Raw genomic sequence first — 288,358 nt, 5'->3', positions numbered from 1 at the left:
CTATTTCAGCAAAGACAGTGAGTCTATATGACTTACTGACATTACTTAAATATGGGTTTGATTGTTTCTAGAGCACACAATGGCTTCATTAAAGTCTCATTAAAGTCTTTGCTTGGCAATACCAACATCTGGACTCTCCCACAGGAAATTTTTCCTCTCTCTTTTCCTTTTATTCTCTTCAGTGTTTTGTTTATGTTTTGAGTGTATTATAATTTTATTCTTTTATTGAAAAGCAGGACTTTACATAGAATCTATTAGAGCCATGTTGGATAAGGATTTCTCCCTGAAGCTTGTAGACAATTCCTTATACCCCAATCCTGATGGGATTGGGGCCACATGGCTCTGGAAACAGTGCAGGAAATAATCAATACCAAGCTGGAGAGATGAAACATGTCTTGGGTTCATTCTACCACAAGAAATGGAGACCCAGAGCCACAGTCTTTATTGGGAAGAATAGGACCACCCTTATGGGTGGAAAACAGGTTAAAATGGAGAGCCTATACAAATATTCTTTCTATCAAGGTGGGATAAATATATGGAAAGAAGAAGCCATTTTTTTTATTAGAACCAAGACCAGTTAATCCAATAGAAGCTTACTTACTGCTTATTTCTCCTATTTGTATTTGCATCTTCAGAGGATAGCTGGGTTAATTCAATGGTGATTTTCCCCCAGAGCTGTCACTCAGAGCACTTAGGCACTGTCTTTGTGACTCTATCTGTGGTCTCTATTCAGCATCTTTTTTTACTGGAGGGTCTTCCACATACTTGTTGGGAACTTAAGGGTCAGCCCCAAGAGTACCTGGCAACTGGGCTAATGTATCAATGTGAGTGCTCGAGAATGTGTTTTATCTTAGAACCTGAGGTGACAGGAATCACCAGAATCAACCACAAGTGATGTGTGGATCCTCCAGGTCTGTACCCAGCAATATTTGGAGGCCATGTAGTGCCCGGGATCAAATCCAGGTCAGAGCCAAGATATAGGCCAAGTATTATGTCTTGGCCTCTGTTCTTCCTCAATACTCATCATTCTTGAATAGCTCCTTACCTGATTGCATTAAATGTTGTTGTGCATGATTCTATTGGCAATATTCTAAATACATATGCCTCCACTAATTTCCCTCTATTTTCAACACTCTCCCACAGAATCAATTGCTCTACTATCCAAAGTAGTAAGATCTAATATCTATGAGACACAGACCATATGCTAATGCTCTCTCAGAAACTTGGAAGGTTTTTACTGCTGATCTTTCTTGTGCTTGGTTAAACTTTTAGCTGGTCTATGGTTCTCTCTTAGCAGGAACTGGAATCAAAGATATCTCTCATGTACTCTCATGGCTCTATGATCTCAAAGCTAAGCATAAAAGACCAATCATGTCTTTTCATGATTGGCCTCTCTTTGCACTGGACTTAGAATGAGTGGTCAGGGTCAAAGTTGCTGACAGCTCACACTGTATTGAAACTTATGTCCTACAAGTTGGGGCTGGTGCCAGGAGATCCTTCAGACTCCACACAGGTGCATCCACCAAGAGTACATATTAGAAGTCCTGAAACTACAGATGTAGAGATAATTACATCTTCTTTTCCCATATGCAGTTTCAAAATAAAGGTCTGACTCTCAACTGGAATCTTCTATGAGATGGTTAGCCCAATTTTCTTGATCATAAGCACCTGGAGTACAATTTGCAATACGAAGAGCTGAAAGTGGAGTTTGGATAGAGATGTGCTTCTCCAATGCTGCCAACTGTCACTATTCTTATTGAGATATGGGAGTTTTTATCCAGTAATTTTTACATCTGCCCTATGCCTTTAGGACAATTTAATTATTTTTGTCATAATTGTCACCAGTTAAGTAAATCTTTTACTGGTGAGAAGGACATTTCCTTTAGTTCCTCTCACTCTAATTCTAGAAGTTGCTAACCTCATCTCTCTCTTTTTTTTGAAAGGATGAATTGAATTTAAAAGACCCACATAAGAACAGCTTTGTATAATTCCAGCATTTGTGCAGTACAACTATTATAAAAGCCCCAGATGTTCACTGCATATTTTTCATAAGCTATAACCCCAAGAGAACAGTTTTATGGTAGAATGAATTTATGGAGGCTGATTTCTGCCTCCCTCAAAGAAACTACAGATTATGAAAACCCAGGTTATTGTGCCCTGGGTGAGTTATCACCCTCATGGACCCGTGATTAGAAAAGGTGAACACGTCACAAACCTAATGTACCCAAAACCAGCTCTTGCTCCCTCACACATGGGCTCTAGGCTCTTGTCTTTCTTATTGCAGGAATAGAAATCCCGCCCATTATTCATATCAAACTTAATGGAATTGTCTCTTATATTCTTTTGCTTCATGCATCAACAAATCTCATCAGCTCCAGTCTGCAGCCACACACACACACACACACACACACACATACACACACACACACACACACACACACACACACACACCACAAACACACATGACTACACTCTATCTCTAGAGATTCCTATAAGCCCATTAGATTTTTCTTATATGGACCACACTAAGAAAAGATATTTATAGAGAAGTTGTGTTGTTTTTGTCTGGTTGCTGTTATCATTCTTTGTTGCTAGAGTAGGCCTGGTACTTGGCCTTTGGGGTGCCCAGGATGTATGTTGGGGCTCAAACCCAGGGCCTAACACATGGAAGTCAAGTACTTTAGCTCTTGAGACATCACCCCAGCCATAGACTTTGCTCTTTTTAAATTTCTGGTTTTATATTTTTAAAGAAAGTAGTGATGGAAATTGTGGATATGGTGCAAACTAAAGCATATGTTGCATGGCTCTTAACAGAAATTTGTGATCTTCATCCAAATTCTCTTGTTCCAAAACTAATCATTTCCCATACCTTCCCATTTTCACCCTGGTCTGCCCATTTCCTCCTACAATCTGCATTCTTTCCACATAGAAACAAAAGTAAGTTCCTGAAAGTTGTTTCATTTTTATAGGCCTAAATCTCCAACAACTGAGCATTCTCAATAAAAATGGTAGATGTTCTTCAACCAAATAAAAGTCTCACTAAATAAATATAACACTCACAAAAATTAACTTTGAATGCTTGAAAGTGCAATGTATACATTATCCAAAACCTTGAAAGCTCTTGAAAAAAAAATGATGAGAGAATATCTCTTTGACTTTGGACTTGACAGTAATGTTTGGATAAGATACCAGAAGCTGAAGTAACATAGGCAAAGCCTAAGTTGATGGGACTTATCAAAAAAAAAATTTTTTTAAAAAGCTCCTCAGTTCCAAAAGAAGCAATCAGCAATATAAAAAAGGCAGCCTGCAGAACAGGATCAAACATTTGCAAATCGCTTATCTGATAAGGGGTTAATATCCAAAATATGTGAGGAATACAGGCAACTCATAGTAACAGGAACTTTTTTTTTTTAGAAATCTGATTTCAAATGAGCCAGAGGAAGCAGGTAGACATTTTTCCAATTGGGTTCAAAGAGACAACATGTAAATGAAAAGATGCTGAGCATCACTCATCCCTAGGGAAATGCAAATCAATAAGGTACAGGCAGCAGTTACCAAATCCTTCATGGTGACATTCTTCACCTCTGGCAAGGAGTAATTGCCTTACTTTTTTAGCATTCCCACAAGACTTTTAATTAACTCTCTCTAGTGGTCACCAACTTCAAGCACAGTCAACACCATTGACAGAGCCTGGACTTCTGGGACTTTCTGGTGAACAGCTCCTGGAAATGGAACACACCAGTGGTCAGTTCTTACTGGACCCAGAGGCATGTTGATGGTTCCCAGGACTTCTCCTCCATCTCTTCTCTCTCTCTTTCTCTCTCTCTCCCTCTCACTCTTTCTGTCTTTCTGCAGTAATAAGATTATCTCTTCCTCTCTTCTTACTCTCTCCCTCTTCTCTCTCCCTCCCTCTCTCCTCTCCCTCTTTTCTCTCTCCTCTTGCCCTCTCCTCTCCCTCTTACTCCCTCTCCTATCTCTCTACCTCCCCCCTTCTCTCCTCTCTCCCTCTTCTCTCCCCCTTTTCTCGCTCCTTTTTCTCTCCCTTTCCTCTCTTTTCTCTCTCCCTCTTCTCTTTCTCTCCCTCTCAGTCTCCTCTCTCTATCCTTCTGTTTCTCCTCTCCCTCCCTCCTTCCCTCCGTCTCTCCCTCTCTCTCTTCTCTTTTTCATTTGCTTCCAGAATCCACTCTGATGGATGCAGGTGCAAGAGTGAATCTGCCATCTGAAGCATCATTATGCACGGAGAGCAGGCATCAGGCACCCTGTGCGTGACTTCCTCTAGCTTAAGATCTGGGCTCCTTTCATGTCCTTGACCTTTGAAGGGAAGCGCTGCCTGCAGGTTCTCAGCTGGTTGGTTGGGAGGTAATGGGCATAGGAAAGCTCCCACTCCTAGGACTTTTGAAACAGGTCACCATTGTTTAAAAGGGGCCGCCTTGCACTTGACTTCTCTGGAAATTCTTTTGCTAACAAAGAATGTCATTGAGCCCGGAGGGGCTGGGCTCTGCCACTTCAGAAGATTTGCTGTTCACTTCCTATGATTTACAATAAAAAAACAAACACCCAGAGGGACTCAACTGGGGGTGCAAGCGGAGGGGGCAGCACTTCAGTATTAAGAGCCACAAAATAGGGAAGGTGGGTCTGATTTGGGGGTGGGTGGGCAGTGAAAATGTTTCTGACAATTGCTTCCAGCTTTCAGATTAGGTGGCCACAATTGGGGGCTTCCCATTGAGGAAGGAAGGAGGGTGAGGACATTGGCAGCTTCCCCGCCCCCCTTGAAGTACTATTTGCTTGTTTATTTTTCACACGTGAGCCTCATCCTTCCTGACACTGGAGGAAACCCCGCCACAGAAAGGTGAGCCTGCTTGCCCGCAATAACACAGATGCCGTCTGCGATGGAATTTGAATTCAATCTCTGGCTTGCCAGCTCCCGCTCGAACCCTCAGGCTATACTGCTTCCCTGCTGCTCCCCGAGATTTAGCTGCCTAGTTAGTTCATTCCGGTTCATTCCAGCCAGGTTTTCTGGGGACCAGCACAGTGGTAATAATAAGGGCTCTCAAGCCAAATTGCTTCTCCAACCAAATTCCTGTTTGTCTAAACTCACAGGGACAGAGTACTGACCACTTTCTCCATAGACTCCTCTCTTACCACCCTCTTCCCTCCCTCCCTTCCTTCCTCCCTCCCTCCCTCCCTCCTTCCCTTCCTTCCTTCCTTCCTTCCTTCCTTCCTTCCTTCCTTCCTTCCTTCCTTCCAACAATCTTACAAAGCTGTAACCAAAGCTCAGACCCAAATATTGCTGCAAGTTTTATATAATGGGAAAAACTCAAAGTATTACTTCTAAAATGTTCCTATGGTGGGATTACAAGATTTATAACATGTCCTCTATAACCTTGAATAAAGTCATGCCACCCCTTTGCTTGAAGGGAGGCTCCCCAGCTTCCTTCTGGGGAAGAACAGAGCTTTCACGGGGCCTTTTCATTATCTTCTCCTTGAAGGGCTAGCAATAAAAGCTCCAGCATGCAGCAGCAGCATGTGAGTACATGAGTGTGCATTAGTACACACATGTTCTGTGTATGCCAGTGTGTGCTGCTGTGTGTGCTTATGTTCCTGCACTTGTATGACATGTGTGTCCATGCATGTATACGCTGTATCTGTGTGTGCAGATCTGTAAGAGGGTGTGAAAATACTTCCTGGTTTAATGTTTCATACTTATAATTGCAAATATCAAGGAAAGGGTCCCTGTGTTATTCAATGAGTTCAGGAACACAGTAAGGACAAGCACTATCCTTGGAAAGTCCTACTAGAAGGGTACCCATCCCTGAAGCAGGACCAAAGTCATGGTGCCCAAAGGGGCAGCACTTCCCTGCATGATTAGCTATACTACCTTAATGCCTTGGCTCTCCTAAATAAGCCCTACTTGTTCTATAGACCAGGTCCCCTCGTATCTCCTTTGGAAGCCACTGGGAAAGAAAAAAATTTGTTATTTTTGATTATTTATAAGTTTTGGCATGTTTCAATATTGTTGGTTTCAAAAGGTAGATGAGTTGACCACCACCTTTTAAAGTAAGGTCATCTATGAACTTTTAAGCTCTAGTGCTAGCATTCACTTGTTAAAAATGACTTCAGCTAACTGAGAAAACATCCTTATTTACAACCAGAGAAATGTGACTTGGTCCTTTTGATGGAAATGTTGTTGATATTAATGGTAGTTGGATGCATAACTCCAACACTGCATCAACCACCCAGTGTTCCCCAAAGTATTTCATCCTAAACATCAGGCTCTGTTCTCCTTCTTTTCTAAAGAGCTTCTAGAAGGGGTTCTGATGTAAATTCTTGGGCCCTTAGAAAGTATTCCTTAATATTTTAATTTAAAGAAATACATTTATTTCTGTGCTTATTTTCCATTAGAATAACGTTTGGAAATGCTAGCAAAACTTGAAAACTCCAAGAGAATGCTATAAAAGCCTTTAGTTTGACACAGTGGAAGGGCTATTGCCTTGCACATGGCAGATCCAGGATGAACCTTGTTTTGATCCCCGACATACCATATGGTCCCCTGAGCCAGGAGTGATTTCTGAGCACATAGCCAGGAGTAACCCCTGAGAGTCTGACCCAAAAAGCAAAAAACAAAAATAAAACAAAAAAACAAAGACAAAAACCAAAAAAAAAAAAAAAGGCATTTAGTTTGGTTTGCTAGCTTTATTCTCAAAAATAACTAGGAAGATAAAGAGTTTATTTTGGTTTCTTATTTGTGATTCTCTTCTTTTAGCCTATGGGTCTTTGGAATTATTTTGATGAAGGTTGTTTGTGGTGAAATAGCAGCAATAGACTATAATTACATTGATATACCAAAATAAGTATCTATGCAAGATATATCACTTCTGTGTAACTTGTGGATGTATTTTTTCAAAGCATCAGCTATACCTGTGGGTTTGGATTAGTCCAAATGTTTTTCTATGGGGGTAGAACTTCAGGTTTAATTGGTTGAGTTGGAGTTCAACTTGGACCTCAGACTTTGATGATGGGTCTATAGGGCTTGGGTAAGGGTCAAGCCACAGGATTTGGGCCTGGCCTGGCATTATCTATCAGATTAGATCCTACAAGAAAATGGGGCTTTGATCAGAGTGGATTGGGCCACAGCAGCCTGTATATAAAGTTCTAATATATTTTCCCAAAGTTCTTCTCCTCTAAGGCTTCCTGAACCCTGACAGAGTCTCCCTGGGTCCAGTAATCCTGCCCAGCTTAGTAGTTCATTGTGTCTTTGGTTGTTCAGAGAAAGCTCTGTCCTCTGACTTTCAGAGAACCGCCATCTTCCAGAGAACCACCATCTTCCAGTCTTCATTTGGTTGGACTCAGTTCCACATATGGTAACCAAGTATAGCTACCATGCACTTTTGTTAATCATATACTGTTAGATTTTCCTCAAATGGTGAGTGAGATAGGATCCCTTAAGAGGAGTACAAATGAAGGTTCAAGCAAGTCACCATCAGAGACTGGACAAGAGTCACACTGTAGGAAATTCATCAATAAGTATGTGTCTCTATTACTCACAATAGGGAAGAAGGAAGCATAGATGGGTGAAACAAAGAAGGAACAGTAGAGAGGAAGGAAGGAAACAAGAGGGAGAAATGGAAGAAGGAAGAAGTCAGGAAGAATGGAAGGGAGAAGGATAAATGCAAGGAAGAAGATGATAGAAAGAGGGAAGAAGGGAGGCAAGGATGGAAAGAAGGAAGGGGGGAGGGTGGGAAGAGAAAAAAGGGGGAGAGGAAGGTGGGAGAGATTCTAACTGAAGCCAAAGTGCTGAGACAAGTATCTCTCACTGCCCAATTACCCCACTCCAGCCTAGTGATTTTCTACACCCATTGGGCATTACCCTGAGAGATGAGTCAAAGTGACCCTGATTGTCTACACTCCTTCCATGTACAGGTCCACATCCCTGTCTGCACACTGGAAATGCAGAGAGAGGGAAAAATTGTATGTGGGGAACCTTCCAGGAGCGCATGAATGGGGAATGGGAAAGTAAGATTTAACTTGAAAAGGAAATTTTTTAAAGCTCACTCTTTTATTATCTACTTTAGGACTCTTTAAAAAAAAAAAAAAACTACGTTGGCAGGAGCCCTGAGAAGTATATCCACATTACGGCAAATTCCACTCGGATCGCGAGGGGGATTAGTGCAAATCAAAAGCAAACCCCCATCCAGGGCGGAGGGCCGGCACTCACCGCCGCTGCATTTCCACTAATCTAGGGCTGCTGAGCGATCTTTGATCACACCAAGTATTACAGATGGAAAAGTCCTCTTTTCAAATCCCCAATGTGTTTCCAACTGTCAATAAAATCCTTTTTAAGTGTCAGAAGCAATTGCAGTGGTTTGCTCTTAGACTGCCTGCCATCGTCACAGAACGAGGGCTGAGAGGGCTGGCAGGGCAGGGCCACGCTTCCAGTCTCTGAAGGGCTGCAGGGCCATCTAACTCTAAACCCCCTTTTACACAAACATCTCCTGAAAAGCAAGACCAGGCCTTTTCCTGAGAACCACCTTATGGGGAGACCAAAGAGCACACTCCGGTGTCGCCCTGAATGATAGAAACAAATCCCAGCAGCAGTTCTGTGCCTGGCCAGATGCTGCAAAGTCACAGGGACCCTCCAGCATGTCCTCCCACTGCAGTGTGGCAGCACCTGAACAAAGGACATGCTCCGTGTGCACAAAAGGCTCCCAGCGAATTGGATCTTTCCCATCAATTATACAGAAGACGCCACTTTGCTATCATTGATGCCCTAAAACAGCAGAGAGGAGCGGCCCATTTCCCTCACCGGGATACAGTGAGCAAGTGTCCCTCCCAGCTCTTCAGGAAAGGGCTCTGCAGAGGAGACAGGGTGTGAGGCAGGACCCCCTGAACCCCCAGGGCCTCGAAGCTACTGAGACCCTGGCCTGGCTTTGGGTAGCAAGAAGTGCATGTCTAATAAGTCTCTCCACAAACGGAGGGAGGGGATGTTTCTGGCAAAATGAAAAATGGAGATAAACTATGTCCAGATGATTAATTCACGGCGCCTCTCCATCACACACTGTGACACAGGCCTATCCCTCTGTTGTCCCCGTGGAGGCTTCCCTACTAAACGTATGTGCATATTTTTCATGGCCACTGATATTTGAATTGCAGCCGGCTCCCATGCAGAACATGAAACACTTCAAACTGCATAAAGCTGACTAAATTACCGGGTCTCCAGTGGCCTGGGGTGGCAATAGCCATAATAATGAGTGTGCTTAAGTGGCTTGTGTAGACTTCCCCACCCTGGAACGTTAATGCCTTGACTTATCAGGCTGGGTTGCTTGCTCGGTTTTTTTTTTTTTCTTCTCCCCTCCCCTCTTTGGCTGCTGGAGATTGTCTCAAATAACATTAGTGGCTGCTCTGAACCCAGAGAAAGCAAAGGGCCTCTCCTGTCAATGAACAAGAAGGCCAGACACACGATGGCCAATCGTTAATCGTGGCAACTCAACGAATGAGGTGGTCTTTGGGCGTGTTTTCATCTGTCATCATTCCACTTTGTTTCAATTTAGGCTCTGCAAGGACATTGGTGCTTCAAAGTAGGGAGCCTGGCAGTTTGAAATGAGGCACAACCAGCAGGTCTAGTTTTGCTGTAACTACCTTTGAGGTTGTATTGCTATGTGAGATCATTGGCGTGTATCGTTTGGGAAGAGAAAGACAACAAACAAACCCAACAATAACTAAAAACAAAAAGACCCAAAGAGAAAGCTGAGCATGGACATTTCCTGGCTTGGTTACTAAAGGGATATTTAAAGGAATACCTGATGGACCCAAGTCTTGTGGCCGGGAAAGAGCCATGAAGGCTCCATTTCCTCTGAGCAGGGCTAGATAGAGGCTCTTTGCTTTCTTGATTTGCCAGATACTTTCTGGAAACTCAAACTCAGTCTTCTTGGCTTGAGAAGGAAAAATCCAGCAGCATCTAAGAATGGGGAGAGGCTGGGCCAAAGCCACTGAATGCTCTCCTTCAGGCCTTCATAGAGGGAACCCTTTGGAGCACTACTCAGGGAGTCACAGCTCAGAAATTTTGTTCAGGAAAAAGGCCACAAGTCCTTGTGGGATTTTCAAGATGGTGCCAATGGAGCTCAGGGCCAAAGAAACCATATTGCTTTTCAGCATGAAGAGGATCATGCTGAGAGAGAAGCAAGAGAGACCAGGAGTGGGCACAGCGTGGTGATCTGGAGGATATCTGCCTGGGATATGACTTTTACCTTGGACCACTTGAAGATTATTTTCTCCCAATCAGCCCAAGACCTGCTGGTGATAACAGGCTTTGCCCTTCCTGAGTCCCAGGGGACCAGGTGTTGTTCAGGAATCTCAATGGCCTTAAAAGACTAGAAAGCTCTGGGAAACAGAACTATGCCAAGAATGCACTTCTCTCTGGTGTTGGGACAGGAAATGGCAGGACGAAGCCTCTGAAGACTTTGAATGTCAAACAGGAGACTTTGATGAACCAGTGGGATGAAGAAATGCTTCAAGATTAGCCCCAGATACGTGTAGTTTTTCTTAACCAAAGTAAAGGTTTTGGCCTTTCATCCAAGTCTCTACAAGTGGTATTTAAGGATTCACTCACAAAGTGGTGTTGGCATTTATTCATGACATAGCAGGAAAAGCCCAACCCATCTGCTTCATAGAAGCCCACATTGAAGGGAGCAGAAGGGGATGAGGGGATGCTTCAGTCCAGTCTGCTGAACACAGGAGATTCCTCAGGGAGAATCAAGAAAGGAAATTCCAAGTTCTGCAGGCTTGGTCTTTGGCATATGTCAGGAGAAGGTGAATGGGCTTATTTCAAAGGGCACCAGTGTGGGTGGCAGCATTGCTCACCACCACAGAAACCTGGAATCCACCTGGATGCCCAAGCACAGATGGCTGGGCAGAGTAGTTGTGCTTTCTTCTCAGCTGAATACTGCTCTGCCCTTAGAAATAGGAAAGTGTTGGCTGAAGAGAAAGCACAGTGGTTAGGGCCAACCTAAGTTTGAGCCCCACATATGGCCAAATAAGCACCAGGAGCAATCCATGACCATAATGCAGGAGCCATTTCTGCACACCACTGGTTGAGGCATCCTCTCTCTAAAATGAAGTAGTAAAAAGCCTCTCAGAACAAAAGAGGTAGAGTTTGAGCAATCTGTGGAATGAAGGAAGAAAGTAGAAGGCAAGGACCAAATGCTTCGATGAAAGGTGTGGAGCACAAATGACAAAATCCAATAAACTGCCAATACCACCACCACCAAGAACCCAACTCCTTCACCCAGAGAGACTCAACCAAGGGTGAGCAGGTGGAAAATATGAACAGAGGGTACTTCTGTCCAGGTGAAGATGAAGTAGGGGGTGATATGCAGAGGGAGGACAAAAGCTGATCCCTCAAAATTCCAGAAGATTGGGACCTGAGCATAGAGGATAGGGCATGTACCTTGCATATGGCCAATCAGGGTTTGATCTCTGGCATCCCTATGGTCCTCCAAACACCACCACGAGTAATTCCTGAGTGCAGAGCCAGAAGTAACCCCTGAGTATTGCAGGGTGTGGCCCAAAACTAAAACAAAAACCATAATATTATAACCCTCTGATAAATTAAAAGATCTCTCTCAAATGAGGACTAAAATAGGCCTTTAAGGGGAACAACAACAAATAGCACAAAAATAGTAGCATCTGAAGGCAGGTCTAAGAATGGAGCTCACCTGAGCAGTGAGATGTGGGGAGTAGGGTGGTGTTGAGGTGGAAGGATGTAGGGGTTCTTGAGACAATGACAGAAGGAAGTCAGCAGCATGCTGGTAAATTGTAAATTGTGGTGGCTAAAATCATTATTAAAGCTAAAACTAAAATCTTCAGAGAACCCACTAGCAAATCTGGTCTTTCTTAGACCCCCCCCCTCAGCATCATGTAGCAGCCATATTTTTGTGGTAGAAAACTGAATCTCTCATCTCCAAACTAGAAACATTAGGAATTCTGCTGGTTTAAGCATCATAAGCCTTTTGAGCTACAAAATTATTCTCTGTAGCTTTACCTCTCACTGGGGTTTCTAAGATTCTGCAGACAAACAATGAACTATTTTTGTCCACACTGTGCCATGGGATAGGCACTCCTGGTACTAGTTTCCTCTGCCACAGTTGATCTATAAATCATTGGGCAGGTGAATCGCACGAGTAGTGCCATCTCAGTCACCATGAACTGAGAAGCTTTCCTTTCATATCTTGGTTTTCCTAACTCCTAGAAAGCTGGCCTCTTGACTAGCCATTGCATCTCTATAGTTCATATTTCATATAGTGTTGCAATGAAAGGGCATCATTGATTATTGAGCTTGGTGAGATACACACAGGCACACATGAATAATTCTTTGTGTCTCACGACTGAAATTTTAATAGGAAAATCAGAGCATGCTTAAGGCCCTTTTATTCTCATCCAAGGCAGGTAAACTTAATGCAAACCTTTGAATACATCACGGATACAGACAGAAAGAAGGTTGTTGAACTCTGCCCTTTTACCTTTCACACAGCTGGGCTTCTCCACATTAACAGTCCTTTGTCCAGCCCTGTATGAAGGAACACACAGTGGCCAACGTGGTGGGATGTGATCACCATGGTGTCCTCGCCGCTCATTTCTGATTCTCTTGCTGATCGGGATGCATTTCATGTCTCCACTCCTGCTCTTCACAAGGTGAATCTGTTAAAAAAAATAGCAGCAGGAATAACATTTTTCAAATCTATTTGATAATTCCAAGTCTTCTGAGACTCACCCTTTTCTGCGCCATAATTAGGTCATCCTTCTATTTGGTTGTGGTTGATAACATGCCCACAGAAGGGCACTTTCTTGTGACTTCTTGTGCAGATTTTCACTCACGTTTCCACAAAGCTGAGTGTGCCTGCTTTCTGTGCCAGGGCCATGAAGCTAAAGCCAAAACAGCGACAGGCTTTTTGGAGATAGTTTCCCACCAATCTCCAGGTCCCTGAGTCTAGGCAGCCACAGTCACCGTCTGACCTTATCTAAGGATAGCCCGAGTAGTAGATCATATAATAAATATAAGCAAAACGTAAAGCCTACACTGATTTATCTGTTAAAAGAAATGTAACTAAGTTCTCTTGTGTTTTCCTTCTGTATCCTATTGAATTATTTAAGATGTGCAGAACCCACTTTGAAATCATAAACCCAACGTTTTTCAATACTCAGCTTACAGTCTTAGATTTTACTATCCTCCACTTCTGGGAAATAGATATAGAAGAAGGTTTTTGTTTGTTTGTTTTTACTTCTTAATTTTTTTTGGCCACACACAGATCTATTCATGGTTTACTCTCAGCTCTGTGCTCAGGGATTACTCCTGACTATCTCAGGGACACTGTGCAGTTCTAGAATTGGACCCAGCTGGGTTGCTTGCAAGGCATGTACCATAACTCCTGCACTCTTTCCCTGGCCTCACTTCTTAGTTCTTAAGTTTAAAAGTCTCCACATACATATACACTAACCTGAAAATCCTGGTATTAACAAGTATCAGGTACCTAATGTTAGATAAAGCTCAGATCACACACACACCATACTGCCCTTGGAAAGTATTGAGACACCTTTGAAATATTTTGCAAACTATCATAGTTCTTTTTCAATACTAGTTTAGCTTTTTTTTCTTCTTTCTCTTCAACTCTATTTCTTTTATCCAATGCTTTGAAGAAACAGATTTTATTGAGTCTTACATTTTCCCACCAGAATATCCCTGAATTTTAATGAAACAAACAAGCAAAACAAAACATATATTAACAAGTATAGGATGGAAAAGAGAGAGTTTTCTAAGCATCTTTTTAATGAGATGTGAATAGGAAAGAACAACAACAACAAAGAAGCTGCCTCCAATATAAAAGCAAACCAATAGTGAGACCTTCAGAGTGAAGGAAAAGTATACAGGGTCAAGAGTGTGAGTGTCTCAGCATCCCCAGATCATGCTGGGCTCCAAGGAAAAGCACACAGATCAGATCAGCACTGCTGATGGACTCACCAACTCCACAAGATGGATAGTGTGTTCAGGCTTTATGGACTTGTTATGACAGCTAATTTCGTATCGGCTGACATAGTATCTGAGCGAATGTACAGATGTTCATTCATTTCCCTCCTACTATAGATACTGTAAATTGAGTACCTCTGAAAACCCGGTCACCACAGCTGACAACCACCCCCACTACCCCCAGAATGAAAGTTGTAAGTCATCAGGCTCCAAGGTAGGAAGTTAACAGAGAACTAGGGGCCCATGGATCTTCTTAATGGCTCGAGGGCAGAGATCTTGGGTGGCCTCCCTACTAGCACTAACCTGGGGGCTCGGAGGACACCTCCAGCATTATCCATAACTTTAATTTAGATGACATTAGACCTGAGAAATGGGGGACTCCGGGTTTGACTTTGACTCAATCACTCTCTTGAAATCAGTCAGGGTAACTGGAGCCTTTCTTCATTTTCTCCCAGCCCATGATTTGTGCCTATTTATAAAGGGATCCAACCCTCTTGGGGTACACAGGAGCACAAGTCCCTTCCAGGGTACTGTACACCTGTCCCCATATCAGCTCTGCTGATATGAACCAACCCACCTCACAGCATCTCTGCCTCCTGCTCTCTTCTCCAGGGACACCAATGCTGATTGGAGTTGTGAGCACTGGAGACTATTATGAAACTTCATTTGTGGCTGGAAGTAGATCAAAACATAAAACCTCAAGATAAAATATTTAAATCTTGTAAATGTATTAGAGAGCACTCGATATTACATAAGTGTTATACACCAATATCCCATGGGGGCTATTTTAACTGCATTAAATTTCTTGACCATTATTTCATGACATTTGATTTCTCAAGGGTGCATTAGAATGAAGCCTTCATTGAAAACTAAGACTTTTCTCAGTAGGTCATGGACAGAGTTGATCCCATGATATATTTATTGCTAAGTAGAGTTTCATTCACTCGGAATAGGAACAATCAAAAATCCTTATCACATTAGAGAGGGAAATAGATACATCTCTAGCCTTCAACCATCAACTCTCTTCAAGACAGCTTGCCAAGTTGCACACCATATTGGTATGATGGATACTTCTGGAAAACCTTGCAACCTTGTAAGTCTGCAATCATTTATAGCCATATAAGAAATTTCCCTATAATTGATTCAATTAATGTTTAAAGACCTTTGTTTTGTTGCAAGATCCTTGCAATGGTGGGTGGTGTAAAGAAGAGGAACTTTCAATAAAGAACTCTTAACTGAAGGTTTTAAGATTTTGCATTTCTGTGAAAAGTATATGATCCAATATTTATTCATATATCTGAACAAAATTCTCCCAAATCAGAAGAGAAGAGTATCCTGGAAAGGATCATATTGATGCAGTGAACAAAGGGTTTTTTTTCCCTAATGGTGGGACTTGTGGAGCAATGGATAATGTGTGCAGTAGTAGAATAAAAGAGTCACACTGAACTATTTCATTTGATCTTTTTTCCTTTTTTTTTTTCTTTTGGTTTATGGGTCACACCCAGCAGTGCTCAGGGGTTTCTCCTGGCTCTACATTCATAAATCGCTTCTGGTAGACTTGGGGGATCATATGGGATGCCAGGATTTGAACCACTGTCCTTCTGCATGCAAGGCAAATGCCCTACCTCCATGCTATCTCTCCGGCTCCTATCTCATTTAATCTTGCTGGAACTCGGTTATTGGGATCTGAAGCTCTACCCACCTGTGTGTTAGCTGAAGAAACACCAGCCAATGAGCTCTCCAGAAAGCCCTGATGGCTGCTCAGCATTCTCAGACTTCCTTGGTGATCATTTAAGCTTGGGGAGATGGGGCTGCCACATTTTGAATGATGTAGCCCCAGAAGGAAGCTTAAATGTTGACAATAAAAGAGTGTGGCAAGGAACTAAGGATGGAAATGGAACCTCCTCCGCATAGAGTCACAGGGATAATGCAAAGTAACCCACGTCCAAGCCCTGGGGTTCACCCACCATGAGATCAACCAGCAATACTGAAATCAAAGCTGGTAGTCTAATGTCGGGAATAAGCTATGGCACAGAAGACAAAGAAAACAAAAGACAGGAAGCGACTTTTATAACTAGGAAGATTAGTAAGGGGCATAGATGCCAAAATGTACTAAAAAAAAAAGTAAACCATGAGGGTACTTGGAAACATTGACATTGAAGAGATAGAATTTCCATTGCAAATATCAGAGATTGGCTTGACCCTTAACTTTGGGTCCATATAAAAAGAATTAAGAACATTTTCTATCAGAAAAATCCTTCCATTTTTAGTTTCGTCAAACTAAAAATATTTAACTAATATTTTGTCAAACAAAATATTGTCAAACATGAGGAGACTAGGAAGCACTAACACAATATATAATTTTCATTGCAAATATCAGAGATATGCTTGTCCCTTAACTCTAGGTCCATATACAAAGAACCAGGAACATTTTGTATCAGAAATCTATTTTTAGTTTTACTTAACTTGCTTATGTAAAGCCCTTCATAGCTCTGACCTGTGTGTTCTTTCTCATATTTTCAATGCCCCAGGAGCTATTTATATAGTGAAAATTGGAGGGTGACAGGGACCCATGTAGCATGCTAGAGGGATCAGAGGGGATTTTTTCATGGAGAAAGGCATCAGCAGACATAACTCTAAGAAACTCTGGCAGATGAGGGTGGTGAGGGCAGTGACAGAGATGATGACAGTGGTGGTAGTGATGGAGGTTGTGATAATGGCCAAATCAGTCCTTTTCTTTGGAAAAGATTCAGCAAACTGAATGGGAAAAATGGGATCAGATGTGTCCAAGTAGCAAATTTCCCTTTGAAGTCAAGGGTCTGAGTTCCAGCCATGTAAGAATCAACTCTAGCACGTTCCATGACTCCCCCACCCCACACACACACACAGAATTCTGGCAATTAGGAAATGACGTAAGAATTCGGTCTGGCTTTGTGGATAGGAAGAAAACATAAAAACCACATATGACCTTCCCACAGATCAGCTGTCAATGCTATGATTCATGTCAGAACTTTTTCCTCAGCCCAAACAAGATACATCAACAGGGGATTTAAGTGAGCTTAATCAAAGGAGAATTAATCTTAACCTTAATCTTCAGGATAAAGAAAATCACAATGAAGATGGGGGAAAGAGGCAAAGTAGGGAGAGCAGGAAAATGTGAAATAGGAAGTGTCCTAAAATGCCAATCCCTAGAAGTCCTCAAACCGTGCTTAGAGGACAATCACAGATGCTCCCATGAAGTCTTTCACTTTATGTCTGGGCAAAGGCTGTAGGGAACAGGTACTTGGAAATGTGAGCCTGGAGTGACAGTGCAGAGGTTTAGACTTATGCTTGCCAGTGCTCAACCCCAGTTCTATTTTCAACATCACATGACCTCTAAGCATCTTGCAAGTAGTCCTGATGTCTCCTGAGCATTGTTAGATGCAACCCTGGTGGTCCTAAACATCACCAGACTGTCCCTGGAGGTCCCCAGTAATGTGGACACAGACAGTTCCACATCCTTTACCCCTGAATCCCTGGTCAAGTTGACTGTGAATCACTGGGAATGGACCCTCAAAGCCCCTGAGCAACTTTGAGGGGTTATTTGTCCCAAAGGACAAATCATGAAAATCTATTATTGAGTCAGGCCCACATTGTTCTTGTTGATGTAAAAGCATTCTGAAAACATGGGTTGAGCTTTCCATTAATACATAATGTATTTTATGAAAATATTAGGTAGAGATGCCTGAAATTTTGGCTTTAACATGCTCTCTCCTCTTCATTTTCTGACCTTTTTCACCTATGCTCCTTCCTCTCGATTTCATATTTAACACTCCAACCATTTGTCCTGTGACTACCACCTGCATTATTATTTCCTCCTTGAAGTCTTATCTGTGCATTCATCGGTCTATTGGATCTATTTCTTTATATTCAATGCCTGATGGAAGAGCCTTGAGCTGTTTTTTCAAAGTTTAGAAACATGGCACTTGGGCTCCTGCCTGTGTGTTGTGAATTTGAGCAGACACGCAGCCCTGTGCATCATTCTCGAGTTGCTTCTCCCTGAGGAGTTACACGTCTCTGTCGCTTTCTGCAACTCAGAGTTGCATAGAAAAGACAAAAAAAATCAGACTGCACCAACCCCCCAATAGAGAACGGGTGACCTAGTTCTTACGCAGCAAACCAAACCTGAGTTTATCTGTCTGTCTCCCTTCCTCCCAAGACACTCTGCAAAGCTTCTGTCCAGAGCCTGCCTTTCTTCCCAGATACCAGTTTGGTCCTCATGTCCACATCATGTTTTACCCCAGGAAAGTGCTCTTTTTTGACCCTATTCTGGGGCCTCCCCTGGGCTTCTCTCCATACATGTTGGGTTTGTTCTGTGTGTCGTGGATCCTTTTCTCTCTAGTTACTTAAAAATCCTCCACTCAGCTGCAAAAATAAATCAGCCACCAAGGCTCTTGCTTCGCAATGCAGGCAACCCAGGGTTCTATTCCAAGCACTGCCAGGAATGATCCCCGAGCACTGCTGGTTGTGCTGTCCTTCCCAAATAAATAAATAAATAAGCCAGCCACACTGTCCCCCCCTTCTTTTTCTTCAGACATGACTGCGTTCCTCTGCCAACATCTCTGCCCCTTCCCGGGACTATTCGGTGTGTTACCTACTGTGGGGCTAAGTGTGTGGACTGTGCTCCCCTTTGCAATGCTATTAGTAGTTATTGATGCTGTGTGACTTTTTATGGTCACATGTGTCCTTGGATCTCCTCATCACTGATATGTGAGTTCCTGTTTCTGCCCTATCTCTTGGCTGTTCATTCATTACTTCTGGATCATAGCTGGATCTGTGGTTCAGAACAGAAAATAAGCAGCTTGCTTCAGACATGTGATTATCAGAATTTCTACAAACTCATTACTTGGCAAATGTTGCGTCAGAGATATTTGGAGAATTAAAAGTGGGTTTATTTATTTACCTTATTCATTTTTATAAGTTTATTTTTATTTTTAGTTTATATAAATTTTACATTTTAAATAAATTTATTTTTATAAATAAAATAAATATTTTGGTTTTTTTTTTTCTAGATTATACCTAAAATACCAAATCTGAGAATTCTTTGCTTTCCCTGGATTACAAAGGTTCTCTGATATTTTCTTCTCATTTAAATCTGTTTTGGATTCATTTTGTGTAAGGTACAAGATTTAGGATGACTTTCTGTTTTTATTTTATGATACTTTTTCTTGCCTACAGATTTCTGATTGTTTCTGTACTGCTAGGGGAAAATCTTTCCTTCCCCTCGGCTTCTGCTTTTGCCTCTACCCAAACCTCTTGGTTCCCAAGGCTCTGGACTCTGTTCTGCTCATCTAAGTGGAGGCCTCAGCCAATGCCCCACTGTCAGGATTAGGGCAGCTGCTGAATGAACCCCAATATTCCTTGGATTCTTGGAGGGTGCATCTCACAAGTTTATTGGGGGCCTGGGAGTTGGTTCTTCAGGCAGCACTCAGGAAGCCCCTGTGGGCAATTCTTGCTTCAGTTTATGGACTCCGGGACCATTCCAAAATTGTATAAGCAGTTTCGGATTTTTGTTTCCATTTAGCTTTTGTTTTGTACTGTTTTTAGTAGGGGCACACCTGGTGATGCTCAGGGGTTACTCCTGACTTTGCACTCAGCAATCACATCTGGCAGTGCTTGCTCTAGAGACCCTATGGGATGCCGGGGGGGATTGAACCCAGGTCTGCCTCATGTAAGACAAATGCCTTCCCCACTGTGCTATGACTTCAGTCCCTGTTTTGAATTCTTCGCCTCTCCAGTCTTTATTTTAGGATGCGTTCATTGAGCTTGACCACACCAAACAAAGAGAAAATACAGCTCAGAAGCCAAACATGTGGTCTGCCTGCCTGATGCCTAGTTCACTCTTAAGCACTGCACAGAACAAGGAGAGGAGTAACACGACAAAAGAGAACCAAAACAAAAGTTTTGCTGGATCATAGGGATAGTGATCTTGGGGCCTGGAGGCCGAGGAGGTGGGTCTCAGGGTCCTGTGAAGCCACAGATGCCCCTGGGCCCTGCTGGTCCATCCAATTCACATTCAGGTTCCATCTTCAGCCTTCAGTGCTCACAGGCCTGGAGCTGAGTCCAGCTGCCTTCCCTAGGGTGTGTGTGTGGGGGGTGTTTCTCAGTATCTTGACTCCCCAGAGGAAAGTTCACCTCTTGAGGGCTCCATTCTAGCACCACTGTGATCAGGAGAAAGAAACTGCCCATAGGGCTGTACCTATGATGTTTTCTTCCTCATTTGTCTCAGAATATAATTTTTAATAGTCAAGGGTAAAAATGTAGTCACATACATTTTTACACAATGGTGAAAATAATCTTAAGTGAAGTCACTTAAAAATTATTTTGAATTTGGGACCAAAGTGATAGCACAGCGGTAGAGTGTTTGCCTTGCATACGGCTGACCCGGGACAGACCTGGGTTTGATTCCTGGCATCCCACCTGGTCCCCCAAGCTTGCCAGGAGCGATTTCTAATCACAGACCCAGGAGTAACCCCGGAGCACTGCCAGGTGTGGCCCCAAAACAAACACAAATTATTTTAATTAAAATTATTTTAATTTAAAGCACTGTGATTTATATAGTTATTTAGATTTTAGTTTCAAATGTACAATGTTCCAGCACCAATACCACTACCTGTGTCACCTCCCTCTGCCCATGTCCCTGGAGTCCACACCACATCCCACCCCAGCCTGCCAGCATCACAGGCACCTTTTCAAGTTCGGCTGTTCAAGTTTTGGTCTTCTCTTTTCAGTGGTGGTTGTCAACTTTGGTTTGGGTATTTTGTTCTGTACTTTCGTAACACCAACAATGCACCCGAGTCCCCTTGGTTTCTGCCCCCAGTTATTTCTCATCGTTCTCCCACTCTCCTCTCTTTCCTTCTCCCTATACTCTGAGGCCTAGGAGGATCTAGGCCACTCCTACAGAACCCCCAGCACTGATTCTAAGTCCCACATAAGAGTGAAATTGTTCTGTTGAACACAGACTGCTGATGCCGCCTATCCTTAGGCAGCTCTGGAAGGGAGGCATCTACAGAGAAAATGCCTTGTCTGTAGGCACTGTGCCAGAGGCTGCAGAAGGGCAGTGGATCCTGAATTCAGATGCCTGGACCCTCTTCAGAATTGCCTCAGGTTCCCCTACCTCCTCCCACCTTGGAGAACTTCTTCCTCCCCTTGATCCACAGAAATAGGATCTTGGAGCAATGTCTGGGCCATTGAACTTGATTCTTCCATGGTCTCTGGGCTCTGGAAGGAGGTTGGCTTGAGAGAGAAAGAGCCTACTACAGAAACCTGACAGCAACAACTGTGATTGTGGAAAGCTTTTACTGAGACCACAAAGAAAGACTTTGGGGTTGGACAACCTAGTATGCCTGGAGCCTGGAGTTGGTCTTATGCCACAATACTTCATGGGTAAGGTCTCCCTGATTTTAGGCCAAAGGTTTTTCCTTTATATTTCCCCCATATTTTTCTGTGCCCATTCAAAAAACAACTGCCCCCACACACTGTTTTTACTGTACTTTTAATCTCTTATCTTTAATAAAAGAGCTTACTAAACCTTCTACTGTTGTATTAATGGCTTTATTGGAGATATAATAATTTTTGCAAATATACTTGCTACTGAAATTTTTCTTCTTTCTTTTTTCTACTCTTCCAGTTTATTTTTTTAGGGATTTTTTTCTATTTTCTTTTTATTTTTTCAATAACTTTGCTTGTCCTTATCTTGAAACAAATGTATTATGATCAGATATGTCAACTATATGATGCATTTTCTTTAAATAAAAAAATTTAAAACATATGAGAGAGAGAGTGAGAGAGAGAGAGAAAGAGAGAAAGTCAAAGTCATGCTGGGATGAGGGCTGGGACCAGACTTAGCACATTGGCTGTGGGATAAAAGGAGGGCAGTTTCTGCCCTCATCCATGCCACAGAAACGTGCATGGTCTCCTGCAGCCTCATTTCCTCAACTACAGTGTTTTCTGAACACAATCGAGAGTGTACAGATCTTTGAGTGGCTGCAGGTGGTGGGTGGGTGAATTGAAGGAGAAGAGAGAGAGCAAACACTTTCAGTGAAGAAGCTTTCGTGGAAATAGCAAAGGTTGGGACAAGAGCATAGCCACCACTTTCCACAAAGGGGGAAGAAGGTGGCACAGAGAGCACGTGTCTACACAGAGTGACCCGGGCGCCCTCTGTGTAGACAGGCTCAAGCCCACATCTCAGGCCCTGCAGTGTGGTCTGAAGCAGAATCCAGAGCACTCACGAGGCCCCTCTGCCATCCCGTCATTTATTTCTCTGCCCTCAACCCCATCTCCCTCCCATAATAGCTGCCTCGTTTTCTAAGATCCAAGGGAATATTTATTTTTAATCAATGTGAAGCTCAAGGACAAACTTGTCCCCTGAACTATGCTAAAGATCCACGATTGTCAGGATGAAATATTTAAAACCCTGGATACCTTTGCTCCCTCAAAAGATTGCCATTTTCCCCTCTCAAATACAATTAGGAAAACATGTTGGTACCGACTTCATAGTTTGGAGAGAGAAAATGAGTTTTAGTGCCAGGTGGGCGTGCACCTCCTCTAGTTAAATGTTTAATACAATTAAATTGAAGAATGATTTGCCGACTTCAGGAGATCTTCTCCTGGACCAACCGGCTTGGATTCTTGGGAAAGACATGACTGAAAAGCATGAATCTATTCAAAAGAACACCAGTAAGTGATCTGTTTTCTAGAAAGATCTCAGCTGGGCTGATTCAGATTCAACAGCTTCCCAAATGTGAGCAGATCTAGCAAATAAAAGTCCCTTTATCCTACAGTCAACCTGGGATGGACCTGGGTTCAATGTCCAGCATCCTATATGGTCCCTCGAGCCTGCCAAGAATGATTTCTGAGACAAAAACAGGAGTGACTCCTGAGTGAAGCCAGGTGTGGCCCCAAAACAAAACATAACAAAACAAAAATCCTTTTAGCCCCAGTATCTGGGGCTGGAGCAATAGCACAGCAGTAGGGCATTTACCTTGCACATGGCAGACCCAGGATGGACCTGGGTTTGATCCCGGCATCCTACATGGTCCCCAGAGCCTGCGATTTCTGAAGTGCAGAAGCGATTTCTCAGTGCAGATCCAGGAGTAACTCCTGAGTGCCGCCGGGTGTGACCACCCCCCAAAAAAATAAACAAAAAAGCACAGGTAAGCAAATAGATAAGTAAAAACAAAAAAAAAGGAGCAGTATTCGTGGGAATATTCTGGTCCAGGCCACTGATTCACAGATGCAAGCTGCAAATTCGCATTCCTGGCAACCTATGGGCCATGGTCCAGCCCCACCCCTCGCCCCCAGGAAATCGCGAATGAATAGAAGCAATTCGTTGGGGTCAATGCCAGTTGCTTAAAGGTTGGGGACTAGCCCTTCCCCAGAGTCCAAATTGGGCTCACTGGTCCCTAGAGTTTCTGTCTACAAAGTCAGGCAGCTCCTAGGAAGAGTCAGTCGTTGGCTCTGCAGCACCTTCCAATGAAGAAACAAGGCCGCTGGGCAGAAGACGCGCGCGCTGGGTGTTTATTTGTTTGAGGTGATGAGAGCAAAGGTCCCAGACGTTGACCAAGAACAGAGTTGAGGCTGCAAAAGCTGTCAGCTGTTTCTCATTGAGAACAACCAGCGCATCCCAACGGCAAGCCTGGAGCGCCCTCTGCTGCCCCCGCGAGGAAAATGCGGCTGCAATCTCACGAAAACATATTTTTTAAAATATATTTTTTATTGTGACCAATGTGAATTACAAGTCTTTCACAGTTATATTTAAGATACATAGTGACAGTGAATTAGGGACATTACCAACACCAGTGTTGTCCTCCCTTCAGCCCTGTTCCGAGCTTGCATCCCATACCTCCCCCTTGGCCCCCTGGAGTGCTAGTGTAACAGGTCCCCTCTGTATATAGCTTGTTGTAGATTGGGTATCTTGATTCTGTTGTCGTTGACTTTGGGTTTGATGTTTAGGTCTGATCATTTTCATTTCCACTCAATATTCATGCAACTGTTTGCTCCTGGTACCATCCACCCTTTCCCTCCCCCCCCCCACCCCAATTTATGAGGCAGAACAAGATGATTCAAGTTCTGTGGTTCTGTTAGAAAAAAAGAAAGAAAAGAAGCTGGGAGGAGCTTATCTAGAAGCTATAAATATAAATTTAAAAGAAGAAAGAAAAAGAAAAAAACAAACAAAACAAGCAATGACAAAAACAACAATAACAACAGCAACAACAAAAAAGAAAAAGAAGAAAAGGGTGCTGGTGTGGCAAGGTTTTGTGGTTGTTGTTTTTTTCATAAGCACAGTAAGTATTGGGGGAATAAAACATATTTTTTAAAAGGAAGGTTTTGGTGCTTACTGAGTGCTTACTGAGGCCAAGAATAGTTTACAGGCATTTCCAGACTTTGCCAAACCAATAATAATAATAATAATAATAAATAATAATACTAACAAGAAGAAGGAATAAAGAAGAAGAAGAAGAAGAAAAGAAGAAGGAAGAAGAAGAAGAAGAAGGAAGAAGAGAAGAAGAAGAAGAAGAAGAAGAAGAAGAAGAAGAAGAAGAAGAAGAGAAGAAGAAGAAGAAGAAGTAAGAAGAAGAAGGAAGAAGAAGAAGAAGAAGAAGAAGAAGAAGAAGAAGAAGAAGAAGAAGAAGAGAAGAAGAAGAAGAAGAAGAAGCAAGAAGAAGAAGAAGAAGAAGAAGAAGAAGAAGAAGAAGAAGAAGCAAAGTTTGTGTTTTGGACTCGAGGAAAGACTTCTAATTATATCCTTGTTTTTAAGCAATTTTGTTTTTCAGTTCCCAGTCATTTTCAGGACCATCATTCTGAAAGAAGATGGAAAGCAAAGGCCAAAGTGAAAGGAAATTCAATGCACAAGAATCTTCCACCTTCTGAGAGGACAATGAATCCTAAAATCATTAGAAAACTCTTACAAATCTAAGGATCAAAAACAGAGAGATCCTGGGGTCAGCGAGATAGTACAGCAGATAGGGCACTTGCTTTGCGTGCAGCTCAACTTTCCTGCTCCAGGTTGACTAGATGTGGAAAGGACCTTAGTATTAAAGGTGCGTGGGACTGAACTCTGCTGGATCTCAGATGCCAGCACCCCTATCTGCCTCTCTTTTGTGCTGTCCTGCATTTTCGGCCTGATTTTATCCTGTGTGCGGCTCATCTGCGGACAGCCTGCCTTCCCATGAGCCCTCCATGGAGGTGACTCGACACCCCCAGAAAGGGAGGAGCCAGAGGAGCACCGCTGCTCCGCTCCCCTTCGCGACCATGCACATCATTTAGCCAATGAATACAACCACAACACGTAGAAAAACCCACAATACAAGTGTGACAATGGGGAAACAACACAGGCCAGCGCCAGACATAGAGAATGAAGATGGCAACTCTGATGACTTGAGCATGACCAACCAACAAGTCAGTCTCTCAGATAAGGAGTTTAGAGTTGCAATATGGAAGATGTTCGAAGAACTCAAACAAAGTATAGAAGAGAACACTAATAAGAATCAAGAGAATATGAAGATAGAAATGAGGAAACTCCAAACTGAAATTTCAGGTCAAATAACAGGTCTGAAAAACTCAGTAGATGAATTGAAGAAAAACATGGTTGAGCTTTCCCACAGGTTAACAGCAGCGGAGGATAGAATTAGTACACTGGAAGATGAGATGAATAACAACTCCATACAGCAGAAGAAATTGGAAAAAAAGCCTCAAAGCAAATGATCAAACAATGGAAAAATTACTCAAAGAATGGGAACAGATGAAAATAAAAGTCTATGATAAGCTCAACAGAAACAACTTAAGAATCATGGGAGTCCCAGAGACTCAGGAAGAAAATCTCCAGGAAGAATTAACAGTCAAGAACATTCATTAAAGAGAAACTACCAGAGCTAATGAATACATGTGATCAAATCCTGCATGCCCGAGAGTACCAACTAAAAGAGACCCCAGAAAAAAAACCCAAGACACATCCTAGTCACAATGACGAATCCCATAGATAGAGACAGATTTCTGAAAGCAGCAAGATCGAAAAGAGAAATTACATTCAAGGAAACATTCTTGAGATTTACTGCAGACCTGTCACCGGAAACACTCAAGGCCAGAAGGCAGTGGTGGGACATAGTGACAAAACTCAATGAAATAAATGCTTTGCCTAGAAAACTGCACCCAGCAAAACTCACTTTCAGGTTTGAAGGAACAATACATAGTTTTCACAGACAAAAACAGCTCAGAAACTTTACAGACTCAAAACCATTCTTAAAAGAAAAACTGAACGGCATACTTTAAGACAAGACTTACCAACAGACAGACCAAACTTCGATATAAAGATGGCACTAACTCCCAGGACAATTCTTTCCTTCAATGTCAATGGACTAAATGCACCAGTTAAGAGACACAAAGTGGCTAAATGGATCAAAAAACTCAATCCAACTTTCTGCTGTCTACAAGAAACACACCTGAATAGTCAGAACAAACATAGACTCAAAATAAAAGGCTGGAGGAAAATCATCCAAGCAAACAACACCCATAAAAAAGCAGGAGTGGCCATACTAATATCAGAGATGTTGTAAGAAAAGTTGTAAGGGACAAAGATGTACATTTTGTATTAATCAAGGGATACGTACAGCAGGAAGAAATTACTCTCCTAAACATATATGCATTGAATGAGGGGCCAGCAAAATATTTAATACAACTGTTGACAAATCTGAAAAATAATATCAATAACAACACAATAATTGTGGGAGACCTCAATACGGCATTGTCAACACTTGACAGGTCAACCAGTCTGAAACCCAACAAGAATATACTAGACCTGAACAGAGAAATGAAAGAAAGAGGCCTAGTAGATATATACAGGACACTCCACCCCCAGAAGCCTGGATACACATTTTTCTCTAATGTACATGGGACATTCTCCAGGATAGACTACATGCTAGCACATAAAACTACCTCCATAATATCAAGAGGATAGAAATTTTGCAGGCTGCCTTTGCTGACCACAAAGCCCTGAAATTATATGTGAACTACAAAGGGACACAGAAGAAAAACTTTAACACCTGGAAGTTAAACAGCCTCATACTGAATAACCAGTGGGTCCAAGATGAAATCAAAGAGGAAATCAAAACCTTCCTGAGAACAAATGACAATGGAGACACAAACTATCAGAACCTATGGGACACAGCAAAAGCAGTACTGAGAGGAAAATTTATACTTTGCAAGCACATATCAGGAAAGAAGAGGCATATCTGAATAGCTTAATGACGCAGCTCATAGAATTAGAAAGTGCTCAACAAAAGGACCCAAAAATAGGGAGGCAGAAGTAAATAACAAAGCTGAGAGCAGAAATCAATGAAGTGGAAACCCAAAAAAAAAACAATCCAAAAGATAAACGAAAGCTGAAGTTGGTTCTTTGAAAAAATAAACAAGATTGATAGACCACTGGCAAAACTAACAAAGAAAGAGAGAGAGAGAAACTTGATAACTCATATTAGGAATGAAAAAGAAGAGATCACTACTGATATAGCAGAGATTCAAAGGGTAATCAGAAACTACTTTGAGAAACTCTATGCCACTAAAAATGAAAACCTGGAAGAAATGGATAAATTCTTGGACTCTTATAATCTTCCAAGGTTGAATGAAGAAGATGTAGCATATCTAAACACACCCATTACTATTGAGGAAATTAAGACAGTAATCAAATGTCTGCCCAAAAACAAAAGCCCAGGCCCAGAAGGATTTACTAATGAATTCTTTCAAACCTTTCAAGAGGAACTACTACCAATCCTGGCAAGACTCTTCCATGAAATTGAAAAAACAAGAAAACTTCCAAATAGCTTTTCTGAAGCCAACATCACCTTGATACCCAAACCAGACAGATATGCTACCAAAAAAGAAAATTAAAGACCAATATCGCTGATGAATACAGATGCAAAGATCCTCAACAAAATCCTGGCAAATAGGATTCAATGCCTCATTAAGAAGATCATCCACTACGATCAAGTAGGTTTCATCCCAGGAATGCAAGGCTGGTTTAACATCCATAAATCTATCAACATAATACATAACATCAACAACAAGAAAAATAAAAATCACATGATCATATCAATAGATGCAGAGAAAGCATTTGACAAGGTCCAACACCCATTCTTGATCAAAACTCTCAACAAGATGGGAATGAAAGGAACCTTTCTCAATATAGTTAAGGCCATCACCACAAGCCAGAGGCAAATATTGTCCTCAATGAGAAAAACTGAAAGTCTTTCCTCTAAATTCTGGCACAAGACAAGGCTGTCCTCTCTCACCACTCCTATTCAACATAGCACTGGAACTACTCGCTATAGCGATTAGGCAAGAAAAAGATATCAAGAAAATCCAGATAGGAAAGGAAGAAGTCAAGCTATCATTGTTTGCAGATAACATGATACTCTACTTAGAAAACCCTAAAGACTCTACCAAAAAGCTTCTAGAAACAATAGACTCATATAGCAAGGTGGCAGGCTACAAAATTAACACACAAAAATCAATGGCCTTTCTATACACCAATAGTAATAAGGAAGAAATGGACATTAAGAAAACAACCCCATTCACAATAGTGCCACACAAACTCAAATATCTTGGAATCAACTTGACTAAAAATGTGAAGGACCTATACAAAGAAAACTATAAAACTCTGCTCCAAGAAATATGAGAGGACACGCGGAAATGGAAGCACATACCCTGCTCATGGATTGGCAGGATTAACATCATTAAAATGGCAATACTCCCCAAAGCATTGTACAGATTTAATGTGATCCCTCTAAAGATACCCATGGCATTATTCAAAGAAGTGAATCAGGCACTTTTGAAATTCATTTGGAACAATAAACACCCTCGAATAGCTAAAGCAATCATTGGGAAAAAGAATATGAGAGGAAGTACTTTCCCCAACTTTAAACTGTACTACAAAGCAATAGTTATCAAAACAGCATGGTATTGGAATAAAGACAGGCCCTCAGATCAGTGGAATAGGCTTGAATACTCAGAGAATGTTCCCCAGACATACAATTACCTAATTTTTGATAAAGGAGCAAGAAATCCTAAATGGAGCAAAGAAAGCCTCTTCAACAAGTGGTGTTGGCACAACTGGCTAGCCACTTGCAAAAAATTGAACTTAGACCCCCAGCTAACATTATGTATGAAGCTTAAATCCAAATGGATGAAAGACCTCGATATCAGACCCAAAACCATAAGATATATAGAATAACACGTAGGTAAAACACTCCAGGACATTGAGACTAAAGGCATCTTCAAGGAGGAAACTGCACTCTCCAAGCAAGTGAAAGCAGAAGTTAACAGATGGGAATATATTCAACTGAGAAGCTTCTGCACCTTAAAAGAAATAGCACCCAGGATACAAGAGCCCCCCATTGAGTGGGAGAAACTATTCACCCAATACCCATCATATAAGGGGCTAATCTCCAAAATATACAAGGCACTGACAGAACTTTACAAGAAAAAAAACATCTAATTCCATCAAAAAATGGGGAGAAGAAATGGACAGACACTTTGACAAAGAAGAAATACATATGGCCAAAAGACACATGAAAAAATGCTCCACATCACTAATCATCAGGGAGATGCAAATTAAAACAACTATGAGGTACCACCTCACACCCCAGAGATTGGCACACATCACAAAGAATGAGAACAAGCAGTGTTGGCGGGGATGTGGAGAGAAAGGAACTCTTATCCACTGCTGGTGGGAATGCCGTCTAGTTCAACCTTTATGGAAAGCGATATGGAGATTCCTCCAAAAACTGGAAATCAAGCTCCCATACGACCCAGCTATACCACTCCTAGGAATATACCCTAGGAACACAAAAATACAACACAAAAACCCTTTCCTTACAGCCAAGATACCCTTCAACAGATGAATGGGTAAAGAAACTGTGGTACATATACACAATGGAATATTATGCAGCTGTCAGGAGAGATGAAGTCATAAAATTTTCCTATACATGGATGTACATGGAATCTATTATGCTGAGTGAAATAAGTCAGAGAGAGAGAAAAAAACACAGAATGGTCTCACTCATCTTTGGGTTTTAAGAAAAATGAAAGACATTTTTGCAATAATAATTTTCAGGCACAAAAGAGAAAAAAGCTGGAAGTTACAGCTCACCTCATGAAGCTCACCGCAAACAGGGATGAGTTTAGAGAAATAACTACGTTTTGAACTATCCTAATAATGAGAATGTATGAGGGAAATAGAAAGCCTGTCTAGAATACAGGCGGGGGTTGGGTGGGGAGGAGGGAGATTTGGGACATTGGTGACGGGAATGTTGCACTGGTGCTGGGTGGTGTTCTTTACATGACTGAAACCCAAATACAATCATGTATGTAATAAAGTTGGTTTAAAAAAAATAAATTTCAACATCACCAATGGGGGAAAAAAAAGGTGCGTGGATCACCCTGCACTTTAAGACCTTCAGAACTATAAACAGGAGTTTTCTCTGTGCTTCTCTTTAAAGTTTGGCCTAATCAGGATATAGATTAGGTGACAAAAAAGTTATTCCAGCAGGTTCAAACTCACAGTTGGAGGAAGGGAGGTGATGTTTGGGGTGCTGTGCTAAGCGTATTACAGTAATGTGTTATTGGTGGGACTGTGTGCATCTGAGATTTGCCCATGGGTGCGTGGACCCCAGATATCAAGGTATAGCCTTCCTTGGAGCTGCTGTTGGCCTGAGACTGAATCCACAGAAAAGAGGAGAGAGCACCTGGGTGAGTGCATGAAAGGCAGAGCAGTGCGCCAGATCATGGAGAAATGCATGGTGCTTCTCAGGTTCTGGGAGCATTTAGGAGCATGTGCAGCAGAGCTCAGAAGGCAGAATAGGGACCCGTAACAGAAGTTCCTTCATTTCCTGGGGAGGATCCCCTCACCCGCTGTGCCTGAGGTCACGAACAGTCTCCATAATTCGAGACTGGAACACTCTAGGACTGAGAGGAGAGTAGCAGCTGCTCACAACAGAGACTGCACTTGGGAGGGTACAGTCACCCCCAGGGCTCAGATCAGCACTTGGCTCAGGAGAGGAGGCAGAAGACGAAGGAGGAGGAGAAGGATAAGAAGGAGGAAGAGGAGGAGGAGAATGAGAATGAGAAGAAGAAGAAGAAGAAGAAGAAGAAGAAGAAGAAGAAGAAGAAGAAGAAGAAGAAGAAGAAGAAGAAGAAGAAGAAGAAGAAGAAGAAGAAGAAAGATTGTCACCTTGAGTGCATGTTTTTCATTGTGTGTGAATGCACACCAGTATGAGCAGCCTTGCACATGTGATACAGTGTGCCCACATGCATGTCACATGTAATATCATATGTACACACATACATGAAGCTGCAGGCACACATTATGTGGACTTACATGCCATGCATGATATGTGTGTTCATAGGCACACCTATGTTATATTATAGGTGCCCACATGTGTGCAATCACAGACACAAGGCACATGTGTGCGCAGGTCACAGATGTCATGTGTGCATATAGACATATGCATGCATGATGACTTATGTACCTGAATACACACAAGTCATGTGTGTGAGATCATTGCTTGATGCAAGGATAGTCACACATGTGTCATCACATGTAATGATATGTCTGCACATAGGATGGCATGCCTGGCTTCAGATTGCAACAGCATGTATGCGCGATACAACCATGTGTATACAAGCATGTGCTAACATATGACCACATGCCTGGTAGTACATTTGCGACCACAGACACATGTTCCACACAAGTCTAATTATAATGTGGCCATGTGTTGGATTACTGGTTTCTACCCTACTCAGTATTTGTTCTCTGTGACCCTTGCCCCACTCACCCAACTCGTGGGCTTTATACTTCATATTTTATATTTTTATTCTATAGTTCTCCACCCTAGGGTCTGGTCTGGCTCTTGCTCATAAAATTCCGGGTGTCAGGAAGGCAGGGCATTCGTTCTCCCGTCTTCTTCCTCCACTAAGCTGCCTTCCTTCTTAGAAGTGGAAGACTTGTGTGGTGGGATTCCTGGACTTGTTCTTGCCCTCTTTTACTGTGTGAATTATTTCCTGCACCAACATTTGCATCTCTCCAAGTCCTGGTTTTGAAGCCGGAAGCTTCCTTCACAATCATGTACACGCAATTACAAGAACGCCTTTGTATGGGCTGGAGTGATAGCACAATGGTAAGAGCGGGTTTGTGCCTTGGCACCCATATGGTTCCATGAGGCTTCCATGAATGATTCCTGAGTGTAGAGCCGGGAGTAAACCCTGAGCACTGCTAAGAGCTCTTAGCGCTAAGAGCACTGCTAAGTGTAGAGCCAGGAGTAACCATGAGTGCTACCACATGTGGCCCCAAACCAAAAACAGAATGCACAGATGTTTAATCACATGTACACATGATGGCATGTGGGTATATGTGTGTAATCATGTCTCATAAAATGTTCACTTCTCATTATGTATACATGGTAGCACACAGATCAACATGTACATGTGTATATAATATATTGGTCACCACATGCACATATCCATGTTAACATGTGTGCAGGCACATGCATCGCACTTCATGCTGGCACAATATATGTGTGCACTCATACACATGTAATCATATGTAAAATAAAATCTACACACATTGTAAAATCACCCCATGCACCGTATCTCTAACCCCATGAGGCTAGGTTTGAAGAAGCAAGGTATTGGCGAAGGATTAATAAACCAAGCTGGTGAGGAAAGGAGGGTCATGGAGTTCATGGCTTTTCCCTTTGTCATCTCTGCCTGAGCCAAAAGCCAGAACTGTGTCTTTCTTTATTAAACCAAATACCCTCCCACCAGGAGGGGGGAGGTTAAAAGGAATCCAGGTGGGCTTTTACATATCAAAAGAGAGATTTATGGGAAAGAGGAAGATGGGGGAACACCTTTGTTTTGGGTTAATAGCTAGGCATCATCTTATATTGTATACAAATGATTGTGCCCATACATCATACTCAGAGGATGTGCGTAAACTTCATGCAAACACCAGCATATATACATAATCCTGTGTTTTCACACATGTTCAGTGTATGTGCACTGGGAAGGCTTACATAAACACACACATGCAAGCACTCCAGGACCATACACAAGGTGCTCATGGTAGAAGCTCAGTCCAGAGTACAAACAGGCCCATGTCTTCCCTTGTTTCCAGAATCTGAGGCCTCAGTTGCCTGTACTTGATTCATGCAGGGATGGCATCAGGTCCCACTGATGCTCACCTCTCACCTCCTGTCTCCCAGTCCCTACCCTGTCCTCTCCTTCTCCTCCCTTCCACTCTTTTCTCTCTGCTTCACTCCTTTCCCCTCTTATCTCCTTATCTCCTTTCCATGCCTCTCTGCTTCTCTCCTGCCTCTACCCTTCTCCTCTACCCTTCCCACAACACTCTTCTTCTCCTGTCTCACCCCTTCCCTCCTCTATCTCCTCTCTTCTCTCCCCACTTCTTTTTCCCTTCTCTTCTCAGTTTTCCCAATACCTCCTCCCATCTTAAGTCATACAGTATACAGCATCCTTCAGTAGGGCACATCTGCCACCAATGTCCCGTTTCCCCCCCCTCCCACCCTCTGCCCTGCTTGCCTCAATGGAATTTTATTTTCCTTGCTCTGTATCCAAAACTCAGAAATCACACGCACCTATACCAATTCCCCAGCCTGTATTCTTGAGGGCTGGGAGCATATTTATACTCACTCAAGCATGCAAGCATGCTCACACTCACACACCTACTCACCCAGGCCTCAATCTCCCAGCCAAGAGTTAGCTTCCCTTGCTGGTCCCCAGAGACTGAGAGGAGCTCAGATCAAACACTGGTAACATTTTTAGGGTCTATTTTATCTTTTGGGAGCCACATCTGGGCATGCTCAGGGCTCACGCAGACTTTGCACTCAGGCTCACCCCTGATGGTGCTCAGAAGACCATCCGGGTGTTGAAGACTCAGGATGCTTCGTGCAAGGCAAGCATCCTCCCTGCAGTAGAATTTCTTCTGCTCCAGATGGGGACTGGTACAGGCATTACAAGTATTCAAAGACTCACTGGTTCCCCAGAAGCCAACCTAATTATGTGCCAAACCCTGACTTTGAATCTCTGAGTCAGTCTCACCTCCACGCTTTGCCCATGAACCTGTCTTTGTTCAGAATCCCCTCACATGGAGGCCCACAGATTTTGCCCTCTCTGCAGGTGGGTTCCACCTCCTAGGACACAAACACTAGGTTGGAACTTCTGGACACCAAGAACTCATGCACACAGCAACCATCCACCTCTGGAATTCTCCCAGCTTGTCCTTAGTGGCTCCTCTGTGGGCCCAATTGGCCACCTATGGTCAATTTCCATCTTAATGGTGTGTTTGAAACAGAGAACCTTTTCTCCAGCACATGATGGGAAAGAACAGGTCCCAGGCAGATAACCAGAGGCCCATTATTCCATTCCACCCAACGCTTCTATAGGGTAAGAGAGATGGGGATACATCCAGGGTGGCAGGACATAACAGAAGCATGGCCAGTGGGAAGGGAGGTACAGGTAGAAGATAAGCATGAAAATTGGGGTTTAGGAATATATCAGGAGCATCAGGAGCATCACTGAAGGCAAAAAAGTGGCCTATTATCTTCCATAACCAGAACTCTCTGTGAGAGAGGAAGGATGGCCTGGAGTCAAGCCTGAGAGTGAGTACTCATCATGGGGAGATGACACCCCTCTTTATGCTGTTTCTTCCCCCTGCTCACGAGAGGTGTCTCTAAAGCTTTCATCTCAAGGAGAATCCCCAGAATAGTTGCTCTATGGGTCCCATCTTCCAGGTGGTTCAGGTACAGCATAACGGGGGTACCAACAGTATCTGGTTGAACTGTCCCCATCCTCTCATCTGATTCTGCCAATGGCAGAGACTCTTGCTTGTTGGTGTCCATAGTTCTGGTTGGCACCTGGCTCTGCCTTCACAGGTCCACGACTCATCTCTAGGCCAACATCCATCCTTGTTTTTTTATCTTTGTGGTCACCTTGTAGAGATCTGTGGGGACATTTTTTCTATATTGGAAAAATTCCTGTTGAAAAAGACCCTGGTGCCCTGAACTTCCTTTATCAGGAACAGTAAGTTCTCCCCAAGGCCAGCTGTGTTAACTGGGTTATCCAGGTACTTGTGGAGTCTCTCCAAGGTCTTAGAGCTGCCTAGGACATAGGCCCAGTACAGGGTGTCTGAACTGGGGGCCCTAGGGCTCATGTGTCTTCTGGAACTCCCCGCCTAGGCTCTCTGCTGGGGCAGATTAGCAGCTGGCCTCTATCCCACATCCCCTCACCACCAAGGCTTCCTTCTCTGCCCTCCTGGACTTTGTCCTGAGCACTGTTACCAATAATTTGTTGTCTCTTGGACTATTGGGCCATAACACAGCAAGGAATAGAGTTTTGAGGTCTTTGGGGGGTAAATGTCAAGAAGTGGGAAGAGAAGGGACCACTATAACAATGAGAGTTGGGAATGATCAGTCTGGACAAGAACTGGGTACTGAAAGGAGGGAGTTAGGCAGATCACCCCTTCAGTAACAATACTTCAAATCACAGTATCTGAAAGGAAAAAAAAGAAGAAAAGAAATAGAGGAAGAAAGAGAAGAAAAATGTCTGACCCAGAGCAGGCAGGGTAGAGGGCAGGGTAAAAGGCAGAAGGGAAACTGTGGATATTGGTGGCAGGAAGTATGCCCCTTGTGAAGAGGGTTGAGCACTGTGACTGAAACACAATCAGGAGCAACTTTATAACTGTATCTTATGGTTAGGGTTACTATAAATTAAAGCATTTATTTATTAAATAGAAAGAAGTAAAAATAAATACATAAAACCTAAAAACAAACCAAAAAGGAAGTAGAGTTGTTGGATGATGAGAAAACTTTGCTCCTAGTTGTGCACTCCCAAAAGTGCCCATGTGGCACTGGACCAGTCTACAGCAGCAGTGGCAGAGGGTTCCTTCCAGCACACCCCTGCCCAGGCAGGCTGCTTTTCGTCCTTTGCAGTGTGTGCCAGTCTCCCTGGAACGAGTCGAGTAGATGTGTCAATGGACGGATTTGCACCTCCCTGGGGATCAATGATACGGGGCATGTTTTTCCATAGACTTCGTGGTCATCTGGGTATGTCTTTGAGAAAGTTAATGAGTTAAATGAAGTTTTTCCTCTTCAGTTGTACAGTTGCTTTATATATTTTGTATATGGACCCTTTATTTCTGGTCCCCGCACTCCAAATGCACCTAAACTTTCGTAGATAAGCATCCCTCGCTCCAAACAAGCCTCACCCCACTCTCAGCCCTGCTGTCCTGACAGCTGCCACCAGAGGACAGTGGAGCACCGTGGCGGTGAGGACTTACTTAGCGCCAAGGGAGCCCCAGACCAGGAGTTTGAAATGATTTTATCAGAAGCTGCACCACTACACTGTAGAATAGGGGTCTCAAACTCAATTTACCTGGGGGCCGTAGGAGGCAAAGTTGGGGTGATCCTTGAGTGCAAAGTCAGTAGTAAGCCTTGAACATTGGGGAGTGTGACCCAAACAACTAAACCAAAATAAAACAAAACAAAACAAAAAAAAGATTCCTCTAGGGAGGGCCGCAAACGGCCCATGGGCTGCGAGTTTGAGACCTCTGCATGGACTTCCCTCACGTTAGCAGCACCCAGGAACTGAACGTTGGGGTTTTAAGCAGGCATTGTCTGAAGCGTGTTAAGAGTTTTTAGAAACTACAGTGTTTGGGTTACAAAAACACAGTGAGTCACAAATTGCTTCAGATCATGAAAATGATCCAAGCATGTGGCTCTGGTCATTCATGTGCTTGTGAGTGATGGAGAAATTCTTACCTGCTGTCAAGGGATGTTCTTATTGCTAGTGTGTCACCTTGCACTTCTCCCTCTGACAACTTTTGCAGGGGGCTTTATGTATCAAATTAGCCATCTTTTGGGAGTGGGTGGGTCAAACTTGGCAGTGCTCAGGGGTTACTCCTCGCTCTGTGCTCAGAGTCACACCTGGCATGCTTGGGGACGGTATGGGATGCTGGGAATCAAATGTGGGTCCATCCTGAGTCAGCAGCTTGCAAGGTAAATGCCCTACTGCTGTGCTAATGCTCTGGCCACAGATTACCCATCTTTGAGTTAGGACAGCATATGATTTATTGCTCTTTGGCTTGGAGGCTGCACCCAGAAGTGATCAGAGATTATTTCTGGGTCAATAATCAGGAGTTGCTCCTGGAGGTGCTCAGGGGACCCTGTAGTGATGGGGACCCAGAACAGGTCCCCTGCATGCAAAGCAAATGTTCCAATTTGTAAAACTTTTCACCCTGCCCTTGTTTTTCTTAATGTATTAGTTGATTCACAAACACTGATTCATCCTTTTGATAAATAGCTGTTTTCTATAAGGTGTGTTTATATAAGGTGTGTTTTATATAAGGTGTGTGTAGGACAGTGGTGAGGAAGGTGCTAACAGTGTCAGGCTCCAGTCATAATCACTTTCCTCAACACATGCAAGCAACCAGCATCTCAGCATTTGGATGTTCAAAATCTATTATGAATCATGAAGACAATGGAAAGAAGAAGGAATTACCATATTTTCTGAAGTATAAGACAACCAGGTATATAAGATGACCCCCTAATTTTGCAGTTAAAACATGGGTTTAGGCCTATATTCTCTGTATAAGACTAACAACCCCCCACTTCTGAGGCAACACCAGTTCTTTTATGGTACCTTTTAGCTCACTGGGGGTACTCTAATACTGTCCATTCAGTTACTATGCATGTGTCCTGATACAGCAGCTTTGGCTATGCTACACAGAACATTGCTGTGCTACAACTGTATGTACCACAGTGAGCAAATCACAACAAGCAAAAGTTCAAAGGTTATACTGTAATAGACTTCCTCTCTGCCTCTGGCCAATCTGAGCAGGCTTTTTACAGTGTAGATTCGGGTCCAGAACATTGTCTAATTTGCATGCATAAAAAGCCTGCTTGGATTGGCTGAGTTAGAGAGGCGGACCCGAGCAGTCTTGCAGTGATTGGTGCAGGATCGAGCTGGAAAATTTGTTTCCTGGCAATATCCATACGATTTTCATTTAGCGGCATATCGAAAAGTTGTTCGGGATATACTAGGCATATAAGACGACCCCTGATTTTTGGTTGAGTTTTTTTCGTTTCAAAAGTCGTCTTATACTCAGGAAAATATGGTATGTTGTTTTGTCTCCCATGACAAATTCTCAGGAGGACCTATATCTCTATTATGAGCCATCTCTATAGATCCTACATTCTTGCAGGAACCATCCCTACATCCTGCATGTTTCTTCAAAGATAAATTCTCAATAGGCTCCACATCTCTCCATGATCTATCTCTACAGAACCATCTTTCCTAATAATCATCTCTACAGTTCCTATGAGTCTCCATTCAATCAACACTACAGACCCAACATCCCTCCATGAACCATCTCTACTGTTTACATATCTCTCATAATTCATCTCTACAGACCCTACATCTCTCCCATGAATCATCTATTAGACCCCACATATGTCCCATGAACCATCTCTACAGAATCCACATCTCTCTCATGAACCATCTCTATAAATATCACATTTATCCTATAAATTTTATCTCTATAGATCCCTTATCTCTCCCATAAATCATATCTACAGCACCTGTATCTTTCCCATGAACCATCTCTACAGATCCAACATCTCTCCCATGAACTGCCTCCATTGAATTCTGCTTTTCTCTCACAGAATCATCTAGTGCATTTCTGCCTAGTGGAAGTATCAAATGGATCCAATTTCTTTTGCTTCTTTGCATTATCTAATTTCCCGCAGAGTCCAGAGTGTTCCGTGCATGTTTTCCATCCTGCTATTATCAATGAGGGAAAGGGAAGACTTCCAAGTATTTCCTAAGCTCTCCACCTTTTCAACCCACAGAGCCCAACTTGAAGCATCGCTAAAATGTTGGCCGTTGAAGCCAGTATATGCGAAGACAGAAATGATGATTGTCCAACAACTCTCAGTGCAATTTCAAAACTCAGCACGAATCTCATGAAGCCCAACAAGCAGTGATCCCTGGACCCCATGGGATGGTCTTCAAGCCAAGTGCTCCATTATGCAAATGTGGGTGCTTCTCAGGGGCTCTATGGAGGACAGCAGTGGCGTCTTAGCCAAATTGTCCCCAGCCCCTGACAGCGAGGCTGTTCTGTAGAGTTGAGAGGCATCTAAAGGGAACAATGAAGAGCAGAACCAAAGGTAAGGAAGTGTTCATTTTCCTCCTGGTGATGACCTTTGCCCTGCTAACCTGCTGGCTGAACCCAGTGAGGACCCTCACTCTGAAGCTGTCAAGCAGGGAGGAGTTTCCAGGAATGCTTAGAGTGAAGTCAGGGCCCTACGTAGCAAAACCCAGTCATTTTGAAGGAAGCGGGACTACAAAACCCATTGTGGCTGTCTGATATCTCCTTGTAACAAGAGGGGATGAAGAGCCTCATGGGCTTGTATTTGGGCAATGGTCAGGCTCACTTCAAGGTATTTTAAATATAAATTTACAAGTTTTAGTTGTGGGTTTTCTAATGAGTGAATCCCCAAGATGGGTTCAGAGACTTTTGATCCTGAACACCCATTAACACTCACTCCTTAAAAAATTTTGGGGGGCTGGAGTGATGTTTTAGTAGGTAAGGTACTCGTTTTGCAAGTGGTCAGACAGGGTTTCATCCTTGGCACTGCATACAATCCCCTGAGCTTCAAGAGTGACCCCTAAGCATTGACCTAAAAGAAGCTTTCAAGCACCACCAAATGTGACTCAATATCCCCAAATACAACACTTTCCCTACATCCTCTCACTCTAGGCTCAGCCTGCATCATGCTGTCTTCTCTCATCATTTCCTCAGCAGCCCTGTGCTGAGCTTTGGGGGACCCTTCTCATGGGCTAGGGGACTCACACACTCACCACTACCCTTATTGTTCCCTTCTGAGAAGATCATTCTGCCACTGCCAGTGGGTGGAGCCATACAGGAAGGAGCCAGCAGAGCCCAGAAAAAGTGGTCTCTGATTCTCTAGGAAAGAATATAGGGGCTCAGAGGGTGAGAGAAATGGGGGACTGATAAAGAATGTATGCAAGACCCATAAATGTAGAAACATCGTTACAGATTCCTAACTTAAGAAGCAACTCTGTTAGATGCATGACTTAACAGGCTCTGACAGAACATGGAAGCTCCCAGGATGGCTCTAGAGAAGGGAACTGCTTTCACACATTACACCTTTAAGAGCTACAATACAGCTTGATAGTGGGTCTTTGTGAAATTCACCCTCCTTTGAAACTCATTAATATCATCCAAAGCAGACAGAATCTTTAGCAGTGCCCTGAAGCATCCATGTGCAGGTTGTGTGCAGGTTAAACAGGCATTTGACACACCCATTCTGTAGAGTGTGTTTGTTTTCAATACCCCACACAGGGGACCTCGGAGGTGTCCAGCACTCACAGGGATGAGTGAAAACCAGACATTCTCCACCCTTGGCATCTCTTCATCACTGCACATTGACTCTCTTCTGATTAGGGGGACCCAGGACCCAACCCCCAGGGATAAAATATTCTCAGCAGGGGGCCTATTCTTTGTCTCCCAGAGGGATCTCAAAAGCTTTGCTTTTGTCTCACTCACAGCTCCAAGTTTAATGTTTCAACCAGACGAGAAGACTCTAGTGACCCGTGAAAGTGGCATGGGGTGTGATTTCATGGTTGGTGAAGACTCAGCCAGACACGCCCCTCTTCCCCAGTGAGCTCATTGGCAACTCCCCCGAAACCCTCAACTGCATGGAATAGCAGACCTGGGCTGAGCAGAGGCAGCAGTCAAGTGCCTGCTCACCCTCCCTGAGCCCTGTCTCATCAGCTGCATCTGCTTACCTGAATTCCTGTGTCTCTGATGCCTTTTCCTATGTCAACTGCCCTCAGTCCTAGTGTGATGAGATGGTACCAAGACCAGCAGTGTGGCTGGCCAGTGCTCACCAGCTCAAAGTCGGCCAGCTTCTCCCAGACCTGACCAAACCATGTACAGAAATATTTCCACAGCTCCAAGGAGATCCTGGGTCAAATCAGCATTTTTCCTTTGATGGATCATTTTTTCTTAAGAAAGGAGTCAAATTTTCTATTTAACATACAATTTAATGAAGGAATCGATTTTTCTAATTAATGTGTAATCTGAAAATTCTAACACAGGTCAAGTTTCCTTGAAAATGTGCCAAGTCAAGAGATGGAATTTCAAAAAAAAATGTAGACAAATCTGCATTCTAGTGGGTGACTTTAACATCCTCAGAAGCTAGGAGTGTATATAGGTACATATTTGAGTCAACTCATCACTAAGTTGTGTCTGTAAAATTAGAGACACTTAGAGACAAGCCATCCAATGATAACAGCATATACACTATTTCTAAAGGGATCACTGAGGAATTTAACTCAACAGGCCTCAAGAAATAAAGAAGGGATCAAAGAGATAGACAGCAGAAAGGGCACTCGCTTTGTATGTGACCAACCTGGGTTTGATCCCTAGCACCCTATAAAGTTCTTAAAGCCCCTCTAGGAGTGATACCTGAGCACTGATTTAAAAGTGATTTCTAAGAAAAACCAGGTGTGCTTCCCTCCCCAAAATAGAAATGTAGAAAGACTAAAGTTAGCTTAGACTCAGACCATACTTTGGTAAAGTAAAATGTCAGTTTAATTATTGTACTATTATGTCTAAAAATCCCTAAATACTTTAAAATAAAATGGTGCCTATATCAACAAGCCATGAAGCACTTCTGAGAAAATACTTTCAGCTAAATGCATATATGTGTGTATACACATGTAGATATACCCAACAACTTTTGCAAGGGCTCCTGATATTTGAATTTAATATTGAATTATTTAATTCAATCAGATTGAATTAATGAAGAATGGCTAAAAATCAATTGGGCTGGAATCTGTGGAGAGGAAAAGAATTGGATCCCAAATAAGTACAATCAAATACATATAAATATGAAAAAAGAAATGAAAGAAGGACCAAAGTAATAGAGAAGACAAAATTTAGAAAGCATAAACAAATTTGGGTTTTTTTTGTCAGTGAAACAGAAGCCAGGGCTGGTGAGGAAAAAAAAAAGGCTACTCATGCCTCATAAATAAGCAAATGATAATACAAAGGAACACTGGAAGGCTTTGCACTGCAAGTAGATGTGGACCCCAGGAAGGATCTGGAAAAACAGCCCTTCAGTTCCTGGAAGCTTGGAGAACAGAGATGCATCAAATCCAGGGCTGGCAGTTCCCAGGACTCTAGCTAAGGGGGTAAAAGTGGCACTGGGGGAGATAGTTGCACATCCCACTCATTGCAGCAGTGGCCTCCATTTACAGAAGGAAGCCATGCATGCAGTCACCATGCTGAGTGGATCCTGTGATCTACACTGACTATAGAGCTGGATTCTTATTAGACTTTGTAAAATAAAAATATCTAGGAATACTGAGATTGCCCCAGGTACCGTGTTTCTAACCCCTTAGGCAAATGGGTCTGATGAAGTGTAGTGGTCGAGAAATAATATCAAGCCAGTCAAAAAATTAACTAGAATTATTCTGCTTTTTCCTCATGGCCTTTCTGCTTCATGGCCTCTCTTTGCCAACTGTTGCCTCTGCTGAGCCCAAAGCCAGAACTCCATTCTTTATTCAAACCAATTCCCCCAAACTCTGGAAGGGAAAGGTCTAGTAATCTAGGTGGGCTTTTACATATCAAAAGAAGAGGTTACTGGGAAGAGGAAACCAGGGAAACATTTGTTTAGGTTTTTAACTAGGTTCACCTTACAGCCATTCACAAAAAGATGGTAAAGTCACTGCAGACTGGTTGAGCCTGGAGTCAACTGGTCCTATCTGGGATTCCCTAATTCGAGAGGTATGTAGGGGCATGGGAGAAAACAGATGCCAGGGGCTGCCAGGTGGGGTAAAGGGACAAAGAAGTCATTGTTGCTGTATAGAAACCTTAGTGTTGCAAATCCAAGCATTCTTGTGATTGGACATGGAACTCAATGAATATACTTAGCACTACTCAACTCTGTGGTTAAGCAGGGCCCATTTCAAGGCATTTGTATTTTACCACACTGAATTATTTTTAAAGATAATAAAGGCTTGTTATGGAAAAACTTTAGTAGGAGGGAGGGAAGGAATGGGGGAAAAAAAACCTTAAGTCATTAAATTGGTAACTTGCAGAACAAGTTCCCAGAAAGATAGAAACGACTGAAAGCCAGTCAAGAAGAACTGAAACTTGACTCAGTCTCAAGTCTATTAAATTCCTGAAAGTGTGAGCAAACTCTTCCTGCAAAGGGACATCAGAAAATGATGCTTCAAAGGAAGATCTGCCAACATGCCAAGAGGTCATTTGTCAGCACCACAGAAACTCAGCTAGACGATAAAGAGGAGGCAACGTTCTCCAACTCACAAGGACACCACAGAGAAGTCAAGAGTGTTATAGAAGGGAAAGCTGGGCTGGATAACTAGGAACTCTCTCATCTCACAAGTAGCCAGCCTGGGTTTAATCTCGGAACTACATCCATGCCCCATATAACTCTGGATTGAGGCCCCATAGAGGGTACCTGAATGAGAGCCCAGCAGATTCCTGCACACTCTAGAATCAATGTGTGGGGACTGGGGTGAAAATGCAAAGGTTGGGGGAGTTCTTGTATTGTATGAAGTAAACCCCAGATCCGTTCTGGGCACCAAGTATGGCAACTGCCAGGAGTATTTGCCCAAAACTATGGGTACTGCCAGGAGTACCCCCTGAACACAGAGTAATAAGTCAGTTCTAAAGCCCAGTTCTGACCCTCAAAAAACACTCATAAAAGGCAATGAATGCACAGGTACATAGATCGGAAATTGTCAGCATAAAGTGGAGCCTTCTTCCAGAATGGTCACCTCACTCTTCAGTGTGGGTTTATCAGGATTGGGCAGATCATGGAGGGTAAACAACATCATTGCCTTCTTGGGGGACCTCAATCGTGGCTATAGCTGATATCACTGCAACAGAGCTCACTGGGGGAAACTGTTTAAATCAGAAAGTTTCATGGGGCACAAAACTGTAAATATTGGGAGAAAGAGGTCATGAACAAGGTTTGGTGCCAATCATTAAAATTGGTGTCACAGGGAGAAAGTAAGGTGAAAGGGGCCAGGGGAGAAAGTCTGGGAAACTCTGGTCTAGGCATATAATAAGGATGGAGAAATTGTCCAACGGAATTGTTGGATCCTGAGTCTTGTGGAATTCAGAGTTGACTCCACCTATTCAATGCCTCCCAGGTGATGAAGTGCAGCATCATTGGGCTTTATCTTACAAGAGGACCCACTCAGGAGACTAATGTGAGAAAGTTTCTGGAGATGCTGATAACTTGCTCCAAACGCCAGCTGCACAGTGAGATGACTGAGAGCTCAAAGGGTCTTCTGAGTGTGTGTTCTTAGGCAAAGCAAGCCTGGCACCCTTTGTAAAGGCCGGAAGAGGGTCAAAGGGCTGGACAGGGCAGTGGGCTAGTGGGATGCCGCAGCTGGACTCTGGGCAGAGGCAGAACCTCTAGAATCCAGAAAAGGGATCCCTTCCTTGCCTGTGAGAACAGAAACGGTAAACCTGTACTCCCAAAGGTTTGTCTCATGTGCTCATGATTAGCCCCAGCTTCCCACACTCAGAGTTGGTGACAAGTCCATCTGTTGTGGATGGTGGTACATGACTGAGAATCACCCACAGCTCCTTAGATGAATCGTAGTGCTCCTCTCCCTGGAACTATCTTACACAGACCTCAAAGCAGCCAGACACAGCATAGAGTCACTTTTGGGCAGCATGATCAAACTCACATTTGCATCATCAAGTTGGGATGGTCATCCTGTGTGGGGTTGCTGACACTGACAACCTAAGCAAACACATCCTCTATATGAGCTGTTTCCTGTCACTGTTTGATTGTCCAGATCAGCATCAAAAATGGTGACTATGCCCAGAGTGACCCAGGCAGGGACCTGCAGTCACTGTTTCCTACCCTGGGACATCACTCAAGACCCAAAGAGGACACACAGAACAAGATGGTGAGGTGCCCAGGGGAAGCACAGCCCTGGGCCAGGTTCATCATATGGACTCAGGAGGCAACAGCTCTGTGTGTGACTCACAGATGTTCCATGTTGTGTCCAGGATCCCATGCCATGCAAATGGGAATAATGTTTCTATCATTAACTTTTTCAAAAAATATTCCTAACATCCCAGCTCACTCAGCCATCAGCATTCCCAATGGCTATTTTCAACATTTTCACCCCCTGTGCTGTCTGCATCCCTGGCCTGGCCAGCCAAGATATCCTCTCCTGGTGATATTTCTGCTAGCTTCTTGGCAGTGTGGCATGTGGCTCTGGACCTAGAAAACAGGGCCTGGACAAAAGAGGGTGGGACACATTCCAATGTGGGTAGGCAGCCTGGGAACAGTGCCCAAAGGAGCAAAGAGCCTGTGGAAGTCCTGAGAGAAGGGGATGCCCTGACTGTGTCATGGTCACTGCAGAGAGATGGTGATTCCTTGAGAGCAAAAGGGTGTTGGCTGTGAATCATGGCAGAGCAGTGGCATGTGGAGATGCCAGTCTGGCACTGATCCCTGGGTGAAGCCAGAGCAGTTGGCACAGAAGAGTTGATTCTACAGGTGGGCAGGGTGGGTCTTCAAGGAAGCAGTTCTGACATCCACAGGCACGGAATCAGCTGCCTCAGTCCATCCTTTGGCCATGGCAAGGTGGGTTCTGTGGGTCACAGTGGCATGTGTGCCCCATTTTTTAGGCCCTCACTGTTGGCTGCATGTCTTCTGCACTAATTCCTTCCAGCATCATTTCATGGTGCTTATGCATGAGACATCAGCTGTGCTGGGGAGGTGGCATCAGGGACACAAATTCTCACCATGAAGCTGTGGCCATGGCATGAGTCCAGGAAACTACAGGAGGCCACTGCTGTCATTTTGACCCCTTTTCCAGCCATTCCCCAGGCGTTGACAGAAACAAGATCATGGAGATATTGCTCACACATGATATGTGTCCACAGTGCTTGGAGATCCCCACCTGCTCCACATGCTGCTGGAACGTTCTCTGGGAGACACAGGTTCTGAGCACTCATGGGCCAGTTGAAGAGTGAACTGGAAGATGTAGCTGGATTTTTCTTGCCTAATGGCAGAACTTCCCCTTGATGTCCACATTCTGGGTTGGAACTTGAGAAAAGGGAGAAGCTGTGCTCACAGTGAGTCACCCACCTTAATGGTGGGGTGGGAACCTTGAAGTTCCAGGCCCCAAGATCTAGGCTTCCCCACTCAAGGAAGGGGAAAGAATGTTCTAGAAGCCATGCCCTCTGAGTGAGTGGCTTTCTCATCGCATGTTTTCTTGTCCATCTTTTAGTTCATGAGAACAGATTTCTTCAACCAACAGTACCCACTGGCCTTCCCAGCTTGTGACTGTCCCCTGCAGACAGGCCCTGTGCCTCAGGTACCTTGGACAGCCCTGGCCATGCCTAGAGTTGCCTGTGATGCTCTTCCTACCTGCAAAGATTGAAGTGCACATCCAGAAATGGCAAATGTTTCTCTCTGAGCTCCATGGCCTGCTGATAAGACCCTAAGAAAACAGAGAATTAGTTCCTGAGTGAGAACACAGTGGGGAGGGCCTTTGCTTTGCATGCAGTTGACTCAGCATCTTATAGGGTCCCCAAGCCAGCCAGGGATGATTCCTGAGTGCAGAGCCAGTAGTACCCCTGAGCACCTCTGGTGTGACCCAAAACAAAGAAACCAACAAAATGAAGAGAATCGGGGCCACATGTTTCCTTTCCTTTTGGTCTCCTTCTGTGCCTTCCACATCTGCCCTTTATTTCATTACAGCAACTCAGTAATGAGACCACTATTGTCCCAGTTTTACACGGGGAACACTGAGGCACAATGCACCACATGACTCAGGCAAGATCACAGGATCCTCCCTCGGATCTCTGGCCTTAGGTCCCTAAACCTATCATCAGTCTAGGTAGATGAATGGGCCCAGTTCCTGGACATGAAAGGGATCCCTGGTCTGGGGAACAGTGCTGGACAGTTGCATCTCTGAGTATGCGGGTGTGAAATTTTAGGGAAGAGCAAATGACTGAAAGCATAAACTATTGCCTGAACATGGTTATATATGGCAGCCCCTGAAACTAAAAAAAATAACAAGATGAAAAGTGCATCTGGAGTTGACTTTTCTGGATTTGCTAAGGCTGTGTCTTTCTGCAGACTTCATATCCCAATATCTGCCCACAGTGCCATATTCTGACCCTCTCGGGCCTCCGTGGACAGCTGTGAGTCCTCCTGGGCCCCATGTTTGTTCCTCATGATGCTACGACTCTCATCTCTCTGCTCCTAGGTGTGTGTCCTCACGCCCTGTTCAGTGTCCATGCATGGTTTTTGGACAGCTGTGAAGTGTGAGATGCCATTGAATCAGGATACTGCAGGGAAGGTTGAGCACCTGAGCCTGAGCACCCCCAGGTTAACCCTGCACCAGCCCCTGGATCCAGGCCCACATCTGGGAAGCATCGAGAACAATCAGAGCAGGGTGGGGTGCAGTGGGGAGCAGAGGCCGGGATGACTGCTCCACGGGGATCTCCTTACGCCAGGCCAGCCGGAGAAGCGCTGACCTCACCGGCCATGTCCCTGCCAGCAGCTGGCTGTGCCCAGTTCCCACCAGCTTCTAATCTGTGGGGGCACTTTGGGATGAGGAGCAGGATGAAGCAGGGCTTCACGGAGGGCAAAGGGGAGATGGCGGGGGTGACCAAGTCTGGAACAACCTCTCTCTCATACAAACTGTCACACATACACTGTCTTTCACACAAACACACACACAGTGTCACACAATCACACACACTGTCACACAATCACATACTCACCCACTGTTATACAAACTTAGCTTACACACACAGTCACAGAGGCCAGGATGACTGTTCGTGGACATTATATTTATATAGAATATAATATATATTTAAATATTTTAAATATTTTATAATAAAATACTAGAAATTTTAAATAATTTTATATATTTATAAAATATATAAAATATTTATATAAGATATATAAAATATTTTATTTATATAAAATAAAGATTTTATATATTTTATATATATTAGGACAGCTCACAAACATACTCATACAATTTTGCTTATACACACAGTCACACATACACACCCTGTCACACATATAAACTTACACACTGTCAATATGTACTTACACAATCACACACTTACAACTCAGACACACAGTAGCAAGACATACTCACGCACACTGTCACACATACTCATAACTCACATACATTCACACACTTTCACACACATGCTCACACATACGCACATGCAACTCACGCATGCTCCCACACACTCACAACTCATCCATGCGCAGACTCTTACACTGCCTCACACTCATACACAGACTCTTGGGTGTTCAAAGCATGACCTCATTCATGCAATGAGACAGTCTCTCACACACACTCACACATACTCACAAACATGCATACATACACATACCTCGCACTCCCTTACACACACTCACACATACACAGGCTACTGTGACTCTGGCTCAAAGCTTCCAGTCCCCTCCAAGACACGGCTGTCAGGGGACCCTCTCATGAGAGCCGTGACCAGAGATCTCTGGACATGTTCAGCAAGATCAAGAACCAATAGAAACAAAGCTGCAGGGCTAGAGAGAGATAAAGACAGAGAGAGAAAGAGAAACAGAGAACTAGGTAGAGACAGAAAGAGAGGAAGAGAGAGAGGCCAGTTCAGAGTTGTAGCTGCCGCATAGTCATGTGAATAGAGATTTAGAACATGAGATACAGGTGCAAACAAACACAGGTATGAACACAGGCACAGACACGGATGCCAGCACTGGTGGAGGCCCACGTGAGGCACATACCATTTAGAAAGAGTCACAGATATAGATAAAATAGAGAAATTAAGGAGGCTTGGGCACAGCTAGAGGGTTGGGGGGGACATTTTCCTTACAACACTCACAAGAGCACAGGGACCTGCAGGCCAAGCCCAGAGCCTGAGTGAAGGGGTTCAGGGAGAGCTGACAGAGATTGTCACTCAGTTTGGGGGACCAGAAACCCAGAAACAAGCTGCCGGGCATGAGCTAAAGACCAAATAAATTTCTGTCTTTTGGAGACAGAATCAGGTGTGTTGTTATGCTTGGGGACACATCTGACAGCACTAGGGACTCACTCCTGGCTCTACTCAGGGCTCACTCTGGCTCTGTGCTCAGGGCTCACTCCTGGGGTTACCAGGACCTTTTGGGGTGATGCTGGAAATGAAACCTGGGTCATCTACATGCATGACAAGTGCTTTTCCTGATCTCCCATCTCTCCTCTCTGCGACCCCCCCCCCACACTCACAATGACTCATCATCAAACCTAGGTGGTGGTGACTTCCATACAAGGCCCTTTGGGCGCCTGGGCCAGGGGCGCTGCCTCCCTGCTAAACCACACCCAGAGGTGCCTCTTCCTAACCATGATGCAGAGGGTGAGGTTTGGGCTAAGGGAGCAGGTAGGCACCAGCCCTGAGAGAGTTAGGATGGGTGATAGGACTCAGCCTGAAGAGAAGAAGACTATCTAGACTTGCCCCACCTCCTACACAGCTCTGCACAAAACTCATGGCCAGGACTACAGGGTGTCTGGGGGAGAGTGAATGCAGAGTCCCTCTGGGACAATGGTTGGCTCAGCTATCATACTCATGAAAAAGGATCCATCCCAGATATTCGGGGCTCCTGAGCAGGACCTGAAAGTCATAAGGCCAGTGTCCCCCAGATGGACATGGCTTCAGGAAGAAGGAGACAAGCTCTAGTGCAGTAGGCTAGGATATGATCAGCAAGTCTCTTGTGAGGACATGGATACAGTGACCCCAGAATTCCACCTGGTCAGGCCAACACTAAGTGGATATTTTTTTTTATTTTTTATTGTTTTGTTTTATGAGTTTGGGGACCCCATCAGGCAGGGATCAGGGCTGACTCCTGCTCAGAAATCAACTTTGCGAGGTGCTTGTGGAGGCATATGTGGTTCTGTGAATCAAACCTGGGTGGCCACATGCAAGGCAAACCCCTATCCCCTGAACTGCCTGTGAGATGAGACAAGCACTTGGAGAAGGAATTAGGACACACATATGTATGCAGTTTGTGTGTTGAGTCTTGGACATGAAGAAGTATGTGCAGTGCTACAAGAATCGGGGCCCAGGTCTAGTACATACCAGTGAACCTCTCTACCCCATGAAGGGTTGTTTCCCTGCCCCCTGGGGTCCTTGAACCCTCTGGGGGAGGAAGCGTTAAAGCTGGTGAGGAGGCAGGTTTGTGGCTCTGCCCTTGAGATAAAGAGCAGCACAAAGAGACCCAACTGGTGCCCGGCTGATGGTGCCTACTTGCCCAAGAGAAGCAGGAAGCCTCACTGCTGAGCCTGGAGCCTCGTCTCTGCCTCTGCCTGCACCAAACACAGCCCACCACTAGAGCATCTGAATGGGAGTGCTCAGCAAGTGTCCCCCAGAAGGAGCTGGCCACACAATATGAAGTTCACTACAAAGAGTAGTGATGCAGTTAGGAAAATAACTACACTAATAACTATCATGACAATCTTAATGAATGAGAGAAGTAGAACACCTGTCTCAAAAACAGGTAGGGGTTGGGAATGAGTGGGGGCATTGGTGGAGGGAATGTTGCACTGGTGAAGGGGGGTGTTTTGTTTATGACTGAAACCCAACTACAATCATGCTTGTAATCATGGTGCTTAAATAAAGATTTTATATATATTATATTATGATATTATATAATATATAGCTATATATATAAAGAAGGAGTTGGCCAGATGCTCACCTGCTTGCAAACTGGACTATGTTCACAGCTTGTTCTCACTGTGCTGTAACCCAGCTGTACTTGGGCACTGAAAGACAGGTGACCTGTTCTGGGCCCCACCCAGCCTTGAAAGGTCCCAGGATTCCATGGGAGGAGCCCTGCATGCCTGGCTTGTTCTATGTGTCAGGCATATTCTCTGTCTCATGTATATTCTCAATGCCATGCATGTTCCATTGTCAGATATGTTCTGTGTATGAGTCATATTCTCTATGCCATATATGTTCCATGCACCATATAGGTTCTTGTGTATTATATGTGTGTTCTTGGTGGCTGCCATGTTTTATGTTAGACATGCTCTACATAGCAGTCATGTTCTATGTGCTAGATATATTTGATGTCTCAGGCATGTTGTGTATATTAGACATACTCTACTTAGCAGGCATGTTCTGCATGTAACGCATGTTGTGTGTTAGACATACTCTGGCTTATTTTGTGCATCATGTATGTTTTGTGTATTCTGTGTGCCAGGCATGTTTTGTGTGTCTGGCATGCTCTATGAGCCATGTATGACCTGCACATCTATCACAGTCAAGAACATGTGCATCCTGGCATGTCCTATGTGGCAGACAGAATAGCCCTGCTGAGTCTTGTTGGCTCAGGGCTCCCTCCCTGGGGGGGCTCTGGGACTGCATAAGGTGCCAAGATTCAACTGATTCAGAGGCCAGAAAATTTAATGCCTTCCACTGTTCTATTGGTAGAATGTCATGGTTGGCATCCCATGTTGCTCCTGGTGGCGAGCTTTCTAGTTTTGGTGTACAAAGTCACCTCACCTTCCACCACACAAGAGCCCCAAGCCCTTCCAATGCCTGTGTGACTTCTTTTTTTTAATTAATATTTTTATTTAAGTATAATGATTACAAACATGACTTCTTAAAATCAAAATAAAGGGCAACAGAAATGAGTCTGTAGTGGGAAGCTTGTCATTGAAGGGGGGATAAGTTAGGGAAGGAAACATCAGGACAATGGGAAGAGGAAAAGGGCCTCCCACAGAGCTGGCTGGGCCAGAGGGAAACTGAGGCCACTGGTGAAAGGGTGGGCATAGGACAATGTATACTTGAAACTTCATCACAAATATCCTTATCACTTTGTTTGCCATGGTGACTCCAATAAATCAAATTAAAATAAATCAAAGTCTGACCTCTTTACCGAGTCTTCAGCAGAGAAGGAGCAGACAGCCAGGGAGGGCCACTGTCTCCTTGGTCTCTTTTGTCCCCACTAAAGTCAGTAAAAATGCCTTCTTGGGGCTTATGTGCATATAATCTACTGACATCCCAAAGGCTGGCACAAGAGAGAGAAGAGCAGCACCCCTAAACCTCTGCATAAGGATGCCCATGGGTGTGTGCTGCTGGCATCTGTACTCTGTAGACTTGGAAACAAGCTTGGGCAGCTGCAGGTCCTGGAGCCCTGCTTGGAGCATTGGAAGAATTGTTGCTCTCCATGGTCCCTCTAGGATAGGATCCCTACCTAAGATACCCTCAAGCTTTCTCTCCCACTGCCTGTGTGTCAGCAGAAATAACAGCTGTGTGCTGTTGTACAGGAACTGTTGTACAGGAACTGCAGCCAGGTAAAGCCAATTCATCACATCCCCATGGGACAGACACTACCCATTATGTCCAGCTCTGATGCCTCTTGTGTTGACAAGCACATGATTTTCAAAGCCCCTTGGTTTCAAGACTAGCATGAGCAACTCACATTCACCATCTCTCCACTGATGTGAAGATGACAAGAAAACTGCCACCAGGACCATCAGTGGTCTAAGACGACTTAAAACCTCTTAAAGTCTTAAAATATTTAACTACTCTTAAAATTCCATGTCTTCTTGAAGAACTCGAAGTGAGAGTGGGGCTAGAAAATAGCAGAGCAGAAAAGGTATTTGCCTTGCATGCTGCCAACTCAGGTTCAATCTTCACCATCTTATACAGTCCCCCGAGCACCAACAGGAGTGATTCTTGAGCACAGAGCCAAGAGTAACCGCTGAGTACCACTGGGTGTGACCCCCAGACAAAACAAATTAAACAAACAAAAATAATTCAAATCAAGAGAGCCTTTCAGGGGCCTGGAAGGTGGCGCTAAAGATAAGGTGTCTGCCTTGCAAGCACTAGCCTAGGATGGACTGCGGTTTGATCCCCTGGCATACCATATGGTCCCCTGAAGCCAGGGGCGATTTCTGAGCACATAATCAGGAGTAATCTGTGGGCATCAAACGGGTGTGCCCCCCCCCCCCGAAAAAAAAACCAGAGCCTTTCAGAAAGCAGGTGCTATGCCAGGCAAGATGGAGGGAAATTCTTTGAAAATGCTTTGCTCATGGAGACACGGCACCCAGAGTTCTGGTTCAGCACACTCCCAAAACCATCTGCGGTGGCTTCACTGCTTTATGAGTAAATCATGGGTAAGACTAATGGCCTGTGGGCCCTGCTACCTGATCTATCCAGCGTCCATTCCAGCCACCCTGACTCACCAGGGAGCCTGCATGAGGCTCAAATCCCTCTAATTACCCAACTGGAACATAGTTGCTGGTTAAGCATCACGAGTGTATTTGATTTATCGAAAGCGTTTGTCCCACAAAGAAAGCCCCTGAGGTGGGGCTGGCATGAACTAATATGATAAAGCACGGCTGATGATTCCAAGGAACGTCCAGCCGCAGCAAGCGCTCAAAGCGTTCCTGAGCCCTCTCCAAATCCCTCCTCACTGGCTTCCTCATCGAAGGGCGGTGATGACCCCGTCGCCAGATGAGACCAAACATAAATCACAATAGAGTTGGTGGGGTGAATGTTGCAGGAGATACTGTCTAAGGCAGAGAAGGAACAGTGGCTGCAAACATGGGACGTTTCAAGGAAAATCTACCCCAGGAGAGTTCCAATGACCAGATTCAATCTGAGTGTGGTCAATGCCTCCTAGACAACCAGGTCCTTTGGCAGCATATCTGAAGAGGTTCAAGGTGCCTGAGCAAAGTTCTCCAGGGAAAACCACAGAGGAGTGAGCTTTGGTGATTGGAGTGATCAGTGATGTCCAGGAAGTGACCAGAGCCCCTTGTTTGCTCCCAGCTTCTTGGAACATCTCAAGGGCCCTTCCAGAGTCTGAGCTCCCAGAGGCAACAGAGAGAGAGAGAGAGAGAGAGAGAGAGAGAGAGAGAGAGAGAGAGAGAGAGAGGGGGAGAGAGAGAGAAACAGACAAACAGATGGACAGAGAGACAGACAGAGAGAGAGAGCCAATGAGAGAGAGAGATATTTTCTTGGGAGATCAGAAAGGTTCTGCCAGCTCCAGGCTGAGAATTAATGTCTTCTCTGGGCCAGAAAGCAACCTTGTATGCCTGCAGAGCCCAGCACATGAGGTCTTATGCCTGGGATAACCGAAGTTCTCCTTCTCCCTCTGCTGAGGGCATACAGCATCTGGCTGACATGGACATGGGGTCCTTGCTGTGTCTGGGGACCCCACATAGTGTGCACAGCTCACTGACCCTGGTGGACAACAGCGTTTTGCACTAGCACTAATCAGAGCTTTTCCTGTCACCAGGACAGCTTGGACAGGCCCTATCAGGGCAAGGAGAAGGCTCACAGAAGAGAATTTTCCTGCAACTGTAATAAGAGGGGAGAGAGAAGAACCAGAACTTGGCTATGCTAAAGCAAAGGGCAGCACAGCATAGTTTACTATTGCACAGGGGTCATGCTTAGTGGCTGAGCATGCAGGGCCAAGGTCAAACCCAAGGCCTCTCACTGTAGGGAAGGTTCTCCACCCTCTGTGCCATGAATCCAAGGTCCAAAAGGGTCTGCTCTGCAGGAGGTGAGGGGAAATTGGGGAGAGGCTAACTGGAGGGTGTGTCTGGCACACTGAGTTACTTCTGAGCCAAGAGAAGCTTTTCTTCTTTTATAATTAAATTTTTAAAATTTAGTTTATATTCTATTTTTTATTAAAACACAGATTTACATAGCTATTTATTTATGGTTGAGTTTTAGGCCTGCTATGTTTCACCACCAGTGTCGATTTCCCACCACCAGTGTCCCCAAATTTCTTCTCACCACCACATCCACTGCCTGTCTCCTTAAGAGAAAAAATTTTTAAGTTTAGTTCTTGTAATCCAGGTCTCTTTTGAGTGCTGTTGGCACTGCCACTGGGTGCATCACTATAGCTCTGCTCTATATCACTGATGTCCTTGACCTCTGCCCCAAGCATTCTCAGCTTATTCTTTTGGCTACTTCCTTTGATTTCTTTCCCTCTCTCTCCTCCTTCCTATACTCTGGTGTCAAGATCAATCAAGTTATCTCCCCTTCAATATCTTGCACTTTCTTGTGCAGTTATTCTATAACCACAGGTAAGTGTGATCTTCCTGTGTTGGTCTTTCTTCTTTTGAGTTACTCCACTTAATATTATATCTACTAGATCCATCCAAGTTCCAGAAAATTGCATGATTTTGTTATTACTTGCAACTTCATAGTATTTCATTGCATATATATTGCATATATGTGTGTCTATTTAATTATGTGTATACATGCCACATCTTCATCTAGGTTGGTTCCATAATTGAGCTATTGTCATGAGTGCTGCAGTGAATAATGGTGTACATACATCCTGTCTAATCAATTGTTTTGTATCCTGGGTGTACATGCCCAGAAGTGGAATTGGTCTCTTTTCCATCCAGGCTGAACCAGACAACATTCCCACCAGCTACGAATGAGGACTCCTTTTTCATCACAATTCTGCCAACACAGTTTGTTCATGGTATTTCTGATATGGATATCATTTCTCTGTCATGAGATGATATCTCACTGTCATCTTGATTTGGATTTCTTACTTAATAAGTGAGAAATACCTTCTCATGTGGCTTCCAGCCATCCACCTGACTTCTTCAGACAAATGACTTCATTTTCTTTTCCCATTTTTAACAGGGTTTGGGAATTTGTTGCTTTTGTTATTGATCATTGAGAGTAAGTTATAGATTCTTATATAAATCTTTTATCTAATATGTTGAGTCTGAATATTGCCTCCCATCTAGTCAGCTGTCTCTTAAAGTGAGCTCTATTTCTTATGCAGAATCTCTTTCATTTGACATAGACTGATTTATTTATACTTTATTCTGTTGTCTTTGCCAATATCAGTAGAGGCCCCTTTGAGGTCCATATCCTAGAGCAATTCTGCCCAGAGTTTCCTCAATATATACTATAGATACTGGCCTGATCTCAAAGTCTTTGATTTCCTTTGAATTGACTTTTGTGTAATGTGTGAGATATGGATCCTGCTTTAAGTTTTTCCATGTGTTCACCCAGTTTTCCCCACAGCATTTGTGGAATAGGCTGTCTTTACTCTATTTTGAGTTCTCAGCTCCTTTGTTAAAAATTAGCTGGCCAGAGCAATGGCAAATTGTCCTTCAGCATTTGATTCAGACCTATTGGCCAGAGAGCCTATTTTTATTCTCGTATTATGCTGTTTTATTACTTTTCTTAGATTATAAGACCATCTGTGTTTGCAAATTGTCACCCAGGAATAGTCAGGGGTCTACCCTGCCTGAGATTATTATCTGGGTAAATACAAAGGAATGAAGTGTTGGGGTGATACCTGGTGGGAGAGGGTATAGCTGAGGTTCAGTTGCATGACCACAACAGTGTCAGTCACGTGACCAGAGGCTGCACTCACAGGTGAGCCAACCAAGCACTGCTGCAGTTTCCTTGAGAAGGTGCTTCACCGGAGGCAAGGACGATGAAGCCATCGCATCTCTCATTGACCCAATGAGCCAGTAAAATCATCCTGGAAAAGCCCCGGAAATGAACACTTAAATGATTCTTCAAATGACTGAAAAGTATGACAGGAAAATACACATTGAAGAGGGAAGAAGCCTAAAAACCATCACAAGCAGCTAAAAACACAATCCAGGTGTCCTTCCTGGTCAAAAGTTCTGGGGAAGTTTCACACTGGAACCCAGGGCAGCTCCCACAATATTACAGTTCACGATGGTTCTACATGTGCTATTTCCTGGCATGTGGACCACATGGAGTTCCTCTGTTCCTGTCAACACTCAGCTGCAAAAGGATGATGGGTGACACTAGCTAAAGACAGCTCTCTAGGTTTGGGGGTGCAGTGGAGATAGAGACAGTGACCTTCAGTCCTCAGGGCCTTGCCTATAGTAAACCTGTAGAGACCAGATACCCAGAAGTGCAATTTCTTCTTCTGCTTGATATCTCCAACTTCCCTGACATCCCTTCACTCCAAGTCTTTGAAAAATGCCTTTAGGCTCATATTTTAGTTTGGGAGTATTGGGGGTACAGGACTAGACAGGTCACTTCCTTTTTATAACATTAACTAACTATAGTCACAATGGCTCATCTGTGCAAGACTGAGAGGAACAGGGTGCCCCTTTGCAAAGACACCCCAAGGAGGCCTAAGCAGCCAGAGTGCTCAAGCCAGTGCCAATAAGAGTGTTCTGGGGAAGAGAGGTAGATGTGCAGAGTCCTGGGCTGGAGACTTCAAACATCCCATTACTGAGGAATAGCACCACCTGGGGAGGTTGGAGTGGGACTCAAGGGGGAGGATCCATGAACAAGCTGTCAATACCTTGACCTCATTTTAGAGATCAGGAGACCCACGCAGCAAGAGCTCTGCTTGTGTTTCCAGAATGAATGTCACTCACCATCCAGCACAGTGGCCACCATAAAACACAACTTAACAGATGAGAAGCAAAAGTCATACCAAGTACATTGTCAGAATGTGTTAGGGGGCTGGAGAGATATCACAGCCATAGGGCATTTGCCTTGCATGTGGCTGGCCCGAGAAGGACCCTGTTTGATTCCCGGCATCCCATATGGTCCCCCAGCCTGCCAGGGGCGATTTCTGAGTGCAGAGTCAGGAGTGACCCCTGAGCACTGCTGGATGTGGCCCAACAACTGACCAATCAATAAATAAATAAAGTTTTAAAAAAAAAAAGAAATATGGGTGTTAAAGCTTGAAATCAATAGCAGAAAGAGAGCTGCAAATACAGCCTAGTTAATTAGGAAAGAAAATCATGCCTTTCTAAATAGCATGTGACTCATAATGAAACTCAAGGGACAGAAGAGATAGCTTCATGGGTAAAGTGAAGCTTTACACAAGGCTGACCTGGGCTCAATTCACAGAACCACAACTGGTTCCCTGAGCAACGTCAAGAGTTTGTTACCACCTAGTCAGGAATAGGCCCTGAACATAGCCAAGTGAGTCCTCACCCCACCTCACCCCATTTTGATTTTACTGGCTTATTTTGTCGATAACAGATATGATTGGTCCATCATCCTTGCCTCTAGTGAAGTACCTTCTCAAGAAAACTGCAGTGGTGCTTGGTTGGCTCACCTGTGAATGTAGCCTGTGATCACATGACTGATACTGTGTAATGTGACTGACATTCAGCTGTACCCCCTCCTACCAGGTATCACATCAACACTTGGCTTGCTGAAAACACAAAAAAATAGTATGAATGATCTTGCTTCGATTAAAAAATAAAGGACAAGAGAAATTTAAAATACTTTGGAATAAGTGAAAATAAAACAGAACTATCAAACTGTGTGGCATTTAGAAAAAGTGGTGCTTAGAAAAAAATTCGTAGACTCAAATATAGCTACTCAATTTTTTTCATTATAAAGTCCACATAACTTTCTACCCAAGGAAGCATGGTGGGGAAGATTACAATAAGCCTAAAGTAAGCAGAGAAGAAAGCAAACAATAAAAAATCCCAGCATTAACTAATGAAAGTAAAGTCAGGAAGACAGGGGGGAAGAAATCCTTGCAACAGAAAGAAATCAAGATTTCTTTATATGGAGAAATAAAATGGACAAATTCTATAAAGGTTAAAAATAGAGAAAGAATATTCATGCTAATGTCATCATCTCTCCTGTTTGCATTAAGAGGGGACAGCATAATATAAGTAATCTGTTTCCACAAAACTGATGTTTAGAGGACAACAATCTGAAAGACAAAGTCACAAAACTTAAAAACAATTTATGATCAATAAAATATAGTATCAATTATACCATTGAAGAAATTCAGTTGGTAATAAATTTTTGAAGGAAAGCACCAAAATTGTTTCCAAAGCATATTTGGTTATATATACATATATATTAATTATGCTATTGGTTTAAATCTCTTCTAAAAAAAATAGAAGCACTTCTGACCTATTTGATAAGGCCACTCTTACCCCACTAACAAAAGAAAACAAAAATTTTGGAAGAAAGAAACAACCAGGGGTATTAACTCAGTCTAGTGAACACAGACATCTCTAATAAATATTCCACATTAAATCTGTTGCTTTAGAGAAAAAAAATTCACCAATACTTTTTATTCTTGTTGTGTAAGTCTTTTACAGCATTTTAAACATGAATCAACTTGATCCTCCGTATCAACAGACTAATGCAAAGTGTTGTCTGCCCTTGTCAGAGGGGAAATATAAACCAGGTGCGAGAAAACAAACCCACTTCTGACAGAAATGCTGTGAGAAGGAAAGAATGAGCTTTTCCTAACGTGATCAGGAATTTTCACAAACAAGCTGTGAGTGGCATCATATTTAATGAGAAAGTAAACGCTTTCTCCCAAGATTGTGTGCAATCAGGGGCTGTCTTTCCTATTTGCTCATCACACTGGATGTCTCTGCTAATGCAGGAAGAGAAGAAAAGGAAGTGAAAGAGTTATGCATGGGTTAGGGGATGCAAGCTGCCTCCAGTTGATTTTATAGGGAGAAAAATCCCAAAGAAATGAGAAAAGAGGCTCCTGGAACTAAGAGAATACAGAAAGCTTATGATATGCAAGATGAAATTAATTCCACAATAGCAGTCCTATGTGTTCATGACAAATAGAAGGAATCATACATTTAAAATATATTTATAGATATACATATACATTTTAATAGCACCAAAAATACTTAAGAGTAAAATATAACCGAAATGTACAGGATCCAATGAGTAAAGCAATGTTTGTGATCAAAGTAATTAAAGGAGGTCCCAAGAACCTGTGTTCTTGGATCAAAAGATTTCTTCTTTCTCTCTGTCTCTCTCTTTCTTTCTTTCTTTCTTTCTTTCTTTCTTTCTTTCTTTCTTTCTTTCTTTCTTTCTTTCTTTCTTTCTTTCTTTCTTTCTTTCTTTCTTTCTTTCTTCTTTCTTTCTTTCTTTCTTTCTTCTTTCTTTCTTCTTTTTTTCTTTCTTTCTTCTTTCTCTCTTCCTCCCTCCCTCCCTCCCTCCCTTCCTTCCTTGCTTCCATCCTTCCTTCCTTCCTTCCTTCCTTCCTTCCTTCCTTCCTTCCTTCCTTCCTTCCTTCCTTCCTTCCTTCCTTCCTTCCTTCCTCCTTTTTTTCTTCTTTTGGTTTTTGGGTTTTTGGTCCACACCCAGTGATGATCAAGGGTAACTCCTAGCTCTGTGCTCAGAAATTACTCCTGGCTTGGGGGACCATATGGAACACCGGGAATTGATCTGCAGTCCTTCCTGGATCAGCTGCGTGGAAGGCAAGTGACCCACCACTGTGCTATGACTCTGGCCCCAAGATTTTATAGTTTTTAAGGTGTTCATGGTTTTCTCAACTTGATTTCTTGATGCCACAAAATTCTCATCAAATCCTCCACATGTTTTCATGCCAGACAAATTGGTCCTTGGGGTTATGGGCTGGGAATAGACCTGGAAAATAACACTAAAAAATGTTTAGAAAACTCATGGGTCAGGATAAAACCCTGCTTTGAGAGGAAGCAATAAGAGGGGGAGACGTTGGTGAAGTGAACACAGTTCAGTTACCCTAAAGAGAGGCTCACACAAACTGATAAACTAATTATCTGAAGGAGTTTAGCATCACAAAGGCAGACAAAAGGGTCTTTCAAAGAAGCTTCTGGAGTACTTAGATTAGAACATTGTAATTTTCAAATGAGGTTAGACATCTCTATCCCAAATCAACTTGATGTCTATCTTTTTTCACCCAAGAGAATAAGTGCAAAGCTCTAACACTTCTGAAAGAAACAGAGAAGATCTGTGTTTCTTTGGGTTTTCTGGGGAGATGTTAGATTGAACACCAGATGCATGATCCCTGAGAATGATCTATGAAGCTGATCCAGGCTGAGGCTAAGGACAGTGAAAGCTTTTCTTCTTGGGCTAGGAATATGGCTTCATACTAGAACATTTTTTTTGCACATGGAAGGCCTCACCACAAAATAAAAGCCACACATACAAAGAGATAAAGCCTCTTTCTCTATAAAATTTACTCTGAAGGGCACTGATAAGCAAAGCACAGATTGGACTAGGTTATTTTCAAATCACATTTTCCAACAAAAAAGAAACATGTGTCCACAATATACAAAGCAAACTTAGGGGTCAACAATGTGAAAAACAGGAAAATAAAAACATGCTTTTTAATGATCTGAACAAAAATCTCACTGAAAAGCTAAGTATCTGGTATATAACCCAATGAAGACAACTTCAATATCCTTGGACACTAGGTAATTTCAAAAGAAAACAACCTTATTCTTGAATCCTATTAGAATAGTCATAAAAGTCCCACCTTTCGGGAACCTTGTCCCCTGCCAGTGTCTCTTTTGATTGGTAATTTTGTGGCAACAGGGAACTGCCCTTTGGAAAGGGGCATGGTGAGTTATTATCAAGCTAAGCAGAGTCAAATCATACAAGTCTCCAATCATTTCTCCAGGATCACATCCAGTTGCTCAGAAAATCTATGTCCACACAAATACTAAGAGGACAAGATTTAGAGTAGCTTTTGGGGATATCATCCAGCTAAAACTGGAGGCAGGCAGACCCTTCATCCTTGGTAGGTGGACAAGCAATCCAAGGTGTACCCATGTGCCCTCATGTGTTAGTTAACAACACTGAGAATGTGTCTTATGAACCTGAAATCTGTACTTCACACATGAAGGAAACCAGTCACAGCAGGAAACTGCTGTTTGAGTTCCAATGCATGATGTGCTAAAAAGACTTAGCACAGAGGCTTGAGACTTTCTTGTTCCTGAGGAGAGTGGGAAGCTGTTGGTTGGTCAATGCCTTGAAAATTAACAGAGTGAAGCTGATCTGTGTCCTCTATGTGTGGTTCTTAGTCCTGAACATGCATCCCAACTATAGGGTTTCAGCACATCAACCATGTGCCTTATTTTTGTTTGTTTTGATTTTTGAGCCACTCCCAGTGATGCTCAGGGGTTACTCCTGGCTATGCACTCAGAAATCGCTCCTGGCTTGAGGGACTATATGGACGCTGAGGAATGGAAGCGTGGTCCATCTTAGGTCAGCTATTCGCAAGGCAAGCGCCTTATCGCTGTGCCACTGCTCTGAACCCAACCATATGCCTTAAAGTATGATAAGAGGTGAATTCATTCTGGATCTCAAAGGGTCCTAAGGGGAATAATAATATGTTAAAAATCAAACTGACTGGTGGTGGGAATGTTGCACTGGTGAAGAGGGGGTGTGTTCTTTTTTATATCTGAAACTTAACTACAAACATGTGTTTGTAGTTAATCATGTTGCTTAAATAAATAAATAAATATATGGGGGAAAAGAAAGGAAGAAAGGAGGGTCATGGTAGCAAAGGAGGGAAACAAGTTCTGCTCTGATCATTTTTAGGTATTAGTGGAATCTTCTATGTAAAGGCAACAGGCATCCCCCAGAGCATTACACTACAGGTGATTGAGATGTTCTGGTGGAGTCTAGAGAAACAGATTGGTTGTTGCCACCTGTGAGCAGGAGGGCTGTAAATTCAAGGAATGGTGCCAGGTGTTGTGAGCACAAAGTGAAAAGGGCAGAGATGATACATGAGGTGATGAATGTGAATTCGAATCCTCACATGCATCCATCTTCAGCACATCAAGGCAGCAGATGGCTGTGTGTAAACATGTTTATAGATGCTTTACTGTGCAGCAGTCAAGACACACACATTGATTTCCAGATCATGTCAGCCAAGAGTCCAAACCAACAGCAGCTGAGTATCTGCTAGTTCTAGCCATCTGGAACCCAGAGCCTGGCTCCTAGAAGATCCTGGCCAAGGATGCAGGACTTGGTGGGGAGTGGTGGAGTTCTTCTAAGGTCTGAACTAGGAAAATAGAAGTGTGTTTAAGGCTGGTTACAGGGAAATTGTGGAATTTCTCAGGAACAGGTAACAGTGTTCCAGAGAGAGAGAGAGAGAGAGAGAGAGAGAGAGAGAGAGAGAAAGTATAGAGGTCAAGGTACTTGCCTTGCATCTTGCATGTGGTTGTCCCTAAGTGCTACTCAGGGACACTCCTGAACAAGGAATGAGGTGTAAAAAAAAAGAAAGAAAAAGAAGCAAAGGAGGAAGGAAGGATGAAATGAAGAAACGAAGAAAGGAAGGTGGTAAAGAAGGAGGAAAGGAAGAAAGAAATGAAGGAAGGAAGCAAGGAAGGGAGAAAGGGAGGGAGGTAGGAAGAAAATGAGGAAGGAAAGGTGGTAGGAAGGGAGAAAAAAAGGAAGTAAAGAGGGAGTAAAAGAAGGAGAAAATGGAGAAAGAAGAAAGAAAAAAGTAACAAAGACCAAATAACACAAAGCATGATGACAGAGGTAAGTCCAAAGGATACCAGAGCCAAGTTAGAGATGCCCATGGCTAAAACTGAGCCTGTTGTACTGAACCGTGGCAGATGTGTTTATGAGGAAACTGAGGCACGAATGATCATGTTGTTTCCAGCTGGTGGAAGAGCTGACATAGTGTTGGAGCTAAAATCCATTTCCAGCTCTATTCTCCCAGCTGTCATTCCCATCCTCTCCTGCCCACCAGTTCACCTACTGGCCAGTGGCCACCTCTCCCTTCTGGGTGACAGGGTCCCGCTTAGGGAGGGAAGGCTCTGGACTTTATGAGAACAATTTGTGAGAGACTTTTATGAGAGACTTTATGGTAGAGCCATGGAGGAAAATCCTCCTCAGACCATGATCACTCTGGTCCTGGTCCCTGAAAGGGCAGGGAGGACTGGCATTCTTTACATGTGCCTAAATGCAACCTCTCTGATGAGTGCCACAGCCTGGGCATGCAGCAAGCTGGCTTGCTCCTCCCAGCGACTTGGTCACCCAGAAACATGTGCTCAGCAGATGGGGGGATGTGTGAGTTCAAAGGAAATAACAGCAGGGGGAGAAGGCCGGTGAACCCACTCACTCCATTATTTACTTCTAACATATGTTAAATAAATGTAATATGTTTGCTTTTGTGTTTCGTTACTAGGAGATTTTTTTTAACCTTATCTCTTGGGGACAAAAGCTGCCAAGCCCCCAAGCCAGCTTCCCTCTATAAATTCATCATCTTCGAAGAAGCAGTGAAAGCTGAGGCTGACGGTAGGAGCATCCTAGTTAGAAGACATGCCTTCTAGACACAACAGTTGTCAGGTCTGTGTGAGGGCGCGCACCTGTCAGCTGGGGGCAGCACCCCATCCTCCCAGCAGTACACTTGGACCTGACAGGGAGTTTCTCCCCACACTTGATTCTGACAAGCTCTTAGCCAATGTTGACAGAACCAACAGTCCTGTAGACCTACGAGGTCACTCACCATGGGGCCCTTTTATGCTCCCGAGGATGAGACTGGGTGGAGAGAACAGCTGGGCTCTGGACTGAGGGAGGAAACTGTGACTCCAGCTCTGGCCTGATCACTACGGGACTAATTATTTCAACTCTACAATAACTCAATCATTTTCTTTCCAAACTTTGGGAAGATAAACTCTGCTCCCAGGGGTACTGAGAGATTTAAGCTAGATAGGGGTGGACAGGCTCATTTCTGGTGACCCCACATTCCCTGTGTTTGTATTTGTACACCATACTCTGTGCCCCATGTACATGTACATAAACTCTTACCAGCTGAGATGCAACCAAGAAGAGTCCATGGAGTAGAATTTTTTATGGCTGCTTGACAGGGAGTTAGTCAGAAGTGCTGGGAGGACAGTGCATTTGCCTGACAGAAGCCAGTTAAGTCTCATGAAGAGGTTCATCGTGGCCCTAAATAGACCTTACTGGTTGGTCTCCATAGTCACCTGCTTTGTATTTATTCCTTTCTCATTCTTTTTTTGTACCAGGGCCTCCTCAGACCACCTCTGGTCAGTGAATTTCCATCTATCTCTCCCTCTCTCTCAGAAACCCCTGGGCAGAAGTGGCAGACTTCAGACTTCAGGAGGAATAAAAAGTGGGCCCCATTGGACCCTGTAAGTCTTGCAGCACCAGGCCCTGGTAGCCTTGGTCCTCTGGGGCCTGCAGCCTTGCAGCTCTCACTGCCTTTGGCCTATGCAGTCTTGGGCCTCTGCAGCCTTCTAGCAACCAAGCAATAGATGGATTTGCAGCTTACTGCAATAACCTGCATGATAATGGTGAATTTCTTTTCTTTTTTTTTTTTTTGGTTTTTGGGCCACACCCGGCAGTGCTCAGGGGTTACTCCTGGCTGTCTGCTCAGAAATAGCTCCTGCTTCCTGGGAGCCGGGAGTCTAGCAGGAGGAGGTTTGGTTGGCCCACGCCATGCCGGAGGCCTGCTTGGCCAGGCCTAGGGGGGGTGCGGGATTTGGGTAACCCCAGCACCCCTCGGCCACCTTGCTCCAGATCTCCAGGGCTTCCCCGGGCCACACGCCTGGGCAAGCCGGTGAGTTGGGTCCCTTGGTGGAGCTTGAAGGTACCCTAGGCCTTCCCCCACTATCCATGCGGCTCCTTAGGGAGGGTCTGGGTGGGGCTCTGAACTTCTGTTCTCCCAGCTTCTTGAAGGATCTCTCCTTCCTGGGAGCCGGGAGTCTAGCAGGAGGAGGTTTGGTAGGCCCACGCCATGCCGGAGGCCTGCTTGGCCAGGCCTAGGGGGGCTGCGGGATTTGGGTAACCCCAGCACCCCTCGGCCACCTTGCTCCAGATCTCCAGGGCTTCCCCGGGCCACACGCCTGGGCAAGCCGGTGAGTTGGGTCCCTTGGTGGAGCTTGAAGGTACCCTAGGCCTTCCCCCACTATCCATGCAGCTCCTTAGGGAGGTCTGGGTGGGGCTCTGAACTTCTGTTCTCCCAGCTTCTTGAAGGATCTCTCCTTCCTGGGAGCCAGGAGTCTAGCAGGAGGAGGTTTGGTAGGCCCACGCCATGCCGGAGGCCTGCTTGGCCAGGCCTAGGGGGGGTGCGGGATTTGGGTAACCCCAGCACCCCTCGGCCACCTTGCTCCAGATCTCCAGGGCTTCCCCGGGCCACACGCCTGGGCAAGCCGGTGAGTTGGGTCCCTTGGTGGAGCTTGAAGGTACCCTAGGCCTTCCCCCACTATCCATGCAGCTCCTTAGGGAGGGTCTGGGTGGGGCTCTGAACTTCTGTTCTCCCAGCTTCTTGAAGGATCTCTCCTTCCTGGGAGCTGGGAGTCTAGCAGGAGGAGGTTTGGCTGGCACTGGTAATCTCTGTCCAGTCTACATTTTCAAAATCGCTCGGGGGCTATTGCCCCCGCGCGCACAAGAAACATTAATAGTACTCTCACAAGAAACATTAATAGTACTCACTATCATTGAATTATGTTTTTATGTATGCAGAATGTCCATTTTGTACTCTGCCCTTTTGCATACCCCTTCATAAGTTCATACTTCTCTTTAACTTCTTTAACTCCTATCATCATTACTCCTTTTTTACCCTTTCTAACTTAAGTACTGTTGAGTCCTAATTCACAGACCAAAGTGGTGCCCTAGAGTTAACACCCACCCAACTATTTTAAAAGGCATAAAAAGGACACATATCTTTTCAACATTTTATGGGTGTTTTCTTTGATGGCTATAACTTTTGCTAAATACTTTCTTATACATGATGATCCCCCCCCCCATGTTTTTTATCTTCTCTTTGTGAACTGCTCAATATGGAATTTGGTGTGAAAGAATCCCTCAGTTTAATACTTATGTTTGAACCAAGTCATGGGTCTTGTTGGAAATGTTCTTATGCCCCCATATATCTGATAGCACCATGTGGCTTTATATCTTGTTTGTGTAGGCACACTAACATGGGAAAATACTATACATACCAATAAGTTCTTATCTAATAGAAATGGGAACACACAAATCTTGTAGTGCAATGAGACCTTACACCCTGAACATTGACATAAAGACCTGGCACAGGCCTCAGAAGAATGGGCATTCTCCATTTACCCCTTGATCTACAGAAGACATTTACAAAACATCCAAGGTTGTATATAACATCACCCGGAGGCATTCCTGTACCAGGGACAATCCTACAGCTGCTCTGACATCGATCTACTCAAAAGAGACATCCCTTAACACTGAGAAGACAACAAGAACAATAACCTGCTTACTGGACAGGGCTTGCTGTATTGCCCCTTTATGGTGAGGTTTGTCTATAACATCACCTGGAAGCAATCCTCTACCACGGAAGACCCTACCACTGCTCAGACATCGTCCTGCTCAAAAGAGACTTCCCTTAACACTGAGAAGACTTAACAACAACAACAACCTGCTTACAGAACAGGGCTTCCTGCATTCCCCTTTCATGGTGAGGTGAAATGAGAAGGCACTCCACATCATGACTTCAATGTAGGACATGCAGATTCCAGAATCTTTAATACAGAAACATGAGACCAACAACGGAGACTGTGTGATAAGTGTGTTGGCGCTACAGACAATGTCTTGGAGCGAACGATAACTTTCCTGAGGCCTAGAGCTGGTCTTATGCCAGGAAACTTCAGGGGTAGGATCTCTTTGTATTTAGGTCAAGGCTATTCCTTTCCATGCCTCTCATATTTTGGTGGGCCTATGCAAACAACAATTGCCACTCTAACACCGTTTTTACTGTGCTCCTTTGACTCTAATCCTTAAAACACACCCACTTAAAATTTGAGGTTAACTTAAGCTAATATGCATGTACATGGAAATGTAAAAAATACTATGCCTCTAATGTTTAAGGAGTTACGTAAGTTTGATGGCTTTAGATTGCCTTGTGTGCTGTTAAGAAATATTATAATGTGCTACAATCTGGGGACTTGAGGGAAAAAGTAATTGCACATGGATTCTGTTTTATTTATCTTAACTTTCTTTGGTGAAAGTTCAAAGTTAAGATATCAGCAAGGGGACTTCTTCAGATAATTATGTTATGGGTGATTGTCCTTCCACTGTAACTTTACCTTATCCTCTTTCTTTGCATCTTTTGTTCTCATAATTCATAATAAAAAAAAAGTGAAAAAAAAAGAAATAGCTCCTGGCAGGCATGGGGGACCATATGGGACACCGGGATTTGAACCAACCACCTTTGGTCCTGGATCGGCTGCTTGCAAGGCAAACGCCACTGTGCTATCTCTCCGGGCCCCGATAATGGTGAATTTCTACAACCTGCAACCATCTGCCTCTCTTGAGAGACATCTCAGTTGAGATGCTCTTTGTAACATCTGATGCTTAGTGTTGGTGTCCAGAAGCCACCCACAGTCTAGACTAGAGAGCACATCCATCCAAGAGTGGAAATGTGCATGTCCACTCACCCATGCAACTCACTCTAATCATGTGCCTATGGCATGCCTCAATGCTGGAACAAAGTGGGCATCTTTCTCTTTCAAAGCATCTATTTGTGGGCCAGAGAGATAGAACAGCAGTAGGGCATTTGCCTTGCATGCAGTCAATCCAAGATGGACCTGGATTTGATTCCCGGCATTCCATATGGTCCCCTGAGCCTACCAAGAGTGATTTCTGAGACCAGAGCTAAGAGTAACGCCTGAGCATCACCAGGTGTGACCAAACACCCAAAACCAAATCATCCACTTGGGGGTATTAAAGAGACAGTATAGTGAGTAGTGCGTTGCCCTACAAGTTTGATCTTGGGCACCCCAACATGGGATTTTTTGAGCCCTATCGGTAGTGATTTCTGACTGCTGAGCAAGGAGTAAGCTCTAAGTATTACTGGATGTAACTCCAAACTCAAAAACAAATAGAGTATATGATGGAAATCTTCATTTTGGAGGGAATAACAGCAAAGGAGCCTCCATGGTCATGTGCCATTTTACTGTGTGAGAAAGGGAAGCCCCAGTGTAGAACCTACAGACCTATCTAAGGCCTCCCCAGCCTCCTGCTAAGCCAGATTCTGCTCTTCAGTTAAAGTCTTAAGTCAGCCCCAAAGGCACCTGTTCTAGAAGTGATACAGTGTCCCTGGGACTTTCATAGGCTTCTACTAATGCCAGGAGAGACTAGAATCTTCCTCCCTTATGACTCACTACTTGCTCAGATTATATGGCAAATCTGATCCCAGAAAGATTTCTAGGACATTCCAGTACCCATTCCACTAGGATGTTTCCATTCTTCTCTGCCATGACGCCTGTGTAATATGGTCAACTACTTTGAGGGTGAAAGTTTTATTTTTCAATAATTTTAATGAAGTCACTCCTAGAAAAAAAAACTCAGTCCAATATAGTTTCTGGGGATGGTGGTGTACTGAGGTTAAAATTGACTTGCTTGGCAGGGGGAAGAGTGGGGAGCCATGAAATGGTGGCAAATCTCAGGGCTTGTGTTCTACCACTGAGATGTTTCTCTGCTGCAAGGTCAGGGTCTTACTGCTTTCACTGTGATTGGACATAAGGATTTGTAAGTTGAAGGCAGGAGTGGAGAGGAAAGGAGAGGAGCAGAGAGGAGAAATAGAAGTCAGATAGTAAGACAATAGGAAAGGAAGGAAGGAAGCAAGGAAGAAAGGAAGGGAGGAAGGGTGGAAGGAAGGAAGGACGGAAAGGAGGGAGGAAAGGAAGGAGGAAGGAAGGGAGGAAGGAAGGAAGGACGGAAAGGAGGGAGGAAAGGAAGGAGGAAGGGAGGGAGGAAGGAAGGAAGGATGGAAGGGAGGGAGGAAAGGAGGAAGGAAGGGAGGGAGGAAGGAAGGGAGGAAGGAAGGAAGAAAGAAAGGACGGAAGGGAGGGAGGAAGGGAGGAAGGATGGAAGGGAAGGAGGGAGGGAGGGAAGGAGGGAGGAAGGGAGGGAGAGAAGAAGGGAGGGAGGAAGAGAGGATGGGAGGGAGGGAGGAAGGGAAGAAGGGAAGAGGGAGGAAAGAAGAAAGGAATGAAGGAGGAAAGGAAGACAGAAGTTGGGAAGAAAGGAGGAAAGACAGAAGGAAGGAGGGAAGGAAGGACATAAAGAAGGAAGGAAGAAAGGAGGAAAGGAAGGGAGGGAGAGAGAGAGGAAAGGGAAGGAAAGGAAAGAAGGAAGGGAAGGAAGAAAAATGGAGGAAAGAAGGAAGGAAGGAGGAAAGGCAAAAAGGAAGGAGGGAAGGAAGAAAGGATGGAAGGAAGACAAAAGGAAGGAAGGAAGGAAGAAAAGAAGACAGAAGGAGGAGGGAAGGATGGAAGAAAGACTAAAGGAAGGAGGAAAGGAAAGACAGAAGGAAAAAGGGAAGACAGTGGAAGGAGGAAAGAAAGAAAGAAAGAAAGAAAGAAAGAAAGAAAGAAAGAAAGAAAGAAAGAAAGAAAGAAAGAAAGAAAGAAAGAAAGAAAGGAAGGAAGGAAGGAAGGAAGGAAGGAAGGAAGGAAGGAAGGAAGGAAGGAAGGAAGGAAGGAAGGAGGAAGGAAGGAAGGAAGGAAGGAAGGAAGGGAAGGAGAGAGGAAGAGAGGAAAGGGAAAAAGGAAAGGAAATGAAGGGAGGAGGAAGGAAAGGAAGGAAAAGGAAGGAAAGAAGGAAGAAGAGAAGGGAGAAAACGAAGGAAGGAGAGAAAGAATGGAGGGATGGAGGAAGAGGGGAAGAAAAAAAGAATAAAAGGAAGAAAGGGGGAAGGAAGGAAAGAGGGAAGGAAGGAGAAAAGACAGAAGGCAGGAAATAAAAATGGAAGGAAGGAGGGAAGAAAGGAAGAAGGGAAGGATGGAAGGAACAAGGGAAGTATGGAAAGAAGACAAAAGGAAGGAGGGAAGGAAGAAAGGAAGAAGGGAAGGCAGAAGGAAGGAGGGAAGCAAGGAAGGAAAGAAGGTAGGAAGGAAAGAGGGAAGGGAGGGAAGGAGGAAGGGAGGGAAGGAAGAAGGGAGGAAGAGAGAACAGGGATGGAAAGAGAAGGAAGGAAAGGAAAGGAAGGAGGAAGAGAAGGAAGAAAATAAAGGAAGAAAGAAAAGAAGGAAGAAAGGGAAAGAAAGAAGGAAGGAGGGAGGAAGGAAGGAAAGGAGAGGAAGGAATGGGGAGGAAAGAAGGAAAATGAAGGAAGAAAGAAAAAGGAAGGAAGGAGGGAGGAAAGAAAGAAGGAAGAAAGGAAGGGGAAAAGAAAAAGAAGCAAGGAGGGAGAAAGGAAGGAAGAAGGAAGGAGAGAGGGATAAAAGAAGGAAGGAAGGAAGGAAGGAAGGAAGGAAGGAAGGAAGGAAGGAAGGAAGGAAGGAAGGAAGGAAGGAAGGAAGGAGGGAGGGAGGGAGGGCTGGGGAGGAAAGGGGAGGGGGAGAAAAGAAGGGGAGGAAGGAATGGGGAGGAAAGAAGGAAAATGAAGGAAGAAAGAAAAAGGAAGGAAGGAGGGAGGAAAGAAAGAAGGAAGAAAGGAAGGGGAAAAGAAAAAGAAGCAAGGAGGGAGAAAGGAAGGAAGAAGGAAGGAGAGAGGGATAAAAGAAGAAAGGAAGGAAGGAAGGAAGGAAGGAGGGAGGGAGGGAGGGAGGGAGGGCTGGGGAGGGGAGGGAAGGGGGAGAAAAGAAGGGGAGGAAGGAATGGGGAGGAAAGAAGGAAAATGAAGGAAGAAAGAAAAAGGAAGGAAGGAGGGAGGAAAGAAAGAAGGAAGAAAGGAAGGGGAAAAGAAAAAGAAGCAAGGAGGGAGAAAGGAAGGAAGAAGGAAGGAGAGAGGGATAAAGGAAGGAAGGAAGGAAGGAAGGAAGGAAGGAAGGAAGGAAGGAAGGAAGGAAGGAAGGAAGGAAGGAAGGAAGGAAGGAAGGAAAAAAAGGCCCTCACAGATTCCTTCTGCTCCACCTACCTGGGATGCACTTGCTTTCTCATTTATATGAACTTGGACCTTCAGAACACACTGCAGTGTACAGCTTTCAAAATGTTTGGCAGTGTTGTGTGGCATTAGTGGAAACTCTGGGAAATTCATTTACAAACTTCTCATTCTCCCTCCCACAGTTATTGAGTTGCTACTGCAGGCTGGTCTATTGCTTTGGATCTGAGAAGCTGAAGGAGAAAAAAAAAGATGACAACATGAACCAAAATAAGGGTCAAGTTGAAGGATACAACAGCCTAATGAGCTGTCAATTTTCAAGAAAAATCTGAGTGTATCTGAAAAGTTACTCTTGACTAGTGTGTCTGTTTGACCCATTCCAGTATGTCAGCTCATCATTATCCATGGTGCTGCCTTGAGCGATTCTGAATCTATCATCTCCCCAAACAGAACCATATATTCTGGCCCAGGTTTCTTGCAATTCTGTAGCTATCATTTTCCAAAACAGCTCCTTATTTTTCAGCTCAGGTCTTCAAGTTGTGCACTAATTACTCTCCTCTGCTTGGCTTATTCCTTATGCTGTGTTCTCCTTCCATGGTACTGAGCAATTTCTAGATGTTGGTTTGTAGTCCATTGCCACAAACCTTGGAATCCTCTCATTCCCTTTTCTCATTAATCATCCAACCCCTTGGGCTTGATTTTCCTAGTGCTTCTCACACCATTTACATTTCTGTCCAGCTTGAACTTATTTACCTGCAACTCTTATGAAACAAATGTTACATTCATTGTACTGCACTATCACCACATTTCTGCATGACCCTTGCTCATCCAATCCCATGAGTTCATATGTCCATGAGAACTCTGCCTTATGGTGAGTGTATAGGAGACAACCAAGAATTGCCCCATCCAGTAAGGAACTTCTGAGTTTCCTATCCATGCCATTCTTCTCTGTATTGGTCAGAATCCTCAGGAGTTTTCTCTGCAAAGTCTCACTCCCTGGTGTTGCAACATATTCTTCCAGTTATTTCACAAAACTCTAATCTAGATAGTGCTGAGGTTTGTTCACACATAATTAAATTCCCAACCCAGTAATGTTAGAAGACAGAGATTAGCTTTGTCAGTGTGAACAAAATCAGCTGAACTCATTGTAAGGAACTGTGATCTTCCTGGCAGAAGAGATTTCAAAGACCGAGAGGAATTTGGCAAGACGGGAACTCCATGTGAAGGTGGAGGGCCAAGTGCCAAGACATAATATTGACTTCAAGAAGCTAAGAGTGGACTCATAGACAACCAATTAGCAACCCACCAGTCAGGAAAAGAAACCTCAGTCCTATGACCACACTGATCTGTATCCTGCTGATTATCTGAATTCTTTATTTTTGACTTTTGAACCACACCCCCATGGTGCTCAGGGCTTACTCCTGGCTCTGTCCAGGCATCACTCCTGGACATGCTTATGATGGGACATCTGTAGTGTAGGGATCAAAATAGGTTCATCTCATGCAAGGCAAATCCCTCACCTCTGTACTGTCTCAGTTCCCCACCTCCCCTAAGCTTCTTCTAACCCCTGTTGCTGATGATTTGAATAAGCTTGCAAGTGAATTCTTCTCCAATGATTCTAGCAAGGGACACAATACATTTGATCCCCTCATTTCAGCTTTTTAGGACCCCAGGGAGAGAGCACAGACACATACTCCCAGATCTAGAAAAGTGTGAGCTGATAAAGGGTGTGTTTCTAAGCAGCTGTGCATCTAGTAATTCATTATGTAGCAAAGGAAAATGAATGAGCCTTCCTAAATGCGTAATGTTGGCTTTGGATAGTGCTCATCCTTGGAGATGTCAACGTGAGCCTTAGACTTAAGTACAGATTTCACTGGCCGACCCTGCAGCTTTCCAGAGAGATGCTCAATGCAATTGCAAATGTTGGTTTGCGGTACTCATAATTTATAACCAATGAAAAGCATTCAACTGAATACACACCAAAAAATGCATGCTCACTCCACCCAATTCTACTGAAAATAGTATGGAATATGCCATTACATTTACTTTAGGCATTCAGGGATCTGAGTTCTGATGACTTCTACCACCCACAAAAGTAGTAACTTTCTTTTCTATGCACTGCTTTGCTCAGACATTCCACATAAAGATAACTCACAAGTTATGTACCTTCAATCAGCCCAGTTTCACCTCAGAAATTATAAGGCATTTGTCAAACACATTTGCACGTGCATTAAAGGTTACAGGTGAGGGGGTCAGAGTGACAAGATAGCAAGTGAATTATTTGTCTTGCACATGACTGAGCAACAGGGCTTGATCCTTGGCACCCCATATGGTCCTGAGAACCCCACCAGGAATGATCTCTGAGTACAGAGCCAGTAGCCATCCCTGAGCACTCATTGAGGTGGCTCAGAAAACAAAACAAACAAGCAAAAGGAAATAAATAAAGGTCACAGGTAAGAGAAATAACATGTCCATTTGGCTTCTAGTCTACAAGCTGGCAGAAAAATGAATATCTTCTATCAGACTCTTCTGTACTGGCCCGCATCAAACAAGGACAACCCAGAGCTTCCATGAATTTCTGGCAAATAAAAAAGAGAATAAGGGTTGCTGAAGCAGTGGTGCAAGGGGTAAGGCATATGCCTTGCCTGTGCTAACCTAGGACAGACAGTAGTTTGATCCCCTGGAGTCCCATATGGTCCCCCAAGCCAGGAACAATTTCTGAGCGCATAGCCAGGAATAATGCCTTAGTGTCACTGGGTGTGGCCCAACCCTCCCCCCAGAGAGAGAGAGAAAGAAAGAGAGAGAGAGACAGAGAGAGATAGAGAATAAGGGGACTGGAGTGGTGTCACAATGGTAGGGAGTTTGCCTTACACGTGGCTGACCTAGGACGGACAATGGTTTGATCCCCTATCATTCCATATGGTCCCTCAAGCCAGGAACGATTTCTGAGTGCATAGCCAGGAGTAACCCCTGAGCATCACTGGGTGTGCCCCCCTTCAAATTATTTTGTAAAAAAGAGAGAATAAGATGCTACCAAGGACATGCTGGGTTTTTTCAGCTACTCCAAGTGACTCCATTTCCTACAAACATTTATGTGTCACCACTGTTTCCAGAAAGACATTGAAGGACATAGTACTCAGGTAGAAGCTTTAATCCTCTGTGCGGGATCAATCCTCAGTGTTTCCGTCTTTCCCACATTTCATGACTGTTTCTGGCTGGTGGCTAATGGCCCTAGATAGGTCCTTCCCATGTGCATTGTCATGGATAACTTTCTTAGGCAAGTTGGGTCAAGCAGGTACTTTGACTCTAAGAACATTTTAGTGGAACAGCCCCATTCAGCTAGAGTTTAAATTCAATTCTTTGCACTCTGGGGTTTTCTGAAATGAAGTGACTCCAGCCAGGTCTGTGGGACTGCTGCTATTAAGTTGCTTACTATTGCCATTTCTGATGCAATGGTCTATTTGGAATTAAACAAAGGTGTAGGAAAAATTGTACATAAAGTCTGTGAGATTAATGAGGTGCAAGTGAATGTTTAATAACTTCTCCTGGTTTGCACGAAAAGAATCGGCTTTCCTTCTGAATAAATCTAATATTACATAGATGAGAGCAATTATTTTCCTTATAAATTTGCTTATTGCTGGACTCAGATCCCTGGTGATTCCAGAATTAGTTCCATTATAGATCATGTGCACAAAGGGGTCTATTAAAATGTGGCTCCATTCTTCCCTCTTTCTTTACACATCTATTCAAAGGAGGTTTGAATAAAGAGCACATTGCTGAGGCTAAGCATTCAATGTTTCCATCTTCTTACATTTCCTTGGCTTAGACCTTCTGTACAACTGTGGTCAGTTCATGACTGAGCTATGTTCCCTGAGTACTCATAAACCTGAGTAAAAATAGCCAACTAATTGGAACTTTCTTTCAGATATTTTCTTGATATTTTAAGCATGTTTGGTGTTTGTACCAAATGATATACAGGCTGTTAAGGTCACCACAACAACAAAGGCTCAGTTTCTTCTGCCATTAGCTTTCAACACAGAGACATAGAAAAGGATATATGGATGAATGGATGGATGGATGGATGGATGGATGGATGGATAAATGGATGGGTGGATGGATGGACGGATGATGGATGGATGGGTGGGTGGGTGGGTGATTGGTGGATTGATGGATGTATGGATGGGTAGGTGGGTGGATGGATGGGCAGGTGGAAGGACACTTTATGAATGGACAGATGGATAGATGATGGACAAATAAATAGATGGAAGGACTGATGGATGGAAGGAATAATAGATGGATGGACAAATAAATTGATGAATGATGGGTGAATGGATGGATGTGTGGATTGATGATGGATGGATGGACTGGGAGATGGTGCATTGTTCCTCACACATTCTCTCCATACTCACAAGACTAGGCTTGGCACTGTGTTGTCTTTAGACAAGAATAACATTTCAAAATTGTCTATTAGAAGGAATAAACCTTCTGTTTATGTTCTTTAGATGCTTCTTTTGAGAAGCTTAATTATTTAGAACCCTAAACTCTGTGATCTGCCATGAACTAGATACTAGAAAAGTGCTGAAATGAAAAGTCAACCTAAGGGCCAGAGCAATAGCTCTTGATTGAGTGGGGAGGGCATTTGCCTTGCATGCAGCCAACCCAGATTTGAACCTCAGTATCCCATATGATTCCCCAAGGCTGCCAGGAGTCATTTCTGAGCACAAAGTCTGGAGAAAACCCTGAGTACTGCCTTGTGTGACCACAAAACTAGGGAAAAAAGGAAAATCAACCTAGAAGAAAGGCACATCAGAGGGTCAACAGTGTAAAAACAATGATGGGTGGATTAATGGACAGATTGATGAGTGACAAGCAAATGGCAAATGTTTAGACCCATCTATATCTTGGAGCTCAAAAAAGATAAGGGCACCAAAAATTCATACAATTATTTGTTTTCTCTCATCTTTTTTTCTTTTGGAAATAAGACAATGTCCAGCATAAAAATTTTGGAGTGGTTTGCAAGTTTATTCCTCAGAGAAAAAGTGTGGGACAATCTCTGTGTTATATCACCAATTACTATCTGATGCTACGTTTAATAAAACAGACTGTTATCACTTCAGACTTTTCCAAATGTTCCACAACTGTTATCTCACTTGAGAAAGAGTGAGATAAAGAAAATGTGTTCCACGTCTCCTCTGATTAACAGATTAACTGAATAACTGTCAAGAACTGTCTATTTTGCTTCTGTTGCATTTGTTTGTTTATATATATATATATAATGCCCCTTTATTTAGAATAAATGCAAAAACCACCATCTATAATGCAAAGTTCTGTGGCAGATTGTATTTATTCTGATGGTGTTTTTAAAACCCACACTCTCCTCACTCAGAAGCTGGATGGGGGACAGCATTGCTTCCACACCCAAACTCCTGCCCTAGGAACCAAAGAGATGCAATGAGGGAAAGGGTCATCTTGACACCAAAGTCTCAACCAAACCCAGAGAGACAGGCTCATTATTATACCCAGCTGGTTTTTCCTGCATCGGCAGCAGATGTGTGATGTAAACTGCCCAGGCAAGCTAGAATGCTGCGTACACGTCCCTGAGAAGGATTTGAGTTTAAATAAAGGTCTCACACTTAAGACTGAAACTAGAGTAGCATTTCCTCCTAATGGGTGCTCCTCTTGGTAGAGTATACTTAGAATAACCTCCCATGAAATGTTCCTTGAGCACCTTATTGAGTTCCCCATCTTTGATCATGGGAGGGTAGAATTTCATGGCTGAAAGGAATTGGAATTGTAAGGTCACCTCTTGGGATACCCTTCTAACCCCTGCAGAATTATCTCTCTAGTCCTACCCAGCCATAACGAATAATGACTTCAGACCAGGAGTTTCATTACCTCCTGATACTCTATGTGAATGGTCAGGGAACAAAGATAGCATTTGGCTCCTGGAAGGTAAAATTATTCCACATGACCTTTGAAATTGTGGGCACCCCCACCCCCACTCTCTTCACCTCTCTCAAGTTCTCTCTGCAAAGGTGACCCATGTCCAGGGCTCCGGTCAATCCATGAACCTCATACCTCCTTTGTGTGTGTTTTTGAGGATTCAGAAGAACAGTGCCAGAGGGACTGGGAGTGAGGAGTGAACACTGACTCACCCAGATAGACACTGTCTCTGCTGCCTGCAATCCCAGTCCAGAACCTTTTGGAACTCTACAAGCTTTGAGCTGGGCCAAGTGTAGGACTCGGGGTAGCTGCAAGCTTTAAAACTGCCCACATTAGCCTCTTAAACTCTGAAAACATTGTCCCACCCTGGATAATTTTACCTGAATATCTTGGTCCTGTTCTTGGGCTTTGAGAGGTCCTGAGAATTGCTATCTGCTGTCTTGACTCTCCCTGCCAGCTCCAAGTGCAGTGAAAATTCTCTAAGCATGACTGCCATGTCTTGATTCAAGTCACTAACCAGAACAAGCACATGAGAAAGAGCAGGACCCTATGGTAGATATAAGGTCTTCCACTTCCATGAGCACTGAGGGGTTGTCTGTGATGCTGGATGGAATGCTCAGAAGGTCTGACCTGTTGGACCAATCAAAGACCCTTAAAGGAAGCCCATTGTCTCAGAGGTTGGGTCCACGAAACTATTAAACCAGTTCCTTCCACCCAAGTATTTTGCATCTTGGACAGCAGTACTGGAAAGTAACCAATCAAGCACAGACACATCACACTGTGCTCTGTGGACAGGAAAGGTGGAGCCATGTCACTGGTCCTTCTTATGAGCCTGTCAACAATTCCTTCTGAGCTGTGGCCAGTGGTCAGGGTTGAACACATTTACCCCTTCTCTCTGGAATTTTTCCTGGTTCCAGTTTTGGACTTGGAAAACTGTTTGCCTCCTCCACCCTGTCACTCTCCTCTGCCAGGCCAGCACTTTTCTCCTCTATGGAGTCTGCTCAGCCCCTTGGCTGAGTTGAAGGTAGCTTGTGTTGAGCTGGAGTGTTGCACATCTTGAGATGTCAGGTCATTTCCTTTTTTGCTCACCCTGTGCAGGGCACACCTTGCTACTTCAGTCTCTTGGGGCCATCCAGCCTGGGATATGTCCTTTGGTCAAAGGGAGGGAAAGAAAGCCACACAGGGGAGGGGATAGAACCCCTACTCTCTTGGCCTCACATCTCCCATCTTTTGGTCAGTATTGGTTCCTCCCATGGTCTTCTTCAGGTGAGCAGCAGAGTGAAAAGTTCCTCATGCAAGAAAAGATGGAGAGAACTTTCCAGGAAATTGTCTTCCTGACTTGTCTGCTATGAAGCCAGCAAAGAAGGGAGGACTAAATGCTTTGAAGGGGGTAGAATTTTAGTATAAATAAAACCACAACACTGAGTCTCTACATTACCATCTTCAAACAATGAGCCCTCAATGAATCTCAAAGTAAGTCAATGGAAAATGAGTTAATATCAAAGATTCTGTGAGTAGTGATGACTCCAGTAACTCAGCAACTCTTGAAACAATCAAATAAGAACATTTCTGGGTTTTCTCTATGAAAGACATAAAAAATACATACCCAATTAATTTGAATATTATTCACCTTTGTGTATTCAAAAAGAGAGAGCTGAAAACTCGTCTTTCACTCTGTAAAGGAAGCCATGAGGATACATAAGGGAAGCAGAACTTCCCTTATTCTCTGTGCATTCCTCCAAAAACTTGAGTTGGAAGAGACTCCCATGCCCACCACTCTTCCCGATGTTCAACTGTAAGTGAGTCCTGAACCTCTGGCTCACCACCTGCCAGCTGAAACAGAAGCTCAGGAGGAGTGTGATGGGTGGGGTCAGCTGTGTTCTTAATGTGACCTCACTCCAGTGCAATGCAAGCACTTAGCTCCTGAGTCCACACATTTTTTTGGAGAGGGTGTAAGGACATTTTATTAATGCCATTCAGGTCAAACAATCAGAAATATTTTTCATAAAATGTAAGAGGAAACTCACTCAAGCAAATTGAATTTTGGATAGCCATATTTTGGACATTAATCTAATTTAATATAAGTCAATTAAAGTTGGTAATATCAGGTGAGAATTTGTTGGATTGAGAAAGGTTTGCCTACAGATGAACACAATTTTTTATTACACTGGTGTTATCTAGGTAATTCCAAGATACTTTGGGTTATTTTCATTGAAACCACTTTGCTTTATCAAATAATATAGGTTTGGGGATACAGCATTATAAATCAGGTCACTTAATTGTTCTCTGTGGAAATAGCATGATCTATTGCAATATGCTTACCATAGATATGCTCTCCACCCATCACTGTACAGTTGACCTATTGTCTCTGTTTTTCTCATTCCCTTCCTGTCTCCTGGATCTTTCTTCTTGTATCAAATATTTTGTTCCTATAATCTGAAAATGTTTTCATTCAGTTCATTTGGGGGTTTCCTTGCCACATAGAGGTGACAATATGACACCATCCTCTGATTTTTTTCACTAGCATGAAACCTTCTAGGTCCATGACAGCTCTTCTTTACCTTCTCCTCTCTTGCTTTCAAATCTTGGCTATTGAGAATAACACTGATATGAGTATGGGAAGTTTATCTGTCTTCTTTGAGTGTTTTTGTCCTTTATCTTGATTTAAAACTTCAAATTGACTATAAGAAAAGGTAACAATTTTTAATGCATTGGCAATTTCTACAACCATCCTTTGTTTCTCTCTGAGCCATGAAATCCTCTAATCCTTCAGCAGAGAGTGGAGCAGTAGGTTCCTTCCAGATCTCCCGGTATCAGGCTGAGTTAACTGGGATTTGGTCTAGACCCATTTTATTTTGATTTTGATTTTTTTTAAATAAATATTTAAGCACCATGGTTACAAGCATGTTTATAATTGGGTTTCAGTCATAAACAGAATACCTCCCTTCACCAGTGCAACATTTCTACCACCAATGCCGGCCCCCACTACCTCTGCCTGTATTTGAGACAGGCATTCTACTTCTCTCATTCTTTAACATTGTCATGCTAGTTGTTAGTGAAGTTATTTCCCTACCAGCATTCACCACTCTTTGTGGTGAGCTGCATATTGTGAGCTGGTCCTTCTGGCCCTTAACTCTATTGTCTCTGGGCCTTATTACAATAATATCTTTACTTTAAAAAAAATGAGTGAGACTATTCTGTGTCTATTTCTCTCCCTCTTACGTATTTCACTCAGCATAAAAGATTCCATGTGCATCCATGTGTTGCAAATCGGCCCCTGATGAGGTTGACTGATGGAGGGATGGAGGATGAGGCCTTTCTCCTCCAGCTCGGACCACACGTCTGTTACCCTGTTCAGCCGGTGGTTCTGAGGTGAATGCAGCGGGAAGAAAGCCAACAGGCAGTCAGGCTTTCAAAGAAAACAGCTCTTTATTCCGTGAAGAGGCTGAAGCCAAAAGGCCTAAGAATAGGCCCCAGGAAAAAAAATCCTCACCTTCTACAGACCCTTGCTTTTATGCCCCAGAATCATGTATCACCCAATGGTGGAATCAGATACCACCCAATGGTGGGAGCAGAATCAGGTACCACCCTAGGGTGGGAGCAGAATGCCAGGTCACACCCTAGGGTAGGGCATAATCACTGATCAGGGTAGGGTCAGTAACATAATAATCCCATAAAAATGTTTACATACACAACATCCATGTACAGGGAATTTTTATGACTTCATCTCTCCTGAGGCTCCATAATTTTTCATTGTGTATATGTACCACAGTTTCTTTAGCCATTCCTCTGTAGAAGGGCATCTTGGCTGTTTCCAGAGTCTGGCTATTGTAAACAGCGCTACAATGAATATAGGTGTGAGGAAGGGATTTTTGTACTGTATTTTTATGTTCCTAGGGTATATCCCTAGGAGTGGTATAGCTGGATCTTATGGGAGCTCAATTTCCAGTTTTTGAAGGAATCTCCATATCGCTTTCCATAAAAGTTGGACTAGACAGCATTCCCACCAGCAGTGAGAGTTCCTTTCTCTCCACATTCCACCAGCTCTGCTTGTTCTCATTTTTTGTGATGTGTGCTAATCTCTGTGATGTGAGATGGTACCTCATAGTTGTTTTTATTTGCATCTCCCTGATGACTAGTGTTGTGGAGCATTTTTCATGTGCCTATTGGCCATTTGTATTTCTTCCTTGAGGAAATGTCTCTTTATTTCTTCTCCCCATTTTTTTATGGGATTAGATGTTTTTCTTGTAAAGTTCTGTCAGTGCCTTGTATATTTTGGATATTAGCCCCTTGTCTGATGAGTGTTATGTGAATAATTTCTCCCATTCAGTTGGTGGCTCTTGTATCCTAGGCACTATTTCCTTTGAAGTGCAGAAGCTTCTCAGCTTAATATATTCCCATCTATTTATCTCTGCTTCCACTTGTTTGGGGAGTGCTGTTTCCTCCTTGAAGATGCTTAATTTCAATGTCATATAGTGTTTTACCTACGTGTTGTTCTATATACCTATGGTTTCAGGTCTGATATTAGGTCTTTAATCCATTTGATTTTACCTTTGTACATGATGTACAAAGGTGGGGGTCTGAGTTCACTTTTTTGCAAGTGGATAACCAGTTGTGCCAACACCACTTGTTGAAGAGGCTTTCCTTGCTCCATTTAGGATTTATTGCCCCCTTATCAAATACTAAGTGATTGTATGACTGGGGAACATTCTCTGAGTACTCAAGCCTATTCCACTAATCTGAGGATCTGTCTTTATTTCAATATCATGCTGTTTTGATAACGATTGATTTGTAATACAGTTTAAAATTGGGGAAAGTAATGCCTCCCATATTCCTTTTCCCAAGGATTGCTTTAGCTATCCGTGACTGTTTATTGTTCCAATAAATTTCAAAAGTGTTTGATCCACTTCTTTGAAGAATGTCATGGGTATCTTTGGATAATAACATTAATTCTGTACAATGCTTTGGGGAGTATTGCCATTTTAATCATATTAATCCTGCCAATCCATGAGCAGGGTATGTATTTTCATTTCTGTGTGCCCTCTCTTATTTCTTGAAGCAGGCCTTTGTAGTTTTCTTTGTATAGGTCCTTTACCTCTTTAGTTAAGTTGATCCCAAGATATCTGAGTTTGTGGGGCACTAATGTGAATAGGGCTGTTTACTTAATGTCCGTTTCTTTTCTATCATTATTAGTGTATAAAAAGGCCATTGATTTTTATGTGTTAATTTTGTAGTCTGCCACATTGCTATATGAATCTATCGTTTCTAAAAGGTTTTTGGTAGAGTCTTTAAGGTTTTCTAAATATAGTATCATGTCATCTGCAAAGAGTAAGTGCTTGACTCCTTCCTTACTTATCTGGATGCCATTGATATCTTTTTCTTGCTTAATTGCTATCGCAATTACTTCCAATACTATGTTGAATAGGAGTGGTGAGAAAGGATAGCCTTGTCTTGTACCAGAATTTAGAGGAAAGGTTTTTAGTTTTTCTCCATTGAAGATAATATGAGATCAAAACTTTCCTGGAGGGGCCAGTGAGGTGGCGCTAGAGGTAAGGTGTCTGCCTTGCAAGCACTAGCCAAGGAAGGACTGCAGTTTGATCCCCCGGCGTCCCATATGGTCCCCCCAAGCCAGGGGCAATTTCTGAGTGCTTAGCCAGGTGTAACCCCTGAGCATCAAATGGGTGTGACCTGAAAAACCAAAAATTAAAAAAAAGAAAAGAAATAAGAGAGGACACAAGGAAATAGAGACACATACACTGCTCATGGATTGGCAGTACTAACATCATTAAAATGACAATACTCTTCAAAGCATTGTACAGATTTAATGCATTCCCTCTAAAGATGCCCATGACATTATTCAAAGAAGTGGATCAAACACTCCTAAATTTTATTTGGAACAATAAACATCCATGAATAGCTAAAGCAATCTTTGGAAAAAGGAATATGGGAGGCATTAGTTTCCCCAATTTTAAACTGGTCTAGACCTGTGTCTCTCAATGTGTGGCCCCAAGGCTTCTAGTTTCAGCACCACCTAGATATGAGAATATACCCTAAACCTAATCTCAGTCTCTGAGAGTGGGGGTCCAAGTTTTGTTTTTAGGAATACCACATGTGGTTCTGTTCTAAGCTAAAGTATGAGGACCATTGATTTAGACTTGATTTAGCTCCTAGTTAATTGAAGTGGTTTTTTGGAAACAACTTAGTAAAATACCAACAAAGAAAATACTCATGTGAAACACCAAGTAAAACCAGAAACAATGGCACCTTCATATACCAAGGACACAGATTGACTCCAGAACATGTAATAGTCACTCAAGTCCAGAAAATAATTGATTACAGATTATAGTTCTGCTTGGGGAAATAATAGTTGTATGTGAAGGATGTTAAGGATGTTATTTTTTTATCTTTATTTAAGCACCATGACTACAAGCATGATTGTAGTTGAGGTTCAGTCATAAACAGATCACCTTCCTTCACCATTGCAACATTTCCACCACCAATGCCCCTTTCCCTCCTTCCCAACCCCTGCCTGTATTTGAGACATGCATTCTACTTCTTTCACTCATTAGGATTTTGTCATGATAGTTGTTAGTGTAGTTATTTTCCTAACTGCACTCATCACTCTTTTTAACAAGCATGGAATCTATTATGCTGACTGAAATAAGTCAGAGGGAGAGAGATAGACACAGAATAGTCTCATTAATCTATGGGTTTTAAGAAAACTTAAGGAGGGGCCGGGCGGTGGCGCAAGAGGTAAGGTGCCTGCCTTGCCTGCGCTAGCCTTGGACGGACCGCGGTTCGATCCCCCGGTGTCCCATATGGTCCCCCGAGCCAGGAGCGACTTCTGAGCGCATAGCCAGGAGTAACCCCTGACCGTTACTGGGTGTGGCCCAAAAACCAAAAAAAAAAAAAAAAAAAAAAGAAAACTTAAGGACATTATTGTAATAATGCTCAGAGACAATAGAAAGAGGGTTAGCTTTTCTCCTCCCCCCCCCTCCCCAGAAGACTGCTTGGCCTGGTGTCTGTGTCAAGGTGCAAGACGTTGTTCTCTGTTCCCACAGGATAGGGTTTGTCAAAGTCATCAAGAATAAGGCATACTTCAAGAGATACCAAGTGAAATTTAGAAGATGGCAAGAGGACAAAACAGATTACTATGCTCAAAAACTTTTGGTGATCTAGGATAAAAATAAATACAATAGGGCCCGGAGAGATAGCACAGCAGCGTTTGCCTTGCAAGCAGCCGATCCAGGACCAAAGGTGATTGGTTCGAATCCCGGTGTCCCATATGGTCCCACGTGCCTGCCAGGAGCTATTTCTGAGCAGACAGCCAGGAGTAACCCCTGAGCAATGCCGGGTGTGGCCCAAAAACAATAAATAAATAAATAAATAAATAAATAAATAAATAAATAAATAAATAAATAAATAATAAATACAATACACCCAAATACAGGATGATAGTTCAGGTAACCAACAGAGACATCATTTGTCAGATTGCTTATGCCCATATAGAAGGAGATATTATAGTTTGTGAAGCATATGCTCATGAACTTCCAAAGTATGGTGTGAAGGTTGTTGGCCTGACAAACTATGCTGTAGTCTATTGTACTGGCCTGCTGCTGGCTCGCAGGCTTCTCAATAGATTTGGCCTGATAAGATTTATGAAGGCCAAGTGGAGGTCACTGGAGATGAATATAATATGGAAAGCATTGATAGAAAACCTGGTGCCTTCATCTGCTATTTGGATGCAGGACTTGCCAGAACTACTACTGGAAACAAAGTTTTTGGTTCCCTGAAAGGAGCTGTGGATGGAGGCTTATCTATCCCTCACAGTACCAAATGATTCCCTGATTATGGTTTGGAAAGTAAGGAGTTCAGTGTTGAAGTATATCGGAAACACATTATGGGGCAGAACATGACAGACTATATGCATTACCTAATGGAAGAAGAGGAAGATGCCTACAAGAAACAGTTTTCTCAGTACAGAAAGAACAACATAACTCCAGACATGATGGAGCAGATGTATAAGAAAGATCATGCAGCTATAAGGACAAACCCTGTCTATGAGAAAAAGCCTAAGAGAAAAGTTAAAAAGAAGAGGTGGAACTGTCCCAAAATGTCTCTTGCCCAGAAGAAAGATTGGGTAGCCCAGAAGAAAGCAAGTTTCCTCAGAACTCAGGAGAGGGCTGCTGAGAGCTAAAATCACCATGGTTTTTTTTATGGGAAATTTTCAAAGACAACAATAAACTTATTGACCTAGAAAAAAAAAAAAGAAATGAGGGCTAGAAGGACCAGCTCACAATATGAAGCTTATCACAAGGATGTTAATGTCATTCAACAGTTCATGGTCTTTGGGGGCAACAAACAGAATTAGATGTTTCTAAGTATTTCAAAGCAGTCATATCTTCTGACCTCCTAGCAATGCTTCCTTGGCTCACACATTCCACCTTTAGGTAATATCTTCAGGCAACATGATGCCTCAGATGCTGGTGTACTAGTGCCCAGTCAAGAATGGTGGCTGGCAAGTGAAAGATGGAAAGATGTAACCTCTTTACTGGGATTTCAAATGCTCCTTCATGCCCATGAAGCCATCTCTATAATAACAACATAAATAAAATCATCCTGCATTTTTATTGGAAAATTTTTTAGGCATCCAATATAAATACCAAATTGTATTGGGCCACTTGGGATCTGCACTGTTCAATACATGTGCTATGGAGTGGCCAATTAATTTACACTATCTTCAAACCATATCTTCTTCCCACTCTCAAGAGTTTATTAGGGTAAATTGGTGAAATATGGGTTACTTATATTACTCAAATGGCCTGGTTATGCTCCTTTTTGCATGTCTGAATATTAAAGACATTCAAAGAGAAGTGGAAATCATACTAGAAAAAATAGTACCTTCTTACCCAGCCCTGATATTTGGTCCAAAATAACTTAGGTAGTAAGTGGTGCAGTTTCCTTGAATTCATAAGCCAGTGCTATCCTGGTCTCACATTGTTTAGAAATGATGCTAGAGAAGTAGCAGAAGACAACATTCACATTCATTATCAATCTTGGAATTCTTTGATCACCTACCTCTGTTTTTCTGGGATTATATACCTTGGGACATTCTATAAACATACAATACCAGCAGTTGTGATTTTGGGGAAGAAAAACTCTATAAACACAATAACAGCAGTTATAATTATGAGGAAGAAATTTTTTCTATTTATATTTTATTGTCTTTTCCAACATAGCATAAAGTCCAGGAAAACAAGATTGCACATTGTATATCCTCTTCTGGATCACCTATACTCGCATTGCATCTAGCATTTTGCAAATACTTTCTATTTCTGATGATCTGATGGATACATTGATACATAATTGATACATTAACTGAGACTGCGCTTTTCATTAAAGCTCACACTTGGATCTTTTGCTGAACCAAATCTGTGCTTCATGTAGTGCTTTGTTCCTCAGAGATCTCACACTGTTTTATTATTAAATAAATGACTCTTGGGATCTAGGATTGAGTAAATGTGACCTTTATTTTCACTTTCATTGCTGACCAGAGACTTTTAAATGATGCATTCTAAGTTCCCGTTTTCTCATCCATTATCTATACATAATTATATCTGTCGTTATTTCCCTTGGATGCTCTAAAGCTGCACAAGAAAAATAGCAGAGCAGCAGGATTGTTCATGCAGACAAGAGATTCTTCCCTCCCTGATGATATTACATGCCACCAGCACTGTGATTCTGCTCTTTTTCCTCCCAACTGCCCATCTGAGGCTAGGAGCTAAAACAAAGTCTTTAGACAAGGGTCATCTAGCCTCTTGCTTATTGTATACTCTAGCTAGTGTTTTCCATTGGATGAGCCACTGTCCACAGAGGCATCTTACATTTCTTTTCAGGCTACTTTCCAGGGTGTGGAGGAGTTAGTGGTAGAACAGAGAATCAACCCTCACCTTTCCTATGAGTCCTGTGTCTTGGTCCTGTGCCTAATGTTTATTTTATCTAATTAAAAGCACACCTGAACTTTGGGATAAAAAAAGATGGGTTCCACAGCAAGGGATAAAGACAGAACCCAGATAGATTTGAGACAAATATTAGGTCCAACCACACACACACATTATCATCATGAGCAATGAGCTAAAATTGGGAAAAGATTTTGGGGGTGAGGGCAGGTGTGCCAATGCCCAGCTTTGGCCTTAAACTCAAGAATCTCAGAGACAGATCAGGATACTCTGTACTGAAAGCAGTGGGAAGCCAGTTCAGGAGAGTTCAGAAGCACACAGATGAACATCCTAGCTTATGATTGGCCTGTGAATACATACATGCATGCACCCTGGGACCCAAAGCAGTAATATCTGAACAATGTACTGCCCAAATAAGGGTTGGTCAAAGGTCCCATATTTATAGCATAGGAGACAAGGAGCTCCAGGAACTAAGCAGGATTGGAGTCAGAGTTTGTGCTCACAAACTAAAATGGAGATGAAAGAAGCATCCATCAACAGAGGGAAAGATCACTTCTGACATCATAGTCAGTGGAGGAGAAGCACTAAAAGAGCTTTCTCTAAATCAAGTATAAGAAAGTTCAAGTTATCCAGGGTTACTATTATCTTTCAACAGGATATTGTAAGTTCAAGCCAAAATGATTAGTCCACAAAAAGCAATGTAAGAAATCAAAGTTTATTAAGAAGAAAAATGCTAACATAGCTTGCAGATCATATGATAATTATACATAGAACATTCTAGGATAAAAATTAAATAATAATATATAAATATAAAATGTAAAATATATTATAAAATTATATAAAATATATTATACATAGAAAATTATATTAAAATTCATTAAAAACTATTAGAAATGACAATACTATCAAGAACAGACCACACCATCAACTTACCAGAATGTATTTTATTTGGGGTGGCCACATTCAGCAGTGACCATGCAGTTTCAAGGGTCACACTGAGGACTCAAACTCACAAAGCATGTACATAAGGCTTTTGATATCTCACTGGGCCCAAGAGATTAATTTATATGTGTAAGTGATTAATTTATATGTATAAACACCAAACTAGAAAAATCAAAAGAGAAATCCCACATATAATTGAATCAAAGAAATTAAGTGCTTAATAATTATCATTAAAAATAGATGCATGGCTTGTACATGAACAACTATAAAGCCTTGTTTTAAAAAATACCAAACAAAAGTCACAACAACATGTAAAAAATTTTTACATTCATCAAGTGGAGAGAATGAACCCTGTTAAACTGCCCATCCTTCTTAAAACAACTTACAGATTTAATGTGAACTGTATTGAATTCTGAGTGGCATTATTTTTTAAGGAAATAGAATAAATCCTACTGAAATGTATATGGAATCATGAAAGAATGCACATAGTCAAAGAAATTCTGAGAAGAAAAAAGGAGGAATGGAGGCATCATACACTTTCAATTCAAGCTCTACTACAAAGTTATTGTGGCACAAAACAGTAAATGGTACAATTAAAAATAAATGCTTAATCAATGCAATAGAACTAGAACAGAGGAATGAAATATCACATAATGGTACAAAATATACAACGTAAGGGCCAAAGAACATTGATTAAGAAAAGTCTCTTTAATGAATAATGCTATGAAAATTAGAGAGCCATATGCAAAATAATAAAATTGTTACAGACATTCTCTTGGATAAGGCACAAAGGTGAACTCAAGAAGAATTTGAAACTTTGAGACTTTACCCACTAAAAAATCATAAAAGACAATAAGCAACACAATAGTTTGACTAATATCTTTAGAGTTTCTGCTGCAATGACAGACAAATGAAACAAAAACAAAAGTAAGTGAGAGAATATCAAATTAAAGAAATTCTGCACAATGGAGGGAAAAAAATGTCATTAAAATACAAATACATCCTGGGGCCAGTGCTATAACACAATGGGCAGGGTGTTATCTTTGCATGAGGATAACCAGATTTGTTTCCCCAATATCCTATAGGGTTCCTGAGCCTGCCAGAAGTAATCTCTGAGCACAGAGCCAGGAGTAATCCCTGAGCACAACAACAGCAACAACAAAATAATGTGGATGAATGGGAGAAAATATTTGCACATCATATATTTGACAAAGCTTAATATCCAGAATAGATCTAGAGAGAAAAAGTCTATTACAAATTTTAAAATGAGGGTGATAAACTGAATAGCAAATATTCCATGTATTCCTCTTGAAGATGATCATAGACATGTGGAAGAATGTTTCTTATTACCTGTTACAGATGAAATCAAAGATTTCTTGAGATATCACTTCTCTCCTATGAGAAAACCTGTATCACAGTGTCTGTTTACAAGTGCTGCTGAGGTATGTGAAGTAAAGGTGACTGTCATTCATCATTGGTAGAAATGAACCAGTGTGTCTTCCATGGAAAACAGTGGAGAGTGATCCAAAAATTTAAAAATAGAACTACTATCAGATCCAGAAATTGCACTACAAGGTTAATAAGTAATATTTAAAAAAACACTAATTTGAAACAATTGAAAAAAAAAAGATATACCTGTTCACCTATGTTCATTGAATTATTCAAGGTTTAGAAACAACCCAAATACCCAATACCAAATGCCCAATGACAGATGTATGAATAAAGAAGATAGGTTCTATCATGACACGCTTGAAATATGCATCATTTGTTAAGATGAAACCTTGTATTTTGCAACAACATAGGGGGAACTGGAGCGAGTCATGTTAAGTAAAATGACTTAGAAAGAGAAAGACAAATGCCATGTGATATCACTCTAATGTAGAGTATAGGAACTCAAATCAAGGGAATAAAGAAAGCAAACAAACCAAAACAAGCTCTTGAGTGTCCATCCAAAACTAAGGTGACCAGAGAGTGAAGGAAAGTTTTAGGAGAGGGTTTTCAATGGACTATGGTGAAGAGATTTGCTATTTTGTTTGTGGAAATATGTAGCAGCATGCATTTTGAAGAATATAAAACTATACCCCTAAATGGAGACTCTTACAAATTGACCTGAATCAATGAAATATTAATTTAATAAAAAGTGTTTTAATCTCCCAAACTCAGAGAAATTGTCTAGTTAGCATGCATAATCCTTCTGAAATGAAAACTATTATTTTAGTGCCATTAAAATATCACAGAGGCAGGGCTGGTGAGGGGCTGGTGATGTTATTTACTATAGAACTTCATGTGAAAATTTGCATCACTGAATCCTCTCAGGGACCCTGGTCTACCCACATGTCTAGTGCTAGCTTGGAGGCTTCTCCCACTGTGGAATCCAACAAGTAGTCCTCAGTGGCATCCAACAAGTGATAAGCAAGCATTAAATTTCAATGAGTAGAAAACAAATAAAATCCATTTGCATCACAGAATGTGAATTATGTTCACAACCACTGATTAAAAAGCATTATTTTCCAGGGACTAGAGAGATGGTACAGTGATTAGGACACTTTGGGGTCAATCTCAGCACTCCCTTAGGTACTGTCAGGAGTGATCCCTAAACACAGAGTCAAGAGTAAGCCCTTGAACAACACTAGTTGTATCTCCTCTCCCCTATCCCCCAAAAATGAAAATACCCAATTCCTAAAATGCAGAAAATTGTATCAGAAGAGGCAAAAACAGAGGGTGCCTTTCTCAGAAAATTCATCTTTTAAACAGAATGGGGGAGGGCCTGGAGGCTGTTGTCTTGAAGAAAGCACAAAGCTTTACGTGCTTTTTAGAAGAGCAGTGATAGGTCCTGCCTGTCCTACCTGCCAACACTACCAAGCCTCCCAGCACTTTCAGATCAGAAGCTCTCTGAGGTGTGACTTTCTCTCAAACTCTGTCCTGAATTGAATTGCTGAGAATAACATGGCAGTTCTCCAGCTAGGCTGGTACAGAGAATCATAGCATTCCAAGAACTAAAACTACCATCAATGTGTGAGCTTTTGTGTCCATGGACCCATTCTTCTCGAACCTAGGGTCTGGTCTCACTGCTGACCATCATTGCAGATGGGTACAGAACTGCAACTTCTATGGATTTCTGCTGAGGCTGGGCATGGGAAATGGCTCCAGACTTACCTGGGATGTTGCCCTGCAACTTCTTCCCCTTCAGTCCTCTACCTTGAGCCTTTTCTGTAAAAAAATGTGACTGTGAGCTCAGTGGTAGTTTCTATGTAACGGTGGGCCTGGAGTGACCTCTGAGAATAGAACATAGGGATGCAACTTTCAGCAGATACAGGAATCAAGCAGAGGAAGGATACCAATACAAAGAGGAAAGGGAGCCCTGGGGATTCCTGGCAGAGGAACAGGATCCCCCCAGGAAAAGGAGGAACTGTGATGCAAAAGGAAGGCAAGACAAGACTCCTTCAAGGGGAAGTGTGGCTAGAAATCATGGCTGCTTTCCCTTCTATTGGTCTCTTTTCTTTTTTTTCATCAACTTTTAACAATTGTATTAAATATTTTGCAGGCTCCTCATTGGGTGTATATATGTTTAAGAGAGTGATTTCTTCCTGCTGTATATATCCCTTGATTAGTACAAAATGTCCATATTTGTCCCTTACAACTTTTCTGAGTATAAAGTTTGTGTCATCTGATATTAGTATGGCCACTCCAGCTTTTCTATGGGTGTTGTTTGCTTGGATAATTTTCCTCCAGCCTTTGATTTTGAGTCTATGCTTGTTCTGACTATTCAGATGTTTTTCTGAATCCAACAGAAGGTTGGACTAAGTTTTTTGATCCATTTCACCACTCTGGGTCTCTTAACTGGCCCAGTTAGTCCATTGACATTGAGAAAAATAATTGTCATGGGATTTAGTGCCATCTTTATGTAGAAGTTTGGTGTGTCTGTTGGTCAGTCTTGTCTTAAAGTAGATCTTTCAGTTTTTCTTTTATACTAGTTTGAGTCTCTAAAGTTTTTGAGCTGTTGTTTATCTGTGAAGTCATGTATACTTCCTTCAAACCTGAGAGTTTTGCTGGGTGCAGTATTCTAGAAGAAGCATTTATTTCATTGAGTTTTGTCACTATGTCCTACCACTGCCTTCTGGCCTTAAATGTTTCTTGTGACAGGTCTGCTGTAAATCTCAAGGATGCTCCCTTGAATGTAATTTCCCTTTTTGATATTGCTGCTTTCAGTATTCTGTCTCTACCTGTAGGATTCATCACTGTGACTAGGATGTGTCTGGGGGTGTTTTTCCTGGGGTCTCTTTTAGTTGGTACTCTTCGGGCATGCAGTATTTGGTTGTATGTATTCTTTAGCTCTAATAGTTTCTCTTTAATGATGTTCTTGACCAATGATTCTTCTTGGAGATCTTTTCCTGGGTCTCTTGAACTCCAATGATTCTTAAGTTGTTTCTGTAAAGCCTATCAAAGACTTCTATTTTCATCTGTTCATATTCTTTGAGTAATTTTTCCATTGTCTGATCATTTGCTTTAAGGTTTTTTTCCAATCTCTTCTGCTATATGGAGTAGTTATGCATCGCATCTTACATCTCACTAATTCTATCCTCAGCTGTTGTTACCCTGTTGGAGAGGTTTTCCATTGAGTTTTTCAATTCGTCTACTGAGTTTTTCAGACCTGTTATTTGACCTGTTATTTCAGTTTGAAATTTTCTGATTTTTGTCTTCATATTTTTTTGGTTCTTATTAGTGTTCTGTTCAACTTGATCTATGCTTTCTTTGAGTTTTATGAACATCCTCCATTTTTCTTCTCTAAACGCCATATCTGAGAGACTAACTAGGTGGTTGGCCGTTTTCAGGTCATCAGAGTTGTCATCTTTATTCTCTATGTCTGGTGTTGGTCTGTGTTGTTTCCCCATTGTCACACTTGTATAGTGGGTTTTTCTACATGTTGTGGTGGTATTCATTAGCTAAATGATGTGCACGGCCACACAGCAAAGCAAGCACAATTCAGCTGGCCCTACCTTTCGTGGGTGGGTTGACTCACCTCCGAGGAAGGGTAGCCCTCAGGAGAGGAAGCCACCCAGCATCAAGTTTTAGACCCAAGCAGGTAGAAAAGAAAGTCCAGAGGTCTGCTGTGCTTCAGAGACACAGCACAATTCCTTTCATCAACTTTTAATGCAATCTTCTCTTGCTCTATTTAAAGCATCTTTCTTGTTTAGGTCAAATGATAATTATAAAACAGTTGCAATTAAACCAGCTCATTCATTGCTGTATAACCAGCTTTATAGTAGTCCTGTTCACTCAGAATCCTAACACAGTGACCAAAGGCCACAGACTTCCAAGAATCTGGAAAAATTGACTTTGATGAGAAGATGCTCAGTCAAACCTTTGCAGTTCCTTTGTCTCCATTTTGAAAGGGATTTGGAGTTTCACTCACATGCTTATGTTCCTGCTGGTGATATGATTGGGCCCATCTGACTCATTTGGCCCTTTGTGTTCATTCCCATAACACCAGAACAGGAGATGTAGGGACTAGATCTAGATCTAGATCTAGACCCAGAGATCTAGGGACTGCATTTGTTTACAGACCTTCTGCCTCTGTTTTTCAAGTACCTAGCACAACGAGGGGCAGGAGAGGCTTTGTCAACTTTGATCCCACGTGATCAGGTTTGTGCTCCATGAATCATTACCTTAAAATCGTCCTAGTGTGTCATTTTGCTGTTTTGTAAGTTGGTAACCCTAAGACAATGTTTATGTTCCTTAGCAGACCTGTGTTTTGTGGGCTATGCTGAGCACACTGTTTAGTCTGAGACTTCACAGGCTCTCACTGTTAAACAGGGTGGCAGTTGCTTAAAACCTGGCCCAGGACCGGGCAATGCCTCCTCACTGCTGACTCATTGATGTGGCCTATTAATGATTAGACAGTCTTGCAGATGGAGAGTGGGTGTTGGGCCTAGCCTAGTCTCTGCTTTCTAGACACCTCTCAGTACAAAAACATTGCACATCCCATCAGTTAAGGACCACATTTTGGTGGCTCCTCATGAGAAGTCAAAGGCACACGTGACCACCATGGTCTCAATGAGGCTCAAAGGAAGAATAAACCTATGTGAAGAAATCCCAGAAAAGCAAGGTCACCATAACTGACACAGACTTGTTTACTAATCCATTCCAGAAAAATACTGGCTTAAATTTGCCCCATGTGAAGTTTATTTTTCAATTGAATGCTTCCAGAACTTCACCAGTCCTTGCTCACCTAAGCCAAAGCAAACATGACAGGTGCCACACAGCCCCACAACTCAAGGTAGACTCTATATATCTGTTCTCCTGGAGTGGCTGTGGAGAACATTTCTAGAATATGACAGTAATGGGTGAGTCCCTTTTATGTTACGTGCTCTGGCAACAGAGCCTGAGTGACAGTCACTGCACTGATGAGACTGAATCAGGCTCATCACACCTGTGACTCTGATTCAGACTGGGAAAAACTGAAGCAGAGGGGAAGAGGGTTCACCATATTAAATGCTGGTGAGGATGGGACTCAAATTAGAGTCAGGCTGTGAGGCCAAAAGGCTGGCCACCAAACCTGCTCCATTCTGTCTTGCACAAGCATTGGCACGAGGACACAGACTTTCCCAGAGTGGGCACAGAGCTGCAGCTGCACCACTGAGTGATTCAGTTCTGAAGACGTGACTGACGTGCTTCACAGTCTATGTAAGTCTGACTGAGGCCACCAGCCTTGTTTGTATTTCATCGCTGACTTCACACAGACATGCTTACCTCCTTGGGGATGGTAAGTCCTCCAAAAACAGGAAGGGACTTTACATACAGTGACAACTAAACATCTACATGCAGGGCCCTTAGTGTTATTAACATTGCCTTGCAGGACTAGGCTGGGTCTTGGCTTTATGTGTGTGTTTATGTGTGTGTCCCAACACCAGCCTTTTCAGAATCACAGTTATTGAGGTAACCAACAAAGCATAGTGAAAAGGCAGCACTGAAATAAGAAAGACATGCACATGTGAGCACAGCACATGTCTTAGACATGTGTTGTCAGCACATGGGTGAGTTCTAAGCAGCCTATGAACATTCTAGAATGAGTAAGAGTTTAGTTCCCAATGCTGTTGTGTGAAGGTTATTTGGAAATAATATTAATGCCTGCTATTACCAGGTCTTTTGGTGAAAGTAATTTGTTGTTGAAAGTCTGAACATTAAGTAAAAACCAAATACAAATGCTCTCAAGGCATCTGATTAGTAGGAACATTGCTCATGTAGACACTCAGATGCTCTTCATTTGATCATTTGATAGGCATTAACTAATGCCTCAGAATCAAAATCCTGAGCAGCACAGGGCATGGATTGCAATGTAAAAATGGCACCACACAGTGGACCAGGACTTAGTGATCCACCCTGATCTTTTTCCTGTGCATCAGGCACACCAATATAATCGGTGACTGGTTTCCTTGAGCAAGTCTCATCAAGTCTATATTTCTTGAGGAAGAAACATGCCACTTTAGGGCCTCCCTTATGCATAACTTGTGGAGCTGATGTGGGAATTTTTCCAATGAAATTGCATATTCATGTTATTTCATATCAGTGCTGAAAAAGAGCCCTCATTCATTCTTATTAAGAATCAGGATTATTGGATTGGAGAAAGAATTTAGTAGGAACAGGTAGAGTGCTTGCCTCACACACTCCCAATCTGGTTTCTGCCCCTTCCACAGACGTATTGATTTGGCACCTGAGCACCCACCAGAGTTAGCCTTGAGCACCACCAAGTAGGTCCCAGATGAAAAACAAAGAGAAAAGGGAGTAATTTATGATTTTCAAATCTGCTTCGAATAGTGCTAGAGGAATAGTATCAGGATTATGATGGACTCCAGTTTGCTTATGACAGGACTCCAGTTTGATCCCTGGCAGCACATGTAGTCCTTTGAGCCCTGTCAAGAGTGATCATAGAGTATGGAGCCATCAATCATCATCATCATCACTATCTTCATCATCATTCTCGCTCTAACCATCTATAATCATCATTGTTGTCATCTTCGTCATCCTTGCTGTCATTCTCATCATCATCATTCTCATCATTCTCATTATTCTGCCTTTCTGTCTCTGTCTCTTGCTGTCTCTCTCTCTCACTCTCTTTCTCTCTCTCTCTCCTTTGCCTTCTGCCTTCTCTCTCAAAGCTGTAGACTTTGTGCAACTGGCTAGAAATGACCTTGGATACTGAGGGAACAGAGTTACAGGTAAGAAGAAGGGTGGCTGAGAGAAAGCAACGTTGTCTCTCTCCTGTCTGTTTTCTCTGTCAATTAGCACCTCAACACCCTTAGAGAGGTCCACTGGGGAAAACATCACCTCAGGCATATACCCCCCATCTATCCACCAGCCAGCCACAAAGCTTTCTGCTGTTGCCTGGGATTTAGTGCTCTCTGGACTTCTGGTTTTTGCAATGATTCCCTGCTCCAAGTTCTTTCTTATTGTGCATTTTCTGCATTTCTTGCTGAAATCCTGTGTCAATGACTCTGTGTGACCTTCCTTCTGCTCCCTGGCTATTCTGGGTGCTGTCAATTGCCCTCCCTAGGCTCATTCCTGCGGTGGTAAGGGACTTCCTTATGATCACCAGGGGACTTGGGCGAATCATCACCATTTCTAGGCAATGAACTTGGGCTTTCTAAGATATCCAGCCATATCGGGAAGTGGCATCTTGTTTAACAGTGAAGCTCCTTCTCTTTGATTCTGAGCAGCAGTTGGACTTCCCTTCCACTCAGTGGTTTAGGGCTCTTCTTTGCATGCAAGTGAACCAGTTCCATCCTCAGCATTACATAGGGTTCCCAGAATACTATAAGGAGTAGGCCTTCAGTATTGTTGAGTGTAGCCAAAATCCCCACCAAAATATAAATACATCTTTGAGGTTGTGGAAATAGGACATCAGGTAGGGTGTTTGCCCTGCAAGCAGCCAACCAGGGTTTAAGGCCCATCATCCCAGATGGTCACCTGAGTCCACTTGGAATAATTCCAAAGTGCAGAGCCAGGAGTAATTCCTGAACATCTCTGGGTGTGCCCCCACCCCCAAAAAAGCCCCCAAACAAATAAATAAAACTAAAATTAATAAAAATTTTAAAATGAATAAGGGAAAGAATTCAACTATGGTGAGCTTTACAGTGTCCATCTCCCCATACACACACACACACACACACACACACACACACTCACACACATACACACACACTTTCTGCCCTCAGATCCAGGAGATATAGCTCACATGACAGCAAGAGTTCTCTGAGACTAAGACTGAGTTAAATATTTGAGGTGAGGTGACCATCTCTTACTATTTGGCAGCCTAACAATGCAGTCACATGAATCTTTCTGCAGTGACAGCCACATGCAGAAGGACCCATAGCACCAAGACTGAAGGAGGCTAATATGGCACACAGGCACAAGAGCCAAAGCTGGCAGCAGCCTCCAGAGAGGGCACCACCCTGCCCTCTGCTCCTTCCTGGACTCCAGAATAGAGAGAAAATCCAGCCAGGGTCTTTCAACCACCACATCTGTGGCAATTGTTAAAACAGAAAGAGGAAACCAGGACTCAAGCCCGAAAGCCTGTTAGCTTACTAGGATAGTGGATGCCCCAGACTTGAAACATTGTAGGTTAGTTCACCATTGGTGATAAAAGTGAGTCCTTTAATGGCTTCCTCAGGGGGCCATAGAGATAGCAGAGTAGGTAGGACATTTACCTTGCATGTGGCTAACCCAGGTTTGATTCCCAGCATCCCACATTGTACCCTGAACCTGCCAGGAATAATTTCTGAGTGCAGAGGCAAGAGTAACCCCTGAGCACTGTTGTGTGTGACCCAAAAACCAAAAAATAAATAAAATAAAGCAACTTCAAAAAGTCCAATAATTATGTGCAGAGCATGGGATATTTCTAGTACATTTGTTGATAAAAAATCTCTATATTTGGAGAGGTTTACAGTCAGAGTTTTTTGTTTCTCAAGGACAACCAATAAGAAATCAACTTTTTAAAACATCAATCTAATCATAACCAAAATAGAAATGACACCGAGTTGTGTCTGCTTATTAATCTGTAATATTTTGGAATTTGAGAACTATAAAAGCTAAGGGCTTAAATTTACTCAGGAGATTGTTTGATTTTAAGGTTCTAATCTTATCTCATCTGCATACTTGTCTAACAGAAAACAGACAACTGTTGGCTTCCCCAGAAAACTCCCAAACTTGCACTAAAACAAATATTCCTATGTCTGCAAATTGCTAACTCATGTGCTCAGTTCTCCAAAATTAGAGCTTTAAATTTTTTAGCATAAGGATTTTTAATGTTAAGATGGAAAAAAATAGTTTTCTGGAACTTTATTTATGGAAATGCCATTTCCCCCTTTGTGTTACAGAGAGGACTTTTGCTAATCTGCTGTTAATCATCTACAAATTCTCCTCCTACCACTAGACACAATCACATGTCTTAGATGTCTGAAAGTTTAAGAGCGACAGTGGGGAGCACTTACTTGCCTTGCATGCTGGTGATCAGGTTGAATCCCTGCCACCCCATAAAGTCCCCTGATCACTAAGAGTGATCCTAAGTGCAGAACTAGGAGTATCACTAGATTTGACACCCCATCCCTCATCCCCTTGTGAAAAACAAGGCAAATCACTTACTTCCTTTTAACTGCAAGTGATTTGGTCACCTGCCTCTCAGAAAAGCCACTGTTATATTCTATGTTCTATGTTCCAAACATCTGTGAGGCCATCTTCAGAGGACGCATATGTCACTGTCACTCATGTCAATCCAGGGTCCTATCTGCTTCCAAGGAAGCAGGGAAAGAAAATATCCAGAGCAAGCCAGTACTGAGGACACTCCTGAAGGAGTCACTGATGTCTACAGTAGCCAAGCAGATGCCAAAGGAATGTGACCAACATTTAGGGGGATATTTCAGATATGATCATTCTTCTCAATGAAGTCACAGAAAATCCAGAGTGGATCATGGTGGCCTACCACATGAGGTCAGGAAATGGGGGAGACACCTCTTGGGCCAAAGAATGAACCAAAATTCTGGATGTCTATGCTGCCCAAGTTTCCTATGACCATTATAGTTTGACTGGCTACTATAAACTTGGTTATTATAATGTCAATGTTTACAGTCTTGAGGACAAAATCACTGCACCCCACTACCCCCAAAGTAGCCTCAAGATCCATCACCACTGTCTTATCCATTCCAATCCACCTTGTCCTCCCCTCCCTGACTGCCTCCCTTGTTTAATCCTCTCAGCTCTGTCATCCAAGACCAAGCATTTTTCATTGTTCAATCTGGCTATTGTTCACAGATGAGTGATAACATCTGACTTTTTGTCTCTTGTCATGATCTCCAGTTTTCTAGTGATATAGCAAACTTCATGTTTTCATTCTTTCTGAAAGCAGTGTAGTCTCATGTATATGGCCCTAGCTTCTTGGTTTTTAGTTGTCATTCGAGTATATTCTAGATCTTGGCTATTGTACTAAGTACAACAATGAACACAGGTATGCATGCATCTTTGAGAATTTATTTTTGGAGTTTTGATCAATTAATAGAGCAACTGTTAGATCATATAGAAGGTCTACTTTTACTTATTTTTGAAGAATATTCTAATTATCTTCATAGGCACTAAAAGTAATGGCCATCTTGCCAATGGGAAATGAGAGACCATTTTTCTACACCGATCCATCATTTCCAATTGCTTTGGTTGGAAATCAAAATTATCTGACTGTCATTTTAGTTTGAATTTCACACAATTCACAAGTGCTGATGGTGAGCACTTGTACTTGTCCAAAAGAGTGGTAACCATTTGCATTTCCTCTCTTGGAAGGGTCTGTTTATCTCCTCTGTCCATTCTCTGTCACATTCTTTTTTTTTGTTTGTTTGTTTTTTGTTTTTTTTTTGTTTTTGGGTCACACCCAGCAGTGCTCAGGGGTTACTCCTGGCTCTATGTTCTGAAATCGCTCCTGGCAGGCTCATGGGGCCATATGGAATGCCAGGAGGATCCAAACCACTGTTATTCTGCATGCAAGGCAAATGTCTTGCCTCCATGCTATCTCTCCGGCCTCTGTCAAGATATTCTTTAAGAATTTATGAATGCTGGGGCCAGAGTGAGAGCACACAGTGGCAGGACATTTGCCTTACATGCTGTTAACCCTGGACAGAGGCAGGTTCGATTCCCGGCATCCTATATGATCCCTTGAGCCTGCCAGGAGCGATTTCTGAGTGCAGAACCAGTAGTAACCCCTGAGCACCTCCAGATGTGACCTCAAAACCTAAATAAATGAATACCTTTTTTAAAAAAATTTATAAATGCATCTTGATGCCTTGCAGAGAAGCTGAATTTCTCTGGCACTTTATAGGTCTTTATAAATTGTTCTAATTGAGAGTTTTTATTTCACTAACAAACAGCATAAATGTCTGCTTTAAATTTATATCTCTTTTTTATTTATGACAAACAGCATGAGTGTCCAGAGTGGAAACTGGAAGCCAAACAGGGATGCAGGTGGGAAGCTGACTGCAGTCCAGATGGAAGTGAACTTTCCCAGACACATTTGGGCAGGTAGAGTGTATTCCATCTTCCCAGCTCTTCCTTGTGCCCATGGGGATGTCTACAGAACCTGGGCTGGCCCCTTACTTTGTGATCTAAGTGCTGGTGTCTGGAGAATGTGATGTTTCAGTCCCACTGTCTTTCTGTGAAATTGTTCTCAATGCTATTAAGAGAAAAGTATAACCTTTTTCATAGCGAAGTCAGCATAGCATAGTCATTGCTAATGGAGCCTAATGTTATGGTTTTGGTACTCAGAGAAAAAGACTAGAATAACCTCACATCACAAGCAATTCCAGACCTTTCTCTACTGTCACACATGAGATTTCCATGAGGCTGGAGTGGAGATGTGAATTCATTCCTAGTCTCCACCTCTGGGCTATGACCCCCTGCAACCCTCACCCCTGCTGAAAATCCACAGGGTTACTCTGGATTCTATGGGATGATTGTCTCTCTCTGAGCTCAGAAATCCAGGGACCAGGGAAGAGATGGATAAGTCATTGCATCCACTGCAGAATCTTCCCATGAGGTCCCAGCATCCCACAGTCTTTTCTTTAGATGTAAAGCAGCTGAGCTTTTGGCCTGTGTCCAGTCCCTCCTGGAAGCTTTCTCCCAGGCCTCTCACCCAACCAATGTCTGACCCTGCTCCACTTCACAGCTTCCCAGAGATGCATTTGGAACAAATAGGGCACCAGTAAGAAGGTCTTTGACAGCAGGGAAATCTTTCCTGATCCATTCTCAGTCCTACCTACATGTCCCTTCCCCCATCCCTCAGTGCCAAACCTACCCATTTAAGCCCAACAGAATCCTCACTCAACTTCATCCCAATTCAACTCTCCAAAACTCAGACACATTGACTCTACTTTTGAGCAACCCTTCTGTCCTTCCCCACTATGTTTTGGATTCACTGAACAGAAAATGTGGCCACATCCCTGAAATGGTACCCTGGTATCCATCCCCATCCAGCTCAGCCATTAGGTGACCCAGCAGAGCTGTGCTGTGTCTGCCCTCTCCCAGCAGCACTGGCACCATGCCTGACCATGTGTAAAAGGGCCCTTGGGGTGGGAGCCCCAGGGCAAGGCTAGTAGGAACCCCAAGATCTGCCAGTCACCCCACAGTGATCTGTTCCCTGCACATTGTTCACTGTTTCAGACCCCACAGGAGGAAGGTCCAGTTCTGCAGCCCAAGAAGTCTCCAGGGATCGTATAGATAAAATACTGGGGATTGAATCTAGACTGGCTGCATGCAAGGCAAACAACCCTTTAAACCTCCAGCCCCTCAACTGATTTATATATAAATTGACTCACTGACTAGCTATATAGAGTATTAAGTTGTTTGTTCACACTGACAAGCTGTGGGAAGGTTTTGTTCAGTCCATGGGGGTTTACAGAGAGTAAATTCTTGGGTAAGTGTGTAGATGCTCCATATGCTCTCCTGTCTTTGAGATGTTCCCATACACTGGCGTCCTGGTCCTGAAGGCCACAGGTCCACACAGTAGCACTACTGACTTGGTTGCTTACTTCAGTTGTGCTGTGTTCTACTTGTTTTACAAATGCCATCAACAAGCTATGACTGATTCACTTGAGACATGGAAGTCCTTATGAGTCTCTAACTCCAGTACCAGAGAGTCAATATTCCCAGGACATCTTCCCATCTGGGCAGGGGGAGGCACATGCTTCCAAGTGACCTTTCACTTATGTGATTTTTTTCACTGTCTTCTCGTAGGAGTGATGCCCACTAGGCTTACTCTAGTGCCAGAACATTAAGAATCACTTGTTCCCTGTTCTCTTTGGTTGTTGTGCTTTGTTTTCTATGCTGGACTTTAATATTAACATGTTAGACTTCTGAAATTATTTCAAGAATGCCATAATACATTTAAGATAAACTGTGATCCTATTTATATTCCACATTTCCTTTCATTAGTTGCTTTAATAATGGTATCGCTCCTGCTTTTTGCTGACTCACTCAGATTTACTAACTGCTTCATCAGCAAATCTGAGATGAATTATCTTGTTTCCTCATTCCAGTGTTATTAGAAATATAAAACACACTTCACACTCATGAAACTAACTGCAGCTTGTAGGGTCATTTTACAGAATCACACAACAACTACTAACCTCATCCTCAAAGTAGGTTTTACATTGATATAAAAATAAGAGATTATGTATATATGTAACTGCACCTAAAGAAAGATGGAAAAATTGCTGATAGTATTGTAAACTATGGTGTCGAAAAGGATAAAAGGGAAAAAAGAGAAAGGAATGTGTGCCATAGAGGAGGTAGGGAGTGTGTGTGTGTGGGGGGGTGGAAATGAAAGGGAAACTGGGATTGGTGGCAAGAAATGAGCATGGGTGAAGGGATGAATGTAGGAACATTGTATGACCAAAATTCAACTATTAACATCTATAATTCTGTATATGGCTTCTGTAATTGGTAAACTGAGGCAGAGTGGAAAGTGCAAATCAGGAAGATTAACAGAAAGGCTAGGAGAGGAGAAGAGACAAGGATAAGGCTCTGGTCCCTGATGCTCTGGGGCAAAGCCCTGACTGAGTAGAGTCCCCATAAATGAACCTACAAGGTCCCAGTGAGGTGATAGCACAGGAAAGAGGCATCAAGGCTGTGCATGTGGGTGGCCTTGGGGCTGGTGCTTGGCACAGGGCAGGGAGCAGAAGTAAGGAAAAGGGTTAGAATCGACATCCTCCGGCAATGACCGAGGACCAAGGGCCGAAGTGTGGGGGGCCCCAGAGATAGGGGTTCCCAAGGGGCCCCGGCATTCTTGGGAAACAGCAGAGTCAGCTCTGTTGGGCTGTGCTGATGAAGACAAGGACAGGGGAGTCCGGACTTTCCTTTCCTGGTTCTCAGTCTCTGGGGGCGTGGGAGGGGGCAGGGGCTCGCCCCAGCACTGAGCCCTGTCTGCTCCTTCTGCGGCTGGCCTGGCTCTCTGCCCTGTGTTCATTATCAGCAGCATTTGCATCTGGAATGTACTCCAGTGAGAACCAAGCACTGATTTTTATAGTTCTGCAACTCCAGGACAATTTTATCCTCCTTTCCCTCAGGAAAATGTGCTTGAGGTTTTCATTTTCATGACCATGTGAAGAACTGTTGACCAAGCACAATAATGTCCGTTAAACAGGAAAGTCCAGTGAGACCCTCTGTTTCCCAAACCCAAACACAGGAGCCTATCTTGGGGTTGAAGAAGAGTGACGATGAGGTGAGGGGGGAAATCATAGACATATAGGGTCAGGGGATCAGGCATAGCCATGCTGCCTTCCCTTGGAGTTTGGGGGAGCCAAGAGAAAGCAGGTGTCAGCACTAGCTGGAGAGTGCTGACTGCAGGGGAGGCAACTTGGAGCTTGAGTGAGTCAAGTTTTAGAAGAAAATGGGGCCCTGGCACTGCTGATCAGGCCAGTGTCGCACCCAATTCCTGTCCAACATTCGGGGTCACTTCAATGAAACAAGGGAAGTTGGCTTTGTTGAAATAACAGCTAAACAATGAATGTGTCAGACTAAAATAGGTCACTTTCCAGAGCATTTCTAGGTCTTCTTGGGAGCTCAGAACTGAGTGTTCCATTAAGCCCTTTGGATGGGCTTGGATGGTGGTGGATGGTGATGGAGGGATGAGAGGTCTTTCTCCTCCATCCCAGGCCACATGTTTTCAACCCCCTGCAGCCAGTGGTCTGCAATTTCAGGTAGCGGCTGGTAGAAAACTCACAGGCAGTCTTCAGGGTATATCATCTTTATTCAGGCTCTGGTCAACATGTGTGGCCTATAAACCTTTTACGCTGGATCCTTATTTAGCCCTGCATTGTAACTTGTTTTTCAGCCATCTCTCCTCCTGCTTTCTTCTCCATCCTCCATACATGCAAAATCCCCTTTGCCCCTCAGGTCAAAATGTTTTGTTACCTACCAAAGACCCTGCCCAGAAATGGGCAGGTCTTTCTTGTAGGTAAGGTTACACAGGAAGAATGGGGAATGGGGTTACACTGAGGGTCTCATAAATAAATCACTTCAAACTTCTTATCAGGCAGCCAATACTGCTCTTCCCTGCAAGTCATAAGGGTCTGGACTCAGAGGAAACCTGTCAGTTTCAGGGGCCCAGAAAGTCAGGACCCACCCCAAGAGTGATAATAAACCTGGATGAAATTGGTTCTTGCAATAAAAACCAAAGGTTAATATTGGCTTCACCTCAAAGCTGGAGGCATCGTGGAAACATCCAGCTGCTGTCTCTGTGAATGGCTCACTCAGGTCTCTGGGAGAGGCCAGAGAATTCCACACAGAGGGTGCAAAATTGAGGCTCTAGGTCCGATTTGCAATTGAAACACTTGCTGAATTCCCCCTCTAGGTTCCCACAACGCCAGTACTCTCAGCTCTCATCCCTGGTGGGAAAGTTCAGCAAGGACCAGTTTATGTCTGAGGAGCCCCATTCTGCAAAGGCTGGCTAAATGCATCGTCCACTGGGATTCTAAATCCCAGCTCCAGGGGAGACATTTCTGAGGAGGCTGCACCCTAGACTCCCACCCAACAGGGTGGCAGGAATGCATGAACCCCCCCAGGAACCCCGCTGTCCCCCAGGCCTACTCAGTTGTACGCTTGCATCCTTCTTAAGTACAGGGACCTTCTCTGTGACATTCACACGGACCTTCCTTCAGTGTGAATGTGCAGATGGGCTGAAGCAATGAGTGTGCATAAGAAACTATACAAACCCTAAGCAGGGCAAAAGGAAGAATTTAGAAAATGGTTAATATCTATTTAAGAACCTGCTAAAAATATTCTTATTTTCAGAGGGTAACATTTTATCTTCCCGCATCTGGATATGGGAAGGCTGCCATAATCCAATTGGGGGGTTAGCGGAAGTGGGTGATGTGACAGTTCTGGCTAGGAAGCTGGTTTGCATCCTTGAGTCACTTTTCCTTCTTGCACAGAAGTCCAGGACAATTTTGGCGTGAACTTTTGCATTCAGAGCAATCAATGTGCGTGTGTGGTGATATTACAGGGGACTGAAGGGTCCCTGAGGATATTACAGGGACCTGATGCCTGAGGGGACTTAACACAGAACCCCCTAGCAGTTGCAGAGGAGACAGGTCAAGGCTGAGTTGGACTTTAAGCTGCATGAGAAAGGCTAATTCCTATAGATGATTCCACTCATCCATCCAGGCAGTTCTTATCAGGGTGCATACCACAGACACACAGAGAGGAAACACGCTGTGGTCCTGATTAGGCCTGATTGATGGATGGTGAACTAGTGGACAAATGATGAATAAGTGAATGGATGGATGGATGGATGGATGGATGGATGGATGGATGGATGGATGGATGGATGGATGAATGGAGGATGGATGATCAATGAACCCATTTGTAGCATGTGTGTACAATTCCAAGGAAGGGAGAAAGGCAGAAGGGAGGGTAAAATAAGGAAGTAAGGGAAGAAAAGAGGAAAGGAAGGAAGGAATGAAGGAACGAAGAAAGGAAGGGAGGGAGAGAGGGTGAGAGAGAGGGTGAGAGGGAGGGAGGGAGGGAGGGAGGGAGGGAGGGAGGGAGGGAGGGAGGGAGGGAGGGAGGGAGGTGGAGGGGCGAGGGCTGCTTTCCCAGCACTCTCTGTGGTTCCAGAGCAGAGCACTGCTGAGATGAACCCTGAGCACACAGTAGGAAGAATGGCATCCGGAGTGACCCAGAAAGCAAAAATAAAGGGTTTTATTTGTATGTGGTTTATTAGCCAGAAGTATTAGAATCCAGTTTCTTTGCCTATGGTGACAATTCTGGCCTCTGAACAGTCATGTGGCCAACTCCTATTTCCTTTCCCAAATCACCTGCCATGGTGAAATAAGGAGAAATTAACTCAGAAACTGCATCTGATGATTAAAATGAAATGAAGTCAGTTGTTTTTAAAGCCCTGCTGCTGGCTATAAGCAAGCTAAAAACTGGTTTATCTCGATTTACCTCACAAGGACTCCGCTCAATGTTAATGCCATTGAGTGATCTACTGAACCTTGATCTACTGAATTCCTGAGCCACAGACAAGGTGTCCCCAATACTGGATGTGATGTCTGGGGTTGCAGGCCAGGGCAGTCTTCCTAGAACTTTCCAGGAACAAAGAAATGTACCAGGGACTTCTTCCTAGAACCTTCCAGAAACAAATAGACATATCAGGATCATCTTTCTGGAACCTTCCAAAATAATTGAGCCTTGGTATCAAAGAATCTACAAATGGGAAAAGAAGATTCCAGAGGTTCCCAGAAGACCCTCCCAAAGCTGCACAGTGAGTCGGAGCAGGAAGTGCAGAGCACACAGTCCTCTCAGATGAAAAAATTAAAACCCAATAAATAAAAAGTGCAGAGCCCCTCCTACACACACAAATGGGTGAGAAGGACAGTTCCAGAGGTATAGATTCAGAGAGGCAGACAGAGACACAGTAACTTCAGGACCAAGTGGGATGGATCTGCCATCTCAATTTGACCCTTCCTGGGGTAAATTTGTAAGATCTGTTATGATGTATCTTCTTAAGTGTATGACTGTGCACACATGCATGAACACATGTACATACATGAGCTAGGTCACATGTATGAAAACACACACACACGAACAAGACACATGTGTGAACAAAGGTACACAGTACACCGACATGAACATACAGGTGTGCAACACATAGATAGGCACATACACTTGCACATATGAATACAGACAATGCCCATGTATACATGCATGAAAAGTACATATATGGACACAGACATGCACACACATGAGCTACCAGCTTATACATGTGAACACACATGAACAGAGACCTGCACACACACCAACACAGGCATGTATATTTGCACATGCATGAACCCATGTGGGAAGGGGACTTACTTAGAGGCTGGAAACAGGAGATGTGAGGTGAGGGGCACTGAGTTTAGTGCTGTGCCAGTCGCTTGGTCCTCTGAACACCTGGACTCAGGGAATTTCAGGCACTCAGGTGTCCAGGCTTTTTGACCACATCCTCACTTTGAACCTCTGGCCACTCACCAGGAGGGTCCCCAGAACCGTGATCACTACTTGGAGAGCCCCAATTCTGTCCTCCAAGATCCTAATGACATGACAAAGAAATCTGGGCACATGGCTGAGGCCTGGGCATGAGTAGTGGAGATTCTACAGCCTGCTGTGCGTAGACAGCTGGGATGGGACTTTGTGTGTCCCCCATCCAACACACTTGCTGTCATTGAGGGCTTCTGTGGACTCCCCATGCTGAATGCTCCACACCTCACTTCTATGACTCTGAAGGAAGAAATATGTGGCAGAATAAATGGTCCCAACTTCAAGTTGGCAGCCGGGAGTGTACAGATCAAGGCTGGCCTCATCGTGTGGAATAATAGTGCAGAGCAAAGTGACAGAGTGGCCTTTGGGAACCTTCACCTAGGACCTAACTGGGGTCTTGGCACAAAATGATCAAACAGCAAAACAGATAATTTTGGCGTCTCCCAGCATACTCTGTGGAACTTTGAGGTTCCGCCTAAGTGTCCCCCACTTCAGCTGTGGATGAAAAATCCATCTCAGCTGTGTCTCCAGTCTGCAGTGGGGGCCACAGCAGAGACACACTCACCTGAGTAGGCACAGGCCTGGTTGGGCTGCCCTGGACACAGCAGCTGTTGGGTTTGGACAGAGTCATAACAGGAGAATGTTACAGCCCGAGAGGTGCTTCCAGAAGGCCCCAATTCTGGATTCTGTCCATCAAGTGAACCTTCATGAGGCAGGAAAAGTCCAGTTCTTAGGATGAGAGGAGTTCTTAAGTCAGAGGAGACAGGACCCAGGTACTTCCCTCACAGTCTGGCTGTCCCACTGGGACAGGTAGGAAACTATCAATCAGCTCCCTGAGATTCTGGGAATGCTAGAACTGGTGAGGAGAGTCAGGAGCAGAAAAAAATCATCCAAGCTCAGAGCATTTGCGGGTGTGGAGAGTATTGCATGCATGTCCGGTGGCTTTGCGAGGGCCCAGAGAGGCTATTTTCAGAGATAGGATAGAAGAGGGGAGAGGGGTTCCCTGTGATCATTCTGGAGAGGCAGGATATGCCCAATTGCCCAGGGAATGGGTAGAAAAGAAACCTGGGGCAGGGGGACCTTTCCATGGGTCAACAGCAGTGCTCAAACTCAGACATTTGCCTGGAATAAAAGGGCTCCCAGCCTCCATGGAAGGGAAGCCCTTTCTCCCTGTGCACCAAATGGCCTGAGCTGGGTGTCATACCTCTTCCACAAGGATGCCCTGGGGTGCCTTGGTCACCCTCATCCACCATCAGAGCTCCAGATTTAGGGAGATTATTCCCAGCAACACACGTCCACAGCACATGTGGCCTGAGAGCCCCCCCTACAGGAGGGTTTCAAGGGGCTGCGGGGCTGCAGATCATAAAACCCAGTTGCTCCGTGCTGGGGCAGTCACTGAAACACTCACAGATACACCAGGGCAGAAATGACTCACGAGGACAGTGAACATTAACCCAGTGGCGGCAACCCCTGCTTCTCTCTTCCAGGCTTCCCCCATGCAAATACTATCCCCCACCCCTCATTCTGGGTGAGCTAAAGGAATGTTCCACGGTTCCCACCAGGACAAAGACAGGCAGCAGATCCTCAGGGACTGCAGGCGCTGCCAAAATGGCTACCACATGTGATCTGAACGAGGACACTTAAAACTGCTGGCCAAGCAGACCCAGCCAGCATGCTAGGACTCATACTATGAGAAAGCAGCTGAGACATGCTGCACCAAGGCAGGCAGATGGCGCTGGACAGCCACAGCAGTGATGGGTCCTGACAAGGAAAGTAAGAAGCACACTGGTCCACATAACTGGAGATGATTTAGATGAGAGGGTTGACATAAAGGAAGTAAAAAGTGTTGCAACCATCTCAGCCCCTAGCTCAGGTTCAGAGGGAAGGTGTTTGAAGCCATTTTGAACTATATCCCTTCCTTTTATTCCTGAAATATCTACTTCCCCATCTTCCCCCATTCTAGTTTTTGTTAAACTTCAAACTGAATGTGCTGATCCTTACTTTGAGTGACACACAGCACCATTAACCATCACATAGTTCCTGGAAGAACAGAGAATGGGGTTGCATGCCTGCATACTTCTCCAGGAAAGAGATTCTAGCAGTTAGAGAGCAGTAGGCCTGCATAGGGTTTGAGACAGTCCTGGTAACTGCCTGTAATCCCATACTAAGACATGGTCATAGGACACTGTTACTGCTCCAGGACACAAGATTTCTATTGGAGCTCCAGACCTCATATCTGTTTTTCCAGTCATCACAAAGCATATCCTTTCTTCATGGGCAAAACCTAGGAGGAAGATCTGTCACTTCTGAGAGCCTTCTGCTAGTTATCTGTAGTCTTGCCACATCACAGAGAAAACTGAGAAATGTTGTTTTTATTTAGGACCAAATTGTCCAGATAAGAATAAAAAGATGGAGGTGAGGAGGGTCTCAGGACAGACCACCAGGCTGGCTCAGCCTCTTTTCTTCTCTGAGGACATTGACATATCTCTGGAGACTAGAGGAACATTTGTCAGCAGTGCACTATCATTCCAGAGCTCAGCAATATTGTGGTGAGGATGTGCTGTAAATGTTTTTCTCCCTGGTGCCTTTGTTCACCATTGGATCCGGAGTAAGTACATTTGAAGGAGCAGGTGGAAGAGTTTTTCTCTCCAATTTTGCACCTGAATGGACAAACTAGGTGGGCAGCTCCTGGGAAGCTGGCTTTGGGACCTGGATTTACACAAACCCAAATCTTCACACCCTGCACCCCACATCTTGCCCAGGCCCCCAGAAGCAAGCTACACTCTTGGAGCACCCATACCCATCCTGAGACTCTCCCACCCACAGCCCCAACAAAGGTACATGAGAACTTAATGTCATTGGTGCTGGGTTTCTCCTTGAGACTCTCCAATCGGGAGACTTGAGATCCCTCATTGCTCTGAGGGCAAGACAGTAAGAATGAGATGGGGAGTACTGGATTCCAAGCCCCAGCAGGCTGTCAGAGGAAGTTGGGAGAGACCTAAAGATTTGGGGGAAGTGTTCAACCACTCAGTGGTGTTAGATGCCTCAGAACATCCTTGAAATAAAACATGATTCTCCTTCAGAAACAATAACCACAGTGTCTAAATGGAACAAAAGGAACAGAGGGGGGGGAAGGAGGAGGAAGAAAAGAAGGAGGAGAAGGAGGGAAGAGGAGGAGAAAAAGAAGGAGGAGAACGTGAAAGAGAAGGAGGAGGAGAAGGAGGAGAATAAGAAGGAGAAAGAGGAGGAGGAGAAGAGAATAAGAAGGAGGAGGAGAAGGAAAAGGAGAAGAAGGAGAAGGAAGAAAAGATGCTTGGCCCCAGGTTCAATCCCTGGCACCTCCACCAAAAAAAAAGAAAATAAAAGAAGGAAGAAAGGAGAAGACAAAGAAGAAAAAGAAAGAAGAGAAGAAGAAAGAAGAGAAGGAGGAGGAAGAGGAAGAAGATGTAAAAGAAGAAGGAAGAGGAGGAAGAAGATGAAGGAGAAAAATGAGAAGGAAGAGGAGGAGGAGGAAGAAGAAAGAAGAGGAGAAGGAAGAGAAAGAAGTGAAGAGAAAGAGGAAGAAGGAAGAAGAGGAAGAAGAGAAACGAAGAAGAAGAAGAAGAAGAAGAAGAAGAAGAAGAAGAAGAAGAAGAAGAAGAAGAAGAAGAAGAAGAAGAAGAAGAAGAATTCCATCCCATAACCACAAAGAATTCCCTGAACCCTGCCAGGAGTGAGCCCTGAGCACAGAGCTATGAGTGAGTCCTGAGCACAGAGAGAGGACTGAGCCCTCTTCTTCATGATCTCTAGCTCAGAGGCTCTTGCCCAAGACCCTGTTCCCGAATCTACCTCCCCACAGACAGTGAAGGAGGAAGCCTCAGTTTCTCCTGCGTGCTCCACTTCACTGTCTCCATCCTACATTTTGAACACTCCTAAGAACTCTGGGCTGGCTCTGAAAATGGGGACTTAACAGTGTCCCCAGATACTAGGTCTCACCTCAGCTCACAGGAAAAAATTATAGGAGATAATGGGTCAAATCTAAGAAAATGGTCAGAGACCCTTAGAGGCTCTGAACTAGCCAGAGCACTCTGGAATATTCTTGTCACTTGGTCAAAAATACAAACCTTGGGACCTGAGCGAGAGCACAGCAGTAGGGCATTTACCTTGCACGCGGCTGACCAAGAACTGACCTGGGTTCGATCCCCCGCAACCCATATGGTCTCCTGAGCTTCTGAGTGCATAGCCAGAAGTAACCCCTGAGCATCACCGGGTGTGGTTCAAAAACAAAAATAAACAAAAATAGGAACACCCAATTATCGTCTATTTCCCCAAATGAGCCTTGTGTAAGTTAATATGTGTAACATATTTAACTTAAACTTAGTTCCTTTTCAGTTGCATATATATATGTATAACATATGTATACATATATGTATATATCATATATATGATAACATATATATATGTTATCCCTCCCCCAATTCCATATGCTAATATCACCTGGATGGTCAGACCCACCCACACCTGGGAGTGGTCTGTGGTTGGAATAAAGATGTTGCCTGGGGGGAAGGGGGAGAGAAAGGCAGTAAGGGATCATGGAGGACAACAAGAAAGAGGCTGCATGAAAATCTTAGCTTAGAAACTGGAGAGCCTGGCTAGGGAACCCTAATGGACACTGAGTCCTGCGCACAGCAAGTGCTCCCCCAGTCGGCCCAGCACCCACCCTAACCCCGCCTGCACTCCAGCCGCTGTCCAGGCGCCTCTGACCGCGAATTCGCCTGAGTAATGCGCTCCGGGGCCCCTTTGCCCTGCCTCTGCCCCCCCACCCCCGCCCGCGCCTCCCCGCTCCCCGCCTCGCCTGAGTCCCTCCCGCGTCGCCTCTCCGCCCCCCCCCCCCCCAGCGCACTCATAAGCCCCGCGCGGGGCGCAGAGTCACTGCCTGGCGGCCACCGAGTTCCACAAGGCCAGGCCCTCGGAGCTCCGCGATGATGCCGCGCGCGCTCCCCTCGAGGGTGCGGGGATGCGGGGCGGGGCGCACCCCCAGTTGCGCGGGGTTCTGGGTGCTGCTGCTGCTGCTGACACAGGTGGGTCCCCAGATCTGGGAACCGGATCCCTGTGGTGCTCCCAGCCACCCGGACCAATCTCACGACGCATTCCGCTGTCTCCCCACAGGTGCTTGCGTGCGCCCTGACACCCGCAACCTCTGCGTCCCGGAACTCGGGCTCCCCAAGGCCTTCCCATCCCGAGGGCTGGGTGGAAAAGGGAGGTAAGTCTGTTCGTGGGGGCCATGAGGGTCTAAGGGCTCGGTCCTGCCCAGGGCGCAGGGCATACACTGTACTCACTGATTTATGGAGTGACCTGAACGGTCCTAGTGCTGGAGGGAGAGAGTACCTAGGTGCAGACCACGAGGGCGATTTACTGCCATCTCTGGTGAAGCTGTATTGGCTTCCACTGTAACTGCTTTTTCATTTCATTTTATTTATTTGTTTGTTTATTTATTTATTCATTTATTTATTGGTTTTGGAATCGCACCCGGCGGCACTCGGGGATTACTCCTGGCTCTGCGCTTAGAAATTGCTCCTGGCAGGCTATGGGATGTCGGGAATCAAACCCGATCCATCCTGGGTCGTCCACATGCAAGGCAAACGCCCTACCGCCCCCTCCTTTTGCATTTTAAGGAGTGGAGCCAGAGCCTCTTATTTACATCCAAGCACCTGGCTCCTCTATCCTACTCCTGCTGCGCCTCCTTCCTCTCCCTGCTGGCTTTTAAACCCCATTGTCTCTAGGGTCTTCTGAGACCTCACTGCTGATGGCCTCAGGAAGCTAAGATCCCCTGGTGCAAGGGGCTGGGAATGCCAGTTTTGTGGCTTCATAAGCACCATGCAGGAGATGAAAACAAGCCTGAGCCTTTTGAGGTGTGGAACAAGTTGAATGTCCACCCCTTGGGCGCTTGGGAAATGATTACCAGTCTCCCCAAGGAATGAACGAATTCTTGGGGCAATCTGGGAAGATGGTGTGGTTGGAACCAGAGCTGACCCCTCTGTGCTATTGGTTGCAAAGCGGTAAAGTGGCATCTATTAAATGCCTACTGTTTGCACGTTTCTAACCTGTGTGGCTGATGTTAAGTGAGAATCATGACTCAGGAAAGGTTTGATTTCGTGATCATAGCTTCTGTTGGTGGTGCTGAGGCTTAAAGCCAGGTAAGTCTCCAGAGCTACAATTTTGGCCAATCCCAGCATATTTTTAGAAAGAGATATATAGATAATTAAAGAATTTAAAACCTGCCATTGGCAAATAGACATTGTTTATCTTGATTTAAAAAAAAAATCACACTCAAACCAGAATTTAAGAGATGGCACCAACATTGTCTTCAATTGAGTGTCTAAGAAAGTAAGAATCTGAACGCCAGAGGGCGCCAATGCAAATTCCAAAGAAGGCAAACAATATTTGTGAGAGAAAGTTCCTCTTGGAGTTCCATCTTCTTTATTCTTTCTCTCCCCGTGCATGCTACAATGTGATGACTCGCATTAGTGGGGACGACCCCGTTTAATTTATTTAGAAGACTTTTGTGAAAATTCTAGTTCTCTAGAAGAGATAGGAGAGGAGTGAAGGTACTTTCCTTGCAAGTAGTTGACCCAGATTTGAATTTCCAGCACCTCATATGGGTCCCTCCAAAAAAACATTCAGGGTCAGGAGCTACCCCTGAGCGAGCACCTCTAGGTGTGGCTCAAGAGCCAAAGAAAATTAGTATTTTTTTTTTTTTTGGTTTTTGGGCCACACCCGGTGACGCTCAGGGGTTACTCCTGGCTATGCGCTCAGAAGTCGCTCCTGGCTTGGGGGACCATATGGGACGCCGGGGGATCGAACCATGGACCGTCCTAGGGTAGCGCAGGTAAGGCAGGCACCTTACCTTTAGCGCCACCGCCCGGCCCCGAAAATTAGTATTTTTAAACAAATTCTTAGTTCTCAAAATCACTGGTCTTCTGGAAAACCTTGGAGCTCATAGGCAGTGAGTGGACTTCTATGGTGGAGTTTCCTACAGGATTGAGCCATGCCCAGGGGATGCCACGGCTTCCTGTTCATTTTCCCTTAGCAGACAACCCAGAGCTGGACTCTCCTGCAGCTAGTCTGCCAGGAGGCCACCCCAGCTCAGCCTATATCACTACAGTGTTTCCATGACAACCAATTACCTCGGTCAGATCCTGGGATGAATCATGACCTATTTGTCACATTCTAGAATGAACCATGTCCTATGAGGCCTGGATTCAGGGCCCCCCGCATCCTCTCTTCCCTGTGTGCATGCCAGGATTGCATATGGCCAGGGTGGGGAGAGACCTCAAGGGAGTTACTGGGTGCCACTGGGTGCTTTGTGCTTTCACAAACTGTTAGGTTACACCTTCTTTTATCAAAAACAAAGATAATCCCTGGTTCCTTTGTATGTTTGTTTATAACATGGATTTATCCCAAAACAGAGTTTATCTTACTTTTAAACCTGGAAGGGACTGGCTCAGGATAGCCTGAGCTATCTGTCCTTGCATGGTCCTTATTGTCCCATCCAGGGGTGGTCTCTGTACTCAATAAAAACAGTTCTGGCAGGAAACTTGCTGGATATACAAGGTAGAAGACTGCCAGACTATAGGTGTTTCACCCTCAACCTGGTTTGGATTATTTTATGTGCAACCCCGATTCAGATTGGGTCACCTGGTCTTAGAGATACAGCATGGGGTAGGTGATTTTATAACAAATAACCTCAGCTCAGCAGCTTCTGGCTGGAATCCTAGACTCCCACCCGCTTCAGAAAAAAGGAGGTTTTGCTTACTCTGAGTATTTGTTATACATAATCTCTATTACACAGTCAACCTTTGACATTGTGCTTTGGTCTCTGAGCTTTGTTTGACACATAATTTAATGACTGAATCGCATAGTCATTCATTTTCTTAACACATCATTGAGTGGAACTATGTAGCAATAGAATCACTAAGAATTGTACACCATCTGAATTATGCATCAGAGTCTTATGGCTGGAGCCATAACATAGAGGGGAGGGCACTTATCTTGCATGAGGCCAACTGGGGTTCAATTCCCAGCATTCCCTATGGTCCCAGGAGCACCACCACAGTGATTCCTGAGCGCAGAGCCAGGAGTAACCTCTAGAAACTGCCAGATGTGCCCAAATAGAAGAAAAGAAAATAAGTTTCACATAGTTGTTGGAACATTGGGGGAATCATGAAATCATCCGTGATCATTCCCTTCTGGACATTTAAATTCACACTGTCAATGGGATTGGTCACATGGTTATTCCTTGTGGGGGCTTTGAAGCCCCCCACAAGTTTGCCTTCATAGTAAACCAGGGGCTCCCGGGAAGGGCAGAGAACTGGCCTACTCAGTGTGGGCTGAGCTGCCAGGATTCTTTTGGAGCTTGGTTTCACGTGGCTGCAGGGAGCACATCCCAGTTGTGTCTGGGACCCTGCACTGACCATTGTCCATCTGTTGCCCACAGAATACGAGCTGGTGAGCCCCTACGAGGTGGACCACAAGGGCGCCTATGTGTCCCATAAAGTGGCACATCCCCACCGGAGGAAGAGGACCCTGGCTCGGCACCTGCCTGATGCGCTCCACCTGCGGCTCACGGGCTTCAGGCAAGAATTCCTGCTCGACCTGACAGTGGCCAACAGCCTGGTGGTCCCCGGGCTGCGCGTGCACACGCTGGGCCAGGGTGGGCGGCGCTCTGTGAGGCCCTTCCCGCCCGACCAGTTCTGCTTCTACCAGGGCTCGCTGCGCTCCCATGGCAACTCCTCTGTGGCCCTATCCACCTGCACCGGCCTGGTAAGTCTGGGCAACCACGGCAGGAAGCGGGAGGACAAAGGGCCAGCTGAGTCCAGGGGGTGGCTGCTCAGGTCCTCCTCTGGAGAGCCAGGATGGACTGCACAGAGGAGAGAGCAAATGGGCACAGGCGGCCTCTCTGGACTGGCATTTGATGCTCCCGGATTGGCTCAAATATACATTTCTGGGGCTGGGTAGGTGGCGCTGGAGGTAAGGTGTCTGCCTTGCAAGCGCTAGCCAAGGAAGGACCGCGGTTCGATCCCCCGGCGTCCCATATGGTCCCCCCAAGCCAGGGGCGATTTCTGAGCACATAGCCAGGAGTAACCCCTGAGCATCAAACGGGTGTGGCCCAAAAACCAAAAAAAAAAAAAATATATATATACATTTCTCCAGAGCTGATCCTTGACCTAGGCTAGGTCTGCACCTGAGTCCCAGACACTACTGTAATGTTCACACACAGAACTGTTCCACATAGAGGCACAGACAATTGTTCCCCTTATGGATAGACACATAGACAACTGTCCCCTTTACCTTTATGAACAGACACACAGACAACTCTTTCCCTATGGACAGACACACAGACAACTATTTTCCTTATGTACAGACACGTAGACAACTGTCCCACATGGACAGAGACAAGGACAATTGTCTATAGTTGTCTCATTAAGGACAGAAAGACAACTGTCCCCCTTGTGGACAGACACACAGACATTGTCCTCTTTATGGGTAGGCACATAGACAACTGTCCCCCCATGGACAGACACACAGAAAACTGGCCCACATGGACAGTTGATCCACAAACAGTTGTGCCATCTAAGGACAGAGACAACAGACACACAGACAACTGTCCCATATAAGAACGGATCCACAGACAACTGTCCCACATGGACTAACTCATCCTACCTTGACTAGCCTTGTGAGTTCCAGGATCTGAATCTTGGGATATCAGGGGCTTCTTCGGCCCATATGGGGCTGGAGCTGACTCAGGTATCCCTATAGAGAAGAACCTTCATGCTGCACCCCTTTTCCCTGATCAATGCAGACATTCAATTAATTGCTTAGAGGCTGCCAGTGGCCCCCTTGCTCACTCCCAGGAGTGAATCTCTGGCTGTGCTGAGAATTAAATGCATCCCTCGAGCTGAAATCTGTAAAGCTTGTGGTTTGCTTTTTTCTTTCCTTTTAATTATTTTTGGTGGGAGGAGCCACACTCAGCAGTGATTAGAGCTTGCTCTGTCTGCATGTGGAGATCACTCCTGGAAGTGCTCAGGCTTGTTCCTATTTTGTATTTGGGGAGAACTCCTGGAGGTGCTCAGAAATTGCTCCTTTACCATGACAATGAATATGGTTCCTGGAGCCCCTTTCAGCTCAGTCAGGAGATTGCCCTGAGTACTGTGATATGTGGGTGTGGCCCCAACACCAGGTGGGGGGAAATAACCAGAAGAAATGGAAGCCAAGTGTGAGGGAGGAGGACATGCCATGCCCTTCAGGGCTGGCATCTGTGGGCGGGTGTTAGGCGTGTCCCCCTAACCCGAGGCATGCCGACTCCCTGACACCTTGTCTCTGAGCCAGGGCTCTCCATGGTGGAAGAACCGTGACCTGGAGTCTGTCTCATAAATAGAAATGCTGGCAACTAGCTGATATTTTTGGCTCTCTGAAATGATGAGAGTTTACAGCAGCAGTTACCAATAGCGACTTAGAGGATTGAGTGAAGAGTGTTGAAAATAAAGTTCCTTGGTTCCATAGACATGAACATCCTGGTCACTGGCTTTCACCCTTCTCCCCACTATGGTTCTTCCAGTGTTAATGAGTCTTATGGTGGATGGTTAAGACAAGTGTCACCTCTGCTAGACCCACAAGTGTGTGGTTCAGGGATCTTTGCCACATGAAAGATAGACCAGAAGCATTTCCTGGAAGAAAAGGGGAGGCTTAATAGAACGATGTAACAAAAAAATAGTATAGTAATAGTAATAGTAATAGTATAGTATAGTATAGTATAGTATAGTATAGTATAGTATAGTATAGTATAGTATAGTAATACACACTAGAGATGAGGGCTAGGAGGAAAGAACCATAGTAAGAAGTTTGTTACAAATAGCAGGGAGTGCAGTTAGGGCAGAGAAGGGACCATATGACAATGCTAGATGAAAATGGTCACTCCAGACAAGAACTGAGTGCTGAAAGGAGATAAAATTATGTGTATGATACCCCTTCAGTAAGATTCTCACAAATCACAATGTCTAAAAGGGAAAAAGAGAGAAAAAATGTTTGCCGTAGAGGCAAGGTGGGGACATAGAGGAAAGGCATAAAGGGAAACTGGGAACACTGGTAGCAAGAAATCTGCACTGCTGAAGTGTTGGACATTGACTAAAACACAATCAAGAAGAACTTTGTAACTGTATATCACAGTGATTTAATTAAAATTCTTACCTGTTAAAAATAAGGGGGGGTTCATTAAAAAGTGTTTTGCTGTTAGTGCCAGGTAATGAAAATACTGGCCCCAGAAACTTCTCTCTGGAGCTTCTGCTCTGCTCCTTCTTACCAAAGGGTTGATTCCCAGCCCTCATCTTTGACACCTGCCAGGATAGGAAGAAAATGAGAAAATATTCTCACATTTAACAATGGATTCCTTTGGTTGCTGCTTTGTTGAAGCTCTAAGTCCACGAAATTAGATGACTATACCTCCATCCTAAGAATCTCCATAATCTGATCATTCTACATGATTTGACCGTTTTCCAAGATCCAGCCATTCTCCATGATTAACCATTCTCCTTAATTTGACCATTCTCTATTATGTGACATTCTCCATGATCCAACCATTCTACATGATCCAAGCTTTCTCTGTGATATGACCTAATGCCTTGATCTGGCCATTCTTCGTGATCTGATCCTTTTCCATGATCCAATCATTCTCCACGATCCAAACATTCTTCTCTATAATCTACCTTTATCCACAATCCAATCATTCTTCATGATCTGACCTAGCTCCATGATATGGCCATTTTCCACGATTCTTTCTCCATGATTGAACCATTTTCCATGATCCAACCTTCTTTCTCCATGATCTAACTATTCTCCATAATTCAACTCATGAACCACATGCAGTGACTAAAGTCACTTTGCAATCAAGAGCTTTGGTAATGGGGTATACTCTTTATTCTATTTCCTTGATTCTCTCTACAGCATGGTAATATTATTTCTAAATTTTAAATATTTTTATCCCTACTCTTGTGCATGGAGATACTGATCAATATTAGACAGTACAAATTGATCTATTGGTATACTTCTCTTTGTTCTCAGATTCAGTGTTTGGGAACATTTTGCTTTAATATATGAATCTTTGATTTGGAAAAATAATGAGTGTTAGTGTTTTGTGGATGGTTTTGTTTGTAGTGAATATTTTTGGTAGGAGCCATAGGGGGTTGGGCTGCACACCCAGCTATGCTCAGGGGCTTCTCCTGGATCTGTGCTCAGGAGTCATTCCTTATAGTGTCAGAGGACTATATGCAGTGATGGAGAATGACGCATTCAAGACACGCATCTTACACTATCTCACACTATCTCTTCAGACTTTTATATATACTTTTAAGACAACATTAAAATATGTGGGTTCCCCATGAACAGTAAAGGAGCTCCAGAATGTTTTCCAAGATAATTCCTAAATGCATTAGACCCCCCTAGTGAGAGAAAGTAGAAACATATTGGCATCCTCCTCCTCAAGTTCCATTCTTGGCAGCCCATATTCTCCCAAGAGTTTTTGGGCTCAGTGCATGAGGCCCTAAATACTGCCAGGGTGGACCAGATCATTCCCAACACCTCAGGTCTGAGAACATCAGATCCAGGTTCCATTGCTTTGAACTTACGGCCTGGCTGGCTAGGAATTACCACCTGAGTGCCACTAGGGCACATCCCAAAACTAATCAACCAAGACAAAGTATCAGACTTAAATAATCTGGCTTCAGAGTGAGCATGTTAAACCACATGCTGTTATGTTTTTCTTGATCAAGAGGCATGCAAGTCATTTTTGTACATCATTTGTACACAGGATCATTTCTCAGCTATGGATACTCTCTAAAGCTTTGTCTTTGACTTTGTCACTTGACTCCCAGCTCAAGGCTTCCTCTTTCACCAGGGAGTCAGGAAATGTTCCCTTCTCTAGTGTGGCATGAGCTTCAATCAAAAAATTAACAGCCAAGATTTCAGCTAACCTTGAAAATGTCTTTGGCCCAGGAAACTAAAACAGAAATTGAAAAGTAGAAAGGAAGAATTACCATAGGTTAAAGTCAGAAGACAACATAAAAATATTAAAGACAAAGATCAGAGAAGATCAATGAGAGCATGGTTAGCTGGAAATATGTCAGCACTGGAAGGCCTTTGGGAAAATTGTAGAGAAAAGACCGCTTACATTGAGGGAGGCCAGAATTGGTGACTATTAGAAAACAAAACATGAAAACTAATGACTAAAATAAAAAGTACTGGATAATCACATTTATTTTTGTTTATTTTTGAATCTCTAGTTACAGCATTTTATATTTGAAGTAACTGTGGTACTTCCTATTAACTCACCATTAGTTGTGAACAAGTACCAGATGATTAGAGAAGTCTAATTATAAGACCTGTAACAGGTTTATTTGTCAGTCAATGGCATAGCTTTTAAAGAGGTGGAAGCTGGAATGCCTTGGCTAATATTTAAACCAAGTAGAGCTCAACACGACCAAGGATACTCTGTGAGTTACGTTTTCATGGAAACTTACTTATCCCAATGTATGGAATAAGGCTTTGAACTGTTGACCTGCATACCAGAGACTAGAGAACCTCTGGAGATGGGAATCAGAGGCTGTGAAGAGTGAGGAATGGTGGGACCCTCTGACAGGTGCTTGAGGCCCTGATGGTCTTTTGGGGGAAGATACATCCCCTAGCACATTGTGACACACACATAAGTGGTCAGTTGAGCAACTTCTGGAAGAATCATTAGAGTCACTCTACCCATATTCTAATCTAGATTTTCTTCATGGTCAAGACCAGACTGAGAACAGTCAAGGGGTAACCTGGGAGGAATACAAAAGGGTGTCCCTATGCTCATTTTTATGGAAGCCTCTGGAGAATGAAAATGGCTGCCCCTTACTTACGAAAGTGGTGTTGCAGATATGAGAGAGCACAGGAAGCATATCTGGAAGGCAGAGCCTGGAGCCAGGGGGTTGGCCAGATCTCTGGCTTGTCCTTGCTCACCCCACAGGGGATATTTTTATTGACAAATGCTATGTTGACCAGGTGTTGACCAGCAACGAAGTTTTTTTTTTCACCATCTGAATAGTCCAGCATTACAAGAGCTTCCAGGCTTATGACATCCTCGACATTGCTAACACTCACATTACCTGCTGTTTCTGCCTTGAAAAAAGACTCCCTAGGCTTAAATAGAACTAATTTATTTCTTTCCCAGTAAAGTTGACACTGAACACTGCTCCCATGTGTTGTTTGTAAGCTGACTCTTCTTTATAGTACTAATTCCTAGTTTTAAGTTAACCTTCAGCTCATGCACTCCAGAAGGGATTTGATCTGGAGCCTTCCCAGATGTCATTTCTGTTTAATCTTGCTTTACGAGTCAGTTCTTGCAATGCCTCATCTCTCTTCTCTTACCACTTTCATCTCTTTTTGTCAAAGGAGTGGCCCCAAGGCTCTGTCATGGGCACACGGTTGTTTTCATGTCATTCTCTTCAAACCCACATTTTTCACTCTTGCCCAAGTGGTAGCCTCTGGTAGTATCTTTGTTGTATCACGGGAAATACAAAGACATTCTCAGGCTTTGGTCTGTTTCATCTTTGGTAGATCTTCAAAAAGGATGGTTCATCTGTTCCTTGAAGCCAGAAAATAAGGGAGGTAGAGAGAGATCTGTGATGGCTTCATATGAAGATTGTTTATATCACTTTCTTCATTTCTACCTACCTACTGCTTTTTTTTTTCAAATCCCAAATAATCATTTTAGAGGGCACTATAGAATCTGTACTTTTAGTCCCATGAATGCTTGTGGATGTAGGTCAATGTGTAGTTTGTCCATGCCTTCCATGCCTTATTGTTATGAGCAAACATACGGTGACTTCTTGTTACCCCTCCACCAACTTCCTGCCTATCTCACCTGGAAGGTGAGACCCATCGCAGCTGGGAGGGGTCTGTAGTTGGTAATTAAGGGGTTCTGGGGGGAAGGGAAGAGGCAGACACAGAAAGAAGAGAGATGGGACGCAGGAGGGATGCTGGGAGGGTAGCTGATGGAGGCTGTTTAATAAAGCTTAGTTTAGAGGTCATGTGAGATACATGAACATGGCGATTAGGGCCTTGTAATAAAGCTGGATTTCTCCTGAAACTTCATCTGACTGCCTGTGGATCATTTCTTCACTGTCACTCTGCACCTACAAACCTGCCTGCTGAAGGGGCTGCAGGCACCGGGCTGAGCCGATAAAGACCTCACCACCATCCACAACACTAGGACTTTATAATCAATAATTAATACAACAACTTTGGTTTCTTTACATGTACAATCATGTTAGAGTATGTGCCCATGATACAACAGAGGGTTTCAAATAAAAAACCACCCATTATGAATAGGGTGAAAGTGGATGCAAAGACAAAGGCTGCTGGACACCAGACTAAGCACATTGGCGAATGGAATCACTATATGTATCTCTGGTGTGTGTCACTGTTTTAGGAAGAGCTTCTATTTCTTTGTGAGAGAAACTCAGACTGACAGAGATTATGCAACCAGAGTCCTCTCTTCTATGCCTGTGAGGTTGGTGAGCAGGGCTGAGCCTTTTTTTCCAACAGGGTCCTGCTCCACCCACAGCGTTGCGGTGTCACTGGTTGAGCAGCACTGGATCCCTGCATGCAGGAAGAACACAGACCTATGGATCCTACTGCTTTTAATCATGTTGGTACACTCAGGCAGGACTGATGTACAACTCTGCACCTCTGTCTCAGAAAGCCTTAGTCACCCCCAGAAAATCAGGCTTCTCCAGAGAACAGTTTCTTTCCCTTTCTCCTGTGGCTGTGAACAACACACTTATATGATGTAGTGATGAAAGAACTTAAGGAGAACTTAGTTTAAAGCATGTTAAATCTTAATCCAGCCACAGAGGAGCTAGACACTTCAAATAAGCTGGTCTCCTTATCTACCTAATTCACAGCTACTAGGCAACAACGGTGGGTATAAGGGCATCTAGTCTCCCCTCACTCAACCCAAAATAGTGACCATTGAGCCAGTTCCCATGGCAACTAAAGAGGAAACAGCCAACCCATGAGCTAAGTGTCAGCTGTATGAGCTCAGGACCAGGGCTGGGACCATGGCATGGACAGGAAACCAGGATGACTTCAGCCCCAGCAGGTCAGTCTGGGTGACAGTGAGAGGGCCTGTGGCTTCTAACCAGAATGACCTGCAGGCCGAGGTGTGGCTCAGGAGCAGTCTGGGATCTCAGATATGTGGTGCCTTAGGTTTGAGCCCAGCACTTCCAAAAATGAGAGAGAGAAAGTGAGTGAGAGAGAGGAGAGAGAGAGGGAGAGAGAAGGAATTGTGTGTGTATCATCCTTCTTCCCACTCAGTCCATGGCCAATTTACCCTGTGAGGACCAGTAGAGAGGAACAGTCATTCCTTTCTACATTTGCTCTTTGCTCTCCAGTTCCCACAGACAGCTTCATTCCTTCACATTAATATGACAGCTCTCCTCCTCCCACTAAGTTTTATTTTTTGACCATCTTTGAGGGTGCCTTTTCTTCTGCATGGTCAGGCTGAGTCGTAAATGTTGGGGGCTTAAAACTGGATCTTTGGGAGCAGGCACTCAGTCATCCCACAAAGAGGCAGAATCGGCCAGAACCATCACCTCACTGACCTCGATGCTACATGGTCTGTGTCTGCCACCGAGTGAGAAGTGACTTCTGCTATGCTGTGAAAAACAGAGATGGGATTGAGGGATAGTGCAGACAGGAAGGCCCTTGCTATGTATGCTACTAAATTGGTGTGAGCCCAGCACTACATATGGCACCCTGTGCACCTCCAGAAGTGATCTTTGAATTCAGAACTGGCTGTAGTCCCTGAGCATAGCCAGGTATAGCCTAACTCCACCCCTCTCCCCAAAAAAGCAGAAATGGGGAAACTGAAGACCTATCCATGAGACAGTGACAAGGTTGGTGAGCACTGAGCACTGGGTACTGGGCCACAGGGTGCTCTGTGAACCTAGCCAGGTCAGCTGGACAGGGGTGCTGATGCATGTATCAGTAGAAACTGGAAACCTGGATCATGCTTTCAATCATGGCACCTCATTCCAAGGCTATCTAGGCAAGAATCCAGCTAATGATTGTCAGCAGGGTGAGGGGGTAAGAGCAGCCCCAGGGGGTAAGGGAGGGGTGGAGCAGCAGAGCCCCTGTGCCCAAGCCCACACTCTTAGACAGGAGGTCTGATTGACACAGGCTCTGTTGCATGATTCCTGTTGTCTGTGCCCATGACTTAAGTGGTTCACACAGGAACACAGAACCAAGTTGTGCCTGAAGGATTGAACCACTGTTTCCTTCCCCTTAGGCTGTGCCTTCCCTCTGAGGTCCCCACACTTATGCCCCATCTCATCAAGCCTTTGTTCATACTCATGCCACACCTCCAGGAGCATGCATGTGATCTAATTTAAAGCTAATCTCTTTCTGGTATTCCCCAGGGTCAATGATTTTCCTTTGCACCAGATCCTTATTTTAGAGATGTTTTTGGTGCTCAGAGAAGTGAAGTGAAGGGCCAGAGTCCCAGAACACCTTTCTTACAGCTGTTCCCTTGCCTCTCCACCACAGATACCCCATGAAAGAAGTGTGTTGGTTACATACCACCAGTGGAAAATACTGGTGCATCATGGTGGGAGTCCATAGCTCATGCTTGGTCTCATGAATTTTGTGCTTAGAAACATAATGAAGGGCACATGCTGTTCAACACCAAACAGACCGTGCTCGTGTTCTCTCTCTCTCTTTTTTTTTTTTTTTGTGGTTTTTGGGTCACACCGGCAGTGCTCAGGGGTTATTCCTGGCTCCATGCTCAGAAATTGCTCCTGGCAGGCACGGGGGACCATATGGGACGCCGGGATTTGAACCGATGACCTCCTGCATGAAAGGCAAACGCCTTACCTCCATGCTATCTCTCCGGCCCGTGTTCTCTCAACCCTTCAAGCTCCCTCTCTTCCTCCCTCCCTGCACACCTAATCCTGGCCATGATTGAGCAGCCTACCATCTCAGCATTGAACCCTACAGTCAGAGAAGCCTGTTATGATGCTCCCTTGCATACATTTAAGTCTCCTTCATGTTTGTCATGGCCCAGTGATGCATGTGGAGTGTGTGTGTTGGCGTTGAATCCAAGAAGGCATCTCCAAAACCAAAGCTTTCTAGATTTCTCTGGCTTATTTTCTAGAGATTCTGTCCTTGTGCCTGTTCAATTTAGTCTTAGAATCCATTTTAAGCAATCTTCTGTTCTGTTTATAGTGCAAGTGCTATATCTAGATTCTTTTATTGTTTGTTTGGTTTTGGTTTGGGAGGGTACACCCAGTGGTGGTCACATGTTACTCCTGCCTCTGCATTTAAAAATTTCTCCTGGTGGACTCAGGAGACCATATGGGACACCCGGAATCAAACCTGGGTTAGATACACACAAGGCTAGCACCCTCCCTACTGTACTATTATAATCAATCTATTATAATAAAGAATCCCCCAGATTCTTTTTCTTTTATGAGTATGATCAGTTCTTCAGCACTACATGTTGTAAAAATCTATCTTTTTATTCTATTTGCCACTTTGATGTAGATGAGTACATGTGTGTTACTGTCTTTCTGGGTTCTCTGTCTATACCATTGATCTATTGATATAGTCTTTCCCTAGTATCAAATTGTCTTGTTTACTGTTGCTTAAGACTTCAAGTTGAGGAATATCAGTTAAGTGTCATTATTCTTTTCTTTTGATAGACTTAATTATTCTCACTTGTTTATAATCAATAAACCTTAAGATCAATTTTATAGCTATGAATTAATTTCCTAGAATTTTGGTTGGGATTAAAGAACTAATTATTGCCTTTAATTCCCTATGATTTGTGTATCTGTTCTTTTCTGTCTCCCCTCCCCTTTCCATGATGAAATTAAAAACCCATAAGACTACTATAATTGTCTATTTTATTTATTGTTGTATCTGGGTTGCCAAAAGCTTTCTGATCTATAATAGGCTACTCATGAATATTCATTGCATTGATGAATGACTAAGTAAATTCACACAGTACACAGCCATTTGGTGAGAAGGATTGTTACTTTCCTCATTATGGAATTCAATTTGGGCCTAAATGTTGCTTTTGATCACAAACAAAAGGCAACCAGTTATTTCACCAACACACATGTCTATTCAATAGCAATTCAAAAATGCAGCTTGGAAGTGCAAACTGGTGGTGAGATACCATGTACTACCTTTTTAGAATGAAAGCCTACACCAACTTAGAGAGAGGTGAGAATAGCCATTGTAACCAGAGTTCATAGAGGATATTAGGTGTTGAGAGGTTACAGTTTGCAATTCACCAATTTGAAATTCTAGTTAACTGAGCATTGTTGAGTAAAAGGAGCCTCCTTCTCTGCTGGGAGGTAAGACAGCATACTGGTAAGAGAAGCAGCATCAGTGTTTACTGAAGACTGCAAGGCATGATGGGAGGAAGTAGCATTACAGTCAGCTGGAGACTCAAGGTATGGGAACTGTGGTTTGTCAACTGCACGGCCTTGAGATCTCATTTAAACTGAGTCTCGGTACTTAACTTTCCATATTGCATTATTCTGTGAAGAGTTACATTGCAATACATGTGATTTGCATAATTAAGTTTCATCAAGAAAACCCAATACTTTGCCTCGATGACCGTTAGATTCAACAGTTATTGAATGTTGCTTGTGAATATACAGGCATCAGAGGTGAGAGCTGATGTTTGGTTCTTTTGAAGCACTAAATAGAATCCTGCCATGAGACTTACTTATCTTAGGCACATGGCAAATGATGGGCTGGCCAGGGACTAAATTCATGTTCTTTCTGGTTATGTTTCTTGGACTCACACCCAGGGCTTTAGGCATCCAAGACATGTGTTTTTTTAAGCCGCATAGCTGGTCCCAGGTTCATTAAATCTGGGGTTAGAAAAAAAAAAAAGTGAGCCTTGTATTGCCCTGTGCTGCTGAGACATGGCTTAAAAGACTGTAAAGAGGAGTAGTCAGCACTTTAGAGAAGAGACAAAGAAGAGGGTGAAATGGAATGAGGAATTTAAATGCCTGTTTTTGTTAATGAGGCTGCTCCAGTTCCCTGTGCTGACTGGGAGCTGAACTTCTAGAAAGGGTTCTCAGGGCACCCTGAGAATCGCCTATGCTGCAGAAGAAGAGACTCAGCAATGAACATTAATGTGCCTCTTCTTAATTTTCAGTATATTATTTAATCTATACAACTTTTGGGGGGGTTATTTTGGGGGGGTCACACCCAGCAGCCATCAGGGGCTAATGCTGGTTCTATGCTCAGAAATCGCTCCTGGCAGGCTTGGGGGACTATATGGGATGCCTGGATTCGAACCACAGTCCTTCTGCATGCAAGGCAAATGCCCTACCTCCATGCTATCTTCCCAGCCCCAATCCATATAACTTCTGCAGAGTGTTTTTTACAAATAGACACACGTTAATCAGAACCTGGCAACTTAAAGTGTAAAGAACACTTAAAGTGTTCTTTAAAGAACTTTAAAGAACTTAAAGTGTAAAGAAAATTACTTTCTCCTGTTGTGGAGGAGTCCTTGCATTCTTACGCTGCTCCAAGTCACTATTTCACTGGCCCAGTGTCTTCCCTTCCCAGTTAGTGAGCAAGTCCCAGTCTTCTGGTGTGAAATGATTACAGAATTGACCTCTGGTGACTCAACCCCCAACCCCATGGGCTTCTTTGCAAAGCCCAGGGTCGATGCCTTGCCTGCAGTCTGGTTAATAATCACCTCACTGCTTACACCAAGGCTGCTGGGGGCTCTGGGGAGGTGACCAGTAGACATTTATGAGTTTTCTAGTAAACATTCTTGAGGCAGTACAGGAAAAACCTTTGATAAGAGGGAAAAAAATGAACCTCTCATTTTTGAAGCTTTGAAGGCAGCTTGCAAATAACACACCAAGATACTGGAGCACATATTCTCTACTTTCTAGTATCCATTGATTATTATCAGTGGTGATTAAAATACCAACCTTATCTGTTATGAAGGTCCATGTGTTTTAGGAAATCAGAATTACTTAAGTAGGGTAGGTTATAACCAACTGTTTAGAAGAAAAACAAAATGCTGGGCTTCTTTGCTGATAAAACTTTACATATCCTATAGCTACATCAGATTTTGGTCTCTGGTCTGGGTTGCTCAGAAGGGGACTTGAAGCCTGAGGAATACAGGAGAAGGAGGAGAATCTAAAGCAGCTCATGGTAGAATAGTGCTTGAATTAGGACACCACAGAGAAGTGAGCCTGCTCTAGTGCAAGGAAATCTTCAAGAAACTCCATCTTTGGGTGCACCAAGGAGGGAGATTTTCAACCTCACAGTGCAAGGTCTCACAAGGACCTTCAAATTATCACAAGTGAGTCAGAGATCACAGGAAAGAAGCATCATGTTTTCATGATTCTGTTTTCTTCGCTTCTTGGTTTCTTTTGCATGTTTGCATGTTGAGGCAGTGTTTGAAACACACTGTTATGTATTATTGCGGGGCTGATGGTGTTTTTGTGCCCTGAAAGACATGGCCACAAAGATACTCAGCATGGCCCCAGAATCCCTCACATGATGGGGGAGGAGGGTTGCATGAGAAGAGCACAATGAGGGCAGGTCCTTTGCTCCACATACACCCCATACTATAATTGCCACTGTTCTCATTGGTGGAAAGTGCTTTGCACTTTTGATCATTGATGAGGTTTGATTGGCAACTCTCTGAGAAGCCCTTTTTCCATGAAACTATGGATCATTTGTCTTTTTTGGAGAATTGTCTGTTCATCTCTTCCCATTTTTGGTGTGGTTGCTTCTTCTCTTCTGATCACTTTGCGTGACCATCTTATGATCCAGAAATTCATTCATTATTCACAGGAAACAAGAACTGTGTTTTCTGCAGTTCTAGTTACAATAGTGCAATCTCAGTTACAATAGTGGTAACAAAGCAAATACACAATGACAGGAGCATGGATAAAGAAATGATGGGGTACATACCAAATAGAACACTACCCCACTATTAGAAAAGATGAAATCCTGCAAAATGTTTGAAATGTGTGAATGGATATAAAGGGAGTAAGGATGAGTAAAATAAGTGAGATGAAAAAGACTCACTCATTGGAGGCATAGAAATAAACAGAGTGAGGAATGTCAGCAAGAGGATTTCTTTGAGAATTCTGTTTAGGGGTGATTGCCTTCCCACTGTAACTTCACCTTGTCCTTTCTTTGCATCTTTGTCTTCAATAAAATTTTAAAAAATTTTAAAAAAAGAGTAAACAGAGTGAGGAATTGTGTTAGCTGACATGAACCCTGACTCTGAATATATATATCTGAGCTTAGCATGGAGTGAGAAGAGGGAAAGGTTTAAGGGGTGCTGGAGTGGGTGTGGTAATTCTGTATCGCAAATGCTATATGCATTCAAACTCTTGTAAGTCAATATCACTCAACAAAAGATAAATTTGGGGTTGTCTTACTGGCCTGCTTGCCCCTTACATGTCCCCAGGACTCGGAGAAGAGACATGAGTGACATTTACTCTGTACCCAGAGGAACAACTAGTCTCTGAGGATTGGTCAGCAACCAATGCCCTGTTTGCCTGTCAGGGATGGAGGTTTGAAAGCAAACACATAAATCCTTTGTTTTAATTTCTATTAATACATAAACCAGTTCCTTTCCCTGGTGGGGAACATCCGTGTTGGGTGAGATCATCCCAGATTCAACACCACCTACACATTGCCCAGGTGCCCTGGGTCTGCTGCTGGAAAGAAGAATGTTGTGCACTGCCTTTACCCTCTGCCCAGTAACTGCTTGGGTGTCCCAAGACATACTCTCCAGATCATGAGCAGAGGCCAAAGGAGAGTCACTGGCTGAGATCAGCATGCAGCAGTCACTTCCATGCACCTACCTTGTGAACTCCCAGCACTCATCTGGCCCTTGTGGGTACAGTGTGGGCCCCTTGAGGTATCCCCCTTCTAAGTGATGGCCTCTTCCCTAATGACTGGCCAAGTTCTCTCTCCCCTCTGCCTGGCCATCTGTGCAATCCCTGGGCTTGCAGATCATCTCAGAGAAGCCACTTCTTTCATACCGACTACCTGGGCATGGAGATTCATTGAATTTCCCAAAACCAGAACAACTTCCCTGACATTCCAAAATCCCACTTATATATAGATCTAACCTGCACCCAACAAAGGGTCCTGAGCGAGAGCTGGTATCCCATTCCCCATGTCCTGTACACAGGAAGCCCCCTCCCTCCCCCAGTGGTCACCCTCTGCTCTTGACCCAGAGGCTCAGATAAGGCAAGTCCCATGAGCAGTCACCACAAAGATGCCCACATCACGGGACTACCCTGTGCTTTTGTCACTTTTATTCAATTGTGTCGAGGGAAAATAATGACACGTGCATTCACATCAATGGTTTTTCTGTTTAAAGGTTTTGCTGTCACTGTTTCCTCGGTAAAGAACCTCAGACCCCACACCATTGTCTCCAGTCACCTCCAGTTAATCTTTGTCCCTAAAGTTCCAGCTTGGGTCTACACTCCCTGGCCCAGAGTGTGTCCTTATTCCATGCTGTCTGTCTCCTCACCTTGTTTCTTTGGAGATGGCAGATACATGAGTCAAGCCACATGGGACATGGTCCTTCTCTCTCCCACCAGCATTGTTTAACGCTATCCCCTCCACTTCTACCTGTGTTGTGAGCTTTGCAATTTGATCCTTTCTCTCTGCTGGGCAGGATATATGGTGTGTAGACACCACAGCTGCCTTGTCTCTTGCTGTCACTGGACATCTGGGTTGTCTCTGCATCCCGTGGACGCACTTGCTACTGTCAGGAGCAGATGGAGTCAGGGCTTTGAGAAGCTCAGCAGAGAAAGGAGACTGGTGCCAGGATGACCCAGAAGAGAACAGAATCTCAATAGAGTCCTGGTTTTCTGGGCCAGCCATTTCAACATAAGGGCTCTTCATGTAATCATGAATTCTGGAGGACCTGAGCAATAGCACAGCAGGAAGACCATTTACCTTCCATGCTGCTGACTGAGGTTTGAGCCACAGCATTTCATATGGTCCCCCAAGTCTGCCAGGAGCAATTTCTGAGTGCAAAGCCAGGAGCAACCCCTAAGTATGGCCCAAAAAACAAAAAAATATCCACAAATATTGTGTCCCAGGAGCTGATATCCCAAGCCAGCAAAGCCAGTAAAGCCACTGGTACTGTACTTCCCTGGAAGAACACATATCCAGTTTTTAAGTCAGGAGAGCAGCCAAGCTCTGCCAGTGTGTGTGAGACTCTGGTCACTGTCCCTGCCTCTCTTTTGCCAACAGGGAGCATGACCAGCTTCAGGCTACAGTGTAGATGGAGTTTTCTCTAGTGAGTCCAGCCAGCATTGCATTATAGATAATTTTTCATGGCATGCTTTTGAAAACCAGATCCTGTCTGGGGGTTCAAGTGGTGAGGCACAGGCCTGGCACATGGGAGGATGTAGTTTCTATCCCCACTACCACTTCCAACCCAGTGTGACCCTACAACAGCAAACAAGTGGCACATTAAGAGCAATAGTACAGCAGGCAGGGTACTTGTCTTGCACACAGCAGACCTGGATTCAATCCCTGGCATCCTATAGCACCACCGGGAGTGATTCCTGAGCTCAGAACCAGGAGTAACCTAGGGTGTGGCCAAAAAACAAAGCAAAAAAAGTGTCACAGGTTTTAGAAACCCCATAATACAAATCTGATATTTGCAGATACTGAATGTCTCTCTGAGCAAATCCTCACACTCTGGGACCTCACTAGGTGACTCAGAACAGGCCACATTGCCAGCTGCCCCCTATGTTTCCTCCCCTAAGAGGTGGGCAGGTGATTTAATGCTGACAAAGCAAAGCTGTGAGGACAGAAAGTTGGAGTCAGCAGGAGGGCAAGGGGAGGTCTGTACGGGTCTGGGCCTGGTGAAGCAGAAACAGGGGGACAGGGAAGGGGCAGTGGACAGTGCAAGCCCCAGAAATATCTGGCCCCCAGAGCATTGTGGCCAGCATTGCTAAGGGGGAGACTCTGCTGGATAGGCTGAGGCTTAATCGGACTCTTCTCTCTCCCTCCCCCAGTCAGGCATGATCCGGACCCCCGAAGCCGATTACTTCCTGAGGCCACTCCCTGCACACCTGGCCACAGGGGGCCTCAGAGCTCCAGGTGGGCCTGGGCCCCCTTCCCACATCCTGTACAAGCGATCCACAGCCCCTCGGGCATCAGCGACCACCCAGGTCCTAATGTCACAGAGGGTGAAAGCGACGGCACCTCAGCCCCACGTGACCCCAGAAAACCCAGAATTCCGGACCCCCAAACCCCACTTTTGTGGGCGGCGCAGAAAGTGTACGTTGGGACTTCTCTGGGATTCTGGGGTGAGGTAATGAGGTGGGGCAATGGCAAGAGCACAGGGCACCACCCTCACCTAGTGTGACTCAGAGACCAACCGGCCCCCCCTGCCTGTGGTTCTGCAGGTTTAGGGACCCCCAGGCGGGAGGCCCCAACTTTTTTCCAAGCTTTACCTCTCTACCCTATGTCATCCCTCTCCTCTGTCCATGTCTTCATCCAAGGGTAGTTGAGGGCATCTGTTTCCTAGACCCACAAGGCTTTATGGCCGGAAGTTTTTTGGGGGTGTTGAAGATTTTATTTATATTATTCACATATTACTGGGAGCCACTGACAAGTTCATCTTAGGGGCTTTCTGGAAGGTTGCCTTTCTCTTTGCTTCCTCTCCAGCAGTGCCTCCCTAAGCATCCCCCCAAAAAAAAACATGCCCTTCTCTCTCTCTCTCTCTCTCTCTCTCTCTCTCTCTCTCTCTCTCTCTCGCTCTCTCTCTCTGTTTCTCTTTGTCTTTGTCTCTATTTTTGTTTCTGTCTCTCTTTGTATCTCTCTATCTCTCTGAGTGTCTATCTCTTTAAGGGTCACTATTTCTCTGTGTATCTCTCTTTGTCTGCATGTCTCTCTGTCTCTATTTGCCTCTGTCTCTTTGTGTAACTGTCTCTCTTTGTCTTTCTGACCTCCTCTCTCTCTGTCTCTCCTTTCTCTGTGTGTGTGTGTCTGTTTCTCTCTATCTCGGTCTCATTGTCTCTATCTCTCTATCTATCTCTGTATCTCTGTGTCTGTCTCTGTATCTCTGTGTTTGTCCCTGACTCTCTGTGTATCTCTGTCTCTCTATCTCTCTGTGTGTCCCTCTCTGTCTCTCTATCTCTGTCTGACTATCTCTCTCTCTCTCTCTGTCTCTCTCTGTTTGTTTTCCCTGCCTGATCCAAGCTACACCCTAGAATGAAGCCTTTGTCCTGGGTGTTTCCTGGGTTTTGTGGTGTGAGTGAGGAACCGTGTCTCCTGCCACCCATACCAGGACCTCCAGGAAAGAGCCATCCTCTCGTGCTCTGGCCTGTGTCTCCTGGAGCAGGTCCCAGAGCATTGAAATTTTATATCCCACAGTTCTAGTGAACTGCTCCATGATGGGGCATACCAGTCAGGGGAAACTGAGGCAGTGGTATGTGAAGAAGTATAAAGGAGGAAGTGGTGTGATGGGAAGGGCCCTCACCAGAAGGGAAGCCCCGTAGAGTGGTGTGCAGTGGGGCCATAACCCTCACAGGTGCCCCTGATCGACACAATCCTGGGCACAGGTAGGACAGCCTTGGGTGCAGCAGGGAGAGCCCAGAGGGTTGAAGATGCTGGAGCTGAAGCCCCAGCAGGAGATGGGTCAGCCTCATGGGAGTTGGAGTGTACAGGTTCCCGGTACTCAGGCTCCCCCTTGGCTCACAAGGTACAGTGTGTGTGCACAGGTTCGTGTATGCCCAGGTGCTATACAATGTGTGTGCAAGTGTGTGCATATACACAAGACCATGTGTGCTCTGTGTGAGTGCTGTGCAGTGTGTGTCTGAGTGTATGTGCGTACACAGGTCCATGTGTGCTCCCTGTGAGTGCTGAGTGGTGTGTATGCATCTATGTGTGAGCATATATCAGTGTATGTGTGTCTGCCTGTATTTATGCTCAAGGTAAATAAATGTGTGACTTTGTATGCACAATGTGGTGTTTATACGAGTGTGTGCACACAGCTTTGTGCTTGTCCAGGTGTGAATGCTGTGTGGTGCCTGTATGTAAAAGAGGTCCTGTGTCTCCATGAGTGAGTGCCATGTGGTACATGTGTGTTCATGTGTGTGTGCTTACATGTCTACATGTGTTCTTGTGTGAGTGCTGTGTGGTGTGTTGCACAGGTCCATGAATGCCTGTGTGTGAGTGCAGAGTGTAAGTGTAAGGGTCCCTCGGTGCCCAGAAAGGGAGCCCTCAGATCTGCTCTGTCTTCAGCCCCAGGAATTCACCTTAAGGGTATCAAGGTCAGTGAAGGAGCAGGCTCATACGGTGTTGCTAGCTAAGTATCTTTGTGCCTCCATCTCTGGCGCACCCTTTGTGCCTGTACTCTGCTCGTGATGCCTGGGATGTGGGAGCTCACAGCCAGCACTGCCCCTTCTTCTCACTGTGTTGCCATGATCCCTGCACCAAATAGTGAGGCACAACTCAGTTCACCCTCCTGCCCTCATTGGTCAGCTCCATGGCCACTCTGTGCCCCTAAATCCCATTACCCACAGCCCTGCCAGGATGGCTTGGGGCCACCTCCTGACTCTCTTCTGTGCCACTCTTGGCAGACATGCCCCGGCCACCCCTCAGGGACATTTTCATCCTGCCTGACGAGTACACGCCTCACTTCCGACCCCGGCGCTCACTGCCGAGGTCACTCAGGGAGGAAGAGCACAACGTGGAGACGCTGGTTGTGGTGGACAAACAGATGGTGCAGAACCACGGCCAGGAAAACGTGACCACCTATGTGCTGACCATCCTCAACATGGTAGGGAGTCACAGCTACCGAGACGTGTGTGTGTGTTTGTGTGTGTGTGTGTGTGTGTGTGTGCCTGTGACATTATACTGGCCATCATAACATGGTAGGGGTTGGGAGTCACACTTACTGAGACGTGTGTGACCCTATGCTGATCATTGTAACAAGGCAGGAGAGCTCTCGTGTGTCGCACCTGGTAGATGTGTGTCAGTTCTACTCTCCATGCTGCTCCCTAACTCAGTGGTTTATCATGCACTTCTGCTGAGATGAGTCTGTGTTGCATCCGACTTTTCCCTGGTGGGTTTGTTTTGCATGAAGAAAGAGAACTCCTTCTCTTGTGTTAGGATTCCATTTCAAAGCCCCTTTCGTTTTCCCAAACTGCCCAGGGTGAAATGGGCAGCTCCTCTCTAGGCTGGTGTGATGTTTTGCAGTGTGACATATTTATTGTCAGTCCAGACATCCATGAGAGGATTCTGGGAGCTTTCAACAGCAGGTGGTGTGTGAGCATGGCATGATCTTGGATAATCAGTGAGAACTACACATCATTGAAGGAGGCAGACACAGTCACTGTGGGAAGTGGTAGAGCTTTAGGAATGTAGTTGTATGAAGAATAGATGCTGAAAGGTGTGTACTTGTGGAAGGTGTGTGGTTGTGGGGGTGTAATTGTAAACATGTGTATTTGTGGGGGAGTAGTCATTGTGGGAAGTGTATAGTTGTGGGGTGTGATCATTGTGGGAGGTATCTGGTTGTGGAGGTGTGAGGTATGGGTTGTGGTCATTGTGGGAGATCTGTAGTTATGGAGTATGATTATTGTAGGAGGTGTGTTATGTAGATGAGTGGCCATTGTTGTGGGAGTTGTGTAGTTGTACAGTGTAGTAATTATGAAGATTGTGATTGTGGGGTGTAGTCGTTATGGGAGGTGTATAGTTGTGGGATGTAGACATCGTGTAGTTGTGGGTGTAGTCATTGTGGGAGGTATGTAGTTGTGAATTGTAGTTATTATGGAGGTGTGTAATTGTGGGGTGTAGTCATTATGGAGGTGTGTGTGTGTGGTCATTGTGGGAGTGTGTGGTGTAAGGGGTAGTCATTGTGAAAGGTGGTCATTGTGGAGGTGTGTGGTGTTGGGTGTGGCTATTATGGAAGGTGTGTAGTTGTGGGATGTGTTATGACTTTGGGAGTTCCCAAGCCTCATTGATTTTGTTTAGATTTTGGACAGATGGTCAAATCTTGATCCCCCAAGTTTCCCTCAAGGTTAGGGGGACTGTGGTCTACACTAGCCCACAGAATAAAAAGCAATGAATGTGATTCATTCTCCCAGTGCCACCTGGTCACTTCTGCTGGTGGTATTTGGAGTTATTTCAAGAGGCTCATCATCTCCAGGAATGGGATCCAGCCCCAGCCACCATGAATGCATCTAAGATTCATGATCTCTCAAGATTAGGGTCATAGCCCCCTTTGCCATTGCTGCATGTCCTGAGGCTGGATATGGCCTGGTCAGAGGAATGTTTGATATGCCATTGCCCTCTGCCCTGTGGATTTTTTCTGTGTCACTCTCATGCCCTATCCCACCCAGGATATCCTGCTACCCTCCCTGACACCATCCTCCCATCCCAGCCTTCACCTTCTGTCTCCATCCTGGCACCTGCACTTGTGCCTTTCCCTTCTCTCAATTGCTCCCCAAACATTCTTCCTTGGGCTACCAGAAAAACCCTTACCTAGAGATGTGGGCCTGCTTCTCTGGTCACCTCAACAATATCTCTCCCTCCTTCTGCCCAGGACTCCTTCCCACCAGAACCCCATGCCTTCTCCCTGGTGCTGGGCTCCAGGTAGGCTGAGATCCCAAGATGCTCTCAGGAACAACACTCAACGCTGGGTCTGTGGGCTGTTTGGTCTGATGGACAGGAACATCACAGGATTCCCCACTAGAGAACTCAAGGTTGTGGGCAGTGTAGCCACATGAGGCCCCAACATGTATGTTGTTTTTCAGGTGTCATCTTTGTTCAAAGATGGGACAATAGGAGGGAACATCAACATTGCAATCGTGGGGCTGATTCTTCTAGAAGAAGAACAGGTATGGGCACCTTTAAAATAAGTGCCACAGATATCAATGCCAACTGTTCCTTTAATGATCATGCTCTGGATTTTTGCTCTTCCTGTGTGTCTGTGTGTGTATGTGTGTGTAACAGAAACTTCAACCTTTTGTATCTAAAGCAATGCAGTTACTCTTTCATCATCTTCAGCAGTTGTAGGTATTTATTTTGTGCAGCGGTCATAAGAAGTATCTTGAATTGGATTATGAGAGTGTGCATCAGAAGAAAAGCTGTCTACTGGGGTGAGGGGATAAGCCAGGAATGTGAGGTGCACAGTGAGTCTCTAACACTGAACTGGAGAGACCAGGGTACAACAGAGTCTTTGTGTTTTTTTCTGGAAGGTAGAAAATGCCCGTTTTACTCCTTCAGCTCAGCAGGTTGGCTTCACTGTGGAGACTTCTGGATGTTTCACCTTCCTAGAGAGTTTTCAAGGGCATGTCCACTTCTCCTGCTGTAATAAAGACCCCTAATTATACAGTTCATGGATGCAGTTTTGGTTCAGAATCCCAGAGAGCCTAATGAGTGGAGAACAATTTTGAGCATGCCTGGAAGGAGAGGCTGGGACTGATGGGTCACGACTGACCAGGCTGGGGTCAGTGAGCAGGTCTTAAATCAGGCTTCTGAGATCAAGTCCACCTTCTCTAATGTCTTGTGACTCTGGGGTTTCTGCTTCTCAAAGAGACACTTGCAAGATGAATTTCCCATGTCCCAGCCCACTGGGGAACAGCTCTTTGCCTGCCCAAGGGCCCTTGAGTAGGCAGCCTGGTGAGAGGTGTGGGTGATCTGTGTACATGCCCCCAGAAGGTCCTCTGGGTGACAGGTTAATTATTCCTCCAATTCAAATGTTCTCACCTTGGAATCTGTCCAAGCCACAAAGAAGACTAGAGGTGAACGTTTGATCCTACACCTGTGTTCACTCTGACGAATGTCATGGTCCTGGATGCTGCCCGCTGAGGAATGCCAGGCATGCTCCAGGCTGAGGGACAGGGTGGAGCTTGGGTGTTTGCAGTCTCTGAAAAGAGCAAAGAAAGGAGAAGACACAGTCTGTGACTTAGATACACAGTGCCCACACAGTGCACCCACCATCTTTACACCGATTCTTATTCTGGAGTTAGAATTACACCCATTGTCTCCTACCATCAGCATGCCTGTGAGGAAGGTGCCATGGATGGGCCCCGACTATGCTGTGCCCCATCACTCTAGGTATTTACCACCCCCCAGAGTATAAAACCTTATGCAAATTTCCCCTTGATCCTCTCTTAGACCCATGTCAAAGGAGAAGGTCAGCATTTTCTAGATCATTTTATTCCAGCCTAGGCTACTTTCAAGAACTAAAACTTTCAATATAGGTTGTTATACAGGCTCATAAACAGGCTGCCTCTGTCAGAAAGTCACCAAACAACACTGTTAATAATCAATAGACAAAGTGTCACTCATTGGAAATCCCAATTTCCCACTATGGTTGGGAACATGATATCTCACTATTCAGTTTGCTCTGCCATATGTGAGGAGTCACCTGTCAATGATTTTGTAGCTATAGAAAAAGTTGACAAATATATTTTTCTTTTTTGTCTTGGGGCCACACACTGTGGTGATCAGGGGTTACTCTTGGCTCTGCACTCAGAAATCACTACTAGCAGGCTCAGAGACAATATGGGATGCCAGAAATGGAACCTGTGTTAGCCACATGCAAGGCGAATGCCCTCTCTGCTGTGCCATTTCTCTGGCCCTGAAAGTTGGCAAACATTTTGCAAAGACCATTGAGATAAATGATTCAGATTTGTTATTAATGATGGGGATAGGCAATAGAACATCCTTAGAAGAACCAGAATGCACCTGCCCAGCCATCACACACACACACACACACACACACACACACACACACACACACACACACACACACTAGTTCTGCCAAGCATGTCTGAGCAGTTCCTGTACCCCATGACCTGAGCAGTGTTGAGTCTCCTAGTCCAGGTCCTGAGTGCTTGCCCAGCAGATTGAGATGAGTCAGGAGAATTCTGAGGCATTGCTCTGAACCCCACCACTAAACCCCAAAAATCTCCAGGAATTCAAGCACAAGTCCTATCTTTCCTGGCTGATTTTCAACACTTTCAAGGTCAACAATATTTGTCCCAAGTACCCGGGGACAAGAAAGAGATGAATGGTGGTGTCCATGGGTGCTTGCTCAGGTCAACAAAACCAATAGCTTACAGGCCACTCAGATCTCTGGGTGCTTGACATATGGGTGATAAAAGGCATCTACAATGATCACATGGGTACCAACTGCCTCTCACTGCTATCTTCCCTGGGGGTCTTGTTCTCCACACAGCCAGGACTGGTGATCAGCCACCATGCAGACCACACCTTAACCAGCTTCTGCCAATGGCAGTCAGGGCTACAGGGGATGGATGGACGGCGTCATGACCACGCCATCCTGCTCACAGGTCTGGACATCTGTTCCTGGAAGGATGGCCCCTGTGACACTCTGGGTAAGCCCCTGTGCCGGGGTTCCTGGGACATGTACTCTACCCCTCAGACAGTAGGGCATTGTGCTGCTTCAGACTTCCAGTCCTGGAGTGAGTTGCTGTGAATTCTGGGCCAGGATGAGATACCCCACTTCTCCTGAGTGTCCTTTCAGACTTAGGGGTTTGTGTCTTTCTTAAGGCATCTGTGGGTTGCTTATTCCCTCCCACCAGAAGAAATGGGATGCTTAAGCATGGTCTTGTGTGTGTCACTGAGGCACACCCCTCCCTACATTTCTTTCCTTGCTGGCAAAGAGCCAAGGCAGCTCTGACAATACAAAGTGGGAGCATGGGGCTCAATTCTAGAAGATCTGCCTTGTCCTGGGCAACACCCAAGTCCCCGTGTTGCCCAGGACAGTGGTTTAGCCTTCTGGCCCCTGCTCCTAGGAAGCTTGATGGGGTGCACATTGTCAGACCCCTGACATCTTAGAAGTGAGAGCAGTCCTCTCCACTTTCCTAAAGAGCAGCTCTCAAACTGACAACACCCTCCTTCCTCCAGGTCTGGGCATCAGGAAAACCCTGAATGTCTAGTTCTGTATGGCATCAGTTGGGTTTGGGGAATCCTCTGCCCAGTAAGAAAGCTTTGTAGTGCTCATACCATAGACCCCTTCCCCTGACTGTTCCTGTCCTTTGGGGTTCCATCCATGCACTACCACTCACCCTGGGAAAAAATGAAAGCCTACTTGATCCTGATAGAGAAGGCTCACCTCATGGATCCGGTGCTCATATGGTACCATCCTGGCTGTGCCCACAGGCTTTGCACCCATTCGTGGCATGTGTAGCAAGTACCGCAGTTGCACAATCAACGAGGACACAGGTCTCAGCCTGGCCTTCACTGTGGCCCACGAGTCCGGACACAAGTGAGTGTGACTGTGGGTGGGTGCATGGCGGTGCCTGGACAGGTTTGGTGGGGGCACCCACTCCTGGATAGGGTGACAGGCCCCACAGTCAAGTGCAGGGTCCAGACATGCACTCATCTCTTCCATACGCAGTCCTTGCCTTTCTGATGCTCACTCAGGAACAGTCAGGATTGCTGGGTCTCGGTCAGTGGGCACTGCCTCTGGGATCCTGTGTATCTTCTTTGGCTGTGCCCACAGAATTAGGCTACTGCCAGCTACAAATTCTGCCCCCCCCCCAAGTAAGACCTTTTGTTACCTTTGAGTTCCCACATGTAAAATAAATCCCCATGCATTGTGAGATCACCCCACGCACCATATTTCTACCCTCAGATGGACAGCTCTGAAAAAGCAGGGTAGCAGTGGAGAATTAATAAATTAAGCCAGTGAGGAAAGAGTCATAGACTCAGTGGCTCCTCCCTCGTGATGTCTCCACCTTGGCCAAGCCTTTATTTCTTTATTCTCAGTACAAAACTCAACCAGGTGGGGGAAGGTGGCGCAAGATCCAGGTAAACTTTTTATTTTTTTTGGCTTTGAGCCATAACAAGTGACGCTAAGGGGTTTCTCCTGGCTATGCACTCAGAAAAATGCTCCTGGCTTGTGAGACCATATGGGTCATCAGGGTATCAAACACAGTCTATAGTAGGCTAGCACAAGCAAGGCAGATGCCTTACTGCATGCACCACTGCTTGGCGCCCCTCCCCCCAGGTGAACTTTTACATAGCAAAAGATTTGGTGAAAAGAAATAAGGAAGATGGGGGAATGCCTTTGTTTTGGGTTAATAGCTGGGTATTATCTTACACCTCCAGCCCCTCAGTTGGGTGGAGGGAACTGGGTATAGACCCCAGAGACCTGGTAAAGGGAGTTGGTGAGATTCTTATCAATCCATTGGTCCTGAGTCATCAGTTTGGTGACTGTGCACATGGTAGCAGGTGGAGGGGCCTTGGCACAGAGACACCAGTGCTGGCCCAGTCACCAGCTGCTTCCTTCCCAAGTGAGGTGGTGGACAGACAGGTCAGGGCATTCCCACATGTCAGCTTTAGAAATTCAAGAAAACTGGGCACCAATTCAACCCACGGAAGTTGTGCAGTGGTGGGGTCAGTCTTCACAGATAACACCCAAGAGGCTAAGAGGCAAGTCTATCCCTAAGAGAGAGTAGCAGAGAGCCCAGGACTTTTCCCTGTCTGGAGAAGCCCAGATACACACAGAAGCCTAGTGACTGACATGCCTTCAGATGAGAGCAAGAAACACCCGTGGTGACTCCCTGGACCTCCTATTTGCAAGCCTAGACATGACCCAGCCACCCAGCCATGTGTAGGGTCAAGCTCATGAGCACTGGAGTAGTGCTGGGAAACCATGGGAACAAGTGCCAGCAACCCCTAAAGTTGCCTGAGGCTCAGTTTCTCTCACCGATACACCTGACAAACAGAATCTAAGGAGGAGATGCTGCCTCCCCACCCTGCTTCCTGCTTTTCCATCAACCTCACATCTGCCCTGAGTAGATGCAGGGGTGTGTGCTCAAGAGTCAGGACACCTCTGATTCTCCATGAGCAGCCCCGTGAGCAGCAGGGTCTGGGAGACATGCCCCTCTGGTTTGCCCCTACCACTGCCTATCCCTTTGTGCTCAGGCAGGTGTGGGGCCTCATTATCTGAGCTCACCATGAAGGCCCCTCTGTTCTCTCTCAGCTTTGGCATGGTCCACGATGGGGAGGGCAATGTGTGCAGACGATCTGAAGGCAACATCATGTCCCCCACCCTGGCTGGTCGTAACGGACTCTTCTCCTGGTCTCCCTGCAGTCGCCAGGACCTGCGTAGGTTTCTCAGGTAGGAGCAGGGGCTGGTGCAGGGCAGCAAAAGGGGTCGGCTGGCTCAATGTAGTCTATCTGGCAAGAGCTTGGGTGGGAGTAGTAGAGAAGGACAACTTGTCCATGACCTCAGGGACCATCCCAGAGCTTGGTCAGTGCAATAGCAAGACAGAGAAAGACATGTGTTTAGATGCTTAGATACCCCTTTAGGAATAGTTTTGCAAACTAGTATCTCAAAGGGAGAAAATATGAGAGAGAGAGAGAGAGAGAGAGAGAGAGAGAGAGAGAGAGAGAGAGAGAGAGAGAGAGAGAGAGAGAGAAGAAAAATGTCTGCCCCAGATGCAGGCAGGGGGGAGGGCAGGTGGGAAAAAGAGACATTGATGGTAGAAAATGTCTACTGGCCAAGGGTGTTGGACATTGATTAACTAAAACTCAATTATGAACAATTAACAACTGTGAAAAAAGCCCAACTGTATTATGAACAACCTTGTAACCATGGTGTTTAAAGACTTAAAAAATAATAATAAAGAGCAGAAGCAGAAAGGGAGAAAGAAAAGAAAGAAGAGAGAGAGAAAGGAAGAAAGATAAAGAAAAGAAAATAAGGAAGGAAGGAAGGAAGAAAGGAAGGAAGGAAGGAAGGAAGGAAGGAAGGAAGGAAGGAAGGAAGGAAGGAAGGAAGGAAGGAAATGAAAGAGAAAGACGTGCCAGAGTGTCCCATGGCCTGTGGGTACTGAGTAAACTCTCAGAACACAAGGTACCACTGGCCACTGGTCACAGCATGACATGATAAGGAAACATAAAAACCTCCTTTTTATGAAGTTGTAAGCCCAGAGAATAAATATAATTAGGCAACATTTATGTCAAGGATCCCACCCAGCAATACCCATAGCCAGTCTGATGGTCCAATGCTGAAGCCCAGAGATCTAACATTGTTCTGGGTGCTGGGAGAAGACAACAGTGCATTGTGCATTGACGGAATCATATCCCTATAGTGTTGGTTCTCAGGAGCCTCCATCCAGGGTGGACTGGAAACTGTAGTAGAACAGATGGCTGGTTGGGTGGGTAGGTCTAGCACTTCCCAAGACCTTTCTCCTCCTTGTTTTAGCTCGGCCCAAGCCCTGTGCCTTGCTGACCAGCCCCAGCCTATGAAGCAATACAAATACCCCGAGAAGTTGCCGGGCCAGTTGTATGATGCCAACACACAGTGCAAGTGGCAGTTCGGAGAGAAAGCCAAGGTCTGCCTACTGGGTGTTAAAAAGGCAAGTGCCCTCACCTCCCACCCATTCACACTCTAAGACCCATCTTTGTTGCTTTCTGAGCCAAAAGTCCAGTCTTGGAGTCAGGGCACCCTGCGTAGTAGGAAACAATGTCTTGGGGGCAGCTCTTTTCATGGGCACTGCTGGCTGTGAGCACTTTCTCTCAGGAGTATCCTGTGGGCATTTGCTAGTTTGCTAATGGCGTGGGCTATCTTGTGGGCTTGTGTGAGGTTAACAGCTGCATTTTGATCTGTGATATTAAGTCCACGCCGACCTCATCTCCCTCAGTTGGTCACTAAAGTTCCCATAGACCTCAGCAAGCCTAATGCTGCTTTTTTTTTTTTTTTTGCCACACCCGGCGGTGCTCAGGGGTCACTCCTGGCTGTCTACTCAGAAATAGCTCCTGGCAGGCATGGAGGACCATATGGGACACCAGGATTTGAACCAACCACCTTTGGTCCTGGATCCGCTGCTTGCAAGGCAAACGCTGTTGTGCTATCTCTCCGGGCCCGTTGCTGAGCTTTAAGGTCCACAAAGAAATTTACATTCTGTGTCAGTCCTCCTCTGACTGGTTGCCCTCACCGTGATACCCTCTAGTTGCATTCCACACATGAGAGAAATCATTCCGTGTCTGTCCTTCTCCTTCTGGCTGACTTCTCTCACCCTGTTACCCTCCAGATCAATCTATGTAACAGAAAAAAAAAATTCTGACATGCTTTCTTAAAGTGGGTAGTATTCCATTGTGTATATGTTCTTGGACACTTGGGTTCTTTCCAGACTTGGGCTCTTGTGGGTAGTGCTGCAATGAACATGGGAGCATGGATGTGTCTCCCTTTATTAGCTCTCTTCCCTACACATTAAGGTGCTTTCCATCACCACCATCTACCCTCACTTGTTCTATGACTGTCACATCCAGGACAGATGTCCTGGACAGATGTCGCACATCTAACAGTGCAGTGAGTCATTGGTTTCTTTGGATGCTCTTTTGCTCAAACTGCTGATGCTCCTCTTGAATCCTGGTTTAAGAGTCTTAGACAGGACCTAGCCATGGTACAGCAGGGAGAACTCTTGCCTTGCAGGTGGCCAACCTATGTTCGATTTTCAGCATCCTATATGGTTTCCCGAGCACTGCCAGGAGTTATTCTTGAGTACAGAGCCAGGAGCACTGGCAGGTGTGCACTGGCACTGCCTGAGCACTGCAGGTGTGCCCCTCAAAAGAAAGGTGGTCTGGAAGTACACCTTGAATAAACAGGCATTGGGCAGAGATACTCATATTTTCCTGTTGTGTGAGTGAAACATAATGATCAGATCATGACCCCCACAAAGGCTTTATACAGAGAGAACTTTACACTTGTGATCTGGACATGCAGACACCCAAACCGTCCATGGTCCAGAACTGTACTCTGGAGCATGCCATTCTGTAGGGCCCTGTGGGTGGTTTGATATAGACAGCCTGAGGTAAATCAGTAGAACTTGTGTCACCATGAAATGTGGCTAAGTTTCCTGACCTGTCACCTGAAGATGTCCCATGTAGTGACCATGTTGAGCTCTCCCAGGCAGCTTGTCTCTATGCATGTTGCTCTGAAGTTAAGAGTTGGGAAGTTACAGCTCTGATCTCTAAATGCTGCTCAGACCAATGTCGAGTCCCCCAGGGTCTATGTGCTTATTCTGGAAACAGTGTTCAGGCCTTCACCCCAGAGGAGCAAATGCGGAGCTTCTGTTCTCAGGGTCCAAGGACTAATCAATCAGTTCACTATGGTCTCTACTGCCTTCTGGTCCCACCTTTTCAGCATGGTGGTCCTGGCTCTGCAGCCCAGAATTCAGATGCCTCAGTCCTTTAAAACTTGATCACCTGAATGTCCTGGGCCTATTATTGAATTGAAGGGCTCCCCACCCCCAATGGAGCAAGCCCTACATTCCAGCCTCTGGCCTTAGAACCATGATTTAATAGAGTCTTTGTTCCAAGAGAAGCCTGAAGTTTCATTAAGCATGAAATGAACGACCAAGGCAATCAATGCCTTCATGCAACTGCTGTGCCTGCTGGTCAGAAGGTAGCTGCTAAATCCGAGGGAGATGAAAGGATGTTGGTGATTCTGGGGAGTGGTTTGTAGCTGTGTTTCATTTTCTTTCTAAGTCTTTGAAGTACTAGAGTCTCCACTTGTATTCCAGGAGAAAAAGCAGCAGGGTTAGATTGAAAGGCAAGAACATGGACACCTAAAGGGTTACTTGCTTGTTCATAGGCTGAAACATAAAGTCTGTGATTTTTCTCAAATCCTCTCACTCTGTGACTGATTCCTGCAGAGAATAAAATGAAATGGGGGTTTTCAAGTGGGCTGCCATACACCACCAAGTGTGGAGGAGCTACTTAGTGTAGCTGAGCTATTTTGGGGCAGCCTGATCCCAAGGGGTTTGTCCTTAGGAAGAGTTTCACCAACCATCTTGGTCCAGATATCCTCTCCATAGTCTTCTTCCTGCAACGAGTTCTTAAGCCTTTCTGCATCTTCGGAGTGCTGGGTTCTTAAGATGATGCATTGCCATTCTACTGAGGTACTCCATAGTTGAGTCTTTGTTTTGGAGTGGTGTGTTGGACAACTGGTAGTGCTGGGGGATTGGGAAGATGCTTTCATCAGCACTCCAAAGAACTTGTGTGATTCTAGGGGGAGCACACCTCTCTCTTTCCCACTCACTCCTGCATGTACAGATGCCTCTCCTCTCTAACTGCACCCTAGGACTCCTGTAGCACAAGTCTGAGTGATCCAGACCTCCATGGGCTTTCTTGCACCCCACTCAGGAGCATCCATGCCCACCCACCTTGCCCTTCCCACCAGTGCTGATGCCACATGGTGCCCACATGGGACATGAACTGGTGTGGCAGGACCTGTGTATCACCTGGGATTATGCCCTCCAGGTACTTCCTGAGACCCTTTTGTGAGTCCTAGACACTGGCTTGTGTCTGTAAGGACCCTTGTAGTCTTCCAGGTATAATATGTAAGTGCCGATCTGACCTATGTTAAGTCTTCCAGGGTCTATGTTCTCACCTTGCTCATGGCTGGCAATCTGCTGACAAAGACACAAGCCAGGAGGAAGTTAACTCCCAGCCCAGAGCTATCTGCAGCTAGTAACCCTGGGCTTTACTCACTCACATGTGAGGCTTAGTAGGTTGACACAGGTATGTACTACCAGTGGATCACACTTGACTATGGTTTTAGTAGTACAAATTGCAGTCCCAGCATCAACATGTTAATGAAACAAAGATGGCAACTGAACACAATAACATGGAAGTTCTGAGACTCCAGACCACAGTCCTCAAATTCATATATGGACAGTTTGTTTTTAATGGCCAACTGCCTGAAGCTGATTGATTCATGCATTAGTGAGCAATGCAAGCAGAGAAAAATATAATACCTGGACTTGGAAATGTGTGGTCACTAAAGGTAGGGAAGAGGTGTGAAATATCATTCCTGAAGGTGAAATCAACCGGAATTTGTGATAATAAAGCCACCTCCCCAAACTACCTCCAATTCCACCTCTTGCCTCATGGAATTAAGAACCATACAATATCATGGAACAAGACATCAAAATGCCTTTCTACCGAGTTCCAGCTCTGCTGGGTGCCTGATCCTCATGGAACAGGTAGCCCCAGAATTTTTTTTGTTTCTGAAGATAATGCAGTTCTTGTTCAAAACCACAAGAGAGTCATTCAGACCATTGATGAAAGGGTTTTGTGACATGCAGTTGAAGCTGTGATCGACATCCCAGAAGGTCATGTCACTCAAGCTCTTTTGGGATCTAAGGCTGTGAAATAAAATAAAAGTGTAGGTCTCAGACTTTGTTATATTCCATTCTCATCAATCTTAGGGCTTTCTTTCTTGGAACAGACCCTTCATCACTGCCTCTTTCTTGAACATCATCCTTCAATTTCTGGAGCTCAGAAAGTGGCTTCCATTTCACATCTGTGGCTCCTTCCTTAATCCACAAGGAAAAGCCCCTTCTCTTACTTTGGGCATCATAAGGTGATTCATGGAATTGTTTCCTCTTAGAGAACATACTTGATAGGGCGGGGCTGAGTCATATTTTCTATGGCACTTTCTATTCAGCAATATCCCTGCATATTCAGCACCACTATCAAAGCTTTGAGGATAATGCATAAATGAATCAGTTGGTGGATGAATGAATGGATGGATGGAAGGTTAAGTGAATGAATGGATGGAAGGTTGGATAGATGGATGGATGGATGGAGGATTGATAAATGGATATATAGATAGAATCATTCATGTATGTATTGATAGATAGATGAGTGTTGGATGGGTGGTTGGATGGTTAGATGGTTGGAAAGAAGGAAGGATAGATAGATGAATAGGTGGATGAATAGATAAATGGATGAACAGATAAATGGATATCTAGACAGATGCATTTGTGTATTGGTTCATGTGTGTATTGATAAATGGATAAGTAGTTTGATATGAGGACAGATAGATGGATGGATGAATGGATGAGTAAGTACATAAATAGCTAGGAAGATAGATGCATGCATGTGTGGATGGACTGGTAGATGAGTAGATAGGTGAAATGATGGGTGGGTGTGTAGATGGATGAGTAGGTGAATGGGTGGATATAATGAATGCATGAGTGAATGGGTAGTTGAATAAATGTATCTATATACGATGATTGGGATGAATATATATAGCATGTATACACATGGGTGGATATATAGAAAAATGGGTATGTAAATGAATAGATGACTCAGCAGATGGATGTATGAATGGGGAATAGTCATGAGTCTTTGGAATTATTTTCAATCTGGAAATGAAGGTGCAGACTTGAACGGATTGATAAAAGAGAAGGTAAAATCTAAGTTTAATAAAATCTATTAAATGCCAGGATTTATTGTTTATCTATTTTAGTATAATTTTTGTAATATGTGCATAAAATAAACTCTCCTTTTGTCATCAATAAAATAGGATCATGCTGAGTTTTTGATGAATAAATTGTAAATACACTTTCAGAGACAGAATTAAGTTGAGTCAACTTTAGAGTCAGAGTCCTTCAGGTCCATGCCTGCCTGTTAAATGGGTGTGAGAGTCCAATTTAAGGCCTTCTTTATCTGTTAAATTTCCAAGGAATATTTCATCCTAGATGATGGGCCCTTCAAAGTCCTAATTGTCTCTTCTCCCTTTAGGATCTCTGTAAAGCCCTGTGGTGTCACCGGGTTGGGAGAAAATGCGAGACGAAGTTCATGCCAGCAGCAGAGGGCACCAGTTGTGGGCATGACATGGTAAGACTCTGCACTCAGCCTGGACAACACTGCAGACACCAGACTCCTCCTGGTGCTCCCTTCCTCCTGGGCACTGGCATTTGCTGTTGTTTGTTTTGGATCCACATTCACACAGTGCTCAGGGCTTCCTCCTGACTCTGCACTCGGGACTCACTCCTGCAGGCTTGGGGAACCATATGTGGTGCCTGGAATCATATCCAGGTCAGCTGCATGCAAGGTAAGTGCCCTTCTCATTGTAGTGTTGTTACTGTCCCACTGGTCATTTTTGTTTTAGCACAAATGTCTCATATACATGCTTGTGTATATCTGCAAACCCAAAAGTTGGTCTGTTTATACTGACACTCAGAGGAGAATCCTTTTCTGTCTGATATGATAACTGATTCATCAGCTGGAATTAATGGGCAGGCAGAAGGTGGTCCCTGAGTCTGTTTAACAAGAGAGGACATTAAACCCCACTCACCACTGGAACATGCATGAAACTGTGTTCCATGGGGTTGAGGAGCTCCAGAGCGGAGTCTTTATATCCCACTTTGAGCTGAACAATCACTGTCATCCCTGTGTGGTAGGCAGGGACAGAGACTGACCTTGTGCTTATGGAAGGAAACCAGTGAGTGAATGGTACTCATCGCTTATGCATTTGAGGCAGGGGCACATCCAAAGGTGCTCAGGATGACCCCTGTCTCTATGCTCAGGATTTATTCCTGGAAGTGCTCATGGAAGCACTACAATATAGTATGCCACATTCAAGACAAGCACCTTCTCTGCTATAGATCTTTCAGATTCCCATGTATGACTTTAAATACCATTCTTCTTCTTAAATACTCTTCCATCAAGCCAGTTCAACCATGTCTAAGTGTCAATCATTTGTCAGTCACGGGGATCACATGCCAGCTGTCTGATAATCTGTATCAATATGTGTATCAAGAATGGGAGCACTGTGGTTTTCTTGCTAGATAGTGGGTTGTATTTTCTCTCTGAACAACAAGGCGTGGTGTCCCAGTTACAAGAGATAGTGCACCCTGGCAACTCCAACTGGACATATTTCCTGAGACAGTCCTCCCTACACACTGCTGTGGGAAACACAGAAGTGGAAAAACTCTGTGGAAAACACACAGCACACTGTTTAGAAAACAGACACTCACTGGCACCACTTTGACCATGGTGGGGTGTGACAGTGAGGAGAGAGAGAAGGACCAGTAGCACATGTATGGTCTTAAGAACAGAGCAGGTTGGAGAGAAAATAGAAAGAGTTGCTCAGTGGATTTTCACTATACACTATTTGTATAGGCAGAGATTTCATGTATGTATCTGAGTGTGTTAAGAGTGTATATACTTGTAGGAACAAGAGAGCCCTCCTCTTCTGTCCTTGCCATTTATTTGTTGGGGAGGACACACAAAAGTGACGCTCAGGGGTTATTCCTGGCTATGCTCAGAAATCAATCCTGGCTTGGGAGACACCGGAATTAAACCGTGGTCTGTCCTGGGTCAGCTATGTGCAAGGTAAATGCCCTAACTGCTGTGCCATCACTCAGCCCCCACCCCCTCCTCACCTTTTACCTATGGAAGAACGTCACACCTAGAAGGTGGGACTATTCGGTTTCACTACCAATTGGAGGTGCTGCATTCATAGAATACCATCCAATGAGAAATCATGTGAGTGTTGATTAACATAGAGACAGACAAATCCCTTAATCACACATACAAACACACACACACACACACATGCGCTCAAGAGAGTGTGTGTGTTTGTGTGTGTGTGTGTGTGTTTGATGTCAACATGCATTTCTCCCCCCACTCTAATCTCCTTTGGACTAATCTTAGTGCTTTCCCTTCAGATTCTCAAAATGAGTATTTTTTTAGAGATTAAATAAAACTGATTTCAGCATGCTCTGGCAGAAAACAGCCAATACTATTGTGTCAAAACTGTCCATATATACTATTGGAAAGGTTGTGAGCTAGAAGAGGCAGAAGCAAATACAGATTTGACCAGCTGGACTCTTTATTGGAGAGGCATTCCCAGGTCAGGTCTGACAATCTCCCCGGAGGCTACCAGAGCCACACACTCTAGCAGCTTGCAGCAGGATTCTATAGCTCTGATGAAAAAAAAGGTGCAGGAAGAGACAAATGATGATGTGTCCTTAGTCAACTTAAAATGTCCCCATCTCCCATCCAGGTAGGTCAGGTGACTTTTCCTGGATCATGGCAGTTCTGATTACTTATGTTCAGGGCCAACACCCTATTTTTCCCTTCAGACAATCCTTATGACTTCTGTCTGGGCCAACATCAGATGTCTTCAGGTCTTACTGGCCCTTCTCTTGATGTGATTGGGGCCTGCCAATCTTTTTCCCAGCAAACCTCACACCATTGTTTCACCAAATTCAGCACCACTGAGACTGAAATTGCCATGAACCATCTCAATCCATATCAGCCACACAAGCTTTGCCATTTTCCTCTGCAGTGGTGCCGTGGAGGACAGTGCGTGAAGTATGGTGCTAGAGGCCCACTGCCCACCGATGGCCACTGGTCTGATTGGTCCTCCTGGTCACCCTGCTCTAGGACCTGTGGAGGAGGAGTGTCTCACAGAGACCGCCTCTGCTCAAACCCCAAGTGAGTACATCCCTACTCCTGATGCCCAGGAGACTCCCATTGTCCCTGGGTTCCTATCACATTTTGATTTGTCCAGGACTATAGGAAGTACTGAGTATGCATCTACTCAGACACCCCCTAGCCAAATGACCTCCATAAAGGAGCAACACAACAGACCCAACAGCTGTCATCAGTGCTTGGATCTGTACCCCTTTCTGTGAAACTCCAGAGGAGTTTCACAAAAGGCATGGGCACCATGAGCATTGTAGTAAATCATCAGGAAAAGGAGCAATTACAGGCTGAGTCACTAAGAACTTGCATTCTACATGATAAGCAAGTGCTAATTTTCCCACCCAGTGTACTTACCTGCCCATGTTTGGGGTGCACATAGCCCTTCTGTTAGAAGGGAAATGTATGGGGCCAGTAACTCTCAGGCAGATGGAAAGACAGTTCCATCTTTCCTGTGCATCTGGGTCTATTTCAGACAGTGGCCACATCATTGCTTCTTCAGTTCTGTGTGTAACCTGGGAGAGTAGAGGTGTCCTTCCTCGTGGGGATCCCCTCCTCTCCTGTCACAGCCACACAGGTTCTCCCAGAGGCTGCTGAGGCATCGGGCCTCTAACTGACACCCATGTTGCAGACCGTCAGCTGGAGGGAAGTTTTGTGAGGGCAGCACCCGGGTCCTGAAGCTTTGCAACAATCAGCAATGTCCCCAAGGCAGTATGGACTTCCGGGCCCTGCAGTGTGCTGAGCACAACAGCAAGAAGTTTCGTGGTTGGCTTTACACCTGGAAGCCCTACACACAGGTGCCAGGTGAGTGTGCAAGCACAGCTCCTTGGTCGCCTTGTGCGTGCTTTTCCATATCTGACTGACAAGAGTCAACCAGATGTTTCCATGAATAGCTATTCTTGAGACTGTCTGCCCGTTGGGGGATTCTGGTTCTAGCCACCTCTATACTGGAATTTCCTCTAGACACAACCAGCTATGGGATCAATCTGGACTGGCAAATGTCCAGATCTTAAATGATGCTGATAAAATCAGATCCCAGGATATAGAAGTGAGGTCAGAGTCATTGGTGAGGTCAGAGTACTGGATGTAGAAGTCTCTGGTAAGGTCAGATCTCAAGGGAGTAGAGTACTCACAAAGAAGCATCCACCGGCCATTTTGGCAGAGTAACTCAGTCTACACTAAGTGGGAAAGGGATATTAATATTAGGGGAGAGTAAGGTGTGTTTAAGTAAACCAAGGTAAGGGACTTAGGGAAAGCGGAGTGTGTACTTTGGATATTAAAACAGGGTGTAGGGCCCGGAGAGATAGCACAGCGGTGTTTTGCCTTGCAAGCAGCCGATCCAGGACCGAAGGTGGTTGGTTCGAATCCCGGTGCCCCATATGGTCCCCCGTGCCTGCCAGGAGCTATTTCTGAGCAGACAGCCAGGAGTAACCCCTGAGCATCGCCGGGTGTGGCCCAAAAAAAACAAAAAACAAACAAACAAACAAAAAAACAGGGTGTAAGCTTAAGGTGATTAGCATACACAACTACAAAAAAAAAAAGAACAAATTTTGCCAAATAGATGTTGCATTGGTAGCTATACAATTTTTACAAATGTCATTGCAAATTTTTAGCCATCAGCTGGAGACGTTTACCCAAGAATAAGAGAAAAAACTTGGTATCTTTTGGAAAATTGGGTGATTTTCTTGTATACTATTCAGAATACCTATTCAGAATGCTATTCAGAATATTTTAAGCAAGAACTATAGACCAAGAATTTTATTTATTCTGTAGGTAAGGTTCTACTCTTAAGCTGGAAAGAAATATGGATGCTTCTTATGAATATAATAACTGGGGCATAGTATTTAAAGTGGTATCATTTGTAGATCAATTTGCAGACACTCAAGTGTTTTACTCTGTGAAACTAGGACTATTGTCTGAACAGTGTTTGAAAAGTAGATTCATTGGCTACTTTCATCTAATACATATTTTGTTGTCTCCACAAATGGACTATTTTGATGGGAGAATTCTTTGAAGTCAGTGAATTCTCAAAGGAAAATAATAAGAAATTTCACACAAAGCAATTTTTTGAGATGTTTTCACTCCTAAACTCAAAATAATTACACCAGAGAGAAGGAGACAGGAGAAAACCATTTGAAGCACACTGAAATTGGGGTCCAAAATGTGGGTGTAATTCCTGGTTCTGGTTATCTTCAGTAAATAAATTCATCAATCGTGGAATCTAAGACAAAGTTTGCTTTTTAGAATCATTCTGTGTTGCTTATTCCTCATAATAAAATAAGTTTAGAAGAGGTTGCTACTGAGAAAATGAACTAAGGCAAAGTTTTTATCATAAGTTTTCATCATGTTATCCTTGGTCACCTTGAAAGAACCAAGAGGAAATAAGTTTCCCACTGGAGTTTATTGAAACCGTAAATTTCTGGCAAATATTATTTAGTTAGTGAATATGATCTCCCAGTCTAAGTATATAAGAACACTGTAGGCCCCCACCCTACCCCATTATTGAAAATTCCTAATAGTTAGAAAAAAATCTTTGGAAATTTTATCTAAAATGAAAATCAATTCCTTTTGAGTACTTGTTTCATCAAATGTGATCTTTATCAGTTTTGTATTATTATATAGTTTACCAAATGCATAGGCCATTTAGAAAGGTGATAATTCTTTCATTTTTTATCAATTGATCTTTATAAGAATTTTATCTCTGATTACAAAATGCTACTAACTATTTGCATTTCCACAAGATGAGTTAGCTATACAGTGAAGAGTTGGATAGTTGGGTTGTATTTGGAATCTGCAAATATTTATTGAATATTTCTGAGCCAGCCTTCATGTAAAGAACTCAAAGCAAAAAAAGACATGTTGGAGGGAAGAAAAAAAAGGATATGTTGGAGAGGGCATTCACAGTGGAGTTTGAATCTCATTAAAATTACAGGGAAAAACAAAGTAGTGTGAAGTGGCCATGAAAAATATCTCTGTAATGTATTATTTTGGGGAATTATTTAATGAGCAAAATAATAAAAAGTCAAAGTGAGAGCAAGCTCACCACCAGAGCTTACATGCCTTTCTTATTTGTGTTTGTGTGTGTGTTTCTTTTCAAGATCAGGACTTATGCAAACTCTACTGCATTGCAGAAGGATTTGATTTCTTCTTTTCCTTATCAAATCAAGTCCAAGACGGGACCCCTTGCTCAGAGAATAGCCGGAATGTTTGTGTGGATGGTAGATGTGAGGTAATGATGACTGTTCCTTCACTCACCAACCTCCCCAGGCAGCTGGCATTAGGGGCTCTAGGAAGCTAAGGTGCAATCTGCAGCCCTTCCGAAGCATGCACCAGCCTGTGGGGGTGAGAAGGGTTGGAGAATGTCTTAGGGGACATGGTGTGTGGGTTTCAATGAAGTGTGGGGAGATGGGGCAGAGGAGGATTGAGATGGTTCCCTCTAGCTGGAGAATTGGGATGGGGTGGGGTTGCAGGGCCCTTGGAGGAGGCTTGAAATGATGAGTTAGAAGAGTATTGGAACCTGAGTGATAGCACAGCTGAGAGGGCATTTGCCTAGTATGCATTTGAGCCGGGTTCAAACCCCTGGCCTCCCATACGGCCCCCCAAGACAAGAAAGGAAGGAAGAAATGAAGGAAGGAGAAAGAAAGAAAGAAAGAAAGAAAGAAAGAAAGAAAGAAAGAAAGAAAGAAAGAAAGAAAGAAAGAAAGAAAGAAAGAAAGAAAGAAAGAAAGAAAGAAAGAAAGAAAGAAAGAAAGAAAGAAAGAGAGAGAGAGAGGGGGGGGAGGGAGGGAGGGAGGGAGGGAGGAAGGAAGGAAGGAAGGAAGGAAGGAGAAAGGAAGGAGGAAGGAAGGAAGGAAGGAGAAAGGGAGGGAGGGAGGGAGGGAGGAAGGAAGGAAGGAAGGAGAAAGGAAGGAGGAAGGAAGGAAGGAAGGAAGGAAGGAAGGAAGGAAGGAAGGAAGGAAGGAAGGAAGGAAGGAAGGAAGGAAGGAAGGGAGGGAGGGAGGGAGGGAGGGAGGGAGGGAGGGAGGGAGGGAGGGAGGGAGGAAGGAAGGAAGGAAGGAAGGAAGGAAGGAAGGAAGGAAGGAAGGAAGGAAGGAAGGAAGGAAGGAAGGAAGGAAGGAAGGAAAAGAAAGGAGAGAACGAAGGAAGAAGATAAGGATCTTTAGTTTCAGTCCACAAACTTGCTCCTTTCACATAATTCCCAACCAAATCTATTTCCTTGTGCTCATGGCACATCTCTGTAGCTGCACTGCTGCTGATTCTGGAACCAAGCAGCCTTTTTCAGTGGGGCCCCAGGTTGGCAGGATGTAGCTCAGAATCCTCCTCATTCTCCTGCCTCGCACACTGACATCCATCCCCTGGGGCTCATCTGCAAAAGTGTTGCAGCAGAGAGAGACACATGCCTGGCTTCCTCCACTGAGCTGATCTCAGAAGCAGCCTATTGACCAGGCTGTGCTGCTGCTGGGCACCCAAGGGAGCTTCGCTAACCTCCTCTGGCCACTTCTCACTTGGAATAGGGAGGTAGTGACTTCTCACAACTGATGTATGACCTGGCACGTCTTGTCTTCTCTTCCATGAATGCTCTCTGACTTCTGGGGCCCCAGAAAGTGGGCTGTGACAATGTACTGGGGTCAGATGCTGTGGAAGACTCTTGTGGCATTTGCAAAGGAAATAACTCAGAGTGCGTCACCCACAAGGGTCTCTACATCAAACAGCTCCCCAAGCACAGTGAGTGTGAAAGCGAGTCCGGGCGAATTGGGGAGATGGAGATGGGAATTTTGGAGGGGAAGTGGAGGAGGCTCAGAGTCCCAGAGCAGCGCTGGATTTTCCCCTCCCCCCTCAAAATTTAGATTTAACAGGCAATAGTTGATAAGGGATGTGAACTAGAAGTCTTGGAATCAAAAAACTTACCAAGTACTGGAGCCGGAGCTGGAGCAGTAGCACAGTGGGCAGGGCATTTGTTTTGCATACAGGCAACCAGATTTGATCTCTGGCATCCTATATGTCCCAAGAGCTTGTCAGGAGTGATTTCTGAGCACAGAGCCAGGAGTAACCAATGAGCAGCACCACCAGGTGTGGCCCAAAAACAAAAACAAAAAAATTTACCATATACTTTGCCCCGATATGGCTGATAACCAAGATAGATCATCTCTGGCATCCAAAGGCTGGCTTCTGAGTTCAGGTTTGGGGGTCCACTGAATGTGCTCTGGGTGACTCACTCACCACACCCTCTTCCTCCCATTCCTTCCATCCCAGAGTATTACACAGTGCTCACAATCCCAGCAGGTGCTCGGAACATCCGAGTCCATGAAGTGAATGCATCCAGCTCCTACCTTGCTGTGCGCAATGCCCTCTATCGGTATCACCTTAATGGACAGTGGGCAGTGGACTGGCCTGGTTGCTACAAGTTTTCAGGCACTACCTTCGAGTACAGGAGGTCTGACAAGGAGCGGGAGAGCTTGAAAGCCCCAGGACCTACCAATGAAACACTGATTGTGGAGGTGAGTGTCTGCCCCATGGTCTGGGAGTGTCTTTGCAGGTTCATGGCTCTTGCATTGCTCTGGCCCTTGCAATCAGTGTATTAGAGGCAAAGCCTGTTAGTGTACACATAGAACAGCAGTGAGTTGCTTGGATAATATTCTGATTCCAAGTTTACAAAATTATATGTGCATAAGGAAAAATTATATGTGCACATGTTTTTCAACTAGTGCTGATTTCTGGCCTTTCTCAGTACATGCCATTTCCTTGAGGCAAGCTACTTCCTCCATACAAGCCATTTTCTTACACTTCCTCTGTGCAAACAATTTTCTTCTTGTGAGCTCTAAGGAAAACAGGCAAGGTACAGTCTGCTCTGGGCTCTTGTGGCTGGCATGTAAGATCAGCTGACCACCACAGGGATTTTGTAAGAAAGCTCAGAATTTAACAGCTCATGTAGGTAAATCTTTACAGGCTGCACCTGTAAGACGAAAGACGAAGCCCCATGTCCTAATGAGCAACCCTAATGATTGTCCCTTGTCCTTCTCTGCTCTCCTTTTACCACTTGCAGCTCTGTTTTGCCTTCTTCTCCCCACCAACCCCAGTTAGTAACAACATCAGCAGCAGGTGACCTGAGTTTATATACATATAAATATACATATACATACATATATATATATATACATATATACAGCCTTTAAGTTGTTTCTGCTACCCGATTGGTTGTATACCCTTTGTGACTATCCAATCGGGACAACTAGTTTAGTTGCATATGCAAACAAGAGTGGGTGACCAATCAGATAACACATGTTCTTCTAAGGGTTTATAAGATGAACTCATATGCCTTTATGCAAATATAGCCCGGAGGACAGTCAGTCAAATTAAATATGCAAATGTGGGTATATAAGATGATCTATCATGGGTCTGGCCCTTCTTTTCTCCTTCTCTTTCCTCCCTGTGACATCAGCACCCTCAGCTCTGGGTCTGAGTACAAGTACTCAGTAAAGTGCTCTTGACTCTTATGTCTGTGCACAGGTAAAGAAGTGTTTGGGCACCTTCAAAAGGTGCCTATCAGCCCACAGCTGACTGTGTATACTCCCAGCTGCTCCCTGTCTCCCTCCCATCATATCTTCGGAAGTCTGCCTTCTATCTCTTCCAGCCATCACGCCCTTGTGCTATCCTCAAAGCTTGCCTCATTCTTTCTGGCTATTAGTATTGATGCTCCAAGAGAGAGGTAGGGATAGAGTGGGATGTAGAGGGTGAAGGGGCAGCTGTTCCTGATGAGGACAACACTGAGGCCCAGAGGCAGCCTTATGCCCCAGGTCATCTTCAGCACATCATTTAAGAGCTGCGTTCAAGTGTGAGTGAGTTGACTTGTGTCTCTTCTGTGACTAGGCATCAAATCTGGACAAACAAGCCAGGGCCTTAACTGACAGCAGCCTCACCCATGATAGGCCTCACTTTGGGAATGAATAATGGAAGCTTCAGTCCCCAGCACCAGTCTCAGAAGGGATTTGGGCTGACAGAACTTTCTAGAAAGAAGGCAGTGCTCTCAGTAACAGTTTTCACAGAGAGAGAAGACTGAGTGCACAATCACAGAATCCGGGGCAAATAACCAAAATTTTTGAGTTTGCAAAGGTCCTTCTTCAGAAGTCAATATTTTCAAGCATGTCTGGTACAAACAACCACACTACCATAATGTTCTAGAATGTTTGGTTCAAGTCAAGGGTTCGCTCCTGATTAGAAAGCTCATGGGAGTTTGACAGCATGGACAGTGAGTATCATGAGCAGTGAGTGATGTGGACAGTAGATAATATGGACAGTGAGTGACATGGCCAGTGGGTGACTATTGAATTAATTTCTTGGATTCTAACCCTGGAACACTGTTAGACATGGGTCTGGAGTCAGAATGTGGTCTGGAAAATAATTCTCTCTCTCACACACACAAACACACACACACATACGTAATGAGAAATGGTTTTGGAAGAGTTCTCCATGTTACCATATGGTCCCATTAGCTGGCCAACACTCCAGGCCACTTCCTGGAGCTTGGAAAACAAAAGGGCAAAAAAGCTTTATTCCTTTCCAACCAAGCCTTTTATCTGAGGGAAAGCATCACACCTGAAAGGTGGGATCATCCTGTTTTCATACCTGGCTAAGGCTCTCTCTACATTCCATCCAATGAGTAACAATGCAGAAATGATTGAGGTAGAAACAGACAAATCCCGTAATCCCACAGGTGACTTAGTGATGAATCCTGGCTGCTATTCTTTTGTCATTTTATTGTCCTGTCTATCTCCTCCCCCTCTGTATTTTCCTCTTTTTTCCTCTTCCGGCAGCTGTTAGTTCAGGGCCGAAATCCAGGCATTGGCTGGGAGTACTCAGTGCCCCGGTCAGCAGGAGGAAAACCTCATGCCCAGCCCAGCTATTCATGGGTCCTCGTCCGATCTGAATGTTCTGTGTCCTGTGGAGGGGGTAAGTAATTTCCAGCTCTGGGTTGGGTTAGCTTTCAGGTCAGACAAAGATGTCCCCCCAAATGCCTGATGTGGTTCAAATTGAGTCACCCCTGGGCACCTCTGGGTGTCTGCAAGGACCATCCACTCCCTCTATCTGGGATGCCTGGTTCTGGGGTGCCTGGGAGATGAGGGAGTTAGCCAGCTCTGGACTCAGATGCTGCATGCCTTGGTGGAGAAAGCAAAGCCCCAGGGCCACAGCACAGCTGGGATTCATGCTGGGCGGGGCTTATTGGAAACAGTGATGGTTTCGAGGGCCCTAGTGACAAGGATGCTCCTGCTTGCATATCTTGAGGGCTGGTAGAAAGGGTTTTTACAGGGTCCCAAGGCCTGGACTCAGCCAAGTCCAAGAAAGCTACAAGTGGAGGCTGATAACATGGCTCACCCCGAGCAGCCTCTTGACTCAGTTTCCCTTGCACAGGATACCAGACCACACGAGAACACTGCTACCGAGACCTGAGGGTTCCCGTGAACATGTCCTTCTGCAACCCCGCACTGCGGCCCTTGACAGGCATGGTGCCCTGCAGGGTGTCCCCCTGTCCTCCCAGGTAAGGAGCATTGCAGGTCCTAGAACCTAGGACCCTCATATCTAAAGACTTCCCCGTGTTTGCTCACCACTTCCTGGGGGAGCAGCCTTGAGCTGCCGATCAGGGGTGCTCAGGAGATTCAGGTCAGGGCAAAAACCCTGGGAATGTGGGGGGGTCTTGGGGAGCTGCTTCCTGCTCTTCATTGCTCCTCCACCTCTGGGCCCTTTCTCTCATATTTTGTCCTGGTGTGTGGAAGTGGGTTTAGTCCTGAGCTCATAGAGTTGGCCAGTGTGGGAAAGATTTGCATACAAACAGCAGATTAGAATTTGGGGTTTATTGTGGACTGTAAGTAGGCACTGCAGGTCCCTCCTCAGTGAGCAGACTCACTCCTCACCCAGGCACAGTGTCACTCATGCCTTGATGCCATGACTGGTGTCTGACTCCTGTCCCTCGCCATCTACTCTCTTTGAGTACGATGGGCAGAATTGTCCCTACACCATTCTCTGTCCAGTACATGTCCCTAATCTGGAAACTGCTGATCCTCCTCACCCGTGTCCTGGTGGCCGGACTGCTCTGTCCCAGTCACTGGGTCTCTCTTTAGTTGTAACCCAGAGGCTCCCTCTTCTCTCTGCTTTCCTTGGTTTTGACCATGGACAAATATGTGTGTGTGTGTGTATGTGTGTGTGTGTGTGCCTGAGGGTGTGTGAGGGTATGAGGGTTGTGTGAGGTATGAGTAAGTGTGGGGGAAGCTTTGTGTGGCATGTGAACAAGTGTGTATCTCTATGAGCTTGTGGCCATGTATATGGTATTATGTGTGGATATTTAGGAGTGTGTGAATGTGTGTTAGAGACTCTGTGTGTGTGTCCTGTGTGAATAGGAGAACTGAGTTTGGAGGCTATGTGTATGGTGAATGAGTGTGTGAAGAACTACGAGTGAGTGTATGTGAGAGGCTATGTTTTGGTGGGTGTGAGGGATTATGTGTGCATGTGTGTGAGAGAGACTATGTGATTCTGTGTATCTTGTGAGAAGGAAAATGGAGAATTGATTCATGGGGTATTTGGAATGACTGGAATAATCTATGTGCATGAAGTCACTCTCAGGAGCTGGGACAGGAAGAAATGAGTGTTCTGTGTTGGGCTGGACAGTTTCACAGCAGTAGTAATTTAGGATCTGAGTCAAACATTCCTGATGTTTGGTCCACATGGCATATTTGCCCCCAAGGAAAGGGGTTTCACTGGATGTACTCAGAGCTTATTCCTGGCTCCAGGCTCAAGGACCAATCCTGTTAGTACCCAAGGAAATATATATAGTCTAGGGATTGAACCTGGTTGACTGTGTACAAGACAAATCCCTTATCCACTATACTATTTCTATGACCCTAGAAATGGATTTTGTTATTGAAATCAATGATGTTCAAGATGTAGGGGCCAAAGCAATAGCACAGTGGAAGGGCATTTGCCTTGCACACTGGCAACACAGGACAATCTGGGTTCAATTCCCAGCATCCCATATGATCCCCTGAACCTGCCAGGAGTGATCTCTGAGCGCAGAGCCAAAAGTAACTCCAGAACACTGCTGGGTGTGACTCAAAAACAAAAACAAAAACAACAACAAACAAACAAAAACAAAAGATGTATGGATATATAGAAAGGGGGATGTGCTGATACACAGTAATATGCAATGCTCACTCTTACATTAATAAATTATCCTTGAAGCAACATGGTGTTATTTTCTTTAAAATGTTGTGTTTAGACACTAATTTGGAGAGTTCCTGTTGTTTATCATCTATGTACTGACTTAATTTTCTTTTTTTGTTGTTTGGGGGTATGGCTGGGGGAGGAGCTATAGTTAAACCACATCCTTAGCCTGATTTTGCTTCACTGTCGTTTTAACAAACTCTTCATACAGTGATAGCGAACACATTTCAGAGTTAGTCCTTAACAAACCTTATAAAACTGGCTTCTAATTACTGTTATTGTTCTGTGGCAGTTTGTTAATGAAGTCTGTATGTTGCAAAAAAAAAGTGGGGGGAAGGTGTTTGCTATTGTTGTTGTTGTTGTTTGGAGGTATGGTGGATCAGGGTGACACGAGATAAGACCAGCAGGCAGGGTTAGGGAGCAGCTGTATGCTGGAACATAATCTGACCAACAGCCTATGGAATTGTCCCCGAAGGCAAAAAGTAAGGCCTCACGCCCACTGGGAACAGCTCTTGCTGCTAGGTGAAGGCTGGAGAAGAGGGACCTTTGCACACAGTGCAACCAATTCACTACTATCTCCATGACCAAGCCTGGGCACGATGTAAGGTCCCCCGACATGGCCAGGTGTGATTCCTGATCACAGAGCTAAGAGTCATCCCTGAGTACTGTTGGGTGTGGCCAAGTTCCACTCCCCCCAAAAGAGTAGTTTTTAATTTATTTTTGAAAATACCTTTATTTGAACAAGCACTTTTTCTCATACAATATCTTGTTTATAACTTTGGTGACCTTCACAATTATTTTTTAAATGGTTATTTGTTGTGTATGTAAATATTTTAGGGGATTACTATGTTACTCACCCTAAACTGATTGGTGATTGTGCCCTACCCTAGGGTGTGACCTGGCATTCTGACCCCACCCTAGGGTAGTACCTGATTCTGCTTCCACCATTGGTTGGTATCTGATCCCACCATTGGGTGGTACCTGATTCTGGTGGATAAAAACAAGAGTCTGTGGAAGGCCAGGGCTTTTTGGCTGAAACTGAAGCTGAGTCTTTGGACTTCAGTCTTGTCCACCGAATAAAGCCGTTGGCTAGACAGGGTGGCAGACGCGTGCTCCGAGCTGGAAGGGAAAGACCTCATCCTCCATCCCTCCATCAGTCAACCTCTTCAGGGGCTGACTTGCTACAGTTATTTTTTAAATAAAATTAATTTTTTACTGGAATCACCATGAGATACTCAGTCACAAACTTGTTTCATGATTGAGTTTCAGTCATACATGTCCATGTCAACGCCCTTTATCAGTGCACATTTCCCACCACCGACGATGTTCCCAGTTTCCCTCTCTCCCTCTCCCCTTGCCTCTATGGAAGACACCTCTCTCTTCTTTCTCTTGTTCCCTCCCTTTCTCTCTCTCCTCCTCTCCCGCTCTTTTGCTCTTTCTCTCTCCTCTCATCTCTCTTCTCTCTACCTTGCTTGCTCTTTCTCTGTGTCTTTCCCTCCCTCCCTCTATCTTTCCTCTAGCTCGCTTTTATGCTCTCTCACTCCACCCCCTTCTTTCTCTCCCTTTTGAGGACACATCCTGAGAAGCTCTACATCTGGACTTTGCTTGGGTCGTGGGTGTCTGTGAGGGGGCTGTCTGGGGACACGGGACACAGGGCCTGGCTATTAGTCCAGTCTCATTGGCTGGTTGCAGGAGGCTCTTCAGGTGGAGGCTGGGCTGCAGGACAGGGTCGGGATGGACCCATGGCCATAGGCAGCAGCGTGGCAGCGGGATACAGAGGCCTGACCCGCACCTCCCTGTGTCCCCCCAACAGCTGGTCTCTGGGGAACTGGAGCTCCTGCAGCCTGACTTGTGGCCGAGGCACCCAGAGCCGCCCCGTGCAGTGTGTGCGCCAGGCCCAGCACCGCGCCCTTTGGCTCCCTGAGGGCCTGTGCCCGCTGCCCGTGCCCTCCCGCAGACAGGCCTGTCAAGTGCGCAGCTGCCCGCCCACCTGGAGCACTGGGCCCTGGACAGAGGTAAGAGGACCGGCCTGAGAGTTGCCAGGGGCCTCCTGGAACACGCCCACTGTCTAGGCCTAGTGCGCGGAGCCCATCCAGAGCCTTCCCAGCGGGAGCTGACCGCCCTCTCCTGCACAGTGCTCGCGAATCTGCGGGAAGGGTCTGAAAAATCGGAGCGTGGCTTGCAGGAGCAGCGACCCCGCAGCCAAGGACCTGGTGCTGTCTGAGTCCCTCTGTGCCCCAAAGCCCAAACCCAGCACCCACGAGCCTTGTCTGCGCAGGCGTTGCATCAAGCCGAAGAAGTTGCAGTGGCTGGTGTCGGCCTGGTCTCAGGTGAGATGCTGGCAGGTCCCAAGGGTATTGGGCTAGTCCCAGGTAGGAGGCGGGGCTGGTCCCAGGTAGAAGGTGGGGCTGGTTCCAGGTAGGAGACTTGACTAGTCTTAGGTAGGACACAGGGCTGGTCCCAGGTAAAAGGTGGGTCTGATCCAGGTGGGAGGTGATTCTAGTCCCAGGTAGAAGGTGGGGCTAGTCCAGGATAGAAGGAGGTCACAGGTAGGCGTAGCTGGCCCAGCTCAGTAGTCAGAACCCAGACAGAAACCAGCCACCTTAGTCCCCCACTGCTTCAGGCTGTCCTGTGCACCTGGTGTCCCTGCTTCCTTCTCTCCCTTCTCCCCCTCGACCCCTTCCTGAGACTGCAGCCCAGCCACTGCTATTCACTGAGCACTGCTCAGGCATCTCCTCCACATTTCCTTTGGAGTCACACCCTGCAGCTTCCTCCAGGGTTGTCCTCTGAGCAGAGTCGGGAGAAGAGTCTTTGCGTATGGACCACTAGTCCTGGAGTGCTGGGAACTCCTGGCCCTGACAGGCAGCTTCCGTGAGGGGGTGAGGGGAGAAGGGCAGGGCCATTTTCAGACCCAATTCCAGGACAGCGCACATGCTGGTCCGCTGAGGTGGATAAGGGTGGATCTCTCACTCTCAGCAGCGGGATGATCCCTGAAGCCTGACTCCCAGCAGCCGGGTGCTCCCCTGATCTCCACTCTCAGAAGCTCAATGTTCCCTATACTCCCTCTCTCAGCAGTTGTGTGTTCTTGGAACCTACTCCCTGCCATGAAATGCTCCCATGACCCCACTTCCAGCAGCTGATGCTCCCCAGACCCCTCACTCCCACTCCCAGCCTCTACCACACTGTGAAGAGTCAGTCCCTTTCAGGATGAGCATGGACACACACTGACAGACACACATTCGTGACACAAAGGACAGTTGTACCCAGGCACACATATACATGCACTCTTCCCTCTGAACTGGCAGTGCAGTGTCTGTCCTATTAGCCCAGGTACCCAATCAGGCTGGCAGAATGGCTTTCAGTCTCACTTTCGCTCTCTCACTTTTACTCACTCTTGCTTTTCTCACTCTCACTCTTTCTCTGTTCCACTCCTTCACTCACTCAGGGGAAGCTGTCTGCACCCCAGCCCCATGGTCACACCTGCCTCGCTCTCCCTCCAGTGCTCTTCATCCTGTGCTTTGGGCTCACAGCAACGAGTGCTCTGGTGTGCCGAGAAGCAGGTGTCCGGGCAGTACCGTGAGCTGCCACCCAAGCATTGCTGGCACCTGGTGCCCCCTGCCCTGGAGCTGGGCCGGGCTTGCAGCACAGGCCCTTGTCCTCCACCTCCCCAGGATGCGGGGCCCCTGCTGGCCACCTGGCACACCTCACCCTGGTCTCAGGTAAGACTGTGGTGTCTCAGGGGAGTGTCTGTGTCCCCTAACCCACACCCAAGTCCTGAAGGTCCCCTTTGCTACTACTATAGTTATGGCTTTCCATGGTCTCTAAAAATAATACATCATTCAGGGCCTCTGCTGGGTGCAAAGTTAAGCTTAATAATTAATTTGGGTACAACTCAGAATGTATATGGTTGGGGTACAGAGGTGATGTGGGGTCTGGAACTCAGAGCACAGATGGGAGAAGTGGGCATCCACTTCAGAACAGGCGTAGAGCCTGCCCAGTGCTGTGAGGGCAGCAGGATTAACCTAGCCCCTAGCCCCTAATCCCGGTGTCCAGAGGCTCCCTCCCCATCATCATAACATTCAGTATTTCTGGTGTCCCCCTCTCTGTTCCCCGGTTTCTCTGAAGCCGCTCTGCCCTCTGTCCCCCTCTCCCTCCTGTTCCTGCTGCCTTGATGCACAAGTCTGAGTGCACTGAGCCTGGGGATGCCAGGACCTCTCCTCTGAGCTGTGCAGGATGCCCTGTAGAGGCTGAGTGCCCTGCATGCTCACTAATAGGGTGACTGGATCCTTGTCTACACCTTGTAGGAGGAGGAAGCTTCTGACCTTCAGACTATGGGGGGCACGAGGGAGGTCAATGGACTTTGATGAGGGTAGAAGGACAGGTGGACATGCGGTCTCTGAGCCCCACAGACTGGGCCAGGTTGGGGCAGTGCAGACTCTGAGCCAAGTCCCAGAGTGCAGGGATATGAGAGTGAGTGCTGCTGGGACAGTGACTTTTTGGGAAGCTTTTCTACCCCCAGAGTCCACAGTAGCCTAGGACTGTCCTAGGAAGGGCAGAGTAACCATCTGTTGTAGGATGTGGTTGCTGCAGACTCAGTTGATCCAGGATAAGATGGTCCTGGAGGAGCAGATGATGACAGTTCCTTGCACAGGCTGGGGTGGTGGGGGGAGTAATTTCTCTCAGGAATGTCACTTACAGCAAATGAGACATAATGTGTATTGGTAAAGTGAACTGGGTGTAAGTGACTGAGAAAAGTACTTGGAAACTTTTCCAAAGTGTCAGCAATAGAACAATGTGTGGCTTTGTTGTTGTTGTTTTTATTGTTTTGATTACTTAATTTAAACACTGTGTTTGGAAGGTTGTTAATAGTGTAGTTAGCTTTTTTTCACACAGACAAAATTTATGAGAGTTTCTGTCGTGCAATATGCTGCACCTTCACCAGGGCACACTGCCACTGCTTCCTGCCCCTCTGCCACCAATGTCCCCAGTTTCCTTCCAGTGTTCCCTTCTGTCTGCCCCTGGGATAGTCTCTCTCTCTCTCTCTCTCTCTCTCTCTCTCTCTCTCTCTCTCTCTCTCTCTCTCTCTCTCTCTCTCTCTCTCTCTCTCTCTCTCTCTCTCTCTCTCTCTCTCTCTCTCTCTCTCTCTCTCTCCTTTAGACACTCACTGTGGTTTGCATTATTTGTATTGAGGGGCACCCATGCCAGGCAGGTAGGTGTGGCTTTAGAGGTACTTACCCACTCCTTGACTCCTTTACCCACCAGAGATCAAAGGGATCCACCATCACAAATCACAGTCCCAGAACCTGCATCCATTGTCCCGTATCCATTATACTGGGAAGGCAGTGGCTGACCTGGGCTTTCTCACCCAGCAGAACAGCAGACCCAAGGAAGGCTCGGCCCAGCCCTGGCTGTGAGGGTGACCTGCACCACCCCCTTCATGGGTGGGGGAAGCTGAGCTATTTACAGTTCTATGCTCTCATTCTGAGTCACATCAGGAGCTGCATACCAGTTCTGAGATAGAGAGTGGTCCGGGGGCCTGAGAACATGCATCATCAGGCTGTGCAGCCCAGCCCGAGAGCCAGTGACCTGGCGGGCACCTGACCACACACCCTGGTCCCTGTTTGCTGCCTTCACATCTAGGAACTGATTTGCCCACAATATTTCCTAGACTGGGTTTGGAGAGAAGGGCGGGGCCTATGCCTGTCCACCCTTTTGTCTCTGAGCAACCCTGCCGGGCTCAAGCCAGTGTCTAGTTTACTCGATTCTTTCTGAGAGACCCTGTGTCCTTCACCAAAAGAGAAGTAAGAAACTTTTGTCCCACACAGAGATGTCCAGGATCGTGGACTGTGGTCCTTCCAATCAGCTGTCCATCCATCCTTCTATCAGTCCATCTGTCATTCGTCTATCCATCCATCTGTCTATCCATCTATCCATCCATCCCTCTGCCTGTCTGCCCATTCATTCATCCCTCCATTCAGGGGGCCCTGGGATATGTGACTCAGTGTGCCATCTGCAGCAGGGTTGGAGGGAAGCAGAAGGATTCCATGACTCTGGTTTCAGAGAAAGCAGTGGATGGGTTTCTGCAGACAATAAGAGACTGTCGAGAAACCTGCCCCACAAGTCTGAGCATGCCCCACTCCTGCTTTATCTGCACCCCACTGGGCTCTCCCAGCTAGCTATGCAAGTCTTCAGCCTCTGACCCCCTGGAGTAGCTCATGCCCTCCCTCACCCCTTTCTCACCTTTTTATGTGATCCCTCACTGTGCATCTCAAGGGCTCCTGTACCATTTCCTGCCTGCAGCTGGTCCCAGAGGAACCCCTTGAGTGTTGTGCAGTTGTGTGAGTGTCCCCCACCAGCTGACAGGGGGACCCTCACTTCCTTCTTCTCTGGGGTTGCTGATGCTTACCAAAGACGCTCAGAGCTAAGCTGGGTCTCACTTGCTCCAGTACCCCAAACAGTGCAGGCGGGGCTTAAAGATTGGTCCTTAGAGATTGTGGGGGACACTTGGCAAACTGTCCCCATCAGGGCCTCGCAAGAGACACTCGAGGGGTGGTACTCAGGTGCCACTTCCAGGCTAGTCCCCCATGCCCCCCCATCCCCACATGTGTCCCTCTTTCCTACAGTTCATCAGAACAACCCTCATTCCAGAACATTCCAGACCCACCTCCCATGTAGCCTACAAGAAAAAGACTGTCCGGTGCTAGGGCAGAGGGAACATCTGGACATGGGTGTGGGGGTAGTAGCTAATATGACTGACTCCTCCATCTTCCCACAGTGCTCGGCCAGTTGCGGGGGTGGTGTGCGAAGTCGGTCTGTGCAGTGTCTGCAGGGTGGCCAGCCAGCCCCCAACTGTCTCCTGTCCAAGCCTGCAGCCTCGATAGCCTGCAACACGCACTTCTGCCCAGTGGCTGAGAGGACAAGTGAGTCCTGCTGTGGGTCCAAGTTTTTAGAGTCCCCTGGGGGTGTGTCTTAGGAGTGGGTGCTGCTGGCCTGGGATCCCCAGAGCTGAGAACTCCTGGCTGCCCCTCCTCCTTCAGCATCCTTTTGGCTAAGTGCTCCCTTCCCTTCTCCTCCAGTTTCCTCTTGGCCCTGAGTGTTCCCTCCCTCTCTTCTCCCCGCCCTCCAAATTCATCCATGGGCCTTTCTGGCTTCGGTTTGGCTTCTAGAGAGCAAAATTTCTTTCCTACCTCAGCTACATGCTGCTGTGTTCAAAGAAGCACTTGTGAAGTCAAACTTGTCAGAGAAGCCCGCAAGGCCACCCTTTGGGCAACCCTGAACCCTTAGCAGAATCCACTACCTGTAGGGTGTTTCTTGGCAGAAGGTGGGGAAGAAAGAATAATTTGCTGTGCTGGGGAATCAGAGTAGACAGCCAAGACCAGGAAAGGCCTCTGGGTCTCAGGGTTAGGTGTGTGGCTGCCATAAAGGCCAACTTCAGTCCCACAGGCACCTTCCAGAGGAGCCTTTGGAACAGCCACATCCATAGTTCCACAGGGTCCAGAAGGCTTCTGCTGGGGTCTTCCGAGCAGAGAGTCACCAAGTTCCATCTGCCAGAGGGACTAGACACAGTGGCTAGGAGATGCCAACTAACTTGGGGCTGGCTCTTTCAGATACCTTCTGCAAAGACCTCTTCCCTTGGTGCCCACTGGTGCCCCAGCACGGCATGTGTGCCCATCAGTTCTATGGCCAGCAGTGCTGCTGGACCTGCTCTAAATCTATTGTGTGAGCACAGTGCTGCCTACACATAGGAAACACCTCTTCAGCCCAAAGGATCTGTGAATCCCCAGCCATCAGCGTGCACAACTGAGGAAGAAACTCTGCCAGGCTCCTGGATACATCTCTATTCAGGTGTCCCAAAGTTGGAGCACACACCCTTGGGCCAGGCTGCTCTGGAGAAGAGAAGCAGAATTTGTGAACCTGCCCAATCATGGCTGAAAGGCTGCTGCATTCACTGTTGACCCACATGTGCAATGCGTTGTAGAAAGAAGAACCCAGAGACACAAGAAATAGGCCTCACTCACCCACTAGGGCTTGGACAGCTGGCCAACCAAGTGCCAGAACCAGCTCCTGGGTCTCCCCTTTGCACTCAAGAGCTTTTCCCTACAAGGACCAAGGCTATCTCTCAGGGCCCTTCCGGGAGGAACTGAACTCAATTCTGGGGGTTGGCTCTGCCTCAAGGAAGGGGGAAAGTCAGCCTCGCTAAGGTGCTCTGCTTCTTTCAATGTCAGGTGCTAGGGGTGTCCTTTGTCCTGTTACCTTGTCCCTTTCCACTTATTTCGAGGCCAGATTCCTGTTGAAGTTTATCTTCCAATGTTGTCCTGGGTTCAACAACAGGACAGGGACAGTTAACCTCTTCCTGCCACCCTGAAACCTTGCTGTCCTCAAGCAAGAGAGGTTGCCACTCACATACCTGCTTTCCCTTGTGTTTGTGTTTGGGGGTGCCTGAGAAATGCTTCCAGAAACAGGAACAACACCCTGTTCAGAAGGTGGCGTGGTGTCTAGTGACTGCCCCAAGGCAGGCTCTTCTCTTTCCATGCTGTCCTGTTGGTTTTACTTTTCTCTCCTGCCTCCCCCTGCAGCAATCCCCTGGATATTTATATTTGCTGGAGTTTTATAATAAATTTTATGTTGTACCACTTGCATCCTGCCTGCTCTTGATTCTTCATGTGGGGGATATACCCCAGGACTGTATGGACACTGGAGAAATGATTACTAACAGGAGAAGGAGGTTCTACAGCCTACTAGAAAGTTTCAGAGTTAGGTAGAGGAGAGTGTGGCCAAGTGAGGAGGCTTCAGGGAAGATAGTTGGTGGATGAACTGGCAGTGGAATTTGGGCACGGGTCGACAGAGTTGAATTTAGGCATGCATGGACAGAGTTAGGGCTGCCTGCTGTGTTTTCTATGGTTTTTACAACCCTCCCAAAGAATACCATGACTATCTAAAAAAGGGAGCCAGAATATGAGACCCCCTAATCTGGTCAGTTGAGGTGCCCTTTGTATTTCTCAACTCTACAGCCCCCAGGATATTACAGGGAGGGCAGAGATTTATAAAACTTACATAAGTGGGGGGTGTTGTGTCCAGTGAGAACCTCTATACATAAATCCAGTGTGACTGGCACTGAGAACGAAAGCCAAGGGAGGTATTCCATTGCTTGATGGGCATTATAATGCCAACCAAGGTCTTTTAATGGGCAAAAAACTGTCTCTATTTATTATTTTGGATTTGGGGCCACACTGGTGATACTCGGGGGTTACTCCTGGGGAACCATATGGGACATCATGGATCGAACCCAGGTCTTCTCTGGGTCAGTCACATGCAAGGCAAACAGCCTACCATTGCAATATCACTCTGGCCCCAAGAACTGTCTCTTTTCAAGTGTGATATTTGTGAATGATGGGTGTGAAATTTTATGTCTGGTTTCTCAGGGCAGCAGGGGAAGGGGAGTTTGCCTAGACATGGTGGTGCTGCTAAACTGGCTGAAGTAAGCCCTCATCAGCAACTGGGCCCCTACACTCTTCAAAGAAAATTCTCAAGGAACCTGGTCACTGCATAGTACCAATCTCTCTTGGGACCATGAGTTCTGCTCTCTGTGCCAATGGACAAGCTTCCTCTGGAGGTTGAAAACATGCCTTAATGCCAGCTCATGACAAAATATCACTCACTATCTGCTAAGGGAGCCTGGGAGGGCAATGAAATATAGTCACTCTCAGAACCAGGAGCACTTCTGGGGAGGTCTGTCAAGGCAAGAGAATTCCACAGCTGGCTCTGAGGAATCTAAAATGAAGAACCAAACTTGGTTTGATGAAGATTTTTAAGAACTTTCATGAACATCTGAACTTAACCGGAGAGGGCTTGGGCTCATAGGGGCTGGATCTACAGGAGGTTGACACCCTAGAAAGCAATGTCTGTTGGGGTGAAGGGGAAGACTTGTTTATAGTTTTGGTTTGGAGCTGGTGAACTCTGTGTTCGAACAAAACTGTGGTGTACCTGGCCCCTGCTGAGGGACAGAGACACCTGTGCTTGGCTGCAGCCTGGGAAGACACACCTGTTTCATAGAGCAGGTGCAGCCACTAGAAGTGGATAGGTCACAGAGGAGGCCAAACACATTTCTGGACCACTTGGGATGAAAGGGATGCCCAGCCTGGACTCCTGTGCAAACATTCCAGAGGGAAATTATATGACCAGGAGGAGCAGCAAGGGAGGGTTAGCCTCAGAACCCCAGATTTGTTCAGGTCACCTGCTGCATGGCTGTCAGAGGGGAATCTGCTGTGAGCAGCCATGAGGATAGATTCTGGGAGGCAGTTGCTCTGCACACCTACGGTAGGAAGGAAGGAAGGAAGGAAGGAAGGAAGGAAGGAAGGAAGGAAGGAAGGAAGGAAGGAAGGAAGGAAGGAAGGAAGGGAGGGAGGGAGGGAGGAAGGGAGGGAGGGAGGGAGGGAGGGAGGGAAGGAGGATGAAAGAAATTAAGTGAGGGAGGAAGGAGAGAAGAAGAAAGAAAGAAAGAAAGAAAGAAAGAAAGAAAGAAAGAAAGAAAGAAAGAAAGAAAGAAAGAAGGAAGGAAGGAAGGAAGGAAGAGAAAGAAAGAAAGAAATAAAAAGAAGAGGAAAGAAAGAAAGAAGAAAGAAGAAAGAAAGAAAAAAGAAAGAGGAAAGAAAGAAAGAAGAAAGAAAAAAAGAAAGAAAGAGAAAGAAAGAAAGAAAGAAGGAAGGAAGGAAGGAAGAGAAAGAAAGAAAGAAAGAAAGAAAAAAGAAAGAAAGAAAGAAAAGAAAGAAAGAAAGAAAGAAAGAAAGAAAGAAAGAAAGAAAGAAAGAAAGAAAGAAAGAAAGAAAGAAAGAAAGAAAGAGAAAGAGCGAACTGCTGGAAGGAATAAAGGAAGAAGGAAGGGAGATAGAAGGAAGATAGAAAGGAAGTAAGACAAAAGGAAGAAAAAGGAAAGAAGAAGAAAGGAAGGAAGAACATTACAAGAAGGAGCTGGGAGGATTGCCAGTAGCTGTGCCCTTCGCCCACCTGCAGACTCCCCTCTTCTGCTCTTAGATGCTCCTGGTGGCTGCCTACCCCCTGGCCTTACCACTGCCAGGCAGAAAGGACCAGATGAACTCAGGAAAGGACCAGGTGAGCTCAGGTTTGCTCCCTTCACGGTTACCACCTTGTGTCTCCTAGTCTCTGAGCAGCACCCAGGCTTTGTCGGCTTGGTTGCACCCTGCACCACTAATTCTGGCCAGCAAGACACATCTGGGCTATTGCCCATTCTCCTGCCCCATCCACCAGTGATCCAGGGACTGTTCCTGCATCAGCCACTACACTGCCCATACTCCGTCAACTGGTAGCATCCTGCTCTGCAGCTCTGAACCACCCCACAGCAGGGTTGGAGGAAAATTTGGGGAGAACAGAGCTTCCCCCATCATATCCCTTCCACTTGCTCTGCTGAGTTCAGTCCTAAATCACCTGGCATCACCCAAATCCAACACCTAAGATCTAGGGCCTTGCCAGTAGGGTAGGTGATGCCAAGGGAGCCATCTGGGAGCCGAACTGCAGAGAAGAAGCCCAGTGCCAACCAGGATCATGTTCCCACTCCAGTGTCCACCAGTGCCAAGCTGCCTCCCCAGTGTCCCCTTCACCCTGCCCAGCTGCCTCCTCACCAGGCACTGTTCCAAGATTGCTGTTGTTTGAGTCTCACATCAAGCCTTTTGATCACTTTTATTGCACGTTTTCATGTACACACAGGACCAGAGACTTTACCTGGCTGGGATTTATGCCTTTTCCTGGAAGAGGCAAAGCTGGAAGGCAAATCTCCTGAATTGGGGTTTATTTCATCTGTCTGAGACTGAAGGAAATCCAGGTCTGGTTGCTGGCACACAGTGTCTTCTATCCCTCCCAGAATGCTTCCATGGACTCCCATAATTCTGATCCTTTCTACAATGCCCCGTTTTTGTGCTGGGAGACTGTTTTGGCAGGGAGAGCTCCTTGCCAGCTGTTTGGACACAGAGTTAAACCATGTAGGGTGAGTGGATGCTTCAAGTCACAGCTGCTACACAGAACTTGGGATGATTTAATTCCTTCATCATGTGAGAGCCACCTTCAGCCCTGGGGATGAACTCACATGCTGAGAGGTACCTTGTGGGAAAGGTTTTATGTTCTGGTGGACTCCAGAGGACTGGTGTTCTTGGCATGTCCAGAGCCTGAAGGAGCATTCCCCATGACATTCTTACCTCTACCTAAGCGAGTGCCCTACTGCAAGTCAGGATACCCCTCCACTTACAAAAGGTGCCTATTGGTTGGCACATGTAGGTGGATGGTTGGACCATAAAGAATCTTGTCGTATGCAAAGTGCCCAAGATCTGCCCAGCCTGTGGGTGGTTATTTTCTTTGTAGTGTCCATGTCCTGGGACAAGCTGTTGTCGGTGGAGAGGGTTTGAGGCTTTGAAGAGAAAGTCTGAGGCTGCGGAGACAATTTGATGATGTGGAGAAAGAGCTTGTGTCTCTGGCAAGAGAGTTTGAGGCTATAGAAAATATTTGAGGTTGTGAAGAGAGTTTGAGGCTGTAAAGAGAGGTTGAGGCCATGGAGAAAGAGTTTGAGGCTGTGGAGAGGGTTTGGGGCTGTAGGGAGGTTTGAGTCTGTAGAGGGAAGGCTTGAGGCTGAGGAGAAAATTTAAGGCTGTGGAGAGAGTATTGGGGGCTCTGGAGAAAGAGTTTGAGGCTGCAGAGAGGGTTTGAGGGTGTGGGGAAAGGATTTGAGGCCGTGGAGAGATTTGAGGCTTTGGAGATAGTTTGAGGCCATGGAGAGAGAGTTTGTGACTCTGAAGAGAGTTTGAGGCTGAACTCTCAGAGCTCCCCTGGGGAGCAGTGGGTGTGTCCTAAGGCCCTCCAGAAACACAGCTGTGTAGAGACTCCATGCTACCCTCATGTGCCAAACCATGAGCTAGCCTTATCCTGGCCCTGCCGGGGAAACCTTTGTCGCTAGGGTCATAAGATATCTCAGCCCAGCTGGGATTGGGTGAAAGTGGTCCGGGACACTTTTTTTTTTTTTTTTTTTTTTTGAGGCAGAGACTGTACTGCAGGGAGGAAAGAGCTGTGTTGGAGGCAGGGTGCACTGGGCACAGAGCTGAGCTTTTGGGGTTCATGGGCAGGAAGCCAGGAGGAACCTATCACTACTTTCCTTCAAAGGAAGATCAAGCTTTACAAATCAAGGCACTAATTTCTTCTCTTCTATTTCTTCTCTCTTCATTCCTTCCCTTCAGTTTTCCCATCCTGGTTACAAATGCTTCAATGGACAGAACTAGAACTACCATATTTTTTGTACCATAAAATACACTCCCCCACCCCCAAATAAAAGATGAAGGAAAATGTCTGTGTGTCTTATGGAGCAAATGCCACCTGAAGTTGAAACCTGAGTATTTAAATTTTTTTATTTTCCGATATAAAAAAATTAGGTAAATGTGTTTAACCAACTGTGGACCAGCATATTATAAATATACTTTGGCCTCACAGGCTGGTTGTCTCCTGATGGCATCTCGTATTGCACCATTTGTTTTAGAATATTTTTTCTTGTCATGGCACCAACCTGCTCCAGGGTAGGCCCATATGACACCTTAAGAGTATCTTATGAGGAAACAGCAACAATTTGATCTAAGGGCAGGTTGCCCTACCTCACCATCCAAATGTGAGATGAAATCAGAAGATGCTCTACCCTAGGATCAAAAACCAATATCTCTAGTTACAAAAGACTGTCTACAACAATCACAACTAAGTAGAACTTTTCCTGGGACCATAAAGAAAGACTATCCTAGGCTTCATCCTAGGACCTGTACAAAAAAACAAGATCTCTAACTACAGAAGACTGACTTTGTCAACCACAACTGAGCAGAATTTTTTCTGGGACCATAAAGAGATACATTGGGGTTGGACAACAAACATGCCCAGAGCTTGTAGTTGGTCTTTTGACAGTAGGCTTCATGGATGGAGACACCCTGTTTCTCTTAGGCCAAAGGAAACACCTGTATCTCTTAGGAAAAATAAAAAAATTTTTTTTGGTTTTTGGTTTTTAGGTCACACTCAGCCGCACTCAGGGGTTAATTCTGGCTCTGTGCTCAGATATTGTCCCTGGAAGGCTCGGGAGACCACATAGGATGCTGAGATTACAACCACCATTTGTCCTGAATCAGCTGCATGCAAGGCAAACACCCTACCGCTGTGCTATCTCTTGAACCCCTAGGAATTTTCTTTCTAATTTCCCCAACGTTTTATGTGCCTATGCAAAACAAAACAAAACAAAACAAAACAAAACAAAACAAAAAGCCACACTTGCCCCTCCCCCTCTTTTTTCTTTTACTTATATTCTAGATAGGGGCTCCCACTGTTCCATAGATCCATAGAATTTAAATCAGTTTCTTATGTCTCATATTTATTTTTATTTTAATAATTTTTATTGAGACCCATGTGTATTACAAGTCTTTTACAGTTATATTTAAGGTACATAGTGACAGTGAATAAGGGTAATTCCCCACCATCAATGTTGAACTCTCTTTGCCCCTGTTTCCAGCATGCATCCCATACTTTACCCCTCTGCCCCCTGAACTGCTAGTGTAACCAGTCCCCTTTGTATGTAATTTGTAGTAAATCTTGATTCTGTTGTGACTTTGGTATTTAGGCCGAATCATTATTTATTCTATGTCTTTTTACAAATTCAGAAAAAAGAAGTGGATAGGACTCAGAGGCTAAGTGGTCTCAGGAACATCATTGAGTAGAAAAGAAAAAGAAGTTAGAACTAAATACCCAAGCCACAGTCAGTGACAATAAGAGGTCCAAACTATAACAAGCTAAATATAAAATGGACTTGTTACACTAGTAGTCCAGGGGCCTAGGAGTGGAGGTTTGGGATGCATGTGGGGAACTACAGTGTAGGGAGGTCAACACTGGTGGTGGGAATGGCCCTAATTCACTGTCACTAGACACCTGAAATACAACTGTGAAAGACTTGTAATTCACAATGGCCTCAATAAAAAATACATAAAAATAATAATTAAAATATTTTTTCTTGTTTTCCTCATCTAAAAACTATGTGTGTCTTATGCTCAGGTGTGTCTTTTAGAGCAAAAAAAAAAAAAGATACTTATCTTTAGATTAACTAAAATAAATGTGGTTGCTTATTCCTCCGAGTTCTTTGCCCATCTGGGTCTGAGCCTTTTGCTTTATTTGGTACATGAAGTGCTTTAAAATTATTTCACTTTAGACACCACGAGTTACACTGTTGGTACCAGCTGGGTTTCATGCATTAAAACCTCCCAACAGCACTTACACCAGGGTCAGCTTCTCTCTGACAGGTCCTTCCTTGCCCCCCAGCCCCACCTGAGAGCATTTTGGTCCAGATCCCACTTGCATGCACTGAAGCCCAGGGCAGGATCCCATGGCTGCAGCATTGAGAGGCTGTGTGAGGCAGGAGAACCCGGCAAAACCAAAGCCAGGTGATGTTATGAGATGTGGATTCAGCAGTGACTGGACACATGGGCCCCAGGCAGCCACCTGGTCACAGGAACCAATAGGCACCCTAGAGTAGAGTGAGGTAGGGTTTGTGCACAAAAGCGTCATTAACAAGGCACAGGTCTGGGGTGGTAGCCCAGGACCCATAAGCTATTTGAATGTCCCACGACTGTTCCTGTTTACTCAGCACATCCTCCTTGGTGTCTGCCCAGATTCCACACACAACCCCCCCCCCCCCCCCGTGATCATGTCAAGGATAAAACAAAATGAACTTTCTGGACCAAGAAGATCTCTATTATTTTATCTAAAACTGGGGCTTGCATATGGCTGACCCAGGTTCAAACCCTGGCACCCTATGTTTCCCTGAGCCCGGCCAGGAGTGATCTCTGAGAAAGAGCCGGGAGTGAGGAAGATCCACTGCACTCGAGATTATCCAGAGCCCAGCTTCTACTGGGCCTGACTCAATTCACTGAATTCACATCACAGATACGTGGGCACTGACTGTCCCCATCCCTCTCTGACCTCTCTAAGCATGTCCCTCTATAGTCACAGTTTCAGCCTGGGACAGCAGGACCCTGAGCCACAGGTCAGTAGGAGCAAAATTGTGAGGGCACTGGGAAGAAGACCAGAGGGGGTTGCACAAGGCCTTCTAGCTGGGATGCAGTGGAAAGAGGCCTCTTTCCCTCTGGGCTGAGCGCTGGTTTGTCAACAAGACTGTAGTGGACCTATAGCGTCATCATCCTTGCAGCCAGGCAGAGACGCCACCGTGTGGGCATGTACTGGCATTACCTCAAAGCTCAGAATAACAGGATTTCATCAGATTTGGCCTTGAACAGCAGGTACAAACTATAAATTGGTTGAAAAAGAAAGAAGGCTCAGGGATCAGAGCGATAGCACCACAGGTAGGGTATTTGCCATGCATGTGGCCAACCAGGATTTTATCCCTGGCATCCCGTATGGTTCCCCAAGCCTGCTAGGAGTGATTCCTGGGTGCAGAGCCGGGAGTAACTCCAGAGAGCTGCTGGAAGTGGCCCAACGGCTTGCCCCCCAAAAATAAAGAAAAAAAGGATTGGAGAGATAGGATAACAGTTAAGTGCTTGCCTTGCATGCAACTGACCTGGGTTCATTCCTAAGGCACCATAAAGAGTTCCCTGAGCACTTCGAGGACTGATCCCTGACCACAGTGCCAGGCATAAGCACTGAACACCATCAGCTGTGGTCCAATACCTTCTCCCCCAAACCCTTCAAAAAATAAATAAAGTTGACTTTATTTTTTCTGATGGAAGAAGGCACCACATTTAAAGAACAGCTCTTCATAAAGTGAAATAAAAGACTCCCCCCCCCCCCCAAAAAAAAAACAAACTAACTTTCTATTTTGAGTCTTGATGAAAACCTCCTTGGTGCCTAGGTCAAACCTCTCAGTCATCAGTAACAGATGAAATAATCAGCCACCTCTTAATTATATCATATTGTGAAGCTTTGACTTACGGAATCTTTCATGGATTGCAAAAGAGTTGAGGGACCTGGGGAAGCCTCATAGCTCTTCCAACACATGTCTGGACTGACTCTGCAGGCCCAAGGCTTTGTGCAAACCAGAGTCCAGAATTCTGACATCTTTCTGGTCTTAGGACCCATGACAGAGAGCAAAGCTGTGCTGGATGCTTGACAGGGAAAATGCTGAAACGGAACGTTTTCAGGGAGTGCAGGTACCTCTGCTTTGACATCAGTGGCTGCTAATCTCATCTCTGGACAGCCTGGATGCACTGAGCCAAGCCATGCAGGCATCCTTCTCACTCCAGTTCTAGGAGATCTGACTCAAGGTTCACAACTCAGAGGTCAAGAGCTGCTTTGATACAGCAGCAGAGATGGGTGCCATGCACCAGAGAAGCCAAGGACTGTCCTGGGGCCACCCCCTCTTAGGCCTGTTGGGAAGGCCTGTCTAGGGCTGGTGCTTGAAGTAACCACAGTAGAAGTTGCCAAGCCAGACTGCAGGGGTCCTGTCTTGCAAGTTCCCTCTTATTTCAGTGTTGGCTCAAGTCCCTGGGAAGGTCAGCTGGGCCTTTGTGAACCTTTGAGGAGCTCCACTGGGAAATGTAAGACTTCTGGGGAGCCTGGGCCTTCCCCAGAAATAAGACCCCTATTATTTGTGCTTTTCCTTTTGTGTGTGGTTGGTTCCCATGAACTACAGTTTAAAGAACATTCCTTACTGTGGGGGAGGAGGGCAGATCAGAGCAAGGGTGAGGGATGAGCCCGAACATTCAGGGCAGGGCTAGAGGGATGTCGAGGGATGTCGGGTGCCCATTCACTCACAAAACCAACTCAAGGCAGCCTGAGTAGATGGGGGACAAGTTCTGCTCACCTTTGCTTGCCTCCTGCACAAGGACAGAAGTGGCTATGACCTATCATAAGGGAGAGAAGAAAGTGCAGAGTGGATGTTCCTGTCAGTGAGTGATCTTTGCCCATTTCACCCTCCCATACACAAACACTTGTGCTGGTTCTTGTACAGCTGGGGAGGTAAGAATGAGCCTGCGAGTACAAAAGAAAAAAATGGGGACTGGAGCAATAGCACGGTACATAGTACATTTGTCTTGCATGCAGCTAACTCGGGTTTAATTCCTGACATTCAATAGGGTTCCCTGAGCCTGCCAGGAGGTACCCATGAACACCTTCTGCTGTAGCCCAACACCCCCAAAAAAGGAGAAAAAGAAAAAATGTGGGGTGGGGCAGGCCAGGGTCATGGCTCAAAGCACTGAGTGTAGCTTTGCGTGTGGAGCCCTCGGCTTATCCCTAGCTCTGCACAGACCCAACCCAAGCACTGCTCACGAGTGACCTCTGAGAATGTTCCTAGAGGATCTCTGAACACTCCCAGGTGAGAGATTTTCTGGAGACAGAAAATCAGTCCCAGGACTTAGGCGTGAACCTTTAGGGCTGCTGGGATTAGTGTGTGTGTGGAGAGCCTTCCAGGCCAGTGGAGGGCAAGCAGCCTTCAGAGGAGGGAAGGAGAAGACCCCTGGGAATCAAATCTCTGAAAAGTGTGTGCAGTTGTGGAATAGCGTGAACAAGATCAAGTTGGAGGTGAAGTGGATTAAAAACATGTAAAGCAATGGGAGTCTCTGTGAAGGTAGATTGCTTTAGATCCTGACTGCAAAGACCAAGAATGAAGGCAGTTTCTCCAAGACTCAGAGAGAGGCTCAGAACATGGTAACAAAGACTTCACAGAGCCTTCCCTGGAAACCCTAAGATACTGCAAGCAAGATGCTTTCGGGCAGTGATAGCACAGCAGGAAGGGCCTTGCATGAGGCACACTTGGCCTGGGTTCCATCACGGGCATCCCATATGAGTGCCTTTCAGGAGTTAATTTCTGAGCGCAGAGCCAGGCGTAATTCCTATTACAGCCGGGTGTGGGCCCCAAAACCAAAACCAAAACCAAACCAAACCAAAAAACAAACAAAAAACCGGGGACTCGAGCCAAGAGGTGCAGGATCTGATTTCTGCCTGTCACTGCAAGCAAGACCAGGACAGATCAGTCCCAGAAGTTTGCACAAGGGCACGTGGGTCGAGTGGAAGCCCAGGTCGGCTAGGTTCTGCGGGCAGAACCCGGTAGGGGTCTCCGCGGACGGGCCTGTAGGATGGAGCCGGAGCAGCTGGCCCGGAGCTCAAAGGAGGGAAGTCCCAGTCTGGGAAGAAGCGTGACTCGGTCGCAGGGTCAGCTGCCTAGCGTGGCCGGAGCGAGGTGGGGCTGGGGCGCGCGTGCTGCCGGGAGTTGTAGTTCTGCAGCCTCCCGGTCCCAGGACGGCAAGCCGATCCCAGGCGGGGCCTTCGGGGCCAACCGGCGCCCGAGTGACGTCATCGAAGTGGGCCCGATTACTCCTTGAGGGGAATTTAGGTGTCCTTCACTGCCTTTCTTAAAGGAAGTCAAAAATAGCATGAGGATTAATAGTAAGAACGGAATAAGACAGAGATTTAAAAGATTTATTATGCATAGTTTGACTTTTTAGATGCTCTATGCTGTCTCAATGACGCGGTTCCTCGCTCCTTTCCGATCAGGCAGTTCGTTGGGCAGCCCGAGCCGCGTCGAGGGGCGGGTGAGGCCGGGCGGGGCGGGGTCCTGGCTGGCTCGCGTCGCGCTCGGGACCGCTCCGAGTAGCGTTTTCTTCGAGCCCTGGCCGCTGCAGAGCTGCGAGCGCCCTTCGCCGCCCCTTCGGGGACCTGTGAGCACGGATGGACCCGCCCGGCCCCAGCGGGGAGCGGCCTGGCCGGCGGCGGCCCCGACGGCGTCAGCCAGGGCTGGGCAGGGCCGCGGATCCCTGAAGCGCGCTCAGGGTTCCGCGGGCCCGGCGGCCGCACCATGATGCCGGGCGAGACGCACTCGGCGGCGCCCGGGACGGCGGCGGGGCTGTCGCGGTGCCAGGGCTGTGCGCCCTTGCAGCAGGTGCGCGTCTCCCTGGGCCGGGCAGGGCCGGGTAGGGCCGAGCTGGTGGGTAGGGCTGAGGGCCGGGCTCCACCGCACCCCGCATTCTTACGCCCCCTTTTTCCCGCGCGCCGGCTTTGGGGGTTCGCTTCCTTGGCTCCCCCGTGGGGCCCAGCCACTGTTTCTTTTGGGGGTGCTGGATGTCCAGGCTGTGCGTCAAGGATTGGGGGGTGTCTCCTAAGGCAAGGCTTTGGGGCTTCCTGCCGGGCCTGACGTTTCTCTTGGAGGGGGAAATTGATGGAAATCTGAAATCTGAGATTTATGGGTGTCTGATGCTCCGGGGTTGCACCGCCCTCCGCCTTGCAGCAGAGCGACCCCCGGAATGTTTCTGTGCATGCCCCCCCCTAGGTTGTTGTTTTTTTTTTTTAATCTGGGTTCCTGGTGGGATTCTGGGACTTGCTTGTCTCTTGCAGGAATTTAAGGTGCACGCGCTGGTGGTATCCAGTGCCCGGTGGGGACCGTGCACGCTCACCCATGGACCCTGGGAATTCAGTTGTTCGTGCGGGTCAGAAGTATCTGGTGCGGGTGTGGGAGATTCCGGGGCAGTGGATCTTGCAGACCTCTTTGCTGTCCCGTTATCTTGTCTCGCTGTGCCTCCCAGCGATATCGGGTCTTCTGTTCTTTGTGCTGGGAAGGGAGGCGTAGCCCGGGTAGAACTGAGTGGGATGGAGGGGAGACTCAGGGTGTTAGAGCCCAGACTGCACCCTGACCTGTGCTGGTTTTCATGAAGTTGGGGGAATGGGGAGAAGTGGGCCAACTCTAGGGGGAACAGAGGGAAACGCCCTGAGGTCTTAAGTAGGTTGTGTCCTTCACATAGCCTCTGCTGGAGGACACCAGAATACAGGCACAAGCTGATAGGGTGAGGCGCGTAGGGGGTTTCTTGAAGCTAAGTAAGAAAGACTCTTCGAAGACCTGCTCTGGTTGAGCTGGGCGTCTCAGGCAGTAGTACTCTTAACCTGCACACTACAGAGACTGGGGCCCCCGCTGGGCCTAGAGCTCCTAACCAGGCCCATAGTTTTGGGGGCATCTTCCAGCCTTTAAGGCTCTCAACAATCCACCATGTCTTGAAGGAAGGAGCACTAGACCGCCCTCCCCCACCTCTTTTTTTTGTTGTTGTTATCTGGGCCGCACTCTGCTCAGGAGTTGCTCCTGGCTATGCGCTCAGAAATCACTCCTGGCTTGGGGGAACATATGGAACTCCGGGGGATTAAACCGTGGTCCATCCTAGTTTAGCTGTGTGCAAGGCAAGCGTCCTACCGCTGCACCACAGCTCCGTCCCCAACACTAGTCTTGAGGTCCCTTCTGTGCCACCTCTGCCAGTCAGGGCTCTGGGTGCTAAGGGGTGGGCCTTGTGGCAGGGTGCTCTGTGCTCTTGGGCTTGTTCCTGCGACTTCCAGGACAAAGTGGTTTGTGTCCTGCAGGCGGGAATGGGCCATCTGTGAGCTGGGCCATGTGTGAACTGGGCTGTGTGGGAGTGAGTTGAGGTTGTGTGTGTGTGTGTGTGTGTGTGTGTGCGCACGCGGGTGTGCGCGCCTGTGCGCCTGTGTGTGTGTGTATCTGTCTTTTTGAATCTCTGGGTGTGTCTGGACCATGTGCATAGCTGGGCTTTAGAAGAAGCAGTGCTAACCAGAAGATTGGGATAAACTCCCTTGAAGGATAATCCTAATTTAAATCCACAGCAGCCCCAGCTATATTATTGTGCAATTCTATGCAGTTACAAAGTAGCCAATCTCTGCTTGTCTTTGCTTTATGCATCAAACTGGAGCTGATCTGACTGCGTGTCCAGGGTTCACTAGACTTTGTTGGGCTTTGCTGTTTTGCACGTGTGTCTTGGGTGAGATGGTTTGGGGCTTGTATTTTGGCCATCGGCTGGTGTACTCTAGCCTGGCAACCCCTTGCACCAGTTCTGGCTTTTTCAGGAGCGTCCCTGTCCTTAGTGACCATTGTCAATTTCCTTGGGGCACAATGCTGACCCTCTCCTCACTTCTGTATTTGGTTCTGACCTTGTTGACTCTGCAGTCTTTCATTTTACCTTTTTTAAATTCAGTTCCAGTTTCTGAATGTTTTTACTTGCTTCTATAAGTTGGGGCAGTGGGTTTGAGTGTTTTCTGTGACAGGGTTATCGATAGGTAGAAAACATCCAAGGAAGATACACACACATTGTCCTAACAGTTACACACACACACACACACACACACACACACACACACACACACACACACACACTCACTCACTCACTCACTCACTCATTCACTCACTCACAACAGTCCCAAGGCTAGATAGGTCACCCCCACGTAGCTTTGGACACACACACACACACACACACACACACTCACTCACTCACTCACTCACTCACTCACTCACTCACTCACTCACTCACTCATTCACTCACTCACAACAGTCCCAAGGCTAGATAGGTCACCCCCACGTAGCTTTGGACTCCACTGTCTCTGCTCAACTGCTTCCAGAGGCCTGCCTGTGCCCAGGCTTGATGAGCCTCCACACCACATGGTGGCGGTGCCAGTGCTCAGTCACCCACCAACCCACCCGTGGGCAGCAGCACATGGGGCAGCAGCACTTGGGCATTTGGTGTGGAGCTACATTTGTAAGAAGGCTTGGCCCAGGTCTGTCTGACACTTCCAGCAGCAGTCCCTAACGGTGCAGGTGGCATTCCTGGGGTGCAGTGGAAGCTGTGCTCCATGCCACACCGAAATGTGGGGACTGTTTCTGTGAATCAGTCACTCATCGTACTGCAGAGAAAAGCAGATTCCTGGGAATGTCCATGTTAACTTCTCCCCATCATTCGAATTATGAAAAAAGCCTATTTGGGGGTGACTGTCGGTGAAGATTCACTGCTGTTTGGGTGATGGTCTCACAGTGTTGGTCTTGTTGAGAGGGAAGATGCCATTGATGTTGGAAAGGAAGTTCCTGCCTTTATTGCAAAGGGAAAAGAGGAGCACTAGTGGGGGAAGGGCGCTTACATCCTTACTTCCTTTGTTCTACCTCATATTCTAGGAACATTCTAGGAATGTTTGCCCTTGTGGCTAAGCTTTACTAAAGAGATAACTTTTTTCTTTCAGAATTTGAATGAATATGTTGATGCATTAACCTTGAAGAAAAAAATCATCAATACAGAGTGAGTGCGCATTCAGGGGTTGACCAAGCCTTCCGCCTGGGGGCCTGGGATAGATGCCAGTATCCTCCACCCGAGCTGTTTTCTCATTCTATCTGGGCACCCGACACCCATGGTCCACGCAGTGCTGCACTGGCCAACCAATGAGTTGGAAGCTAAATAAGATAATTTTGAACAGACAGATTATAAGTGCAGCTCTCACTTAGCATCGTGGAATTGAGGAATTAAGGAAGTTGTTTATAGCTGAGCATGTATCTGTATGTGTATAACATGCATAATGAATGCTGGATACACTTTTTGGTGCCTAATTCATGTAGGATACCTTTATTGGTGTTTAATTCAGGATATACTGTTGTTGAAGAGAAAGAGAGGATGGGAGCCTGCAGATTTTGAATCATTTAAATAGTTTCCTTTTCTCTTTTAAAAAGTAACCTCGGGGTTGGAGTGATGGCACAGTGGTAGGGTGGTAGGGTGTTTGCCTTTCAAGTGTTTGTTTCAAGTCTGACCCAGGACAGACCTGGTTCGATGCCTTGTGTCCCAATTGGTTCCCAAGCCAGGAGCAGTTTCTGAAAACATAGCCAAGAGTAACCCCTGAGTGTCACTGGGTCTGGCCCAAAAACCAAAAAAAAAAAAAAAGTAACCTCCTTTTTTTGTTTTTCTTTGTTGCAGTAACTTGTTAACAGAGTATCAGAAGAAATGTGATGATATCCTTTCCTGCTTCCTCTTTCCTGTGACCTGTGTCATTGTTTGAAAGTTAGCTGGTGATTTCCCTGTTGTCCTTGGAAAGTTGCCAGCACGGCGCCCCCCCCCCCCCCAACATCAGGGCTCAGAATGACTGTTCCCCACTATCTCCCAGGCAGACCCAGCTCTGTCCACTTTGTTTTGCCAACAGTGTTGGTTTGCTCAAGGTGCTAACACCTGGGGATGCTGAAGCCATTCCCACTGGCTCACTCACTGACCGACTGACCAAGGGACAGAGCCGGCCACCACATTAAATGGGACACTCTGAAGCTGTTTCTGGGTCTTTAAAATAAGAGCTGCAAGGGAGTAACCAGTGTGCTGACTCCCTGAGGGAATTTGTGGGACCCGAGGGTGCAGGACACTCTTGTCTGTGGGAGATTTTGGGCCCCTGGGGTGCTCACTCACTGTGGGTGACTCAAGTGTAGGTGGTGTCCATGAACATTATCATGTGGAAGGTCTTTTGTGGCTGTGCCCTTCCCTGCTTCATGATGGCATCTGTCCGCATTTGGTCTCCCCTAAAACGAACCCGATTTATGTGCTTGGCTATTTGGGCCTTAGTTTCACCTTTGAGACAAGGCTGCGCAAGGTGCTTTCTGCAGCCTGCAGTTTGCAAGTGCTTGTGTGGGGACCATCCTGGCCCATCACATTCTCTCACACCACATCTGAGCCTTTACACCTGTTTTTAGTAGCTGAATATTTTGCACGATAATTTTGGCCACTGACCATTTTTGGTGTCTTTATTTAATTATTAATTCTGTCAGACTATTATCACAAGAGGCAAGAGTAGCATCTTTGACTCTGAGAAATGTTAAGATAATAGTTTTTATTTTGTGTAGCTCAGTTGGGGGGACTCTCAGTTAAGTTCCGAGGGCATGTAGTTGAGGCTTGGGTACTTTGGAGAGAAAGGCTCCGGCCCCACACCTCACTAGTTGCAGCACGGATCTAGCAGGGCATCGTGACTTGAGTCATCTCCCAGTTTACGAACTTCTTAAGATCCAGATTAGTGGAATGATTTCCAAAAAGCCCATGCTACTCTTTGGTTAACAGTCTGTCTCTGTGTTGTCTTCATCAGCTCTGGCTTCGATATCCAAGTTAGTTTATATGAACAAAATAGAATGCATTTGTGTTTACCCTAGAGAAATCCCTGAGGTGGCAATCCTGGGCAACTTACAGACTGATGTTGCTCCAGATCGGAGAATTCTTCAATGTCTACTGCACTCCCCCACTCCATTCCATTTTCTGGGAGGCAGAGAGTGTGGTTGAGTTACCAAGATTTGTGGGTCGGTTTCCTTTCCTTCAGAGACACTGTCATGGAAGTTGTGTGCTATAGCTGGGCCCTGAGAAGTCTACGTGCTGGCTGGAGGCTATAGACCCATTGAGCAGTCCTAGAGATGGTGACTTTGGGAATGTATTTAGTAAATTGGAGTGACTCAGGGAAGGTTTATCATTGTGATGTCAAAGGAACTTTGAGTAGCATTTTCTCAAGAACGGGTACTTGGCCGTTACATGGACACAGGTGACTGGATAGTTGCGTCCTTAGACATGTGTCAGTGTATAAACGACTCCAATATTTTCTTTATTTTTTTGCTTTTATGTATGTGTGTATACTTTATTTTTGCAGTAGTAGTTCCAGATGTTGTCTGCCCTGCCCTATCCCTTTATGCTTTCTTCCAGTTTTCCTTAACCAGTTTCACAGCTGCAGTTTGCCAGAAGGTAAGCCACTGGCTTTAGTCTTGATTTGGGGTAGATTTTCAGATCGATGCAGAGGGAGTGTGAGTTTGGCCCACACCGTAGAATGATGCTGGGAAGCTCAAGATCAAAACTAAAAGAGCTGTTCTCTCGGTATAGTCAGGCCATCAAGTGGGCTCTGTCACTTGTGGCCTTGCTGTCTTGCCTTGGGTTTCTGGATGGGACTGGTTGTGTGGGGCTGGGACTGGCTTTGTAGGGCTGGAATGTAGCTGATAACTAATGGTCCTTCCTGTGGATCTGACTCCTTCATGAGGTTACTGGTTGTGGGGACTTGAAACAAACAAACCAGTTTGGTTGTGTTTGAGACTCTGATGACGGTTAGCCCCTAAAATAAGGTAAAATGTGGTCTTCGAACCATGGAGTTGCCTGTCATTTAATTTGAGTGGACAGGCCTGAGTCACAGTGAAAGTGGTCACAGTAAAAGTGTCAAGTTGTGTAGCAAGAGTCTTCGTTAGGCTATTTCCCCGTGCATCAGAAAATCTCTCATCTTTAAATGGCTTTTTAAAACACAGAATCCTATCACGGTATTGGAGGTCAGTGCTAGAGAAAAAGAAAAAGCACACAAGGGGCGTGTTGGTATAACTGGCAGGACTATTTACAGGGAAAACTTTTGCTTCCTTGTTTGGTTTCAGCATAGAAATTGAGTGTAGGTCCTCTAGTACTGCTCTAATGCTCATGCTGCCCTTTGCAGAGAGAACAGCACCTTGCATCACCAGATGGAACAGATGCTTAAAGCCGAGCTAGAGGAGAAAAAGGTATTTTGAGTCACCTCCTTGCCCCAGTGGGTCCTCTTTCACCAACCGCTAATCGGGGCAAGAGACTTTTTTGCATCAACAGAGGAAACAGATGCTATTAGAGACACCCAGGGACGGGGAGTAGACTTAAGAGACCGGTGATGGCCAGGCACTGCAACTGACCAAGCATTTTCCCTTGTAGAGTTCTCTTAAGCTGTACCAGGACATGCATCAGGAATATGCTCGGGTTAAGGAGGAGTGTCTGAGGAGTGACGCAGAGTGAGTGGGCCCACCTGGAGGCGGGGTGGATGCTCAGTGTTGGTGATCCTGTGAGCTCCTGTCGGGATTGTCCATGTTGGGCTGGGGCACTCAGCCCCCCACGGTCAGTCTCCCAGCCTCTGTTTCTGCATCTTGAGAAGGGGACCTTCTAAATGCCTTCCTCAGAGAAGGATGCCAGAGTGTGTGTGCAGGGTGGGGGTGAGCCCAAATGGCGTGTGGAAGGTCACGCAGAGCCAGAGGGTGACAGGAGTCACAGAGTCATCGGAGTGTGGCACCTTGTTTTTGAAACCTGGGGCATTGTTTTATCCTTGGGCTTGGGGGGTGGGGGGTGGTCCTAGAGAACTCCCAGAGATCATTGACACTCAAGCAGGCTCACAGTGGTTCCAGGTGAGTATCGTTAGACCAGCATGGCTAAGATATCTGAGCTGCACCCAGCAAACTTGGGGAACCTTGTGGAGTTGTGAAACAGGGCAGCTGTGTTCAGAACCTACACCTTCCCACCTTCCCTCCTAGCCCTTAAACCTTGGTGACTTCGGAAATGAAAGCACCTTTCACACAGTGTTCTACACATGTTTACTGTTCCTTCTTATTTTCCCATTTTCTCCTGTTGTCCTCCAGGAAGAAGAAACTTGAGGCCAAGGTGAAGAAATTGGAAGGTAATTGTACATCCCAGTCTGCTTGCCTGTCCCAGACCTGGGGTAGCAGCACATCACTGCCTCCCCCCCCCCCCCCCCAATCCCCATCCTCCTCTCAGCCAGCAACAGGCCTGGTTGAGCGTGGCCAGACTCCGTCCGGAGACAAGCACCGGAAGCAGGAGTTTCTCGAGTGTTTCCCGAGACATGGTTGGGAGCAAAGCTTCCTCCTCCTGGCACTGGGGCCTGTGGCTAGTTGGGGTCCTGTGACACTCCTGTGGAGTGTCTGTCCCTTCCCTGCCCAGGGCCTTCCTCTCTGTTCCTGCTTACCTGCATCCTGTATTCGCTCAGGCTCCCCAAATAGTGCTGACCATCACTCCGGTTTTTGTTCCTGTGTTTCTGGCTTCAGGTAGTTGGGGGCACGGGGGTCCTGCTTGGCTGCTCCCTCCTCTCCTCCTCGATGTCCAATCTGCCTTGGCCCTCCCCGCCCCCTCACACACAGCTACGCTCTGGGTTCTGTGCCTCGAAGAACAGGCATTTTTCAGAGCGTGAAGCAAAATTCCAGGCACGTGTAGGAGAGGTTGTTGTGATACTTGCTGTTGCGCCCCCTTTCTCTGCACATTTCTTAGTGTAGAGAAAAGTCCTCATTTCCTGCTGGTCTATGACTGAGCACCAAGAGTGTCCCCTGCCTTGGCGAGCTGGTGGCCCACTGTATTTGAAGAGGATGGGACACTCCCGGTACTCGTAGGGTGTGATAGATCCATCCACCCTTCGGCAGAAGGTGGAACCTCGGTTCTCTGGGGCTGCTGCATAGTCTAGACTCGGTGGGAGAATCATGAAAGGGGGCAGTTTCATTTTCACACACGATAATGTCTAGGACTTATCAGTATTGGCTTGATCCTTAATTGATTTGAACAATTTGGTGCTTCTTAAAATGGCCTCAAGAATTTGCCAGAGGGGCTGCAGCGATAGCATATCATATCGGTGGGGTATTTGCCTTGCTTGTGACTGACCAACCCGGGTGCAAACTCTGGCAACCCATATGTTCTTCCAAATCTGCCAGGAGTAACCCCCTGAGTGCCTCTGGGAGTGCCTCAAAGATCAAAAGATGCCTTAAATTTTTTTTCCCAAAGATATAAAAACCTAGGAAAGAGCTCAAGGGGAGAACAACCAATCACTCATCAGTCCTAGCCACCGCAACTGGGCTCAGGAGGAGAGTCTGGAGGAGGAGCAGTATTTGCGGCTCACAGAGAAGCTGGTTTGTCCAAGTCCAGCTAGAGGGAACGCTAGAATGCTCTAGCCTGAGGAACTCTTTCACTGTGAAGTGGGGGCAAATTTTCAGTCTATGCCAGGTCTATGACTGAATAGATGATAATTTAAATCAAAAGTGTGGGTCATAGATAAAGCATAATGGGAAGGATGTTTACTCTTCATGTGGCTAACTTGGGTTCAATCCCCAGCATCTCGGGTGTGGCTCCCAAACCGAAAACAAATAAAAAAATCATTATTTCCTGTAGTTCTGCCTATCAGAGGAAATACATCTGGAGTGATCTGTGAGTTTATGAAGTTTCACGGAAGGAAATGGAAAGAGATTAGACGTTGAGTCTTTTCCTTTCCTCTTGTTTTTCTCTCCAGAGACCGCATTCAAGCACATCCAGGAATCTAAGCAACTGAGAAATGAGAAGAAAATTCTGGAAAAGGAATTTAAAAAGTCACAGGTACTATAGGACCCACTCTGCTCGTGGAGGGCTAGTTCTAGTTCCTGTCCCTGCCCCAAAGGGTGTGGCCCAGCCCCTGCTCTGCTCATGATCATGATCATCCCCTTTGCCACCACCCTAGCCCTACATGTTTTATTGTATTTGCATAGGAAATACTTGATGAATTCTCCAAGCAGAAGGACGAGAAGGGTGAGTAGTTGGTCTATGGGTCCATCCCAGCTCGCTTCTAAGGCGCTGCTTTGTTGCGCTGTTCGTCTCTTAACTTTCTCCCACGTGTTTCTAGAGTTGAGACACATTGGGACTCAGATATCAAGCGATGCTGTCGGAAACATCGATAAAAGTAAGTGACACATTTCTGTTTTCACTCCTCTCCCTTACCTCCAGTGATTGGGGAATTCCTACCTGTGATCCTTAGCTGTCATTATGAGGGTTCTGGAGACTCCAAAGTAGCCATGCCCTGTTTACTTCTGTTTTTTTTTTTTTTTTTTTTTTTTTTTACAATGAGAGCCTTGTGGATATTAGCATTTGCTGTTTGAGGGAATGTCAGTGAGTTAGTTGGGGCTTATTGTTTCTAAAGAGTAGCTAGAGATGTGACTTCTATCTTTTTCATTAGTCTAGGTTTCTTGGGTGACGACTTAATATTCTAATTGATTAAATTTCCTTGGTGCCAACATGTACTTTAAAAACATAGGAAGAGTACTGTGATGCCAGGGGATCCTGGTGTCATTTTGGAAGGGGGAGGAATTGGGGACAGTGGAACCTGGGAAGTAGAGTGTCTGTGCTATACCTACTCTGTGCCTGGCCAGTGGGTCCTTGTGGGGCTCATGTGGGTAAAGGAGCAGTGCATGGCTTCATCCACCCTGGGACCATGTAGGGACATTTCTAAGAGGAGGCCTCTGGGCAGGATTTTCTGCAATGACTTAGTGTCTGTGGGCAGGGCACAGAGAAGGCGGCCTGCATGATGCTGTGCCTGAGGAATGGCTAGGCCAGGGGCCCTGTCTGAAGTCTGCACTGAGGAGAGAGACTGAGGTAGCCTTGGGGGCATTGGAGGTTCCAGTTAATGAGGGTCTTTCCTAATTTCCTCATTGTAGCCAAACAAGCTGGCTTCAGGGAGAACTTTTGTTTCTGGCTGGAAGTGGGAGACTTGGGGGTCCAAGAGAAGGAGTTTTGGGGCTCCTTTAGCACAGGCACAGATCTGTGGGGCTCTTTTAGCACAGGCACAGCTCTGTTAGAGCTTCTGTGGAGTGGGAAGGAAGGGATGAAGGAACAGTTCTTGGTTTTCTTTCTCGGCCCTCCTGAGCGGGAACTGGGGCAGGGCATTGAAGCAGAGGGAGCCACAGTGTAGGGTGGTTGCATCTCAGTGGATGGGTATGCCTTACGTTTATACCACTGACTTGCTGTCTCTCATGGGAAGGTGAAAGGACATCACTAATCCTCCATCTCTCTCGCAGGGAGAGTGAAACTTCTCCTGAAGGAGCTCTGGCTCTGCATCAACACCGCTGCACACAGACTGCCTGATGAAGGTGGCAGGTGTGCCACAGGTGAGTCAGCTTCCAGATGTTGGTCTTAGGCCTCCAGTTGTTGGCCTGGAGCTCCCAGGAATCAACCTAGGAAACCTAGCATTTGATTTGGCTCCCAGGACTCAGTGTGCAGTCCCCAGTGTCGGACTCAGGTCTTCAGTGTCTGTCTTGGCCCCTAGAGTTTGGAGCCCTAGAGTCTATTTGAAGCCCCATGAAGACCCCAGCTGTGGCGTTTCCCGGTGTATAGGATGGAGCTGGTGCCACCCTGCTCTCTGCCCCTTCCTGAGATCCACAGCCTCTGGCTTAGGGAGCTTCCTGGCCTTCCCCACAGTGCAGCTCCTCTAGGGCACTGAGGAGGGAGATGGCTCTGTCTTCCTTTTGCTGGAATGCAGGTATCTTATAGCTGCCTTGTTCCTCAGGTCCTGCTCTGGCCTGGCTGTGCAGTGGGGTGTTGGGAACCAACAGGGAGCATGCTGACAGCCGTGTGGCCTTATGGGGACTCAGGGCTGCTCCACTGGACACCGCTGGATGTGTCCCGGATGAGAACTAACCCCGAGGTGTTTGCACCTCCTTGGCTTTGGCTCTCGCAGCGTGGCTCTCGTTTCTTAGACAGTTGTCACAGGTGCCACACTTCTCCCACAGATAAGCCTGCCCAGGGAACCTCCACACCACCAGCATGTGGGGCAGCAGGTGACAGCACAGACAAGATGGCTGATGTGCACACTTGCCTGGCTGAGCTGTCCATGGAGATCGAGAGCAACTTCTCCCAAGAGGCCCCAGATGCTGGGCAGCTGAGCAGCTGTGTGGGTCCTCTGCGGGCACAGCTGGTGGATGAAGACCTGCAGGCTGCTGTGGACTTCTTCAAAATGCCACCCCCGCTCCTGTCCCCCGTGCCATCCCCGCCGCTTGTGTCCCTACCGCCCTGGGGCTCACTCACTTCTCCGCTGGGGCCGGTGAGTGCCACACATCTCTCTGTTGCCCTGACACTCAGACCAGGCTGGGGGAGAGAGGGAGTAATGTCGGGGCATTGGCAGGTGGCATCACCTTTTGGGTTGGCCCTGCTGTGATCTGTCACTGGTTTTCTGTCCTGTGCGTCCTGGGACCTGAGTCTCTCAGAGCCTCATCCAGGCCTGCAGACTCGGGGGCACAGTGTTGGGCCCTGCCCAGAGGACAGAACAAATCTGCAGGTGTTTGGGGCATGGAGGTGTTTATTGGATGGGCATGTCCATAGGGCACAGGGAACTCTTGGGGGCAGACACGCTTTGGCAACAGGATTGATGGCAGTTGTGCTCAGCCGTGGGTCCCGTCACTCACTAGAGCTTCTCTCTCTGTCTCTTGGTCCCTGTTTATCTCTCAGGAGGCCTGCTTTGAAGATGACGCAAATTCAAGTGACGCTGACTCTGCCCTGCACAGGAACCCCCCAGAGACCATTTCCGAAGATGACTCCACCTCGCCCCTACCTCTCTGGGCCGCCGCCCTAAGCACTGCCCAGGGCCACGACTCCCCGGAGGAAAAGAATCTTGGGGCACAGGAGGGCTCTCCATCGCCGAGCACACCAGCGGGAAGCCCAGTGCCCTCAGTGGGCTTTGGGACCTTCACGGCCCCCCTGAGTGCCCCTTCTCTCACCTTCCCCTTCGCTCAGGAACGGCCCTGGGCCTCTGCTTCAAAGTCCCCATGCGTGGGGCCGGCGGACTTACGGGGAACTGTGCGGGAGGTGGACAAAGCCGTGCAGACCGAGAGGTCACCCCTGTGGCCCCGGGATGGAGAGTTCCCCAGGCTGCCCATCCTGGGTTCCCCCCTGCATCCGAGGAGCCTTGGCAACCTATTGGAGTCCCGGCCGGCGGAGTGGATGTTGGCCTCCAGAGTCACATCTGAATCTGAGCATTTGCCGGGAGGTGATCGGGGGGTTCCCCGGCCCTCAGCACCTGCTGGCTTCCAGTGTGGGAAGGAGCCTAGTGTCCCCATCCCGATGGACTCTCCTTTCTCTGAGTCCAGGTTCCATCCACAGCTAGAGTCCTTGGAAGGAGAGAGTGACCCCGAGACAATGACATCCAGTGCTCTGACGCCGGGTTCTGGAGTGTCCCCCAGCGAAGGCCGGAGCGATGCAGAGCCTGCAGTGGTCACCTCAGGCCAGACCCAGGATCCCTCCCCTCCACGATCAGTACTGAGTAGGGCACCTGCAGATGGGCAGCGTGTCTATCGGTCTCCCCAAGGACCTCTGAAGACTAGCCCGTGTCAGCCAGCACCCAGCGGGCAAGGCCTTGGTCAGCTGCAGCTCTTGTCTTGGCACCAGAGCCCAGTGCTACGCAGGGGCCGTGCAGGGGGACTGCCAGACACAGATGGGCCCCTACCTTCCCCGGCAGCTGCTATCTCTCCAGATGAGAACTTCAGGGCAGCTGTCGCCTCCACCACGCTGCCATCCAACCAGGTGTCAGTCATCACCAAGCAGGCACGCCCAGATCTCCCCACACTGCCTCAGGAGGATGCTCCCTTGACAGCAGTGGGCCCCCTGCCCAGGACTGAGCTGCAGGCCACAGAGAAAGATGGAGTGGCCCTCAGGACCAGGCAGGCGGTGGCCACCACTCATACCTCACCTGAAGTCTCCAGCACCTGCAGGAAGTTGGACTTTGATGACCCTAGTGCACCCTCAGTTGCAGGCAGCTCACTTTTCCTGGCCAGTAGCATCCTGGCGCTTTCCTACGATCATGTCCCCGGACATAAGCACAGAGGGACCCTGGGGCCCCGCAGGCTGCCTGCCCCAATCCGCGCCATCAGGCAGAGCCCCCGTAAGTCTGGGCCCTCACCATTGCTGTCAAGTGGGACTTCAGGGGCTCCCCAAACTGTCGTACACTCCGAGAGCCTCCCCATGGTGCCGTGCCTCTACACGGGCCGTCGGGAGCCACAGGATGGGGTGGACACAGAGGCGGAGAGTGAGGTGCCCAGCTGCAGCGAGGGGGAGCCTGAGCCTGAGACCTCAGGGACTGTGCCAGGTACAGCCAAGGCCAGGCCCTGGCCGGAGCTGGGCGCCCTCATGTCTGCCCTGCAGCACTGCAGCCTGGCCGCTGCTGCCGACTCACTATCCACCTCTGATGTGGCGCTATTCCTGGAGGGCTGTCGACTGCGGGACAGCAGCTGTGCCGACTCAGCATCTGAGTGTTCTAGCAAGGAGCCCGTGGTGGCTCTGGAGGAAGCCGGGGGAGGCCTGGAACCACCTGAGGAGTTACCAGCATCCGAAGGCGATGAGGCAGCCCCAAGGCTCTCCAGTCAGCTGTCGCCAAGCTCCCTGGACACACTGGCCAAGGTGCTGGCCAGGCTTGGGCGTGAATTGCAAGCAGGCCCTGAGGGCTCCCCACTTCGTGAGGCCGGGACCCTGCTGCTGCTCAACATGCTCCAGCAGTTAATAGCTGAGGAAGGGCCAGACCCTGAGCCAGAGTCCAAGCCACACCCTGAGCCCGAGCCCGATCCAGAACACGAGTTGCACCCTGAGCCGGAGCCCGAGCCAGAACACGAGTTGCACCCTGAGCCAGAGTTGGAGCCAGTGCCCAAGTTGGATTCTAAGCCTGAACCCAAGCCTGTGCCAGACTCTCCTCTGGAATCCACACCCGCATCCAAATCAGCATCAGCTGCTGCCAGCTTGCAGGGCTCACCTGACGGACAATCTGGCCCGGCACAGCAGGAGGCGCGCCTGGAACCGGCGGGATCCCAGGGCACAGGCACTGGTCAGGCCCCCGAGACGGAACCTGAGGCCATGTTCCAGTGCCAGATTTCCACTGTGACGTCGGAGGTCATCAGTGTGCTGCTCGATGGCCACCAGGACCTTGTCATTGAGAAGGGGGACAACTGGACTATTATTAATGGAGTTGCACTGCTGCCAGGCAGCAACCGGATGCTCCTGTGCTGTCCACCAGCCGGGGGCCTTGACACTGAGCTCGATGCCAAGCCGGACACAGACCTGGACTCTGAATTGGATGTGGACCTGGATGCCAATGCGGACCTTGGTTCTTGCCCATCCCCTGCCGAGGATGCCCCACCTGCACCCCCTGAACTGGTCCCGGCTCCTCCACCCAGTGCCGTCCAGGAGATCTCAAGCAGCGGCCAGACTACCAACTTTGACAAGAGCCGCCTTCGCAACAGGCCCGTGAGGCCGAGCACCAGGATCAACGCTGAGATTTTCGACCATGACTTGGACTTCGAGGCCCCTACAGCAGCATCTGACCACACCTACTTCAACTCCAAACTTGAGGTGGCCACCAAGACTAAAGGCCGGGCCAGGAATACCAGCCAGGAACAGTCCAGCAGGCCTGGGAAGATCACAGGCAGGGCTGAGGCTTCTGGGGGCTGTGATGTCCCGGAGGAGAAGAGCCCTGCAAAAGCCCCACGGGCACCAGCACAGCCAGTCCTGGCCACAGCAGACACTTCGACGCCAGCCGATGGGGCTGCTGGGGACACGCTAAGCCAGATCCGGCAGGAGGTGGGGCCCCCACTGCCACCACTGCTCGCCCCCCTTGTGGCCACACCGCCCCGGCCCTCCCGTTCTGTGTCCCCCCTCATCTCCAGCTCTAGCCCCGCCTCGCCCCTCGGCCAGCTGTCCCCATTGTCAGAAGCACCTGAGCCCCCTGCTGGATCTCCCATACCTGGAACCCAATCCACCACAGGAGAGCGTGCTCTGGCGTCCCCACTGCAGTTCTGTGCGGCCACGCCGAAGCATGCCCTACCCGTGCCCGGTCGCCTGCCGCCCCTGGCTGCCGGCCCTACCTCTGCCCACACCACTTCTGGGGCAGGTCCACAGGAGAACTCGGTGAAGATCCTGGACACCATGTACCCCGAGCTATCTGCACGAGCTCGCACCCTCAACATTCTCAAAGGCAACCTTCAGTTGTCACGAGGCCCTGCCGACGGCCAGGACCACCCTGCACCCGGCAGCACCCTCTCAGGCTTCAAAACCATCACGTCTACCTCCACGGCCTTTGTGAAGGCTGGGGGCCGCATGGCAGGGAAGCGGGCGCTGCTGGCCACCTCGCTTCGGAGTGCCAAGAAGCTACGGCTGGATGGCAGCTCCCCGGAGCCTGAGTCTGGGAGCACTGGCGCCGGACCCCACAAAAACCACCGCCGGCAGCCCCCACCCTCCGCTGATTATGACAACCCTGTCGCCGGGGAAGACAGAGGCCCTGGGGAGCCTGACCCTGCAGCCACACAGGCAGTAGCCCCCAAATCCAAAGACACTGCAGAGTCTCATGATGGAGCGATTGCAGATGCACTGAAGAGGCTCGCCCAGGCCTCCTTCGACCTGCTGCCCGTCATCCGAAGCCATGTCTATGTGGGCAACATCTCCAAGAGACCTGTCATGCGCGACCAGGAGAAGGAGGTGGTCCTGGAGTTCAGTACCACGCGCAAGGTGGGCAGTGGGCCCTGGAAAATGTGCTCATTCCCACACCAGTTAGGCTTGGCGGCTTCGAAGGGCTAATGGTTCAGGAAGCAGCACAGCAGGGTAAACCAGATGCTGCAGGTACAGGGTCGGGTTTACAGGGAGCACATTCACCCCAGAGCCTAACTGACCTTGCTGACCACATCTGCTTGGGGTCCTCCTCCCTGCTGCCCCTGCCCTCATATGGACCACCCCCTCCCTGCTTTGATCATATCATCTTGTCATGCCTTTCTTCCCAGGACCGAGTTTTCCAAGAGTGAATTGGGCTGGGCACCGGGACCCTTGTTTCTTTTTCCAAAGGGCTATGGGTAGTTCCATTTGCAGCCACTCAGCAGGCCATGTGCGCCCTGGGCTTGTCAGGGTCCCCCACACCAAAACAGAATCTTCTTGAGTTGAGACAAGTTGGTAGGGGGCATTAGTTAAGGGTCCAATGAGCATGTGATCTCAGTGCATACCTAGGGTGCTGGTTTGAGGACTGCAGGAGTGTGGGTGCTTCCCTGGGACTGGGAGCCATGGCACATCCACCACAGTACCCACTGACTGCTGCTCACCCCCTTTCTCTCGTGTCTGCCCAGCACCTGGCTGAGGCCCTGCTGCAGTCGATCCTGTTGGAACTGAGAGCACAGAAGTCATCTGTGGAGCCCAGCTGCAGGCACGCCCTGTGCCGTGTGTATGTGGGCCTGTGCCGGCAGTTGGGGGACCTGGAACGCGCACGTCTCTTCTGCTACAGCCTCCTGAAGGAAGGTGTGCCTGGGGCTGTGGGTGCAGTGTGTGGGTGTGGGGTCTGGAGGCCTCGACCATGTCAGCTCAGTGGGAGGATGTTCAAGGCTATACAGGTAGATGGGGACCAGGGTCCAGGAGGCTGGGCCAGGCAGGAGCATATTACATGTCTCATCAGGTCAGACCCTCCCTCAGGAGCCAATTTTAGAGCAGTATGGGAGATGCAAGTAGGCAGGTTCACAGCTATGTGTGGCCCCCAAGCTTACTCCTTAGGCAGCCATGTCTGGGGGCCCCTTGCAGACCTTTTCCCTCCTCAGTCACCAAGTTCTATGCGTTGACTGCTCCAGATAGCTGCAGGGTCACCCCGAGCAGGGGACACACAGGCTAAGGACCCTCTGCATGCTAGTCAGTGTCCACCAATTGGGTTTCCAGCTTCCCAAAGAGAGGGTTCAGGGGTGGGGTAGGGGTGGGGAAGACTTCGTTCAGCCAGCCCTCCCTCCCTACCCAGGCTCTTCCTGGTACTGGCGCTGTTACCAAATTCCCTTTGGGTTTCTGCTTTAGTGTTGCCATCAGACACAACGGTTCGTGACTTTTTCTTCCTTCTCGTAGATTTCCCGGAGTCCGAAAAGCTTACACTGTTCATTGCCAACATGTGGCATGATGTGTTCATCTCCCAGTCGGTCATCAACAAAGCCATGCAGCTGGTCGCCCGGCAGCGTGCGAAAGGCGAGGTGCTTAACTGCCTGCGAGCATTCCTCAACTGGGAGAAGGTGAGCCCTCACCACTTCCTTCAGGGCTGCTCAGATAGTAGAAAGGTTAAAGGTGGTTAAGGGCAACCAGGTATATGGGCCGGAGCGAAAGCACAGAGACTTAGCTTGCATGCAACATCAGTCCCTTCTGACATCCCGACATCCCATATGGTTCCCCGAGCTTGCCACCAGTGACTACTGATCATGGGGACAGGAGTAATCTGAGCACTGCTGGTGTGCCCCAACCCCAAAATCTAATTCAAAATGTTCCTGATTGCAGTTTGGTCATACAGCGTTCAGCACCCTTTAACACTCCATCTTTCCGCCACCTCAGTTTTCCTCCTGCCCTCTTCCCTGCCTGCCTGCCTGCCTGTCTGTCTGTCTCTCTCTGTCTCTCTCCCTCCCTCCTCTTCTCTCCCTCTCCCTCCTCTTCTCTCCCTCTCCTTCCCTCTGTCTCTCCCTCCCCTCTCTCCTTTGCCTTACTGAGAAGACATATGGCGCGCATACCCCCTGGATTGTTCTGGTGAGAGTCACCCGTGGCCCTGTGCCCAGCCTGACGCCGCCCCCCCCCCCCTTTCCTCTCTCACAGAACGCGCCTGTGGACGTTGGCTTCATGGTGTCCAAACTGCTCCTGACCATCCAGTTGTGCCCCAAAACTGAGTTTCAGTGCAGTGAGAAGTTTGGTGAGGACCTGAGCGCCAGCACCTGGGAGCACATCCTAGCCATCGACCTACTTTGCTGCCATCAGAAGTGGGTGTGGACGCACGACAACATTATCAGGTGTGGTGGGCATAGCAGGTAGCGCCCTGACAACCAGCACTGGGTCCTGGCCATACACTCCAATCCCCCTTTGATGACCATTGGCCGCTCCCTAGGCCTGTCCCTGCTGTCTCACCCTATCCACACCCTACTCAGGCAAGACAGTGGAATGAATGTGCGACTCCAACCCAGGCACACAGATGCACACAGGGGAAGAGCCCAGTCAATGAAACACCCCCAGCTCCCCTGCCCCTCCCCTCAACGGATCCCACTTGTCTCTGGTGTGTCCAGGGTAACAAGCATGGAATCAGAGCTCACATCAGGAATTTTTTGTTGGAGGGAGATTTGGGCTATACCTAACAGTGCTGAGGGATCACTCCTTGCAGGCTCCAGGGACCCTATGGGATATCGGGATTGAACCCAGGTTGGCCATGTGCAAGGCAAACGCCCTCTCCATTGTGCTGTTGTTCTGGCCCCCAATCAGGAAGTCTTTATTAGCTTGGGGGGAGGGTTTACAGAGTGCATCCCCACCGTAGATTTCCCCAGCCTTTATGAGAGCAGAAGGGGCCTTTGTCCCTTGAGCAGAGCACAGGCAGATAAGCAGGTCCCCAGTCCTGGGATGTGGTGGCATTTCCAGGCCACTTCAGCAGCTAGTGCTCAGAAAAGCCCCAACAACTGGTCATTTTCAGAAGGGCCCTGTCTTCTTCTATGGAGCTTGTTTATTTCTTAATTAAAAGCAAACTGTGAGGTGGTGGTCTGGGGGCCAGATGGTCGCCATGTGCCTAGCTTATACTGGGGCCACAGTACTTGGGCTTCACTGGGGGTGGGGTTCGCCCCCGTCTCCATGGCCTCTGATTCAATCACCTGTGGATCTCCAAACAGCAAGCTCACTGCTGTGCTGGTCCTCATTCCCGGGCTTTGCTGGGTCTGACCCCGAGATGAGGTGAGGTGCTGCCTCCATTTCTCTGACTGCTGCTCTTCTCCCCAGCAAGGAGCTGTGGCCTGTGATGGACAAGTGGGTCAAGTACAGGAAAGGTCACACCAACGTCGCCTATACCCCGGACATCATTATTGCATCCATCCTCAGGCTCATTGGTGAGACACGCCTGTCCCTGTCCCTGTCTCTGTCTCAGGGAAGGGCCAATGTGGTCCCCTCTTTGTTCCTGTTCTAGACTTGCTGTGTTCTGAGTCATGAGTCCGGTTCCCCCCTGTGCACCATGTTTCTAGGTGCTCGTGCTGTGTCCACTCTTGCCCACATTAGGGACCCATGCACTGTGGCAAGCATGGCTCTGCGTGACCTGCAAGGTCTCATTGGCTCCCAGGACCAAGGTTTATCCCCTCAGGCCCCTGGATGTGTTCCGGTCTGGAGTGGCTCTGACTGTTGCCTCTTCCTGTTGGCTGTTGCTGTCATTCTGCCCCTGAGTGTCAGCTCCCCCAGGCTCTGCAGCCTGTGGGGCTTTTCATGCTCAGAATCGCTTCTCTTTGCCCTAGTCCCCCAGTTGGTTCCTTGCATCCGGGTACAGCCACTCTCTACAGCTTAAGACTGTCAGTGTGGTGGCTGTTTGTGTCTGAGGACTTCCAGCACTCAGGGCAGTGCCCTCTGCAGCAAGGCTGGACAGGGCTGATGTCCTAGGAGGAATTTGGATCAGGGGAGGGCAGCAGAATTTTAGTGCTGATTTCTGTGTGGCAACGGGGTTTTGGGCCACACATGGTGGTGCTCAGGTTTCCTCCTGGCTGTACTCTCAGGAATCACTCCTGATGGGGCTCAAGGACCATAAGGGTTGCCAGGGATCGAACCACAGCCAGCATTATGCAAGGCAAATGCCCTCCCTGCTATGCTGTCGTTCTGGCCCTTAGATTCCTTTTTACCTGATGCAGCTTTGCTGGGAGCCTGGGCATCTGCAGTGAGGGTGCAGGTGGCCTGGGAATGAGACATTCTCTGCTGTCACCTCAGAGCCTGTGGTTGGAGCTGGGCCCTGAGTGAAGGGATGAGGCCCGCAGACATGGACGCATGCGGGGGACCCTCCAGTCTCACTATATTTGTGGCCTTAGCAAATTATTTGGGGAAAATGACCCAGGGTCAGATGGCTGCTCCCAATTACACCCCTGGGAAGTAGCCCAGAGCGTGACTGGGAAAGGTGTGACCATAGTCCCTTAGAAACAAGGATGGAGTTGCCTTGGACCCCACAACTGTGCGGACTGCAGTGTGGTGTTACCATTATGTGAGGCTGGAGGAGAGCAGAGCTGGGAGCCGTGCACAGCGGGGGGGGCTGGGGAGACGGTGGGGACCTTGGGGACTGCATCACTCTGCAGGACGTTTCTGTGCTTTGAGGTATACTGGGTGAGTACTAAGTGTCTACTGAGACCCTGTGGGAACACGAGGAGTGAGATGGTGAAAAGGGGTCCCCATGCTCCTACTCGAAGGAGATTGACAGTGCTTGTGGGAGATGCTTGCTCACGCATGTATGTTCATGCGTTGGGCCATGTGTTCATGCACTGGGCCCAGATAGCTCCCTGGGCCGGCCTGTATATGTTCCCATGTGTCTGATGTGAGTGCGTGGTGCTTCCTGGGGCCTGTCTGAAAGGTCCCGGCTCCAGAGTGCAGCTCACACTACCTCCCACCTTCACCCGGCTGTCGCTGTGTTTCCCTAGGGCGCTTGGGCCAGTTGGGGCTGAAGGAAGGGTTCCCGACCGCCGTGAAGAACATCAGCTCTGTCATTGGCATGTTCATCCAGCATGCCCGGGATGAAGGTAAGATCTAGTGGAAGAAATACCCCTTCTCGGACCCTGGGACCTACAGTTCCAAATGGGGAGTGGGGACTGTCTGACACGAAGTTGCTGCCTGCAATTGGCATGGCCACTTCCATTTCATGTTGCGGTGACCGTGACCCTTACCTGCTTCCAAAGGTGGCTTTGCCCTGCTCTGGAACTGTAGGGCTCAGGGAGTATCAGGCAGCCAGGAGGAGGCCTTGTTTCAGCAAAACCTAGCAGCACATGGCGCTGGGCCTGAAGCCAGTTGTGGAGCTGACCACAACCCTGGGGAACCCCATTGGACAGGAGCAGCAACTCCCACGTCCTCCGCCTGCTCACACAGTGACTCATGGTTGCCCACAGTGCCCTGGGTCCCATAGGGATCATCACTCCCTCCTGTTCCCCGTGTGGCTTCCCTATTGTCCTGTCTGTTGGGACAATGGTGTCAGGGCTGTGTCCTGCTGTTCCTCAGTGCTAGTGATGCTGGCCCGGATGGCCCCGTCCTTGTGGGGCACTGTCAGGAAGGCTATGCGTGAAGGGCTGGACTGTTCTTTGCTTGTGTGAGTTCCGTGCCCGGAGGCTTGGTGACTGGCTCAGGAGCCCACTGGGGGCAGCAGGGTGGATAGTCGTGGGCTCCTTATTCTGCCAGTGCTATAAGGTCTTGTTTCCTGAGAGCCCAAACCTGGGCAGAGACTCCTTCCAGCACTGTAGGTGGAGCCCATCACCAGGCAGGAGTGGCAGCTGACATTTGGGGCTCCCATGCCTTCGCTGCCCCCTGTGTGTTTGATGTGGTATGAGACTAAAGAATACCTATGAAGGGCCTCTCAGAGCAGTGGCTCTGGGGCATCAGGTGCCTTCTAGAGTAATAGCCTGCACTTGTCCTTTCCAGATATCCCATGGGGGATCCAGCTGGCTGCAGTGTATGCACTGTGTGACCTGAGCCCCAGCAACCCCTCCGAAATCTCCAAGATCCTAGAGGCCTGGCGCCAAGAGACCTCCCACAGTGTGCCTCCGGCCGTGGTGGGCTGCTTGGAGGAGGTGAGCTCCCTGTGTTCGGAAGAGCTCAGCTGAGCAGGAGAGAAGTATCTGGATGACTCCGAGACGGAGGTTGGAGAGGGAGAGAGGCCTGCTGCTCTCGGGCGACGCCCTGGAACCCTGTCCTGTCCTACCCAGCGCCACTGCCCGCACCCACCTGCCTAGCTCACCGGGTCCTGGGGCACAGTATCGGGTTTGGTCAGGCAACAAGGACTTGAACTTTGCCCTTTTTTGCTGCAGAAAGTGTCCTTTTAGTCACCTCTTGCAGGTGAACGGCATTTTATAATAACAGAACAACGTCCTTGGTTTGGTTCCGGAGCTGACCTGAGGGTCAGGTCTCTGGACTGGACCGCAGAAAGGATCAGTGGAGCCGGGCAGCAGCCCCGAGGGTCCATGAGTGTTCGCTCGGCTCCATCGGGCCAGGAAGCTGTGGTCTGGCCTCCTGCCTTTGCCCTGGACATGCTCTGTGGGCTCAGCTGCTCATGGAGGAGCCAGCAGCAGAGTAATGCCTGGGCTGGGCCCCTGAGCTGGCTGCTGGGGGCGCCTGGGCTGCATGCCGAGGAGACCTGGGCTGGGTGTTCAGGGGGCCTGAGCTGGGCGCCCTTTGCGTGCATAGGACATCAGCCCCTCTCTCCCGCCAGGGCTGTCGGGACAAGCAAATGATGTGGTTCACATTGGATAATATTCCACTTGGGAATTTTAGTATCTGTATAGAGAAAACGGGGTTCCGACCTCACCGTGATCCTGGTCTGTCTCTGTTCACCCTTTCTTAAGATTCTTGTCTGTGATTTTTATAATAAAACTAACTTGAGCCGAGTCCCCAACTCCTCCCGTGTGCCTGTTTGGACCCGTGTCCCCAGGCCACCCTAATTCTCACATGTCACAGCTGCACACACACACACAGATGCTCACATGTTAGCTACACACACACACCCTCACTCTCACTCTCACCCTCCTCCATCTCCACAGTGATTCCCTGTCTCTCTCTCTCTCTCTCTCTCTCTCTCTCACACATACACACACACACACACACACACACACACACACCCCTCACCCTCACCCTCACCCTCACCCTCTTCCATCTCCACAGTGATTCCCTGTCTCTCTCTCTCTCTCTCTCTCTCTCTCTCTCTCTCTCTCTCTCTCTCTCTCTCTCTCTCTCTCTCTCTCTCTCACACACACACACACACACACACACACACACACACACACACCCTCACTCTCACTCTCACCCTCCATCTCCACAGTGATTCCCTGTCTCTCTCTCTCTCTCTCTCTCTCTCTCACACACACACACACACACACACACACACACACACACACACACCCCTCACCCTCACCCTCACCCTCACCCTCTTCCATCTCCACAGTGATTCCCTGTCAGCTCAGGGGGGTGGGGAAGGTCACTTGAACCCTTGACACCTGACAGTGCTCCATGCTCCGGGTCCCTGACAGATGAGAGCCAGGTTTTCTGGCTCGTGATGCTCCAGTTAGGGCAGCTTCACACCGCCGAGACAAGGTGTTCCCTGACCCGCAGGGCCCCAGATGGCAGCAGATTGGCTGTAATGCACTCTTGCCCTATATAGCACAGGGGGTCCTGCCACCACGGAGGGTCCCCAGAGCACCAAAGCCAACAAGTAGGGAATTAAATCCACATAGCCGCAGATGAGGAGCTGAAGATATAGTGAGGGGCCAGGCCTCTGAAAGAACTGGGCCTTGGGGAGATCTGGGGTGGGTGCTCTGGGGACTTGGGTTGATGCCAGGAGGGCAGGAACCCCCTTCCCTGCCCCACTAGCCGTTTCGTGGTTCAGAAAGAAGCTTATGGGTGTCCAGTGACCAAACTAGTACCCCCAACTGAGAGACCTTCAGCACAGCAGGGCTGAAACAGGTTGGGGTGTTGCAAGTCCCATACCAGCCCCAGCTTCTGTTATCAGATCCATAGCTCCCCCATCTTGCAGAAGGCAGCTCTGATTGTCCTCAGAGGCCTCTTCCCTGTTCCCAGGGGGCTGCTCTAGGTTTAGAGCCATTTTGGAATCTGCTCTATGGAGTAGGAGCCAAGCAGGATGCCCTGAGGGGAACCCCGAGTAGATTGGCCGAGTCTTGGGGTGCCCTGGGGTGTGGACCCTTTACAGAAGGATGTTTCTTGTTATGTAGACACATGCCCACTTGCACAGCCCCTGCCTGGTGAAATCCTACAGCACTAGGCCCAGTGTACTTCCTGCAAATCCTCTGGGTTCTGGGGTTTCCAGGGGTCAGTCTAGAATCTGGGAAAAGAAGCCTATTGACTTCTGTCTCTTCTCATGTTTACCATACTTAATTGGCAGCTTATCTCCTATTGTGGGGACTCAGGGAGCTGATAAATATCTCTAGAGTTTCTGCAGCTACTTATTTGTCATGGGCAATAGCAGAGAACCAGCTCAAGTGAGCAGATGTTTTCTGGGACCCTGGAGAGTCTGGAGCTCCAGCAGCCTGTCTCTGTGCTGCAAAACTTGAGCTTCACCTGGTTGCAAAGACTTTGTATCTTTTGACCATTTCTTCCCAGTATTTCTAGGCACTTAAAGAAGACTCAGCCAGCTGGAGCTGCTTTGGGAAATCATAGTGAGGGTCTGGATTGGAGGCTCCTTCCCTACAAGGCAAATCTGTTTTAGCAAACTCTCCCGTACACACTGGCTCTCCCACCAGTCCCTGGTGCTATTTGTGTAGAAGAAGAGCCACCAGAAAGAAAAGCACTGGCTGATAAAGCCTAATCAAGGGCAGGAACTTAGTGGGTAGGCTCAGGGGTCACTGTCCTTTTCTCACTATCTTCAGGGCACTCTCTGGGCCTTTCCATGCTTAGCTCTCCCTGCCGGCATCATTCCACAGTACCTGTATGGAGAGAGAAATGAGGGAAATGGTGTGTCTTGCATTCCAAGTGGCTGTTTTCCTTTCTTTGAAAATGATCTGTGTAGAAAGGAGTAACTCAAGGTAGCCTCCTGAGTTGGTGACAACCCACATTGTCATTGTTAAAGCTCAGGCAGGCCCCACCCCACCAGGGTAAGGACCCATCATGATAGAAGATACCAGTTAAGGGTTGGAGCTAGAAAAGGAAAACAGGATCTTTGCCCAGACCCCAGTGAGTCATGAGGTCTCACTGCAGAAGAATAGCATGTGTCAAGCAGACCATGAGACACAGAAATGACCCCAGTGAGACCCCAACTGACCTGTTTTCAGGGTCAGTGGAGATTTCACAGCCTATCCAAGCAAGGACACTGCACATCCTTTCCAGCCCCTGTGCCCTTTCCAGATGTGAACTATAGGTTGCTACTACAGGCTACAGATGGGCATGACTTGGGCACCCTCTGTAGATACCTGCAGACTTTACCTGGGAAGTTATTCATCTGGGACCCCAATTGTTCAAATCTGTCTGCTCTGACTCTTTTCTATCCCACTTTTCAGAGGTGCCTGCAGGTACCCCATATACGGGGCCAGGACATGAACCCAAGTTGGCCAGATGCAAGGCCAGTGTCTTACCCACTGTCTTATCTGTCTGGCTCAGCTTAGCGGGGTTGAATGCAGCCTTCAGAGGGGTATGTACCAAAAGGGGTCTTAGGTCTCAGCACCTCCCTAATCACCTTTATTTTTTCTCTGATTCAGAGCCAGGATGATTCAGGGATTTTAGTGTGAAATTAGGGTCCTATAGATGCTTTTTCAGAGCACTCACTTTCTTTCCAAAGCAAAGTTTGGTAAAGGCAAGCACATTTGTGGACTGTGAAAGGCCTTGAGGCTTCGTCTTTTCAGTAAAAAGATTGTCTTTTTATTTGCTTTGATTAAAAACAGCGGCACCCCTGCTGCCAAATAACTCACCTGGGTTTCATCTCTTCATTCTCAATAAGCAGAACAGTCAGACCCCACAGAGGTGCGCCTCAGAAAGCCTCCCTGCGGGGGGCCAGTCAGCACACCCGCAGATCAGAGGCAGCCGGTCTCTGATCGTCTTTATTTGCAGGCATCTGGTCACGATGCCTCCTGGGACATAGATCTTCCTGCTTCGTGTCCTTTGAGCTCAAAGCTCTGTGTCCAGTCTTGTCTGCAGCATGTCTGGCTCCTGCAACATGCAGTTGGCTTTAGATTTGCAAACCTGCAAATCTATGGGAGATGGGAGAGAGATATTGGCTTATTGGTTGCCACTGTTAGGAGACAGTGAGGTGCATCTTGTTCCAGCTGTCTCTGGTGGCATTCTTTGGAGTGTGGATACTGGAGATGATGAAGAAGAAAATAGGAGAGCAATCTCCTAGCCCCCACTGCTGGTAATGGGGTGATGATCCTCAGGAAGCAGTTGACTATGATCATGGAGACCCTAGTGTCACTGGTAAGTGATGCTCTGAGTATATGCTGCTAATGGTGGTCATGTGTTTGGTGGGGATGGTGTTGTCACAGTGGTAACGTGGTTATGTTAATGCTGACGATTATAGGTTTTTCTGGTGAAAATGGTGTTACGGTAGCTGTGGCTTGATTCTGATGCTAATGGTGATGGATTAGTTGTTGGTGATGATGGGGATTGTTAGGATGGTGGTAGCATTTGATGATGGTGTTGGTAATGGTGGCCATAGTGTGATGGTGGTGAGAACAGTGATGACAGGACAATGACACTGATATCATAACGTTGATGCCCATGACTCAAAACCAGTGAAGGGGCCAGAATGATAGCACAGTGGTAGGGCATTTGCTTTGCACACAGCCAACCCAGGAAAGACCCTGGTTTGATTCCCAGCATCCCATATTCCTGAGCCTGCCAGGAGCAATTTCTGAGTGCAGAGCCAGGAATAATTTGAGCGCTGCGGGTGTGACTCAAAACCCAAAAACAAGCCAGCAAACCCCACAAAAACCAGTGCAGAGCAGAGTGCTCTGTGACCTTTAACACTCACAGAATGGCCCTGGTCCATGGGCTGGTAGTTGAAAACTACTGATTTCCAGGACTTCCTGTTTCAGGGCCTATTGAATCTAAGTCTCAAACTTGCAGAGATAAAGTTGCTATTAATTACATGACTCTGTCAACTCAGGACCTGTCCTTAACAGCCTTTTCCTCTTGTTTGTAACAGTCACTGCAGAACAAATGTAGTATTGATCGTTGGACGGTCTGTGAACCTCTCCCCATAGGTCTGATAGATAGTGACCCTAGCATCTTTCCTGTCCTGTGGCTGCATAACTGTAGAGGCGAGGCTGAAGACAGAAATTCTAACCAGAGGAGGAGGCTACTGTGTGTGCTGGGAGCACCAGCACTCACCAGGCAAGTGTGGAGACACTGCTGACTTCTCTCTTTAGCTCTTCCTAAATTTCTGTTAAATCCATCAGCTTGCTGACTTTGGAGTCTTCTTTCTTTCTTTTCTTTCTTTCTTTCTTTCTTTCTTTCTTTCTTTCTTTCTTTCTTTCTTTCTTTCTTTCTTTCTTTCTTTCTTTCTTTCTTTCTTTCTTTCTTTCTTTCTTTCTTCCTTCCTTCCTTCCTTCCTTCCTTCCTTCCTTCCTTCCTTCCTTCCTTCCTTCCTTCCTTCCTTCCTTCCTTCCTTCCTTCCTTCCTTCCTTCCTTCCTTCCTTCCTTCCTTCCTTCCTTCCTTCCTTCTCTCTCTCTCTCTTTCTTCCTTCTTTCTTTCTTTATTTTGGTTTTTGGGTCACATCCAGCAGCACTCAGGGGTTACTCCTGGCTCTACGCTCAGAAATCGCTCCTGGCAGGCTCAGGGGACCATATGGGATGCCGGGATTTGAACCACCATTCTTCTGCATGCAAGGCAAACACCTTACCTTTATGCTCTCTCTCTGCCCTGACTTTGGAGTCTTGCAGCTCCAGAATGGCCACACAGGCTTTCAGAAATTATTCCTAATTCCCTGCTGAGGTCCTTGATGTAAACATGACTTCCTGAGGCATGTGAGACTAGACTCTTTAGAAACAACCCCAGGTATGGTCCTGTCTTTGCCTGGTCCAGGACACTCCACTGTTTCGCAAGAAGATTCTCGTCTCCTCACATGTGACCTTTGATGTAGACCTTGCCCTTGGAAAGTTGTGGAGAGAAGTTGAGGCTGTGACTGATGCTATACATGGGATTTGGAACTAGACAAGAAGACGATGGCAAGAATTTCCTGGACCCTCTCAGGAAGGAACATGACTGAGAATTGGGCTCACTTTTGTCCCCAGAGGTCTATTGTGCTTGGTCCTCATCTGAGATGTCAGTTCTCTGACATGTGGACTCAGTTCTGAGTTGTTTCCCAGGAATACCCTTGACCATGAAATGTCTTGCATGGAATATATTTCTGTTCCTGTATCTAAGAGTCTACTCATTCCCGAATGTTCCACAGTATCGATAAAGGAGGATTTTCTAGGATAAATATTTCTAAATGCAAAGCTTAGCCATTTTGGGGGGGTTGGAGTTAGCGATGCTTAGGACTTACTCCTGGCCCTTTACTCAGGAATCACTTCTGATGGAGCATAAAGCACTATCATAGATACCAAGGATTGAACCTAGGTCAGTCCCATGCAAGTCAAGCATCCTTCCTGCTATATTAAGACTCCAGACCCGGAAGGAAAAAAAAAGACTCCAGACCCAAGCTTTATCTTTTGAAAAAATTATTTAATTTTGGTGGGATACCTTTAAATGTATTTCCAGCACCCTTTAGGAAGTTTTCCAGATGGTCCCTATCGAAAGGCTCCATCCATCTAGTCTCCCTGGAGCTGGTCTTCATCTGGAGAGAAACTTCTCAACCATGAGTTTCAGCAATACATTTCCTAAGAACATGGTACACAGGAAAGTAACAAACCAAAATTGCAGCTTCTGTCTTTCCCACCTCCCTTCTTCGTGGCTGAGGAACCATAGATTGACAAAAATATGGCTCTTCTATTAGACCTGTATCCCTCAAAATTACTGGTTTTCCTGGAGATCCTACTAACTTTTAATTTTATTTTGAGTTTTGGCCACATCTGGTGGGGCTTAGGAGTTACCCCTGGCTTTGCATTTAAAATTTACTTTTGGTGGTGCTTGGGGGGGACTATATTGTATACTATGGGTTACTGGGGATGGAACCAAGTGGGCTATGTGTAAGGCAAGTGCCTTCCCCATTGTTCTATTTCTGTTTTTCTACCATGATGGTGTTCTGATATCAGCTGCACTTGAGATCAACACAGATCAGGTTCAGACGCTGAGCCCTCTGTCTCTCCTGTGTCCTCAAGGCAACCCTGCAAGTCCCTGGGGAAGTGTGTGTCTCTGTGCATGCACTTTTCTTATTCCTGAACTGGTGCCTAATTACTCAGGTAGGCTCATGACCTTCCTCTGAGTCTCCCCTTCACGGTGCACACAGCAGGTCATGATTGGAAACTGCACTTCCTGGGCTGTGACGATGTCAACACCTCCTTTGTGTCCTTATCCAGGGGTTCCTCCTACCTCACTGTGCAGGTTTCATGTCTGTCCCTCACCTGAGAGCTTAGCAGCCAGACACAGGAAGTTAAGTCTATTGTCTGGGGTCAACAGGAAGCCTGTTAACAAGTCACATACGTTTGTATGTTTGCAGACTAGCCAGTTTGTGACCAAGCCTTGTGCTGCTCTGTTTTGCTAAAACATTGTCCTAATAGAATTACTTCAGTTTCCCTAAGGACAGCTTAGGGACAGGGGAGAGGGGTCCGTTTCCACAAATGGAGTGTCTGCTTTGATTTCGTTTCCTAATGCTTTAGCTGTAACCCAGATGTCTTATCCCCCACCTCAAGCTGATGATTATCCCATCCCCCTTTTGGGGGGGATTTCTTTTTCCTCTCATGATGAATGAGTTCAAACCACTTTGGAAATGTCCAGTGATGCGTGTGTCCGTGTGTGCAGTGGGTGATTTTGTTTGTGGGCGTGGCTGGTCTATGCTTCTCAGTGATGTCACTGAGTCATATGAGTGATGTCACTCATAAAGATGTCGTGTGAAGCTGCGTTTCAGAAGCGATCAATATTTTAGCCTCATCTATTCAGGTAAGGGTTTTAGGAGGAAACACTGAAGTCTGGAATCAACAGACCTGTTTTAATTTAGTAAAAGGGAACCATCAGTGCCTCTTCATCATACTTAATGGTCAAGTATTGAGACATTTTTTTGACTTTTCAAGAAGCTCCTTTACCATTTCTTGAAAACCTGATTTCAAGGCTATGAATTGTCTAAACAGTTGCTTTTCCATGAAGCTTTGCATCATTCTTCAAATCTGAAAGTTAATCTAGTTGGATAGAACATTCTTGCTCATTTTGTTGAGTTTTTATTCTAAATCCCACCATTCTCTTTTGGCTCAGAGAGTCTCATTTGATAGATCTGCTGTGAATCTTAGGGAAGTTCCTTAGGTTGTAAGTTTCTTCTTTGATCTTGCTGCTTTCAATATTCTGTCCCTGTTTTTGGCTTTTGTCATTCTGATTACAGTGTGTCTTGAGTTTTTCTATTGGGGTCTATTCTCACTGGTTTCTTGGACTTCTGGCTTCTTGGACCAGTATGTCTGCTCTCAAGAACCCTGGGAAATTCTTAGCTCTGATTCCTTTGACTAGTGGTGATTTCTCATCAAATGTGCCTTTCTGTTTCTTAGGGATGTGAAGTGATGCTTACATTATTCATCTTGGTTTCGTAAGTGATGCTTACATTATTTGTCTCTAGGTTTCTTGCATCTCATCCTGAAGCTCACTTTTTTTTTTTTTTGGTTTTTTGGGCCACACCCATTTGACGCTCAGGGGTTACTCCTGGCTAAGTGCTCAGAAATTGCCCCTGGCTTGGGGGGGACCATATGGGATGCTGGGGGATTGAACCGCAGTCCTTCCTTGGCTAGTGCTTGCAAGGCAGACACACCTTACCTCTAGCGCCACCTCACCAGCCCCTCTATTTTTTATTCTTTTTTGGTTTTGGGGAGCACATCTGGTGATGCTCAGTGTTACTCTGTGAGGAATTACTCCTGTGGTGCTCAGGGGACTGAATTGGATGCCAGGGATTGATCCCAGGCTAACTGCATGCAAGGTAAGCACCCTACTTGCTATACTGTCACTCTGGTCCTCACCAACTTTTTTCCTCAGTTGTGGTTACTCTCTTGCTGAGGGTTCTCCTGAATTTTTAAATTTCATTCTTTAAGTCCCGTCACTTTTCATTGTAGTTTCCTTACTTCAACTCTCATGTGGACACAGAAAACTCCTGTCTACTCTAGCCTGATTTGATTGCCATAAATACTTTTCTAGAGGTATTCTCCTAGAACAGGAAGACACCTCAGTGTGACATATGAATTTGTTCTTTGGTATCAAGTTTCATTATAGCAACAGGATACAGGGTGAGGAGTGGTGGGTTCAAGTGCAGCTGTCATCACCCAGTGAGAAGATGCTTGACTTCAAATTGCAAACAGTACAGCAGGGGTCTCAAACTCGTGGCCCGCAGGCCGTTTGCAGCCCTCCTTACAACATTTTGTGGCCCGAAGCCAGCCTTCAAATATCGCAGTTGCAATAAAAATCGCATTAGTAAGAAAAAAATTGCATTAAACATTCACATACCCCGAGCAGTTCCGTTTGAGGTATGCAAATGTTTAATGCAATTTTTTGCGATTTTTTTTCTTACTAATGCGATTTTTTATTGCGAATATTCGGTAAGCGAATAATCGCGAATACTTTGCGCCTAGTTCAGACGTCATTTCCACTGCTCCTTTGCCCGTGTCCCTTGCATTATCGGAGGCCTAAGGGAGAGAAGGGAGAGAAGTTTATTATAGAATTAGATTTTGTCATACCTTCATCATGACTTCATCAAAGCCTACAGTGAAGAGAAAGATTGATGACGAGCACAGACAATTTCAGGAAAAGTGGGAGACGCAGTATTTCTTTGTTGAGCACAGGGGCATCCCCACATGTCTTATTTGCTCAGAGAAAGTTGCAGTGCACAAGGAATACAACTTGAAACGCCATTATTCAACTAAACATGCTGAAGAATGTGCAAAATATCAAGGAAATGAGAAAGCCAAGCAGGTTGCCAGTCTTAAAGCATGTCTAATGAGGCAACAAGATTTCTTCAAGAAAGCAACCAAAGAGAATATTGCATCAGTAAAAGCTTGTTACACGGTTAGTGAGATGATTGCTAAGGCAGGAAAACCATTCACAGAAGGAGAGTTTGTTAAAAAAAAAATGCATGTGACAGGCTGCAAGTATTATCTGTTTGGAAAAGAAAGGTCAGTTTAGCAAAATCAGCCTTTCTGCCAACACTGTGGCAGAGCGCATTTCTAACATGTCATGTGATATTTATAATCAACTGTGTGAGAAAGCCAAATGTTTTGATGCATACTAAGTTGCTCTTGACCAGGGCACAGATATAACAGACACTGTGCAGCTCACAATTTATGTCCGTGGTATTGATTGCAATTTTGAATTGACAGAGGAGCTGCTCACAATACCAATGCATGGCCAGACCACCGCTAATGAGATATTTCGGCATCTGTGTGATGTCATTGAGAATGCAGGTTTGCCATGGAAGAGGTTTGTTGGAATAATACCCGATGGAGCGCCATTGATGACAGGGAGGAAAAATGGACTGGTAGCACTTGTTCAAAAAAACTTGAACAGGAGGGTGTAGAGAAGGCCATTGCTCTTCACTGCATTATCCATCAGCAGGCCCTTTGCAGTAAATGCCTGCCGTGTGACAATGTGATGTCTGTTGTTGTGAAATGCATCAACCAAATCAGATCCAGGTGCTTAAAGCACAGGAGGTTCCGTGCTTTTTTTGAGGAAACAGAGTCAAAATATGGAGATGTGCTCTATTTCACCGAGGTATGTTGGCTCAGCAAGGGAAATGTCCTCAGAAGACTTTTTGAGTTGAGAAAAGAAGAGAAAGCCTTCGTGGAGAAGGATGGGAATGCTGTTTCTGAGTTGAGTGATCACAAATGGCTCATGGACTTAGCTTTTCTTATTGACATCACACATAAGCTGAATGTACTAAACAAGATGTTACAAGGCCCAGGGCAGCTTATCAGTGCTGCCTATGACAACGTGAGAGCATTCTCCACAAAATTTGTGTTATGGAAATCCCAGCTCTCTCAGACAAACCTTTGCCATTTCCCAGCATGCAAGGAACTTGTGGATGCAGGCATACCATTCAGTGATGAGAAATATGTTGATGCTATTTTTAAGCTAGAGAAGGAATTTGATCACAGATTTGCAGACTTCAAAAAGCACAAAGCCACTTTCCAAATTTTTGTGGACCCCTTTTCCTTTGATGTGCAAGATGCCCCTCCTGTGCTTCAAATGGAGCTCATTGACCTGCAGTGCAACTCTGATCTCAAAGCCAAGTTCAGGGAGATTAGTGGAAAAGCGGACATGCATGGGCATTTTTTGAAAGAATTGCCCCCCAGCTTCCCTGAGCTTTCCCGAATGTTCAAGCGTACCATGTGCCTTTTTGGTAGCACATATTTGTGTGAAAAGTTATTCTCCACATTGAACTTCAATAAGTCAAAGTACAGGTCTAGACTTAATGATGATCATCTTCAAGCCATACTGAGGGTCTCAACTGCTTCCTCTCTAAAGCCAAATGTGGTTCAGATTTGTGAGAAGAAGTGCTGTCAAGTCTCTGGCAGTAAGGAATAGTCAAAAGATGTTCAAAAGAACTGTTCATGATCTTCACTCAATGTTGTATTTCTTCTGAATAGAAGAAATAATTAAAATTTAATAATGACGTTTGAGTACTTTTTTGTGTGAAATCCCTTATGCGGCCCTGCCTCACCCCGACTTTGCCTCCTGCGGCCCCCAGGTAAATTGAGTTTGAGACCCCCTGCAGTACAGCATGAGACAGGCCACCCTAGGGGCAGGATGGAGAAGGACCCAGGACATTGGGAGGCTCTGCCTTCAGACCTTGCTCACTCCTCAAATAAAAGTATACTTCAAGGGGCTGGAGTGGTGGCACAAGCGGTAAGATGTCTGCCTTGTGTGCACTAGCCTAGGATGGACCGTGGTTTGATCCCCCAGTGTCCCATATCCTTTGGGACAAGCCAGGAGCGATTTCTGAGCACATAACCAGGAGTAAGTCCTGAGTGTCACTAGGTGTGGCCAGAAAAAAACAAAGCCAAAACAAAACAAAAAAAGAATATTTCAAAGTTTGTATGGGAAGGACATAGACACCATCACACATTTGTCTCCCTCATGGCTTTCAAGCATCCCCATTCATGGCTTGGGCATGCCCCAAATTCAAAGTATGTTGTCTCACTCAGCTATTGTTGGTCTTTGGAGAAAGTATCGCTATGCCCTTCTGGTGGGAGAACGTTGGCAAGCATCTCACTTCCTGTTTTATCTGACTCAACCTGAATTGAAGGACCCCTTTAGCCAGACAAGATGTGTCACCCACACGTGGAGCAGATGGCCTTATGCTTGTTCTTAGGGACAAAAGTAGGTGGGGAATGGAGGCAATTTCCTCATTGTGAAGAACACGAGATTTTCCTTTAAAGCCTCCTGAGACCCATTAGAAATGGTGTAAGTGCACCCCTGATTCTGGAGGAGTGTGGATCTATCTCTCCACCTGGCCTCTTGGTCCTCTTGGATTGACTTTGCATCTTCCAGTTGGAGCTCTCAGCTGTGAGATGTGACTTCTGGTCAGCAGCAGGCTCAGTGATCAATCTTCCCTAGAACTGAGTCCTCAGTGGCCAGAATTAGAAAGTATTTGGTTCATCACTGAACATCTGTCTTTCCAAGGTGACCATTCTGCTATTGGGAGATTTCTAGAGGATGGGGACATCATACACAGGCTAGAGAATGATGCCAGCAGATGACAGATGCTTGTGATGCTCACAGAGGCAGGAGAGGTGACATCTGGCAACAAGAAATAAAACTAAAAGAAGGTCTTTCTCCAGTAGTTGGGGGCTGGTTAGAAGGAAGGATATTGCTGTCACCTCCAGACCCAAAGATGAGGGTTTCTTGAGGACAATGTGTGTCTTCTGGCCCCAGCCAGGCTCTTCTGTATGTTCTCTCAGGCCAGAACCTGTATTCGGACTTAATCTATCCTATCCAGGCACCATTTGTGTAAAACTGAACCACCCCCCTTCTCCCCCCCACACACATTTTGTAGGTCAAGCGCCTTCACCACCCAGGCCTACCTTCAGCATGAATCCTGAAGAAACACCCCTTTTTTTGTCTTCTAAGTGAAGCCCCTTGCCCCTCCCTCCCTCTCTGTGGAAGCCGCCTCTTGTGCCCTTGCTGATGGCTATGGCCTACCTTATATGGGTTGGCCTTGTGGTCTTCATCATTACTTCCATTCAAAACCACCCTCCACCCTTTGCCTTTGCACCTTTCCGGCTGTAGACAGCAGAGGGAGCCAATGAGCCATGTGTACTTACCAGACTGCCACTGAGCCAGGACTCTTTTTTTTTTTTTTTTAATTGTTGTTGTTTTGTTTTAGTTTTTTTTGTTGGTTTTTTTGTTTTTGTTTTTTTGTTTTTGGGTCACACCGCCAGTGCTCAGGGATTACTCCTGGCTCTATGCTCAGAAATCGCCCCCAGCAGGCACCGGGGACCATATGGGATGCTGGGATTCAAACCACCGACCTTCTGCATGAAAGCCAAATGCCTTACCTCCATGCTATCTCTCCGGCCCCTGAGCCAGGACTCTTGAATCCTGAACCCAAACCTCACAAAGTTTTAACCAAAGATTTACATATGCCATTCCCTCTGCTTCGGTTTCTCCCAATAGAAACGGCCTAATTCTGTGACTTAATCTTATCAAATGTTCAAGCCACCCAGTTTGTTTCAGATGTCTAAATTTTGGACTATTGCTCCACGACACCTCAGTATTTTATAGTTGTGTCAACTGAGTGGGAAATCTGATGGGAAAGTTCCATAGAAAACTCCCAAACTCTGGAAGCCTGACTGTAACACAGAAGTTCAGCTAGCACCAACCACAACCCAGTCAATCCTTAGATAATAAGTTAATACTTAATGTATTAATAAATTAAAATATCAATCAAATATCAAAATTAAAATGTCAATACACTAAAATAATAAATTAAAATAGCAAAATATCAATATATTAAGTTATCAAAGTAATCCATAAATTTATTAATAAATTAAGTAGCATCATGGAGAGATAGAACAATTATTTCACATTGACCCTTATTGATCTAAATTTGGGGGGGGGAGGCAGGGTACACCCTGCAGCGTTCAGGAGTCATTCTTGACTCTTCACTCAGAAATTATTTATGGCAGGCTCAGGAAGACCATATGGGATGCCGGGATTGAACCAAGGTCAGCCCCTTGCCAGGCAAATACCTACCCTCCACACTGTGCTATCCCTCCAACCCCTGATTTTGATCATTTCATTTGACTTTGTGTTGTAACCAATAGGAAGTAAATTTGTGCTTGCATAGAGGCAGGCTAGGGTGGTGGGTGAGAGATTGGGGTCACTTGTGAAAGGAGATCACACGAGTGACAGGATGGGTGTGTGAATATTTAGTGTCTTAAATGATTGTATAATGAACACTTTGGTAAAAAAAAAAAAACAGTATTATAACAACAAGAAAAAAATTCTGTTGAAGATTCCGGGTATGGGAGGGACCCTGGGTCATCAATGGGAGGTGGGGGGCGGTGATGCATGTTTTTTGTCTCTGGAAACACTCTCCTGTCATCAGTGTCCAGCCTCATGAGCACCATGCAGTTGTCTGCTACAGGGGACAGGCAGGCTGGTCTCTGATGGTCCTGCCTCCCTCCCAGACTCGAAGGCTGGTGGGGACAGAGCGGCTGCTGCTGCCTCCCCCCAGCTCACGCCTTTCCAGGCATCTTGCAGAGAAGATTAACCGCTAAGATAATAAAGGCAACTGCATCTAATTACTTTCCTAATTAATGCATTTAGTGCGGCTCCTCGCACAGAGCCTAATGAGCGAGAAGGAAGCCAGCCTCTCCTGACACCCGCATTGCACCTAAAGGTTAATTAACCCGGGTGCTTCGGAGGTGGGGACAGGCGGGGGCAAGGGGTGTTGCAAGGGGGAGAATGAGCGTGCTGGAGTCTTGCGAAGCAAGGTCACAGGGTTCTGGGCTGCTGCCTTTGAGGGAAAGGAAATGTGGAGATTCATTTAGCTGCATGCCCATCGCCTGCTCCCTGGAAGCTTCTAGTAAGTGAGAAATGAGAGGAGAAGGTGGTGAGGCAGAACTAGGGCTTCAGAAGGTGGCTGGTCACTGGACCTTGAGTGGAAGCAGACTTGGGGTACCTCATCTCTTGACTGGGGTCCATGCCTGCTGTCCATACCATGAGGGTCCTGGAGTGCACTTTGGTTATTTTGTCATTCTGTTTTGGGGTCACTCCCAGTAGTACTAGGGGATTTTCCTGCATGTCACATGTGCTTTCAGCCCATTGGGCATCTCTGGGCCCTGCCTAAGGGTTCTCTTTATTTCTTATTTTATTTTTACATTTATTTAACAATTTTATTTTATTTAGTCATCAAGATTTATGAAGTGATTCCTGGCTGGGTTTCAAGCATACAGTGTCCCAGCTCCATCCCTTCCCCATGTCCCCTCCCCTCCAACAATGTCTTCAGTTTCCCTCTCACCCACCAACGTGCTCTATTTTTTAATTGAAGGATTTTTTTTTATTAAATTTATCTTTCTGTGGAAAAGGTTGTAGTTTTCTGATTGGATAATTTATGGAGACACACCCAGCAGTGTTTAGGGGCTACTACTGGCTCTGTACTCAGGGGTCATTCCTGGCAGTGCTCAGGGGACCATATGGGATGCCAAAGATTGAGCCCAGGCCAGCCACATGCAAGGCCCTTTCTTGTGTGCTATCAGTCTGGCCCCTGGTCTTGGTATTTCACCTTTTTTTTTTTATGTTGGAAATGTCTATTTTCCAACTAGTTCCAGTTTTGTACCAATGATATCTATATGGTGAGGTTGGGTTCAAATGTTGAGGTTGGTTTAGTGCAGACCATTCAGTCCGGTGGCAATGAGATGCTGCTGTCCCATTTAGAGCTCAACAGGTGACCTCAAGTTTAATGATCTTCATGTCCAGGGATGTCACCTGCCTGGGAACAGGAGAATGATTTAGAAAGACACGGCCATCACCTCCATGCCACTGAAATGATGTCCAAGGTTTCGGGATTTTCTATTTCTGGCTTCTCTGAGATCATCTGTTCCCTTAAACATAGATTTTTATGTTCTGCATAAAATGCATTCAATCTGATCACTCCTTCATAGAGACAAGAGCATTTTCACATTCTCTTTCCTCAGTGTGACACTAAGTGAGACAACCCCCCCACCTCCATACCTGTTCGCAGCTCTTCCTGGTCTCAGCTTGACTGACCTTGAGTAATCACTGGCCCTTCTGACTCAGCTGCTATATCTTTGCTTCCTCCACCCTCATTTTCAAGCCTCCCCTCTCTCTCCACTGCCTTTCTGGGTCCTGCTTTCTTTCTGTCAGGCTCTCTAGGAAGAGCTGGGCTGAGCCTTGTGATTTTTGACATTGCATCCATTTCTTGCCCCTCACCAAGTGTTGTGTATGTCTCAGTGCTAGCTTCTGATTTCTATCTCTCTTTCCAGCCTTGGAGCCTGCATTCTTCCCTCCCACGTCTGTACATCTGCACCATATCTTTAGCTTCACCAGCTCTAAGGAGCACAGACTTGTCCTCACCCCACATTTCTTCTGTCTCTCCTGACTAGGCCCCACAAGTGTCCTCTACTCCAAAGTGCCAAGAGTCTCATAAAGCATCTTGCTGATGCTGTCTGGGATGCAGGCCCTGAGCTAAGGCCCCGGGATTTTCAGTGACCCAGGTTTCTCCTATAAGCAAAACAGTAGAGGCAGTGGAGATGGTGCTTCTGAAGGCTCCTTCTCTCTCATGTTGGGATCAATGTCTTCACTTTTCTCTGTTGACTCTTAAATCCCAGGTACATTGGCATCAGTGGAAGCTGCTCTAATCACCCTCCTACATCTCACTTTGCCACTTAATCCACATTCTGGACAGACTTAACAGCCACTGTCATCAGTAGGGAATGTGGTTTCCTGTCTCTCAGATCTTTTTTTCTTTCCTGACATAGAATCTTGTGTTATTCCCCCCTGCAAAGCCTTCTTGTAAATCAGCATATCTCAACGACATTCATAGTACCAGCTCAGATTTTTTTAGTGTATCTTGATAGACTAGCTAAAACTCATGCCATCTTCATTGTCAAATTCTTAGAAACACCGAGACCTGTCTTGTCTCAACATCTCCCTGGCAGAGGGAAGATCCACTCATCTACTCAGAAGTGGGTACCTTGAGAGTCAAGCATATGTCTCATTGGAGTGCATGGATGGAGGAAGACTTGACAGAACTACAGCATTTTCTCTGTAGCACTGAGAGAATTGATTGAGTTGATGATGTACTTAAGTTCCTCAAGCTCAGTAGTTAAGCTTCGCCAGTATCTCAAGACCAGACATTGAGTTAGTTATATAGAGAAATTTAAAATAGAAAAAATCGAAGGCACACATTTGATTCTGGGAATATGCTTTTGATTTAGAGTTGGGTCAACTCATATTGTTTAACTATACCCCACAGGAACTTAAGAGTAAAAGGAAAGTAGCTGGTGTTCATCTTTTCTCTGAAAGCCAGCATTCCTTCAGCGATCATTTGCTGTGGTGGTAGGTGATAAGTAAGTTCTCTGTCTTTGCAACATTCCAACATTATCTGACAACAATTTGATGGATTACAGGCAAAATATTTTCCATGTATCATCTGATACATGATTTAAAAAGGCAAAGAAAGATGCCACCTCACTATCCTTTATGGTCTATTCCTTTTGTCTAGATTAGGAGACATGAGAAACTGAATTCTAATTTAAATAAACTTATATTATGATTTAAAGAACTAAATACTAAGCTATTGCTCTCAGCAATATTGCAAAGAAGATATTACCAAAAATAGAACATTTTGGCTAAGATTAATAGATTATTAATAATACTATCATACTATCAGACCATGTCTATGAGTGAGAAAACTACCAGAACACAACCAGGGTGAGAATATAAAGCTCTTGACATTCTCCATCAGTAGAAGTGGACTAAGTAAAGTATAGCAGCTAAGTCCTTAAGAAAGACAGTTAGGCATCACAGAGCTGTACATTTGGACATAGTAATGGATGATTGTTGTATTGTTAAGACAAAAAATCCATCCTGCATGGAATCTATTGCAGGAATCTGACATAGTCCTAACATAGTATCATATATTCATAATATATCAATCACATATATTATTAATAAACCATAAATTAATAATATGTTCAAAAGAAAATTGATACAGTCTAGGCCTAACATTAAACCTGAATTCACCCTAAACCCACCCCAACCCTAACACTATCCTAACATTAATCCTACCCCTAACTCTATCAGAACCCTAACACTAACCCTAATCTTAACCTAACCCTAATTCCTAAACCCAATCCTACCCCTACCCAAACCCTAACCCTAAACCTATCCTAACCCTTATTCTGCCCCTACCTAACTCTAACTCTAACCCTATCCCTACCCTAACCATAACTTTGAAGACAAAGTCACTGATACCTTATTGAAATTTGCTTTGTCATGGGATTGACACGTTTGTGCACTATTTGGGGATTGCTTCTGTGATATATCTGACTCCAGAGACCACTACCTTACCCCAGTCCAGAAAACCCCAAGAAATGGTTTCAAAGCTCTTCAAAGAGTGCCTCCTCGGAGGTATAAAGACTTTGTGAAAACTACTGGAATACAATCTGGATTTGTAGGAGCACTGAAGGTGTGCAGTGTGGTGTATTGGCAACTGTCTTTATTTGCTTCTTTTTAGTCATACTGTCAGACCATGTCTGTGAGTGAGAAAACTACCAGAACATAACCAGGGTGAGAATGAAAAGCTCTTGACACTCTTCATCAATAGAAGTGGACCAAGTAAAGTATAGCAGCTAAATCCTTAAGAAAGACAGACAGACAGACAGACAGACACACACACACACACACACACACACACACACACACACACACACACACACACACACAAACGCATGCACGCACGCCCTAAAAGATGCATGATGCATGGATTTGGGAGCAAGCAAGACTGAAATTCTTAAGAGTGGTGAGCTGAGTTATTCTGCATAAAGTTCTGTATAAAGTGCTCCTGCTTTTAGCATAACCAGGAGCTTCCCACTTCCTTCTGCAGCCCCTTCAGATATTGGCATGATCTAGTGGGGTCATGGCCATATAGGAAATGATCAGTGATAAACGTCTACTCAATCTGGGGGGTCAGAGTAGAGAAAAGGGTCCAGATGGGAGCATCCCTGGCAGGTTTGGATGAGGGGTGATGAGATTCATGCAGATGCAAAGAGAAGATCAAGGATAAACAAGTGCCCCATCCTGTTCCAAGGGTTCTCATGTTCTGGGCTCAGCTGCATCTTCCTGGGATGCAAAGGTTCTCAACACCTTTGTCCTTCCCCGGACAGTGTTGACTCTTAGTGCTTGGATGGAAATTTCCCATCTTTTATTGCTTTGCCACCACTGGGGATAAATAGGTCACCGAGCTGTGCTTTCATTCATTACATTTTCCTTCTGGACACCTTGCGTCCATATAATGTGATTACTGTGCAGAGATCCAGACGGTGTCTGTAGGCCATGTCCTGAGTCCTCAAGGCTCCCAAGCTGTGCCTGCCAGCCTAATATCAGGCACGACACCTTCATTTCCCAATGACACGACCCAGTGGTACATAATTTGCCTGAAAATTCCCCCTTGAAGAGATGATTTATCTTGAGCAGAAGACAAGGCAGGGCACCATATCCAGCTCTGTGCTGGCTGCTCACTTCTGGGTCATTCTTCATGCCAGAGGGTCCATGCAGATGGCTGGGGTTGGGGTCAAGCCAGGAAATTTTTCGGGCAGTATGTCAAAGCCATTGGCTGCATCTCAGACTTTTGGCGATAATGGCTTAAAGCGGAGATAGAGGCTGTTCAGCGGGTCAGTGCAAGTCCTGCAGGAAGGTCTCATCCCTCAAAAAGTAGGTTCAAGGTCATATTGGTCAGTTGGACTGTAAAGAAGATAATGGCTACCTGGCTAAGAGAGCAGTGGGCATATCTACCTGACTATATATTCCCTAGTAAATTGTGTTTCCATAACCCCAGATTCTCAAGACTTCTCTCTGGCTCCCTAGGCACCAGAAAGGACAGGTGGTGCCAGCTGGGTGCCCAGTTGGGCACACAGGCTGATGCTCAGCTAATTCTGCTTCCTGGCAGATGGGGAGCCCAGTGGTCCAAACTAACATTTTGGAATTGTCATTCTCAGTTCTATAACTTCTATGCACATTGTTTAATCTCTCTAGAATTTACTTTCCTCGCCTGCCATTTGGGGGTGACTATGACACTGTTATCATTGGTGGAGAGTAGGTAATTTAGGACCACAGAGAGAAGTTTTCTTCCCATGAAATGTTCAAGAAATGTGTCCTCTAATTCTTCACCTGACACTTGCTATCTTATTGCCACTGTTTTTTGCCAATGGGATGAGTTTTTTAACCTATGTAAGACAACTTCTACCTATTTTCTAGCCTCCAAAAAGTCAAGTTATTCTTGATACTAGCAACCTCCAAAGGCAAACAATCACTCACCTGTTCCAAATGGTTAATCCCAAAAGGTTAATTTAGTGTTTCTACGGATAGTCAAGGATATTTCTATATGATTTAATTTTGGTATTGTTTTCTACCCCTTTTTAGTCATAGTAACTAAAAAGAAATGTTCATGATGAAAAACGATAGTTTGAAATGAGAAAAGGGTTCACTAATGCTTTTGTGGACATCTGAGACAGCTTAGGCCAGTCCTGAGACCTCTTCAACAATCACAGATTGCCACTATTTATTACCTTGTGAAGAATTTGACTCTGTTTTCAAGAGAAGATTAAATAGGAAATGGGAAGAGGGAAGATCAGATGCAGGGAAAAAAATATTAGAGAGGAAATGAGAAAGACTCAAGGTGGAAGAACAGAGAATTGGGTGGAAACTTTATCTCCCTTGTTGTCTCACAAACACAATCCATTCTATTTTTATGTAAGGTTGGGGTGCCAGTAACTGCCATCAAGGAAGATGCCCAGTAGCCATTAAAGGAGTAGTCAGGCCTTTAAACTGCTGTATCCTGTTCTATGTGATCACATGCAGTGAAGGGTGGGACAATGGGTAGGATAATTAGGACTAACCATCAAAGAAGATACATGGTGTAGGTGACAACTAGGCTCAGAAAGTGGGTGGGGGACAGGAAGTGCCCAAAGGGTCCTGTTCCCAGATCAGGGTCCTGGGGTCTGCTTCTGAGAATCCTCGAGATCACCCATGATGACCTCTACTGGGACTAGAGGATTTAAGGCTTCATCTATTGGACCATGAAATGCTGACTGGGTCTCAGAGATGTTCTCCAGAGCTCTGGAGCAATGTCAAGCATAGATCCTGGTTGGTACATCTGCGATAGCAGGGCAGGTTGTTGATAAATGGGGTGATTGGTGACCAACTGGACCCTAGGTGCTCTGAACTTGCTTTCATTCCTCCTTCACAGAGCCTTCTCAGCAGCAGGGTGTGGGTTTCACAGCTGCAGCCTCTTCTGGGACTCAGACAGTAAATCATAGAGTTTGATCTTTAAGGCATGGATTCAGGGATCCCTCTCCAGTGCTGGTTTTATGCACACAGAGCTGGAGAAGGGATGCACTCTGGACAGAAGCAGCTCTTCATTATCTGGCCAGTCTCCTTGGAAACAGAGATGGGGAGCAAGAGCGCATGGCCCCCCTGTCTGGGAGCATTTCATCGAAGACATCAAGTCATGATTTGTTTAGATCTTATTTCCCTGTAAAACACATGCCAGCAATGACTACCGGATCCACCAGACTCTGATGGGCTAGAGACAGGCTGGCAGAACACATAATCAGACTCATTCACAATAAGTGCAAAAAACTGTGAAGGGAAGGACCACTGTGTGTTTGTTGTGTGTGGTGTGTGTGTGTGTGTGTGTGTGTGTGTGTGTGTGTGTGTGTGTGTGTGTAAGGAGCAGGTTCCTGGTGTACATCCTTTGGTGTGGGTGTGTGTGTGTTTATGGATCAGGTTCCTGGTGCACATTGTGTGTGTGTTTTTAAGGAGCAGGGCTGCAACTGTGTGTGTGTGTGTGTGTGTGTGTGTGTGTGTGTGTGTGTGTGTGTGTGTGTGTGTGTGTGTGTGTGTGTGTGTGTGTGTGTGTGTGTGTGTGTGTTTAAGGAGCAGGGCTGCAACTATGTGACAGTAGCCACCGTACACCAGGAGGGGGCAGTGTCGCTCCTGTTCTGGGTCTTAACCACAGTCTCTAGCGTCTCCACAGGCCCCTGCCTGCCCCCTCTGCAAGCCTGCTCCTGCTAAGTGCCAGTGACACAAAGGCACTAGCTGTGCCTGAGCTCTTGAGAGGACACAGCCTGGGGTCTAGACAGCCAGACCTGGACATGGGACTGGCTCACCACGCGTGGAAGTGCCCATGTGCTACATGCCGGACGCCTTCTGCAGGGGGCTCGTGCTTACTGGAGCCTGGAAGTAGAGGGCACAACGGGGCATTTTCAGAAGACCAAATGTGCCCTGTGCCACTTCCGGCTCTGGGGAGAATGGGGGCCACAGGCGGTACCTAAGGGGAGCACTGTGTGTTTGCATGGAAGGAAGCAGGGAAAATGTCATGGGGCCATCACAGCAAAGGCCACATGCTGGTGCCTTCAAATGCTGGACATTGATCCCACATTGGTCATGGGCGAAGAGTATGAAAATGGAGTGTTGGGGAGATGTAGGTAAGGGTATGGGCCAGTGGATCTGTGTGTGTGTGGGGGTGAAGATGGAGTGTGGGTAGGTGGATCTTTGTGGGGAGAAGATGAGGTATAGACAGGTGGATCTGTGTAGGGGATAGAGATGGGTGTGGGCAGGCGCATCTGTCTGGTGGGGGAGAATTTGTCTCTGGCTCTCCCTGGTTCTGAGTATCCCGCATCCCCCTACGTATCCCTCTCTCAATCCCTTGTCCAGAGTCCTTTTCTCTCTATGCTTCTCCCTTTAAGGACACATGTCTCCACACTTAAACTTCCTATCTGATGGCATCTGATATCTCCCAAATCTTTAGTAAGGACCCCCTTGAGGTCCCTGACAGAGATCTTTGAGGATGTGCCATTTGGTAAGATTTTTATTTTTAAGTTTTTTGGGTGTTTTACTCCATTCCCACTGATACTCAGAAATTACTCTGAGTGGTACTGGGGTGGCCACAAGCGGTGTCGGTGATTGAACCCATGTTAGCTGTGTGCAAAGCAAATGCTTTCCCTGCTGTCTAGCTCCCAGTAAGTTATTTTTCATCTTTAATGTGCTCCACTATTAAATAGAGAGAATTATTTAAAGCCCCAATACTTAAGCCACTTCTCCCTATTTGTCACGGGACAATCCATCTGCCTGCAAATCATGTTGGCAGCTCTCCTTGGGACCTAAAAATGGGCTGAGTGTGGGATCCTTCTCAGGCAGGAGCACCTCCTGTTCCCTGAGCAACAGGCTGGGAGGGGTCCCAAGCATGGAAGATTCTGACCCAGAAGAAAGACTAATAATTCTACTCTACAGAGACCCCATCCATATCCAAGCTTTTACTGTCTGGAGGGCCTTGGGATGCTGGACTTTATGGTGCTGTCTGCTGTGGACAGAGACTGAATATCTGAGCTCTGCTTGTCCAGTGTAGGCATAGGAGAAACAGAGAGAAGTCAAGGCACACATCAGCTTCTTCCCTGCATTGTCCTCAGAACAAATCAAAGCTCTTCTCTCTGTCCCCCCCCCTTTGCATCACAACCCCACCACCCCTCTCCTAACCCTACAGGATTGTTCTCAACCTAGAAACTCTGTGCTTCGTGACTAGAAATGCAAAAGGGTGTGGATGCCATGAGAAGCTCTATGAAGGCTCCCCTGTTATGAAATGTTTAGCTACTATATGGTCTGCAGTTCCTTTTCTGTTATTTATCCAGAAGAGTTGAAATGGAAATTTCAAAGGGATGTCTGCACTCCACTGCCTACTCACTCCATCACCACCCACCAGAGGGAGGTTATTGCATCTTCAGGAAAGCTGGCACCACTCAGCCCTTCCAAAGGGTCTTCTGCAGGGGAGATCATACAGATGAGCTTGGAGGTGGTACTGAGTGGAAACAGCCAGTCCCAGGGAGAGAAACACTGCAGGATCGCACATAGGTCAGCCATCAAGCTTGCCCAGTGGATGGAATGGGGGCAGTTAATAGAGGTGGGTGGGGTAAGTGGGACTCACTGAGGCCAGTTCCACTAGGAGAGGAACAACAAACTTTAGAGGGACATACTAAGTACTGTCTAACCTTGACCCTACCTTTGGTGGTTGTGCTGACCCTGTCAGCCAGCAAGAATCAACTCTGGTTTCAAGGGTCAACTTCTGTTCTCCCAGTGCTTTCAGGGACTGAGGACCCCCAGAAGGATGACCAGTGACCCTCTATTCCCTTTATTTTTATTCCAATAATGATCCTAAAGGACAAGAGGCACTGGCAAATGTGGAGGACATAACAGAAGCATAGCCAGGGTCGAGTGAGGTATGAGGGAGAAGATAAACATGGATATTAAGGCTTAGGAATGTCTCCAGAGCAAGCAGTGCAGGAAAGTATTATCTCCTTTAAATATAGCTCTCTGGGAGGGAGAAGGGATGGTCTGGAGTCAAACTGATGAAGAATCACTAATCAGAGGGGGATAATGTCCCTCTTTGTACTGTCCTTCCACATCTCTGGAGCGGTTTTCCTCTAAAGCTTCAAAGAGAATCCCTGGAAAAATTGCTCTACAGGGTTCCCCCAGAACAGTTGCTTTATAGAGTTCCTTCTTCCAGGTGGTTCAGGAACAATGTCACTGAGGGAATCCAATAAATGCTTGTACCTCAGACATTTTCAGGTTGAGGGAGCATTCTCATATAATGTTCTGACACAATGGTGGAACATCTTACTCAGGAGACTTGGTGTCAGGCTGTAGATGCCTCTTTGCAGCCCCCCTCTTACTGGGAATTTTCCTATTGACTTTGTGTCCCAACAACTACCTCTATAGGCCCCCAACATCAATCTTGTCCTTGCAAAATATACAAGCAAGAACTAACTTTGCAAATGCATCCCTGGTTTGGCAATGTGGGGGCTTTCAGGAAGATCTAAGCCACATTTCTTTTTTTAAAATATCTTTATTTATACAATTTGCATGATTGTAGTTGTGTTTCAGTCATATAAAGAACACTCCCCTTCACCAGTGCAACATTCCCATCACCATTGCCCCAAATTTCCCACCTTCCTACCCGCCCCCTCCTCGCCTGTATTTGAGACAGGCTTTCTACTTCCCTCATTCATTCACATTGTTATGTTAGTTGTCAGTGTAGTTATTTCTAACTGCACTCACCACTCTTTGTTGTGAGCTTCATATTGTGAGCTGGACCTTCCAGCCCTCATCTCTATTGTCTTTGAGAATTATTACAAAATGTCTTTTATTTTTCTTAAAACCCATAGATTAGTGAAATTATTCTGTGTGTCTCTCTCTCCCTATGACTTATTTCACTCAGCATAATAGATTTCATGTACATCCATGTATAGGAAAATTTCATGACTTCATCTCCTAACGGCTGCATAATATTCCATTGTGTATATATACCACAGTTTCTTCAGCCATTTATCTGTTGAAGGGCATCTTGGTTGTTTCCAAAGTCTGGCTATTGTAAATAGTGCTGCAATGAATATAGGTGTGAGGAAGGAGTTTTTGAATTTTATTTGTGGGTTCCTAGGGTATATCTCTAGGGTTGGTATAACTGGATCATATGGGGTTCAATTTCCAGTTTTGGGAGGAATCTCCATATTGTTTTCCATAAAGGCTGGACTAGACGGCATTCCCACCAGCAGTGAATTAGAGTTCCCTTCTCTCCACATCCTTTCCGGCACCGATTGTTCTTATTCTTTGTGATATGTGCCAGTCTTTGTGGTGTGAGATGATACCTCATGGTATTATTGACAGTTCATCACTATTACAGTTGGCATGAGAGACATTACTTTAAAATCTAAGATGCATCTTTTAAGCATTGATAATCCTCTCCTGGAGATCACTAAAGAAACTAATCTTGTCAGTTTGAAATAGAAATTTTTTTTCTTTTGAAAAGGTGGACCAAAGTATGTCCCAGACCTGTGAATGGAATAGGATGGGTCCTGAGCCACAGAATGCACACATTCATTCAAGCCATCTATCAAGGCTTGGAAAATAGGAAGCCACTTTTTCATGACCCAACGCCAAGACTAAGGTGCTACTGATTTTGTACAAAACTATATTACCAAGTTAGGAACTAATTTGATATGTCTGTGATGCAGTGACTCTGTGGGACTGACTGTGACAATCACTCGTTGTATTCACTCCCTAAAAATTGCAGGATGAGTGATCAAAGCCAATGACAATAGAGGAAATGTGAGTTATTTCTTTTGGGAATGATTGACAAATCATTTGTCAATTTGTGGATGGAACTGACAACGTGTAGCTGTGTTGAGAACCCCTTAAAGTTCAGTTTAGATGTTAGAGTCAAACTTCCCAGGAAGGATGGAACAAACCACCTAGGACTCAGACATGTAGAGACCCACACACACTTCATATTCCCAGGACAGGTCTGTCTGTGGTCTAGCTCCAGAGTCTGCTTTCAAGGGGGCAGGAAATTGTTGTATTTATCACTCCTAGGCCAGAAGCCACACTGGGAGGACTCCTGGAATGTTCCAGAAGGGAGAGTTTTTTTTTTTTTTTTTTAGGGAGCCACAGCACACAACATCTGGAAGCAGTACTTCAAGAAGCTCTTGGTAGGACAAGGCTCAAAGCCATATGGCTCTCACAAAGCTCTCTCCTTGCTTGGTCTGTTATCACAGGGAAAGCTGTCAGGAGGTGGCTAGGGGGTCTCTCTGCTCACTCATGATGTCCTACATCTTCAATGAGGATATCTGTCTCTCACAGAAGCTCTGATTCTGCTCACTTGGCCAGCAGGTCTCTGTGGACTACAAGTAACCCATTAAATGATCGTCGTTGGCCTTATATTGTCCAGCAAGCAATGGCATCTCTTCCCTGGCTTCCATTTTGGAGCCAGCTTCCCCTGGGAGTTATATAGGGAAGTTCCCACTGAATACAGTACCTCTGACCATTACCCAACCTTCTTTATGTGATTTTTACCTGTGTTTCCCCTTGTAATATCCTGGGGGCCATAGAATTGAGAAATACCAAAAGCACCTCAACTTACCAGATTGAAGCATCAAGGTACTGACCAGGGACCATGAGAACAGTTCCTTGGAAATACCATGTGGGAACCTAGTTGGCAGCTTCAATTTCATGGGTGAGGAGGATTATTCCTACATCTATGAGTCTCAGACAGAGGGACCAAAGTGAAACTTTTGTGTTGCCCAAAGCTTCTTTCATTCACATTGAGTTATTTTAATTAGTTACTATTTAGAATATTGTTTGATGGTTCCCAGCACCAAAACTCTCAGGCCAATCTCTGCATCAGTTGATATGGCCCCCCATTCTTTGATTCTAGAAAGCTCTTGTTTATTTTTTCAAGTAACAAAGCAGTCAGGATTGATGTATTGATGCTCCATATTTCTAAATATTCAATATTTATTTTTTTCCTAAGAAGATTTTATTTTGGATGGTGAAAATTATGTTTGAAAGCTATAGCTAAGTCTCAGTGGGAAGGAAGTTATTTTATTTAACACCCTGGTGTATCTTTTTGACTTAATAGACTGTATGTGTAAAATGACTTTTCTAACTTTATGTAAAATAATTATTATCCCCTTGTTTAATTGAAATAAATCATAATCAAGCTTCCTTTACCTTAAGAATTATTTTGGTATAATGGACATTTCTGAGCTAATAAGATTAAGTCAAATTCCATCCATATGATTTTTCTATCTAGCCATTAAGCTTTTCTAACATTCTAGTCCTACAGTCCAGCACCAGCCAGCTATAAGAAGAGTCTGCCCCTTTAAATAAGACCCTAATAGTGATTGGCTAGCTGAGTCTATACACATACACACACACACACACACACACACACACACACACACACACACACACACACACACGTGCTCTGGGGAAGACTGGGTGTGGAGAGTTGTTGGCAAAAGAGACAATTGAAGGAGCAAGTGGATTGAGCTGTTTCCACCCCTGACTGTGGCTTTTCTCCCTGATTTGGATCCAACTTTGGCTACTTTTGGCTGTATGCTTTTACTTTTTAAACCATATAAATGTTCCTTTTACCTGGCCCTCAATCTGACCTTACCCTGGTCTCAAACCCAGCTCTCTCTACCTCTTTATCTCTCTCCTGATTAAGGGGTTTGACATAGGCCCATGGGCTTTACTAATCAAAAAGACTGAGATATTTGTCAGAGTCTTGCCTTCAAGGGCCCATGGACACCAACTGTATGTGACCATCTTCAGCAGCTCGGCTCTGACATAACATGAAGATGGCATTTTTGCATTTGAATTACCCCCAGTTTTCTAAGGAAGATCTTCAGCTTGTAGATAAACTCACTGACCAAGGAATATCCTCTCTTTGTGTTATTGATGCAGTGTCAGTCACACCACCTCCTTGGTTCAACACTGAGCCACTGAGTCATGGGTTCTGATGCCTCTTCCTTTTGGGGATTGTTCTCAGCCAGTTCCCACTCCACACCCTTTAGTTCACCTTCATCGACACTTTGAATCGGAATCACAGATTTCTCCTCCACCTATCTCTGACCCTATTTTGGTTTTTGAGGGACAAAAGTTTCAAATATCCTGCTTTACCAGGCCAGTTTTTTTAATGGATGCAATTTTCAATTCGCATCCCAAAACAATGTTCCCCCTGCTGGCATGACTCTGTGAGGCCCCTGAACCCATAGTCCAGGGGACTCACCCATTGCTGTGCTCACTCTTCCAGTCTTTCCAGGTTCTGCCTGCAATTGGGGCCAATGAGACTGGCCAGGTCACCTGGCTTAGATGCTCTGGTTCTGTGCTGGGAGAGAAGCTGTACTCGGATCCCATCTTTGAAGTGGAATTTTGCCCAGTGGAACTGTCCTCTGCATCTTCTTTCCCGAGATTCTCACACTATTTTAGAATGAAAGGGGAAGTTTGCCTTTGCCGAATGAACATTCCCTGTATGATGGGGAATGGAGTAAGGGCTCTGCATACAAGAGCTAGTGAGTTGATGGGATGAGACACACAGACACACATCCACCAGGCATAGTCAGACATGTGTTTATATACCCACACTGGTGCATGCAGGCAGACATATACATACATGCACATATTACTCACATATTAATACCCACTACATAGGCACTCCCACAGCACATACTTGCACTGAGAATATATTTACATATCCACAAATGTGTTCTCAGACACCCGTAAACAGACACAGCACACACATACCTGCAGTTGCACACATGTGAGGAGTCACATGTGAAAACACATATAGACACATGCATACAACTGAACATTAGTACTCTTGCTTGTATGGAGGGTGAAAGACCTAAATCAGTAGTGAGTGAATGATGCGAGACTTCATCGAGCAGCTTAGGAGAGGTAGATCTAAAGGGGCTGAATACTGAGGACATAGTAGACATGGGCAGCACTGCCAGGCTAAGGGAATCACTAGTGCAGAGTTCCTGGCAAAGGGGAGATAGTGGGTTCCAGGAAAAGAAGAGACAGTGAGCAAGTGCTACAGCTAGATTCTTCCTGCTAAGTGAATTTGGTTCTGAAGTATGTAAGAGGATGCATTGTCTGGTATGGCTTAGATATTAGATCTTCCCCCAGAAGCTGTGCAATGACTGGCTGGGGGTGCTGTGGTCAAGAGACAAGTTGGAAAGCTAGTGTGGTCTCCAGTAGTCATACAGAGTCCAGTAGGAAACAGTGTGTCAGAGAACCTAAGTGATAGCATCATGGTCTTAATTGGGAGCATTGGCTATTGGACAGGAGATAAAGGCTCATGAGGAGTGAAGCGACTTTCTCTTGAATTTTCTATGGAGAGTTTGTCAGCAAGCCAACCCTGAGCACATCAGTTTTATAGGCATTTTTGGTCTGAATAAAATGTTAACACATTAGTAGTTATTGATTTGTTTATTCTAGTGGAAACATTACTCATGAGAAAATGAATCCCATGTTATAATGCCAGAGCTTACAGAATGTGTTTCCCATGTCCAGAGGTACAGTGCCAGTGCCATTCTTCTCCTTCCTCAGCATCACTATGTAAGATGTGCTTCCTTCTCCAGATCCATTTAGTACATTAGAAATGAAATGAACTCAAACCTCTTCTTTAATTTTTTATTTAAAAAATAAATTACATTATTTGCACACCATGGCTTACAAAGTTGTTCCTACTACAGATGTTTTGGGCATCAATGTTTCAATACCAATCCCACCACCAGTATAATATTCCTTCCACCATTTTCCTCAGTTTCTCACCCACCCCCAAGTGTACCCCTTGGAAGACACAGAATGATTTATTTTATATTCCTTGTTACCACTAAATGGTAGTGGAATTATAAAAAAAACTTCAATGAAAGAAGTCTTTTGAAAATTGTCATATAAGACAGAGCTCCTTAAGTCAGTAGCTGAAGGTTTGCTAAGTTGTTGGATGCTAGTGGAGCATTCTACAATTTTGTTTAGAAGGTAGAAAGTTTATTGGAAAGTAGAGGAAAATTTCCCAGGTGGGGAGGAACTTATTATAAGTTCAAGTTCTTATGCTGTTTTTATTTATTAAGTATAGGTGGCTTCTATGTCACTTTTCCATCTAATTTGGTGAGCTTCTACTGTCATATTTCCCATCTAATTTTTGTGTGTTCTCCTACTGGGGTGTCAGTATTGAAAACTTTAAGGTGTCATGTGGCTGTGTATGTGTCTGCATGCTCCAGGAACTCCTGGATCTGTGGGTCTAGGCCAATGAGGTTATGTGGCTGTCGGGAGTGGATATAGCTGTTGGGATCTGGAAGTATGGAGATATGGTGAGGCTGTCTACCCCAGTATGAGAAGACCCCTGAGCTTTCAGCCCAAACACTAGGGTTCTTGCAGTTTTTGTTGGCTTGGTGTATCTGTAGTGATAGTTGTGAAGTAGTGAAACTGTGGGGTGTGGATCTGGCTGTTGGGGCTTTAGCAAGATGGAGACTAGGTAGACTTCCTCCCAAAGGTGCCCATGTACCCATGTAGTGTAACCATGACTTCTAGCTGCTTAGCTTGGTTCTCTTCCAAGAACAGTGATTTGTTGAGCTGAGCTGATGAAGCTACATAGTGAGAGCTGTCAGCTCAGTCATCTTCCTAATGCTGTGACAAAAGCCAAATCAAACTGGATAATACACTTGGATATCAGACCTGAATCCATATCGTTCACAGGGGAAAATGTAGACAGAGCTCTTCGTGACATTGTGGCTAAAGGTATTTGCATGGATGAAATACCACTGGCCAGAAAAACAAATGAAATTACAGTAAATTAAGATGCTGCAGGCCCGAGCATAGTACAGCAGGGAGGGCTTTTGCCTTGCATGCAGCCAACCTGGGTTCTACCTCTAGCATCCCAAATGAACCCCAGAGACTGCCAAGAAGTGATTTATGAATACAGAGACAGGAGTAACTCCCAAGCACTGCTGGGTGTGGCCCAAAGCCCCCCCCCCCAAATTAAAATGTTTTTGTACTTCAAAGGAAATGGTGACTAGACTAAGACTATCCATGGATTGGGAGAAATTATTTACCCACCAACCACCTCATAAACTGATAATATTAAAGTTCTAAAAGACAATGGTAGAACCTTATAAGAAAAAAATCCAACCCCACCAAAAAAATGGGGAAAATAAATTAACAGAGAAGAAGAAAGAAAATCAAAGAAGAAATACAAATGTCCAAAATACCCATGAAAAAATATTCTGAATTACTGCTCATCAGGGCAATCCAAATGAAAGCAACAATGTGATATCATCTCACACCAGAAATTGATGTGCTGGCATGGATGCAGGGATACAGAGGCTCTCATCCATTCCTGCTGGGAATGTCAACTAGTCCAACCTTTTTGGAAAACAATATGAACATTCCTAAAAAAAAAAAAGTCCTAGGAATTGTGCTTCCATTGGGCCTAGTAACTTCACTTCTTGGAATATACCCCCAAGATCCCCAAAACAAAATGGAGAATAGAAATTTGCACCCCTTACAGTATTATACACAATAGACTAAATCTGGAAACAACCAAGTATTTAAGAATAGATGGTTGGAGAAAGAAACCATAGAACCTCTACACAATGGAATATTACTTGACCATAAAAAATATGAAGTTATGCAATTTGCTGATACATAGAGGGACATGGAGCATATTATGCTGAGTGAAGTTAATCAGAGTGAGAGAGAGAGGGGAGGGGAAAGAGGAAAAGATACTGATAAAGAATGATCTCTTTCATATATGGGATATAAGGAAGCATAATGGAATGATACAGACCCAAAGAAAATGGAAACAGAGCATGAGAACTGGTCTTCAGTAGGAAATTAACCTCTGAGGGAACTGGAAGACAGCACAGAGAAGGGTCAATGCTTATTGTAGATGGTGGAGGAAAGCATTCAACCTGGATCCCAAGTTCTCTCTAAGTCTGAGGGACTCCATTGGCCTTCACTGGCTTTGGAGATGGGGACGGGCCATGGGAAGTCAGAGAAGCTTCTAGATTCTGAACAAATCATGCTTTCTCCAAAAACTTTTGGAAGAGACTAACAGACCAGTTTTCTTGGCCCAGGGAAGCCTTGTTTAGACCTCTGAGCACAGAAAGATACTGCCAGCACTCTCGGGTGGTTCCTAGGTGCTCAGGAAACGCATGTGGCTTGTGTCCTATGGCTCTATTGGTCCCATGTAGCACAGGGACAAGGATTCATGGCCCACAGACATTCCCCTACAGTTCTGGAGCTGGAATGCCTCTGCCAAAAGCCCAGAAAGCACTGATCAGCTGGCTGGAGTTTCCCTGTCTTCTTTCTGAGTTGCTTTTGTGAGGAGCTGACTGGGTGTTCCTCTGTCTTGTCCTGATTCAAGTGTGGCTCACATCAGCACCAAGAAATTTGGGGATCTGGGGCCATGGGGGATCAGTGATCTACCTCAGGTACAGAGTAGCCTGTGTTTGCTTGCTTGTTGAGTTGTGAACCTCCCCCAACGATTTCAGCTATGGTATAGACCACATGTTAATAAACCACCTCCCCAATCAAATAGAGACAATCATCCATTTTCAGGACCCTGGTTCTGATCTAAGTTCCACCAGGCAAGCTGCTGCTGTTGAACCCATAGATATGCCTTCACCCTCAGATAACCCTCAGATAACCCCTATGTCTGTGTCTGGCCCCTCTCATCCAGTCTTAGAGTAGTGGTAGTGTCAGTAAACCTACTCAAATATGAGCTTAAACATCATATGGGCACACTCCCTCCACTCTTGTATGCACCTCTCCCCCCCCTCACACCCCCCCATAGGATTGCAGACTCCCTAAACAGTGTGTTTTCCTGTTCCAAAGATCACAGGGGCATTTTCCACATCTCCTTTCCTCTGGTCTGAGCTGTGCAATTGCTCAGCATTCAGGCTAGTTCTGGGTGCTCATTGTCAGTTATTTTCATGTTTGCCCTTTAAGGGGCCACAGTACATACTATGCCATTCTTTTACTCAACTTCCCTTTTCCACGAGCTCATAGACTATCAAATTGTCTTTGGTTGTTCCAAGTATCTCCCCCAACCCCACTTAAAGATGAATTCTTTGTTTTATTATTGATTTGTTGGAGTTTTACCCAAATGAGTCCCTCTGGATATGTAGATATACATAGCATCTCTGTGTATTTTTCCTTATCTCCTGGTGAGCAGGTCGTCAGAGGTTTGATAAGTCTGATTTATCTTTCTTTTTATGGTTAGAGCTCTTATGTCCCTAGGTTATTGCAAAGACAAAGGGTCGTGTTTTGTTCTGGAAGTTCGATGCTTTTAGCACTACACTTAGGCCTATGAGCCATCTTCATTAAGTTTTTAGACAACAGGATATAAAAGCCAAGATTTATTTTTATTTCCCCGGGTATCACTTGGCTTCAGAGTATTTATGGGATCAACTGTTTTTATATTTAACATATCCTTCTCTGGAAAATATGTGGCTCACTTACTTACTCTGTGTGTGTTAAAGATGCACTTAATATTGAAAGGCCTATTCTGACTGGTACACTCTCAGCTGGTTTGAATACAGTTATGAATTACAGAGGCATCCAAATCAGTTCAAAGTAAAATTTTGCTTCGTAGATTTTTTTAGCTCTGTAAGAGCATGGTTATCAGGCAGCAAACACTTCCAAAATTTATGTTTACATCATTACCTGCAAATAATTTTGTTTCATTTGGAATTTATAACTTAGCCAGAATATTAACAGCAATGTTTGCTCTTCAAAATAGACTTCTGAAGCTTGTCCTTGACTCCACAAATTGCATAAAGTACTTACCATTATTCAACATTCATTTAGTGATCTGGGTTACTCTCAAAGCATCTGATAACAGTGACATAAAACTATGACTCAGCTATGGCTAATGCTTGGTTCATGGGATAAAGTTTAGGATAAAGTTTATTTAGATTTTGAACATCCTCATGGAAACTTGGAATTGAAAAAGGACAAAATTTATTCAGAAAATGGACATTCACACATAAACTGCTAGGAATCCTTTCTGTTTCTGTGCTCAGGGGTTACTCCTGGTGCTGCTCGGGATGACCATGTGGTGCCAGAGAATAAACGGGTATTCTGGGATAAGCCAAGTGCAAGATAAGCACCCAATCCACCCTGGACTATCTGTGGCCCTATAGAATTGTCTTTTTTTTAAATATAATTTTTATTTTGATTATAGTGGCTTACATATTGTTGACAATAATATTTTAGGTACATATTAACATAATATCAGGGGGATTCCCATCACCAAATTATCTTCCCTACACCTCCGTTCCCATCCTACCTCTCATATCCTTCTCCCTCACCCCCGGGGCTGCTAGAATACGTGGTCCCCTCTGAGCCTAGCTTACTACTTAGTGGTCTTACACCTGTTTTGGTCTTGGTACCTCCCTTGTTTTCTCCTCTAACTGGGAGGCGGTACTAGATAGTTCCAGTTATGTGGTTTTGTTTGAAGAAGAGAAAAGTGATAAACTGGGGTAAAAATCAAATACACCAAAAATGGGCTGAGTCCTTCTAGAGGCTCTCATCATCAGTTTGAGAGACGAAGGGGAAAAAGAAGGTGAAACACCTCAACAGTACAAAAAGAAGTGTCAAATAAATATCCAGTGAGCACTTCAACAATAAAGATAAGCACCACATAAAAGCCATGGTCTTGAGATAAAAAACATGGCAGAGCACCTAAAGAAAAAGAAAAGAAGAAAGTAAATAAATAAATATAAATGGAGACAACAACTTCAATAACCATACCAAAATGAAGAAATTGACAAAACCTAGAGAGATATAAGAAAAAAATTGTTTTGTGCCTTTTTTTTTCCCTCCTGCACAGACACAGTAAATATTGGGATCAATCGAAAAGGAATTCCCTTGGCCTAAGAGATACAGGGTTTCTCCACCCTTGGAGTATATTGTCATGGGATTAACTATAGACTCCATTCAGGTTCCTTTACTCTCCCCTTGGTGCTTTCATGGTGTTTGGAAGACTTCTGCACAAGTGAAAAGAAAGTTCTTGTTCTACTTCCTGCTGCAAAGGGTATTTTCAGGCAACATCTTGTACACTCCACCTCTGGCTAGGGGTCACTTTCACACAAACTGTGATGTCCTTGTGTCTTTCATGGTAGACCTGGGAAGATTCTCCCTGCAGGTTTCTCATTTATCCTAAATATCCTCCAATAATGGACATGATTTTTCACCCAATATGAACTTGTCTTCATTAGCTCCTTGTTGTAGAAAGCATTTGAGTGAAAACATAGCAAAGAAAAGAAATCAGCCATAGATATGGAAATATTTTAGGAAGTGGTACCCCAAGGCAGTGTGCACCCCCAGGTCCAGCTCCTCGGTGTGGATTCCCTGCCTCCTGCTCTGTACGCTGATGGCTGGGGTGCCAGGGTCTCCCACATGCTCCTGTGACTAAGGCTGCTGATAAATCTGGAGTTGGCAGGGGCAGCAGGTTACACATCTCCATGAAGAGCTGAGAACAGGACTCAGCTGCCTGAGCTTCTGTGTCAGTGTATAGACCTGACCAGAAAGTGTAGCTCAGCTTTCTCCAGACTGGAGGGTGGGGTGGTCCCTATCTGTTGTGCCCTGTCTCAGTGCAGCTACTCAGGGACAGTTCCAGAAACTGATAGGGACAACTTGAGAACCACTGACAGCCATACAGTTCCTGTGGGGGCCTTCGTGTCAGGCCACTATTTTCCCACAAGGAGATGAAGACGCTGCAGCTTCAGTTCGCTGCACACCCAGCACCATGGGAGAAGCTCCGAAAACATTTGGTTTGTGCCTGTCTGAAGCCTTGTCTGCTTCTCAAGATAGGGCAGGGTAGCAGGACCCAGTGGGACCATGGTGACTCCTGGTGTCCTTCCACTCAGACCACACATTTACATATGTACACAATCACACATGTACAGACACACAAGTTCACCCACACAGACACATGAAAAAATGCACAACTTCACTCTCACACAGATACACACAGGTACAGACACAAGATTACTTCCACATAGACACACACATACACGAACACAGAAGCTCGATATCACACAGACACATCCACTCTCTCACACTCCGGCTTCAGGGCAGCCACATTTTCCAGCACATGTGATTCCCGTCACTTTTGCATCCTTGATAGCGAAAGTGTCTGAGTCAATATAAAAAAGCACTTGTCTCCTTCCATGGCCCCCTTCTGCTCCACATGAGGAGATGATGAGCTGGGGGGACACTGAGAGGTCCTGTGTGACTGGCGACAGAGGCTCTTGGGAACTGTCGCTACCTGAAAAGTTCTGTGAGTTAACTCTACATGAGACTAAGCCAGGCAGAAAGGGGATGGGGACCCTGCATGAGCACGGGATTCATTATAATCATCCCCAAGTCTCCATGGAATCTCTTTTTCTTTTATTGAACTTTTGGGGGAGGTCCACACCTGGTGATGTTCAGGAGTTACTCCTGGGTATGCACTCAGAAATCACCCCTGGCTTTGGAGAACCATATGGGACTCTGGGGATCTTGAACCGAGGTCTGTCCTAGGTCAGTCACATGCAAGGCAAATACCCTACCACTGTGTTATCGCTCCAGCCCCTTATTTAATTTTTTGTTGTTGTTTTGGGGGTCACACCCGTCTGCGGTCAAGGATTACTCCTGGCTCTGAGCTCAGAAATCACTCCTGGCAGCCTTGGGGGACCATATGGGATGCTGGAGATTGGATTCAGGTCAGCCACGTGTACGACAAATGCCCTACTCCACTGTGTTATAACTCCAGACCCTTTTTAATATTTTTTAAATTTAGGCATCATCACTTCCAACTGTGCCCATGTTAGATTTTCAAGCATAATCTGCTCCCACATTAGTCCCACCACCAGTGTCAATGTCCCTCTACCATGGGCTCTGGGTTCCCTCCCTCTACCCAGACTGCTTCCTTAACAGGCAGTCTGTTAAACTAGTCTGTTTAACTGTTGGTAAAGCTAGTTTGAGTGTGAGACCGTGTGAGTGTATATGTGAGTTTGTGAGTGTCTGTTGTATGTATGTATGTATGTATGTATGTATGTATGTATGTATGTATGTATATGTATGTGTTAGCATTATGCATGGAAGTTTGTATGTGTGTATTGGTGAGTGGATGTGTGAAGGCATGTATTTGAAGTTGGTGAGTGTGTTAGAGTGGGAGTATATCATGTGCATGTTTGAGAGTGTATATGAGTATGTAAATATGTGTGAGGGAGTGTAGTTGAGCGAACAGAGTGACTGTGAGTGTGTTTGTGTGTTTACATATCAGAGAACTTGAGTACGTCTGAGAGTGAATGTGATTGTGAGAGTGAATGTAAGTGTGTGTCAGTGAGCGGAGTGTGAGTGTGCAAGAATATGTAGGAGTCTGTAGGAGTGTCTTCCTGTGTGACTGTGAGAATGTGTGTGTGAGAGAAAAAGAGAATATGAATGTGAGAGAATAGGTGGGTGGGAAGAGAGAAAAAGTAGATGAAGGAGTGAGGAAGAAAGAGAAAAGTGATGAAAATGAGGGGGGAGGCATCAGGGGAGGGGACAAAGAGCAGAAAAGCACATCAACTCACCACCAGGTAAACACACCTGTCCTTCCTCAGCCATCTCCAGAAGGGACATGGAGGCAGGGGTCAGGTCTTGCGGATGGTCCTTGGTGGGCTGTGCTTGTCTCAGGTCCAAGTCTACCCCTGACTAAGGTGAGGTGTCCATCTTACCGGTTTGGGAACTTTGTGACACAGAGAAAAACAAAGTTGCTCAACTTTACATATAATCAACATAAGCATCTTTCCTTCCCTTTTTTATAGTTTGGGTTTCAGGCTATACTTGGTGGTACTCATGAATCTTGAAATGCGGATTGGACCCTGGGCCTCCCCCTCCCTCCCTTCAGTGCCTTTCACTTCACCCTCAGTACTGAGCCTTCTAAAATCCAGGCTTACCTCCCCCTCTCCTCCAGCACAGAGACCACCTACTTCCAAAATGATAGGTTCTTTGCAAATAAAAATAGTTTCCTAAGTCATTTCAAGTCTATTTTTTCACCAGGACCACCTGGTTTTAATCTATTTTTATTTGCCCACCTGACCATATCATTACTGAAAACAATGGGATCTCAGAAATGTTTGATATGAACTTTTCTCTCTTGCTCTCTCCCCTCCTTACTTATCTTTATATCATTGTGTAACAAGATTTGGTAATAATTAAGACTCATCCAGATGGAAGGGTGGATGTCTCCTAACAGAATTACCCACAGATGCTACAGAGAATCCATCTGGCCAAAAGAAACAGGAAGCACACTCAGATTTAGGTAAGACAGACTCCGTGGCAGGTTCCAAGAAACCCGCCTTCTTTCTGGGGTGTGGAGATTCATGTGACAGAGCTTTGAGTCCCTGTCTTGCTTTGCTTTAGCGTAGGCCAGAGTTAAGGCAGAGGTCAGCAAAGAATGACACTATGGTGTCCTCAACCCTGTGGACATCTACTGGAAAGATGATGGGAAGGACCAGATAGATGGTTTTATCCTAATTGGCTTTATTCTATTTGCAGGAATGGGAATGGTTTTGGGGATCAATCCAAGGAGAGACACCCATTTTGTGTTGTGTGTCTATGCTGATTCCTTCTACAGAGCAGCTGGAGGAGGGGGGGCTAGACTCTGTGCTATGCTTAGAACCTCCCTCATTGTTAGTTTAACCCAATATTTGAAATATGTTGACCCTGTCAGTTATTGAGGGTCAATTTTCATCTTCCTTGTGTTTGGGACTGGGTAGTTCCCTCCCACAGCTGACCAGGGAATAAAGGGTCCCAGGCTGATGACCAGAAACACTTTATTCCATTCTAACCATAATTATATAGAAAAAGAGGAACTGGGATACTTGCTGGATGACAGGGCCAGGGATATAGCAAAAGGACAGCAACAGGGAAAGGAAGTGCCAGGAAGAAGATAAGCATAAATAGTGGGGCTTAGGAATGTCTTGGGAGCATCACAGTGGGCAATAAAAGTGGCAATAAAAGTCTCCCTTAAGCAGAGCTCTCTGCAAAGGAGGAGGGATGATCTAGAGTTTCTCAAGCCTGAGAGTAACCACTGATTATGGAGATATTGGACCCCTCTTCATGCTGTCCTTCCCCATTTCTGGAGTGGTGTCTCCAAAGCTTTCACCCTTAAGGAAAATCCCTGAAACAGTTGCTCTTCAGGGTTCCTTCTGCCAGGTGGTTTAGGAGCAGTTTCACAAGGTGGATCCAACATGAAAGAACAGTGGGTTCAAATCCAGCCTTCTGGACCTTCTGGTTTTCTTCTTCATCCATCTATCTTTATCACATCTCATACCCAACCCTTCAATATTCTTTTTGTTTGTTTGTTTTTTGTTAGATTTTGGGCCATACCTGGTGGCACTCAAGGGTTACTCCTGGCTCTGTGTTCAGAAATCGCTCTTGGCAGGCTCAGGAGACCATCAAGGATGTTGAGGATAGAACCCTGGTCCATCCCGGGTTGGCAGTGTGCAAGGCAAACACCGTACTGCTATGCTATCTCTTCAGCCCCTTTATAAAACTTTTTAAATGGCATCTTTAAGGGGGAGAAGTGGGTCTATAGTTGGAATAACTATCTAGTATCTTTTGTTTGTTTTTTATTTTTGTTTTGTTTTTGGACCACACCCTGTGGTGCTCAGGGATTACTCCTGACTCTGCACTCAGAAATCACTCCTGGCAGGCTTGAGGACCATATGGTATGCTGGGAATCAAACCCAGTTCCATTCCGAGTTGGCCATATGCAAGGCAAAATGCCCTACCTATCACTCACACCTCAAATGTCTCAATATTCTTGGAATGTCTGCCTGTGTCAGTTATTGCTTTATTATAGTTTATCCCCACCCATCACACCCCACCTAGGTGATACCAGCAATCCCTGTAACTTCCCATAGTCCCTCTTTCCCTAGTGAGTCTAAGACATAAATAATCCAAGACATAAATAACCCATGACACGAAGTATGGCTGCTCTTGCCACTCACCAGAGACCAAGACTCTGTTTGCAAAAGACTGTGGGATCTGCCCAGGGTAGATGGCTGTTCTCACAACTCTGGCCTCTGAATGAGGTCAAACTTGTGGAATCTGCACCTCTGAGCTCCTGAGGATCTGGTGGTCTTCACTGCAGTAATCTCAAACTTTACATAATCACCCCACAGTTCGATTCCAAACTCTGGGTGTCCTAAAAATAGTTGATCCCTTTGTTTATTTTTATGCCCCTATCATGTGCCAAGTTTTTGCTTGGAGTGAAATATGAGTTCCAACTGATGTAGCAAAATGGTATTAATTAGTGCGCCCAGGATAGTAATGATCCGCTGCATTACGAAAATTACTAGTTAACCATGTCCGTGTCCTGCTTGCTGTCAGCTTTTTATAGCTGAGAGGGGGACTATGTTGGGTCAAAGTTGTCTAGAATGGAGGCAGCATTTGGAGCTACTGTGTCCTCTAAGAACCAATATTGCTACTAGTCTCAAGCTAGGACACGTAATTGATTGATTTGTCTTCTTAGTGTGAGGCCAGTTTCCTGTCTTCTCTGGGACACGGTGCCCTTATCTGTATTTGGAAGAAAAAAAAGAAAACACAATCTTATAATGCCACTGGGGGGAGTAACTCATTAAAATATTGAGAACATGTTGAGATTTTTGCACTATAAATAACCAACCCTGCTGTTTTCCGACTTTATCAGCATGCTATAACAATAACAGTGGTACAATTAAGTAAAGTTTAGATTTTTCCCAGAGATTTGGACTTTTCCTAGTTTTTTTTTTTTTTTTTTTTTAAGATACATAAAGGTCCTTTGTAAGGAGACTGAATTGAATCCCAGAGAGAAAGGATGATTTCTTGGCAGGACAAAGGAAAGACCAAAGGTGACTATAATATAATAAAAATTAATTCAAGTCAAATTAGAACAGTCCCAGGGTTTTAGGAAACTTTAGTCCTCAAATGAAAACCACTCCAAATCATCTAAGAGGTATATGAAATGAGATTTCTTGGTAAAATGAATGAATAAACAGAAATCCATGAGCTGTTACATAAGTGTGTTCAAATAATGTGGGCCCAAATTCCTTCATCTCTTTTTGAAAAGATGCCGGCTGAGGTGGCAGGCACGCTTCACATTAACACTTTATGGAGAAAGCTTGAGAAATTACCATTAACTGCTAATGAAGATGCTTTTTGTCATCACCTTCCCCCAGATAGGAGCTCTTAACTGCAATTGGTTTTATGAAGCGTCCCCCAAGTTGCTAAGCCATTCCATGACTGCTCAAAAGACCTTGGCCACACACAATGATTAGCAATATCCAAGGGGGGTGCTGAAATGACTGTTCATTAGCAAAGGTGGGAGTTTATACAGCTAGTTCTGAGCTCCGGGCATTCTGCTTTGACAAGCTCTTCTCATGTTCCAAGGGATGGACCTGGATTTCATTTCTATGAAGCAAAAAAGAAGAGCATGAATGCATTTCTTTGACTTGAAAGAAGGAGGGTCATTACTCCTAATGGGTTTCCCTTTCAGGACCATCAGTCCCTTTTCTTTTCTTTTTTCTTTTTTTTTTTTTTCTTTTTGGGGGTCACACCCGGCAGCGCTCAGGGGTTACTCCTGGCTCCACGCTCAGAAATCGCTCCTGGCAGGCTTTGGGGACCATATGGGATTTGAACCAATGACCTTCTGCATGAAAGGCAAACGCCTTAACTCCATGCTATCTCTCTGGCCCCAGTCCTTTTTCTTTATTTCTACCCCTTTGTAAACATCTGTGGTCAAGATTAGTTTGGTATGAAATCTTGGACGTCTCTGAAACAAAGGTTCCTTTAGTTGTACAAAAACAGGTTAGATGAAGAAGAAACTACATTCTTCTCCTTACTGCACCTTTATTTGATCTTTAGTTAGGGCCTACCTCTTGCCTTTTGCACAATTGGGGAACTAGACTGGATTTTGTTCTGATCCAATCTCTAGGTTCTGATGGAACCATTGCACTCACTTGCTTTCTCTGTATCATGCCTTCATCTTCAACCATACTTGTTGTGGGGTCTCTCGACAAGATGAAATGCTCTAGTGCAGGGGTCTAAAACTATAGTCCATGGGCCACATGAGGCCCAGCAAAACATTTATCAGGCCACCAGATTTTTTTTTCTTGCTACTGCTAACTCATCCCAAGCCACAGTGCCCATGTGCAGAATGTGCACTGCACTCTCCAACTTCCCTCCTTCTGTGTCTCTTAGTTCCTCCTCTCAGTCTTAGTCAGGGGTCCTTCAAAGTTTGGCCCACCAAAATCAGGCCCATAATTCCCATTGAAATACTGGTAAGTTTCTTAATTTAATTTTACTTGTTCTTTATTTTAAAAATTGTATTCATTCCCATTATGTTTTTTTAGCTTCAAAATAAGATATGTGCAGGGGCTGGAGTGGTGGCACAAGTGATAAGGTGTCTGCCTTGCCTGCACTAGCTTAGAACAGACCATGGTTTGATCTCCAAGCATCCCATATGGTCCCCCAAGCCAGGAGCAATTTCTGAGTGCATAGTCAGGAGTAACCCCTGAGTGTCACCAGGTGTGGCCCAAAAACCAAAAAAAAAAAAAAAAGATATGTGCAATGTTCATAGAAATTTGTTCATAGTAACTATAATCTGGCCCTCCAATGGTCTGCGGGAAAGTGAACTGGCTCCCACTTTAAAAGTTTGAGGACCCCTGGTTTAGTATAACAAAACCATGGCCAAGTTTTCTCAGAATTCAAATCTGCCAATGTTTATTTCTGAGCCCCAAGTCCCATTCTGCTCTCTCAAATTTCTTGCTTTTGAAGGATGTGACTCTTGAATGACCAAAACATGCCAGGCATTGCTGACATGCATGTGAAGGGTGAAGGGTGGGACTTCCCTTTTCTCACCAGGCTTCTAGAAGAAAGTTTCTAGCACTCTTTGGAGGAGAATGGTCCCAGCTGCCTGCATCAATCATGTGGAAACAACTAGACATTCAGATGTTCTCAGCCCTTCAACATCTTCCCTAGGAAGGAACTTGGAAGATACAGCCAAGAACTAACTAGTCTTTGAGAAGCTGCTGAGCACACAGAGATGAGGGAGCACACGAATGTGAGTCACTGGCTTATATATAGATCAGAGCTCTGAGAAAAGGTTCGTGGGCCATGGCTTGCCATTCATCCGAGAGCTTTGAAGGAGTAATATGTACGTTTTCTTGAAATTGCAAGCATAATACTTATTAAGAACATAAAAATAGTGTTGTGTTATAGAAGGAAAATTTACATAGAAGTATATTGGAGCATTTTTTTGTTTTAAATAACTCCCAATAGCCACCTTAAGAATCCATAGGGGGCTGGAGATAGGACAGGGGTGGAGGCATTTGCTTTGCTTCTGACTGGCCTGAGTTCAATCCCTGGCACTGTATAGGGTTCCCTAAGCATCACCAGGAGTGATCCCTGAGTTCAGAGGCAGAAGTAAGCCCTGAGCACTGTTGCATGAGGTCTAAAGCCAAAACATAAAGGACTGTTTACAGACTGTTGTTGGGCCTCTGAAATCCAAATCTCTCCACAGATTTTCAAATAAAATATTATAACCCAACAAGAAAAGGAACAACTCTGCCACAATGCACACCTGCTGCATAATCAAGATGCAGGAGTGCTCCTGAAAAAGTGGAGAGGAGAAAGGAGGGAGGAAACTGGGATGGGAGGCCTGGAAATGGAAGAGACAATGAGTGATGTGGGGAGCAAAACATAAAGCAAGAAACAAGAGAACTGATTAGTGACACCTCAGTTCTCATTCAAGAAGGAAGAAGAATGGGATGGGAAACAGGTCAAACTAAAGAAGGAGGAAGGAAGAAGGCAGAAGAGGAAACATCTTTGATTATATCCATTGTCTGCGTGAGTCAAAGGAAGAAACTTGAACCTCATTTCTACATTCAATTATTATTCCCTGCCTGGTAACATCAACCACAAAATATTTTTTAAATATTGAGGAAAGTCTAGAAAACAGGGGAAAAGTATCATGACTATGGGGCTGGAGAGATAGATGGAGGTAAGCTGTTTGCCCGCCAGAAGCGATTTCTGAGCATAGATCCAGGAGGAATCCCTGAACGCTGCCGGGTGTGACCCAAAAACAAACAAAACAAAACAAAAAAACAGTATCATGACTAAAACCTTTTAATAAAATGCATAAATAAAAATGGGTAAATGTTTACCCCCTTGACACTTATGAGGCAACAGCATTGTTTATTCTAAAATGTAACAAAAACTAATTCATGTATTCCAACAAATTTTTAAAAAACAAAATAAACAACAGAAAGAAGCATCTAGCCATGTCTTAGGCAAAAGGCAAAGCTAGTTGGATGTTGGTACACAAGTGCTGAGAGGAAATGACCTGGAACTGGATTCACCTGTTGTGATGGGTCCAGCAGAACCAGGCAGAGAAACACTCACTCAGGTAAGGACGGCAGCAGTTGTGGTGGGAGAGAAACTCTAGAAAGTGATGACCAGGGACACTCAAAGTGTATCAGAACAAGGCAACATGTGTGAGCACCCTGCACCAAGGGTCCCTGCAATGGGCACGATGCCAAAAGGAATTTGCATGGATGTGTCTACAGTATACGACCCTCATGCCACGAACAGAGAACTAAAGTGGAGCTCTGAGCTCTTGGTGTAACCAAGAACTAGTCAACATAAATTCAATCCTAATCAGGTGGGCCTGCAGGTTTTATCTCTTGGGGGTACCACTAACAGAATGAGAAAGATCTAGAGGGGCAAAACAATAGGAAAAAAAACATCAGAATTAGTTAACTAACTCAAAATTAGCCAAGAAAGACCAGAATGAGGAAAATATCTTGAAGCAATTCCAGGTGCCTCTTGCATACTTTCCTCCACTTCTGCTTACTAATGTGGTGCTCTGGCCAAAGCTTGATACTGTGGCACCTTTTTTATTTTTTTTGGTTTTTGGGTCACACCCGCCAGTACTCGGGTTACTCCTGGCTCTACACTCAGAAATCGCTTCTGGCAGGCTCGGGGACCATATGGGATGTCAGGATTCGAACTGCCATCCTTCTGCATGCAAGGAAAATGCCTTACCTCCATGCTATCTCTTTGGCCCTACTGTGTCACTTTTTAACCTCTTTGGCAAAAGCATCAGTGGACTTGTGGAATAATATGGAGATAAATGTTTCTCGAGCCACTTCCGTTTCCCACAGTCCCTCCTTGTCTTGAGGAAATCTAGTAGTTACCTGGCACTAATTTCTTGGTGTCTGAAGAAAAAAGAAAAAGGAAATTTCAGCCTTTCTTTTGCTGCATATTTTCAAGGGGCTTCTTGAAGTTTTTGTGTATATGAAAGAGGCCTTTGTTCAGTATTTGGTGGTGGACAAGTGTTTGGAGGCTGTGCACAGGACTAAGATAATACTTCTCTTTTCACCCTTTAAAGATGTTCCTTTCCTGGTTTCTGGTTTTGCTATAATTCTTCTCTTGATTCTTTTACCCATAAAAAGGCCTTTTTCTTTGACATTTTGACATTTTTCTGACTCTTGTTCCTCATCAGAGATCTGTTTTCGGTAGTTTACTTTGAGTTTCTTCTACATGAAGAACACTATGCTTCTTGATTCTATGGTGCATGTAGTTTTGGAAAATAATGTAACCACTCATTTTTAAAAAATCGTCCTTACCTTCCCCTCTTTTTCTTGGCAATTCCAGTCCTTTGACCTGTGCTATGGTTCTTTAAATGCCTCCTTTGTCTCTGGTATCTGACCTTTTATAAATTAATACTGATCATTGCATTTTAAAATAATACTTAGTATTTCGGATATTTGGTAAGATGTTCAGATCTTTGCTCATTCCAGTCAATTATTCTTTCTGGTTTTTGCATACATGACCTGGAGCCAAGTTGACTCTGTGAGTGATCCAGTAATCTGGGCTGTTTTTGGAATGACCCATTTGACCTCTCTTGTGACCACTAGTGAGCCCCTATTTCTCTGTAGATTTGGTGACTTTCCATTGGCAGCCAGATGTTGTGATTTTACCTCAGGGGCTGGGTATGCCCCAATTTCAATAAGAATCCATGAGTGATTGTTGGCGACAGTGCAGATAGCTGGTGAGAATAGGGTTCTCTTGGAACTCCCTTTTTTCTTGTAGAATCAGGGTTCTCTTGCTGTGTTGCTCATTTCCCAGAGTGTTTAGTGTGGTACCTCTTAATCTTCCAATGACAGTTCCATAAAGACTGAGATGGTCCATGCTGCCAGGGGAGACAGACTTTAGTCAATGTGTTAGAGATTCTACTCAGTTGTGCTGGCCTCTGTTCTTACTCATTGGCATTGTTAGCTTTGGACTCAGGATATGCTCCACAAAGTCCATAGGAGATAAACAACACTGCAAGTGCAAGAGAGTAGTTTATTACAGTACCAGCATGTTTGGTATAGCCTCTTGTTAGGCAACGACCCCTAGGCAAATTTCCAAATCTCTTGTATAGGTTTACAAAGGCTTTAAGTTGACCTTTAAATTGATTGGCCTAGGTGTTTCCTTTTATGGCTAGATATCTAGAGTAGTATATTGTGGTTTATAGGGCTTTGGGGTCTGTCATTATTGTTGGGAGGGCAGTATATTGTGGCCTATAAGGTAATCAGGTGTTTTCCAACCCAGAATGTGACTTATCAGTTCCTATCCTCTTTGTACTTGTAAGCAAAGCCAAGGTTACAGAAGCAAAACAGCAGTTACATTCCCTTCTAGCTTCTGACATTCACTTTCTAGCAGTGTTTCCTCACTAAATGATCTGCTTTCTGTACAGTGAGCTGAGTACACTTAGAAATACTTATGTTCTCTCCTCAGACTCTCTATCTCTGCTCTGCTAATCCTTTACCCCAAGAATGTCTCTTTTTCTCCTCCCCCTCTTTCTCTCTCTCTCTCTCCCTCTTCAATTAAGCTCTCTCTTCAGCCTCCCTAGGTGACTCCTCCAGCTGTACTAACTGATCTAATTCTTATCCTTCTGACTCTGTGCTCTGCCTTGGCTTCCCCATCTGTACTGTTTCCAAAACCTCGATTTTATTCCACACCAACCATCACTGTGTGTGAGGCTAAAGAGTGAATCCTGCCTGTCTCATGCCATCAAGCCTGCACTCAGAATCCTCAGAATCCTGGATTGGAAAATGGATGAAGATCCAGAGGGACCTATTTGAGGAGTTCCAAGAAATGGTGCTGGTATCCTAGTTCAAAGAGTTCTGAAAATTTTAAGAAAAATGTAATTTGGGGGCAGGGGCAAAGCCTCTACAGGAACTGAGATAGAGGCAGGACCTAACCCTGGATCTTAGGTGCGTCTGTCTGTATGTCTGTCTCTGTCTCTGTCTCTGTCTCTCTTTCTCTCTCTCTCTCTCTCTCTCTCTCTCTCTCTCTCTCTCTCTCTCTCATACACACACAGACACACACATACACACAGACTTCTTTGCAGGAGGTGGAACCTCACTGCTTTCCTCTAAAGTGAGGAAGGGAGACTAGAACTATACCCCTCCCCCAAGCAGTTAAAAATATAAACAAAATTTTAAATATTCTTTGTGCAGGAGTTTAAATCCAAATGGCCGAAGGACAAAGAGAAAATGCCCTACCAAGTTGATACAAAGTGATTGGAACCTTACTTTTCTTTACTCATCTTGGCTGGTGATTTCTATTGGGAATGAAGAGGCCAGAGAAGAGTGATATGGGACTGTTTGGTATAAATGAAAGCATATATATTAGCATATATTCAGAGATTTATAATATTCTTTACCTGCAGTTGACCTAATAATTGGTCTCCTATCATCTGTTCTCATTAGAGTTTTTGTTAATAAAAAGGAAACCACTTCCATGAGTAGTAAAAAGACACACACTGCTACTCTGCTTATAAAAGTCAAAAATAATTATTCTCTACCTTAAAGAGCACATTTGGGGGTTAGGAGAAAGGTTAAAAGCCTGGAGCATGTGCTTTGCATGCTGGAAACACAAGTTCAATCCCTGACACTGCTCAGGGTGATCACAGAGCAATGACACAGGTGATGCCCCTGAGCACAGAAAAGTATGGCCCCAAGACAAAAGAAAAAACCCACTTTGGGGAAGAAAGAAATCTGTGGTACAGCTCTTAAATTAGGGGTGGAGGTGGAGAGATAGCGTGGAGGTAAAGCATCTGCCTTGCATGCAGAAGGATGGCAGTTCGAATGCCGGCATCCCATATGGTCCCCCAAGCCTGCCAGGAGCAATTTCTGAGTGATAGCCCAGTGGCGTTTGCCTTGCAATCAGCCAATCCAGGACCTAAGGTGGTTGGTTTGAATCCCGGTGTCCCATATGGTCCCCCGTGCTTGCCAGGAGCTATTTCTGAGCAGACAGCCAGGAGTAACCCCTGAGCACCGCTGGGTGTGGCCCAAAAGCCAAAAAAAAAAAAAATTTCTGAGTGTAGAGCCAGGAGTAACCCCTGAGCTCTGTCGGGTGTGACCCAAAAATCAAATAATAATAATATACTATTTCATTATAATAAGTAAACATGCCTATGTATTTTGTGGGCATGAAAATACCATATAGCAATGGGCAAAAGGTCAACAAACAAAATCAAGGTCTGACTTCATTATAAATATTGTATATTTGCATGTGAATATATGTCTGTGAATTACTGGCTGTATTTATATATGAATTTGTGTACATTTATGAGTTTATTGTGTGTCTGAGTGGGAATGTGTGTGATTGTGTTCACATGTGAGTGCTGTGTGAGTGAGAAGTGTGGGGTTGTGCACACATGTGAGAGTATAGGTGCATCTGATCGGGGGGGATATGTGCATGTGTGTGTGAATGAGAGTTTCATTTTTCTTAAACTTGTTTATTTTCCATTCAAAATCCTGATAACAAGGTGGCACTTCCTTCTAAGAGATAATAGAATTCTTCCTGGGGTAGACCCCATGCTAATAACCCTGCCCTGGTCCTGGTCTGTGACCTGAAGGCCTGTAGTGTGAACAGAGGTGGGATAGTCTGGGGACCTCATTAGAAGACTGGTTCAAATGTCAGAAGTGTAAGGAGCAACGGGAAACCATGCAGCAGGGAGGAAGGGGGAGGCCTGGTGGGGCTGAAAGAGAGTCAACAAAGGCAGGAGAGGAGCTGGCATAGTTCCAGGGAGCACCCAGCCTTTGAGCATCCCAGCTGAATGTACTCCGATTGAGGGATAACTCTCCAGTTCTGTGCCCATGACCAGGTTCCCCTTTGGCTCTAGCAGAGCAATAGCACTCCTGCTTTTTGAAGACATAGAAGCTGCCCCCAACATAAGCTTTTCTAACTGGAGCTGCTGGTTCTGCTCTATCAACTGCTACGATCACAGCAGAAGAAGGTAAACTCAAGGTTGGTTTTAGAATCTGGGGGTTCAGTCAAACACTCCTGTGGGCGTGTCTCTCCATCACTTGGCCTCTCACCTGCATAGGACTGGGATCCCCAAGCACTCCCACAGAGCCTGGGGAGCCCCTCAGTCATTGGCAGATCATTCAGTGCTTGGGAAGGCTTCTCCTTGGGGACAAGTCTCGGGCAACTGAAGTCAGCAGACTCCTAATAGGTAAAGCTGGTTCCTGTTCTGGGGAGTAGAGGGGCCTCCTGCTTTCCCAAACTTCTGAGCAACCACCATCAACAGGCAGGAAAGGAAGTGTGTGACCAGTGGTGCTCCCAAGCCATAGAGGCTGGTCCTCTAGAGAGGAGAACGTTTTAGTTTTTTTCTTTTTGTTTGGCCACACCCAGTGATGCTCAGGGGTTACTCCTGGCTATGCACTCAGAAATCGCTCCTGGCTTGGGGGACCATATGGGACACCAGGGCAATCGAACCGAGGTCCCTCCTAGGCTTGCGCAGGCAAGGCAGGCACCTTACCTCTAGCGCCACCATGCCGGCCCCGAACTTTTTAGTTTTAATTGCATTTTATTTCATGCTGAGTGTGTGTGTGTGTGTGCGCGTGTGTGAGTGTGTGTTTAGCCATCTCTGACAGTGATGTTTAGGGCTTTTTTTCAGGCTCTAAATCAGGGCTCACTCCTAGCTTGTACTCAAGGCTTATTTCCAGCTCTGTGCTCAGGGTTCACTCCTATCTCTGTTCTCATGGCTGACTTCTACCTCTATACTCAGGGATCACTCATGTTTCTGTGCTCAGGGCTTACTCCTGGATCCGTGCTAAGAGCTCACTCCTAATTCTATGCTCAGGTCTCATCTTGACTCTGGGCTCAGAGCTCACTCCTGATTTTGTAATCTGAGCTCTGTGCTCAGGGCTCTCTCCTGGCTCTACCCTCTGGGATCACTCCCAGATCTGTGTTCAGGGCTCATTCCTGGCTCTGTGCTCAGGGCTCACTTCTAGCTCTGTACTCAGGGCTCACTCCAGGCCATGTTCCCTGGTGCCAGGTGCAGCATCCATGCAGAGCAAGCATCTACCTCTTTACTATACCTCAGCCTGTGACTCCTAAGGAGGAGTATCTAATGCTTCTGTGTCTGAAACATACAGTTCCGGAGGCGCTGGCCACACTCCAGGGCTGGATCCTGTGTCTTTCCTTGCTGCTAACCTCAGGTTGGGGTGCACAGTGACTGTGATGGGGCTCTTACAGGAAGCAGGCAGCCAAGTGGCCCACACATGAGCTCAGACTGTAAGTCAGTTTCTGGGAAAAGGGCTCAGTGCCTCCAGGGGCTGCTTCTGTTCTGCAAAACCAACTGATTGGTCAGACTTGCCTCATGCCAGGCACTCTGCACCACAGTCCAGTGATCAGCACTGCCATGTCCCCATGCAGGCCATCCCAGAGCTGGTTGAGGCTGATAGCTAAGGAGTAGGAGGGTGGGGGTGCACTGAGCCAAAGAGGCCTGCTGAAACTTCCAGGAGCCCCATGAGGCCCATGGAACAATCTTCTTTCTACTCTTGCCTTCAAGAACAGTAACTACAGTTCTCTTGCCTGAGAACAGTAACTCAAGACCAGAAGGGGGTTTCTATGCTCTTTGGGGTGCAACTGGGAGGGCGCCTGACCCCTGAACCCCACTTTAATGTCTGCTGCCCCCATCTCCCCCCATCCTCCTGCCAAACCCAATGAGAAATGTTGCACAATGGCTAGGAGCAGGTGAGGCTGCATTGCCCAAGGACCCAGCCCTAGCTCTGTCTTTTGGGCCTTCATTTCCCAAAGACACCAGAAAGTGAGCTGGATGCTGAAACTCATACATAGGCACAAACACCTCAATAATAAGCACCCCAAGAGTGCCTTAGGGAGAGAACAGTGGCTACAGCTTGAGAGAAGAGTCAGGCTGAGGGATGTGCATATACATGTGTGTGACAACAGTGTACATATATGAATAGTTTGTGTGCATGTGTGAACAGTGTTTATGTAAACAATGTGTGTGAATAGTGTGTGTAAATAATATGTACGTGTGAATTTGTGTGTATGAATATTTTTGTATAATTGCGTGTACATATATGAATAGTTTGTGTGTATTATGTGTATTAATGAGTTTTTATGTGTGTGTTTGTGTGTATGTGAACATTTTCATCCCTTCTCTTGCAGCAACCATCTCTTGCGCATCCATTCCAGAAGTTTCTGCCATTGGGTCCTCCTCAGAACACTCTGTGTTGAGACTGCGGTCCTTTCTGTACTGGCAGAATTCCAGTCGTTCAAAGCCAGTGGCAGGTGGATCTGAGCAGAGAAACAAGGTCCTTTCCCTATAGAATGTTGTGCCTCCCCATCCCTACAGTTGATGACACTTGATGTTTACAGCATCCTAATGGACTGACAGAAAGTGGGGCACCGGCGAGCCAAGACAGGTGGTCTGGCTCATGGCACTTTGGACCAAGCCTCTGATTGGGGATCTCCAATGCTACAAGCCTGGCCAGAGAGGGATTTGTGAAAATACCCTAAATTGATAATATAAGTGTGTTTTGATTATTTCTGCCCTGGTGCCTTGACACTTGTTTATTCCATCTTACACAACCCTAAAAACAAGTAGCTACAACAGGAAACACAGACACATCCATGTGAAAAGAGCACAGACTGATTTTTCCAATTCATTGAGAAAGTCAACTGTGTGGATTTTTTTGGGATCTGTTGGTCTGTGAGTACCATTTGGATATCAATTTCGCCTGCAAATTCCACATGAAAACTGTCACTATGCACATGCATTATTGTTCCTCACATATTTTGCAATATTTAATAATTTATTTAAAGACTATTGAGTCAAAGTTAAGAATAAGGTAAGTCTGCATATTTTTCTTATGTTTGCTGTTTTATTTCTGAACACAGTTCATGATTTGGCTTGAACATCAATAGTTTCACAGAATGGTAGGAGAATAGTTTTCTTTCTTGTACTCTGGGAGAATTAGTGTTAAGAATTTGCCTCAATTCAGCAGGTCTTTCAAACAGCTGGAATGTCACGTGACCCCTGGGTCATGAGGCAGCCTGGAATGTTCTCTGCAAGAATGTTCTCTGGGGGCCCGGAGAGATAGCACAGTGGTGTTTGCCTTGCAAGCAGCCGATCCAGGACCAAAGGTGGTTGGTTCGAATCCCAGTGTCCCATATGGTCCCCCGAGCCTGCCAGGAGCTATTTCTGAGCAGATAGCCAGAGTAACCCCTGAGCACCGCCGGGTGTGGCCCCCCCCCCCAAAAAAAAAAAGAATGTTCTCTGGAAGATGCTCCTTTAGTGAGTTCTTAATGCAAAGACTGAAACCCATGAAAAACCTCCCCACTTCTAGTGCTGGGAGGCTTGGCAGGCCCCCAGTCGTCCTCCTCTTTCTCCTCTAGACTCCAGGCCTTCCCTGGGTGCCAGCTCTGATGGCCAGAAGTGGGTTCAGGTGGACTCTTTCAGGCTTTCCCCCTCCCTCCGTACTCCAGGGGGGAGGTGCATGGGGAGGAGGGTGGGCAGATATCTGGCTTCCTGTTTCCCCTTTGATTCTGGAGGCCAGCTCTTGCCAGGTATGACATTTGGAGAGGCCCCATGCCAGCAGCCTTCTCTCTAGCCTGGGGAGTGCTGGGAGGCTTGGCAGGCCCCCAGCCACCCCCCTCTTTCTCCCCTGGATTCCAGGCTTTCCCTGGGTGCTAGTCCAGGTGGACTCTATAGGGGTCATCAGGCTTTCCCCCTACCTCTCCCTACACTAATGGGATTGTGCTTTGGGAGGAAGGTGGGCAGTTGCAGCACTGGTTTATGTTGGGACAGTCACTGGAAAATTTTTCTCCTTGGTCTCCATTTCAAAAACCACGTGGGGGCTAGTGCCCCCACGCATACAATATATATTGATAGTATTATATGCATATAGTTTATATATGCATAATATCCATCTTGTATTGTGACCTTGATACTGCCCTACAAAGCTCATTTCTAATCTTTTACTGCCTCAGTCCCAACCATTATTTCCCCATCATTTACCCATGTAGGTGCAGCTATTGACATGAAGCTCACCACAGAGAGTGATGAGTGCAGTTAGAGAAATAACTACACTGAAAACTATCATAACAATGTGAATGAATGAGGGAAATAGAAAGCCTGTCTCGAGTACAGGTATGGATGGGGTGGGGAGGAAGGAGATCAGGGCAATTGGTGGTGGGAATCTTGCACTGGAGAAGGGGGGTGTTCTTTATATGACTGTAATCATACAACTACAATCATATTTGTAATCACAGTGTTTTATTTTATTTGATTTTAATTTTTTATTTAAACACCTTGATTACATACATGATTGTGTTTGGGTTTCAGTCATGTAAAGAACACCACCCATCACCAGTGCAACATTCCCATCACCAATGTCCCAAGTCTCCCTCCTCCCCACCCGACCCCCGCCTATACTCTAAACAGGCTCTCCATTTCCCTCATACATTCTCATTATTAGGACAGTTCAAAATGTAGTTATTTCTCTAACTAAACTCATCACTCTTTGTGGTGAACTTCCTGAGGTGAGCTGGAACTTCTAGCTCTTTTCTCTTTTGAATCACGGTGTTTTAAATAAAGATATTTAAAAGAAAGAGAGGAAGGAAGGAAGGAAGGAAGGAAGGAAGGAAGGAAGGAAGGAGGGAGGGAGGGAGGGAGGGAGGGAGGGAGGGAGGGAGGGAGGGAGGGAGGAAGGAAGGAAGGAAGGAAGGAAGGAAGGAAGGAAGGAAGGAAGGAAGGAAGGAAGGAAGGAAGGAAGGAAGGAAGGAAGGAAGACATGACAACTGAATACTTTATTTTTCAAACATCACGATTCAATACTCAGGCATTTTAAGGCTATGTTGAAACTACATCATTAGAGCATTTCATATTTAAGGTGGATGTTAGTTTTTTTGTGGCCTGTTAATAGTTTTATGAGATTGGTGATATTATTTATTACCACAGCATATTGTATAAACTATGCAGCTAAATATTATTTGCTTGTAAAATATTAGCCAATGTTGTCATATTTTGATGTATTTCCTTGGTTATGACCAAAAATATGTTCTTGACCTATTGAAAGCCAATGTCTTTGTTTAAATGTTTATCAGCAAATTGTCCCATCATGTTATGAGTATGTTTGATGCCTATGCAGTAAATAGTAAAATATTATGGCCTACAAGCACCTTTTTCTGAAGGCATTGTGATATTCAAGCTGTGAAATACATATGTAAAAGAAAAGTAAATGTTATTTGTTAGAGTTTTGTCTTTATTTAGGTTATGACAATCTTTGATATGTTTCAACAGTTAAGAGCATCTCTTGGAGAAGTTTGATGCTATTTCTCAAGTACTTTCAGTACTGGATCCATTCTAGGAAATGGAATACATCCATGAACCTGAAGGATGTTAGGACTATTGGATAGGAACTAAATTCACAGTACCTTCTTGAACTGTGCACTTATGTTGCTATTGACAGTGGTGAGAGATAAAGAAGTATGTGAATACACAAATTGGAGCACAAATTAGGCAAAAAATGGAGGCCATAGGCAAAGATAGAATCCTAAGACTGAAGATGGAATCTTGAAACTCAGTGTGTTAAGTCCATTTTGGTCAAAGCAAATGTTGTATGATCTTTATATTTTTAGATTTGGCTTATTTTGGCAAATAGTTATGTGGGCTTAAGAATACATAGTCAGAGATGGGAGAGAGAGATAATAGAGTGGGAAGGATGCTTGCCTTGCATGCAACCAATCCAGAACCAATCCCTGCTGAGTGTGTCCCCAAAATCCTATTAGACAAAGTGTCTAGTTGATTGATGGTGTTGTTAACTACATCCTTTCTGATGTTTTATTAGCTATCAATAAAGGGATGATGAAGTCTTCAACTATAAAAAAAAAAAGAAAAACCTCCCCACTTCTAAGTCTTTAAAATCCTGACACTTTTTATACTAAAAAATATTATTTATCCTGATTTACTCATTTCCCTGTACTAGTCCAGGGCTCAGGTAGGCATTGGTGTTGGGGGGCAAAGCCTCTACAGGAATTAAGATAGAGGCAGGACCTAATCCTGATGCCTCTGTGTATTTCTCTCTCTCTTTCTCTTTCTTTCTCTCTCTCTCTCTCTCTCTCTCTCTCTCTCTCTCTCTCTCTCTCACACACACACACACACACACACACACACACACACACACACAAACTTCTCTGCAGGAGATGGAACCTCACTGCTTTCCTCTGCACGGTGGGAGGGAGAAGAGATCTGGAGAAAACCCACCTCAGAACAGAGATGCCAAGTCACCCCATGGTCCTAGAGGGGACTCTGCTGTTCTCCTCCTGATGTTAAGTCAAACTGATGTGCAATGTGGCGACACTGTGCTCCATGGGGCTCTACTCAGAGCTTCACTCAAGAGCTTCTCATGCTAATATGGGACAGATTAATATTCAGAGCTGTACCTTTTTAATAAAAGAGTGTCGGGTAAAAATGTTCCTTTATGTGCTACTTTATTTGCATCTTGCAACTTTTGATACCATATTTTCATTCAGATTCATTCCTAAACACTTTTTTTGACCTCCATTTCCATTATAATTTCTTCTTTGACCCAAGTTAATTTGAAAGTGGAGTTTTTATTTTTCTAGAATGTGGGTGCATCTTAACTCTGACTTTCTTATAGATACCTAAATTCACTGACACCTGAAACACCATGTAATCTGCATATACAACTTGGTCTAATAAAGTTCAGAAGTGTTGTGTGTTCTCATGCATGGCCATGCATGTAAAAATGCATCATAGGAGCCAGAAAGATAGTCAACAGCCAGTCTTTTGCCTTGCACACAGCCAACCTAGTTAAATCCCCAATATTCCATATGGTAAACCATACCTGCCAGGAGTAACCCCTGAGCACCACCAGTTGTGGCTAAAATAAAAACAAAACAAAACAAAAACACAATACACACACAAAAAGGTATATATACATTTGAGATAGATAAAATTATATTTTGTGTGCACAATGCTAGAAATTGATAATGCGAATGCTAATAATCGTGTTAGTGTTTGTCCTGGGGAGACTAAACCAATATGAGGGATTGCCGGGGGAGGTTTAGACTTTGCTCTTGGTCTCACATCCCTATGAGGGGCCAGAAAAGCTTATTTGGGCGTTCAGTGTGAGTCTTGAAATGTGAGTGCCTGGAGCTAGTGTTCAAGGAGGAGGGTGGTCAGGAAAAGAACAGATTCGCCCTAACTGTGCTTTTGTTCTGCAGCCTGCGGTGAGGCGGCTCCTGTACAGATTTCTATAATCCAGTACACACAGGCCCTTCTTCAGGTAATGAACACACCCAGGTTCCCTTTAGATGAGGGGCTGAATCTATGTTTGCAAAGACTGTGTAGAGTAGACTCTTAGACACAGGCCTATAGACACAGCACAGCATATCCCTAATTCATGTGTGTGTGTGTGTGTGTGTGTGTGTGTGTGAGACCCTCAGACAATCATATCCCTACTTCATATATGTAGGGAGTTGTAGAGGCCCAAGGCTGCCAGGACTACAGTGCTGCATGCTGCAGATCCCCAAGGCTACCAGGGCCTGATTCTGCAAATTTGCAGGGGCCACTGGGATTCAGATGCTGGGTGGGCCAAATTCCCACTCAGGGTGCCAACATGTAGCGACTGCCTGCCCATTAGACAGAGAGAAGAGAGGAGAGAAAGAGAAATCAAGTACACTTTTTATTCCTCCTGGTGTCAGAGGTCTGCACTGCCACCCAGGGGGTTCTGACAGAGAGGGAGAAATAGATGAAAATTCACTAGCCAGAGGTAGCCAGGGAAGGCCCTGGTACAGAAAAAAAAAGAGAGAGAAAGGAATAGGTACAAAGCAGGCAGCATCTCGCCCATGCTTTATCTTTGCTCCACCCCCCCCCCCAAGAGCTGGCAGGTGCTGCTCTGGTCACTTTCCTGGCCCGACCCCCAAAATCTCCAAGTTTTTCCTTTTATACCTGGCATGACATGGTGTCATGTCCAAGGGGCATGTCCCAGGGGCATGGCCAGGTTCAAGTGTCATTACAGTTGGGGTTATCCAAGGGCATGTCCAAGTTCAACTGTTATAATATACAGGGGTGAACCTCTGGCACAGGCATGTCCCTGATTCATGTATGATGGGTGGAACCTCTGAAACAGGCATGATCCTGCTTCATGTATGTGTCTGGAGTGAATCTCAGACATGTGAAATATGTATGGAGCAAATTCTCAGTCCTGCAGGTCCCTGGGCAGAGAGACTCTCCAATAGGCTGGTGCTTCTGGGCAGTGTTGGAGGAGGATGAGAGTCAGTGCCAACTCAGCATCTGCCGCACACAGTGGGCAGGGAGGGTCATGCCTTTCTTTGGCTGGTGGTGATTCTGTTTCGTATGTTTTCAGATAAATGCTTAGTTCTGGGCTTTATTATACCCTCAATAATGTTCTCCATGCCTGCACTTAACCACTGCTACTATTTCATTCAACACACAAAACAGATCATTATTGCAACCAAGAGCTAGCTCCCTTTTTTCTAAAAATCATGTACTTTGCCTCTTGCACAGTTTTAATGAAATATGCCCATATCTTTTTTTATATGCCTATATGTGCTTTGGGACAACTTTTGGATGTCTCTTAATTAATTAATTAATTAATTAATTGGTTTGGGGCCATACCTGGCTGTGCTCAAAGTTTACTCATGGCTATGCATTCAGAAATCCTGGTAGAATTGGGGGATCATATGGGATGCCGGGAATAGAACCAGGATCTGCTGCATGCAAGAGAAATACCCTCCCCACTGTGGTATCACTTCAGCCTCCACTCCCCCCACATAACAATACTAGTCTTGGGGGCCAGATAGATAGTATAATAAGATGCTTGCCTTGCATACAGCCAACCCAGGTTCAATCCCTGGCATTCCATATGGTCCCCTGAGCACTTGTCAGCAGTAATTCCTGAACTCAGAGCCAGGAGTAACCCTTGCGCATTGCCAGGTGTGGCCCAAAACCAAAGCCAGTACTGAAACTCATTTTATTTAGTTTATTCTTTGGTTTTCTCCAGTCCTGAGCCTCATTAAAAAAAAAATGTCCACTGGGGATCCAGTGGAGAGATGGTTTCTGCTGCTATGGAGACACATACTGTTTTCTGCTTCCCCTTCTTGAACATGAGCACTGCAGGAGAACAAAGTGGATCTTTAGGAAGATTAGGCAGAGTGGGGAGCATTCAGCAGGTGGGATGAATAATTGAATCTTGGGCTTCTGAGCCCAGGGCAGATGACAGGGGCTCCTCAGGTAGTCTGCACACTGTGGGGATGGGATTTAGAAGGGGGCATGATGTTGGGGGTCTGGGGGAAGATATGCCCCTTTAAGGGAATGTTGGGGGACTGAGGAGATAGGGTTCACTGTCCCAGATGGTATAGGTGGGCAGAGAAGGCAGAGGGCTGTGGTCAGGAACTGCAGAAACAACAAGACTTCCAGGGAAGGCGAGAGCAAGTTGAGCCCCACTGCAGGGAGCACCCCTGTGATTTAAAGGCAGGGACAGCTGGTCCTTGGAACAGGAGTGTGTGGTAGCGAGACCTGGCTGGGGCCTTGAGCCAGAACCAGGGATGGGGCCTGCATGCATGGAGTTTTGAGGGTGGTGTCCTGCCAGAACAAGATTTTTGCTATGAAGCCTGAGGAGTTTGAGACGCAAGGGGCAGCTTTTCTTGCTGGGGAACCTTTGTGCATCTGTGCCCCAGGACAGGACTCATGCTAAACCCAACTGGACTGGGACATAGGGTCTTAGAGGAAACTTACAGTTGTGTAGAAGCAGATGGTAGGGTCCCCACCTTCCCTGTTCCCTCTGCTCCACCCTCTGAGATCACTGGCCTCTTCCCAGGGTATGACCTGGGAGTGGCAAGTACTCAAGGTGAGGATCTTGGCTTTGGACTTCCTGGCACTCTGATCCCAGCCTGCCCTAAATCTGCAGCATGTGTGCAGGGGACACTCCCCCAGGATGTTGTCAATACCCCTGTCTTGGGGGTCTGGCCCAAGCCTTGCCCAAGATTGATGAAAAAGGCCAGGTGTTTGTTCCCCTAGGAAAGTGTGATTAACTTAAAACATACCACACCTCCTCCCATGTTAACTCTTTACAAAAAAAAATGTCCTCTTGAGGCTGAAGAGAGAGCAGTAGAAAAGTCGTTTTTCTGGGACTCAGCTGAATTGGATTCCCAGCACCCGGTATGGTCTTCTGAGCTTTCAAGGAGTGATCCCTGAACATAGAGTCAAGAGTAAACCCTGAGCACAGACCATGCCACAAACAAACAAAAATATTTTCTTTAATAATGGCAAAAAGCCAGGGCTTGTTGGCTATGGACATGTGGGTACAGTGGGGAGGGGAGACTGGCTGGGAACCTGGGCAAAGTGCAGAGTCAAAAGGGGCCAAGCAGGTCCAGATGGACACTTGGTCATCTCTGACAATTGCTAAGACCACTTTGCCTGTCTAGGAGCATCTGGAACAATCATGCGCAGGGGACTTAAGACAACAGGGAGTGGGGGAAAGGTTTTAGATCTTTATGGTCTCCAGTATATGACCTGATTGGTACAGAGGTGAACAGTGAGGCCTAGGACAAGAGGATCCACCAGGCTTGGTGTCCACAGGACACTGTGGAACTAGAGACATCCTTCTTTGCCCCTCAAATCACTCTTAGAATGTTCTAGAAGACAGAGAAGGTGACAGAGTTGGGCACAGGTTTCTCCCTCCAGTCTCCTGTTCCCCTTCCATCCAGCACCTCTGCAAGTCCAACAGGGCAGTGACCCCTTCAGGGAGAAGACGGGGGTGGGGGGTGGGGGGGTGGGAGGGGGCGGGGGTCATGTTGCCCCCAACTCTCCACCCCCTGGGTGAGACCAAGCATCAGATCAAGTTTAGAAGAACAGCCTGGAGACTATTAGCACCTCAGTCTGTGGCCTGGACTTCAGTTGATGTGTGTGTACCCTTCTCCTTCACTCCCCAGTGAGATCAATTATCACTTTCTCCCAGAACATCACAGCCCTCCACCAGGGAGGGAAGGGCTGCAGGCCCAAAGGCCAGGCACCCCTGAGAGTGACTCACAAGCACTGGACAGCCTCAAGAGGTCTGACAGCAACCAGATAGAATAGTGGAAAGGCCACTGTGATTAAACTGGTTCCTGGGTCTTGGGAGCAGCTTTTCAGGAGACTTGAAGTTTCCAACTCACTTTCTTCATTTTCACTCAGTAATCAAGTGAGCCCTGTGGAACCTGAATCAATGACTTGACTCTCTTTATCTAAGAAATATTTTTTGCACTTTCCTTGTATACGTGTGAAATTAGAAATATATGAGATGATCAAAAGAGACTTCCCTTAACACTGAGAAGACTTAACAACAACAACGACCGGCTTACAGGACAGGGCTCCCTGCATTGCCCTTTGATTGTGAGGTGAAAGGAGAGGATGCTCCACGTCCTGACTTCAATGTAAGATATGCAGATTCCAGGATCTTTAATACAGAAACATGATACCAACAACAGAGACTGTGTGAAAAATAAAAGTGTGTTGGCACTACAGACAATGTATTGGATTGGACGATCTAGCTTGCTTGGAGCCTAGACTTGGTCTTGTGCCAGGAAACTTCAGGGGTCTGGTCTCTTTGTACTTAGGCCAACGTTATTTCTTTCCATGTTCCTCATATTTTGGTGGGCCTATGCAAACAACAATTGCCACTCTAACACTATTCTTACTGTGCTCCTTTGACTCTAATCCTTAAAAAGAACTCACTTAAAATTTGAGGTTAACTTAAGCTAATATGCATGTATATGGAAATGTAAGAAAATACTATGCCTGTAATGTTTAAGGAGTTACGTAAGTTTTATGGCTTTAGATTGCCTTGTGTACTGTTAAGAAATATTATAATGTGTTACAATCTGGGGACTTGAGGGACAAAGTAATTGTACATGGATTCTGTCTTATTTATCTTAATGTTCTTTGGCTGAAATTTCAAAATTAATATATCAGCAAGGGGACTTCTGAGAATTATGTTATGGGTGATTGTCCTTCCACTGTAACTTTACCTTGTCCTCTTACTTTGCACCCTTGTTCTCATAATTAAAAATAAAAATTAAAAAAAAAAAAAGAAATATATGAGATGATAATACATTGATTTTAATAAGAAAAAGTGCTATTTTGCTAAAAAAAAAATAATGAGAGCTCTGAAAAAATGGCAGCAAAAAAGAAGACTGGAATGGATCCATATTTTGACCAAGAAATGCTGACTTTTTGTGAACACAGAATAAGTTTTAAGTATTTATGCCAGAAAATAATTAGGGATGTACCAATTTATATATATAAAGATATTTGTTATAGCCTTTTTTAAAAGGAGAAATTAGAAACAGCTTATGGATCTAACAAGACACTCATTTAATAAATAACAAAACCTCACGAACTCATTAAAAACTGCACTGTAAAAGTAGACTTAATTATGTGGGCAAATGCTTAGCTTGGTTTATTAAATTAAAAAAAAGCAGGTTATCTAGAAGCATGCCCTTACCATTTGAAAGCTGTAGGGGAAATGCGCCTATAATGAAAGAAAAAGTAGATAGCATTTTTAAAAGGTAGTTTATTTTGGAGTGGTTTAATGGATTGTTTTCATTTTCTTGCTGATTTTTTTCTTAATTTTTCCCAGGTCTCCAATAAGTATACATTAAACCCGGTCAGAAAGAAGTCATGTTGTGACTCGCTCTTCCTTTTTTTCCTTGTAGACTCTGTTTGCAATACTACTGCTGCAGGGGTCTCCTACCTATCACTTGACCTCCTTTCAGCACCGGGTACTTGTCCAGAGTTGATCATTTCCAGCTATTATAGTCACAGTGACACTTTCTCTGTCTTGATTGCACTTCACCTCTATCATTTCAATTGCTTTTGTATTATTCTCACGCTGTTTTTTAATATATTGCAGATGAGTGTGATCATTTTGTCTGTCCCCCTCCCTCAGACTCATTTCACTCAGCATAATAATCTCCATCTCCACCCATATCGAAGCAAATATATCCCATTGTGTAGATATATACCACAATATCTTTATCAACTCACTCTTCTGTTCTTGGGTTGTTTCCAGATTCTGGCTACTGGTGAATAGTGCTGTGGTGAACATAGGAGTGCAGGTGTCTTTAATAAGGTATCACCTCACAACACAGAGAGCGGCACACATCAGGAAGAAAAAGAACAACCAGTGCTGGCTTGGATGTGCTGGCTGGGGAGGATCTCATTCACTGCTGGGGAGGGATGTCAATTGGTCTAGCCTTTTGGGAAAACATATTGACTTTCTTGGGAAAAAAAGAAGAAATTGAGCTTTCATTTAACCCTGTAATAAAACTCTTGGAATATACCTGAGGGTATATTTGGGTATGTATGTATGTATGTATATATATATACAGAGACAGGAGTCATCAGTTCCTGAGCCATGGACCTACCTTCACTTAGCTCAGATGGCATTGCCATGGCCCTGTTCCTTCAAGAACCATTTAAGGTCCATTTCTTAGCATCCTTTTTTCCTGGGTCATTTTTAATTTTCTCTATTAGAGCTTACAACTGCAAATGTCTATGAAAGGGGAGAAAAGCTGTGGCTACAGGTTGTTTATAATACAGTTCTTGCTGTTTCTTCTCACTGTTCTTCTTGGCCATGGAGGGAGGTGGGGACTCTTGAGATTCCTGAGAGATGAGATGGAGAAACCAGGAATGCAGGAAATGTGGCTCCCTGAGGACTCCAAGTTCATGTCCAGGTAGGAAGCGAGAACAGGAACTGATATTAGGTTTGTCATTTTCCCAAACCAGCACACATCACACGTTTATTTATGCAAATAGAGATTACTGGAAGGGCAGCATCAGGCACTAGTTAGGATGCTAGGAAGGGGACAGAGTACAAAAGGTGAAGGTCTCTGCATCTGTCCTGTAGGTTAGATAGAGAAAATAGATAGAATATAGGATATATATAACATTCATATATATAGAGAGTAAAGACTTTGATATATTATTGTGACAACCAGCAAAGGAAACATAGGCAGGGAAGGGGCCGGGCAGGCCAAGCCATGGTGAGGATGTGTGAATGGCTGAGATTTCAGGTGAGTGCAAGTGTGACACCTGGGTTGGGCATGGGGCACTTGCAGGCAGAAGACACATTAGTGCAAAGGACTTGAGGTTGGGGGTGAGCTCATGTGTGGAGCAAAGACACTTGAGAGAACCCGTTCAGCTGCCTGAGGTATCTAAATGACCTTGCTTTTGTGTGAAATATAACATAAAAATATCAGTATGACTCTATACAAGGCCAGGTTGACTTTAGCACTTCAGTCAACCTATAGAATTTGATGACATTATGGATCATTTCCTTTTTCTGTGCTGATGGGAGAAGCTTGCTCTCTGTTCACTCAGCCTTGTCAGAGTCAGTGGCACCCCAGGAAGTGTTTGCACACAGTGTTTGTGCAGCTGACCTTGCTTTTACACAGGTGTTGGGCTCACTGGGTGGCTGTGTAGAAACCCTGGTTTAGCTGCTGTGCTTACATAAAACAAAGCAACACAAACTCTCCGCTTGTCCCAGCCTGTCAATGCTGCCTCAGCCTTGCAGGACTCTGTATCAGTGCTCCTCATAGGGAGGGAGACTAGGAAAGTAGACACAAGGGAGACGGAGGGCAGTGTGTGTGGGGTCTCTGTTTGATGAGTATGTTGTGTTGGTGCAAGAGAGCATGTAGAGGTGGTGAGTAGATTGTGGGTACCAAATAGGATGGACAGTGGCTGGTGGAGAGCAGCAGAAGAGACACACTGACATTCCTGGCTAGTAATTTTGAGGGACCGACCACCTCTTCAAATTTTAGGCGCCAGAGGGACCAGACTCAGAAGTAGCAATAGTGCTGCCAGTGTTGTTTGCCATAGGGCAGGTCTACATTGAGGATAATGGGATTTAGGGTGACAACTTTACCTTACAAAGGATATTGTGTGCCCAAGTAAGATATCTGAGCATCACTCAGGGAGTGATGTGAGAACTGGGGCTGAAGATTTGGGTTCAAACCCAAAGCACCATGTCTCAAGGGTGGTATCAGAGTAGATGTAGGAATAGAAGGTGCTGGATTCTTAGTAGGCATCAGGGACTCTTGGAGCACTGGGGCTGATAAAGGGAAAAAGCCAAGTGATTGCTGTGACTATTATTGAATTTTCTGACAGGCTTTTTGGGCTGTGAAGCCCATGCACAGAAAATGAAGCTAAAGCACAAAGACAAAGTCACCTGTATGGGGTCATGGCTGTGGAACTCACTGTGATGTTTGCAAAAACAGCAGGAATGTTCAAGCCCAAGGGCAAGAGGTTCCAGACCCTAAAATGCCTGCTGTGTGGGTTCCTGGGTACAGAAGGTCTAAGGGCAGCTTCTACATGGCAGATAGATTCTGTGATGTTGTCTAATCCTGATGCTTCAATGGATGTCACTGGTTCCTTTATGTCTCTGATATTTTGCTTCTACTTTTTATATGGCAGCCAACATATAAAGAAGCAAGATAAAAAAGAATATCAAGGCAGGGCATGAGTGTGCAACCATGTGCCCTCCCACACACCCATACCTACACGCACATGTGTGAAGAGCAAAGAATGGTTAACACTCTCCTGTGGAGTCTAGATTAAAAGTTTGTTTGGCATGTACATTCCTGGTGTTACTACAGTGGGGGTAGGTGGGACAGGAAAGGGCAGACCACAGGGGAAGTCTCATCTGTGAGAGAATAACAAACGTGAGGTTGGTCCTTCTACAAAGCAAAGTCTCAGAATAGGACAACTTGACAACCAAGGCAGGCATTATCAGCAGAGTTGGCTTTGAAGGTGTTGCCATGACTCAAATCTGGGAAGAAGTTGATAGGGCCAACCTTTATTTAATCACATTCCTTTGGTTTCCAAGGAAACCGTTTTCATTGACTGTCCAAGCAGTGACACTTCTCACTCCATTGTAGGCATCAATGTGGGGGGCACATAATTAAGCAAATAAGGGTGCAGTAGGGAAGAAGAAAGCTGATTCTTGTGCTTGGGGCTTGGGTGATGTTGGTAGAGCCCCTGTATGATTTGAAGGTAGCCCTGGGGGAATGGAATTTAAACAGCAGGTATTTGCTTTAATAAAATAATTTTCCTTTTACCCCTTTAATAGGCAGCATTTTGCATGTGTTCTCATCCTATTATTATATGCTTATTTACTTGGGCCTTGGGGCAGCACACAGTGGTGCTCAGGACTTACTCCTGGCTCTATTCTTTTTTAAAATATATTTTATTTTATTTAAACACCTTGATTACATATATGACTGTGTTTGGGTTTCAGTCATGTAAAGAACACCACCCATCACCAGTGCAGCATTCCCATCACCAATGTCCCAAATCTCCCTCCTACCCACCCAACCCCTGCCTGTACTCTAGACAGGCTTTCCATTTCCCTCATACATTCTCATTATTAGGACAGTTCAAAATGTAGTTATTTCTCTAACTAAACTCATCACTCTTTGTGGTGAGCTTCCTGAGGTGAGCTGGGACTTCCAGCTCACCTCTCTTTTGTGTCTGAAAATTATTATTGTAACAATGTCTTTCATTTTTCTTAAAACCCATAGATGAGTGAGACCATTCTGCATCTTTCTCTCTCTCTGACATATTTCACTCAGCATAATAGATTCCATGTACATCCATGTATAGGAAAATTTCATGACTTCATCTCTCTTGACAGCTGCATAATATTCCATTGTGTATATGTACCACAGTTTCTTTAGCCATTTGTCTGTTGAAGGGCATCTGGGTTGTTTCCAGAGTCTTGCTATGGTAAATAGTGCTGCGATGAATATAGGTGTAAGGAAGGGATTTTTGTATTGTATTTTTGTGTTCCTAGGGTATATTCCTAGGAGTGGGATAGCTGGATCGTATGGGAGCTCGATTTCCAGTTTTTAGGAGGAATCTCCATATCACTTTCCATAAAGGTTGAACTAGGCGGCATTCCCGCCAGCAGTGGATAACACTTTCTTTCTCTCCACATCCCCGCCAACACTGCTTGTTCTCATTCTGTGTGATGTGTGCCAATCTCTGTGGTGTGAGGTGGTACCTTCATAATTGTTTTGATTTGCATCTCCCTGATGATTAGTGATGTGGAGCATTTTTTCATGTGTCTTTTGGCCATTTGTATTTCTTCTTTGTCAAAGTGTTTGTCCATTTCTTCTCCCCATTTTTTGATGGGATTAGATGTTTTTTTTTTTTCTTGTAAATTTCTGTCAGTGCCTTGTATATTTTGGAGATTAGCCTTTTATCTGATGGGTATTGGGTGAATAGTTTCTCCCACTCAGTGGGTGGCTCTTGTATCCTGGGCGCTATTTCCTTTGAGGAGCAGAAGCTTCTCAGCTTAATATATTCCCATCTGTTAATCTCTGCTTTCACTTGCTTTGAGAGTGCAGTTTTCTCCTTGAATATGTCTATAGTCTCAATGTCCTAGAATGTTTTGCCTATGTGTTCTTCTATATATCTTATGGTTTTGGGTCTGAAATCGAGGTCTTTAATCCATTTGGATTTTACCTTCGTACATGATGTTAGCTGGGGATCTAAGTTCAATTTTTTGCAAGTGGCTAGCCAGTTGTGCCAACACCACTTGTTGAAGAGGCTTTCCCTGCTCCATTTAGGATTTCTTGCTCCATTATCAAAAATTAGGTGATTGTATGTGTGGAGAACATTCTCTGAGTATTCAAGCCTATTCCACTGATCTGAGGGCCTGTCTTTATTCCAATACCATGCTGTTTTGATAACTATTGCTTTGTAGTACAGTTTAAAGTTGGGGAAAGTAATTCCTTCCATATTCTTTTTTCCAATGATTGCTTTAGCTATTCTAGGGTGTTTATTGTTCCAAATGAATTTCAAAAGTGCCTGATCCACTTATTTGAAGAATGTCATGGGTATCTTTAGAGGGATCACATTAAATCTGTACAATGCTTTGGGAGTATTGTCATTTTAATTATGTTAATCCTGTCAATCCAAGAGTAGGGTATGTATTTCCATTTCTGCGTGTCCTCTCTTATTTCTTGGAGCAAAGTTTTATAGTTTTCTTTGTATAGGTCCTTCACGTTTTTAGTCAAGTTGATTCCAAGATATTTGAGTTTGTGTGACACTATTGTGAATGGGGTTATTTATTTATTTATTTATTTTTTTGGTTTTTGGGCCACACCCTGTGACGCTCAGGGGTTACTCCTGGCTATGCGCTCAGAAGTTGCTCCTGGCAACATATGGGGACCATATGGGACACCGGGGGATCGAACCGCGGTCCGTCCTAGGCTAGCGCAGGCAAGGCAGGCACCTTACCTCCAGCGCCACCGCCCGGCCCCCATGGGTTATTTTTTTTAATGTCCATTTCTTCTTAGTACTATTGGTGTAGAGAAAGGCCATTGATTTTTATGTGTTAATTTTGTAGCCTGCCACCTTGCTATATGAGTCTATTGTTTCTAGAAGCTTTTTGGTAGAGTCTTTAGGGTTTTCTAGGTAGAGTATCATGTCATCTGCAAACAGCGAGAGCTTGACTTCTTCCTTTCCTATCTGGATTCCCTTGATATCTTTTTCTTGCCTAATTTTTATAGCGAGTACTTCCAGTGCTATGTTGAATAGGAGTGGTAAGAGAAGACAGCATTGTCTTGTGCCAGAATTTAGAGGGAAGGCTTTTAGTTTTTCTCCACTGAGGAATATATTTGCCACTGGCTTGTGGTAGATGGCCTTAACAATATTGAGAAAGGTTCCTTTCATTTCCATCTTGCTGAGAGTTTTGATCAAGAATGGGTGTTGGACCTTATCAAATGCTTTCTCTGCATCTATTGATATGATCATGTGATTTTTATTTTTTTGTTATTGATGTTGTGCATTATGTTGATAGATTTATGGATGTTAAACCATCCTTGCATTCCTGGGATGAAACCTACTTGATCATAGTGGTTGATCTTCTTAATGAGGCATTGAATCCTATTTGCCAGGATTTTGTTGAGGATCTTTGCATCTGCATTCATCAGTGATACTGGTCTGTAATTTTCTTTTTTCGTAGCATCTCTGTCTGGTTTAGGTATCAAGGTGATGTTGGCTTCATAAAAGCTATTTGGAAATGTTTCTGTTTTTTTGATTTCATGAAAGAGTCTTGCCAGGATTGGTAGTAGTTCCTCTTGGAAAGTTTGAAAGAATTCATTAGTGAATCCATCTAGGCCTGGGCTTTTGTTTTTCGGCAGACATTTGATTACCGTTTTAATTTCATCAATAGTGATGGGAGTGTTTAGATATGCTACATCCTCTTCATTCAACCGTGGAAGATTATAAGAATCCCAAAATGTATCCATTTCTTCCAGGTTCTCATTGTTAGTGGCATAGAGTTTCTCAAAGTAGTTTCTGATTACCCTTTGAATCTCTATCATATCAGTAGTGATCTCTCCTTTTTCATTCCTAATACGAGTTATCAAGTTTCTCTCTCTCTCTTTCTTTGTTAGGTTTGCCAGTGGTCTATCAATCTTGTTTATTTTTTCGAAGAACCAACTTCTGCTTTCGTTGATCTTTAGGATTGTTTTTTGGGTTTCCACTTCGTTGATTTCTGCTCTCAGCTTTGTTATTTCCTTCTGTCTCCCTATTTTTGGATCCTTTTGTTGAGCACTTTCTATTTCTATGAGCTGCGTCAGTAAGCTACTCAGGTAAGCCCCTTCTTCCTTCCTGATGTGTGCTTTCAAAGCTATAAATTTTCCTCTCAGTACTGCTTTTGCTGTGTCCCATAAGTTCTGATAGTTTGTGTCTTTATTATCATTTGTTTCCAGGAAAACTTTGATTTCCTCTTTGATTTCATCTTGGACCCACTGGTTATTAAGTATGAGGCTGTTTAACTTCCAGGTGTTAACGTTTTTTTTCTTTGTTTCTTTATAATTCACATATAATTTTAGAGCCTTGTGGTCAGCGAAGGTAGTCTGCAAGATTTCTATGCTCTTGATATTATGGAAATATGTTTTGTGTGCCAGCATGTAGTCTATCCTGGAGAATGTCCCATGTACATTGGACAGTTTTGACAAAGCCGTGTTGAGATCCCCCAGAATTATTGTGTTATTATTTATATTATTTTTCAGATTTGTCAACAATTGTATTAAATATTTTGCTGGACCCTCATTCGGTGCATATATGTTTAGGAGAGTGATTTCTACATATCCCTTGAATAATATAAAATGTCCATCTTTGTCCCTTACAACCTTCCTGAGTATAAAGTTTGCATTATCTGATATTAGTATAGCCACTCCAGCTTTTTATGGGTGTTGTTTGCTTGGATAATTTTCCTCCAGCCTTTTATTTTGAGTCTTTGTTTGTTCTGACTATTCAGGTGCGTTTCTTGTAGGCAGCAGAAGGTTGGATTGAGTTTTTTGATCTATTTAGCCACTCTGTCTCTTAACTGGTGCATATAGTCCATTGACATTGAGAGAAAAAAATGTCCTGGGATTTAATGCCATCTTTATATTGAAATTTGGTGTGTCTTTTGGTAAGTCTTGTCTTAAATTAGGTCTTTCGGTTTTTCTCTTAAGACTGGTTTTGAACTGTAAAGTTTCTGAGCTGTTTTTTGTCTGTGAAACCATGTATTCTTCCGTCAAACCGGAAAGTGAGTTTTGCTGGGTACTGTATTCTAGGTGAAGCATTTATTTCATTGAGTTTTGTCACTGTGTCCCACCACTGCTTTCTGGCCTTGAGTGTTTCTGGTGACAGGTCTGCTGTAAATCTCAAGGATGCTCCCTTGATTTCCCTTTTTGATCTTGCTGTTTTCAGAATTCTATCTCTAACTGTGGGATTTGTCATTGTGACTAGGATGTGTCTTGGGGTATTTTTTCTGGGGTCTCTTTTGGTTGGTACTCTTCGGGCATGCAGGATTTGATCGCATATATTCTTTAGCTCTGGAACTTTCTCTTTAATGATATTCTTGACCGTTGATTCTTCCTGGAAATTTTCTTCTTGGGTTTCTGGGACTCCAATGATTCTTAAGTTGTTTCTGTTGAGCTTATCATAAACTTCTATTTTCATCTGTTCCCATTCTTTGAGTAATTTTTCCATTGTCTGTTCATTTGCTTTAAGTTTTTTTTTTTTTCCAATCTCTCTCGCTATATGGAGTTGTTATTTATCTCATCTTCCACAGCACCAATTCTATTCTCAGCTTTTGTTACCCTGGTGTAGAGCTTATTCATTTTGTCATTCAATTCATTTACTGATTTTTTCAGGCCTGTTATTTGATCTGTTATTTCAGTTTGGAGTTTTGTGATTTCTGTCTTATATTTTCTTGATTCTTATTAGTGTTCTGTTCAACTCGATCCATGATTTCTTTGAGTTCTTTGAGCATCTTCCATATTGCTTGTCTAAACTCTATCTGAAATGTTGATTAGTTGGTTAGTCATTTTCTGGTCATCAGAACTGTCATCTTCATTCTCTATGTCTGATGCTGGCCTGCGTTGTTTCCCCATTGTCACACTTGTATTGTGGGTTTTTCTATGTGTTGTGGTGGTATTCATTGGCTAAGTGATATACGCGGACACGCTCCTCTGGCTCCGCCCTTTATGGGTGGGTTGACTTGCGTCCAAAGAAGGGGTGTCCTCCGTGGATGAAGTCTCACACAGGATCAAATCTTAGTCCTGAGCATACAGCAGAGAAGACAGTCTGGGGAGAAATGCTGGGCTACAGTAATTCAGCACAGTTCTTAGTGTGATTTTTTCTTCTTATTTCAATGGTGTTCTTTCCTTAGAAAGAGCGCACAGCCGTGTAGCAAAGCGGAGTACTGCTTATAGCCGGTTTTCACGTTATGAAGCAGTTCCTTGGTGTTCCCGCCGTTGAATGAGCCTCTGGGAGAATGAGTTTTCTGGAGCCTCTTTTTGGCCCACTCCCAAGAGGTTCAGACAACAGGACAGGAGACAGACACACACAGGCAGAACTCACAATTTCTCACGGTCGGGCCTCACTTAGCAGGCATAGTTTCATAGATTTTCCCAGCCTGACATCACAAACAAGGGACCTGACTTCTGCAGAGTACTGCTTCTAATGGCTCTACTCTTAAGGATCTCTCCTGGAGGAGTTTGGGGGACTAAATTGGGTGTCAGGAATAAAAGTCAGGTTGTCTGCATGCAAGGCAAGAGCTTTACCCACTGTACTATCTCTCCAGCCTGTCATCCTGTTATTTTCTCTTTAATACTTTAATGAAGAACAGTCAGTTATGAAGTTATAATGTATACCCCCTGATAAAATTTGATGACTTACGCAATGCCTGAAAGTCATTACAGAAAATCCTATATGTTAAGCCCTAGGTCTATCACATTAAAAATAGATAATTAAAAATGCATAAAGACTATAATAATATTATTTCATAAAGCTGAGAGGAAGAAGGTTTTGGGGGAAAAGTTACCATCACCTCCCCATTGGAACAACGCTATGAATAGCACATTGATTCTTTGACTCTTTTTTATTTATATATTCTTTACTTCCAAAAAATGTTTACTAATTACAACAACCTAAATTCTGATTACTCTATAGGGGCTAAATCACATGAACTTATTTTGCAGGGCACTGTTTTAAAATGCATATTAGTCAGAGGATAATTTGTCTGTGTTTGATGTTGGCTATATTTTTTTCTTCATTGACCTTATTGAATCCATAATTAATCATCAAGGTAATGTTATAAAATCTCCAAGGTCATACTATGTGTATAGAGAAAAAAATTTTTGGCAATTTTTATTCTCAGCAACTATGCCAAAGTTCCCCATGTTTTCTTTTAAGTGTCTATGACAATTCAACATGTTTTAGAAGTCAGCTAAAACACTCAATAAGAAAACCTACACACTTGAAAAATCTATATATCTACACATATTTTAATCTTTTATCATTTCACTTGAGATCACTTGATATTTACAGAAAAAAAAGAAGCTCTGTGCATCCAGATGTTACTATAATTGCTTTCTGACAGTGCGTTAAATGATTTCTATGGGAAAGGGCACTCTCTGAAATTAGTTAGTAGAAACTCCCAATTTGGTTGTTAATATATAGATTTTCATCAACTTTTCTCAGCAAAATAAGCCTTAATCTAATTTGATACACAGCACATTTTTATTTAATGTAACTCTGTTAAATTTTCCTGGTTAAGGTCACAATTAAGTTGGTACTTGACTTATGGTTTGATATAGACATGGGGGTTGATATAAGGTGGTTGCTTATGTTTTAGTTTGGCTGAGGTCAGAGATTTTAGAAACAGGGAAGGGCTTGGAAATGTTCAAGCCCAGTTTTTAGTCTAAATAGTGGAATGATTCAATATCACTCAGGTTATCACTATGAAAACTAACTTCTGACTGGTGATTACTCCCACTGTCTAACTGCAAATGAGAGTCAGTATAGGAAGCCTATAAAGTCAAAGAAGATGCCTAGGCCATGCCCAGGGATGATTCTAGTTGAAGATTCTCACCCATCTATGCATCTCTTGTCCTTTGAAGGTGTTACTATGACTCAACATGTATTTTCAGCTGTACCCTTTAATAGTGGCTCTGAATCTGTCTATATATCTTAGATTCTGAGTTTTGTAAGATGTCCTGTTGTATATGAGCGATTTAGGTAGGAATGTTTTTTCAGGTTGACCAGATACTCATCCATTTGATTGGGGATTAAAGATGTTAACTCCACTGAAGCACTTGTTGAAATTTAATTTGTCTCCTGGTTTAACTGACATTTTATTGACACCATTATTCTTTCAGTACCCAAGTTCTTTCTCCTTTTCTTCCCTGAATGTGGGATATTCTATATATTACAAATCTGATAATTTTTCCTTTCTTTATCTGCTCCAGAGCCTAAAGGATACTTTCTTTGAACCCTTTAGTACATTCTTCTAAGAGAAGGAACATTGATAGTGTACAATTCACCACTGGCTTCAATGTATTAGTAAGTCTTTTGTGGTCCCTTGTCAGATTAACTCTGGGCATTGTGATGAGAGTTGACAAAAGAGATAGAAGTGCATCAAGTTTGATTTAGAAGAGCCTTGGTAAGTACTTCTGGGCTACAATTCCCTAGAATTCTCCTTCCTGGAATGCAGATGCCCTGCTGTGAGTAAACTCAAGTTTCTGCATGAAAAGCTACAGCAAGGTACAAGAGACCCAACACTGACACAGTTGAGCTTCCATTGGATGGTAAGCTCACAGTCATCATCTATGTGAGCTGCTAGAATGTTCTAACCTGATAGAATCCTCAGTCTTGGCTAAAGTCATATGGAATGGTTAGATCTAAGCCTAATCAATTACAATATCATGAAGATAGTTGAATGATGGTTTTCTTTGATTTTTGTCTTTAACCCCTAAGTATCAGATAAACTATTCTTGTGTAGAAATCAAAGAGAAAAATGCCTCAATTTTCTTAAAAAAAGTTTTCTTAAAGATTGATGATTTACAAAGTTCTTAAGAGCTGAGTTTTAGAAGTAGAATATAGTAGCACAACCCTCCCACCAGAGTCAGTTTCCCTTTACCAGTGTCACCTGTTTCCATTGAACCCCCTATCTGCTTCCTTGACTGGCACATATTATTCTCTCTTCTTATCCCACATTCCTTCACAACAGCCTATTATATATATAGTTTCTTTTCTTACTCCCCATAACTTGATCAGGTAGGTTCTGCTCACCTAATTGAGGAATGCTCACCATTCCCAGAAATGCCCTGACTCCTGCTGCCTCTTCTGAATTACCCACCATGACCCATCTTGCACTGGCCCCTGATTTCTACCAGCCCAATACTGGGCCATGGTTCCCTCCACAGTCCAGGACTATGCCTTCATTGCTGAATATATTATAGATGATTTGCTCTTCTCCTCTGTTCCTGTCTTGTGGATTTCCAGCTCCCCAAATGCTGTGCCATGTTTCCACAATGCCTCATACATACTGAATACTTATCTCTTGAGATGAATTAGTTGGGTTGCATATTGTAGAACATAGTTCTTTTGGTGATTACAAGTATCACATTGAATAGGAAACATCAGTGAGCCACATAGGAAATTGCAGGGTAGAACTATAATTATTTAGGTCAGGAAAATAAAGAGAAAAGGTGCATTAATAAGAACAATCTTCACATATTTTAGAATGCTTATGAAACTGCTACTTAAAATATTATTGATATTATCTATATGACTTATTTTATGATTTACATAATATTCTGAGGACATTACTGAATATATAAACTATTTTCAAAGTATTAAAGATATATAGAGTATTCTAGAATGATTGATGAATTGACAGTTGAATATATAGGCAATAAATAAATTGATATATGAATATATTTCTTCAGAATAATCTATAAATACCTACATAACAGAATTCTACAAGATAAATAAATGGATGCACAGATAGATAAAAACATTAATGCACCGATAAATAAACATATTGGATAGATTCTTAGTATAAATTTCTGAGAAAAACAATATGGAGTTGTAAAAATCAAGATGGAAAGAAAACCAAATATATCTAATTCATGACTGATGAGGGATTCAGTCACGCAAAAAAGTTTTGCACAACAGAATTCAAAATGAGTTGGGAGGTGTTTTCTGAGATGGTGCCCTGGTGACCTTGATCCAGGAATACACTGCTGATTTGGCCTTGGGTCATATTTGGCCCTTAATAGCCCTGTGCTCAGAGATGATTGGGGGGTATTTTCATTGCAGAAGATTGCTTGGAAAAAACATTAGTGACAGGTTTTCTGGCTGGAGAGACTTCTGGACACTATGAAGATGCTAAATAGGAATCCAGAAGGGAGAGGATGATGGGTACTTGTCAGTCTTTAGTTCACTCAAGGATCTGCCCTGGCTCTGCCTTCTTTGGCTTAAAAATTACCTCCTTCCCTACTCTGCTTTACTTCATGAGGCTATGCACTATAGCCTTAGTAGAATCCTAGTTTCAAATGTATTTTCAGTGTAGGAAAGAACTGTCATAAGATGATGATGATAATTTCCCCTGAAATACTTTGTTTTATATGAAATTATGAAACAGCTCTTGGGGGCTGAAGCAATAGTACAGCAGAACGAGTGTTTGCCTGGCATGTGGCCAACCTGAGTTCATTCCTCAGCACTCCATGTGGTCCTGAGAGCACTATTGGGAATGATCCCTGAATATGGTGACAGGAGTAAGGCCTGAGCACCACGAGGTGTGATTCCAAACAAAAGCAAGCAAATCTAAAAAACAAAACAAAACAAACCACCTTTAATCAATGGTGATTTTTAGGACTATCATTTAGTTACAGTAATTTAGAGATACAGTATTTTCAAATGTTCTCATTAGGAAGTGACTAGGCATTCACCTGATCATAAAACAATGATAATCCTTTGGTATTATTACAGAAATAAAACATACACATATGTACAAAAAAGGTAGTGCAAGTGATTCATCATTAGAAGGGAGGTTTAATAGGATTTTGATGATAGATCACATTAAAACCTTCAAGGAAATAAAACTGGCTGAGGATTGGTATAAAGTGATTTTTCTTCCTTCACTTAAAGTAGATTAATTCTCTCCAATACTAATCCCCTAGTGAATCTAGAATTTCTTCCTTTTTTCCTTCTTTTCTGGTGTTCAAAGTACATTACAGTAAGAGGAACATGAAGATTTTCAAGTAGTTCTTACAGATTTTTCTCAATTTTCTCTGGATCTCAAGATGGAATCCAGATGTTCTGTTTTGAATCATTGCATTTCAAAGTACAAATAAATGTGTCTCAGAAAATCACTTTACGATAGGGTCAAAGCAGTGGCACAAGTGATAGGGCATTTGCCTTGCGTGCACTAACCTAGGACGGGCCAGGATTCAATCACCCGGCATCTCATATGGTTCCCCAAGCCAGGAAAGATTTCTGAGCGCATAGCATGAGTAATCCCTGAGTGTCACTTGGTGTGGCCCAAAAAGCAAAAAAAAAAAAAAAAGAAGAATCACTTTATGATGTAGTACACACAAAAATTCACTGTTTCCTCAATGATTTCTGACATGAATCCAACTCACATCCTTAACATCTTAATAGCCCAGACTCTGCACCTCAAAAATATTATTCTCAATGCTTCATTGTAAATAACCCACCCTCAATTTCCTATTTTTATCACTTCTTTCTCCATCACCTCATTCTCAATACTCTGTCCTCAACACCCGATCATCAATACTTTATTATTTCACCTCAAAACTCTATCCTCAATATCCCTCAATATCTTCAACACTTCACCCTCAATATCTTATTTTCACCATTCATTCTCAGTATTTCAACATTTTTAATACCATCATACCTCAATATGCCATCTTAAATTTCTGACTCATTTTAGATCATTTTCAACACCATATCATTAACACTGCTCAGCAACTCCTCCTCAACATCACATCACCCATCCTTACCTTGTTTGTAATATCTCAACGTGTCCAGATTTTCTAGGAGGAGCTATCTTATCTTATGTCTCTCAAGTGGAGGCAACCCTGAAAGCATTCTCTCTAGAGAAATCCCTTCTGTAAATGCGGTGAATTCTTCTCACTTACCTCAGAGGATGTTTCTTAAAATGCTTCATGAATATATCTCTTTAGTTCTGAGTATGTCTCAATGAACCCTACCTATATATAATCTTGGCCAGAAGTTGAACAATAGGGTGCTGATGCATTTATCACTCTGGTTCTGCACCACTCCTCTGACCTATGATTGTTTTTTCCTCCCGTACATTGTTTTCCTTCCCTAAGTAGTCATGGCTGGTTTCATCTATTTTCTCCCCTGTTGATTATGATCATGTGGCTATTTTGATGGATGTAAGTGGATGTAATATGTACAAGTATTTTGGAATTTTTGTGAAGTGCTTTTGAATTTTACCCAATTTTATCCAATTTTTGCATTTATGTTAACTCCTAGAAGTCATACATAGTGAACATTAAAGGATGATTTATTGAGTTGACCAGTTGTCACAATCACAGCCTTCATTCAATTGACTTTGTCCAGAGAGCGAACCTAGGCTAACATGAGAACTTTCCAGTGCAAGTTGTAACTTACAGAATCCAGAGAACATACATGCTTACTACCATATTCTCTTGAATTACCCTGGTTATTTGCCATGAAGCATCCTTGTGCTAATGGGTAATTGAAGAATTGCTGCTTTCCATTTGGAAGTCTATCATGCTGGAAGGGCCCCTGACTTCACATCAGGTACAAGGGAGTCAGTAAGCACTTCACAATTTCAGAATCTGCATGTTCCCTCAAGACACGTAAAGTGGGAAATTCTATTGTGCTGGATATCTTTTATTTGGCTGCCTAAATTTTACTTTATCTCCTACTCTATTCCATTAACACTCCTGTGAGCTATGACAACAATTCGAGGCAAATCTGTGAAGAATTATAGTTTATTTGGAGTCTTAGGAATTGCAATTTTAGGGAATGTAGCATTAGAATAAAACTTAATTATGCTTCTCCAAGTGGCACGTGGGTCCTCTAGATGAGAAGTTATGATTCATGGTGACTCAAGCAAGAAGTAATGGTCTTTTGTTGAATCTCTCCCAATAGGTACTGAAATTTGCAGTTGTTGCCAGGTTCCTGGGAAGTTTGCCTATAGTCATAGTTTCTATTCATCCATAACTGGGTTAAGACATGTGTGAGCTACACTTATTTTATGGTCTCTCTGGCTTCAGTAACATGCATCACTTAATTTGGTCTCCTATTTCCACTATAACAGAGTTTCCTTTCTTTTCTGAAAGTCAGCTGGCTTTGGTTGAAAAACTTTTCCAGCAGTTCTGGAAATGAGAGAAGAGACGGGTCATGCTGTGTCTGTCTGCTCCATCCATCCCAGCTCTGGCACTGGAACTCCAGAAACAGTTCCATACTTCCTTTTGTGATGAGCTACAGACTCAGCCTGATGCTTGTGTCCTTCTATTCATAGAAGCTTCTCCAGCTCTGTAAAAAAATATCTTTCCAATATCTTCAGATAGAGAGAAGTGAGAGCCATGGCAAATATCTCTGTTTGGTTAATTTCCCCCTATTCATACCCCAATCAAGTGACTCTTCATTAGACTCTCTTGATCCAAATCATTTTAGATGAATTCTGTTTCCAGCCCAGATTTTGATGGAGTCATCTGCTTGCTTAAGAATGTGGTTAGATGTTGGGTCCACCTCATCATTCCCTGCACCTTGAATATTACTATATTTTTACATCGGTACTAATTGATATTTTTATTCTTATGAGTCTTTTCCTCACAGGATGTTCCCCCTGAGAACAAAGATCTAATCTAGGTTTTTTTTCTCTAATTTGATGGCCCTGTTGCCTAAAGAAGTGCTCAGCACATCAATGACATAGCTGGACCTCAGTAAATGTCTCCTGAGTAAAATAAATAACAGGGAAAAGACAGATAAAAATGCTTGTTATGATTGCACACTGCAAGTCTGGGGACTCCATTAAAAGAGGGCAGACATTTAAATTTCCACTTGCTGAGAGACTGCGTGAATAATTTTTTCAAGTTCCTTCATTTGGCTTAAGATGCTGAAGCATAATATCATCTAAAATGGTAAAATTAAAGATTATTTGTCTTTGAACTTGAGGCCAGTTTCTTTGATTACGGAATTCTACAACAGTGAAGCTGGTTCTATTTGGAAAGTCAAGCTTATTGAGAAAACATATCTCTTTTATTTGCATGGAAGATGGGATATCACAAATCTAGCCTTAGATCATTATCCTGGTGATTGCAAGAGTCAAGCAGAAAATGAGAGGGAGCAGAAAGGTCATGTGGTATGGCTGTAGGATCCTGCTTGTAGGGATGGAAGGAGTAAGTAACCTTACTGCTGTCTAGAAGATAGATAGTGACAGACACCAGAAATTCCTGATTTGAACCAAAAGGCATTTATTTCTGAATATGCAGTCAAGTCCTTAATCCTTCAATTGCAACACATAGAAGTTTGATTGCCAGATAAATATTATACAATTACTACTTTGTATGATTCTTTTAGACAGCATCCTCTGATAATTCTTGATTTTGTCAGATAATTTCATTTCAAAACATGGTCTTGAGTCATATCTAACCAATAACATTTTGTTCTCCAAAACAGTTAGAGGGAATGGAGGCATCATTGGGGTTGTCTAAGAGTTATTTTGGGTATGTTTTGGCCTAAGATTTTGAATACTAAGTTTTCCAGAAAATATCTCTTTTAATGAAAATCATATACAATCCAAGGGGTTACTGATGTTTCTTGTTTCTAGACTAAATAATCATTTAACTGCGGTTTGGGGTCTTTTTTTCAGAAGGGTAATACTAACACATTCAAACTGGGTAGACTACCTAGTACTTTTGTTAGCTAGTATGCCGTGGCCACAGTCTTCCAGGTAGGAAGCTCAAGCTTTCTAGGTGTGTTAATGTTTCCCTATATCACCTACAGTCTTGGAAAAGGAGGTGGAGGTTTGAGAGAAGACATTGATGTAGGTAGAAGAAATAATTAGGCCTCACTATTAATTCTTCCAGGGAAGTCAGGAATATAGAATTGTGGTGGTTGTGGTAATTATCTAGAATCCCTTTGTCTTTGAGTCTTGGAAACTGTGTGCCCTTCCAATCCATCACTTATCTCAAGATGCAAACTCCTTGTGTTCCCACCTGGAGAACTCCCTAAGCCTGTCCATACACCTATATTCATTGCAGCACTATTTACCATAGCAAGACTCTGGAAACAACCAAGATGCCCTTCAACAAACGAATGGCTAAAGAAACTGTGGTACATATACACAATGGAATATTATGCAGCTGTCAGGAGAGATGAAGTCATGAAATTTTCCTATACATGGATGTACACGGAATCTATTATGCTGAGTGAAATAAGTCAGAGAGAGAGAGAGAAAAAAACGCAGAATGGTCTCATCTATGGGTTTTAAGAAAAATGAAAGACATTCTTGTGTGGTACATATACACAATGGAATATTATGCAGCTGTCAGGAGAGATGAAGTCATGAAATTTTCCTATACATGGATGTACACGGAATCTATTATGCTGAGTGAAATAAGTCAGAGAGAGAGAGAAAAAAACGCAGAATGGTCTCACTCATCTATGGGTTTTAAGAAAAATGAAAGACATTCTTGCAATAATAATTTTCAGACACAAAAGAGAAAAGAGCTGGAAGTTCCAGCTCACCTCAGGAAGCTCACCACAAATAGTGATGAGTTTAGTTAGAGAAATAACTACATTTTGAACTGTCCTAATAATGAGAATGTATGAGGGAAATGGAGAGCCTGTTTAGAGTACAGACGGGGGTTGGGTGGGGAGGAGGGAAACTTGGGACATTGGTGATGGGAATGTTGCACTGGTGATGGGGGGTGTTCTTTACATCACTGAAACCCAAACACAATCATGTATGTAATCAAGGTGTTTAAATAAAAAAAAAAAGAAATAAAAATGTTCTGTTTTTCTATATACCTACTGCAATTAATTTTATGTAAGGTGAATAAATGCTTTGGATCATGGCAAGTAATTTTATTACATAAAAAGAAAACATTATTAAAATTTTTAAAAAAAGAAAATGTTCTTTCTCTTCACTCCATGACTTGTTCTCTGAGCCTCCTGAAATAATTAAATTAATAACAGACCTTGATGGTGGTAGATCATGGTGGATGAATAGTGAGGCCTTTCACAGCCAACCCGGGCCAGGCACCTGCAACCCCTTCCAGCCAGTGGGTCTGTGGGTTCAGGGTAGCAGCAAGGAAATGATCCACAAGCAATCAGTATAAGTCAGGAGACATGAAGCTTTTATTAATAATATGCCCTAGCCACCATGTGTGGCTTTGAGGCTAATCTTTTAAGCAGTCCCTGAAGCTACACTGAATTTAATTCTGACTCTGCCATCTCTCCATGCTGCCTACTTCTCCTGAGCCTTCTTGCTGAATCCTCTCTGAATCTTCTCCCAATCTCCTGAAGCAACCCCCTTTATTAGTAACCACAGACCCCTCCCATCCAGGTGAGCTGGGAGAAAGTTGGGGGAGGGATAACACCCTCCTACCCAAACAGAGCTCTTCTGGGGGTCATACTTCCATTAACTCTTATCTCTTGCCTCTACTTTGGGTGAATTAATTAGGAATAACAGGGCTGCTCCTCAGTATTGTTTCTCAATCCTGGCTCCAATCATGTGAGCCATTGTGTAAGTTAATGGAGATATTTAAGAACAGTTACTAAGCACATCAAAATTTAACTGGTAAATTAAGAGCAGAGATCAATACATATCAGAAAGCCAACCAGAAGGCACCCTTAAAGTGTAAAGTCTGACAATTTCCTATTTTATTTTGGCCTATGTTCCCCTTCATATCTAAATTATTTGAGTCATTTTACCCTGGGGACTCTTCTGACCTTGGGTTTCTGTTAGGGAGATGATTTTTCACAGGGCAGTATTATCCAGATCATATGAATTTCTAGAACAATGCACCCATATTTAGTTAAAATATGGGTCAACTTTGCAGCTGGAGAGATAGTTCAGTGGATAGGGAATTTGCCTTGCATGCAGATGACCAGGGTATAACCCTATATGGTCTCACCAAGAGTAATTCCTGAGTACAGAACCAGGAGCAAATCCCCCAGACCACCAGATATAGCCCTCCAAAATATAGATCAGTTTTAAACACAATCATTTTCACAACATCGTTTAGATGAGTTTTATTAACATAATTGAAATTAGGGAGTTTTCTGTGTTTGTTAATGGAGCAAGAAGTTCCATGGGCACATGTGGAACTTTATAGTAGCCAGCATTTTCATATGAAGACAGGTAGGCCCATAGGCTTGTCAAAGGCCATTAACAGAATACTGTCTACTTTCAAGAATAGTCTTTTTTTAACTTCTGTGATCACAGGTATCTTCTAAAGAAGACATTCAGTTGGTCAGCAGGCCTATGAAGGACAATAATCATCAACATTTAATGTAAGGAAGATGCAAATCAGAGCACAGGAGACATAATCTCATAGTAATAAGAATGATGTAACCCAAAAGGCAAGAAATTACAAGAGTGGAGAGTATGTGTAGAGAAGGAAAACATGTACAACATTGGTAGGAATGTAAGTTGGTGCAACCATTTTTGAAATAGCATCAATAGTTTTCTTTTTATTTAAAAAGAAAGAATCACTGTGTAATCCAGTTTCAACTTGAGGTACACATTGAAGGACTATTAAAACATACATGTACACTAAATCCCATGACAATTATCTCTCTCCACATTAATGTACTAAATACACCTATTAAGAGACACAGGATGAAAAAAAAAAGCTGAATTCGGGGCCAGAGCAGTGGTGCAGTGGTAGGGGCATTTGTCTTGCATGTGCTAACCTAGGATGGATTGCAGTTCAATACCCTGGTGTCCTATATGGCTCCCCAAGCCAGAAGCAATTTCTAAGCACATAGCCAGGAGTAACCCCTGAACCACTGGGTGTGGTGCAAAAAACAAAAAAAACAAAAAACAAAAAAACAAAAAAAAAGCTGAATCCAACATTCTGCATTCTTCTGCCTACAAGAAACACTCCTGAACAGTCATAACAAACATAGACTCAAAATCAAAGGTTGGAGGAAAATTATCCAAGTAAAACAACTCCCTTTAAAAAGCTGGATGGCCGGGGCCGGGCGGTGGCGCTGGAGGTAAGGTGCCTGCCTTACAAGCGCTAGCCAAGGAACGGACAGCGGTTCGATCCCCCGGCGTCCCATATGGTTCCCCCAAGCCAGGGGCAATTTCTGAGCACATAGCCAGGAGTAACCCCTGAGCGTCAAACGGGTGTGGCCCAAAAACCAAAAAAAAAAAAAAAAAAAAAGCTGGATGGCCATATTAATATTAGATGAAACTTTAGATTCAGAAAAGTTACAAGGGACAAAGATGAACACTTTG

General features: G+C 45.1%; 2 protein-coding genes and 1 pseudogene across 2 annotated transcripts; all 3 read left to right on the top strand.

Annotated features, from left to right (window-relative positions):
• Positions 1-79,352: 79,352 nt before the first annotated feature.
• LOC126001800 (60S ribosomal protein L5-like) lies at positions 79,353-85,937 on the top strand (annotated as a pseudogene).
• A 27,143-nt stretch (positions 85,938-113,080) lies between these two features.
• ADAMTS16 (ADAM metallopeptidase with thrombospondin type 1 motif 16) lies at positions 113,081-170,358 on the top strand. Its single transcript, XM_049769027.1, has 23 exons — positions 113,081-113,176; positions 113,265-113,358; positions 116,593-116,918; positions 133,229-133,493; positions 135,800-135,999; positions 137,975-138,058; positions 140,407-140,566; positions 141,354-141,459; positions 143,182-143,319; positions 144,406-144,559; positions 149,736-149,831; positions 152,290-152,438; positions 153,058-153,230; positions 155,525-155,655; positions 157,028-157,151; positions 157,680-157,924; positions 160,238-160,373; positions 160,833-160,959; positions 164,449-164,650; positions 164,771-164,965; positions 166,136-166,354; positions 169,411-169,555; positions 170,243-170,358. The coding sequence occupies exons 1-23, from the start codon at positions 113,081-113,083 to the stop codon at positions 170,356-170,358; spliced, it is 3,681 nt and encodes a 1,226-aa protein (XP_049624984.1).
• An 11,905-nt stretch (positions 170,359-182,263) lies between these two features.
• Positions 182,264-205,332, top strand: ICE1 (interactor of little elongation complex ELL subunit 1). The gene is made up of 19 exons (XM_049767898.1): positions 182,264-182,541; positions 185,661-185,716; positions 186,383-186,411; positions 188,143-188,167; positions 188,895-188,958; positions 189,140-189,216; positions 189,835-189,872; positions 191,484-191,566; positions 191,716-191,755; positions 191,850-191,906; positions 193,018-193,107; positions 193,729-194,039; positions 194,444-198,481; positions 199,087-199,255; positions 199,841-200,001; positions 200,570-200,760; positions 201,728-201,834; positions 203,392-203,490; positions 204,380-205,332. The coding sequence occupies exons 1-19, from the start codon at positions 182,458-182,460 to the stop codon at positions 204,559-204,561; spliced, it is 5,901 nt and encodes a 1,966-aa protein (XP_049623855.1). The 5' UTR covers positions 182,264-182,457; the 3' UTR covers positions 204,562-205,332.
• The last annotated feature ends 83,026 nt before the right edge of the window (positions 205,333-288,358 follow it).

The sequence above is a fragment of the Suncus etruscus genome, chromosome 2 (genome assembly GCF_024139225.1).
Source record: "Suncus etruscus isolate mSunEtr1 chromosome 2, mSunEtr1.pri.cur, whole genome shotgun sequence".
Lineage (NCBI taxonomy): Eukaryota > Metazoa > Chordata > Mammalia > Eulipotyphla > Soricidae > Suncus > Suncus etruscus.
Note: the sequence above shows the minus strand (reverse complement) of the source record. Positions and strands in the feature narration are given on the sequence as shown.

Coding starts and splice junctions, on each gene's coding strand:
- ICE1 (XM_049767898.1), top strand. CDS start 182,458: ATGATGCCGGGCGAGACGCACTCGGCGGCGCCCGGGACGGCGGCGGGG. Junction 188,168..188,894: donor CAGCTGCAGTTTGCCAGAAG/GTAAGCCACTGG, acceptor TGCCCTTTGCAG/AGAGAACAGCACCTTGCATC. Junction 199,256..199,840: donor CTACAGCCTCCTGAAGGAAG/GTGTGCCTGGGG, acceptor TCCTTCTCGTAG/ATTTCCCGGAGTCCGAAAAG.
- ADAMTS16 (XM_049769027.1), top strand. CDS start 113,081: ATGCCGCGCGCGCTCCCCTCGAGGGTGCGGGGATGCGGGGCGGGGCGC. Junction 133,494..135,799: donor TTGTGGGCGGCGCAGAAAGT/GTACGTTGGGAC, acceptor CACTCTTGGCAG/ACATGCCCCGGCCACCCCTC. Junction 164,651..164,770: donor GCACTGGGCCCTGGACAGAG/GTAAGAGGACCG, acceptor TCTCCTGCACAG/TGCTCGCGAATCTGCGGGAA.